The 288358-nt window shown below is 52.9% G+C and overlaps 1 protein-coding gene across 2 annotated transcripts; it reads left to right on the forward strand.

The window, feature by feature from the left end:
• Nucleotides 1–27986: 27986 nt before the first annotated feature.
• Nucleotides 27987–200958, forward strand: septin3 (septin 3). 2 transcript variants are annotated; one of them, XM_072491975.1, is made up of 10 exons: nt 27987–28225; nt 144791–144985; nt 156078–156206; nt 164542–164623; nt 172917–173054; nt 173965–174082; nt 186562–186657; nt 191225–191321; nt 195793–195844; nt 200735–200958. In XM_072491975.1, exons 1-10 carry the CDS (start codon nt 28216–28218, stop codon nt 200859–200861), a joined length of 1044 nt encoding a protein of 347 aa, XP_072348076.1. In that variant the 5' UTR covers nt 27987–28215; the 3' UTR covers nt 200862–200958. The 2 variants fall into 2 exon arrangements, with proteins under 2 accessions (XP_072348076.1, XP_072348078.1); XM_072491977.1 differs by lacking the exons at nt 27987–28225; nt 144791–144985; nt 156078–156206 and adding an exon at nt 164090–164328.
• The last annotated feature ends 87400 nt before the right edge of the window (nt 200959–288358 follow it).

Genomic DNA, 288358 nt, shown 5'->3' on the forward strand with positions numbered 1-288358 from the left:
GGGGCTGGAATGCGACGCCTGGGGAGCGAGTGGGAGCGCGGAATCGGGACGTGGGACTGGCCTAGAGAGGGTGATGGCTAGTCGACACGGGAGGGGGGCAGGCAGCCCCCCAGTGAGACTGATCACGTGGAACGTGAGAGGCCTAAATGGACCAATTAAAAGGGCCCGAGTGTTCGCGCACTTGAAAGGACTAAGGGCAGACGTGGCTATGCTCCAAGAGACGCAGCTGAAGGTGGCGGACCAAGTTAGGTTAAGGAAAGGATGGGTGGGACAGGTGTTCCATTCAGGGCTGGATGCAAAGAATAGAGGGGTGGCCATATTGGTGGGGAAACGGGTGTCGTTCGAAGCTAGGAGCATTGTAGCAGATAGCGGAGGTAGATATGTGATGGTGAGTGGCAGGCTGGAGGGAATGGAGGTCGTGTTGGTTAACGTATATGCCCCGAATTGGGATGACGCGGGATTCATGAAGCGGATGCTGGGACGTATCCCGGACCTGGAGGTAGGAAACTTGATAATGGGGGGAGACTTCAACACCGTGCTGGACCCAGGGTTAGATAGATCCAGATCTAAGACCGGAAGAAGGCCGGCAGCGGCCAAGGTGCTTAAGGGGTTTATGGACCAAATGGGGGTGTGGATCCATGGCGATTTTTTAGACCGAAGGCCAGGGAGTTCTCCTTCTTCTCCCGTGTTCATAAGGTGTACTCCCGGATAGTTTTTTTTTTGTTTTGGGAAGGTCGTTGATCTCGAGGGTGGAAGAAACTGAGTACTCAGCCATAGCTATCTCGGATCATGCCCCACATTGGGTGGACCTGGAACTAGGAGAGGAGAGGGAGCAGCATGCACTCTGGTGATTAGATGTGGGATTGTTGGCGAATGAGGGAGTCTGTGGAAGGGTGCGGGGATGTATCGAGAGATACCTGGAGGCCAATGACGACAGGGAGGTCCGAGTGGGAGTGGTATGGGAAGCACTAAAGGCGGTGGTCAGAGGAGAGCTGATCTCCATTGGGGCCCACAAAGGGAAAACAGAGGCCAAGGAAAGGGAAAGATTACTGGGGGAGATCTTAAGGGTGGACAAAGAATTTGCGGAGACCCCGGAGGAGGGACTGTACAGGGAGAGACGACGACTCCAGACGGAGTTCGACCTTCTTACCACCAGGAGGGCGGAGGTGCTGTGGAGGAAGGTACAGGGGAGGAGGTATGAATATGGGGAAAAGGCTAGTCGCCTGTTGGCCCATCAGCTGCGAACGAGGACAGCGGCGAGGGAGATAGGGGGAATTAGAGACGAAAAGGGAGCTACGGTGCGGAGAGCAGGGAAGATAAATGGGGTGTTTAAGACCTTTTACGAAAGACTTTATAGGTCCCAACCCACGGAGGGAAAAGAGGAGATGTGGCAGTTTCTGGACCAATTAAGGTTCCCGAGGGTGGAGGAGCAGGAGGTGGCAGGCCTGGGGGCACCAATTGGGGTGGACGAGTTTACCAAGGGGCTGGGGAACATGCAGGCAGGGAAGGCCCCGGGACCAGATGGGTTCCCGGTGGAATTTTATAGAAAATATGTGGACCTGCTGGCCCCGCTGTTGGTGAGGACTTTTAACGAGGCCAGAGAAGGGGGGACCCTACCCCCGACAATGTCGGAGGCGACGATATCGCTAATTTTGAAGCGGGATAAAGATCCGCTGCAGTGCGGGTCCTATAGGCCTATTTCACTACTAAGTGTGGACGCCAAATTGCTAGCAAAGATGCTGGCATCGAGGATAGAGGACTGTGTCCCGGGGGTGGTGCACGAAGACCAGACAGGATTCGTAAAGGGGAGACAACTAAATGCCAATGTGCGACGGCTATTAGGGGTGATAATGATGCCCCCAGTGGAGGGGGAGGCAGAGATAGTGGCGGCAATGGATGCAGAGAAGGCATTTGACAGGGTGGAGTGGGAGTACCTATGGGAGATGCTAAGGAGGTTCGGGGACGGGTTTGTCAGCTGGGTCAAACTCCTCTATGGGGCCCCAACGGCAAGTGTGGTCACGGGTCGGCAAAGATCGGAGTATTTCCGACTATATAGGGGAACAAGACAGGGATGCCCGCTATCTCCATTACTGTTTGCGCTGGCAATTGAACCACTGGCCATAGCGCTGAGAGTCTCCAGAAAATGGAGAGGGGTGATTAGAGGGGGAGAGGAACACCGAGTGTCACTATACGCGGATGACCTACTGTTGTATGTGAAGGACCCAGTGGGGGGGATGACAGAGGTCATGCAGATATTGAGGGAGTTCGGAGATTTTTCGGGATATAGGCTTAGCATGGGAAAGAGTGAACTTTTCGTGATACACCCTGGGGACCAGAGTAGAGGGATAGATGCTTTAAGGAAAGTGGAAAGAAACTTTCGATACCTGGGGATTCAGATAGCCAGGAGCTGGGGAACCTTGCACAGACTTTGTGGTGTTGGGTGCTCTGGTGCACAGATGAGCCAACACAGTTGTATGTGGTACAACTCTATTTTATTTTAACTCTTATAATACAGTTCGTTCTGGATACTCTGCACGTGCTGTCTCCCTAAGTGTGTTTGGCAATAGATGTGTCCTGGTTCTCCTCTGCAGCCAATACTGACCACCGGGGGTCGTGTCTGTGCTTTTATATCTTTCTGTCATTGGTTGTGGTGTTGTGTGTTCTGATTTGTCTGTTGGTGTGTCTATCATGATGTGTGTGTTTGAATATCATGACATCCCCCCTTTTTACAAAGATATGTGCCTACGTGGTTATAAATATAATTGTGTCGTGAGTGCATCGAAGAGTGTGTGTGTGTGTTGTGTACAGCGTGTGTATATGACGTAACTATTTACATGGGGCGATGTCGGGTGCGTCACACTAACAAGGTTGTACCATAACAAAACTTGGATGCGAGAGAAAAAAAAAAAAACTTGAACATTGGTCCGGTCAGACGATATCTGGAACAATAAACAACAACAGGTTATAATACAGAAGTGTTTGACTTTTTGAACGTATGAACAGCGTTATAAGTCCAGTCTAATGGGTGACCGCCTCAAGAATGGGCTGGTCCTCAAGCCGGTTCAGCTGTGGAGATTTGGTTCTGGTGGCGATGGAAGGGGCATGATCCGTGGCATCTCCACGAAGTCATCCTTGGGAACCAGTGGAGGATCCGGCGTGTGCGTACGGTTCAGTTGCGAGCGTGGAAGGCGGCGCAAAGCTCGCTGATTGCGCCTACGCACCAATCCATCCGCCCTGCATGCCAGGAACAAGGTGGAGTCTTTTTCTTTTTATGTTTGTGGTGGACGGCATCTTGTAGCCGATGGGTCGTTGCCATCGAAGTAGCACCATCACTAATATCATGCAAGGCGATGACGGTGCCAGATGTGGAAGTTGGCCGAGACCGTGCACGCTGGTTCCGGCCACCTGCTGTGCCAGAAGGGCGACTCCGCAGAGAAACGTCGAAGCATGTCGCCTTGGAGAGAGAATTGTTGCTCGCATCAACGTCTGGCGATGGCGCGAATTGGTGTGTCCATCTTGGACCGCCGGTGCTGGTTGCCACTGCCGACCCAGTGGGACTGCCACGCGATCCATTCCCTGTCGCCGTGGCATCCGCCGTCACCCTGAGCGTGCCATCACCGAGGCCGCGACACCGCCCGTCCGGAGCAAGGTCTGGCGTGCGCGAATCAGAGTCGGCGCTTGGCTGCTCCCCATCTGGAGTCCGGTCTGCCTTCCGTCGATGCCCCCCGTCCGGAGTCCCAACAGGTTCACTGGAGGCAGCCGAGATTCCCTGAAGCTGCACTTCTGGAGTCGGAACATGCAGGAATGCACCAACCAGTGGAGAGGGTCGAGCCATCGAGGGTGGAAGCGGTGCGCCGCCACCGCAGTCGTCAGTGGTCCCACCGTGATCGTCGAGTGCCTCGGTACGCACTAGGCGAGGTCTGTCACCTTGCACCTTTTGCATGGGAAGTGGGATGCTGTCGTCACTCGTCTCACATCCCGTGGATAGATCCTCATTAGCAGCTTGCTGTTCACTAGGGTTGGGTAAATTGTCAGAGTTTTCATCTGGTGGTGCACACCATGTCGGTGGACTGTCATTGTCTTGCCGGTGTCCTTCATTTGGGCTTTTCTTCTTTGGAATTTTAAATCTTCCCCCAGACATTGCAGAACCTTGTTTATTACCCCCAAATTCTCCCATAGGTATGGTCTTGAATATAGGATCCAATGTTTCTATCGACATTGTACTATTTTCCAAAGAACATTCCGTTTCACTTTTCTTCTCAGGTGCCTCATGTGTATCTTTGTCTAATGTACATGCCTTCATGGTCTCTGGGTCTGATTTTGCTGGGACTGGCATGGTCACAGTCTCTCTTTTACTGTTCTCAATTGCCCACCTTATACTCCCCATACATAACTGCTTAATCACTGGGGTTAGTGTGGTACAATGGATAATCGGGTCGACCTTATCTGCATCTTCACCATTAGTGGAAAGCACACTTGGTTCACTTGACACTGCTGTGGGTTTTAAATTCGTTATCTGGCTACTCGATGTCGGTGTCCTCAGGATTCTTGCTCCAATGTTCTGCTCAATAATCAGTGGAGCGTGTATAGGTTCAATGCAATTAATGTTCCCCTCAAGGTTTGAAGAGTCATTACTGACTAACTGCTGGTCTCCGAATTTGGGATTTTGCGGTGTTGTGTTGAAGGGAGACATTTGTCCCTGCTGTAGATATGATTCAGGTTGTGTTATTTCCATTACCTGAGGATCAATGTCTTGTCCATTTTTTCGATCCGTACTAAAACACTGGCAATTCTCAGTCTGCTCCTTGCAAGTTAAACATTCAATTAATTTTGTTAGCAAATCCTCAGCATCCTTCTGTGGCCGTGCAGCATTATTAATCTCTGTTCGGCTATAATGATCCTGAAGGTCAGCGCATAAACCTTTTTTCTTCGGGCTTGGACGAGGCGATTCCTTTGGCTTGTCTTCAGTTGGGCTTGAACAGTCTTCAGCGCTGTGCCCTTCATTGTAGCATGAGAGACCGTCATGTTCATGCTGCTGTGTAGTGGAGCATGGTAGGCTGTTATAGCCTTCTTGCTGTTCACGTGAGCATGGCAGACTTGCATCGTCTGCCGCTGGTTGGTCAGGAGAGGTTGCTAGACCCTCATGGTCTTGTTCCTGCAAGGACTGCGCTCTGGAGTCTTGCGTTCCTTCCATCGTGGAGTCCGTCCACGAGCTCTCTGTGGAGGCTTGTGACACTGGAGTCACTTCTTGTTCGTGCAAGGACTGCGCTCTGGAGTCTTGCGTTGCTTCTATCGTGGAGGCTGTCCACGAGCTCTCTGTGGAGGCTTGTGACACTGGAGTCACTTCTTGTTCGTGCAAGGACTGCGCTCTGGAGTCTTGCATTTCTGCAATTGTGGAGTCTGTCCACGAGCTTGCTGTGGAAGCTTGTGACACTGGAGTCACTTCTGGTTCATGCGAGGACTGCACTCTGGAGTCTTGCATGTCTTCTTTCATAGAGTCGGGAACGTTGAGCGGGACGTGGACCACGCTCTGTGTGGCAGCAGGGCGCTCTCCGTGTGCTTGCACCGCTCCCTGTCTGTTAATGTCAGGCTGCAGCATCATCCGGTACTGATAAGTTGGAACGTCATATCTGCTGGATTGAAGATCCTCAAATCCGAAAAATGAATCCGCATCTGCGTCGGATTCAATGTGGGGGCCGCCAATGTGCAACACGAAAGGTTCGTCCGAGTCATAGTCGTATAGGACCACGGAGCTATCATTGGGCTCGCGAGGTCCGGAAACACTGTAAAGATCGTCATCGAAGTATTCAAGGTCGGAATCATCGGCTTGTGCGTAGGTAACTGCTTGTCGGAGGGTTCTTCGGAGGTCAAATTCATCTCCTGGGTCAATTTGCGGCACTGTGCTGTCATTCCAGGTGAGGGAAGGTTGTTTTACAGCTTTAACAGATTTTTGTTTTTTTGATTTGGGACGTTTCCCTTTTAAATTGGTGCAGTCTGGGGCCTCTGACATCCTGACGCTCGGTATGTAGCACGTAGGAAGCGACTGCGCATGCTCAGATCGCTGTTCCTTTACCGATGGCCGTTTTCTTGACTGCGCATGCGCAGCATCTCGCGCATGCGCAAACGAAACTTCCGGTTCTGCGCACTTCTCGCGCAATTGTGCTAGCGTGATACCTTTAGCAAGATGGCCGCCGACCTCGACCCAGCCTTCTCTCAGGCCCGGGATTTTGGCCTCTGGGAATTCGGGCTCCGGGATCCCAGCCACGAGGTGAGTACTGCAGCTTTTCTTACCTTTATGTGCCGATTGGATTGCGTTTTCTTCACAGTACTTGGAGAATTTGCCCAGGACTGCCTGGTAATCGTACCTTTGCTGCCTCCTGAAGAACCTGAACCTTCTGAATATTTCTCTTGCCCTTGCACCGGCGATGGTGAGGAGAAATTCAATTTTTTCCCTATCATCCAGGTCTTGGAGTTCAGCTGCCGCCAGGAACAATTCGAACATTTGCTGGAATCGCCGCCAGTTTTCGCGGAGGTCGCCGTGGCACTGGAGCGGCTGCGGAACCGGGAGCTCGTACATCATGCCTGGGCACTGCTGGTTGTCTGTGTACACGGAGGTATGCCGGCAGGTATCGATCCACTCCTGTACCATGTGGTGTTGGGTGCTCTGGTGCACAGATGAGCCAACACAGTTGTATGTGGTACAACTCTATTTTATTATAACTCTTATAATACAGTTCGTTCTGGATACTCTGCACGTGCTGTCTCCCTAAGTGTGTTTGGCAATAGATGTGTCCTGGTTCTCCTCTGCAGCTAATACTGACCACCGGGGGTTGTGTCTGTGCTTTTATATCTTTCTGTCATTGGTTGTGGTGTTGTGTGTTCTGATTTGTCTGTTGGTGTGTCTATCATGATGTGTGTGTTTGAATATCATGACAGACTTAATCTGACACGACTGGTGGAACAAATGGAAGAGGATTTCAAGAGGTGGGACATGCAGCCGCTGTCACTGGCGGGCAGAGTGCAGGCAATTAAGATGATGGTCCTCCCGAGGTTCCTATTTGTATTCCAATGTCTCCCTATACTGATCACTAAGGCCTTCTTTAAAAAAATAGACAGGAGCATCACGAGCTTCGTGTGGGCAGGGAAAGTTCCGAGGGTAAGGAGGGGATTCTTACAACGTAGTAGAGACAGAGGGGGACTGGCGCTGCCGAATTTGGGCGACTACTATTGGGCCGCCAATGTGGCGATGATCCGTAAATGGATGATAGAGGGAGAGGGAGCGGCGTGGAAAAGACTAGAGAGAAAGTCCTGTAAAGGGACGAGTCTAGAGGCGCTGGTGACGGCGCCACTACCGTTCTCACCAAAAATATTTACCACAAACCCAGTGGTGGCGGCAACATTAAATATCTGGGGGCAATGGAGGCGACATAGGTGTGCTGGGAGCCCTGGTGGAGTCCCCAATTAGGAACAACCATAGGTTTGCCCCAGGGAGGCTGGATGGAGGATTCCAGAGCTGGCACCAGTTGGGAATTAGGAGGCTGGGAGATTTATTTATAGACGGGACGTTTGCGAGCTTGGGAGCGTTGGAGGAAAAGTATAAGCTGCCCCGGGGAAATTTTTTTAGGTATATGCAGGTGAGGGCGTTCACAAGACAACAGGTGAGGGAATTTCCACTGCTCCCGACACAGGAGATCCAGGATAGAATGCTCTCGGGGGTGTGGGTCTGGGAGGGCAAGGTGTCAGAGATATACCGAGAGATGAGAGAAGAGGGGGAGGAGCTGGTGGGCGAACTGAAAGGAAAGTGGGAAGAAGAACTAGGGGAGGAGATAGAGGAGGGTCTGTGGGCTGATGCCCTAAGCAGGGTAAATTCCTCTTCCTCGTGTGCCAGGCTTAGCCTGATTCAATTTAAGGTGCTACATAGAGCACACATAACGGGAGCAAGGCTGAGCAGGTTCTTTGGAGTGGAGAACAGATGTGGGAGGTGTGGCGGGAGCCCGGCAAACCACGCACATATGTTTTGGTCGTGCCCGGCACTGGAAGGGTATTGGAAGGGAGTGACGGGAGTGATTTCGCGGGTGGTGAAGGCCCGGGTCAAACCAGGCTGGGGGTTAGCTCTATTTGGAGTTGCGGATGAGCCGGGAGTGCAGGAGGCGAAAGAGGCCGATGTTGTGGCCTTTGAGTCCCTAGTAGCCCGGCGCAGGATCCTACTCATGTGGAAGGAGGCGAAACCCCCCGGACTGGAGGCCTGGATAAACGATATGGCGGGGTTCATAAAACTGGAGCAGATTAAGTTTGCACTGAGAGGATCGGCTCAAGGGTCCACCAGAAGGTGGCAACCGTTCCTCGACTACCTAGCGGAACGTTAGAGGGAAGATAGATGACCAGCAGCAGCAACCCAGGGGGGAAGGGGGGGAGGGGGGGGGAGGGGAGGGAGGGGGGAGGGGAAAGTTTCATTTTAGGTTAATTGGTTAGTTTACCATGTTAGTTAGTTACTCTTTATTAGATTGTAGTTATCATGTTACATGTACTGTTAAATTTTCTTTATGTTTGATGTGTAAGGGGATAAAATTGTGAACAAAAAATTTCAATAAAATATATTTCAAAAAAAAAGTTACCTTCCAGAGGTAAAACGAACTGACCTGAAAGAATTATTGATATCACATGGGCAAGTTTGTAGAGATAAATTGGGAAGTACTAAAATGGCTATACATGATGTAGATGTGGGAAATGCTGTTCCTATCAAACAACATCCATATAGACTTAACCCTTTAAAATTGGCACAGGTTAACAAAGAGATTGAGAGTATGCTGAAGAATGGCATAATTGAAGTGGGTTGCAGCTGTCATGTGAGAGTACCTTTAAGACATGATGTTTAAGCAATGTACCTTTAAGAAAACAGTGATGTCAGAGAGTGGGTGGAGCTGAGGTCAGGTCAGCCATTTTGCAGGTTTTTAGTTTCAGTTTAAAAAAGAGCTGGGTGTGTCTCTGTGTTTTGCAGTGAGCTGGATTTGCTGTGATCTCTGGTATAAAAGACCATCTCTGGATCATTTGAGTGATTTAAACTCATAATTGTAAAGCCTTTAACCTGAGGTGATTTTGTTTCAAAGTGTTAAGTCTCTTGGAAGTTTGAAGGAACATTTTGAGGATTGATGCAGGTAGGGCAGTAGATGTTGTCTATATGGACTTCAGTAAGGCCTTTGACAAGGTCCCTCATGGTAGACTAGTACAAAAGGTGAAGTCACACGGGATCAGGGGTGAACTGGCAAGGTGGATACAGAACTGGCTAGGCCATAGAAGGCAGAGGGTAGCAATGGAGGGATGCTTTTCTAATTGGAGGGCTGTGACCAGTGGTGTTCCACAGGGATCAGTGCTGGGACCTTTGCTCTTTGTAGTATATATAAATGATTTGGAGGAAAATGTAACTGGTCTGATTAGTAAGTTTGCAGACGACACAAAGGTTGGTGGAATTGCGGATAGCGATGAGGACTGTCTGAGGATACAGCAGGATTTAGATTGTCTGGAGACTTGGGCGGAGAGATGGCAGATGGAGTTTAACCTGGACAAATGTGAGGTAATGCATTTTGGAAGGGCTAATGCAGGTAGGGAATATACAGTGAATGGTAGAACCCTCAAGAGTATTGAAAGTCAAAAAGATCTAGGAGTACAGGTCCACAGATCACTGAAAGGGGCTACACAGGTGGAGAAGGTAGTCAAGAAGGCATACGGCATGCTTGCCTTCATTGGCCGGGGCATTGAGTATAAGAATTGGCAAGTCATGTTGCAGCTGTATAGAACCTTAGTTAGGCCACACTTGGAGTATAGTGTTCAATTCTGGTCGCCACACTACCAGAAGGATGTGGAGGCTTTAGAGAGGGTGCAGAAGAGATTTACCAGAATGTTGCCTGGTATGGAGGGCATAAGCTATGAGGAGCGATTGAATAAACTCGGTTTGTTCTCACTGGAACGAAGGAGGTTGAGGGGCGACCTGATAGAGGTATACAAAATTATGAGGGGCATAGACAGAGTGGATAGTCAGAGGCTTTTCCCCAGGGTAGAGGGGTCAATTACTAGGGGGCATAGGTTTAAGGTGAGAGGGGCAAAGTTTAGAGTAGATGTACGAGGCAAGTTTTTTACGCAGAGGGTAGTGGGTGCCTGGAACTCACTACCGGAGGAGGTAGTGGAGGCAGGGACGATAGGGACATTTAAGGGGCATCTTGACAAATATATGAATAGGATGGGAATAGAAGGATACGGACCCAGGAAGTGTAGAAGATTGTAGTTTAGTCGGGCAGTATGGTCGGCACGGGCTTGGAGGGCCGAAGGGCCTGTTCCTGTGCTGTACATTTCTTTGTTCTTTGTTCTTTGAATTATTTACTGTTGCAATATTTTCTGAGTTATCTTTGAAGTAAGGGGTGTTAAGAGATCCAATGTTTATTTAAGATGTTAAGTTGAGTTCATGGAATAAACAGTGTTTTGTGTTTAAAAGCCCACGTGTCCATAATTGTAATCCCACACCTAGGGAACAAGCCGTGTGCTCGGAAAAGCAACAAATCCATTAAAGGGAGAGGTACGTCGAACTCCATGATACATTTTGGGGTTCTGAAAATGCCTCACCCATAACAATTGGGGGCTCGAGGGGGATAAAAGTTTATCTATTGGATTGGCTTTTGTGAACTTAAAGACAGTGAAGGATTGTTGCTTTTCCGGTGTGGTATTTTAATTTAAGTGGGGAGAGTGTCAGAGGCTCAGACGTTTTTGGGGGTGGAGAATGTCACACGTAGTACTTTACGGACAGAAACGAAAAGCAGGCTGTTAGATTTGGCAAGAACATTGCAGTTAACATTACCTGACAAAATGCGAAAAGATGAGGTAATTATGGCGATGGCTAAGTATTTAACATTGCCTGAGATAGAGTTTGACTCATTGTAAATGGCAACAATTCAGTTGCATATTAAACAAATGGAACATGAGAAAGAATTAAAGCGGCTTGCATACGAGAGGAGAGAGAGGAAAAAGTAAGAGAAGGAGAGAGAAGAAAAAGAAAAGGAGAGAGAAGAAAGGAGAAAAGAAAGAATAGCCCTAGCAGAACAAAAAGAAAAAGAAAGGGAGATACAGATCAGGGAAAAAGATAAAGAGAGGGAGTTTGAACTTCAGAAAATGGCCATGAAACATGACAGTCAGTTAAAATTGGCAGACGTAAAGGGAAACGTACAGTTGGAGGAGATGGATGAGGATAATGAATGAGACAGAGCGCCATAGTCGAAGGCTTGGTGGGAATCTATTTAAATATGTCCAAGCATTGCCAAGGTTTGACGAGAATGAAGTGGAAGCCTTTTTCATTTCATTTGAGAAGGTAACTAAACAAATGAAATGGCCACAGGACATGTGGGTGTTACTGATTCAAACAAAGCTGGTAGGTAGAGCTAGTGAAGTGTTTGCATCACTACCGGAGGAGGTATCTGGAACGTATGAGGAGGTGAAGAAACCCATCTTAAGTGCATATGAGCTAGTGCCTGAAGCTTACAGACAAAGGTTTAGAAATTTAAGGAAATAATTTGGTCAAACATACATGGAGTTTGAAAGGCTCAAACAGAGTTTTTTTGATCGGTGGATAAGGGCTTTGAAAATAGACCAAACGTATGAAGCTCTCAGAGAAATTGTACTTTTGGAGGAGTTTAAAAATTCAATTCCTGATGTAGTGAGAACTCATGTGGAAGAACAGAGGGTTAAAACTGCGAGATTAGCAGCGGAAATGGCAGTGATTATGAATGAGCTCATAAATCAAAGATTGGTTTCCGACATCAGTTTCAGCCGGTGAGGGATAGAAACTGGGGACATGAGAAATACTCAAGTGGTGAAGGTAAAGGTGATCTGATGGGAGATAATAAAGAGAGTGTACCTCAGATTAAAAAAGAAATCCAGGAGGGTGGAAAAGAAATGAAAAGTTTTAGATGTTTTCACCGTAATAAACTAGGCCATGTAAAGCCACAGTGTTGGTGTTGAAGAAAAGCACTGGGAAGGCTGATGTGGTAAAACAGGATAAGACAGTGGAGTTTGTTAGAGTGGTAAAGGAAAGCCCAAGGGAAGCGAAGGAGGTGCAAACGATTGTACAGCCTGTTCAAGAAGTAATTGTTGAGAAGGTGCCAGATGTCTTTAAAGTATTTACTTGTGTGGGTAAAGTTTACTCATGTGTATCAGGAGGAGCAGGTAAAGAAGTCACAATTTTAAGAGATACAGGGGCTAGTCAATCTTTAATGGTAAGAGATGAGGAATGATGTAGTTTGGGAAGAATGTTGCCAGAAAAGGTGGTCATATGTGGAATTCAGGGTGAGAGTAGTAGCGTTCCATTATATAAGGTAAGGTTGGAAAGTCCAGTGAAGAGTGGTGAAGTGGTAGTAGGAGTAATAGATAAACTATCTTGTCCAGGAACACAGTTTATCTTGGGTAATGATATAGCTGGATCGCAGGTGGGAGTGATGCCTACTGTGGTTGAAAAGCCATTGGAAAATCAGTCAACTGAAGTGTTGAAGGACGAATATCCTGGGATTTTTCCGGATTGTGTAGTGACAAGGTCGCAAAGTCACAGGTTAAGACAGGAAGAGAAATCAAAGAGTGAAGATGAAGTTGAAGTGCAATTATCAGAAACAATTTTTGATCAGATGGTTGAAAAAGAACAAGAATAGGTGGAGGATGAGGCGGATATTTTTAGTTCAGGAAAATTGGCGGAGTTACAACTGAAAGATGTAGAAATAAAATGGATATATCAGAAAGCATATACGGAAGAGGAATCTGAGAATATACCAGAGTGTTATTACCGTAAAAATGATGTCTTAATGAGAAAATGGAGATCTGTACATATGCGGGCGGATGAGTAATGGGCAGAAGTTCATCAAGTAGTATTGCCGGTAGGGTATAGAAAGGAGGTGTTACGTGTTGCACATGAGGTACCAGTGGGAGGTCATTTGGGAATATGGAAAACTCAAGCTAAAATCCAGAAACATTTTTATTGGCCTGGACTACATAAAGATGTAGTTAAATTCTGTTAATCATGTCACACATGTCAAGTGATAGGGAAACCTCAAGCAATGATAAAACCAGCGCCCTTAATACCCATTCCAGCATTTGAGGAACCTTTTACAATGGTCCTAATCGATTGTGTAGGACCGCTTCCTAAAACAAAAAGTGGGAATCAATATCTTTTGACGATAATGGATGTGTCTACTAGGTTTCCAGAGGCCATTACAGTATGTAATATTACAGCTAAAAAGATTGTGGAGGAGCTACATAAATTCTTTACTAGATATGGACTACCCACAGAAATTTAATCGGATCAAGGATCAAATTTTACTTCAAAGTTATTCAAAGAAGTTATGGATAGCTTAGGAATAAAACAATTTAAATCAACTGCGTACCATCCAGAATCGCAGGGAGCGTTAGAAAGATGGCATCAGACATTAAAGACAATGTTGAGGGCGTATTGTCAAGATTATCCAGAGGATTGGGATAAAGGAATTCCATTCGTACTGTTTGCAATTAGGGATGCACCTAATGAGTCTCCCAAATTCAGTCCTTTTGAACTAATGTTTGGTCATGAGGTAGGCGGACCACTTAAATTGATTAAGGGAAAATTGAAGGGTGAGAAATCGGAAATTACATTATTGGATTATGTGTCAAATTTTAGGGAATGATTAAATAGCGCAGGTGAATTGGCTAGACAACATTTGAAATTTGTACAAAATGTGATGAAACGAGTAGCGGACAAGAAATCCAAAGTTCGTAGTTTTGCCAGTGGGGATAAAGTTTTAGTGTTGTTACCAGTGGTAGGGGAACCTTTAAAAGCTAGGTTTTGTGGACCTTATCAGATTGAAAGGAAATTAAGTGAGCTGAATTATGTGGTAAAAACACCTGTTAGAAGGAAGACTCACCGAGTGTGTCATGTGAATATGCTTAAAAGGTACTTTGAAAGGGAAGGAGAGAAAAAGGAGGTTTCAATGATTCTAACTCAAAGTGACGAACCAAATCCAGATGACTGTGAATTTGACATACCTCAAATTAAATTGGAAAATGAGGATGTTCTTAAAAATTGGGATGAATTGTTAAGTTACCTTCCAGAGGAAAAATGAACTGACCTGAAAGAGGGATTGATATCACATGGACAAGTTTGTAGAGATAAATTTGGAAGTACTAAAATGGCTATACATGATGTAGATGTGTGAAATGCTGGTCCTATCAAACAACATCCATACAGACTTAACCCTTTAAAATTGGCACAGGTTAACAGAGAGATTGAGAGTATGCTGAAGAATGGCATAATTGAAGTGGCTTGCAACCAATGGAGCTCACCCACAGTGATGGTACCTAAACCAGAAGGTACCCAACGGTTGTGTGTGGACTATAGAAATGTTAATGCAGTTACAAGAACGGACTCTTATCCTATCCCACATTTGGAGGATTGCATTGAGAAAGTGGGAAAATCCGCTTTTATTTCCAAGTTGGATTTACTAAAAGGTTACTGGCAGGTACCTTTATCTGAAAGGGCGAAGGAGATTTCAGCTTTTGTGACTCCAGATGGTATATACCAATTCAAAGTTATGCCATTTGGCATGAAAAATGCTCCAGAAACATTTCAACGGTTAACTAGCAAAGTCGTTTCAGGATTACCCAATTGTGCGGTATACATCGACGATCTGGTAGTTTTCAGCCAAACGTGGAAGGAACATTTGAAACATCTGAGGGAAACATTCGATCGACTTCAGGAGGCGGGTTTGGGGATAAACCTAGCTGCGCATGGGCGGGGATGATGTCAGCAGCCGCTGACGCTCCCGCGCATGCGCGGAACCGTGCCGGCCGGCGGAGTCCCTTCGGCCCCGGCTGGTGCGTCGCTAAAGGCCTTCCACGCAGTCCGGCGGAGTACCAACCACTCCGGCGCGGGCCGAGCCCCTAAAGGAGGATTCCGCACCTTTGGGGCGGCCCGACACAGGAATGGTTCAAACAAACAAAGAACAAAGAAATGTACAGCACAGGAACAGGCCCTTCGGCCCTCCAAGCCCGTGCCGACCATGCTGCCCGACTAAACTACAATCTTCTACACTTCCTGGGTCCGTATCCCTCTATTCCCATCCTATTCATGTATTTGTCAAGATGCCCCTTAAATGTCCCTATCGTCCCTGCTTCCACTACCTCCTCCGGCAGCGAGTTCCAGGCATCCACTACCCTCTGCGTAAAAAACTTGCCTCATACATCTACTCTAAACCTTGCCCCTCTCACCTTAAACCTATGCCCCCTAGTAATTGACCCCTCTACCCTGGGGAAAAGCCTCTGGCTATCCACTCTGTCTATGCCCCTCAAAGTTTTGTAGACCTCTATCAGGTCTCCCCTCAACCTCCTTCGTTCCAGTGAGAACAAACAGAGTTTATTCAACCGCTCCTCATAGCTAATGCCCTCCATACCAGGCAACATTCTGGTAAATCTCTTCTGCACCCTCTCTAAAGCCTCCACATCCTTCTGGTAGTGTGGCGACCAGAATTGAACACTATACTCCAAGTGTGGCCTAACTAAGGTTCTCTACAGCTGCAACATGACTTGCCAATTCTTATACTCAATGCCCCGGCCAATGAAGGCAAGCATGCCGTATTCCTTCTTGACTACCTTCTCCACCTGTGTTGCCCCTTTCAGTGAGCTGTGGACCTGTACTCCTAGATCTCTTTGACTTTCAATACTCTTGAGGGTTCTACCATTCACTGTATATTCCCTACCTGCATTAGACCTTCCAAAATGCATTACCTCACATTTGTCCGGATTAAACTCCATCTGCCATCTCTCCGCCCAAGTCTCCAAACAATCTAAATCCCGCTGTATCCTCCGACAGTCCTCATCGCTATCCGCAATTCCACCAACCTTTGTGTCGTCTGCAAACTTACTAATCAGACCAGTTACATTTTCCTCCAAATCATTTATATATATACAAAGATCAAAGGTCCCAGGACTGATCCCTGTGGAACACCACTTGTCACAGCCCTCCAATTAGAAAAGCATCCTTCCATTGCTACTCTCTGCCTTCTATGGCCTAGCCAGTTCTGTATCCACCTTGCCAGCTCACCCCTGATCCCGTGTGACTTCACCTTTCGTACTAGTCTACCATGAGGGACCTTGTCAAAGGCCTTACTGAAGTCCATATAGACAACATCCACTGCCCTACCTGCATCAATCATCTTAGTGACCTCCTCGAAAAACTCTATCAAGTTAGTGAGACACGACCTTCCCTTCACAAAACCGTGCTGCCTCTCACTAATACGTCCATTTGCTTCCAAATGGGAGTAGATCCTGTCTCGAAGAATTCTCTCCAGTAATTTCCCTACCACTGAAGTAAGGCTCACCGGCCTGTAGTTCCCGGGATTATCCTTGCTACCCTTCTTAAACAGAGGAACAACATTGGCTATTCTCCAGTCCTCCGGGACATCCCCTGAAGACAGCGAGGATCCAAAGATTTCTGTCAAGGCCTCAGCAATTTCCTCTCCAGCCTCCTTCAGTATTCTGGGGTAGATCCCATCAGGCCCTGGGGTCTTATCTACCTTAATATTTTTTAAGACACCCAAGACCTCGTCTTTTTGGATCTCAATGTGACCCAGGCTATCTACACCCCCTTCTCCAGACTCAACATCTACCAATTCCTTCTCTTTGGCGAATACTGATGCAAAGTATTCATTTAGTACCTCGCCCATTTCCTCTGGCTCCACACATAGATTCCCTTGCCTATCTTTCAGTGGGCCAACCCTTTCCCTGGCTACCCTCTTGCTTTTTATGTACGTGTAAAAAGCCTTGGGATTTTCCTTAACCCTATTTGCCAATGACTTTTCGTGACCCCTTCTAGCCCTCCTGACTCCTTGCTTAAGTTCCTTCCTACTTTCCTTATATTCCACGCAGGCTTCGTCTGTTCCCAGCCTTTTAGCCCTGACAAATGCCTCCTTTTTCTTTTTGACGAGGCCTACAATATCACTCGTCATCCAAGGTTCCCGAAAAAACCTTGCCCCGCCGGGTACGCGCGAATCCCGCTCTATGTGTTTGTGGAACCCACCTGAGGAAGGAGCAGCGCTCCGAAAGCTAGTGATTCAAAACAAACCTGTTGGACTTTAACCTGGTTTGTCAGACTTCTGACTGAATTCCGATAGCCATTGAAAGGTATGTTCGCACGGTGCGCACCCCGGGCACACCCAGGTCCAACAGGCTACACGGTGGCCGTGTGTCTCCCTCTCTCCCCTCCCCAATCCCAGCACCAACCAGCGGCCATTCCCCTGGCACTCTGCCCTCCTCACCATACCCCTGGCCCTGGCGATGCCCGGCACCGCCAGGGTCCTCTGGTTCCGGCGCCCGTCCCTGCTGACAGGGGCACCTGTGGCTGATCCTATCCATGGCAGCGGTACGCTCTGTGGCCCCTGCCCGGTGCCCTCCTCTGGGGACTACTGTGGCCGTTGCCCTTGGGTGGGCTGCGTGATGCCTTGCCGGCGGGAGGTGCTCGGTTGAGGGGGGGGGGAGTGGGTGGAGCGGGGGGTGGGGGGGGGGGCGTTGGAGGGTGAGGGATGTAGGGTGGGAGTGGTGGGGGTGCAGGGTGGCAGGTGGAATGCAGGGATGGTAGTGGGGGCACGCATACGGCTGGTGTCACCCTGCGCATCCACGGGGCATTGTGGGCGGTCAGTGGGGTGCGCAGCGGGCCGTGCTTGGGCACCGCGGTCCCAGGGATCACCCTGCCCCCACGGCCCATCCCCTGGTCACCCCCCGCCCCCCCCCCCCCCTCCGCGGGCCCTGGCAGGCGCCCCCACCCGCTGCCAGCCCTGCCAATGGTGTTTACTGCCCGTAGGGAGTTGAACGCATTGACGCCGCTGTCGGACTTCATTCAGGCGCCGGGAACCGGCCACAAATTGTGCTTCCCGCGCGATTCTCCGCCCAATTGTGTTTCCCGATTCTGGCCTCGCTGGAAGGAGCGTCCCGCCCTTTATTTCCGTGTCCCCTGTTTTAGATTCTCCCGTGAGGGGAATAGCGGATCCTACACAAGAGGGAGAGGGGGAACAGGGGGCTGGGGCGAAGTAAATAGTGGGTGGATGGGGAACGATTGCTGCCCCCGTCATTGTTATATGTTATATTGTTGTCCAGTTATATGGGCGGCACAGTAGCACAGTAGTTAGCACTGTTGCTTCACAGCGCTAGGGTCCCAGGTTCGATTCCCGACTTGGGTCCATGTGGAGTCTGCACGTTCTCCCCGTGTCTGCGTGGGTTTCCTCCGGGTGCTCCGGTTTCCTCCCACAAGTCCCGAAAGGCGTGCTGTTAGATGAATTGGACATTCTGAAACCCCATCCCCCCAAAATCCGGTCAACAGCCTAATGGGGGTCTGCATGCAGCCTGTGCAGTGCCGGGTGAGTCAAACCCGTCCCCTTCCTCCAGCTTCCATGGGATGGAGAGTTTGGGGAAGCTCGCACCCACGAGCAGTAAACACGGCCACAGTGCATCAGGGGTTTGTGGGATGGGCAGCACTGAGAACAGAGCCTGTTGTAGGCCCACACCGGGCTGGCGGCATGCAGGGTGCGGGCCTCCTGCTGCACGGCTGTTAGCAATTCCTTATCAGCCCTCTCCACCCGCCCTGTTTCAGTGAGATAGGGGCCAGGAGCCAATGAGGCAAGCAGACCGACTCGGCACGTGACTGATCTCCGATCAGCGGGTGTTCAAAACAAGGCCCAAATATCCAGGCCGTGAGTATGGAATTCTTTAACTTTTTAAATTGCTCCGTTTTAAAGGTTGTTTCTGTGCGGTTACAGCCTGCACTGTGGGAACTGCAAAGTGTGAATCCTGAGCACACACGGGGGCGGGGGGGAGGGGGGAGAAATGGGGGATGAGTCAGGGGGACAGTCCAATGGCAGGGATTTTAAATAGCTTTGGAAAGAGGGAGAGTGGCAGCAAGGTGGGGGAGGGAGCTGCGGGGGACGGGAGTGACTGAAAGAGGGTCGCAATGAGCGGGGTACAAGGAGTAATGTGGCACCAGGGAAGGGAAGGGCAGGGGAGGGGAGGGGCAGGGGGGAGGAGGGAGGGGAAGGAAGGGATGGGAGTGCAGCATCATGGGGGCTGGTTTAGCACAGTGGGCTAAATAGCTGGCGTGCAATGCAGAACAAGGCCAGCAGCGCGGGTTCAATTCCCGTACCGGCCTCCCCGAACAGGCAACTAGGGGCTTTTCACAGTAACTTCACTGAAGCCTACTCGGGACAATAAGCGATTATTATTATTGTTATTGTGGCTGGTCAGTGAGCTGGGCTGCAGCTGTGTTACGGAGACAGTTAACGGCAGACGAATGGATCGTCGAGTTAACCCAACCGCCCAAGTTGAGCTTGCGCAGGGGGCTCATGGAACAGGAATTGTGTGAGTCAGAGAAAGAGGAATGGAATTCTGGGAATGGGGGGGGGGGGGAATGAGGAGGAAGGGGTGACGGGTTTGCCGACAGGATCAATGTTTATCATCAGAGTCAGACAGAGGGTCCAGTCAGCAAAGTGTCTAAGACACTGGGGATGCACGAAGGAAAGACCGAGATGGGGGATTACCAACCGTGACGAGCGAGCGGGGAATGTTGTGGAATCAGGGACCAAGCAGGTTTGCTGAGGGATCCGCTGGTGGAAACTCTGCCCAGAGTTGAAGCAGCGACTATCATTCTGTGGCTGTGTCACTGATCCAGGCATGGCCACGCTGCCAGCAGGGTTAGACGAAGCATTTTCGAAGCACCTTGACTGAGTGTCAGAGACGAATACGCAGCCTCACAGGGACCGACATTGCAATCGATTAAAGGAAAAGGCCTGTTTCAGGGCTGCTGTATGAATGAGACATTTCATGATGTTCGAGCTGTGCAACCATTGTGAGAGATTCAATCGCAAACTGTGGCTTCCTCTCTCTCTACCTGCCCATTCCTGTCGAGCTGTTCTGCTGTGGGAGTCTCTGATCCTAACCTGCTTCTTACTGTATCCTGGTCCCCTCCTGTCGGAGATCAGCGATACACAGGCTGAGGAACACATTGAGATGCTGACATTCCACCAGTGAGTGTAACCATCTGTATATCAGTCAATTAGGAGGGTGGTCACGTCCACAGGCTCCCACAACCCAAACGGGGAGCAGATACCAGCCCAGGGTCCGTCCCCCATTTACTGGGAGTGATGGGGGCTTCATAAATTAATTTTTTGCGGGATGTGGACGTCGCCGGCTGGACCAGTATTTATTGCCCATCCCTAATTGCCTTCTCCAGAAGGTGGGGGTGAGTTGCTGCAGTCCGTGTGGTGTAGGTACACCCACTGTGCTGTTGGGGATGGAGTTCCAGGATGTTGCCCCAGTGACAGTGAAGGAACGGCCGATATATTTCCCAGTCAGGATGGTGAGTGAGTTGGAGGGGAACCTCCAGGTGGTGGGGTTCCCAGGTATCTGCTGCTCTTGTCCTTCTAGATGGTAGAGGTTGTGGGTTTAGAAGGTGCTGCCTAAGGAACCTTGGTGAGTTACTGCGGTGCATCTTGTAGTGTGGTGAATGTAAATACAGTTAATTCACCAGTTATGTTCTTTGTTATTAACCCTGTGGGTTTTATCTGTGGGCCATTGTATGGTTTCACCCACAGGGGGAGATGTTGGAGGAGGTTGGAGCAGGTACGGGCTCCGCCCATGGCTCCGCCCCTTTGAAGCAGTATAAGAGTAGCGGGCCTGTGGGACTGTCCTCAGTATGTTCCAGTCACAGGCAGGCAAAGCTGATAGTGAATTAAAACCACTGTTTTACTCCGACACGAGTCCTTGAGTGAATTGATGGTCACACCATGTAGATCAGGCATTGTCAAAGTCAGGGGTGCGGCCCGCGGGTGGGTCGCGGGCCGGTGTCAGGAGGGTCGCAGACCCGTCCGTCGCGGCGCTCCCCACTGCGTAAATCTACGTGCAACAGCCCGCTTTGAACAATGCCGGCTGCAAGCGGCCTTCAAAATGGCCACGAACAAAAATGCGGCCGCATTGCGCACGTGCCCGCTCACCAGTGCGCACGCGCAGAGTTTCGCACATGCGCACCGATGAGCGAGTAGGCATGCGCAGTGCGGCCGCATTTTTTAAAATCTGGTCGCAGCCTTTTGGAAGGCCGTTTGCAGCCGGGATTGTTAAAAACCGGCGGCAAAAAGTTCTGGGAGAATGATGTGATTGGTGCTTTCTGAACTTTGATGCTGATGAAGTGGACGTCTCTTACTCCAAGAACGGTGAGTGATCCAACAATGGTTTCACCACAGCTGTAACTTCAACCAAGAAATGTCAACGTTTTTTTTGTGAGGGCCATGAAGAATCCAGCACGAGTTTTAAGGATACAAAGTAATAACATTTATTTACAATAACATATATATATAACAGTAGCAGCAACTTCCCTTGCTGCTCACTCCTTCCTGCTGGTTCCAAACTGGCCAGCTTTATTTATACTTGGAGTTTACTAGTGGTTTCTCCGCCCCCCCCTCATTGGGGAAGCTCATACTCCCACAGGATTGTGGGATTGTCATTAGTCCCCAGCCAATGGTAAGCAGGCAGGTTATAACAGTTTTTAATCTTGATTTTTAAACATTCCAAACAAAATGCCTGCAGGTCGTATTTGGAAGCTTTATCAATTAATTGATTTAAAAACCTTTTTAATTGTAATGTTTAGGTGAAATGTGGTGAACCTCCAATTTAGAACATAGAACATACAGGGCAGAAGGAGGCCATTCGGCCCATCGAGTCTGCACCAACCCACTTAAGCCCTCACTTCTATCCCGTAACCCAATAACCCCTCCGAACCTTTTTAGTCACTAAGGGCAATTTATCACGGCCAGTCCACCTAACCTGCTCGTCTTTGGACTGTGGGAGGAAACCGGAGCACCCGGAGGGAAACCCACGCTGACACGGGGACGACGTGCAGACTCCGCACTGACAGTGACCCAAGCCGGGAATCGAACCTGGGACCCTGGCGCTGTGAAGCCACAGTGCTACCCACTGTGCTACTCTGCTGCCCTCATTTCTAGAGGATGAAAACATTTTCAGTTTCGGCATTTTCTTCCTGTTAAACTTTATCAAATAAACCCCCCCCCCCCCCCCGAAACTTGTAAAAGTGAAGCCGGCTGCTGCGTTGTTGCCGTGAATTTGCGCAATCGGAGACGCAGAAGATTTTTAAAACAAATTCTCTGTGATCTTCCTGCCTGACGGGAGGCAGAGAGCAGGTCACGGCCCCCGAGTGTCGCCATCACGTACTTTGGGCGCGATTGCGATTCCTCCAGTTTGTCAGCAGCAAACAAGGTAAGAGAAAATGGTGTGTCACGAAGGTCGGCCGACGTGGGTCGCGAAGGTCGGCCGACGTGGGTCGCAAAGGTCAGCCGGCGTGGGTCGCAAAGGTCAGCCAGGGTGGGTCGCGAAGGTCGGCCGGCGTGGGTCGCGAAGGTCGGCCAGCGTGGGTCGTGAAGGTCGGCCAGGGTGGGTCGCAAAGGTCGGCCAGCGTGGGTCGCAAAGGTCAGCCAGGGTGGGTTGCAAAGGTCAGCAGGCGTGGGTCGTGGATGTCGGCCAGGGTGGGTCGCAAAGGTCAGCCAGGGTGGGTCGCAAAGGTCAGCCAGGGTGGGTTGCAAAGGTCAGCAGGCGTGGGTCGCAAAGGTCGGCCAGCGTGGGTCGCAAAGGTCAGCCAGGGTGGGTTGCAAAGGTCAGCAGGCGTGGGTCGTGAAGGTCGGCCGACGTGGGTCGCAAAGGTCAGCCAGGGTGGGTCGCGAAGGTTGGCCGGCGTGGGTCGCGAAGGTCGGCCAGCGTGGGTCGCAAAGGTCGGCCAGCGTGGGTCGCAAAGGTCGGCCAGCGTGGGTCGCGAAGGTCGGCCGGCGTGGGTCGCAAAGGTCAGCCGGCGTGGGTCGCAAAGGTCAGCCAGGGTGGGTCGCGAAGGTCGGCCGGCGTGGGTCGCGAAGGTCGGCCGGCGTGGGTACCGAAACGTTGCCCGGTTGGTAAAAATGAGTCCCCGGAAAAAAAGTTTGAAACCACTGTTGTAGACGGTACGCATGGCTGCCCCTGCGTATCGGTGGTGGAGGGAGTGAATATTTGAGGGAGGGGTGTCAGTTTTCTCTCAGTATGAGGACTTGCCTCATACTGTTTCTAAATTTCATTATGCAGCAGAAGGCGAGGCAGTGGTGTTGCCGCTGGGATCGAATCACAGGCACACCGGGGGACGTGTTAGATACTCTGAGACACAGACCAACCAACACGGTTGCGATTGGTACAACGCAGTTTTATTTCTTTTAACTATTTATATGACAAACTTGGTACTCAGCACGTGGTGACTGTGTGAGTGTCTGGCTTGGAGGTCCTGGCCCTGAGCCGTCTCCTGCTGGACTGCCCAGGAAGTGTCGTGTTCCTTGTTTTGTACTGTGTGTGCTCTTGCCTGTGATTGGCTGTCGTGTTGTGTGTGCTAATTGGTCTGTTGATCTGTCCATCACTATGTATGTATGTGCTGTGATGTTCACTTGAATATCATGACACCGGGAGCTGGGTTCGAATCCCAGACACAGTATGGAATTTCAATTCAATAAAAACATTTGGAACGAGAAGTCTAATGATGACCACGTTTTCCTCCATTCAAACAATTGGGGATCTGGGGGGGATTCTCCGACCCGGCGTAAATCCCGCCCCCGCTGGCCGCCGAATTCTCCGGCACCGGAGATTCGGCAGGAGCGCGAATCGCGCCGTGCCAGTCAGCGGGCTCCCCCCGGGGATTCTCCGGCCTGCGATGGGCCGAAGTCCCATTGGTTCAATGCCGGTCCCGCCGGCGTAAATTGGACTAGGTCCCTTACTGGCAGGACCTGGCGGTGCGGGTGCCCCCACGGTGGCCTGGCCCGCGATCGGGGCCTACCGATCCGCGGGCGGGCCTGTGCTGGGGGGGCACTCTTTTCCTACGCGCCGGCCATGTCAGCCTCCACCATGGCCGACGCGTAGGTGAACCCCCCTCTGTGCATGCGCGGGGATGACGTCAGCAGCCGCTGACGCTCCCGCGCATGTGTGGACTCGCGCCGGCGGGCGGAGTCCCTTCGGCTCCGGCTGCCATGGCGACAAAGGTCTTCCAAGCAGGCCGGCGCGGCAACAACCACTCCGGGGCGGGCCTAGCCCCTAAAGGTGTGGAGGATTCCCGCCGGGACCCCCCCGCTGCCGGAGTGGTTCACGCCGCTCCGACCCGCCGGGACCCCCCTGCTGCCGGAGTGGTTCATGCCGCTCCGACCCGCCGGGACCCCCCCCCCCGCTGCCGGAGTGGTTCATGCCGCTCCGACCCGCCGGGACCCCCCCGCTGCCGGAGTGGTTCATGCCGCTCCGACCCGCCGGGACCCCCCCGCTGCCGTAGTGGTTCACGCCGCTCCGACCCGCCGGGACCCCCCCGCTGCCGTAGTGGTTCACGCCGCTCCGACCCGCCGAGTTGGGGAGAATCCGGCCCCTTGTAATTTATTTTATTCAGTTCTGGGTTGCGGCTGCGATTGGCTGGACCAGCATTTACTGCCTTGGTTTACTCGGCCATTGAAGAGTCAACCCCATTGCTGGTGGTCTGGAGTCACGTGTAGGCCAGGCCGGGTAAGGACGGCAGATTTCCTTCCCCGAAAGGACATTCGTGAACCAGACGGGTTTTTACAACAATCCATGATGGTCACTGTTACACAGATTAACTTTTAATTCCACCATCTCCCCCATAATCTGGTGATTATGGGATGTATCTCACAAACTGGGCTAAGCAAAGACAAACACTGCCCACAACAATGAGATTTGTAGGAGGGTTTTTAATGTCAATTGTTTACAGAGGAAGATCTCACAGGACTGAGATTTCTTTCTACAGATTTCATTGAACAACGAAAAACCCTTTCCAGGACATCCCTTTCAAACTGAGGTTTGCTTATTGTAGCGCACAATGACTTACGAGAGACGAGAAGTGATGAAGCTTTATTAAGCGATGCTTGTCCCCAGCAGCTCAGCAACAGAATGAGGCTGCGGGTAGAAGCTCGGGTTCTTATACTCCGCCTTCAGGTTAATAAGGGGATCAGGGGTTATGGGGAGAAGGCAGGAGAATGGGGATGAGATAATATCAGCCATGATTGAATGGTGGAGCAGACTCGATGGGCCGAGTGGCCTAATTCTGCTCCTGTGTCTTATGGTCTTATGGCCTTGTTGATGGATGTAGCAGAAATGGAGACCTGGCTGCTGACTGTATCTTCACTCGTTATCTTCAATTCTTTCCCTCCACTCTTAGGAGTGTTTACAAGGACTAATATCTTCAAGATCCGCACTTCGGGGTTGTTCAAGAACTCCTCCTCGGGAAACATGGACACCGCGGTCAGCATCTTAGTATCTTCCAGGACCAGGCACAAAGGCCATGTTTGTAACTGGATTCTGCTGGTTTCTGTATGAGAGGTTTACGGAGTTATTGCTGTCACGGCCAAATCTCACAGGATAGGGTGTGGCCAAGTGGTGTATTTGACCGACTGGCTAAAATAACCGAGATATGCACAGCTGGCTTGAGCACAAGCGCCGTTATCTGCCAGATTTGGGTTAATGGGCAGCATTTTTGCCTCTTGAACAAAGAAATGTACAGCACAGGAACAGGCCCTTTGTCCCTCCAAGCCCGTGCCGACCATGCTGCCTGACTAAACTACAATCTTCTACACTTCCTGGGTCCGTATCCTTCTATTCCCATCCTATTCATGTATTTGTCAAGATGCCCCTTAAATGTCCCTATCGTCCCTGCTTCCACTACCTCCTCCGGCAGCGGGTTCCAGGCACCCACTACCCTCTGTGTAAAAAACTTGCCTCGTACATCTACTCTAAACCTTGCCCCTCGCAACTTAAACCTATGCCCCCTAGTAATTGACCCCTCTACCCTGGGGAAAAGCCTCTGACTATCCACTCTGTCTATGCCCCTCATAATTTTGTAGACCTCGCTCCTCAACCTCGGTCGTTCCAGTGAGAACAAACCGAGTTTATTCAACCGCTCCTCATAGCTAATGCCGTCCATACCAGGCAACATTCTGGTAAATCTCTTCTGCACCCTCTCTAAAGCCTCCACATCCTTCTGGTAGTGTGGCGACCAGAATTGAACACTATACTCCAAGTGTGGCCTAACTAAGGTTCTCTACAGCTGCAACATGACTTGCCAATTCTTATACTCAATGCCCCGGCCAATGAAGGCAAGCATGCCGTATGCCTTCTTGACTATCTTCTCCACCTGTGTTGCCCCTTTCAGTGACCTGTGGACCTGTACTCCTAGATCTCTCTGACTTTCAATACTCTTGAGGGTTCTACCATTCACTGTATATTCCCTACCTGCATTAGACCTTCCAAAATGCATTACCTCACATTTGTCCGGATTAAACTCCATCTGCCATCTCTGCGCCCAAGTCTCCAAACGATCTAAATCCTGCTGTATCCTCTGACAGTCCTCATCGCTATCCGCAATTCCACCAACCTTTGTGTCGTCTGCAAACTTACTAATCAGAAACTTACTTGGTCGGAAGGTTGTGGGTTCGAATCCCACTCCAGACCATGTAACCCCAGCTGAAGGTTCAATGTGGGTGATGCCATGTTTCAGGCGGGACATCACGGTGAATTCACCGCCTTCCCAGCCGCGTATTCCTCAGCGGCGTGCCGTCGCTGACAGCGGGGGTCTCTGCTCCCGCCGATGTCCAATGGGATTTCTTCATCCCACACCGCCGGGAAACCTGAGGGCGAGGGTGTGCAGCAGTCGCCGAGGGGTTTTATGCTGCGTTTGCGGACGTGAATGACTCTCGGTGCTCTCACTTTGCCAAATCTGTGCTGATCGGCTCTGCTTCGGTGTCCCCCTCACCTGGCCCATGTTCTCCGTCACCGCCAGCTGTAAGGCAGGCGAGTGGCAAGGACGCATTTCAGTCCAGGAAATGGTGTCATCCCATCATCATCACCCCATCATGTGGAGATTGAGTAGGGTCTGTACCGATGGAGCATCGAGTCACAGTCCAACACGGCGCCGGCAAAGAACAGGCTTGGACCTCAGTTCCTGAGGGGAACACATTCAGGCTGGGATTCTCCCTGGCGATTCTGCCTACTACCTCTGCCAGTGAGGACGGAGAATTTGGCCGTGCCGCTGGCTGGCGGTGGGATTGTCAACTCCCGCCTCTTGTCAAGGAGATTTCCCATTGCAACCATCCCACACCAACAGGGAAAGCAGCGGGTGGACCGTACGGCCGGAGGGAACAGAGAATCCGTCCGCCAGCGAACAGCGGGAGGAACCCAGCATAACTGAGGGCTATGGTCCACAGAAAGGTAGGGGCTTTAGTTTAGACGGGCAGCATGGTCAGCGCAGGCTTGGAGGGCCGAAGGGCCTGTTCCTGTGCTGTTATTTTCTTTGTTCCTTGTGAGTATCGGGCATTGGAGCAGCCTTTGCAATGTCTGCACCTACCCCAGGTCAGGTGGAGAGCTCCACTGGCAAACATGTGGATGTAACCCTGGCCTGGGAGCTGTCACAAAAAGAGAAACGCGTAACAGATGTGAAACATCTGGGCAGGAGCAGATCGATTGAGTTCATCTTCGTTAGTCTGTTGCGGAAGTACAAGGCTTATGAGCGTTTCCCCCATTGCCATTATCCAGGGAATCTCCCACCCCATCTCCTATTGGCAAATGTGAGGCCACTACAGTCAAATATCCTGCTGATAATCTTACTGCCTCTGTCCATCCTGTGAGAGAGGCTTCTGCCCAATGCGGGGCAGGGAGCTAGCACCAGTTAAAACACAGATTGGGGCAATTTCTCACCCCGGGGGGGAAATGGGTACGAAACGTGTGAAATTCTGCACAAACGTGGGGGCGTTGGATTTGAAGAGTTAACCCTGGCTGCACTCTGGGCACACACACAATCAGCATCAGTGAAGTGGCTCCGTATCCTCGTCTGTGTCGAGGCTTCTTGGGGCTGGGGTCTCAGCTGTTAATGGGCGGAGACAGAGTCTCCGGGGGGGAGTTAGAGGGAGGTTCGGGAGCTGTGATGGTGGAGCCAGACTCAATTAGTATTCAGCTCAGGTGACGCCAGTGTCAGACTGAGGGCCATCATCGCTGGAAACACAACAAAATAATATCAGGTTATATCGAGACATCATTCGAAAGGTCCTGACGGGCAGAAGCCAAATTGGAGAAATAAACCAGGCTCGGTGTGGGACTGAGCAGCCCTCCCAGATGTGGAAAGGTAACCCGTTTTCCTCCATGTCTTTGTTGTTTTCTGTCTGCCTCTGTGATGATGCTGGGTCCGTACAACCTGCTTCATCCATCTCCCAGTTACTGAATCGCATTTCCCCCCACACAGCCTTCCATTTCTGTGGAATATTCCCATCTCTCCCCCCCCCCCTCCCACCTCTGCTATTTAATTTGCTGGACAAACTGTGAGGGGGGGGGGGGGAAATAAGAATCCTCTTTTTTTTTGCTTTGGAAATTAAAAAAAATTAAAAATCGAATCATTAACTATCTGGGGTCCCCGTCATCTCCAACAAGATTCGCAATTTTCAATTATTTTAAAGATGAGACAGATTTATTGTTGGTGTTTATATATCCGACTGACTCGAATCACTGCTCACAGAGGCTGGCCCGCATTTGAAAGCTTTGTCGATCACGTATGGCTCATTTCTGTGCCCTAATTATGGGTTGTCTCTGTGTCTGCTGCTTCTGTCAAGCGACTGATAATCAGGGGAAATCTCTGCTGTGTGAGCAGAGGGCAGACGGACCTCTGGGCACAAACAGGCAGGTTTGAGTGGGAGAACGGTGCTGTTTAAATGGTGAATCGGGGCCAATGTTACCGAGAGCTCTCTCTCCCTCTCTCTCTGTGTGACAGCCAGCAGCAACCCGGGGCTGTACCTTCGCACTCTCCCGACACAAAGCCAAGCAGCAGGGGAGCTGCACATTTCCACCAGGACGATGCTATTCAGGCTTTGCCCATTGAGGCAGGTATCATTTTAAATTGCTGAGAATGGGTACGGTGCCCGCATTCGCCCCAGAACCTCTGTCTCTTTCGGTGTGCCAGCCTCACATCGAATATTGAAATTGAGGCACGATCAATTTGGCTGGAGCCGAAGTTGAATCCAAACTGAGGCTTTATCAGTATCTGGGGCGAGATTCTCCGACCCCCCGCCGGGTGGGAGAATCGCCGGGGGCTGGCGTGAATCCCGCCCCCGCCGGTTGCCGAAGTCTCTGGCACCGGATACTCAGCGGGGGCAGGAATCGCGCCGCGCCGGTTGGCGGGCCCCCCCGCTGGATTCTCCGGCCCGGATGGGCCGAAGTCCCACCGCTAAAATGCCTGTCCCGCCGGCGTAAATTAAACCACCTACCTTACCGGCGGGACAAGGCGGCGCGGGCGGGCTCCGGGGTCCTGGTGGGGGCGCGGGGCGATCTGGCCCTGGGGGGTGCCCCCATGGTGGCCTGGCCCGCGATCGGGGCCCACCGATTCGCGGGCGGGCCTGTGCCGTGGGGGCACTCTTTCCATTCCGCCTCCGCCACGAGACTCCCTCCACTGCGCATGCGCGGGAATGCCGTCAGCGGCCGCTGACGCTCCCGCGCATGCACCGCCCGGAGATGTCATTTCCGCGCTAGCTGGCGGGGCGAAAATTCGTCCGGCGCCGAGCTAGCCCCTTAAGGTTGGGGCTCGGCCCCCAAAGATGCGGAGCATTCCGCACCTTTGGGGCGACGCGATGCCCGACTGATTTGCGCCGTTTTGGGCGGCAGTCGGCGGACATCGCGCCGTTTCCGGAGAATTTCGCCCCTGAAGTGTGGCCTCCTACAGCAGCTGACGAAATGGCTGCGATCTGGAGGACACGCATATTTATAACCCGGCTCCTGGGCGGAGCTGGCATGCAGGGGCCCAGGTGAACCTGTAGTGCAGGTTCTACCGTACAACCCTTAATATAGGAACACAGTGCTTTACCACAGATATAAAACATCTCAGGAGAGATTCACACTCTTTAATAATGTACCGATTGGTAAATCTCCCTTGTCTCAATGTTGATATTGGAAATGGTTTATAAGGAGGAGGTGTTAGCAATTCTGGAAAGTGTGAAAATAGAGAAGTCCCCTGGGCCGGATGGGATTTATTCTAGGATTCTCTGGGAAGCTAGGGAGGAGATTGCAGAGCCTTTGGCCTTGATCTTTAAGTCATCTTTGTCTACAGGAATAGTGCCAGAAGACTGGAGGATAGCAAATGTTGTCCCCTTGTTCAAGAAGGGGAGTAGAGACAACCCCGGTAACTATAGACCAGTGAGCCTTACTTCTGTTGTGGGCAAAATCTTGGAAAGGTTTATAAGAGATAGAATGTATAATCATCTGGAAAGGAATAATTTGATTAGAGATAGTCAACACGGTTTTGTGAAGGGTAGGTCGTGCCTCACAAACCTTATTGAGTTCTTTGAGAAGGTGACCAAACAGGTGGATGAGGGTAAAGCAGTTGATGTGGTGTATATGGATTTCAGTAAAACATAGAACATAGAACATAGAAAATACAGCACAGAACAGGCCCTTCGGCCCACGATGTTGTGCCGAACCTTTGTCCTAGATTAATCATAGATTATCATTAAATTTACAGTGCAGAAGGAGGCCATTCGGCCCTTTGAGTCTGCACCAGCTCTTGGAAAGAGCACCCTACCCAAACTCAACACCTCCACCCAACACCAAGGGCAATTTGGACATTAAGGGCAATTTATCATTGGCCAATTCACCTAACCCGCACATCTTTGGACTGTGGGAGGAAACCGGAGCACCCGGAGGAAACCCACGCAGACACGGGGAGGACGTGCAGACTCCGCACAAACAATGACCCAAGCCGGAATCGAACCTGGGACCATGGATCTGTGAAGCAATTGTGCTATCCACAACGCTACCGTGCTGCCCTTAAGAACAAATAAATCTACACTATATCATTTTCCCGTAATCCATGTACCTATCCAACAGCTGCTTGAAGGTCCCTAATGTTTCCGACTCAACTACTTCCACAGGCAGTGCATTCCATGCCCCCACTACTCTCTGGGTAAAGAACCTACCTCTGATATCCCTCCTATATCTTCCACCTTTCACCTTAAATTTATGTCCCCTTGTAATGGTGTGTTCCACCTGGGGAAAAAGTCTTTGACTGTCTACTCTATCTATTCCCCTGATCATCTTATAAACCTCTATCAAGTCGCCCCTCATCCTTCTCCGCTCTAATGAGAAAAGGCCTAGCACCCTCAACCTTTCCTCGTAAGACCTACTCTCCATTCCAGGCAACATCCTGGTAAATCTTCTTTGCACCTTTTCCAGAGCTTCCACATCCTTCCTAAAATGAGGCGACCAGAACTGTACACAGTACTCCAAATGTGGCCTTAACAAAGTTTTGTACAGCTGCATCATCACCTCACGGCTCTTAAATTCAATCCCTCTGTTAATGAACGCGAGCACACCATAGGCCTTCTTCACAGCTCTATCCACTTGAGTGGCAACTTTCAAAGATGTATGAACATAGATCCCAAGGTCTCTCTGCTCCTCCACAATGCAAAGAACTCTACCGTTAACCCTGTATTCCGCATTCATATTTGTCCTTCCAAAATGGACAACCTCACACTTTTCAGGGTTAAACTCCATCTGCCACTTCTCAGCCCAGCTCTGCATCCTATCTATGTCTCTTTGCAGCCGACAACAGCCCTCCTTACTATCCACAACTCCACCAATCTTCGTATCGTCTGCAAATTTACTGACCCACCCTTCAACTCCCTCATCCAAGTCATTAATGAAAATCACAAACAGCAGAGGACCCAGAACTGTCTGACAACATCGTATTTACCCTTCCCCCAATTGTAAACCTTGCCCTGTTGCACGTACCTATGTGAGAAATATGAGAATGACTAGAGCGAGGGTAGGTCCGATCAAGGACAGTAGCGGGAGATTGTGTATTGAGTCTGAAGAGATAGGAGAGGTCTTGAACGAGTACTTTTCTTCTGTATTTACAAATGAGAGGGGCGATATTGTTGGAGAGGACAGTGTGAAACAGATTGGTAAGCTCGAGGAAATAATTGTTAGGAAGGAAGATGTGTTGGGCATTTTGAAAAACTTGAGGATAGACAAGTCCCCCGGGCCTGACGGGATATATCCAAGGATTCTATGGGAAGCAAGAGATGAAATTGCAGAGCCGTTGGCAATGATCTTTTCGTCCTCACTGTCAACAGGGGTGGTACCAGGGGATTGGAGAGTGGCGAATGTCGTGCCCCTGTTCAAAAAAGGGACTAGGGATAACCCTGGGAATTACAGGCCAGTTAGTCTTACTTCGGTGGTAGGCAAAGTAATGGAAAGGGTACTGAAGGATAGGATTTCTGAGCATCTGGAAAGACACTGCTTGATTAGGGATAGTCAGCACGGATTTGTGAGGGGTAGGTCTTGCCTTACAAATCTTATTGAATTCTTTGAGGAGGTGACCAAGCATGTGGATGAAGGTAAAGCAGTGGATGTAGTGTACATGGATTTTAGTAAGGCATTTGATAAAGTTCCCCATGGTAGGCTTATGCAGAAAGTAAGGAGGCATGGGATAGTGGGAAATTTGGCCAGTTGGATAACGAACTGGCTAACCGATAGAAGTCAGAGAGTGGTGGTGGATGGCAAATATTCACCCTGGATCCCAGTTACCAGTGGCGTACCGCAGGGATCAGTTCTGGGTCCTCTGCTGTTTGTGATTTTCATTAATGACTTGGATGAGGGAGTTGAAGGGTGGGTCAGTAAATTTGCAGATGATACGAAGATTGGTGGAGTTGTGGATAGTAAGGAGGGCTGTTGTCGGCTGCAAAGAGACATAGATAGGATGCAGAGCTGGGCTGAGAAGTGGCAGATGGAGTTTAACCCTGAAAAGTGTGAGGTTGTCCATTTTGGAAGGACAAATATGAATGCGGAATACAGGGTTAACGGTAGAGTTCTTGGCAATGTGGAGGAGCAGAGAGATCTTGGGGTCTATGTTCATACATCTTTGAAAGTTGCCACTCAAGTGGATAGAGCTGTGAAGAAGGCCTATGGTGTGCTCGCGTTCATTAACAGAGGGATTGAATTTAAGAGCCGTGAGGTGATGATGCAGCTGTACAAAACTTTGGTAAGGCCACATTTGGAGTACTGTGTACAGTTCTGGTCGCCTCATTTTAGGAAGGATGTGGAAGCTTTGGAAAAGGTGCAAAGAAGATTTACCAGGATGTTGCCTGGAATGGAGAGTAGGTCTTACGAGGAAAGGTTGAGGGTGCTAGGCCTTTTCTCATTAGAACGGAGAAGGATGAGGGGCGACTTGATAGAGGTTTATAAGATGATCAGGGGAATAGATAGAGTAGACAGTCAGAGACTTTTTCCCCGGGTGGAACAAACCATTACAAGGGGACATAAATTTAAGGTGAAAGGTGGAAGATATAGGAGGGATATCAGAGGTAGGTTCTTTACCCAGAGAGTAGTGGGGGCATGGAATGCACTGCCTGTGGAAGTAGTTGAGTCGGAAACATTAGGGACCTTCAAGCAGCTATTGGATAGGTACATGGATTACGGTTAAATGATATAGTGTAGATTTATTTGTTCTCAAGGGCAGCACGGTAGCATTGTGGATAGCACAATTGCTTCACAGCTCCAGGGTCCCAGGTTCGATTCCGGCTTGGGTCACTGACTGTGCGGAGTCTGCACGTCCTCCCCGTGTCTGCGTGGGTTTCCTCCGGGTGCTCCGGTTTCCTCCCACAATCCAAAGATGTGCAGGTTAGGTGAATTGGCCAATGATAAATTGCCCTTAATGTCCAAATTGCCCTTGGTGTTGGGTGAAGGTGTTGAGTTTGGGTAGGGTGCTCTTTCCAAGAGCCGGTGCAGACTCAAAGGGCCGAATGGCCTCCTTCTGCACTGTAAATTCAATGATAATCTATGATTAATCTAGGACAAAGGTTCGGCGCAACATCGTGGGCCGAGGGGCCTGTTCTGTGCTGTATTTTCTATGTTCTATGTTCTATGATCCCTGCGGTACACCACTGGTAACGGGGATCCAGGCTGAATATTTGCCATCCACCACCACTCTCTGACTTCTATCGGTTAGCCAGTTCATTATCCAACTGGCCAAATTTCCCACTATCCCATGCCTCCTTACTTTGTGCAGAAGCCTACCATGGGGAACTTTATCAAATGCCTTACTAAAATCCATGTACACTACATCCACTGCTTTACCTTCATCCACATGCTTGGTCACCTCCTCAAAGAATTCAATAAGATTTGTAAGGCAAGACCTACCCCTCACAAATCCGTGCTGACTATCCCTAATCAAGCAGTGTCTTTCCAGATGCTCAGAAATCCTATTCTTCAGTACCCTTTCCATTACTTTGCCTACCACCGAAGTAAGACTAACTGGCCTGTAATTCCCAGGGTTATCCCTAGTCCCTTTTTTGAACAGGGGCACGACATTCGCCACTCTCCAATCCCCTGGTACCACCCCTGTTGACAGTGAGGACGAAAAGATCATTGCCAACGGCTCTGCAATTTCATCTCTTGCTTCCCATAGAATCCTTGGATATATCCCGTCAGGCCCGGGGGACTTGTCTATCCTCAAGTTTTTCAAAATGCCCAACACATCTTCCTTCCTAACAAGTATTTCCTCGAGCTTACCAATCTGTTTCACACTGTCCTCTCCAACAATATCGCCCCTCTCATTTGTAAATACAGAAGAAAAGTACTCATTCAAGACCTCTCCTATCTCTTCAGACTCAATACACAATCTCCCGCTACTATCCTTGATCGGACCTACCCTCGCTCTAGTCATTCTCATATTTCTCACATATGTGTAAAAGGCCTTGGGGTTTTCCTTATCCTACCCGCCAAAGATTGTTCATGCCCTCTCTTAGCTCTCCTAATCCCTTTCTTCAGTTCCCTCCTGGCTATCTTGTATCCCTCCAATGCCCTGTCTGAACCTTGTTTCTTCAGCCTTACATAAGTCACCTTTTTTCTCTTAACAAGACATTCAACCTCTCTTGTCAACCATGGTTCCCTCATCTCTTCCCTGCCTGACAGGGACATACATATCAAGGACACGTAGCACCTGTTCCTTGAACAATTTCCACATTTCACTTGTGTCCTTCCCTGCCAGCCTATGTTCCCAACTTATGCACTTCAATTCTTGTCTGACAACATCGTATTTACCCTTCCCCCAATTGTAAACCTTGCCCTGTTGCACGTACCTATCCCTCTCCATTACTAAAGTGAAAGTCACAGAATTGTGGTCACTATCTCCAAAATGCTCCCCCACTAACAAATCTATCACTTGCCCTGGTTCATTACCCAGTACTAAATCCAATATTGCCCCTCCTCTGGTCGGACAATCTACATACTGTGTTAGAAAAGCTTCCTGGACACACTGCACAAACACCACCCCATCCAAACTATTTGATCTAAAGAGTTTCCACTCAATATTTGGGAAGTTAAAGTCGCCCATGACTACTACCCTATGACTTCTGCACCTTTCCAAAATCTGTTTCCCAATCTGTTCCTCCACATCTCTGCTCCTATTGGGGGGCCTATAGAAAACTCCTAACAAGGTGACTGCTCCTTTCCTATTTCTGACTTCAACCCATACTACCTCAATAGGGTGATACTCCTCGAACTGCCTTTCTGCAGCTGTTATACTATCTCTAATTAATAATGTCACCCCCCCCACCTCTTTTACCACCCTCCCTAATCTTATTGAAACATCTATAACCAGGGACCTCCAACAACCATTTCTGCCCCTCTTCTATCCAAGTTTCCGTGATGGCCACCACATCGTAGTCCCAAGTACCGATCCATGCCTTAAGTTCACCCACCTGTGTAAAGCGTTTGATATGGTTCCCCATGGTAGGCTACTGCAGAAAATACGGAGGCATGGGATTCAGGGTGATTTAGCAGTTTGGATCAGAAATTGGCTAGCTGGAAGAAGACAAAGGGTGGTGGTTGATGGGAAATGTTCAGACTGGAGTCCAGTTACTAGTGGTGTACCACAAGGATCAGTTTTGGGGCCACTGCTGTTTGTCATTTTTATAAATGACCTGGAGGAGGGCGTAGAAGGATGGGTGAGTAAATTTGCAGATGACACTAAAGTCGGTGGAGTTGTGGACAGTGCGGAAGGATGTTACAAGTTACAGAGGGACATAGATAAACTGCAGCGCTGGGCTGAGAGGTGGCAAATGGAGTTTAATGCAGAGAAGTGTGAGGTGATTCATTTTGGAAGGAATAACAGGAAGACAGAATACTGGGCTAATGGTAAGATTCTTGGCAGTGTGGATGAGCAGAGAGATCTCGGTGTCCATGTACATAGATCCCTGAAAGTTGCCACCCAGGTTGAGAGGGTTGTTAAGAAGGCGTATGGTGTGTTAGCTTTTATTGGTAGAGGGATTGAGTTTCGGGGCCATGAGGTCATGTTGCAGCTGTACAACACTCTGGTGCGGCCGCATTTGGAGTATTGCGTGCAATTCTGGTCGCCGCATTATAGGAAGGATGTGGAAGCATTGGAAAGGGTGCAGAGGAGATTTCCCAGAATGTTGCCTGGTATGGAGGGAAGATCTTGTGAGGAAAGGCTGAGGGACTTGAAGCTGTTTTCGTTAGAGAGAAGAAGGTTAAGAGGTGACTTAATTGAGGCATACAAGATGATCAGAGGATTGGATAGGGTGGACAGTGAGAGCCTTTTTCCTCGGATGGTGATGTCTAGCACGAGGGGACATAGCTTTAAATTGAGGGGAGATAGATATAGGACAGATGTCAGAGGTAGGTTCTTTACTCGAGAGTAGTAAGGGCGTGGAATGCCCTGCCTGCAACAGTAGTGGACTCGCCAACACTAAGGGTATTCAAATGGTCATTGGATAGACATATGGACAATAAGGGAACAGTGTAGATGGGCTTTAGAGAGGTTTCACAGGTCGGCGCAACATCGAGGGCCGAAGGGCCTGTACTGCGCTGTAATGTTCTATGTTCAAATGGGGGGGGGGGGGGGGGGGGGGGGGGGATTTTCAGGTCCCCCAGCTGCGTGATTCTCGGCCGCACGCCATTCACTGCTAGCGGGATTCGCTCTTCCCGCGCTTGTCAATGTGATTCCCTGTTATAGCCCCCCGGCATCGCCAGGAATCGGGTGGGTGGGGGTGTACTGCTGTTGATCTCCAAATTTCTTTCCCTGTCAGTCTGGCCTCAATAAAAGTTGAGACGGATTCGCACGTAAACAGAAGTTATTTATTTAGCTTGCAAGCTTGAATCATCTTACAGAAATGTAACAGGACATCCAGCCTCTTACACTCCAGAAAACGACTGAACTAACAGACAAAGGGATCTCTGCAAAAGCTTGAATCATCTTACAGAAATGTAACAGGACATCCAGCCTCTTACACTCCAGAAAACGACTGAACTAACAGACAAAGGGATCTCTGCAAAATCAGTTCAAATGGTATCAAGTTTCACATACTCGACGGACATAGGTCAGCCTATGTCCCTCCTGACCTGTTCGATCTATTCTGATTGGCTCACTTCCAATCCCTTTCTCTGGCCCCTATCAATGCAGCCTCACTCTTATAGACACACCTCTTCCTGCTTTTTCCATGCGGTCTCGAATTCCTTTGTCCCTAACTGCAAGAATCAAAGTGGCTTATTTCTACATTACATTAACTAGTATCTCTAAAGTAACTATTTTATATCACATTCGTCATTCCCTCCTTTTATCATTCCATGATAACCGAACTATCCAATCTATAGCTACGGTTCCTCATCTAAAAAGATTCGTCGCTGCATTTCCAATTCCTGTCTTAGCCCCCCTTCATCTGCTTCACCCTCATGGATTTTAACAGTTAAAATTTTTTTTCTCGGTGATTGGGGCGGTGATCTGATCTAGTGCACCCCGCATTCTACCCATCACACATTTAAGGGTGGCCAGGCCCACAAAGATGCAGCCGATAGCTACCACTAGATACATGGCCATATTTATCAACCAGTCCTTCCATCCTCCAGATCCCCAGTTACCCCAAGAGTCAGGATCCTGCATCCCGTCCAAGTGATCCCGTATGCGATCCATAAATGTAGTAATGTTAGCGGTCAAGTCCTGAACACCCATGATCCACTTGCCCTGCACTATGGCGCATACCCCACCCTCACGGGCCAGAAGATAGTCAAGAGCATACCGGTTCTGCATTGCAAACAACCGTAGCTGAGACAACTCCTTGGTTATTGCCCCGAGGGCTCCCAAGGTTTCATTTCCCAAGATGGTAAGGCCGCAAATAAAATAATTCTGATCACTAACAGCCAAGGAACCCCCCACACCTCCCAGTGTCAATACGCTCAGAATTCCCCACCCGGCTGAGTGGCCCCGGTTGGGTGCGAGAACCTGAGGTTTTTTCCAGTTCTCGCAAAATTCAGCAGAGACTGCCCGGCGTGCTAACTGATTATGCAGGTTCCACGCCGAAGGGCAGGGGACTGTGGTAGGGACTAGAGTCCCTATAGCAATTCGGCGGGGAAATGGGGTGACAAAACGTTGGTCGCCGTACCATTAAATAAAAAGTAGTATCCTTGTTCCGTGTGGAGACTAGCATCACAATCAGCATATCGGTTGCGTAAGGACCTCCCAGTAGCCCAGTTTATCCAATTTTGAAATGCCCATTCGGGCCGCCCAGCAATGCGGAAAGCCCTATTCCCAACAGTGATATGAGAGACATTCGCCCAGCCACAAAGGAGCTGGAGGCCAGCGTTCAATGGAACGCAAGTGGTGTTGTAACAAACGCATTGGCCAGATGCCTGGGTGATATGGCACCTCCTGTCCGTACAGGTGGGAAACAGACATGTTATATTTGTGTCCACCTCTACCAGCAAACAGCCGTACCCTTCACTGCTGAAGCAATTCTCGTACGACCGGGAATCCCTATTGGGAGTGAAGTGGCTAGGTATGTACGCCCTCCACCGTCGCAGCCTATCGTACTGTGAATGGGAATTATCCCGAGGGAGGGGAAGGCAAATAGCCGGTGGTGCTGAACCCGGATCGTAAGGAAGAGTGACGTGCTCGGGCAATGGCTCGGAACGCTGACAATGAACCACCGTTTGGGGAGTGCCCCAAAGCGGTGAAACAGAAAATAACCTAGACACCGCTGCGGGGTTTGGGTAGCAGACAACCCGTCCCTGGCCATACAGACGGTGGTAAATCTGGTAGAAGAGATTCATACTACCAGGGTTTTCCTCAGTTTGGCCTTTAATTAACTTAAGTGCATCTCCCGGTAACCTACGTTCTAGCTGTACTTCCCTTCTCACACGCCCCGTCCTCTCTCTAGTCCCTTTCTCTTTCTCATGGTCTCTTCCTACTCTCTTCTGACAGCCTGATGTTACCTTTATTGTACCACTTTTAACACATCCAAAATCAAATTTACATGTATTCCAAAAACAAGGCAATGTCCATATAATGTTCCCTTCCCATCGCCGGGGCCGGTGCAGCTGCTTCATGACTCCCGCATTCTCCTTAACTTTGATGACCTTCCATGAGTCGATACCATGTCCTCGTATATGGGGGCAGTGAAGAACATCACCTTTGCATAGGTGATGTATCCTTGTAGATTGGTTGGGGCTACACAGATACATAATATTCCCCTTTTCCATGTCCATCGCCAATAACACGCCAAGCGAAGTGAGGCCAAATATCAGACAGACGATGCGTAGCCACTCCATCATGCTCCACACCTGTAAAATAGCACTGGAGAAGGGAGGCAGGTTAGTATCCGACCCTTTACAGTAGTGGAGATGGACTTAATTTACAGTGATGTAGGTGGACCCAAGCACTTCGCCCCTCCACTTTAACTGCTGTGGGGGTGGTAAGGAGAACTTGGAAGGGCCCGTCCCATCGCGGCTCCGACCCCTTCCTAGTCCAATTTTTGACCATTACATAACTACCGGGCTGGACTGAAAGTGAGCTAGGTACTGGGGGCAATGGCTGGTGAGCCACGCGGACTTGGCCATGGAGTTCCTTGAGCACTTGCGTAAGGGCTAGAACATAGGTGGTCATTTCTTCAGTCATCTGATGAAACTGAACCCGTCTGGGAACCTGCAGGCTCCAAGGAGTTCTAAGAGGCCTGCCATAGAGAATCTCGGCGGGAGAGAGCCGGGCCGGTCCCGCAGGTGTAACCCGCAGCTGGAAGAGGGCAACGGGGAGCAACTTAAGCCACGTCAGTCCCGTGTCTGCTCTTAATTTAGCCAATTTAGTTTTGAGGGTCTGATTGTGTCTCTCAACCACCCCGGCTGCCTGCGGTCTATAAGCACAGTGTAACTGCTGGCGTATGCCCAACTGGGAGCAAAACTCCTTGTTAATTTTTCCAATAAAATGAGGCCCATTATCAGAACTTAACTGAGCTGGTATACCGTACCGGGGAATGATTTCCCTCATCAAGACTTTAACCACAGGAGCAGCTTTACTATAGATAGTCGGATACGCCTCGACCCATCTGCTGAACACATCCACAATGACCAAAACATATTTATAACATTGACACCTTTCCAACTCAATGTAATCCATTTGGAGCGTCTCAAAGGGACCACTGGGCAACGGGGTTTGCCCCATCCCACAAGGGATACCTTTTCCGGTGTTATATTGCTGACAAATCAAACACCGATTACTGATACTTTGGGCCAACCCCTGCATTTTAGGGTGCCACCAAGTGTCCAGCAACAAATCACTAGTCCCTCGAGCCCCACAATGAGTTGCAAAGTGTACACATTCGATGACCCATAAAGCCAGTACATCAGACATACAAGTCTGATGTGCTGGCGTGGTCCATAAAGAGGGAACAGAATCATATGTACAACCTAACCGTTTCCACATTTGTTTATCACTCTCAGGAGCGTCCTCCTGTAACCTTATGACGTCTGGCATTGGCTTGTCAGAAGCAGACACATTCATAGTAGATCGTTTAGTCTGACTTAACATTTTAGGCACCATCACTTGCTGAATTTGTGCGGCTGTGCGCGCTGCACAATCTGCTCGTTCATTACCAACGTCAACTGGGGTTGTACCATTCGTGTGGGCAGCGCATTTAATAACGGAAATCTGCGCTGGCAGAAGGAGGGCCTGCAGTAGGTCATTAACTAAACCCCGGTGGGATATTTGACCACACATAATCATGTCAGGTTGTTCTGACGAAATGTCACTCAAATCGCCCCTTATTGTGGTAGTTTCCTGAATCAAGGCTAAACAGTCGTGGCCAGGTGCGTCTTCATGGACAGGGGGACCACTAAGAAAACAGGCTGGATTGATAGTGGTACAGTATTTAAATGTCAGACGTGGATTGTTCAAAAGGTATATCTCATACCTATTCTGACGAGCTGCGGTAAGATGCTGACCATTCGCCCCATATCCCTGGCATGGTACTGGTCATGGACCTGACGTGTAATATGAGGGCTTACCGAAGCTGACTGTGGCCATAAATGTGGTGATATTGTAACAAAATCGGCTGTACCTTCTTTTCCCGTGACTGTGGCTGTAACCTTGACTGGCCATTCGGTCTCAAGTAATGGCCGGTATTTGTCCTCCAACTCCCTGTTTCGTCCAGTTCTGTCATAGGCCAGGGTAACGTGATGCAGTGATAGTGGCTGTTCAATGTCTAACGTCCACCACTGGGGGGTGATAGAAATATAGCACTGTTGTCTCATCCTCCTCTTCGCTGATCCACCCACCCAAAGTCACTATATTGGAGCTCCTGCTGGTAAACTACCATTTCTGCCGCTTGTTGGGATCGCAGATCATCCTTTTTCATTACATACTCAGTCTTAACCTTTGTAACTGAGCCTCCTTCTTGGCCTACACCCTCCTTCCAGTAAAATCTGACTGCCCTTGCCATCTGGGAAGGGTCGTTCTCTGTCCAATTCATGTTATTACATTTCACAGCAGTAACCACAGAAGGTGGTAGGCAATGCATTAACATAGCACAGTATTGAGGGGAATTCTGACCAGTTTGATACAGCAAATCGCCTGACTGCCCCCGGTAGATTTCATTAAAACGCCCCAGACATTCCTATGGCTCGTCAATCTTCCTAGGTTTTAGGTCTAAGATAACAGAAAGATTTATGGGCCTTTGAAATGTGCTATTCAACGCATTCAAGATCTGTGTCCTTCTTTTCTCTATTTGCTCTCTTTTTTTTAAAACTTAAAAATGTTTGAAAATTCAAATTGAATTACTGCAACTTGCAAGCTTAGCTCTGATCTCACCTCAGAACTAAATTTACAATTTGCTTAACACAAACTTGTATAACATTTACAACTTAATTATTTCTTTATCTTAACAATTTTTCTTTTAACAAGTTTTTTTTCTGTTACATACACATAATTATTAGCAAAATCAACTATCATAAGTATTAGCAAAATCAATTATCATCTCCAGATTGACACTTTTTAAAATGGTGTCCATGATCTTCTTTAAGTTTCTATTAATCTCCAGATAAAATGAGATAAACCTTATTTCAAGTAAGTAAAATTTAAGATTCTGGCAATTTCAATCAATTGCTTTCGAAAATAATAACTTTTATCAAAGAGGTGGAGAAACCCACTGGTTTCCTTTAATTAATTCAAAACGTAACTTTGCTGGTGTTCACTGACTCAAAGGAAAGGTATCCGATTACACTGCAGACTGGTGCTGTTATCTCAAGGCCTGAGTGAGAAGCACTGTCTGTTTTCAACTCCGCCTGCTGCTGTTAACCCTTTGAGAGACTTCTGCTTCAACCTCACAATCTCAACTAGACCTCGGAACTTTACAGTCCAAGGAGACAATTTTAGCTTAATCAACTATATATTTAAAACACTCACACATAGAGTTGAACCATCTTCAGATTTAAAAACAGTTATACTGGACTGAACCTTCATTAATTAAGTCACATCAGCCTCTGACCCCTAATAATAGACTGAACCTTTATTATTTAAGTCACATCAGCCTCTGAACCCTAATAATAGACTGAACCTTTATTATTTAAGTCACATCAGCCTCTGAACCCTAATAATAGACTGAACCTTTATTATTTAAAGTCCCATCAGCCTCTGAACCCTGATAATAGACTGAACCTTTATTATTTAAAGTCCCATCAGCCTCTGAACCCTGATAATAGACTGAACCTTTATTATTTAAAGTCCCATCAGCCCAAAACCCTAACCCAAGCCGAAACAACAATATGAAATCCCATCAATTAAAGTGCTAATCCCCAGACTGACCTGTGATTTCGTCGAGGCGGTCTTTCTGTGCCAACCGCGAGTGACCAGACTAATCAGACGATAAGAAGAGGGGAACAATCAATGCTGGTCGTTTTCCATTTCTACATTGAGGGCCCTTTGTTCCCGTCCTCCTGTTCATAATCAGTCTAATTCTGATTTCGCAGTTGGATCAGGATCGCCCAGAGAAATCCCGGATTTCGGCACCAAATGTTGATCTCCAAATTTCTTTCCCTGTCAGTCTGGCCTCAATAAAAGTTGAGACGGATTCGCACGTAAACAGAAGTTATTTATTTAGCTTGCAAGCTTGAATCATCTTACAGAAATGTAACAGGACATCCAGCCTCTTACACTCCAGAAAACGACTGAACTAACAGACAAAGGGATCTCTGCAAAATCAGTTCAAATGGTATCAAGTTTCACATACTCGACGGACATAGGTCAGCCTATGTCCCTCCTGACCTGTTCGATCTATTCTGATTGGCTCACTTCCAATCCCTTTCTCTGGCCCCTATCAATGCAGCCTCACTCTTATAGACACACCTCTTCCTGCTTTTTCCATGCGGTCTCGAATTCCTTTGTCCCTAACTGCAAGAATCAAAGTGGCTTATTTCTACATTACATTAACTAGTATCTCTAAAGTAACTATTTTATATCACATTCGTCACTGCCGGCGCAAGAAGTGAATGTCAACAGCCGGAGGAGTCCTGGGCGGGATTCCCCATCAGCCGATGTCGCAATCGGGAAACGGGATTGGCGGAGAATCTGGGCGGCGCCTGCTGGAAATCGTGGCCGGCTCTGGGTCCTGACGGAATGCCGTGTTCCGGAGCTGGGCTCTGACGGAATGCCCTGCTCGGTAGGCAGGCCCAGGTCGGGGGCCAGGCCACCATGGGGGTCCCCCCAAGGTCAGAACCCCCTGCCTCCCCACCCCCCCCCCCCCTCCTGGGACCGTCCCCGCACACTGACCTGCCAGGTCCTGCCGTGCGTGAGGTCAGACTGGCCAAAACGTTACTGCCACTCGGCCAATCGGTACCCGGAGAATCGCCAGGGGGGCCGCCGTCAACGGCCCCGACCAGCAATTGCGGGAATCCCGCCGGCTCCAGAAATACGCCGCCAGAGTAGCCGGCGTTGGGGCGGGTTTCGTGCCACCCCCCCCCGCCGGGATTCTCCAAACCTGGCTCAGGGTCGGAGAATCCCGGCCCATATTCTTGATGTTTTTTAAATTCATTTACAGGATGTGGGCGTCGCTGGTTCGACCAGCATTTATTGCCCATCCCTAATTGCCCCTGGAGAAGGTGGTGGTGGGCTGCCTTTTCGAACTGCTGCAGTCCCTGAGGTGTAGGTACACCCACTCTGCTGTTAGGGAAGGGGTTCCAGCATTTTGTCCCAGCGACAGTGAAGGAACGGCCGATATATTTCCCAGTCGGGGCGGTGAGTGACTCGGAGGGGAACCTCCAGGTGGTGGGGTTCCCGGGTATCTGCTGCTCTTGTCCTTCCAGATGGTAGCGGTCGTGGGTTTGGAAGGTGCTGCCTAAGGAACCTTGGTGAGTTACTGCAGTGCATCTTGTAGATGGGACACACGGCTGCCACTGTGGGTCGGTGGTGGAGGGAGTGAATGTTTGTGGAAGGGGAGCAATCAAGCGGGGCTGTTTTGTCCTGGATGGTGTCGAGCTTCTCGAGTGTTGTAGGAGCTGTGCTCATCCAGGCAAGTGGAGAGTATTCCATCACACTCCTGACTTGTGCCTTGTAGATGGTGGACAGACTTTGGGGGGTCAGGACGTGAGTCACTCATTACCTGCTCCTGTACCCACAGTATTTATATGGCTCGGCCGGTTCAGTGTCTGGTCGATGGCTAGCCCCAGGATGTTGCTGATCTCACAGATGTCCTGTCCTGCTCAGGAAGAATTGTTCATGGTTAGAGGTTCGACAATAAAGAAGGATCTGAAGCTGTAACTGTCTCTCGCGAAAAGAAGATACTGCCCCGTGTCCCCGATACTGCCCCGTGTCCCCGATACTGTCCCGTGTCCCCGATACTGTCCCGTGTCCCCGATACTGCCCCGTGTCCCCGATACTGCCCCGTCTCCCCGATACTGCCCCGTGTCCCCGATACTGTCCCGTGTCCCCGATACTGCCCCGTGTCCCCGATACTGCCCCGTGTCCCCGATACTGTCCCGTGTCCCCGATACTGTCCCGTGTCCCTGATACTGTCCCGTCTCCCTGATACTGTCCCGTCTCCCTGATACTGCCCCGTGTCCCTGATACTGTCCCGTGTCCCCGATACTGCCCTGTGTCCCTGATACTGTCCCGTCTCCCTGATACTGCCCCGTGTCCCTGATACTGTCCCGTGTCCCCGATACTGTCCCGTGTCCCCGATACTGTCCCGTGTCCCCGATACTGCCCCGTGTCCCTGATACTGTCCCGTCTCCCTGATACTGCCCCGTGTCCCTGATACTGTCCCGTGTCCCCGATACTGCCCCGTGTCCCTGATACTGTCCCGTCTCCCTGATACTGCCCCGTGTCCCTGATACTGTCCCGTGTCCCCGATACTGTCCCGTGTCCCTGATACTGTCCCGTCTCCCTGATACTGCCCCGTGTCCCTGATACTGTCCCGTGTCCCTGATACTGCCCCGTGTCCCCGATACTGCCCCGTCTCCCTGATACTGCCCCGTGTCCCCGATACTGCCCCGTGTCCCCGATACTGTCCTGTGTCCCCGATACTGTCCCGTGTTCCCGATACTGCCCCGTGTCCCTGATACTGCCCCGTGTCCCCGATACTGTCCCGTGTCCCTGATACTGCCCCGTCTCCCTGATACGGTCCCGTGTCCCTGATACTGCCCCGTGTCCCCGATACTGTCCCGTGTCCCTGATACTGCCCCGTGTCCCCGATACTGCCCCGTGTCCCTGATACTGCCCCGTGTCCCCGATACTGTCCCGTGTTCCCGATACTGTCCCGTGTTCCTGATACGGTCCCGTGTCCCTGATACTGCCCCGTGTCCCCGATACTGCCCCGTGTCCCTGATACTGTCCCGTCTCCCTGATACGGTCCCGTGTCCCTGATACTGCCCCGTGTCCCCGATACTGTCCCGTGTCCCTGATACTGCCCCGTGTCCCCGATACTGCCCCGTGTCCCTGATACTGCCCCGTGTCCCCGATACTGTCCCGTGTTCCCGATACTGTCCCGTGTTCCTGATACGGTCCCGTGTCCCTGATACTGCCCCGTGTCCCCGATACTGTCCCGTGTCCCCGATACTGTCCCGTGTCCCTGATACTGTCCCATGTCCCTGATACTGCCCCATGTCCCTGATACTGTCCCGTATCCCTGATACTGTCCCGTGTCCCTGATACTGCCCCGTGTCCCTGATACTGTCCCGTGTCCCTGATACTGTCCCGTGTCCCTGATACTGCCCCGTGTCCCTGATACTGCCCCGTGTCCCTGATACTGCCCCGTGTCCCTGATACTGCCCCGTGTCCCTGATACTGCCCCGTGTCCCTGATACTGCCCCGTGTCCCTGGTACTGTCCCGTGTCCCCGATACTGTCCCGTGTCCCCGATACTGTCCCGTGTCCCCGATACTGTCCCGTGTCCCCGATACTGCCCCGAGTCCCTGATACTGCCCCGTGTCCCTGATACTGCCCCGAGTCCCTGATACTGTCCCGTCTCCCTGATACTGTCCCGTCTCCCTGATACTGTCCCGTCTCCCTGATACTGTCCCGTCTCCCTGATACTGTCCCGTGTCCCTGATACTGCCCCGTGTCCCTGATACTGCCCCGTGTCCCTGATACTGCCCCGTGTCCCCGATACTGTCCCGTGTCCCCGATACTGTCCCGTGTCCCTGATACTGCCCCGTGTCCCTGATACTGCCCCGTGTCCCTGATACTGCCCCGTGTCCCTGATACTGTCCCGTGTCCCTGATACTGCCCCGTGTCCCTGATACTGCCCCGTGTCCCTGATACTGCCCCGTGTCCCTGGTACTGTCCCGTGTCCCTGATACTGCCCCGTGTCCCCGATACTGTCCCGTGTCCCCGATACTGTCCCGTGTCCCCGATACTGCCCCGAGTCCCTGATACTGCCCCGTGTCCCTGATACTGCCCCGTGTCCCTGGTACTGTCCCGTGTCCCTGATACTGCCCCGTGTCCCCGATACTGTCCCGTGTCCCCGATACTGTCCCGTGTCCCCGATACTGCCCCGAGTCCCTGATACTGCCCCGTGTCCCTGATACTGCCCCGTGTCCCTGATACTGCCCCGTGTCCCTGATACCGCCCCGTGTCCCTGATACTGTCCCGTCTCCCTGATACTGTCCCGTGTCCCTGATACTGCCCCGTGTCCCTGATACTGCCCCGTGTCCCTGATACTGCCCCGTGTCCCTGAGACTGCCCCGTCTCCCTGATACTGCCCCGTGTCCCTGATACTGTCCCCGTGTCCCTGAAACTGTCCCGTGTCCCTGATAATGTCCCCGTGTCTCTGATACTGTCCCGTCTCCCTGATACTGCCCCGTCTCCCTGATACTGTCCCGTGTCCCTGATACTGCCCCGTGTCCCCGATACTGTCCCGTGTCCCTGATACTGCCCCGTGTCCCCGATACTGCCCCGTGTCCCTGATACTGCCCCGTGTCCCCGATACTGTCCCGTGTTCCCGATACTGTCCCGTGTTCCTGATACGGTCCCGTGTCCCTGATACTGCCCCGTGTCCCCGATACTGCCCCGTGTCCCTGATACTGCCCCGTGTCCCCGATACTGTCCCGTGTCCCCGATACTGTCCCGTGTCCCTGATACTGTCCCATGTCCCTGATACTGCCCCATGTCCCTGATACTGTCCCGTGTCCCTGATACTGTCCCGTGTCCCTGATACTGTCCCGTATCCCTGATACTGTCCCGTGTCCCTGATACTGCCCCGTGTCCCTGATACTGACCCGTGTCCCTGATACTGTCCCGTGTCCCTGATACTGTCCCGTGTCCCTGATACTGCCCCGTGTCCCTGATACTGCCCCATGTCCCTGATACTGCCCCGTGTCCCTGATACTGTCCCGTGTCCCTGATACTGCCCCGTGTCCCTGATACTGCCCCGTGTCCCTGATACTGCCCCGTGTCCCTGGTACTGTCCCGTGTCCCTGATACTGCCCCGTGTCCCCGATACTGTCCCGTGTCCCCGATACTGTCCCGTGTCCCCGATACTGCCCCGAGTCCCTGATACTGCCCCGTGTCCCTGATACTGCCCCGTGTCCCTGATACTGTCCCGTCTCCCTGATACTGTCCCGTCTCCCTGATACTGTCCCGTCTCCCTGATACTGTCCCGTCTCCCTGATACTGTCCCGTGTCCCTGATACTGCCCCGTGTCCCTGATACTGCCCCGTGTCCCTGAGACTGCCCCGTCTCCCTGATACTGCCCCGTGTCCCTGATACTGTCCCCGTGTCCCTGAAACTGTCCCGTGTCCCTGATAATGTCCCCGTGTCTCTGATACTGTCCCGTCTCCCTGATACTGCCCCGTCTCCCTGATACTGCCCCGTGTCCCTGATACTGCCCGTGTCCCTGATACTGCCCCATGTCCCTGATACTGCCCCGTGTCCCTGATACTGTCCCCGTGTCCCTGATACTGCCCCGTGTCCCTGATACTGTCCCGTCTCCCTGATACTGTTCCGTGTCCCTGATACTGCCCCGTGTCCCTGATACTGTCCCGTCTCCCTGATACTGTCCCGTCTCCCTGATACTGCCCCGTGTCCCTGATACTGTCCCCGTGTCCTTGATACTGTCCCGTGTCCACGATACTGTCCCGTGTCCCCGATACTGTCCCGTGTCCCCGATACTGTTCCGTGTCCCCGATACTGTCCCGTGTCCCCGATACTGTCCCGTGTCCCCGATACTGCCCCGTGTCCCTGATACTGTCCCGTGTCCCTGAGACTGTCCCGTGTCCCTGATACTGTCCCGTGTCCCTGATACTGTCCCGTGTCCCTGATACTGTCCCGTGTCCCTGATAATATCCCGTGTCCCTGATACTGCCCCGTGTCCCTGATACTGCCCCGTGTCCCTGATACTGTCCCGTGTCCCTGATACTGTCCCGTCTCCCTCATACTGTCCCGTCTCCCTGATACTGTCCCGTGTCCCTGATACTGCCCCGTGTCCCTGATGCAGTCCCGTGTCCCTGATACTGCCCCGTGTCACTGATACTGCCCCGTGTCCCTGATACTGTCCCGTGTCCCTGATACTGTCCCGTGTCCCTGATACTGTCCCGTCTCCCTGATACTGTCCCATGTCCCTGATACTGCCCCGTGTCCCTGATACTGTCCCGTGTCCCTGATACTGCCCCGTCTCCCTGATACTGTCCCGTCTCCCTGATACTGCCCCTTGTCCCTGATACTGTCCCGTCTCCCTGAAACTGCCCCGTGTCCCTGATACTGTCACGTGTCCCCGATACTGTCCCGTCTCCCTGATACTGCCCCGTGTCCCTGATACTGTCCCGTCTCCCTGATACTGTCCCGTCTCCCTGAAACTGCCCCGTGTCCCTGATACTGCCCCGTGTCCCTGATACTGTCCCGTGTCCCTGATACTGCCCCGTGTCCCTGATACTGCCCCGTGTCCCTGATACTGCCCCGTGTCCCTGGTACTGTCCCGTGTCCCTGATACTGCCCCGTGTCCCCGATACTGTCCCGTGTCCCCGATACTGTCCCGTGTCCCCGATACTGCCCCGAGTCCCTGATACTGCCCCGTGTCCCTGATACTGCCCCGTGTCCCTGGTACTGTCCCGTGTCCCTGATACTGCCCCGTGTCCCCGATACTGTCCCGTGTCCCCGATACTGTCCCGTGTCCCCGATACTGCCCCGAGTCCCTGATACTGCCCCGTGTCCCTGATACTGCCCCGTGTCCCTGATACCGCCCCGTGTCCCTGATACCGCCCCGTGTCCCTGATACTGTCCCGTCTCCCTGATACTGTCCCGTGTCCCTGATACTGCCCCGTGTCCCTGATACTGCCCCGTGTCCCTGAGACTGCCCCGTCTCCCTGATACTGCCCCGTGTCCCTGATACTGTCCCCGTGTCCCTGAAACTGTCCCGTGTCCCTGATAATGTCCCCGTGTTTCTGATACTGTCCCGTCTCCCTGATACTGCCCCGTCTCCCTGATACTGTCCCGTGTCCCTGATACTGCCCCGTGTCCCCGATACTGTCCCGTGTCCCTGATACTGCCCCGTGTCCCCGATACTGCCCCGTGTCCCTGATACTGCCCCGTGTCCCCGATACTGTCCCGTGTTCCCGATACTGTCCCGTGTTCCTGATACGGTCCCGTGTCCCTGATACTGCCCCGTGTCCCCGATACTGCCCCGTGTCCCTGATACTGCCCCGTGTCCCCGATACTGTCCCGTGTCCCCGATACTGTCCCGTGTCCCTGATACTGTCCCATGTCCCTGATACTGCCCCATGTCCCTGATACTGTCCCGTGTCCCTGATACTGTCCCGTGTCCCTGATACTGTCCCGTATCCCTGATACTGTCCCGTGTCCCTGATACTGCCCCGTGTCCCTGATACTGTCCCGTGTCCCTGATACTGTCCCGTGTCCCTGATACTGTCCCGTGTCCCTGATACTGCCCCGTGTCCCTGATACTGCCCCGTGTCCCTGATACTGCCCCATGTCCCTGATACTGCCCCGTGTCCCTGATACTGTCCCGTGTCCCTGATACTGCCCCGTGTCCCTGATACTGCCCCGTGTCCCTGATACTGCCCCGTGTCCCTGGTACTGTCCCGTGTCCCTGATACTGCCCCGTGTCCCCGATACTGTCCCGTGTCCCCGATACTGTCCCGTGTCCCCGATACTGCCCCGAGTCCCTGATACTGCCCCGTGTCCCTGATACTGCCCCGTGTCCCTGATACTGTCCCGTCTCCCTGATACTGTCCCGTCTCCCTGATACTGTCCCGTCTCCCTGATACTGTCCCGTGTCCCTGATACTGCCCCGTGTCCCTGATACTGCCCCGTGTCCCTGAGACTGCCCCGTCTCCCTGATACTGCCCCGTGTCCCTGATACTGTCCCCGTGTCCCTGAAACTGTCCCGTGTCCCTGATAATGTCCCCGTGTCTCTGATACTGTCCCGTCTCCCTGATACTGCCCCGTCTCCCTGATACTGCCCCGTGTCCCTGATACTGCCCGTGTCCCTGATACTGCCCCATGTCCCTGATACTGCCCCGTGTCCCTGATACTGTCCCCGTGTCCCTGATACTGCCCCGTGTCCCTGATACTGTCCCGTCTCCCTGATACTGCCCCGTGTCCCTGATACTGCCCCGTGTCCCTGATACTGTCCCGTCTCCCTGATACTGTCCCGTCTCCCTGATACTGCCCCGTGTCCCTGATACTGTCCCCGTGTCCTTGATACTGTCCCGTGTCCACGATACTGTCCCGTGTCCCCGATACTGTCCCGTGTCCCCGATACTGTTCCGTGTCCCCGATACTGTCCCGTGTCCCCGATACTGTCCCGTGTCCCCGATACTGCCCCGTGTCCCTGAGACTGTCCCGTGTCCCTGAGACTGTCCCGTGTCCCTGATACTGTCCCGTGTCCCTGATACTGTCCCGTGTCCCTGATACTGTCCCGTGTCCCTGATAATATCCCGTGTCCCTGATACTGCCCCGTGTCCCTGATACTGCCCCGTGTCCCTGATACTGCCCCGTGTCCCTGATACTGTCCCGTCTCCCTCATACTGTCCCGTCTCCCTGATACTGTCCCGTGTCCCTGATACTGCCCCGTGTCCCTGATACTGCCCCGTGTCCCTGATACTGTCCCGTGTCCCTGATACTGTCCCGTGTCCCTGATACTGTCCCGTCTCCCTCATACTGTCCCGTCTCCCTGATACTGTCCCGTGTCCCTGATACTGCCCCGTGTCCCTGATACTGTCCCGTCTCCCTGATACTGTCCCGTGTCCCTGATACTGCCCCGTGTCCCTGATGCAGTCCCGTGTCCCTGATACTGCCCCGTGTCACTGATACTGCCCCGTGTCCCTGATACTGTCCCGTGTCCCTGATACTGTCCCGTGTCCCTGATACTGTCCCGTCTCCCTGATACTGTCCCGTCTCCCTGATACCGCCCCGTGTCCCTGATACTGCCCCGTCTCCCTGATACTGTCCCGTCTCCCTGATACTGCCCCGTGTCCCTGATACTGTCCCGTCTCCCTGAAACTGCCCCGTGTCCCTGATACTGTCACGTGTCCCCGATACTGTCCCGTCTCCCTGATACTGCCCCGTGTCCCTGATACTGTCCCGTCTCCCTGATACTGTCCCGTCTCCCTGAAACTGCCCCGTGTCCCTGATACTGTCACGTGTCCCCGATACTGTCCCGTGTCCCCGATACTGTCCCGTGTTCCCGATACTGTCCCGTGTTCCTGATACGGTCCCGTGTCCCTGATACTGCCCCGTGTCCCCGATACTGCCCCGTGTCCCTGATACTGCCCCGTGTCCCCGATACTGTCCCGTGTCCCCGATACTGTCCCGTGTCCCTGATACTGTCCCATGTCCCTGATACTGCCCCATGTCCCTGATACTGTCCCGTATCCCTGATACTGTCCCGTGTCCCTGATACTGCCCCGTGTCCCTGATACTGTCCCGTGTCCCTGATACTGTCCCGTGTCCCTGATACTGTCCCGTGTCCCTGATACTGTCCCGTGTCCCTGATACTGCCCCGTGTCCCTGATACTGCCCCGTGTCCCTGATACTGCCCCGTGTCCCTGATACTGCCCCGTGTCCCTGATACTGTCCCGTGTCCCTGATACTGCCCCGTGTCCCTGATACTGCCCCGTGTCCCTGATACTGCCCCGTGTCCCTGGTACTGTCCCGTGTCCCTGATACTGCCCCGTGTCCCCGATACTGTCCCGTGTCCCCGATACTGCCCCGAGTCCCTGATACTGCCCCGTGTCCCTGATACTGCCCCGAGTCCCTGATACTGTCCCGTCTCCCTGATACTGTCCCGTCTCCCTGATACTGTCCCGTCTCCCTGATACTGTCCCGTCTCCCTGATACTGTCCCGTGTCCCTGATACTGCCCCGTGTCCCTGATACTGCCCCGTGTCCCTGATACTGCCCCGTGTCCCCGATACTGTCCCGTGTCCCCGATACTGTCCCGTGTCCCTGATACTGCCCCGTGTCCCTGATACTGCCCCGTGTCCCTGATACTGCCCCGTGTCCCTGATACTGTCCCGTGTCCCTGATACTGCCCCGTGTCCCTGATACTGCCCCGTGTCCCTGATACTGCCCCGTGTCCCTGGTACTGTCCCGTGTCCCTGATACTGCCCCGTGTCCCCGATACTGTCCCGTGTCCCCGATACTGTCCCGTGTCCCCGATACTGCCCCGAGTCCCTGATACTGCCCCGTGTCCCTGATACTGCCCCGTGTCCCTGGTACTGTCCCGTGTCCCTGATACTGCCCCGTGTCCCCGATACTGTCCCGTGTCCCCGATACTGTCCCGTGTCCCCGATACTGCCCCGAGTCCCTGATACTGCCCCGTGTCCCTGATACTGCCCCGTGTCCCTGATACTGCCCCGTGTCCCTGATACCGCCCCGTGTCCCTGATACTGTCCCGTCTCCCTGATACTGTCCCGTGTCCCTGATACTGCCCCGTGTCCCTGATACTGCCCCGTGTCCCTGAGACTGCCCCGTCTCCCTGATACTGCCCCGTGTCCCTGATACTGTCCCCGTGTCCCTGAAACTGTCCCGTGTCCCTGATAATGTCCCCGTGTCTCTGATACTGTCCCGTCTCCCTGATACTGCCCCGTCTCCCTGATACTGTCCCGTGTCCCCGATACTGTCCCGTGTCCCTGATACTGCCCCGTGTCCCCGATACTGCCCCGTGTCCCCGATACTGTCCCGTGTTCCCGATACTGTCCCGTGTTCCTGATACGGTCCCGTGTCCCTGATACTGCCCCGTGTCCCCGATACTGCCCCGTGTCCCTGATACTGCCCCGTGTCCCCGATACTGTCCCGTGTCCCCGATACTGTCCCGTGTCCCTGATACTGTCCCATGTCCCTGATACTGCCCCATGTCCCTGATACTGTCCCGTGTCCCTGATACTGTCCCGTGTCCCTGATACTGTCCCGTATCCCTGATACTGTCCCGTGTCCCTGATACTGCCCCGTGTCCCTGATACTGTCCCGTGTCCCTGATACTGTCCCGTGTCCCTGATACTGCCCCGTGTCCCTGATACTGCCCCATGTCCCTGATACTGCCCCGTGTCCCTGATACTGTCCCGTGTCCCTGATACTGCCCCGTGTCCCTGATACTGCCCCGTGTCCCTGATACTGCCCCGTGTCCCTGGTACTGTCCCGTGTCCCTGATACTGCCCCGTGTCCCCGATACTGTCCCGTGTCCCCGATACTGTCCCGTGTCCCCGATACTGCCCCGAGTCCCTGATACTGCCCCGTGTCCCTGATACTGCCCCGTGTCCCTGATACTGTCCCGTCTCCCTGATACTGTCCCGTCTCCCTGATACTGTCCCGTCTCCCTGATACTGTCCCGTCTCCCTGATACTGTCCCGTGTCCCTGATACTGCCCCGTGTCCCTGATACTGCCCCGTGTCCCTGAGACTGCCCCGTCTCCCTGATACTGCCCCGTGTCCCTGATACTGTCCCCGTGTCCCTGAAACTGTCCCGTGTCCCTGATAATGTCCCCGTGTCTCTGATACTGTCCCGTCTCCCTGATACTGCCCCTTCTCCCTGATACTGCCCCGTGTCCCTGATACTGCCCGTGTCCCTGATACTGCCCCATGTCCCTGATACTGCCCCGTGTCCCTGATACTGTCCCCGTGTCCCTGATACTGCCCCGTGTCCCTGATACTGTCCCGTCTCCCTGATACTGTTCCGTGTCCCTGATACTGCCCCGTGTCCCTGATACTGTCCCGTCTCCCTGATACTGTCCCTGCTCCCTGATACTGCCCCGTGTCCCTGATACTGTCCCCGTGTCCTTGATACTGTCCCGTGTCCACGATACTGTCCCGTGTCCCCGATACTGTCCCGTGTCCCCGATACTGTTCCGTGTCCCCGATACTGTCCCGTGTCCCCGATACTGTCCCGTGTCCCCGATACTGCCCCGTGTCCCTGATACTGTCCCGTGTCCCTGAGACTGTCCCGTGTCCCTGATACTGTCCCGTGTCCCTGATACTGTCCCGTGTCCCTGATACTGTCCCGTGTCCCTGATAATATCCCGTGTCCCTGATACTGCCCCGTGTCCCTGATACTGCCCCGTGTCCCTGATACTGTCCCGTGTCCCTGATACTGTCCCGTCTCCCTCATACTGTCCCGTCTCCCTGATACTGTCCCGTGTCCCTGATACTGCCCCGTGTCCCTGATGCAGTCCCGTGTCCCTGATACTGCCCCGTGTCCCTGATACTGTCCCGTGTCCCTGATACTGTCCCGTGTCCCTGATACTGTCCCGTCTCCCTGATACTGTCCCGTCTCCCTGATACTGCCCCGTGTCCCTGATACTGTCCCGTGTCCCTGATACTGCCCCGTCTCCCTGATACTGTCCCGTCTCCCTGATACTGCCCCGTGTCCCTGATACTGTCCCGTCTCCCTGAAACTGCCCCGTGTCCCTGATACTGTCACGTGTCCCCGATACTGTCCCGTCTCCCTGATACTGCCCCGTGTCCCTGATACTGTCCCGTCTCCCTGATACTGTCCCGTCTCCCTGAAACTGCCCCGTGTCCCTGATACTGCCCCGTGTCCCTGATACTGTCCCGTGTCCCTGATACTGCCCCGTGTCCCTGATACTGCCCCGTGTCCCTGATACTGCCCCGTGTCCCTGGTACTGTCCCGTGTCCCTGATACTGCCCCGTGTCCCCGATACTGTCCCGTGTCCCCGATACTGTCCCGTGTCCCCGATACTGCCCCGAGTCCCTGATACTGCCCCGTGTCCCTGATACTGCCCCGTGTCCCTGGTACTGTCCCGTGTCCCTGATACTGCCCCGTGTCCCCGATACTGTCCCGTGTCCCCGATACTGTCCCGTGTCCCCGATACTGCCCCGAGTCCCTGATACTGCCCCGTGTCCCTGATACTGCCCCGTGTCCCTGATACCGCCCCGTGTCCCTGATACCGCCCCGTGTCCCTGATACTGTCCCGTCTCCCTGATACTGTCCCGTGTCCCTGATACTGCCCCGTGTCCCTGATACTGCCCCGTGTCCCTGAGACTGCCCCGTCTCCCTGATACTGCCCCGTGTCCCTGATACTGTCCCCGTGTCCCTGAATCTGTCCCGTGTCCCTGATAATGTCCCCGTGTTTCTGATACTGTCCCGTCTCCCTGATACTGCCCCGTCTCCCTGATACTGTCCCGTGTCCCTGATACTGCCCCGTGTCCCCGATACTGTCCCGTGTCCCTGATACTGCCCCGTGTCCCCGATACTGCCCCGTGTCCCTGATACTGCCCCGTGTCCCCGATACTGTCCCGTGTTCCCGATACTGTCCCGTGTTCCTGATACGGTCCCGTGTCCCTGATACTGCCCCGTGTCCCCGATACTGCCCCGTGTCCCTGATACTGCCCCGTGTCCCCGATACTGTCCCGTGTCCCCGATACTGTCCCGTGTCCCTGATACTGTCCCATGTCCCTGATACTGCCCCATGTCCCTGATACTGTCCCGTGTCCCTGATACTGTCCCGTGTCCCTGATACTGTCCCGTATCCCTGATACTGTCCCGTGTCCCTGATACTGCCCCGTGTCCCTGATACTGTCCCGTGTCCCTGATACTGTCCCGTGTCCCTGATACTGTCCCGTGTCCCTGATACTGCCCCGTGTCCCTGATACTGCCCCGTGTCCCTGATACTGTCCCATGTCCCTGATACTGCCCCGTGTCCCTGATACTGTCCCGTGTCCCTGATACTGCCCCGTGTCCCTGATACTGCCCCGTGTCCCTGGTACTGTCCCGTGTCCCTGATACTGCCCCGTGTCCCCGATACTGTCCCGTGTCCCCGATACTGTCCCGTGTCCCCGATACTGCCCCGAGTCCCTGATACTGCCCCGTGTCCCTGATACTGCCCCGTGTCCCTGATACTGTCCCGTCTCCCTGATACTGTCCCGTCTCCCTGATACTGTCCCGTCTCCCTGATACTGTCCCGTGTCCCTGATACTGCCCCGTGTCCCTGATACTGCCCCGTGTCCCTGAGACTGCCCCGTCTCCCTGATACTGCCCCGTGTCCCTGATACTGTCCCCGTGTCCCTGAAACTGTCCCGTGTCCCTGATAATGTCCCCGTGTCTCTGATACTGTCCCGTCTCCCTGATACTGCCCCGTCTCCCTGATACTGCCCCGTGTCCCTGATACTGCCCGTGTCCCTGATACTGCCCCATGTCCCTGATACTGCCCCGTGTCCCTGATACTGTCCCCGTGTCCCTGATACTGCCCCGTGTCCCTGATACTGTCCCGTCTCCCTGATACTGCCCCGTGTCCCTGATACTGCCCCGTGTCCCTGATACTGTCCCGTCTCCCTGATACTGTCCCGTCTCCCTGATACTGCCCCTTGTCCCTGATACTGTCCCCGTGTCCTTGATACTGTCCCGTGTCCACGATACTGTCCCGTGTCCCCGATACTGTCCCGTGTCCCCGATACTGTTCCGTGTCCCCGATACTGTCCCGTGTCCCCGATACTGTCCCGTGTCCCCGATACTGCCCCGTGTCCCTGATACTGTCCCGTGTCCCTGAGACTGTCCCGTGTCCCTGATACTGTCCCGTGTCCCTGATACTGTCCCGTGTCCCTGATACTGTCCCGTGTCCCTGATAATATCCCGTGTCCCTGATACTGCCCCGTGTCCCTGATACTGCCCCGTGTCCCTGATACTGCCCCGTGTCCCTGATACTGTCCCGTCTCCCTCATACTGTCCCGTCTCCCTGATACTGTCCCGTGTCCCTGATACTGCCCCGTGTCCCTGATACTGCCCCGTGTCCCTGATACTGTCCCGTGTCCCTGATACTGTCCCGTGTCCCTGATACTGTCCCGTCTCCCTCATACTGTCCCGTCTCCCTGATACTGTCCCGTGTCCCTGATACTGCCCCGTGTCCCTGATACTGCCCCGTGTCCCTGATACTGTCCCGTCTCCCTGATACTGCCCCGTGTCCCTGATACTGCCCCGTGTCCCTGATACTGTCCCGTCTCCCTGATACTGTCCCGTGTCCCTGATACTGCCCCGTGTCCCTGATGCAGTCCCGTGTCCCTGATACTGCCCCGTGTCACTGATACTGCCCCGTGTCCCTGATACTGTCCCGTGTCCCTGATACTGTCCCGTCTCCCTGATACTGTCCCGTCTCCCTGATACTGTCCCGTCTCCCTGATACCGCCCCGTGTCCCTGATACTGCCCCGTCTCCCTGATACTGTCCCGTCTCCCTGATACTGCCCCGTGTCCCTGATACTGTCCCGTCTCCCTGAAACTGCCCCGTGTCCCTGATACTGTCACGTGTCCCCGATACTGTCCCGTCTCCCTGATACTGCCCCGTGTCCCTGATACTGTCCCGTCTCCCTGATACTGTCCCGTCTCCCTGAAACTGCCCCGTGTCCCTGATACTGTCACGTGTCCCCGATACTGTCCCGTGTCCCCGATACTGTCCCGTGTCCCCGATACTGTCCCGTGTCCCAGATACTGTCCCGTGTCCCTGATACTGTCCCGTCTCCCCGATACTGTCCCGTGTCCCTGATACTGTCCCGTGTCCCTGATACTGTCCCGTGTCCCTGATAATATCCCGTGTCCCTGATACTGCCCCGTGTCCCTGATACTGCCCCGTGTCCCTGATACTGCCCCGTGTCCCTGATACTGTCCCGTCTCCCTCATACTGTCCCGTCTCCCTGATACTGTCCCGTGTCCCTGATACTGCCCCGTGTCCCTGATACTGCCCCGTGTCCCTGATACTGTCCCGTGTCCCTGATACTGTCCCGTGTCCCTGATACTGTCCCGTCTCCCTCATACTGTCCCGTCTCCCTGATACTGTCCCGTGTCCCTGATACTGCCCCGTGTCCCTGATACTGCCCCGTGTCCCTGATACTGTCCCGTCTCCCTGATACTGTCCCGTGTCCCTGATACTGCCCCGTGTCCCTGATGCAGTCCCGTGTCCCTGATACTGCCCCGTGTCACTGATACTGCCCCGTGTCCCTGATACTGTCCCGTGTCCCTGATACTGTCCCGTGTCCCTGATACTGTCCCGTCTCCCTGATACTGTCCCGTCTCCCTGATACCGCCCCGTGTCCCTGATACTGCCCCGTCTCCCTGATACTGTCCCGTCTCCCTGATACTGCCCCGTGTCCCTGATACTGTCCCGTCTCCCTGAAACTGCCCCGTGTCCCTGATACTGTCACGTGTCCCCGATACTGTCCCGTCTCCCTGATACTGCCCCGTGTCCCTGATACTGTCCCGTCTCCCTGATACTGTCCCGTCTCCCTGAAACTGCCCCGTGTCCCTGATACTGTCACGTGTCCCCGATACTGTCCCGTGTCCCCGATACTGTCCCGTGTCCCCGATACTGTCCCGTGTCCCAGATACTGTCCCGTGTCCCTGATACTGTCCCGTCTGCCCGATACTGTCCCGTGTCCCTGATACTGTCCCGTCTCCCTGATACTGTCCCGTCTCCCTGATACTGCCCCGTGTCCCTGATACTGTCCCGTGTCCCCGATACTGTCCCGTGTCCCTGATACTGCCCCGTCTCCCTGATACTGTCCCGTGTCCCTGATACTGCCCCGTGTCCCTGATACTGTCCCGTCTCCCTGATACTGTCCCGTGTCCCTGATACTGCCCCGTGTCCCTGATACTGTCCCGTGTCCCTGATACTGTCCCCTGTCCCTGATACTGTCCCCTGTCCCCGATACTGTCACGTGTCCCCGATACTGTCCCGTGTCCCCGATACTGACCCGTCTCCATGATACTGTCCCGTGTCCCTGATACTGCCCCGTCTCCCTGATACTGTCCCGTGTACCTGATACAGCCCCGTGTCCCTGATACTGTCCCGTCTCCCTGATACTGTCCCGTGTCCCTGATACTGTCCCGTGTCCCTGATACTGCCCCGTGTCCCCGATACTGCCCGTGTCCCTGATACTGTCCTGTGTCCCTGATACTGTCCCGTGTCCCTGATACTGTCACGTCTCCCTGATACTGCCCCGTGTCCCTGATACTGCCCCGTGTCCCCGATACTGCCCCGTGTCCCCGATACTGCCCCGTGTCCCCGATACTGTCCCATGTCCCCGATACTGCCCCGTCTCCCTGATACTGCCCCATGTCCCCGATACTGTCCCGTGTCCCTGATACTGCCCCGTCTCCCTGATACTGTACCGTGTCCCCGATACTGTCCCGTGTCCCTGATACTGTCCCGTGTCCCCGATACTGTCCCGTGTCCCTGATACTGCCCCGTCTCCCTGATGCTGCCCCGTGTCCCTGATACTGCCCCGTGTCCCCGATACTGTCCTGTCTCCCGGATACTGCCCCGAGTCCCTGATACTGTCCCGTCTCCCTGATACTGTCCCGTCTCCCTGATACCGCCCCGTGTCCCCGATACTGTCCCGTCTCCCGGATACTGCCCCGAGTCCCTGATACTGTCCCGTCTCCCTGATACTGCCCCGTGTCCCTGATACTGCCCCGTGTCCCGGATACTGTCCCGTCTCCCTGATACTGTCCCGTGTCCCTGAGACTGCCCCGTGTCCCTGATACTGTCCCGTCTCCCTGATACTGTCCCGTGTCCCTGATACTGTCCCGTGTCCCTGACACTGTCCCGTGTCCCTGACACTGTCCCGTGTCCCTGATACTGTCCCGTGTCCCTGATACTGCCCCGTCTCCCTGATACTATCCCGTGTCCCCGATACTGCCCCGTGTCCCTGATACTGCCCCGTCTCCCTGATACTATCCCGTGTCCCCGATACTGCCCCGTCTCCCTGATACTGTCCCGTGTCCCTGATACTGTCCCGTCTCCCTGATACTGTCCCGTGTCCCTGAGACTGCCCCGTGTCCCTGATACTGTCCCGTCTCCCTGATACTGTCCCGTGTCCCTGATACTGTCCCGTCTCCCTGAGACTGCCCCGTGTCCCTGATACTGTCCCGTCTCCCTGATACTGTTCCCTGTCCCTGATACTGTCCCCTGTCCCTGATACTGTCCCGTGTCCCTGATACTGTCCCCTGTCCCTGATACTGTCCCGTCTCCCTGATACTGCCCCGTGTCCCCGATACTGCCCCGTGTCCCTGATACTGTCCCGTCTCCCTGATACTGCCCCATGTCCCTGATACTGCCCCGTGTCCCTGTTACTGTCCCGTGTCCCTGATACTGTCCCCTGTCCCTGAGACTGCCCCGTGTCCCTGAGACTGCCCCGTGTCCCTGATACTGTCCTGTCTCCCTGATACTGTTCCGTGTCCCTGATACTGCCCCGTGTCCCTGATACTGTCCCGTGTCCCTGATACTGTCCCGTCTCCCTGATACTGCCCCGTGTCCCTGATACTGCCCCGTGTCCCTGATACTGCCCCGTGTCCCTGATACTGTCCCGTGTCCCTGATACTGCCCCGTGTCCCTGATACTGTCCCGTGTCCCCGATACTGTCCCGTGTCCCTGATACTGCCCCGTGTCCCTGATACTGCCCCGTGTCCCTGATACTGTACCGTCTCCCTGATACTGCCCCGTGTCCCTGATACTGTCCCGTCTCCCTGATACTGTCACGTGTCCCCGATACTGTCCCGTGTCCCCGATACTGCCCCGTGTCCCCGATACTGCCCCGTCTCCCTGATACTGTCCCGTGTCCCTGATACTGCCCCGTCTCCCTGATACTGTCCCGTGTCCCCGATACTGCCCCGTCTCCCTGATACCGCCCCGTGTCCCTGATACTGCCCCGTCTCCCTGATACTGCCCCGTGTCCCCGATACTGCCCCGTCTCCCTGATACTGTCCCGTGTCCCTGATACTGCCCCGTCTCCCTGATACTGTCCCGTGTCCCCGATACTGCCCCGTCTCCCTGATACCGCCCCGTGTCCCTGATACTGCCCCGTCTCCCTGATACTGCCCCGTGTCCCTGATACTGTCCCGTCTCCCTGATACTGTACCGTGTCCCTGATACTGTCCCGTGTCCCTGATACTGTCCCGTGTCCCTGATACTGTCCCGTGTCCCTGATACTGTCCCGTGCCCCTGATACTGTCCCGTGTCCCTGATACTGTCCCGTCTCCCTGATACTGTACCGTGTCCCTGATACTATCCCGTGTCCCCGATACTGCCCCGTGTCCCCGATACTGTCCCGTGTCCCTGATACTGCCCCGTGTCCCTGATACTGTCCCGTGTCCCTGATACTGCCCCGTGTCCCCGATACTGTCCCGTGTCCCTGTTACTGTCCCGTCTCCCTGATACTGTCCCGTGTCCCTGATACTGTCCCGTGTCCCCGATACTGCCCCGTGTCCCTGATACTGTCCCGTGTCCCTGATACTGTCCCGTGTCCCTGATACTGTCCCGTCTCCCTGATACTGTCCCGTGTCCCTGATACTGTCCCGTGTCCCCGATACTGTCCCGTGTCCCTGATACTGTCCCGTGTCCCTGATACTGCCCCGTGCCCCTGATACTGTCCCGTGTCCCTGATACTGCCCCGTGTCCCTGATACTGTCCCGTCTCCCTGATACGGCCCCGTGTCCCCGATACTGTCCCGTCTCCCGGATACTGCCCCGAGTCCCTGATACTGTCCCGTCTCCCTGATACTGTCCCGTCTCCCTGATACTGTCCCGTGTCCCTGAGACTGCCCCGTGTCCCTGAGACTGCCCCGTGTCCCTGATACTGCCCCGTGTCCCGGATACTGTCCCGTCTCCCTGATACTGTCCCGTGTCCCTGAGACTGCCCCGTGTCCCTGATACTGTCCCGTCTCCCTGATACGGCCCCGTGTCCCCGATACTGTCCCGTCTCCCGGAAACTGCCCCGAGTCCCTGATACTGTCCCATCTCCCTGATACTGCCCCGTGTCCCTGATACTGCCCCGTGTCCCTGATACTGTCCCGTGTCCCGGATACTGTCCCGTCTCCCTGATACTGTCCCGTGTCCCTGAGACTGCCCCGTGTCCCTGATACTGTCCCGTCTCCCTGATACTGTCCCGTGTCCCTGATACTGTCCCGTGTCCCTGACACTGTCCCGTGTCCCTGACACTGTCCCGTGTCCCTGATACTGTCCCGTGTCCCTGATATTGCCCCGTCTCCCTGATACTGCCCCGTCTCCCTGATACTGTCCCGTGTCCCTGATACTGCCCCGTCTCCCTGATACTGTCCCGTGTCCCTGATACTGTCCCGTGTCCCTGAGACTGCCCCGTGTCCCTGATACTGTCCCGTCTCCCTGATACTGTCCCGTGTCCCTGAGACTGCCCCGTGTCCCTGATACTGTCCCGTCTCCCTGATACTGTCCCGTCTCCCTGATACTGTCCCCTGTCCCTGATACTGTCCCGTGTCCCTGAGACTGCCCCGTGTCCCTGATACTGTCCCGTCTCCCTGATACTGTCCCGTGTCCCTGATACTGTCCCGTCTCCCTGAGACTGCCCCGTGTCCCTGATACTGTCCCGTCTCCCTGATACTGTTCCCTGTCCCTGATACTGTCCCGTGTCCCTGATACTGTCCCCTGTCCCTGATACTGTCCCGTCTCCCTGATACTGCCCCGTGTCCCCGATACTGCCCCGTGTCCCTGATACTGTCCCGTCTCCCTGATACTGCCCCATGTCCCTGATACTGCCCCGTGTCCCTGTTACTGTCCCGTGTCCCTGATACTGTCCCCTGTCCCTGATACTGCCCCGTCTCCCTGATACTGCCCCGTGTCCCTGATATTGTCCCGTGACCCTGAGACTGCCCCGTGTCCCTGAGACTGCCCCGTGTCCCTGATACTGTCCTGTCTCCCTGATACTGTTCCGTGTCCCTGATACTGCCCCGTGTCCCTGATACTGCCCCGTGTCCCTGATACTGTACCGTCTCCCTGATACTGCCCCGTGTCCCTGATACTGTCCCGTCTCCCTGATACTGTCACGTGTCCCCGATACTGTCCCGTGTCACCGATACTGCCCCGCGTCCCTGATACTGTCACGTGTCCCCGATACTGCCCCGCGTCCCTGATACTGTCACGTGTCCCCGATACAGTCCCGTGTCCCCGATACTGCCCCGTGTCCCTGATACTGCCCCGTCTCCCTGATACTGTCCCGTGTCCCCGATACTGCCCCGTCTCCCTGATACTGTCACGTGTCCCTGATACTGCCCCGTCTCCCTGATACTGTCCCGTGTCCCTGATACTGTCCCGTCTCCCTGATACTGTCACGTGTCCCTGATACTGCCCCGTGTCCCTGATACCGCCCCGTGTCCCTGATACTGCCCCGTCTCCCTGATACTGCCCCGTGTCCCTGATACTGCCCCGTGTCCCTGATACTGTCCCGTGTTCCTGATACTGTCCCGTGTCCCCGATACTGTACCGTGTCCCTGATACTGTCCCGTGTCCCTGATACTGTACCGTGTCCCTGATACTATCCCGTGTCCCCGATACTGCCCCGTGTCCCTGATACTGTCCCGTGTCCCTGATACTGTCCCGTCTCCCTGAAACTGCCCCGTGTCCCTGATACTGTCACGTGTCCCCGATACTGTCCCGTCTCCCTGATACTGCCCCGTGTCCCTGATACTGTCCCGTCTCCCTGATACTGTCCCGTCTCCCTGAAACTGCCCCGTGTCCCTGATACTGTCACGTGTCCCCGATACTGTCCCGTGTCCCCGATACTGTCCCGTGTCCCCGATACTGTCCCGTGTCCCAGATACTGTCCCGTGTCCCTGATACTGTCCCGTCTCCCCGATACTGTCCCGTGTCCCTGATACTGTCCCGTGTCCCTGATACTGTCCCGTGTCCCTGATAATATCCCGTGTCCCTGATACTGCCCCGTGTCCCTGATACTGCCCCGTGTCCCTGATACTGCCCCGTGTCCCTGATACTGTCCCGTCTCCCTCATACTGTCCCGTCTCCCTGATACTGTCCCGTGTCCCTGATACTGCCCCGTGTCCCTGATACTGCCCCGTGTCCCTGATACTGTCCCGTGTCCCTGATACTGTCCCGTGTCCCTGATACTGTCCCGTCTCCCTCATACTGTCCCGTCTCCCTGATACTGTCCCGTGTCCCTGATACTGCCCCGTGTCCCTGATACTGCCCCGTGTCCCTGATACTGTCCCGTCTCCCTGATACTGTCCCGTGTCCCTGATACTGCCCCGTGTCCCTGATGCAGTCCCGTGTCCCTGATACTGCCCCGTGTCACTGATACTGCCCCGTGTCCCTGATACTGTCCCGTGTCCCTGATACTGTCCCGTGTCCCTGATACTGCCCCGTGTCCCTGATACTGCCCCGTCTCCCTGATACTGTCCCGTCTCCCTGATACTGCCCCGTGTCCCTGATACTGTCCCGTCTCCCTGAAACTGCCCCGTGTCCCTGATACTGTCACGTGTCCCCGATACTGTCCCGTCTCCCTGATACTGCCCCGTGTCCCTGATACTGTCCCGTCTCCCTGATACTGTCCCGTCTCCCTGAAACTGCCCCGTGTCCCTGATACTGTCACGTGTCCCCGATACTGTCCCGTGTCCCCGATACTGTCCCGTGTCCCCGATACTGTCCCGTGTCCCAGATACTGTCCCGTGTCCCTGATACTGTCCCGTCTGCCCGATACTGTCCCGTGTCCCTGATACTGTCCCGTCTCCCTGATACTGTCCCGTCTCCCTGATACTGCCCCGTGTCCCTGATACTGTCCCGTGTCCCCGATACTGTCCCGTGTCCCTGATACTGCCCCGTCTCCCTGATACTGTCCCGTGTCCCTGATACTGCCCCGTGTCCCTGATACTGTCCCGTCTCCCTGATACTGTCCCGTGTCCCTGATACTGCCCCGTGTCCCTGATACTGTCCCGTGTCCCTGATACTGTCCCCTGTCCCTGATACTGTCCCCTGTCCCCGATACTGTCACGTGTCCCCGATACTGTCCCGTGTCCCCGATACTGACCCGTCTCCATGATACTGTCCCGTGTCCCTGATACTGCCCCGTCTCCCTGATACTGTCCCGTGTACCTGATACAGCCCCGTGTCCCTGATACTGTCCCGTCTCCCTGATACTGTCCCGTGTCCCTGATACTGTCCCGTGTCCCTGATACTGCCCCGTGTCCCCGATACTGCCCGTGTCCCTGATGCTGTCCTGTGTCCCTGATACTGTCCCGTGTCCCTGATACTGTCACGTCTCCCTGATACTGCCCCGTGTCCCTGATACTGCCCCGTGTCCCCGATACTGCCCCGTGTCCCCGATACTGCCCCGTGTCCCCGATACTGTCCCATGTCCCCGATACTGCCCCGTCTCCCTGATACTGCCCCATGTCCCCGATACTGTCCCGTGTCCCTGATACTGCCCCGTCTCCCTGATACTGTACCGTGTCCCCGATACTGTCCCGTGTCCCTGATACTGTCCCGTGTCCCCGATACTGTCCCGTGTCCCTGATACTGCCCCGTCTCCCTGATGCTGCCCCGTGTCCCTGATACTGCCCCGTGTCCCCGATACTGTCCTGTCTCCCGGATACTGCCCCGAGTCCCTGATACTGTCCCGTCTCCCTGATACTGTCCCGTCTCCCTGATACCGCCCCGTGTCCCCGATACTGTCCCGTCTCCCGGATACTGCCCCGAGTCCCTGATACTGTCCCGTCTCCCTGATACTGCCCCGTGTCCCTGATACTGCCCCGTGTCCCGGATACTGTCCCGTCTCCCTGATACTGTCCCGTGTCCCTGAGACTGCCCCGTGTCCCTGATACTGTCCCGTCTCCCTGATACTGTCCCGTGTCCCTGACACTGTCCCGTGTCCCTGGCACTGTCCCGTGTCCCTGACACTGTCCCGTGTCCCTGATACTGCCCCGTCTCCCTGATACTATCCCGTGTCCCCGATACTGCCCCGTGTCCCTGATACTGCCCCGTCTCCCTGATACTATCCCGTGTCCCCGATACTGCCCCGTCTCCCTGATACTGTCCCGTGTCCCTGATACTGTCCCGTCTTCCTGATACTGTCCCGTGTCCCTGAGACTGCCCCGTGTCCCTGATACTGTCCCGTCTCCCTGATACTGTCCCGTGTCCCTGATACTGTCCCGTCTCCCTGAGACTGCCCCGTGTCCCTGATACTGTCCCGTCTCCCTGATACTGTTCCCTGTCCCTGATACTGTCCCCTGTCCCTGATACTGTCCCGTGTCCCTGATACTGTCCCCTGTCCCTGATACTGTCCCGTCTCCCTGATACTGCCCCGTGTCCCCGATACTGCCCCGTGTCCCTGATACTGTCCCGTCTCCCTGATACTGCCCCATGTCCCTGATACTGCCCCGTGTCCCTGTTACTGTCCCGTGTCCCTGATACTGTCCCCTGTCCCTGAGACTGCCCCGTGTCCCTGAGACTGCCCCGTGTCCCTGATACTGTCCTGTCTCCCTGATACTGTTCCGTGTCCCTGATACTGCCCCGTGTCCCTGATACTGTCCCGTGTCCCTGATACTGTCCCGTCTCCCTGATACTGCCCCGTGTCCCTGATACTGCCCCGTGTCCCTGATACTGCCCCGTGTCCCTGATACTGTCCCGTGTCCCTGATACTGCCCCGTGTCCCTGATACTGTCCCGTGTCCCCGATACTGTCCCGTGTCCCTGATACTGCCCCGTGTCCCTGATACTGCCCCGTGTCCCTGATACTGTACCGTCTCCCTGATACTGCCCCGTGTCCCTGATACTGTCCCGTCTCCCTGATACTGTCACGTGTCCCCGATACTGTCCCGTGTCCCCGATACTGCCCCGTGTCCCCGATACTGCCCCGTCTCCCTGATACTGTCCCGTGTCCCTGATACTGCCCCGTCTCCCTGATACTGTCCCGTGTCCCCGATACTGCCCCGTCTCCCTGATACCGCCCCGTGTCCCTGATACTGCCCCGTCTCCCTGATACTGCCCCGTGTCCCCGATACTGCCCCGTCTCCCTGATACTGTCCCGTGTCCCTGATACTGCCCCGTCTCCCTGATACTGTCCCGTGTCCCCGATACTGCCCCGTCTCCCTGATACCGCCCCGTGTCCCTGATACTGCCCCGTCTCCCTGATACTGCCCCGTGTCCCTGATACTGTCCCGTCTCCCTGATACTGTACCGTGTCCCTGATACTGTCCCGTGTCCCTGATACTGTCCCGTGTCCCTGATACTGTCCCGTGTCCCTGATACTGTCCCGTGCCCCTGATACTGTCCCGTGTCCCTGATACTGTCCCGTCTCCCTGATACTGTACCGTGTCCCTGATACTATCCCGTGTCCCCGATACTGCCCCGTGTCCCCGATACTGTCCCGTGTCCCTGATACTGCCCCGTGTCCCTGATACTGTCCCGTGTCCCTGATACTGCCCCGTGTCCCCGATACTGTCCCGTGTCCCTGTTACTGTCCCGTCTCCCTGATACTGTCCCGTGTCCCTGATACTGTCCCGTGTCCCCGATACTGCCCCGTGTCCCTGATACTGTCCCGTGTCCCTGATACTGTCCCGTGTCCCTGATACTGTCCCGTCTCCCTGATACTGTCCCGTGTCCCTGATACTGTCCCGTGTCCCCGATACTGTCCCGTGTCCCTGATACTGTCCCGTGTCCCTGATACTGCCCCGTGCCCCTGATACTGTCCCGTGTCCCTGATACTGCCCCGTGTCCCTGATACTGTCCCGTCTCCCTGATACGGCCCCGTGTCCCCGATACTGTCCCGTCTCCCGGATACTGCCCCGAGTCCCTGATACTGTCCCGTCTCCCTGATACTGTCCCGTCTCCCTGATACTGTCCCGTGTCCCTGAGACTGCCCCGTGTCCCTGAGACTGCCCCGTGTCCCTGATACTGCCCCGTGTCCCGGATACTGTCCCGTCTCCCTGATACTGTCCCGTGTCCCTGAGACTGCCCCGTGTCCCTGATACTGTCCCGTCTCCCTGATACGGCCCCGTGTCCCCGATACTGTCCCGTCTCCCGGATACTGCCCCGAGTCCCTGATACTGTCCCGTCTCCCTGATACTGCCCCGTGTCCCTGATACTGCCCCGTGTCCCTGATACTGTCCCGTGTCCCGGATACTGTCCCGTCTCCCTGATACTGTCCCGTGTCCCTGAGACTGCCCCGTGTCCCTGATACTGTCCCGTCTCCCTGATACTGTCCCGTGTCCCTGATACTGTCCCGTGTCCCTGACACTGTCCCGTGTCCCTGACACTATCCCGTGTCCCTGATACTGTCCCGTGTCCCTGATATTGCCCCGTCTCCCTGATACTGCCCCGTCTCCCTGATACTGTCCCGTGTCCCTGATACTGCCCCGTCTCCCTGATACTGTCCCGTGTCCCTGATACTGTCCCGTGTCCCTGAGACTGCCCCGTGTCCCTGATACTGTCCCGTCTCCCTGATACTGTCCCGTGTCCCTGAGACTGCCCCGTGTCCCTGATACTGTCCCGTCTCCCTGATACTGTCCCGTCTCCCTGATACTGTCCCCTGTCCCTGATACTGTCCCGTGTCCCTGAGACTGCCCCGTGTCCCTGATACTGTCCCGTCTCCCTGATACTGTCCCGTGTCCCTGATACTGTCCCGTCTCCCTGAGACTGCCCCGTGTCCCTGATACTGTCCCGTCTCCCTGATACTGTTCCCTGTCCCTGATACTGTCCCGTGTCCCTGATACTGTCCCCTGTCCCTGATACTGTCCCGTCTCCCTGATACTGCCCCGTGTCCCCGATACTGCCCCGTGTCCCTGATACTGTCCCGTCTCCCTGATACTGCCCCATGTCCCTGATACTGCCCCGTGTCCCTGTTACTGTCCCGTGTCCCTGATACTGTCCCCTGTCCCTGATACTGCCCCGTCTCCCTGATACTGCCCCGTGTCCCTGATATTGTCCCGTGACCCTGAGACTGCCCCGTGTCCCTGAGACTGCCCCGTGTCCCTGATACTGTCCTGTCTCCCTGATACTGTTCCGTGTCCCTGATACTGCCCCGTGTCCCTGATACTGTCCCGTCTCCCTGATACTGTCACGTGTCCCCGATACTGTCCCGTGTCCCCGATACTGCCCCGCGTCCCTGATACTGTCACGTGTCCCCGATACTGCCCCGCGTCCCTGATACTGTCACGTGTCCCCGATACTGTCCCGTGTCCCCGATACTGCCCCGTGTCCCTGATACTGCCCCGTCTCCCTGATACTGTCCCGTGTCCCCGATACTGCCCCGTCTCCCTGATACTGTCACGTGTCCCTGATACTGCCCCGTCTCCCTGATACTGTCCCGTGTCCCTGATACTGTCCCGTCTCCCTGATACTGTCACGTGTCCCTGATACTGCCCCGTGTCCCTGATACCGCCCCGTGTCCCTGATACTGCCCCGTCTCCCTGATACTGCCCCGTGTCCCTGATACTGCCCCGTGTCCCTGATACTGTCCCGTGTTCCTGATACTGTCCCGTGTCCCTGATACTGTCCCGTCTCCCTGATACTGTCACGTGTCCCCGATACTGTCCCGTGTCCCCGATACTGCCCCGCGTCCCTGATACTGTCACGTGTCCCCGATACTGCCCCGCGTCCCTGATACTGTCACGTGTCCCCGATACTGTCCCGTGTCCCCGATACTGCCCCGTGTCCCTGATACTGCCCCGTCTCCCTGATACTGTCCCGTGTCCCCGATACTGCCCCGTCTCCCTGATACTGTCACGTGTCCCTGATACTGCCCCGTCTCCCTGATACTGTCCCGTGTCCCTGATACTGTCCCGTCTCCCTGATACTGTCACGTGTCCCTGATACTGCCCCGTGTCCCTGATACCGCCCCGTGTCCCTGATACTGCCCCGTCTCCCTGATACTGCCCCGTGTCCCTGATACTGCCCCGTGTCCCTGATACTGTCCCGTGTTCCTGATACTGTCCCGTGTCCCCGATACTGTACCGTGTCCCTGATACTGTCCCGTGTCCCTGATACTGTCCCGTGTCCCTGATACTATCCCGTGTCCCCGATACTGCCCCGTGTCCCTGATACTGTCCCGTGTCCCTGATACTGTCCCGTCTCCCTGAAACTGCCCCGTGTCCCTGATACTGTCACGTGTCCCCGATACTGTCCCGTCTCCCTGATACTGCCCCGTGTCCCTGATACTGTCCCGTCTCCCTGATACTGTCCCGTCTCCCTGAAACTGCCCCGTGTCCCTGATACTGTCACGTGTCCCCGATACTGTCCCGTGTCCCCGATACTGTCCCGTGTCCCCGATACTGTCCCGTGTCCCAGATACTGTCCCGTGTCCCTGATACTGTCCCGTCTCCCCGATACTGTCCCGTGTCCCTGATACTGTACCGTGTCCCTGATACTATCCCGTGTCCCCGATACTGCCCCGTGTCCCTGATACTGTCCCGTGTCCCTGATACTGTCCCGTCTCCCTGAAACTGCCCCGTGTCCCTGATACTGTCACGTGTCCCCGATACTGTCCCGTCTCCCTGATACTGCCCCGTGTCCCTGATACTGTCCCGTCTCCCTGATACTGTCCCGTCTCCCTGAAACTGCCCCGTGTCCCTGATACTGTCACGTGTCCCCGATACTGTCCCGTGTCCCCGATACTGTCCCGTGTCCCCGATACTGTCCCGTGTCCCTGATACTGCCCCGTGTCCCTGATACTGTCCCGTGTCCCTGATACTGCCCCGTGTCCCCGATACTGTCCCGTGTCCCTGTTACTGTCCCGTCTCCCTGATACTGTCCCGTGTCCCTGATACTGTCCCGTGTCCCCGATACTGCCCCGTGTCCCTGATACTGTCCCGTGTCCCTGATACTGTCCCGTGTCCCTGATACTGTCCCGTCTCCCTGATACTGTCCCGTGTCCCTGATACTGTCCCGTGTCCCCGATACTGTCCCGTGTCCCTGATACTGTCCCGTGTCCCTGATACTGCCCCGTGCCCCTGATACTGTCCCGTGTCCCTGATACTGCCCCGTGTCCCTGATACTGTCCCGTCTCCCTGATACGGCCCCGTGTCCCCGATACTGTCCCGTCTCCCGGATACTGCCCCGAGTCCCTGATACTGTCCCGTCTCCCTGATACTGTCCCGTCTCCCTGATACTGTCCCGTGTCCCTGAGACTGCCCCGTGTCCCTGAGACTGCCCCGTGTCCCTGATACTGCCCCGTGTCCCGGATACTGTCCCGTCTCCCTGATACTGTCCCGTGTCCCTGAGACTGCCCCGTGTCCCTGATACTGTCCCGTCTCCCTGATACGGCCCCGTGTCCCCGATACTGTCCCGTCTCCCGGATACTGCCCCGAGTCCCTGATACTGTCCCGTCTCCCTGATACTGCCCCGTGTCCCTGATACTGCCCCGTGTCCCTGATACTGTCCCGTGTCCCGGATACTGTCCCGTCTCCCTGATACTGTCCCGTGTCCCTGAGACTGCCCCGTGTCCCTGATACTGTCCCGTCTCCCTGATACTGTCCCGTGTCCCTGATACTGTCCCGTGTCCCTGACACTGTCCCGTGTCCCTGACACTGTCCCGTGTCCCTGATACTGTCCCGTGTCCCTGATATTGCCCCGTCTCCCTGATACTGCCCCGTCTCCCTGATACTGTCCCGTGTCCCTGATACTGCCCCGTCTCCCTGATACTGTCCCGTGTCCCTGATACTGTCCCGTGTCCCTGAGACTGCCCCGTGTCCCTGATACTGTCCCGTCTCCCTGATACTGTCCCGTGTCCCTGAGACTGCCCCGTGTCCCTGATACTGTCCCGTCTCCCTGATACTGTCCCGTCTCCCTGATACTGTCCCCTGTCCCTGATACTGTCCCGTGTCCCTGAGACTGCCCCGTGTCCCTGATACTGTCCCGTCTCCCTGATACTGTCCCGTGTCCCTGATACTGTCCCGTCTCCCTGAGACTGCCCCGTGTCCCTGATACTGTCCCGTCTCCCTGATACTGTTCCCTGTCCCTGATACTGTCCCGTGTCCCTGATACTGTCCCCTGTCCCTGATACTGTCCCGTCTCCCTGATACTGCCCCGTGTCCCCGATACTGCCCCGTGTCCCTGATACTGTCCCGTCTCCCTGATACTGCCCCATGTCCCTGATACTGCCCCGTGTCCCTGTTACTGTCCCGTGTCCCTGATACTGTCCCCTGTCCCTGATACTGCCCCGTCTCCCTGATACTGCCCCGTGTCCCTGATATTGTCCCGTGACCCTGAGACTGCCCCGTGTCCCTGAGACTGCCCCGTGTCCCTGATACTGTCCTGTCTCCCTGATACTGTTCCGTGTCCCTGATACTGCCCCGTGTCCCTGATACTGTCCCGTCTCCCTGATACTGTCACGTGTCCCCGATACTGTCCCGTGTCCCCGATACTGCCCCGCGTCCCTGATACTGTCACGTGTCCCCGATACTGCCCCGCGTCCCTGATACTGTCACGTGTCCCCGATACTGTCCCGTGTCCCCGATACTGCCCCGTGTCCCTGATACTGCCCCGTCTCCCTGATACTGTCCCGTGTCCCCGATACTGCCCCGTCTCCCTGATACTGTCACGTGTCCCTGATACTGCCCCGTCTCCCTGATACTGTCCCGTGTCCCTGATACTGTCCCGTCTCCCTGATACTGTCACGTGTCCCTGATACTGCCCCGTGTCCCTGATACCGCCCCGTGTCCCTGATACTGCCCCGTCTCCCTGATACTGCCCCGTGTCCCTGATACTGCCCCGTGTCCCTGATACTGTCCCGTGTTCCTGATACTGTCCCGTGTCCCTGATACTGTCCCGTCTCCCTGATACTGTCACGTGTCCCCGATACTGTCCCGTGTCCCCGATACTGCCCCGCGTCCCTGATACTGTCACGTGTCCCCGATACTGCCCCGCGTCCCTGATACTGTCACGTGTCCCCGATACTGTCCCGTGTCCCCGATACTGCCCCGTGTCCCTGATACTGCCCCGTCTCCCTGATACTGTCCCGTGTCCCCGATACTGCCCCGTCTCCCTGATACTGTCACGTGTCCCTGATACTGCCCCGTCTCCCTGATACTGTCCCGTGTCCCTGATACTGTCCCGTCTCCCTGATACTGTCACGTGTCCCTGATACTGCCCCGTGTCCCTGATACCGCCCCGTGTCCCTGATACTGCCCCGTCTCCCTGATACTGCCCCGTGTCCCTGATACTGCCCCGTGTCCCTGATACTGTCCCGTGTTCCTGATACTGTCCCGTGTCCCCGATACTGTACCGTGTCCCTGATACTGTCCCGTGTCCCTGATACTGTCCCGTGTCCCTGATACTATCCCGTGTCCCCGATACTGCCCCGTGTCCCTGATACTGTCCCGTGTCCCTGATACTGTCCCGTCTCCCTGAAACTGCCCCGTGTCCCTGATACTGTCACGTGTCCCCGATACTGTCCCGTCTCCCTGATACTGCCCCGTGTCCCTGATACTGTCCCGTCTCCCTGATACTGTCCCGTCTCCCTGAAACTGCCCCGTGTCCCTGATACTGTCACGTGTCCCCGATACTGTCCCGTGTCCCCGATACTGTCCCGTGTCCCCGATACTGTCCCGTGTCCCAGATACTGTCCCGTGTCCCTGATACTGTCCCGTCTCCCCGATACTGTCCCGTGTCCCTGATACTGTACCGTGTCCCTGATACTATCCCGTGTCCCCGATACTGCCCCGTGTCCCTGATACTGTCCCGTGTCCCTGATACTGTCCCGTCTCCCTGAAACTGCCCCGTGTCCCTGATACTGTCACGTGTCCCCGATACTGTCCCGTCTCCCTGATACTGCCCCGTGTCCCTGATACTGTCCCGTCTCCCTGATACTGTCCCGTCTCCCTGAAACTGCCCCGTGTCCCTGATACTGTCACGTGTCCCCGATACTGTCCCGTGTCCCCGATACTGTCCCGTGTCCCCGATACTGTCCCGTGTCCCAGATACTGTCCCGTGTCCCTGATACTGTCCCGTCTCCCCGATACTGTCCCGTGTCCCTGATACTGTCCCGTGTCCCTGATACTGTCCCGTGTCCCTGATAATATCCCGTGTCCCTGATACTGCCCCGTGTCCCTGATACTGCCCCGTGTCCCTGATACTGCCCCGTGTCCCTGATACTGTCCCGTCTCCCTCATACTGTCCCGTCTCCCTGATACTGTCCCGTGTCCCTGATACTGCCCCGTGTCCCTGATACTGCCCCGTGTCCCTGATACTGTCCCGTGTCCCTGATACTGTCCCGTGTCCCTGATACTGTCCCGTCTCCCTCATACTGTCCCGTCTCCCTGATACTGTCCCGTGTCCCTGATACTGCCCCGTGTCCCTGATACTGCCCCGTGTCCCTGATACTGTCCCGTCTCCCTGAAACTGTCCCGTGTCCCTGATACTGCCCCGTGTCCCTGATGCAGTCCCGTGTCCCTGATACTGCCCCGTGTCACTGATACTGCCCCGTGTCCCTGATACTGTCCCGTGTCCCTGATACTGTCCCGTGTCCCTGATACTGCCCCGTGTCCCTGATACTGCCCCGTCTCCCTGATACTGTCCCGTCTCCCTGATACTGCCCCGTGTCCCTGATACTGTCCCGTCTCCCTGAAACTGCCCCGTGTCCCTGATACTGTCACGTGTCCCCGATACTGTCCCGTCTCCCTGATACTGCCCCGTGTCCCTGATACTGTCCCGTCTCCCTGATACTGTCCCGTCTCCCTGAAACTGCCCCGTGTCCCTGATACTGTCACGTGTCCCCGATACTGTCCCGTGTCCCCGATACTGTCCCGTGTCCCCGATACTGTCCCGTGTCCCAGATACTGTCCCGTGTCCCTGATACTGTCCCGTCTGCCCGATACTGTCCCGTGTCCCTGATACTGTCCCGTCTCCCTGATACTGTCCCGTCTCCCTGATACTGCCCCGTGTCCCTGATACTGTCCCGTGTCCCCGATACTGTCCCGTGTCCCTGATACTGCCCCGTCTCCCTGATACTGTCCCGTGTCCCTGATACTGCCCCGTGTCCCTGATACTGTCCCGTCTCCCTGATACTGTCCCGTGTCCCTGATACTGCCCCGTGTCCCTGATACTGTCCCGTGTCCCTGATACTGTCCCCTGTCCCTGATACTGTCCCCTGTCCCCGATACTGTCACGTGTCCCCGATACTGTCCCGTGTCCCCGATACTGACCCGTCTCCATGATACTGTCCCGTGTCCCTGATACTGCCCCGTCTCCCTGATACTGTCCCGTGTACCTGATACAGCCCCGTGTCCCTGATACTGTCCCGTCTCCCTGATACTGTCCCGTGTCCCTGATACTGTCCCGTGTCCCTGATACTGCCCCGTGTCCCCGATACTGCCCGTGTCCCTGATGCTGTCCTGTGTCCCTGATACTGTCCCGTGTCCCTGATACTGTCACGTCTCCCTGATACTGCCCCGTGTCCCTGATACTGCCCCGTGTCCCCGATACTGCCCCGTGTCCCCGATACTGCCCCGTGTCCCCGATACTGTCCCATGTCCCCGATACTGCCCCGTCTCCCTGATACTGCCCCATGTCCCCGATACTGTCCCGTGTCCCTGATACTGCCCCGTCTCCCTGATACTGTACCGTGTCCCCGATACTGTCCCGTGTCCCTGATACTGTCCCGTGTCCCCGATACTGTCCCGTGTCCCTGATACTGCCCCGTCTCCCTGATGCTGCCCCGTGTCCCTGATACTGCCCCGTGTCCCCGATACTGTCCTGTCTCCCGGATACTGCCCCGAGTCCCTGATACTGTCCCGTCTCCCTGATACTGTCCCGTCTCCCTGATACCGCCCCGTGTCCCCGATACTGTCCCGTCTCCCGGATACTGCCCCGAGTCCCTGATACTGTCCCGTCTCCCTGATACTGCCCCGTGTCCCTGATACTGCCCCGTGTCCCGGATACTGTCCCGTCTCCCTGATACTGTCCCGTGTCCCTGAGACTGCCCCGTGTCCCTGATACTGTCCCGTCTCCCTGATACTGTCCCGTGTCCCTGACACTGTCCCGTGTCCCTGACACTGTCCCGTGTCCCTGACACTGTCCCGTGTCCCTGATACTGCCCCGTCTCCCTGATACTATCCCGTGTCCCCGATACTGCCCCGTGTCCCTGATACTGCCCCGTCTCCCTGATACTATCCCGTGTCCCCGATACTGCCCCGTCTCCCTGATACTGTCCCGTGTCCCTGATACTGTCCCGTCTTCCTGATACTGTCCCGTGTCCCTGAGACTGCCCCGTGTCCCTGATACTGTCCCGTCTCCCTGATACTGTCCCGTGTCCCTGATACTGTCCCGTCTCCCTGAGACTGCCCCGTGTCCCTGATACTGTCCCGTCTCCCTGATACTGTTCCCTGTCCCTGATACTGTCCCCTGTCCCTGATACTGTCCCGTGTCCCTGATACTGTCCCCTGTCCCTGATACTGTCCCGTCTCCCTGATACTGCCCCGTGTCCCCGATACTGCCCCGTGTCCCTGATACTGTCCCGTCTCCCTGATACTGCCCCATGTCCCTGATACTGCCCCGTGTCCCTGTTACTGTCCCGTGTCCCTGATACTGTCCCCTGTCCCTGAGACTGCCCCGTGTCCCTGAGACTGCCCCGTGTCCCTGATACTGTCCTGTCTCCCTGATACTGTTCCGTGTCCCTGATACTGCCCCGTGTCCCTGATACTGTCCCGTGTCCCTGATACTGTCCCGTCTCCCTGATACTGCCCCGTGTCCCTGATACTGCCCCGTGTCCCTGATACTGCCCCGTGTCCCTGATACTGTCCCGTGTCCCTGATACTGCCCCGTGTCCCTGATACTGTCCCGTGTCCCCGATACTGTCCCGTGTCCCTGATACTGCCCCGTGTCCCTGATACTGCCCCGTGTCCCTGATACTGTACCGTCTCCCTGATACTGCCCCGTGTCCCTGATACTGTCCCGTCTCCCTGATACTGTCACGTGTCCCCGATACTGTCCCGTGTCCCCGATACTGCCCCGTGTCCCCGATACTGCCCCGTCTCCCTGATACTGTCCCGTGTCCCTGATACTGCCCCGTCTCCCTGATACTGTCCCGTGTCCCCGATACTGCCCCGTCTCCCTGATACCGCCCCGTGTCCCTGATACTGCCCCGTCTCCCTGATACTGCCCCGTGTCCCCGATACTGCCCCGTCTCCCTGATACTGTCCCGTGTCCCTGATACTGCCCCGTCTCCCTGATACTGTCCCGTGTCCCCGATACTGCCCCGTCTCCCTGATACCGCCCCGTGTCCCTGATACTGCCCCGTCTCCCTGATACTGCCCCGTGTCCCTGATACTGTCCCGTCTCCCTGATACTGTACCGTGTCCCTGATACTGTCCCGTGTCCCTGATACTGTCCCGTGTCCCTGATACTGTCCCGTGTCCCTGATACTGTCCCGTGCCCCTGATACTGTCCCGTGTCCCTGATACTGTCCCGTCTCCCTGATACTGTACCGTGTCCCTGATACTATCCCGTGTCCCCGATACTGCCCCGTGTCCCCGATACTGTCCCGTGTCCCTGATACTGCCCCGTGTCCCTGATACTGTCCCGTGTCCCTGATACTGCCCCGTGTCCCCGATACTGTCCCGTGTCCCTGTTACTGTCCCGTCTCCCTGATACTGTCCCGTGTCCCTGATACTGTCCCGTGTCCCCGATACTGCCCCGTGTCCCTGATACTGTCCCGTGTCCCTGATACTGTCCCGTGTCCCTGATACTGTCCCGTCTCCCTGATACTGTCCCGTGTCCCTGATACTGTCCCGTGTCCCCGATACTGTCCCGTGTCCCTGATACTGTCCCGTGTCCCTGATACTGCCCCGTGCCCCTGATACTGTCCCGTGTCCCTGATACTGCCCCGTGTCCCTGATACTGTCCCGTCTCCCTGATACGGCCCCGTGTCCCCGATACTGTCCCGTCTCCCGGATACTGCCCCGAGTCCCTGATACTGTCCCGTCTCCCTGATACTGTCCCGTCTCCCTGATACTGTCCCGTGTCCCTGAGACTGCCCCGTGTCCCTGAGACTGCCCCGTGTCCCTGATACTGCCCCGTGTCCCGGATACTGTCCCGTCTCCCTGATACTGTCCCGTGTCCCTGAGACTGCCCCGTGTCCCTGATACTGTCCCGTCTCCCTGATACGGCCCCGTGTCCCCGATACTGTCCCGTCTCCCGGATACTGTCCCGTGTCCCTGATACTGTCCCGTGTCCCTGATAATATCCCGTGTCCCTGATACTGCCCCGTGTCCCTGATACTGCCCCGTGTCCCTGATACTGCCCCGTGTCCCTGATACTGTCCCGTCTCCCTCATACTGTCCCGTCTCCCTGATACTGTCCCGTGTCCCTGATACTGCCCCGTGTCCCTGATACTGCCCCGTGTCCCTGATACTGTCCCGTGTCCCTGATACTGTCCCGTGTCCCTGATACTGTCCCGTCTCCCTCATACTGTCCCGTCTCCCTGATACTGTCCCGTGTCCCTGATACTGCCCCGTGTCCCTGATACTGCCCCGTGTCCCTGATACTGTCCCGTCTCCCTGATACTGTCCCGTGTCCCTGATACTGCCCCGTGTCCCTGATGCAGTCCCGTGTCCCTGATACTGCCCCGTGTCACTGATACTGCCCCGTGTCCCTGATACTGTCCCGTGTCCCTGATACTGTCCCGTGTCCCTGATACTGCCCCGTGTCCCTGATACTGCCCCGTCTCCCTGATACTGTCCCGTCTCCCTGATACTGCCCCGTGTCCCTGATACTGTCCCGTCTCCCTGAAACTGCCCCGTGTCCCTGATACTGTCACGTGTCCCCGATACTGTCCCGTCTCCCTGATACTGCCCCGTGTCCCTGATACTGTCCCGTCTCCCTGATACTGTCCCGTCTCCCTGAAACTGCCCCGTGTCCCTGATACTGTCACGTGTCCCCGATACTGTCCCGTGTCCCCGATACTGTCCCGTGTCCCCGATACTGTCCCGTGTCCCAGATACTGTCCCGTGTCCCTGATACTGTCCCGTCTGCCCGATACTGTCCCGTGTCCCTGATACTGTCCCGTCTCCCTGATACTGTCCCGTCTCCCTGATACTGCCCCGTGTCCCTGATACTGTCCCGTGTCCCCGATACTGTCCCGTGTCCCTGATACTGCCCCGTCTCCCTGATACTGTCCCGTGTCCCTGATACTGCCCCGTGTCCCTGATACTGTCCCGTCTCCCTGATACTGTCCCGTGTCCCTGATACTGCCCCGTGTCCCTGATACTGTCCCGTGTCCCTGATACTGTCCCCTGTCCCTGATACTGTCCCCTGTCCCCGATACTGTCACGTGTCCCCGATACTGTCCCGTGTCCCCGATACTGACCCGTCTCCATGATACTGTCCCGTGTCCCTGATACTGCCCCGTCTCCCTGATACTGTCCCGTGTACCTGATACAGCCCCGTGTCCCTGATACTGTCCCGTCTCCCTGATACTGTCCCGTGTCCCTGATACTGTCCCGTGTCCCTGATACTGCCCCGTGTCCCCGATACTGCCCGTGTCCCTGATGCTGTCCTGTGTCCCTGATACTGTCCCGTGTCCCTGATACTGTCACGTCTCCCTGATACTGCCCCGTGTCCCTGATACTGCCCCGTGTCCCCGATACTGCCCCGTGTCCCCGATACTGCCCCGTGTCCCCGATACTGTCCCATGTCCCCGATACTGCCCCGTCTCCCTGATACTGCCCCATGTCCCCGATACTGTCCCGTGTCCCTGATACTGCCCCGTCTCCCTGATACTGTACCGTGTCCCCGATACTGTCCCGTGTCCCTGATACTGTCCCGTGTCCCCGATACTGTCCCGTGTCCCTGATACTGCCCCGTCTCCCTGATGCTGCCCCGTGTCCCTGATACTGCCCCGTGTCCCCGATACTGTCCTGTCTCCCGGATACTGCCCCGAGTCCCTGATACTGTCCCGTCTCCCTGATACTGTCCCGTCTCCCTGATACCGCCCCGTGTCCCCGATACTGTCCCGTCTCCCGGATACTGCCCCGAGTCCCTGATACTGTCCCGTCTCCCTGATACTGCCCCGTGTCCCTGATACTGCCCCGTGTCCCGGATACTGTCCCGTCTCCCTGATACTGTCCCGTGTCCCTGAGACTGCCCCGTGTCCCTGATACTGTCCCGTCTCCCTGATACTGTCCCGTGTCCCTGACACTGTCCCGTGTCCCTGACACTGTCCCGTGTCCCTGACACTGTCCCGTGTCCCTGATACTGCCCCGTCTCCCTGATACTATCCCGTGTCCCCGATACTGCCCCGTGTCCCTGATACTGCCCCGTCTCCCTGATACTATCCCGTGTCCCCGATACTGCCCCGTCTCCCTGATACTGTCCCGTGTCCCTGATACTGTCCCGTCTTCCTGATACTGTCCCGTGTCCCTGAGACTGCCCCGTGTCCCTGATACTGTCCCGTCTCCCTGATACTGTCCCGTGTCCCTGATACTGTCCCGTCTCCCTGAGACTGCCCCGTGTCCCTGATACTGTCCCGTCTCCCTGATACTGTTCCCTGTCCCTGATACTGTCCCCTGTCCCTGATACTGTCCCGTGTCCCTGATACTGTCCCCTGTCCCTGATACTGTCCCGTCTCCCTGATACTGCCCCGTGTCCCCGATACTGCCCCGTGTCCCTGATACTGTCCCGTCTCCCTGATACTGCCCCATGTCCCTGATACTGCCCCGTGTCCCTGTTACTGTCCCGTGTCCCTGATACTGTCCCCTGTCCCTGAGACTGCCCCGTGTCCCTGAGACTGCCCCGTGTCCCTGATACTGTCCTGTCTCCCTGATACTGTTCCGTGTCCCTGATACTGCCCCGTGTCCCTGATACTGTCCCGTGTCCCTGATACTGTCCCGTCTCCCTGATACTGCCCCGTGTCCCTGATACTGCCCCGTGTCCCTGATACTGCCCCGTGTCCCTGATACTGTCCCGTGTCCCTGATACTGCCCCGTGTCCCTGATACTGTCCCGTGTCCCCGATACTGTCCCGTGTCCCTGATACTGCCCCGTGTCCCTGATACTGCCCCGTGTCCCTGATACTGTACCGTCTCCCTGATACTGCCCCGTGTCCCTGATACTGTCCCGTCTCCCTGATACTGTCACGTGTCCCCGATACTGTCCCGTGTCCCCGATACTGCCCCGTGTCCCCGATACTGCCCCGTCTCCCTGATACTGTCCCGTGTCCCTGATACTGCCCCGTCTCCCTGATACTGTCCCGTGTCCCCGATACTGCCCCGTCTCCCTGATACCGCCCCGTGTCCCTGATACTGCCCCGTCTCCCTGATACTGCCCCGTGTCCCCGATACTGCCCCGTCTCCCTGATACTGTCCCGTGTCCCTGATACTGCCCCGTCTCCCTGATACTGTCCCGTGTCCCCGATACTGCCCCGTCTCCCTGATACCGCCCCGTGTCCCTGATACTGCCCCGTCTCCCTGATACTGCCCCGTGTCCCTGATACTGTCCCGTCTCCCTGATACTGTACCGTGTCCCTGATACTGTCCCGTGTCCCTGATACTGTCCCGTGTCCCTGATACTGTCCCGTGTCCCTGATACTGTCCCGTGCCCCTGATACTGTCCCGTGTCCCTGATACTGTCCCGTCTCCCTGATACTGTACCGTGTCCCTGATACTATCCCGTGTCCCCGATACTGCCCCGTGTCCCCGATACTGTCCCGTGTCCCTGATACTGCCCCGTGTCCCTGATACTGTCCCGTGTCCCTGATACTGCCCCGTGTCCCCGATACTGTCCCGTGTCCCTGTTACTGTCCCGTCTCCCTGATACTGTCCCGTGTCCCTGATACTGTCCCGTGTCCCCGATACTGCCCCGTGTCCCTGATACTGTCCCGTGTCCCTGATACTGTCCCGTGTCCCTGATACTGTCCCGTCTCCCTGATACTGTCCCGTGTCCCTGATACTGTCCCGTGTCCCCGATACTGTCCCGTGTCCCTGATACTGTCCCGTGTCCCTGATACTGCCCCGTGCCCCTGATACTGTCCCGTGTCCCTGATACTGCCCCGTGTCCCTGATACTGTCCCGTCTCCCTGATACGGCCCCGTGTCCCCGATACTGTCCCGTCTCCCGGATACTGCCCCGAGTCCCTGATACTGTCCCGTCTCCCTGATACTGTCCCGTCTCCCTGATACTGTCCCGTGTCCCTGAGACTGCCCCGTGTCCCTGAGACTGCCCCGTGTCCCTGATACTGCCCCGTGTCCCGGATACTGTCCCGTCTCCCTGATACTGTCCCGTGTCCCTGAGACTGCCCCGTGTCCCTGATACTGTCCCGTCTCCCTGATACGGCCCCGTGTCCCCGATACTGTCCCGTCTCCCGGATACTGCCCCGAGTCCCTGATACTGTCCCGTCTCCCTGATACTGCCCCGTGTCCCTGATACTGCCCCGTGTCCCTGATACTGTCCCGTGTCCCGGATACTGTCCCGTCTCCCTGATACTGTCCCGTGTCCCTGAGACTGCCCCGTGTCCCTGATACTGTCCCGTCTCCCTGATACTGTCCCGTGTCCCTGATACTGTCCCGTGTCCCTGACACTGTCCCGTGTCCCTGACACTGTCCCGTGTCCCTGATACTGTCCCGTGTCCCTGATATTGCCCCGTCTCCCTGATACTGCCCCGTCTCCCTGATACTGTCCCGTGTCCCTGATACTGCCCCGTCTCCCTGATACTGTCCCGTGTCCCTGATACTGTCCCGTGTCCCTGAGACTGCCCCGTGTCCCTGATACTGTCCCGTCTCCCTGATACTGTCCCGTGTCCCTGAGACTGCCCCGTGTCCCTGATACTGTCCCGTCTCCCTGATACTGTCCCGTCTCCCTGATACTGTCCCCTGTCCCTGATACTGTCCCGTGTCCCTGAGATTGCCCCGTGTCCCTGATACTGTCCCGTCTCCCTGATACTGTCCCGTGTCCCTGATACTGTCCCGTCTCCCTGAGACTGCCCCGTGTCCCTGATACTGTCCCGTCTCCCTGATACTGTTCCCTGTCCCTGATACTGTCCCGTGTCCCTGATACTGTCCCCTGTCCCTGATACTGTCCCGTCTCCCTGATACTGCCCCGTGTCCCCGATACTGCCCCGTGTCCCTGATACTGTCCCGTCTCCCTGATACTGCCCCATGTCCCTGATACTGCCCCGTGTCCCTGTTACTGTCCCGTGTCCCTGATACTGTCCCCTGTCCCTGATACTGCCCCGTCTCCCTGATACTGCCCCGTGTCCCTGATATTGTCCCGTGACCCTGAGACTGCCCCGTGTCCCTGAGACTGCCCCGTGTCCCTGATACTGTCCTGTCTCCCTGATACTGTTCCGTGTCCCTGATACTGCCCCGTGTCCCTGATACTGTCCCGTCTCCCTGATACTGTCACGTGTCCCCGATACTGTCCCGTGTCCCCGATACTGCCCCGCGTCCCTGATACTGTCACGTGTCCCCGATACTGCCCCGCGTCCCTGATACTGTCACGTGTCCCCGATACTGTCCCGTGTCCCCGATACTGCCCCGTGTCCCTGATACTGCCCCGTCTCCCTGATACTGTCCCGTGTCCCCGATACTGCCCCGTCTCCCTGATACTGTCACGTGTCCCTGATACTGCCCCGTCTCCCTGATACTGTCCCGTGTCCCTGATACTGTCCCGTCTCCCTGATACTGTCACGTGTCCCTGATACTGCCCCGTGTCCCTGATACCGCCCCGTGTCCCTGATACTGCCCCGTCTCCCTGATACTGCCCCGTGTCCCTGATACTGCCCCGTGTCCCTGATACTGTCCCGTGTTCCTGATACTGTCCCGTGTCCCTGATACTGTCCCGTCTCCCTGATACTGTCACGTGTCCCCGATACTGTCCCGTGTCCCCGATACTGCCCCGCGTCCCTGATACTGTCACGTGTCCCCGATACTGCCCCGCGTCCCTGATACTGTCACGTGTCCCCGATACTGTCCCGTGTCCCCGATACTGCCCCGTGTCCCTGATACTGCCCCGTCTCCCTGATAATGTCCCGTGTCCCCGATACTGCCCCGTCTCCCTGATACTGTCACGTGTCCCTGATACTGCCCCGTCTCCCTGATACTGTCCCGTGTCCCTGATACTGTCCCGTCTCCCTGATACTGTCACGTGTCCCTGATACTGCCCCGTGTCCCTGATACCGCCCCGTGTCCCTGATACTGCCCCGTCTCCCTGATACTGCCCCGTGTCCCTGATACTGCCCCGTGTCCCTGATACTGTCCCGTGTTCCTGATACTGTCCCGTGTCCCCGATACTGTACCGTGTCCCTGATACTGTCCCGTGTCCCTGATACTGTCCCGTGTCCCTGATACTATCCCGTGTCCCCGATACTGCCCCGTGTCCCTGATACTGTCCCGTGTCCCTGATACTGTCCCGTCTCCCTGAAACTGCCCCGTGTCCCTGATACTGTCACGTGTCCCCGATACTGTCCCGTCTCCCTGATACTGCCCCGTGTCCCTGATACTGTCCCGTCTCCCTGATACTGTCCCGTCTCCCTGAAACTGCCCCGTGTCCCTGATACTGTCACGTGTCCCCGATACTGTCCCGTGTCCCCGATACTGTCCCGTGTCCCCGATACTGTCCCGTGTCCCAGATACTGTCCCGTGTCCCTGATACTGTCCCGTCTCCCCGATACTGTCCCGTGTCCCTGATACTGTCCCGTGTCCCTGATACTGTCCCGTGTCCCTGATAATATCCCGTGTCCCTGATACTGCCCCGTGTCCCTGATACTGCCCCGTGTCCCTGATACTGCCCCGTGTCCCTGATACTGTCCCGTCTCCCTCATACTGTCCCGTCTCCCTGATACTGTCCCGTGTCCCTGATACTGCCCCGTGTCCCTGATACTGCCCCGTGTCCCTGATACTGTCCCGTGTCCCTGATACTGTCCCGTGTCCCTGATACTGTCCCGTCTCCCTGATACTGTCCCGTCTCCCTGATACTGTCCCGTGTCCCTGATACTGCCCCGTGTCCCTGATACTGCCCCGTGTCCCTGATACTGTCCCGTCTCCCTGATACTGTCCCGTGTCCCTGATACTGCCCCGTGTCCCTGATGCAGTCCCGTGTCCCTGATACTGCCCCGTGTCACTGATACTGCCCCGTGTCCCTGATACTGTCCCGTGTCCCTGATACTGTCCCGTGTCCCTGATACTGTCCCGTCTCCCTGATACTGTCCCGTCTCCCTGATACCGCCCCGTGTCCCTGATACTGCCCCGTCTCCCTGATACTGTCCCGTCTCCCTGATACTGCCCCGTGTCCCTGATACTGTCCCGTCTCCCTGAAACTGCCCCGTGTCCCTGATACTGTCACGTGTCCCCGATACTGTCCCGTCTCCCTGATACTGCCCCGTGTCCCTGATACTGTCCCGTCTCCCTGATACTGTCATGTCTCCCTGAAACTGCCCCGTGTCCCTGATACTGTCACGTGTCCCCGATACTGTCCCGTGTCCCCGATACTGTCCCGTGTCCCCGATACTGTCCCGTGTCCCAGATACTGTCCCGTGTCCCTGATACTGTCCCGTCTGCCCGATACTGTCCCGTGTCCCTGATACTGTCCCGTCTCCCTGATACTGTCCCGTCTCCCTGATACTGCCCCGTGTCCCTGATACTGTCCCGTGTCCCCGATACTGTCCCGTGTCCCTGATACTGCCCCGTCTCCCTGATACTGTCCCGTGTCCCTGATACTGCCCCGTGTCCCTGATACTGTCCCGTCTCCCTGATACTGTCCCGTGTCCCTGATACTGCCCCGTGTCCCTGATACTGTCCCGTGTCCCTGATACTGTCCCCTGTCCCTGATACTGTCCCCTGTCCCCGATACTGTCACGTGTCCCCGATACTGTCCCGTGTCCCCGATACTGACCCGTCTCCATGATACTGTCCCGTGTCCCTGATACTGCCCCGTCTCCCTGATACTGTCCCGTGTACCTGATACAGCCCCGTGTCCCTGATACTGTCCCGTCTCCCTGATACTGTCCCGTGTCCCTGATACTGTCCCGTGTCCCTGATACTGCCCCGTGTCCCCGATACTGCCCGTGTCCCTGATACTGTCCTGTGTCCCTGATACTGTCCCGTGTCCCTGATACTGTCACGTCTCCCTGATACTGCCCCATGTCCCTGATACTGCCCCGTGTCCCCGATACTGCCCCGTGTCCCCGATACTGCCCCGTGTCCCCGATACTGTCCCATGTCCCCGATACTGCCCCGTCTCCCTGATACTGCCCCATGTCCCCGATACTGTCCCGTGTCCCTGATACTGCCCCGTCTCCCTGATACTGTACCGTGTCCCCGATACTGTCCCGTGTCCCTGATACTGTCCCGTGTCCCCGATACTGTCCCGTGTCCCTGATACTGCCCCGTCTCCATGATGCTGCCCCGTGTCCCTGATACTGCCCCGTGTCCCCGATACTGTCCTGTCTCCCGGATACTGCCCCGAGTCCCTGATACTGTCCCGTCTCCCTGATACTGTCCCGTCTCCCTGATACCGCCCCGTGTCCCCGATACTGTCCCGTCTCCCGGATACTGCCCCGAGTCCCTGATACTGTCCCGTCTCCCTGATACTGCCCCGTGTCCCTGATACTGCCCCGTGTCCCGGATACTGTCCCGTCTCCCTGATACTGTCCCGTGTCCCTGAGACTGCCCCGTGTCCCTGATACTGTCCCGTCTCCCTGATACTGTCCCGTGTCCCTGATACTGTCCCGTGTCCCTGACACTGTCCCGTGTCCCTGACACTGTCCCGTGTCCCTGATACTGTCCCGTGTCCCTGATACTGCCCCGTCTCCCTGATACTATCCCGTGTCCCCGATACTGCCCCGTGTCCCTGATACTGCCCCGTCTCCCTGATACTATCCCGTGTCCCCGATACTGCCCCGTCTCCCTGATACTGTCCCGTGTCCCTGATACTGTCCCGTCTCCCTGATACTGTCCCGTGTCCCTGAGACTGCCCCGTGTCCCTGATACTGTCCCGTCTCCCTGATACTGTCCCGTGTCCCTGATACTGTCCCGTCTCCCTGAGACTGCCCCGTGTCCCTGATACTGTCCCGTCTCCCTGATACTGTTCCCTGTCCCTGATACTGTCCCCTGTCCCTGATACTGTCCCGTGTCCCTGATACTGTCCCCTGTCCCTGATACTGTCCCGTCTCCCTGATACTGCCCCGTGTCCCCGATACTGCCCCGTATCCCTGATACTGTCCCGTCTCCCTGATACTGCCCCATGTCCCTGATACTGCCCCGTGTCCCTGTTACTGTCCCGTGTCCCTGATACTGTCCCCTGTCCCTGAGACTGCCCCGTGTCCCTGAGACTGCCCCGTGTCCCTGATACTGTCCTGTCTCCCTGATACTGTTCCGTGTCCCTGATACTGCCCCGTGTCCCTGATACTGTCCCGTCTCCCTGATACTGCCCCGTGTCCCTGATACTGCCCCGTGTCCCTGATACTGTCCCGTGTCCCTGATACTGCCCCGTGTCCCTGATACTGTCCCGTGTCCCCGATACTGTCCCGTGTCCCTGATACTGCCCCGTGTCCCTGATACTGCCCCGTGTCCCTGATACTGTACCGTCTCCCTGATACTGCCCCGTGTCCCTGATACTGTCCCGTCTCCCTGATACTGTCACGTGTCCCCGATACTGTCCCGTGTCCCCGATACTGCCCCGTGTCCCCGATACTGCCCCGTCTCCCTGATACTGTCCCGTGTCCCTGATACTGCCCCGTCTCCCTGATACTGTCCCGTGTCCCCGATACTGCCCCGTCTCCCTGATACCGCCCCGTGTCCCTGATACTGCCCCGTCTCCCTGATACTGCCCCGTGTCCCCGATACTGCCCCGTCTCCCTGATACTGTCCCGTGTCCCTGATACTGCCCCGTCTCCCTGATACTGTCCCGTGTCCCCGATACTGCCCCGTCTCCCTGATACCGCCCCGTGTCCCTGATACTGCCCCGTCTCCCTGATACTGCCCCGTGTCCCTGATACTGTCCCGTCTCCCTGATACTGTACCGTGTCCCTGATACTGTCCCGTGTCCCTGATACTGTCCCGTGTCCCTGATACTGTCCCGTGTCCCTGATACTGTCCCGTGCCCCTGATACTGTCCCGTGTCCCTGATACTGTCCCGTCTCCCTGATACTGTACCGTGTCCCTGATACTATCCCGTGTCCCCGATACTGCCCCGTGTCCCCGATACTGTCCCGTGTCCCTGATACTGCCCCGTGTCCCTGATACTGTCCCGTGTCCCTGATACTGCCCCGTGTCCCCGATACTGTCCCGTGTCCCTGTTACTGTCCCGTCTCCCTGATACTGTCCCGTGTCCCTGATACTGTCCCGTGTCCCTGATACTGTCCCGTGTCCCCGATACTGCCCCGTGTCCCTGATACTGTCCCGTGTCCCTGATACTGTCCCGTGTCCCTGATACTGTCCCGTCTCCCTGATACTGTCCCGTGTCCCTGATACTGTCCCGTGTCCCCGATACTGTCCCGTGTCCCTGATACTGTCCCGTGTCCCTGATACTGCCCCGTGCCCCTGATACTGTCCCGTGTCCCTGATACTGCCCCGTGTCCCTGATACTGTCCCGTCTCCCTGATACGGCCCCGTGTCCCCGATACTGTCCCGTCTCCCGGATACTGCCCCGAGTCCCTGATACTGTCCCGTCTCCCTGATACTGTCCCGTCTCCCTGATACTGTCCCGTGTCCCTGAGACTGCCCCGTGTCCCTGAGACTGCCCCGTGTCCCTGATACTGCCCCGTGTCCCGGATACTGTCCCGTCTCCCTGATACTGTCCCGTGTCCCTGAGACTGCCCCGTGTCCCTGATACTGTCCCGTCTCCCTGATACGGCCCCGTGTCCCCGATACTGTCCCGTCTCCCGGATACTGCCCCGAGTCCCTGATACTGTCCCGTCTCCCTGATACTGCCCCGTGTCCCTGATACTGCCCCGTGTCCCTGATACTGTCCCGTGTCCCGGATACTGTCCCGTCTCCCTGATACTGTCCCGTGTCCCTGAGACTGCCCCGTGTCCCTGATACTGTCCCGTCTCCCTGATACTGTCCCGTGTCCCTGATACTGTCCCGTGTCCCTGACACTGTCCCGTGTCCCTGACACTGTCCCGTGTCCCTGATACTGTCCCGTGTCCCTGATATTGCCCCGTCTCCCTGATACTGCCCCGTCTCCCTGATACTGTCCCGTGTCCCTGATACTGCCCCGTCTCCCTGATACTGTCCCGTGTCCCTGATACTGTCCCGTGTCCCTGAGACTGCCCCGTGTCCCTGATACTGTCCCGTCTCCCTGATACTGTCCCGTGTCCCTGAGACTGCCCCGTGTCCCTGATACTGTCCCGTCTCCCTGATACTGTCCCGTCTCCCTGATACTGTCCCCTGTCCCTGATACTGTCCCGTGTCCCTGAGACTGCCCCGTGTCCCTGATACTGTCCCGTCTCCCTGATACTGTCCCGTGTCCCTGATACTGTCCCGTCTCCCTGAGACTGCCCCGTGTCCCTGATACTGTCCCGTCTCCCTGATACTGTTCCCTGTCCCTGATACTGTCCCGTGTCCCTGATACTGTCCCCTGTCCCTGATACTGTCCCGTCTCCCTGATACTGCCCCGTGTCCCCGATACTGCCCCGTGTCCCTGATACTGTCCCGTCTCCCTGATACTGCCCCATGTCCCTGATACTGCCCCGTGTCCCTGTTACTGTCCCGTGTCCCTGATACTGTCCCCTGTCCCTGATACTGCCCCGTCTCCCTGATACTGCCCCGTGTCCCTGATATTGTCCCGTGACCCTGAGACTGCCCCGTGTCCCTGAGACTGCCCCGTGTCCCTGATACTGTCCTGTCTCCCTGATACTGTTCCGTGTCCCTGATACTGCCCCGTGTCCCTGATACTGCCCCGTGTCCCTGATACTGTACCGTCTCCCTGATACTGCCCCGTGTCCCTGATACTGTCCCGTCTCCCTGATACTGTCACGTGTCCCCGATACTGTCCCGTGTCCCCGATACTGCCCCGCGTCCCTGATACTGTCACGTGTCCCCGATACTGCCCCGCGTCCCTGATACTGTCACGTGTCCCCGATACTGTCCCGTGTCCCCGATACTGCCCCGTGTCCCTGATACTGCCCCGTCTCCCTGATACTGTCCCGTGTCCCCGATACTGCCCCGTCTCCCTGATACTGTCACGTGTCCCTGATACTGCCCCGTCTCCCTGATACTGTCCCGTGTCCCTGATACTGTCCCGTCTCCCTGATACTGTCACGTGTCCCTGATACTGCCCCGTGTCCCTGATACCGCCCCGTGTCCCTGATACTGCCCCGTCTCCCTGATACTGCCCCGTGTCCCTGATACTGCCCCGTGTCCCTGATACTGTCCCGTGTTCCTGATACTGTCCCGTGTCCCCGATACTGTACCGTGTCCCTGATACTGTCCCGTGTCCCTGATACTGTCCCGTGTCCCTGATACTATCCCGTGTCCCCGATACTGCCCCGTGTCCCTGATACTGTCCCGTGTCCCTGATACTGTCCCGTCTCCCTGATACTGCCCCGTGTCCCTGATACCGCCCCGTGTCCCTGTTACTGTCCCGTCTCCCTGATACTGTCCCGTGTCCCTGAGACTGCCCCGTGTCCCTGATACTGTCCCGTCTCCCTGATACTGCCCCGTGTCCCTGATACCGCCCCGTGTCCCTGTTACTGTCCCGTCTCCCTGATACTGTCCCGTGTCCCTGATACTGCCCCGTGTCCCTGATACTGTCCCGTCTCCCTGATACTGCCCCGTGTCCCTGATACTGCCCCGTGTCCCTGATACTGTCCCGTCTCCCTGATACTGTTCCCTGTCCCTGATACTGTCCCCTGTCCCTGATACTGTCCCGTGTCCCTGGTACTGTCCCGTGTCCCTGGTACTGTCCCGTGTCCCTGATACTGTCCCGTGTCCCTGAGACTGCCCCGTGTCCCTGATACTGTCCCGTGTCCCTGAGACTGCCCCGTGTCCCTGATACTGTCCCGTCTCCCTGATACTGTTCCCTGTCCCTGATACTGTCCCCGTGTCCCTGATACTGTCCCGTGTCCCTGAGACTGCCCCGTGTCCCTGATACTGTCCCGTGTCCCTGAGACTGCCCCGTGTCCCTGATACTGTCCCGTCTCCCTGATACTGTTCCCTGTCCCTGATACTGTCCCCGTGTCCCTGAGACTGCCCCGTGTCCCTGATACTGTCCCGTGTCCCTGAGACTGCCCCGTGTCCCTGATACTGTCCCGTCTCCCTGATACTGTTCCCTGTCCCTGATACTGTCCCCGTGTCCCTGATACTGTCCCCGTGTCCCTGGTACTGTCCCGTGTCCCTGATACTGTCCCGTGTCCCTGAGACTGCCCCGTGTCCCTGATACTGTCCCGTGTCCCTGAGACTGCCCCGTGTCCCTGATACTGTCCCGTCTCCCTGATACTGTTCCCTGTCCCTGATACTGTCCCCGTGTCCCTGATACTGCCCCGTGTCCCTGATACTGCCCCGTGTCCCTGATACTGTCCCGTCTCCCTGATACTGTCCCGTGTCCCTGATACTGCCCCGTGTCCCTGATACTGTCCCGTCTCCCTGATACTGCCCCGTGTCCCTGATACTGTCCCGTCTCCCTGATACTGTTCCCTGTCCCTGATACTGTCCCCTGTCCCTGATACTGTCCCGTGTCCCTGGTACTGTCCCGTGTCCCTGGTACTGTCCCGTGTCCCTGATACTGTCCCGTGTCCCTGAGACTGCCCCGTGTCCCTGATACTGTCCCGTGTCCCTGAGACTGCCCTGTGTCCCTGATACTGTCCCGTCTCCCTGATACTGTTCCCTGTCCCTGATACTGTCCCCTGTCCCTGATACTGTCCCCTGTCCCTGATACTGTCCCGTCTCCCTGATACTGCCCCGTGTCCCCGATACTGCCCCGTGTCCCTGATACTGTCCCGTCTCCCTGATACTGCCCCATGTCCCTGATACTGCCCCGTGTCCCTGTTACTGTCCCGTGTCCCTGATACTGTCCCCTGTCCCTGATACTGCCCCGTCTCCCTGATACTGCCCCGTGTCCCTGATATTGTCCCGTGTCCCTGAGACTGCCCCGTGTCCCTGAGACTGCCCCGTGTCCCTGATACTGTCCTGTCTCCCTGATACTGTTCCGTGTCCCTGATACTGCCCCGTGTCCCTGATACTGTCCCGTGTCCCTGAGACTGCCCCGTGTCCCTGATACTGTCCCGTGTCCCTGAGACTGCCCCGTGTCCCTGATACTGTCCTGTCTCCCTGATACTGTTCCGTGTCCCTGATACTGCCCCGTGTCCCTGATACTGTCCCGTGTCCCTGAGACTGCCCCGTGTCCCTGATACTGTCCCGTGTCCCTGATACTGCCCCGTGTCCCTGATACTGTCCCGTGTCCCTGATACTGCCCCGTCTCCCTGATACTGCCCCGTGTCCCTGATACTGTCCCGTCTCCCCGATACTGCCCCGTGTCCCTGATACTGCCCCGTGTCCCTGATACTGTCCCGTGTCCCCGATACTGCCCCGTCTCCCTGATACTGTCCCGTCTCCCTGAGACTGTCCCCTGTCCCTGATACTGTCCCGTCTCCCTGATACTGCCCCGTGTCCCCGATACTGCCCCGTGTCCCTGATACTGTCCCGTCTCCCTGATACTGCCCCATGTCCCTGATACTGCCCCGTGTCCCTGTTACTGTCCCGTGTCCCTGATACTGTCCCCTGTCCCTGATACTGCCCCGTCTCCCTGATACTGCCCCGTGTCCCTGATATTGTCCCGTGTCCCTGAGACTGCCCCGTGTCCCTGAGACTGCCCCGTGTCCCTGATACTGTCCTGTCTCCCTGATACTGTCCCGTGTCCCTGATACTGTCCCGTGTCCCTGATACTGTCCCGTGTCCCTGATACTGCCCCGTGTCCCTGATACTGCCCCGTGTCCCTGATACTGCCCCATGTCCCTGATACTGCCCCGTGTCCCTGATACTGTCCCGTGTCCCTGAGACTGCCCCGTGTCCCTGATACTGTCCCGTGTCCCTGATACTGCCCCGTGTCCCTGATACTGTCCCGTGTCCCTGATACTGCCCCGTCTCCCTGATACTGCCCCGTGTCCCTGATACTGTCCCGTCTCCCCGATACTGCCCCGTGTCCCTGATACTGCCCCGTCTCCCTGATACTGCCCCGTGTCCCTGATACTGTCCCGTGTCCCCGATACTGCCCCGTCTCCCTGATACTGTCCCCGTGTCCCTGATACTGTCCCGTGTCCCTGATACTGTCCCGTCTCCCTGATACTGTCCCGTGTCCCTGATACTGTCCCGTGTCCCCGATACTGCCCCGTGTCCCTGATACCGCCCCGTGTCCCTGATACTACCCCGTCTCCCTGATACTGCCCCGTGTCCCCGATACTGCCCCGTGTCCCTGATACTGTCCCCGTGCCCCTGATACTGTCCCGTGTCCCTGATACTGTCCCGTGCCCCTGATACTGCCCCGTGTCCCTGATACTGTCCCGTCTCCCTGATACTGCCCCGTGTCCCCGATACTGCCCCGTCTCCCTGATACTGCCCCGTGTCCCCGATACTGCCCCGTGTCCCTGATACCGCCCCGTGTCCCTGATACTGCCCCGTCTCCCTGATACTGCCCCGTGTCCCCGATACTGTCCCGTGTCCCTGATACTGTCCCGTGTCCCTGATACTGTCCCGTGTCCCTGATACTGTCCCGTCTCCCTGATACTGGCCCGTGTCCCCGATACTGTCCCGTGTCCCTGATACTGTCACGTCTCCCTGATACTGTCCCGTGTCCCCGATACTGCCCCGAGTCCCTGATACTGTCCCGTCTCCCTGATACTGCCCCGTGTCCCTGATACTGTCCCGTCTCCCTGATACTGTCCCGTCTCCCTGATACTGCCCCGTGTCCCCGATACTGCCCCGAGTCCCTGATACTGTCCCGTCTCCCTGATACTGCCCCGTGTCCCTGATACTGTCCCGTGTCCCTGAGACTGCCCCGTGTCCCTGATACTGCCCCGTGTCCCTGATACTGCCCCGTGTCCCTGATACTGTCCCGTCTCCCTGATACTGTCCCGTGTCCCTGATACTGTCCCGTGTCCCTGACACTGTCCCGTGTCCCTGACACTGTCCCGTGTCCCTGACACTGTCCCGTCTCCCTGATACTGTCCCGTGTCCCTGATACTGCCCCGTCTCCCTGATACTGCCCCGTCTCCCTGATACTGTCCCGTGTCCCTGATACTGTCCCGTCTCCCTGATACTGTCCCGTGTCCCTGAGACTGCCCCGTGTCCCTGATACTGTCCCGTCTCCCTGATACTGTCCCGTGTCCCTGATACTGTCCCGTCTCCCTGATACTGTCCCCTGTCCCTGATACTGTCCCGTCTCCCTGATACTGTTCCTGTCCCTGATACTGTCCCGTGTCCCTGATACTGTCCCCTGTCCCTGATACTGTCCCGTCTCCCTGATACTGCCCCGTGTCCCCGATACTGCCCCGTGTCCCTGATACTGTCCCGTCTCCCTGATACTGCCCCATGTCCCTGATACTGCCCCGTGTCCCTGTTACTGTCCCGTGTCCCTGATACTGTCCACTGTCCCTGATACTGCCCCGTCTCCCTGATACTGCCCCGTGTCCCTGATATTGTCCCGTGTCCCTGAGACTGCCCCGTGTCCCTGAGACTGCCCCGTGTCCCTGATACTGTCCTGTCTCCCTGATACTGTTCCGTGTCCCTGATACTGCCCCGTGTCCCTGATACTGTCCCGTGTCCCTGATACTGCCCCGTGTCCCTGATACTGCCCCGTGTCCCTGATACTGTCCCGTCTCCCTGATACTGCCCCGTGTCCCTGATACTGCCCCGTGTCCCTGATACTGTACCGTCTCCCTGATACTGCCCCGTGTCCCTGATACTGTCCCGTCTCCCTGATACTGTCACGTGTCCCCGATACTGTCCCGTGTCCCCGATACTGCCCCGTGTCCCTGATACTGCCCCGTCTCCCTGATACTGTCCCGTGTCCCCGATACTGCCCCGTCTCCCTGATACTGCCCCGTCTCCCTGATACTGCCCCGTCTCCCTGATACTGTCCCGTGTCCCTGATACTGTCCCGTCTCCCTGATACTGTCCCGTCTCCCTGATACTGTACCGTGTCCCTGATACTGTCCCGTGTCCCTGATACTGTCCCGTGTCCCTGATACTGCCCCGTGTCCCTGATACTGTCCCGTGTCCCTGATACTATCCCGTGTCCCCGATACTGCCCCGTGTCCCTGATACTGCCCCGTGTCCCTGATACTGTCCCGTCTCCCTGATACTATCCCGTGTCCCCGATACTGCCCCGTGTCCCTGATACTGCCCCGTGTCCCTGATACCGTCCCGTGTCCCCGATACTGCCCCGTGTCCCTGATACTGCCCCGTCTCCCTGATACTGTCCCGTGTCCCCGATACTGCCCCGTCTCCCTGATACTGCCCCGTGTCCCTGATACTGCCCCGTGTCCCTGATACTGTCCCGTGTCCCTGATACTGTCCCGTGTCCCTGATACTGCCCCGTGTCCCTGATGCTGTCCCGTCTCCCTGATACTGTACCGTGTCCCTGATACTGTCCCGTGTCCCTGATACTGTCCCGTGCCCCTGATACTGTCCCGTGTCCCTGATACTATCCCGTGTCCCCGATATTGCCCCGTGTCCCCGATACTGTCCCGTGTCCCCGATACTGTCCCGTGTCCCTGATACTGTCCCGTGTCCCCGATACTGTCCCGTGTCCCTGTTACTGTCCCGTCTCCCTGATACTGTCCCGTGTCCCTGATACTGTCCCGTGTCCCTGATACTGCCCCGTGTCCCTGATACTGTCCCGTGTCCCTGACACTGTCCCGTGTCCCTGGTACTGTCCCGTGTCCCTGGTACTGTCCCGTGTCCCTGATACTGTCCCGTCTCCCTGATATTGTCCCGTGTCCCTGATACTGTCCCGTCTCCCTGAGACTGCCCCGTGTCCCTGATACTGTCCCGTCTCCCTGATACTGTTCCCTGTCCCTGATACTGTCCCCTGTCCCTGATACTGTCCCGTGTCCCTGATACTGTCCCCTGTCCCTGATATTGTCCCGTCTCCCTGATACTGCCCCGTGTCCCCGATACTGCCCCGTGTCCCTGATACTGTCCCGTCTCCCTGATACTGCCCCATGTCCCTGATACTGCCCCGTGTCCCTGTTACTGTCCCGTGTCCCTGATACTGTCCCCTGTCCCTGATACTGCCCCGTCTCCCTGATACTGCCCCGTGTCCCTGATACTGTCCCGTGTCCCTGAGACTGCCCCGTGTCCCTGATACTGTCCCGTCTCCCTGATACTGTCCCGTGTCCCTGATACTGTCCCGTCTCCCTGAGACTGCCCCGTGTCCCTGATACTGTCCCGTCTCCCTGATACTGTTCCCTGTCCCTGATACTGTCCCGTGTCCCTGATACTGTCCCCTGTCCCTGATACTGTCCCGTCTCCCTGATACTGCCCCGTGTCCCCGATACTGCCCCTGTCCCTGATACTGTCCCGTCTCCCTGATACTGCCCCATGTCCCTGATACTGCCCCGTGTCCCTGTTACTGTCCCGTGTCCCTGATACTGTCCCCTGTCCCTGATACTGCCCCGTCTCCCTGATACTGCCCCGTGTCCCTGATATTGTCCCGTGTCCCTGAGACTGCCCCGTGTCCCTGAGACTGCCCCGTGTCCCTGATACTGTCCTGTCTCCCTGATACTGTTCCGTGTCCCTGATACTGCCCCGTGTCCCTGATACTGTCCCGTGTCCCTGATACTGTACCGTCTCCCTGATACTGCCCCGTGTCCCTGATACTGTCACGTGTCCCCGATACTGTCCCGTGTCCCCGATACTGCCCCGTGTCCCTGATACTGCCCCGTCTCCCTGATACTGTCCCGTGTCCCCGATACTGCCCCGTCTCCCTGATACCGCCCCGTGTCCCTGATACTGCCCCGTGTCCCCGATACTGTCCCGTCTCCCTGATACTGCCCCGTGTCCCTGATACTGCCCCGTGTCCCTGATGCTGTCCCGTCTCCCTGATACTGCCCCGTGTCCCTGATACTGTCCTGTCTCCCTGATACTGTCCCGTGTCCCCGATACTGCCCCGTCTCCCTGATACTGCCCCTTGTCCCTGATACTGCCCCGTGTCCCTGATGCTGTCCCGTCTCCCTGATACTGCCCCGTGTCCCTGATACTGCCCCGTGTCCCTGATGCTGTCCCGTCTCCCTGATACTGTACCGTGTCCCTGATACTGTCCCGTGTCCCTGATACTGTCCCGTGTCCCTGATACTATCCCGTGTCCCCGATACTGCCCCGTGTCCCTGATACTGCCCCGTGTCCCTGATACTGCCCCGTGTCCCTGATACTATCCCGTGTCCCTGATACTGCCCCGTGTCCCTGATTCTATCCCGTGTCCCCGATACTGCCCCGTGTCCCTGATACTGCCCCGTGTCCCCGATACTGCCCCGTCTCCCTGATACTGCCCCGTGTCCCTGATACCGCCCCGTGTCCCTGATACTGCCCCGTCTCCCTGATACTGCCCCGTGTCCCTGATACTGCCCCGTGTCCCTGATGCTGTCCCGTCTCCCTGATATTGTACCGTGTCCCTGATACTGTCCCGTGTCCCTGATACTGTCCCGTGCCCCTGATACTGTCCCGTGTCCCTGATACTATCCCGTGTCCCCGATACTGCCCCGTGTCCCTGATACTGTCCCGTGTCCCTGATACTGTCCCGTCTCCCTGATACTATCCCGTGTCCCCGATACTGTCCCGTGTCCCCGATACTGCCCCGTCTCCCTGATACTGCCCCGTGTCCCTGATACCGCCCCGTGTCCCTGATACTGCCCCGTCTCCCTGATACTGCCCCGTGTCCCTGATACTGCCCCGTGTCCCTGATGCTGTCCCGTCTCCCTGATACTGTACCGTGTCCCTGATACTGTCCCGTGTCCCTGATACTGTCCCGTGTCCCTGATACTATCCCGTGTCCCCGATACTGCCCCGTGTCCCTGATACTGCCCCGTGTCCCTGATACTGCCCCGTGTCCCTGATACTATCCCGTGTCCCTGATACTGCCCCGTGTCCCTGATACTGCCCCGTGTCCCTGATACTGTCCCGTCTCCCTGATTCTATCCCGTGTCCCCGATACTGCCCCGTGTCCCTGATACTGCCCCGTGTCCCCGATACTGCCCCGTCTCCCTGATACTGCCCCGTGTCCCTGATACCGCCCCGTGTCCCTGATACTGCCCCGTCTCCCTGATACTGCCCCGTGTCCCTGATACTGCCCCGTGTCCCTGATGCTGTCCCGTCTCCCTGATACTGTACCGTGTCCCTGATACTGTCCCGTGTCCCTGATACTGTCCCGTGCCCCTGATACTGTCCCGTGTCCCTGATACTATCCCGTGTCCCCGATACTGCCCCGTGTCCCTGATACTGTCCCGTGTCCCTGATACTGTCCCGTCTCCCTGATACTATCCCGTGTCCCCGATACTGCCCCGTGTCCCTGATACTGCCCCGTGTCCCTGATACTGCCCCGTCTCCCTGATACTGCCCCGTGTCCCTGATACCGCCCCGTGTCCCTGATACTGCCCCGTCTCCCTGATACTGCCCCGTCTCCCTGATACTGCCCCGTGTCCCTGATACCGCCCCGTGTCCCTGATACTGCCCCGTGTCCCTGATACTGCCCCGTCTCCCTGATACTGCCCCGTGTCCCTGATACCGCCCCGTGTCCCTGATACTGCCCCGTCTCCCTGATACTGCCCCGTGTCCCTGATACCGCCCCGTGTCCCTGATACTGCCCCGTGTCCCTGATACTGCCCCGTCTCCCTGATACTGCCCCGTGTCCCTGATACCGCCCCGTGTCCCTGATACTGCCCCGTCTCCCTGATACTGCCACGTGTCCCTGATACTGCCCCGTGTCCCTGATGCTGTCCCGTCTCCCTGATACTGTACCGTGTCCCTGATACTGTCCCGTGTCCCTGATACTGTCCCGTGCCCCTGATACTGTCCCGTGTCCCTGATACTATCCCATGTCCCCGATACTGCCCCGTGTCCCCGATACTGTCCCGTGTCCCTGATACTGTCCCGTGTCCCCGATACTGTCCCGTGTCCCTGTTACTGTCCCGTCTCCCTGATACTGTCCCGTGTCCCTGATACTGTCCCGTGTCCCTGATACTGCCCCGTGTCCCTGATACTGTCCCGTGTCCCTGACACTGTCCCGTGTCCCTGGTACTGTCCCGTGTCCCTGGTACTGTCCCGTGTCCCTGATACTGTCCCGTCTCCCTGATACTGTCCCGTGTCCCTGATACTGTCCCGTCTCCCTGAGACTGCCCCGTGTCCCTGATACTGTCCCGTCTCCCTGATACTGTTCCCTGTCCCTGATACTGTCCCCTGTCCCTGATACTGTCCCGTGTCCCTGATACTGTCCCCTGTCCCTGATATTGTCCCGTCTCCCTGATACTGCCCCGTGTCCCCGATACTGCCCCGTGTCCCTGATACTGTCCCGTCTCCCTGATACTGCCCCATGTCCCTGATACTGCCCCGTGTCCCTGTTACTGTCCCGTGTCCCTGATACTGTCCCCTGTCCCTGATACTGCCCCGTCTCCCTGATACTGCCCCGTGTCCCTGATACTGTCCCGTGTCCCTGAGACTGCCCCGTGTCCCTGATACTGTCCCGTCTCCCTGATACTGTCCCGTGTCCCTGATACTGTCCCGTCTCCCTGAGACTGCCCCGTGTCCCTGATACTGTCCCGTCTCCCTGATACTGTTCCCTGTCCCTGATACTGTCCCGTGTCCCTGATACTGTCCCCTGTCCCTGATACTGTCCCGTCTCCCTGATACTGCCCCGTGTCCCCGATACTGCCCCGTGTGCCTGATACTGTCCCGTCTCCCTGATACTGCCCCATGTCCCTGATACTGCCCCGTGTCCCTGTTACTGTCCCGTGTCCCTGATACTGTCCCCTGTCCCTGATACTGCCCGTCTCCCTGATACTGCCCCGTGTCCCTGATATTGTCCCGTGTCCCTGAGACTGCCCCGTGTCCCTGAGACTGCCCCGTGTCCCTGATACTGTCCTGTCTCCCTGATACTGTTCCGTGTCCCTGATACTGCCCCGTGTCCCTGATACTGTCCCGTGTCCCTGATACTGTACCGTCTCCCTGATACTGCCCCGTGTCCCTGATACTGTCACGTGTCCCCGATACTGTCCCGTGTCCCCGATACTGTCCCGTGTCCCTGATACTGCCCCGTGTCCCTGATACTGTCCCGTGTCCCTGATACTGTACCGTCTCCCTGATACTGCCCCGTGTCCCTGATACTGTCACGTGTCCCCGATACTGTCCCGTGTCCCCGATACTGTCCCGTGTCCCCGATACTGTCCCGTCTCCCTGATACTGCCCCGTCTCCCTGATACCGCCCCGTGTCCCTGATACTGCCCCGTCTCCCTGATACCGCCCCGTGTCCCTGATACTGCCCCGTCTCCCTGATACTGCCCCGTGTCCCTGATACTGCCCCGTGTCCCTGATGCTGTCCCGTCTCCCTGATACTGTACCGTGTCCCTGATACTGTCCCGTGTCCCTGATACTGTCCCGTGCCCCTGATACTGTCCCGTGTCCCTGATACTATCCCGTGTCCCCGATACTGCCCCGTGTCCCTGATACTGCCCCGTGTCCCTGATACTGTCCCGTCTCCCTGATACTGTCACGTGTCCCCGATACTGTCCCGTGTCCCCGATACTGCCCCGTGTCCCTGATACTGCCCCGTCTCCCTGATACTGTCCCGTGTCCCCGATACTGCCCCGTGTCCCTGATACTGCCCCGTCTCCCTGATACTGTCCCGTGTCCCCGATACTGCCCCGTGTCCCTGATACTGCCCCGTCTCCCTGATACTGTCCCGTGTCCCCGATACTGCCCCGTGTCCCTGATACCGCCCCGTGTCCCTGATACTGTCCCTTGTCCCTGATACTGTCCCGTGTCCCTGATACTGCCCCGTGTCCCTGATACTGCCCCGTGTCCCTGATGCTGTCCCGTCTCCCTGATACTGTCCCGTGTCCCTGATACTGCCCCGTGTCCCTGTTACTGCCCCGTGTCCCCGATACTGTCCCGTGTCGCAGTTACTGTCCCGTGTCCCCGATACTGTCCCCGTGTCCCTGATACTGCCCCGTGTCCCTGATACTGCCCCGTGTCCCTGATGCTGTCCCGTCTCCCTGATACTGTCCCCTGTCCCTGATACTGCCCCGTGTCCCTGATACTGCCCCGTGTCCCTGATGCTGTCCCGTCTCCCTGATACTGTCCCGTCTCCCTGAGACTGCCCCGTGTCCCTGATACTGTCCCCTGTCCCTGATACTGTCCCCTGTCCCTGATACTGCCCCGAGTCCCTGATACTGCCCCGTGTCCCCGATACTGTCCCGTGTCCCTGATACTGTCCCCTGTCCCTGATACTGCCCCGAGTCCCTGATACTGTCCCGTGTCCCTGATACTGTCCCGTGTCCCTGATACTGTCCCGTGTCCCTGATACTGTCCCGTGTCCCCGATACTGTCCCGTCTCCCTGATACTGCCCCGTGTCCCTGATACCGCCCCGTGTCCCTGTTACTGTCCCGTGTCCCCGATACTGTCCCGTGTCCCCGATACTGCCCCGAGTCCCTGATACTGCCCCGTCTCCCTCATACTGTCCCGTCTCCCTGATACTGTCCCGTGTCCCTGAGACTGCCCCGAGTCCCTCATACTGCCCCGTCTCCCTCATACTGTCCCGTCTCCCTGATACTGTCCCGTGTCCCTGAGACTGCCCCGTGTCCCTGATACCGCCCCGTGTCCCTGATACTGCCCCGTCTCCCTGATACTGTCCCGTGTCCCTGATACTGCCCCGTGTCCCTGATACTGTCCCGTCTCCCTGATACTGCCCCGTGTCCCTGATACTGTCCCGTGTCCCTGACACTGTCCCGTGTCCCTGGTACTGTCCCGTGTCCCTGGTACTGTCCCGTGTCCCTGATACTGTCCCGTCTCCCTGATACTGTCCCGTGTCCCTGATACTGCCCCGTGTCCCGGATACTGTCCCGTGCCCCTGGTACTGTCCCGTGTCCCTGATACTATCCCGTGCCCCTGATACTGTCCCGTGTCCCTGACACTGTCCCGTGTCCCTGACACTGTCCCGTGTCCCTGGTACTGTCCCGTGTCCCTGGTACTGTCCCGTGTCCCTGATACTGTCCCGTGTCCCAGATACTGTCCCGTGTCCCCGATACTGCCCCGTGTCCCTGATACTGCCCCGTGTCCCTGATACTGTCCCGTCTCCCTGATACTGTCCCGTCTCCCTGATACTGCCCCGTGTCCTTGGTACTGTCCCGTCTCCCTGATACTGTCCCGTGTCCCTGATACTGCCCCGTGCCCCTGATACTGCCTCGTGTCCCTGATACTGTCCCGTGTCCCTGATACTGTCCCGTGTCCCTGAGACTGCCCCGTGTCCCTGAGACTGCCCCGTGTCCCTGATACTGTCCTGTCTCCCTGATACTGTTCCGTGTCCCTGATACTGCCCCGTGTCCCTGATACTGCCCCGTGTCCCTGATACTGTACCGTCTCCCTGATACTGCCCCGTGTCCCTGATACTGTCCCGTCTCCCTGATACTGTCACGTGTCCCCGATACTGTCCCGTGTCCCCGATACTGCCCCGCGTCCCTGATACTGTCACGTGTCCCCGATACTGCCCCGCGTCCCTGATACTGTCACGTGTCCCCGATACTGTCCCGTGTCCCCGATACTGCCCCGTGTCCCTGATACTGCCCCGTCTCCCTGATACTGTCCCGTGTCCCCGATACTGCCCCGTCTCCCTGATACTGTCACGTGTCCCTGATACTGCCCCGTCTCCCTGATACTGTCCCGTGTCCCTGATACTGTCCCGTCTCCCTGATACTGTCACGTGTCCCTGATACTGCCCCGTGTCCCTGATACCGCCCCGTGTCCCTGATACTGCCCCGTCTCCCTGATACTGCCCCGTGTCCCTGATACTGCCCCGTGTCCCTGATACTGTCCCGTGTTCCTGATACTGTCCCGTGTCCCCGATACTGTACCGTGTCCCTGATACTGTCCCGTGTCCCTGATACTGTCCCGTGTCCCTGATACTATCCCGTGTCCCCGATACTGCCCCGTGTCCCTGATACTGTCCCGTGTCCCTGATACTGTCCCGTCTCCCTGATACTGCCCCGTGTCCCTGATACCGCCCCGTGTCCCTGTTACTGTCCCGTCTCCCTGATACTGTCCCGTGTCCCTGAGACTGCCCCGTGTCCCTGATACTGTCCCGTCTCCCTGATACTGCCCCGTGTCCCTGATACCGCCCCGTGTCCCTGTTACTGTCCCGTCTCCCTGATACTGTCCCGTGTCCCTGATACTGCCCCGTGTCCCTGATACTGTCCCGTCTCCCTGATACTGCCCCGTGTCCCTGATACTGCCCCGTGTCCCTGATACTGTCCCGTCTCCCTGATACTGTTCCCTGTCCCTGATACTGTCCCCTGTCCCTGATACTGTCCCGTGTCCCTGGTACTGTCCCGTGTCCCTGGTACTGTCCCGTGTCCCTGATACTGTCCCGTGTCCCTGAGACTGCCCCGTGTCCCTGATACTGTCCCGTGTCCCTGAGACTGCCCCGTGTCCCTGATACTGTCCCGTCTCCCTGATACTGTTCCCTGTCCCTGATACTGTCCCCGTGTCCCTGATACTGTCCCGTGTCCCTGAGACTGCCCCGTGTCCCTGATACTGTCCCGTGTCCCTGAGACTGCCCCGTGTCCCTGATACTGTCCCGTCTCCCTGATACTGTTCCCTGTCCCTGATACTGTCCCCGTGTCCCTGAGACTGCCCCGTGTCCCTGATACTGTCCCGTGTCCCTGAGACTGCCCCGTGTCCCTGATACTGTCCCGTCTCCCTGATACTGTTCCCTGTCCCTGATACTGTCCCCGTGTCCCTGATACTGTCCCCGTGTCCCTGGTACTGTCCCGTGTCCCTGATACTGTCCCGTGTCCCTGAGACTGCCCCGTGTCCCTGATACTGTCCCGTGTCCCTGAGACTGCCCCGTGTCCCTGATACTGTCCCGTCTCCCTGATACTGTTCCCTGTCCCTGATACTGTCCCCGTGTCCCTGATACTGCCCCGTGTCCCTGATACTGCCCCGTGTCCCTGATACTGTCCCGTCTCCCTGATACTGTCCCGTGTCCCTGATACTGCCCCGTGTCCCTGATACTGTCCCGTCTCCCTGATACTGCCCCGTGTCCCTGATACTGTCCCGTCTCCCTGATACTGTTCCCTGTCCCTGATACTGTCCCCTGTCCCTGATACTGTCCCGTGTCCCTGGTACTGTCCCGTGTCCCTGGTACTGTCCCGTGTCCCTGATACTGTCCCGTGTCCCTGAGACTGCCCCGTGTCCCTGATACTGTCCCGTGTCCCTGAGACTGCCCTGTGTCCCTGATACTGTCCCGTCTCCCTGATACTGTTCCCTGTCCCTGATACTGTCCCCTGTCCCTGATACTGTCCCCTGTCCCTGATACTGTCCCGTCTCCCTGATACTGCCCCGTGTCCCCGATACTGCCCCGTGTCCCTGATACTGTCCCGTCTCCCTGATACTGCCCCATGTCCCTGATACTGCCCCGTGTCCCTGTTACTGTCCCGTGTCCCTGATACTGTCCCCTGTCCCTGATACTGCCCCGTCTCCCTGATACTGCCCCGTGTCCCTGATATTGTCCCGTGTCCCTGAGACTGCCCCGTGTCCCTGAGACTGCCCCGTGTCCCTGATACTGTCCTGTCTCCCTGATACTGTTCCGTGTCCCTGATACTGCCCCGTGTCCCTGATACTGTCCCGTGTCCCTGAGACTGCCCCGTGTCCCTGATACTGTCCCGTGTCCCTGAGACTGCCCCGTGTCCCTGATACTGTCCTGTCTCCCTGATACTGTTCCGTGTCCCTGATACTGCCCCGTGTCCCTGATACTGTCCCGTGTCCCTGAGACTGCCCCGTGTCCCTGATACTGTCCCGTGTCCCTGATACTGCCCCGTGTCCCTGATACTGTCCCGTGTCCCTGATACTGCCCCGTCTCCCTGATACTGCCCCGTGTCCCTGATACTGTCCCGTCTCCCCGATACTGCCCCGTGTCCCTGATACTGCCCCGTGTCCCTGATACTGTCCCGTGTCCCCGATACTGCCCCGTCTCCCTGATACTGTCCCGTCTCCCTGAGACTGTCCCCTGTCCCTGATACTGTCCCGTCTCCCTGATACTGCCCCGTGTCCCCGATACTGCCCCGTGTCCCTGATACTGTCCCGTCTCCCTGATACTGCCCCATGTCCCTGATACTGCCCCGTGTCCCTGTTACTGTCCCGTGTCCCTGATACTGTCCCCTGTCCCTGATACTGCCCCGTCTCCCTGATACTGCCCCGTGTCCCTGATATTGTCCCGTGTCCCTGAGACTGCCCCGTGTCCCTGAGACTGCCCCGTGTCCCTGATACTGTCCTGTCTCCCTGATACTGTCCCGTGTCCCTGATACTGTCCCGTGTCCCTGATACTGTCCCGTGTCCCTGATACTGCCCCGTGTCCCTGATACTGCCCCGTGTCCCTGATACTGCCCCATGTCCCTGATACTGCCCCGTGTCCCTGATACTGTCCCGTGTCCCTGAGACTGCCCCGTGTCCCTGATACTGTCCCGTGTCCCTGATACTGCCCCGTGTCCCTGATACTGTCCCGTGTCCCTGATACTGCCCCGTCTCCCTGATACTGCCCCGTGTCCCTGATACTGTCCCGTCTCCCCGATACTGCCCCGTGTCCCTGATACTGCCCCGTCTCCCTGATACTGCCCCGTGTCCCTGATACTGTCCCGTGTCCCCGATACTGCCCCGTCTCCCTGATACTGTCCCCGTGTCCCTGATACTGTCCCGTGTCCCTGATACTGTCCCGTCTCCCTGATACTGTCCCGTGTCCCTGATACTGTCCCGTGTCCCCGATACTGCCCCGTGTCCCTGATACCGCCCCGTGTCCCTGATACTACCCCGTCTCCCTGATACTGCCCCGTGTCCCCGATACTGCCCCGTGTCCCTGATACTGTCCCCGTGCCCCTGATACTGTCCCGTGTCCCTGATACTGTCCCGTGCCCCTGATACTGCCCCGTGTCCCTGATACTGTCCCGTCTCCCTGATACTGCCCCGTGTCCCCGATACTGCCCCGTCTCCCTGATACTGCCCCGTGTCCCCGATACTGCCCCGTGTCCCTGATACCGCCCCGTGTCCCTGATACTGCCCCGTCTCCCTGATACTGCCCCGTGTCCCCGATACTGTCCCGTGTCCCTGATACTGTCCCGTGTCCCTGATACTGTCCCGTGTCCCTGATACTGTCCCGTCTCCCTGATACTGGCCCGTGTCCCCGATACTGTCCCGTGTCCCTGATACTGTCACGTCTCCCTGATACTGTCCCGTGTCCCCGATACTGCCCCGAGTCCCTGATACTGTCCCGTCTCCCTGATACTGCCCCGTGTCCCTGATACTGTCCCGTCTCCCTGATACTGTCCCGTCTCCCTGATACTGCCCCGTGTCCCCGATACTGCCCCGAGTCCCTGATACTGTCCCGTCTCCCTGATACTGCCCCGTGTCCCTGATACTGTCCCGTGTCCCTGAGACTGCCCCGTGTCCCTGATACTGCCCCGTGTCCCTGATACTGCCCCGTGTCCCTGATACTGTCCCGTCTCCCTGATACTGTCCCGTGTCCCTGATACTGTCCCGTGTCCCTGACACTGTCCCGTGTCCCTGACACTGTCCCGTGTCCCTGACACTGTCCCGTCTCCCTGATACTGTCCCGTGTCCCTGATACTGCCCCGTCTCCCTGATACTGCCCCGTCTCCCTGATACTGTCCCGTGTCCCTGATACTGTCCCGTCTCCCTGATACTGTCCCGTGTCCCTGAGACTGCCCCGTGTCCCTGATACTGTCCCGTCTCCCTGATACTGTCCCGTGTCCCTGATACTGTCCCGTCTCCCTGATACTGTCCCCTGTCCCTGATACTGTCCCGTCTCCCTGATACTGTTCCTGTCCCTGATACTGTCCCGTGTCCCTGATACTGTCCCCTGTCCCTGATACTGTCCCGTCTCCCTGATACTGCCCCGTGTCCCCGATACTGCCCCGTGTCCCTGATACTGTCCCGTCTCCCTGATACTGCCCCATGTCCCTGATACTGCCCCGTGTCCCTGTTACTGTCCCGTGTCCCTGATACTGTCCACTGTCCCTGATACTGCCCCGTCTCCCTGATACTGCCCCGTGTCCCTGATATTGTCCCGTGTCCCTGAGACTGCCCCGTGTCCCTGAGACTGCCCCGTGTCCCTGATACTGTCCTGTCTCCCTGATACTGTTCCGTGTCCCTGATACTGCCCCGTGTCCCTGATACTGTCCCGTGTCCCTGATACTGCCCCGTGTCCCTGATACTGCCCCGTGTCCCTGATACTGTCCCGTCTCCCTGATACTGCCCCGTGTCCCTGATACTGCCCCGTGTCCCTGATACTGTACCGTCTCCCTGATACTGCCCCGTGTCCCTGATACTGTCCCGTCTCCCTGATACTGTCACGTGTCCCCGATACTGTCCCGTGTCCCCGATACTGCCCCGTGTCCCTGATACTGCCCCGTCTCCCTGATACTGTCCCGTGTCCCCGATACTGCCCCGTCTCCCTGATACTGCCCCGTCTCCCTGATACTGCCCCGTCTCCCTGATACTGTCCCGTGTCCCTGATACTGTCCCGTCTCCCTGATACTGTCCCGTCTCCCTGATACTGTACCGTGTCCCTGATACTGTCCCGTGTCCCTGATACTGTCCCGTGTCCCTGATACTGCCCCGTGTCCCTGATACTGTCCCGTGTCCCTGATACTATCCCGTGTCCCCGATACTGCCCCGTGTCCCTGATACTGCCCCGTGTCCCTGATACTGTCCCGTCTCCCTGATACTATCCCGTGTCCCCGATACTGCCCCGTGTCCCTGATACTGCCCCGTGTCCCTGATACTGTCCCGTGTCCCCGATACTGCCCCGTGTCCCTGATACTGCCCCGTCTCCCTGATACTGTCCCGTGTCCCCGATACTGCCCCGTCTCCCTGATACTGCCCCGTGTCCCTGATACTGCCCCGTGTCCCTGATACTGTCCCGTGTCCCTGATACTGTCCCGTGTCCCTGATACTGCCCCGTGTCCCTGATGCTGTCCCGTCTCCCTGATACTGTACCGTGTCCCTGATACTGTCCCGTGTCCCTGATACTGTCCCGTGCCCCTGATACTGTCCCGTGTCCCTGATACTATCCCGTGTCCCCGATATTGCCCCGTGTCCCCGATACTGTCCCGTGTCCCCGATACTGTCCCGTGTCCCTGATACTGTCCCGTGTCCCCGATACTGTCCCGTGTCCCTGTTACTGTCCCGTCTCCCTGATACTGTCCCGTGTCCCTGATACTGTCCCGTGTCCCTGATACTGCCCCGTGTCCCTGATACTGTCCCGTGTCCCTGACACTGTCCCGTGTCCCTGGTACTGTCCCGTGTCCCTGGTACTGTCCCGTGTCCCTGATACTGTCCCGTCTCCCTGATATTGTCCCGTGTCCCTGATACTGTCCCGTCTCCCTGAGACTGCCCCGTGTCCCTGATACTGTCCCGTCTCCCTGATACTGTTCCCTGTCCCTGATACTGTCCCCTGTCCCTGATACTGTCCCGTGTCCCTGATACTGTCCCCTGTCCCTGATATTGTCCCGTCTCCCTGATACTGCCCCGTGTCCCCGATACTGCCCCGTGTCCCTGATACTGTCCCGTCTCCCTGATACTGCCCCATGTCCCTGATACTGCCCCGTGTCCCTGTTACTGTCCCGTGTCCCTGATACTGTCCCCTGTCCCTGATACTGCCCCGTCTCCCTGATACTGCCCCGTGTCCCTGATACTGTCCCGTGTCCCTGAGACTGCCCCGTGTCCCTGATACTGTCCCGTCTCCCTGATACTGTCCCGTGTCCCTGATACTGTCCCGTCTCCCTGAGACTGCCCCGTGTCCCTGATACTGTCCCGTCTCCCTGATACTGTTCCCTGTCCCTGATACTGTCCCGTGTCCCTGATACTGTCCCCTGTCCCTGATACTGTCCCGTCTCCCTGATACTGCCCCGTGTCCCCGATACTGCCCCTGTCCCTGATACTGTCCCGTCTCCCTGATACTGCCCCATGTCCCTGATACTGCCCCGTGTCCCTGTTACTGTCCCGTGTCCCTGATACTGTCCCCTGTCCCTGATACTGCCCCGTCTCCCTGATACTGCCCCGTGTCCCTGATATTGTCCCGTGTCCCTGAGACTGCCCCGTGTCCCTGAGACTGCCCCGTGTCCCTGATACTGTCCTGTCTCCCTGATACTGTTCCGTGTCCCTGATACTGCCCCGTGTCCCTGATACTGTCCCGTGTCCCTGATACTGTACCGTCTCCCTGATACTGCCCCGTGTCCCTGATACTGTCACGTGTCCCCGATACTGTCCCGTGTCCCCGATACTGCCCCGTGTCCCTGATACTGCCCCGTCTCCCTGATACTGTCCCGTGTCCCCGATACTGCCCCGTCTCCCTGATACCGCCCCGTGTCCCTGATACTGCCCCGTGTCCCCGATACTGTCCCGTCTCCCTGATACTGCCCCGTGTCCCTGATACTGCCCCGTGTCCCTGATGCTGTCCCGTCTCCCTGATACTGCCCCGTGTCCCTGATACTGTCCTGTCTCCCTGATACTGTCCCGTGTCCCCGATACTGCCCCGTCTCCCTGATACTGCCCCTTGTCCCTGATACTGCCCCGTGTCCCTGATGCTGTCCCGTCTCCCTGATACTGCCCCGTGTCCCTGATACTGCCCCGTGTCCCTGATGCTGTCCCGTCTCCCTGATACTGTACCGTGTCCCTGATACTGTCCCGTGTCCCTGATACTGTCCCGTGTCCCTGATACTATCCCGTGTCCCCGATACTGCCCCGTGTCCCTGATACTGCCCCGTGTCCCTGATACTGCCCCGTGTCCCTGATACTATCCCGTGTCCCTGATACTGCCCCGTGTCCCTGATACTGCCCCGTGTCCCTGATACTGTCCCGTCTCCCTGATTCTATCCCGTGTCCCCGATACTGCCCCGTGTCCCTGATACTGCCCCGTGTCCCCGATACTGCCCCGTCTCCCTGATACTGCCCCGTGTCCCTGATACCGCCCCGTGTCCCTGATACTGCCCCGTCTCCCTGATACTGCCCCGTGTCCCTGATACTGCCCCGTGTCCCTGATGCTGTCCCGTCTCCCTGATATTGTACCGTGTCCCTGATACTGTCCCGTGTCCCTGATACTGTCCCGTGCCCCTGATACTGTCCCGTGTCCCTGATACTATCCCGTGTCCCCGATACTGCCCCGTGTCCCTGATACTGTCCCGTGTCCCTGATACTGTCCCGTCTCCCTGATACTATCCCGTGTCCCCGATACTGTCCCGTGTCCCCGATACTGCCCCGTCTCCCTGATACTGCCCCGTGTCCCTGATACCGCCCCGTGTCCCTGATACTGCCCCGTCTCCCTGATACTGCCCCGTGTCCCTGATACTGCCCCGTGTCCCTGATGCTGTCCCGTCTCCCTGATACTGTACCGTGTCCCTGATACTGTCCCGTGTCCCTGATACTGTCCCGTGTCCCTGATACTATCCCGTGTCCCCGATACTGCCCCGTGTCCCTGATACTGCCCCGTGTCCCTGATACTGCCCCGTGTCCCTGATACTATCCCGTGTCCCTGATACTGCCCCGTGTCCCTGATACTGCCCCGTGTCCCTGATACTGTCCCGTCTCCCTGATTCTATCCCGTGTCCCCGATACTGCCCCGTGTCCCTGATACTGCCCCGTGTCCCCGATACTGCCCCGTCTCCCTGATACTGCCCCGTGTCCCTGATACCGCCCCGTGTCCCTGATACTGCCCCGTCTCCCTGATACTGCCCCGTGTCCCTGATACTGCCCCGTGTCCCTGATGCTGTCCCGTCTCCCTGATACTGTACCGTGTCCCTGATACTGTCCCGTGTCCCTGATACTGTCCCGTGCCCCTGATACTGTCCCGTGTCCCTGATACTATCCCGTGTCCCCGATACTGCCCCGTGTCCCTGATACTGTCCCGTGTCCCTGATACTGTCCCGTCTCCCTGATACTATCCCGTGTCCCCGATACTGCCCCGTGTCCCTGATACTGCCCCGTGTCCCTGATACTGCCCCGTCTCCCTGATACTGCCCCGTGTCCCTGATACCGCCCCGTGTCCCTGATACTGCCCCGTCTCCCTGATACTGCCCCGTCTCCCTGATACTGCCCCGTGTCCCTGATACCGCCCCGTGTCCCTGATACTGCCCCGTGTCCCTGATACTGCCCCGTCTCCCTGATACTGCCCCGTGTCCCTGATACCGCCCCGTGTCCCTGATACTGCCCCGTCTCCCTGATACTGCCCCGTGTCCCTGATACCGCCCCGTGTCCCTGATACTGCCCCGTGTCCCTGATACTGCCCCGTCTCCCTGATACTGCCCCGTGTCCCTGATACCGCCCCGTGTCCCTGATACTGCCCCGTCTCCCTGATACTGCCACGTGTCCCTGATACTGCCCCGTGTCCCTGATGCTGTCCCGTCTCCCTGATACTGTACCGTGTCCCTGATACTGTCCCGTGTCCCTGATACTGTCCCGTGCCCCTGATACTGTCCCGTGTCCCTGATACTATCCCATGTCCCCGATACTGCCCCGTGTCCCCGATACTGTCCCGTGTCCCTGATACTGTCCCGTGTCCCCGATACTGTCCCGTGTCCCTGTTACTGTCCCGTCTCCCTGATACTGTCCCGTGTCCCTGATACTGTCCCGTGTCCCTGATACTGCCCCGTGTCCCTGATACTGTCCCGTGTCCCTGACACTGTCCCGTGTCCCTGGTACTGTCCCGTGTCCCTGGTACTGTCCCGTGTCCCTGATACTGTCCCGTCTCCCTGATACTGTCCCGTGTCCCTGATACTGTCCCGTCTCCCTGAGACTGCCCCGTGTCCCTGATACTGTCCCGTCTCCCTGATACTGTTCCCTGTCCCTGATACTGTCCCCTGTCCCTGATACTGTCCCGTGTCCCTGATACTGTCCCCTGTCCCTGATATTGTCCCGTCTCCCTGATACTGCCCCGTGTCCCCGATACTGCCCCGTGTCCCTGATACTGTCCCGTCTCCCTGATACTGCCCCATGTCCCTGATACTGCCCCGTGTCCCTGTTACTGTCCCGTGTCCCTGATACTGTCCCCTGTCCCTGATACTGCCCCGTCTCCCTGATACTGCCCCGTGTCCCTGATACTGTCCCGTGTCCCTGAGACTGCCCCGTGTCCCTGATACTGTCCCGTCTCCCTGATACTGTCCCGTGTCCCTGATACTGTCCCGTCTCCCTGAGACTGCCCCGTGTCCCTGATACTGTCCCGTCTCCCTGATACTGTTCCCTGTCCCTGATACTGTCCCGTGTCCCTGATACTGTCCCCTGTCCCTGATACTGTCCCGTCTCCCTGATACTGCCCCGTGTCCCCGATACTGCCCCGTGTCCCTGATACTGTCCCGTCTCCCTGATACTGCCCCATGTCCCTGATACTGCCCCGTGTCCCTGTTACTGTCCCGTGTCCCTGATACTGTCCCCTGTCCCTGATACTGCCCCGTCTCCCTGATACTGCCCCGTGTCCCTGATATTGTCCCGTGTCCCTGAGACTGCCCCGTGTCCCTGAGACTGCCCCGTGTCCCTGATACTGTCCTGTCTCCCTGATACTGTTCCGTGTCCCTGATACTGCCCCGTGTCCCTGATACTGTCCCGTGTCCCTGATACTGTACCGTCTCCCTGATACTGCCCCGTGTCCCTGATACTGTCACGTGTCCCCGATACTGTCCCGTGTCCCCGATACTGTCCCGTGTCCCTGATACTGCCCCGTGTCCCTGATACTGTCCCGTGTCCCTGATACTGTACCGTCTCCCTGATACTGCCCCGTGTCCCTGATACTGTCACGTGTCCCCGATACTGTCCCGTGTCCCCGATACTGTCCCGTGTCCCCGATACTGTCCCGTCTCCCTGATACTGCCCCGTCTCCCTGATACCGCCCCGTGTCCCTGATACTGCCCCGTCTCCCTGATACCGCCCCGTGTCCCTGATACTGCCCCGTCTCCCTGATACTGCCCCGTGTCCCTGATACTGCCCCGTGTCCCTGATGCTGTCCCGTCTCCCTGATACTGTACCGTGTCCCTGATACTGTCCCGTGTCCCTGATACTGTCCCGTGCCCCTGATACTGTCCCGTGTCCCTGATACTATCCCGTGTCCCCGATACTGCCCCGTGTCCCTGATACTGCCCCGTGTCCCTGATACTGTCCCGTCTCCCTGATACTGTCACGTGTCCCCGATACTGTCCCGTGTCCCCGATACTGCCCCGTGTCCCTGATACTGCCCCGTCTCCCTGATACTGTCCCGTGTCCCCGATACTGCCCCGTGTCCCTGATACTGCCCCGTCTCCCTGATACTGTCCCGTGTCCCCGATACTGCCCCGTGTCCCTGATACTGCCCCGTCTCCCTGATACTGTCCCGTGTCCCCGATACTGCCCCGTGTCCCTGATACCGCCCCGTGTCCCTGATACTGTCCCTTGTCCCTGATACTGTCCCGTGTCCCTGATACTGCCCCGTGTCCCTGATACTGCCCCGTGTCCCTGATGCTGTCCCGTCTCCCTGATACTGTCCCGTGTCCCTGATACTGCCCCGTGTCCCTGTTACTGCCCCGTGTCCCCGATACTGTCCCGTGTCGCAGTTACTGTCCCGTGTCCCCGATACTGTCCCCGTGTCCCTGATACTGCCCCGTGTCCCTGATACTGCCCCGTGTCCCTGATGCTGTCCCGTCTCCCTGATACTGTCCCCTGTCCCTGATACTGCCCCGTGTCCCTGATACTGCCCCGTGTCCCTGATGCTGTCCCGTCTCCCTGATACTGTCCCGTCTCCCTGAGACTGCCCCGTGTCCCTGATACTGTCCCCTGTCCCTGATACTGTCCCCTGTCCCTGATACTGCCCCGAGTCCCTGATACTGCCCCGTGTCCCCGATACTGTCCCGTGTCCCTGATACTGTCCCCTGTCCCTGATACTGCCCCGAGTCCCTGATACTGTCCCGTGTCCCTGATACTGTCCCGTGTCCCTGATACTGTCCCGTGTCCCTGATACTGTCCCGTGTCCCCGATACTGTCCCGTCTCCCTGATACTGCCCCGTGTCCCTGATACCGCCCCGTGTCCCTGTTACTGTCCCGTGTCCCCGATACTGTCCCGTGTCCCCGATACTGCCCCGAGTCCCTGATACTGCCCCGTCTCCCTCATACTGTCCCGTCTCCCTGATACTGTCCCGTGTCCCTGAGACTGCCCCGAGTCCCTCATACTGCCCCGTCTCCCTCATACTGTCCCGTCTCCCTGATACTGTCCCGTGTCCCTGAGACTGCCCCGTGTCCCTGATACCGCCCCGTGTCCCTGATACTGCCCCGTCTCCCTGATACTGTCCCGTGTCCCTGATACTGCCCCGTGTCCCTGATACTGTCCCGTCTCCCTGATACTGCCCCGTGTCCCTGATACTGTCCCGTGTCCCTGACACTGTCCCGTGTCCCTGGTACTGTCCCGTGTCCCTGGTACTGTCCCGTGTCCCTGATACTGTCCCGTCTCCCTGATACTGTCCCGTGTCCCTGATACTGCCCCGTGTCCCGGATACTGTCCCGTGCCCCTGGTACTGTCCCGTGTCCCTGATACTATCCCGTGCCCCTGATACTGTCCCGTGTCCCTGACACTGTCCCGTGTCCCTGACACTGTCCCGTGTCCCTGGTACTGTCCCGTGTCCCTGGTACTGTCCCGTGTCCCTGATACTGTCCCGTGTCCCAGATACTGTCCCGTGTCCCCGATACTGCCCCGTGTCCCTGATACTGCCCCGTGTCCCTGATACTGTCCCGTCTCCCTGATACTGTCCCGTCTCCCTGATACTGCCCCGTGTCCTTGGTACTGTCCCGTCTCCCTGATACTGTCCCGTGTCCCTGATACTGCCCCGTGCCCCTGATACTGCCTCGTGTCCCTGATACTGTCCCGTGTCCCTGATACTGTCCCGTGTCCCTGATACTGCCCCGTGTCCCTGATACTGCCCCGTGTCCCTGATACTGCCCCGTCTCCCTGATACTGTCCCGTCTCCCTGATACTGTCCCGTCTCCCTGATACTGTCCCGTGTCCCTGATACTGTCCCGTGTCCCTGATACTGTCCCGTGTCCCTGATACTGCCCCGTGTCCCTGATACTGCCCCGTGCCCCTGGTACTGTCCCGTGTCCCTGGTACTGTCCCGTGTCCCTGATACTGTCCCCGTGTCACTGATACTGTCCCGTGTCCCTGATACTGCCCCGTGTCCCTGATACTGCCCCGTCTCCCTGATACTGTCCCGTGTCCCTGATACTGCCCCGTGTCCCTGATACTGCCCCGTGCCCCTGGTACTGTCCCGTGTCCCTGGTACTGTCCCGTGTCCCTGATACTGTCCCGTCTCCCTGATACTGTCCCGTCTCCCTGAGACTGCCCCGTCTCCCTGATACTGTCCCGTCTCCCTGATACTGTCCCCTGTCCCTGATACTGCCCCGTGTCCCTGATACTGTCCCCTGTCCCTGATACTGTCCCGTCTCCCTGATACTGCCCCGTGTCCCCGATACTGCCCCGTGTCCCTGATACTGTCCCGTCTCCCTGATACTGCCCCATGTCCCTGATACTGCCCCGTGTCCCTGTTACTGTCCCGTGTCCCCGATACTGTCCCGTGTCCCTGATACTGCCCCGTTTCCCTGATACTGTCCCGTCTCCCTGATATTGTCCCGTCTCCCTGAGACTGCCCCGTGTCCCTGATACTGCCCCGTCTCCCTGATACTGCCCCATGTCCCTGATACTGCCCCGTGTCCCTGTTACTGTCCCGTGTCCCCGATACTGTCCCGTGTCCCTGATACTGCCCCGTTTCCCTGATACTGTCCCGTCTCCCTGATATTGTCCCGTCTCCCTGAGACTGCCCCGTGTCCCTGATACTGCCCCGTGTCCCTGATACTGTCCCGTCTCCCTGATACTGTCCCGTGTCCCTGATATTGTCCCGTCTCCCTGAGACTGCCCCGTGTCCCTGATACTGTCCCGTCTCCCTGATACTGTCCCGTCTCCCTGATACTGTCCCCTGTCCCTGATACTGCCCCGTGTCCCTGATACTGTCCCCTGTCCCTGATACTGTCCCGTCTCCCTGATACTGCCCCGTGTCCCCGATACTGCCCCGTGTCCCTGATACTGTCCCGTCTCCCTGATACTGCCCCATGTCCCTGATACTGCCCCGTGTCCCTGTTACTGTCCCGTGTCCCTGATACTGTCCCCTGTCCCTGATACTGCCCCGTCTCCCTGATACTGCCCCGTGTCCCTGATATTGTCCCGTGTCCCTGAGACTGCCCCGTGTCCCTGAGACTGCCCCGTGTCCCTGATACTGTCCTGTCTCCCTGATACTGTTCCGTGTCCCTGATACTGCCCCGTGTCCCTGATACTGTCCCGTGTCCCTGATACTGCCCCGTGTCCCTGATACTGCCCCGTGTCCCTGATACTGTCCCGTCTCCCCGATACTGCCCCGTGTCCCTGATACTGCCCCGTCTCCCTGATACTGTCCCGTGTCCCCGATACTGCCCCGTCTCCCTGATACTGCCCCGAGTCCCTGATACCGCCCCGTGTCCCTGATACTGTCCCCTGTCCCTGATACTGCCCCGTCTCCCTGATACTGCCCCGTGTCCCTGATACTGCCCCGTGTCCCTGATGCTGTCCCGTCTCCCTGATACTGCACCGTGTCCCTGATACTGTCCCGTGTCCCTGATACTGTCCCCGTGTCCCTGATACTGACCCGTGTCCCTGATACTGTCCCCGTGTCCCTGATACTGCCCCGTGTCCCCGATACTGCCCCGTGTCCCCGATACTGTCCCGTGTCCCTGATACTATCCCGTGTCCCCGATACTGCCCCGTGTCCCCGATACTGTCCCGTGTCCCTGATACTGTCCCGTGTCCCCGATACTGTCCCGTGTCCCTGTTACTGTCCCGTCTCCCTGATACTGTCCCGTGTCCCTGATACTGTCCCGTGTCCCTGATACTGCCCCGTGTCCCTGATACTGTCCCGTCTCCCTGATACGGCCCCGTGTCCCCGATACTGTCCCGTCTCCCGGATACTGCCCCGAGTCCCTGATACTGTCCCGTCTCCCTGATACTGCCCCGTGTCCCTGATACTGCCCCGTGTCCCGGATACTGTCCCGTCTCCCTGATACTGTCCCGTGTCCCTGAGACTGCCCCGTGTCCCTGATACTGTCCCGTCTCCCTGATACTGTCCCGTGTCCCTGATACTGTCCCGTTCCCTGACACTGTCCCGTGTCCCTGACACTGTCCCGTGTCCCTGATACTGTCCCGTGTCCCTGATACTGCCCCGTCTCCCTGATACTGCCCCGTCTCCCTGATACTGTCCCGTGTCCCTGATACTGTCCCGTCTCCCTGATACTGTCCCGTGTCCCTGAGACTGCCCCGTGTCCCTGATACTGTCCCGTCTCCCTGATACTGTCCCGTGTCCCTGATACTGTCCCGTCTCCCTGAGACTGCCCCGTGTCCCTGATACTGTCCCGTCTCCCTGATACTGTCCCGTCTCCCTGAGACTGTCCCGTGTCCCTGATACTGCCCCGTGTCCCCGATACTGCCCCGTGTCCCTGATACTGTCCCGTCTCCCTGATACTGCCCCATGTCCCTGATACTGCCCCGTGTCCCTGTTACTGTCCCGTGTCCCTGATACTGTCCCCTGTCCCTGATACTGCCCCGTCTCCCTGATACTGCCCCGTGTCCCTGATATTGTCCCGTGTCCCTGAGACTGCCCCGTGTCCCTGAGACTGCCCCGTGTCCCTGATACTGTCCTGTCTCCCTGATACTGTTCCGTGTCCCTGATACTGCCCCGTGTCCCTGATACTGTCCCGTGTCCCTGATACTGCCCCGTGTCCCTGATACTGCCCCGTGTCCCTGATACTGTCCCGTCTCCCTGATACTGCCCCGTGTCCCTGATACTGCCCCGTGTCCCTGATACTGTACCGTCTCCCTGATACTGCCCCGTGTCCCTGATACTGTCCCGTCTCCCTGATACTGTCACGTGTCCCCGATACTGTCCCGTGTCCCCGATACTGCCCCGTGTCCCTGATACTGCCCCGTCTCCCTGATACTGTCCCGTGTCCCCGATACTGCCCCGTCTCCCTGATACTGTCCCGTCTCCCTGATACTGCCCCATGTCCCTGATACCGCCCCGTGTCCCTGATACTGCCCCGTCTCCCTGATACTGCCCCGTGTCCCTGATACTGTCCCCGTGTCCCTGATACTGTCCCATGTCCCTGATACTGCCCCGTGTCCCTGATACTGTCCCGTGTCCCCGATACTGCCCCGTGTCCCTGATACTGCCCCGTCTCCCTGATACTGTCCCGTGTCCCTGATACTGCCCCGTCTCCCTGATACTGCCCCGTCTCCCTGATACTGCCCCGTGTCCCTGATACTGTACCGTGTCCCTGATACTGTCCCGTGTCCCTGATACTGTCCCGTGCCCCTGATACTGTCCCGTGTCCCTGATACTATCCCGTGTCCCCGATACTGCCCCGTGTCCCCGATACTGTCCCGTGTCCCTGATACTGTCCCGTGTCCCCGATACTGTCCCGTGTCCCTGTTACTGTCCCGTCTCCCTGATACTGTCCCGTGTCCCTGATACTGTCCCGTGTCCCTGATACTGCCCCGTGTCCCTGATACTGTCCCGTGTCCCTGACACTGTCCCGTGTCCCTGGCACTGTCCCGTGTCCCTGGTACTGTCCCGTGTCCCTGATACTGTCCCGTCTCCCTGATACGGTCCCGTGTCCCTGATACTGTCCCGTCTCCCTGAGACTGCCCCGTGTCCCTGATACTGTCCCGTCTCCCTGATACTGTTCCCTGTCCCTGATACTGTCCCCTGTCCCTGATACTGTCCCGTGTCCCTGATACTGTCCCCTGTCCCTGATATTGTCCCGTCTCCCAGATACTGCCCCGTGTCCCCGATACTGCCCCGTGTCCCTGATACTGTCCCGTCTCCCTGATACTGCCCCATGTCCCTGATACTGCCCCGTGTCCCTGTTACTGTCCCGTGTCCCTGATACTGTCCCCTGTCCCTGATACTGCCCCGTCTCCCTGATACTGCCCCGTGTCCCTGATACTGTCCCGTGTCCCTGAGACTGCCCCGTGTCCCTGATACTGTCCCGTCTCCCTGATACTGTCCCGTGTCCCTGATACTGTCCCGTCTCCCTTAGACTGCCCCGTGTCCCTGATACTGTCCCGTCTCCCTGATACTGTTCCCTGTCCCTGATACTGTCCCGTGTCCCTGATACTGTCCCCTGTCCCTGATACTGTCCCGTCTCCCTGATACTGCCCCGTGTCCCCGATACTGCCCCGTGTCCCTGATACTGTCCCGTCTCCCTGATACTGCCCCATGTCCCTGATACTGCCCCGTGTCCCTGTTACTGTCCCGTGTCCCTGATACTGTCCCCTGTCCCTGATACTGCCCCGTCTCCCTGATACTGCCCCGTGTCCCTGATATTGTCCCGTGTCCCTGAGACTGCCCCGTGTCCCTGAGACTGCCCCGTGTCCCTGATACTGTCCTGTCTCCCTGATACTGTTCCGTGTCCCTGATACTGCCCCGTGTCCCTGATACTGTCCCGTGTCCCTGATACTGTACCGTCTCCCTGATACTGCCCCGTGTCCCTGATACTGTCACGTGTCCCCGATACTGTCCCGTGTCCCCGATACTGCCCCGTGTCCCTGATACTGCCCCGTCTCCCTGATACTGTCCCGTGTCCCCGATACTGCCCCGTCTCCCTGATACCGCCCCGTGTTGAACCTTGGATGACGAGTGATATTGTAGGCCTCGTCAAAAAGAAAAAGGAGGCATTTGTCAGGGCTAAAAGGCTGGGAACAGACGAAGCCTGTGTGGCATATAAGGAAAGTAGGAAGGAACTTAAGCAAGGAGTCAGGAGGGCTAGAAGGGGTCATGAAAAGTCATTGGCAAATAGGGTTAAGGAAAATCCCAAGGCTTTTTACACATACATAAAAAGCAAGAGGGTAGCCAGGGAAAGGGTTGGCCCACTGAAGGATAGGCAAGGGAATCTATGTGTGGAGCCAGAGGAAATGGGCGAGGTACTAAATGAATACTTTGCATCAGTATTCACCAAAGAGAAGGAATTGGTAGATGTTGAGTCTGGAGAAGGGGGTGTAGATAGCCTGGGTCACATTGTGATCCAAAAAGACGAGGTGTTGGGTGTCTTAAAAAATATTAAGGTAGATAAGTCCCCAGGGCCTGATGGGATCTACCCCAGAATACTGAAGGAGGCTGGAGAGGAAATTGCTGAGGCCTTGACAGAAATCTTTGGATCCTCGCTGTCTTCAGGGGATGTCCCGGAGGACTGGAGAATAGCCAATGTTGTTCCTCTGTTTAAGAAGGGTAGCAAGGATAATCCCGGGAACTACAGGCCGGTGAGCCTTACTTCAGTGGTAGGGAAATTACTGGAGAGAATTCTTCGAGACAGGATCTACTCCCATTTGGAAGCAAATGGACGTATTAGTGAGAGGCAGCACGGTTTTGTGAAGGGGAGGTCGTGTCTCACTAACTTGATAGAGTTTTTCGAGGAGGTCACTAAGATGATTGATGCAGGTAGGGCAGTGGATGTTGTCTACATGGACTTCAGTAAGGCCTTTGACAAGGTCCCTCATGGTAGACTAGTACAAAAGGTGAAGTCACACGGGATCAGGGGTGAGCTGGCAAGGTGGATTCAGAACTGGCTAGGCCATAGAAGGCAGAGGGTAGCAATGGAGGGATGCTTTTCTAATTGGAGGGCTGTGACCAGTGGTGTTCCACAGGGATCAGTGCTGGGACCTTTGCTGTTTGTAGTATATATAAATGATTTGGAGGAAAATGTAACTGGTCTGATTAGTAAGTTTGCAGACGACACAAAGGTTGGTGGAATTGCGGATAGCGATGAGGACTGTCTGAGGATACAGCAGGATTTAGATTGTCTGGAGACTTGGGCGGAGAGATGGCAGATGGAGTTTAATCCGGACAAATGTGAGGTAATGCATTTTGGAAGGGCTAATGCAGGTAGGGAATATACAGTAAATGGTAGAACCCTCAAGAGTATTGAAAGTCAAAGAGATCTAGGAGTACAGGTCCACAGGTCATTGAAAGGGGCAACACAGGTGGAGAAGGTAGTCAAGAAGGCATACGGCATGCTTGCCTTCATTGGACGGGGCATTGAGTATAAGAATTGGCAAGTCATGTTGCAGCTGTATAGGACCTTAGTTAGGCCACACTTGGAGTATAGTGTTCAATTCTGGTCGCCACACTACCAGAAGGATGTGGAGGCTTTAGAGAGGGTGCAGAAGAGATTTACCAGAATGTTGCCTGGTATGGAGGGCATAAGCTATGAGGAGCGATTGAATAAACTCGGTTTGTTCTCTCTGGAACGAAGGAGGTTGAGGGGCGACCTGATAGAGGTCTACAAAATTATGAGGGGCATAGACAGAGTGGATAGTCAGAGGCTTTTCCCCAGGGTAGAGGGGTCAATTACTAGGGGGCATAGGTTTAAGGTGAGAGGGGCAAGGTTTAGAGTAGATGTACGAGGCAAGTTTTTTACGCAGAGGGTAGTGGGTGCCTGGAACTCGCTACCGGAGGAGGTAGTGGAAGCAGGGACGATAGGGACATTTAAGGGGCATCTTGACAAATATATGAATAGGATGGGAATAGAAGGATACGGACCCAGGAAGTGTAGAAGATTGTAGTTTAGTCGGGCAGTATGGTCGGCGCGGGCTTGGAGGGCCGAAGGGCCTGTTCCTGTGCTGTACATTTCTTTGTTCTTTGTTTGTTCTTTTGTTTGTGTCCCTGATACTGCCCCGTCTCCCTGATACTGCCCCGTGTCCCTGATACTGCCCCGTGTCCCTGATGCTGTCCCGTCTCCCTGATACTGTACGGTGTCCCTGATACTGTCCCGTGTCCCTGATACTGTCCCGTCTCCCTGATACTATCCCGTGTCCCCGATACTGCCCCGTGTCCCTGATACTGCCCCGTGTCCCTGATACTGTCCCGTCTCCCTGATACTGTCACGTGTCCCCGATACTGTCCCGTGTCCCCGATACTGCCCCGTGTCCCTGATACTGCCCCGTCTCCCTGATACTGTCCCGTGTCCCCGATACTGCCCCGTCTCCCTGATACTGCCCCGTGTCCCTGATACTGTCCCGTGTCCCTGATACTGCCCCGTGTCCCTGATACTGCCCCGTGTCCCTGATACTATCCCGTCTCCCTGATACTGCCCCGTGTCCCTGATACTGTCCCGTGTCCCCGATACTGCCCCGTGTCCCTGATACTGCCCCGTCTCCCTGATACTGTCCCGTGTCCCCGATACTGTCCCCGTGTCCCTGATACTGTCCCGTGTCCCTGATACTGCCCCGTCTCCCTGATACTGTCCCGTGTCCCCGATACTGCCCCGTGTCCCTGATACCGCCCCGTGTCCCGGATACTGTCCCTTGTCCCTGATACTGTCCCGTGTCCCTGATACTGCCCCGTGTCCCTGATGCTGTCCCGTCTCCCTGATACTGTCCCGTGTCCCTGAGACTGCCCCGGGTCCCTGATACTGCCCCGTGTCCCTGATACTGTCCCGTGTCCCTGATACTGTCCCGTGTCCCTGATACTGTCCCGTGTCCCTGGTACTGTCCCGTGTCCCTGGTACTGTCCCGTGTCCCTGATACTGTCCCGTCTCCCTGATACTGTCCCGTGTCCCTGATACTGTCCCGTCTCCCTGAGACTGCCCCGTGTCCCTGATACTGTCCCGTCTCCCTGATACTGTTCCCTGTCCCTGATACTGTCCCCTGTCCCTGATACTGTCCCGTGTCCCTGATACTGTCCCGTGTCCCTGATACTGTCCCCTGTCCCTGAGACTGCCCCGTGTCCCTGATACTGTCCCGTGTCCCTGATACTGCCCCGTGTCCCTGATACTGTCCTGTCTCCCTGATACTGTTCCGTGTCCCTGATACTGCCCCGTGTCCCTGATACTGTCCCGTGTCCCTGATACTGCCCCGTGTCCCTGATACTGTCCCGTCTCCCTGATACTGCCCCGTGTCCCTGATACTGTCCCGTCTCCCTGATACTGTCACGTGTCCCCGATACTGTCCCGTGTCCCCGATACTGCCCCGTCTCCCTGATACTGCCCCGTGTCCCTGATACCGCCCCGTGTCCCTGATACTGCCCCGTGTCCCTGATACTGTCCCGTGTCCCTGATACTGCCCCGTGTCCCTGATACTGCCCCGTGTCCCTGATACTGTCCCGTCTCCCTGATACTGCCCCGTGTCCCTGATACTGTCCCGTCTCCCTGATACTGTCACGTGTCCCCGATACTGTCCCGTGTCCCCGATACTGCCCCGTGTCCCTGATACTGCCCCGTGTCCCTGATACCGCCCCGTGTCCCTGATACTGTCCCGTGTCCCTGATACTGTCCCCGTGTCCCTGTTACTGCCCCGTGTCCCCGATACTGCCCCGTGTCCCTGATACTGTCCCGTGTCCCTGATACTGCCCCGTGTCCCCGATACTGCCCCGTGTCCCTGATATTGTCCCGTGTCCCCGATACTGCCCCGTGTCCCTGAGACTGTCCCGTGTCCCTGATACTGCCCCGTGTCCCTGAGACTGCCCCGTGTCCCCGATACTGCCCCGTGTCCCTGATACTGTCCCGTGTCCCTGACACTGTCCCGTGTCCCTGTTACTGTCCCGTCTCCCTGATACTGTCCCGTCTCCCTGATACTGTCCCGTGTCCCTGATACTGCACCGTCTCCCTGATACTGTCCCGTGTCCCTGATACTGTCCCGTGCCCCTGATACTGCCCCGTGTCCCTGATACTGTCCCGTGTCCCTGATACTGTCCCGTGTCCCTGATACTGTCCCGTGTCCCTGATACTGTCCCGTGTCCCTGATACTGTCCCGTCTCCCTGATACTGTCCCGTGTCCCTGATACTGTCCCGTCTCCCTGATACTGCCCCGTGTCCCTGATACTGTCCCGTGTCCCTGATACTGTCCCGTGTCCCTGACACTGTCCCGTGTCCCTGATATTGTCCCGTCTCCCTGAGACTGCCCCGTGTCCCTGATACTGTCCCGTCTCCCTGATACTGTTCCCTGTCCCTGATACTGTCCCCTGTCCCTGATACTGTCCCGTGTCCCTGATACTGTCCCCTGTCCCTGATACTGTCCCGTCTCCCTGATACTGCCCCGTGTCCCTGATACTGTCCCGTGTCCCCGATACTGTCCCGTGTCCCTGTTACTGTCCCGTCTCCCTGATACTGCCCCGTGTCCCTGATACTGCCCCGTGTCCCCGATACTGCCCCGTGTCCCTGATACTGTCCCGTCTCCCTGATACTGCCCCGTGTCCCTGATACTGCCCCGTGTCCCTGATACTGTCCCGTGTCCCTGATACTGTCCCGTGTCCCTGATACTGCACCGTCTCCCTGATACTGTCCCGTGTCCCTGAGACTGCCCCGTGTCCCTGATACTGTCCCGTGTCCCTGATACTGTCCCGTGTCCCTGATACTGTCCCGTGTCCCTGATACTGTCCCGTGTCCCTGATACTGCACCGTCTCCCTGATACTGCCCCGTGTCCCTGATACTGCCCCGTGCCCCTGATACTGTCCCGTGTCCCTGATACTGTCCCGTCTCCCTGATACTGCCCCGTGTCCCTGACACTGTCCCGTGTCCCTGACACTGTCCCGTGTCCCTGATACTGTCCCGTCTCCCTGATACTGTCCCGTGTCCCTGATATTGTCCCGTCTCCCTGAGACTGCCCCGTCTCCCTGATACTGTTCCCTGTCCCTGATACTGTCCCCTGTCCCTGATACTGTCCCGTGTCCCTGATACTGTCCCCTGTCCCTGATACTGTCCCCTGTCCCTGATACTGTCCCGTCTCCCTGATACTGCCCCGTCTCCCTGATACTGTCCCGTGTCCCTGATACTGTCCCGTCTCCCTGATACTGCCCCGTGTCCCCGATACTGCCCCGTGTCCCCGATACTGTCCCGTCTCCCTGATACTGCCCCATGTCCCTGATACTGCCCCGTGTCCCTGTTACTGTCTCGTGTCCCTGATACTGTCCCCTGTCCCTGATACTGCCCCGTGTCCCTGAGACTGCCCCGTGTCCCTGATACTGTCCCGTCTCCCTGATACTGCCCCGTGTCCCTGATACTGCCCCGTGTCCCTGATACTGTCCCGTCGCCCCGATACTGCCCCGTGTCCCCGATACTGCCCCGTGTCCCTGATACTGCCCCGTCTCCCTGATACTGCCCCGTGTCCCCGATACTGCCCCGTGTCCCTGATACTGCCCCGTCTCCCTGATACTGCCCCGTGTCCCCGATACTGCCTCGTCTCCCTGATACTGCCCTGTGTCCCTGATACTGCCCCGTCTCCCTGATACTGTCCCGTGTCCCCGATACTGCCCCGTCTCCCTGATACTGCCCCGTGTCCCCGATACTGTACCGTGTCCCTGATGCTGTCCCGTCTCCCTGATACTGTCCCGTGTCCCTGATACTGTCCCGTGTCCCTGATACTGTCCCGTGTCCCTGATACTGCCCCGTGTCCCCGATACTGCCCCGTGTCCCTGATACTGTCCCGTGTCCCTGATACTGTCCCGTGTCCCTGATACTGTCCCGTGTCCCTGATACTGTCCCGTGTCCCTGATACTATCCCGTGTCCCCGATACTGCCCCGTGTCCCCGATACTGTCCCGTGTCCCTGTTACTGTCCCGTCTCCCTGATACTGTCCCGTGTCCCTGATACTGTCCCGTGTCCCTGATACTGCCCCGTGTCCCTGATACTGTCCCGTCTCCCTGATACTGCCCCGTGTCCCTGATACTGTCCCGTCTCCCTGATACTGTCACGTCTCCCTGATACTGTCCCGTGTCCCTGATACTGTCCCGGCTCCCTGATACTGCCCCGTCTCCCTGATACTGCCCCGTCTCCCTGATACTGCCCCGTGCCCCTGATACTGTCCCGTCTCCCTGATACGGCCCCGTCTCCCTGATACTGTCCCGTGTCCCTGAGACTGCCCCGTGTCCCTGATACTGTCCCGTCTCCCTGATACTGTCCCGTGTCCCTGATACTGTCCCGTGTCCCTGATACTGCCCCGTCTCCCTGATACTGCCCCGTCTCCCTGATACTGTCCCGTGTCCCTGATACTGTCCCGTCTCCCTGATACTGTCCCGTGTCCCTGAGACTGCCCCGTGTCCCTGATACTGTCCCGTCTCCCTGATACTGTCCCGTGTCCCTGATACTGTCCCGTCTCCCTGAGACTGCCCCGTGTTCCTGATACTGTCCCGTCTCCCTGATACTGTCCCGTCTCCCTGAGACTGTCCCGTGTCCCTGATACTGCCCCGTGTCCCCGATACTGCCCCGTGTCCCTGATACTGTCCCGTCTCCCTGATACTGCCCCATGTCCCTGATACTGTCCCGTGTCCCTGATACTGTCCCGTCTCCCTGATACTGTCCCGTGTCCCTGATACTGTCCCGTCTCCCTGAGACTGCCCCGTGTCCCTGATACTGTCCCGTCTCCCTGATACTGTCCCGTCTCCCTGAGACTGTCCCGTGTCCCTGATACTGCCCCGTGTCCCTGTTACTGTCCCGTGTCCCTGATACTGTCCCCTGTCCCTGATACTGCCCCGTCTCCCTGATACTGCCCCGTGTCCCTGATACTGTCCCGTATCCCTGATACTGTTCCCTGTCCCTGATACTGTCCCCTGTCCCTGATACTGTCCCGTGTCCCTGATACTGTCCCGTGTCCCTGATACTGTCCCCTGTCCCTGAGACTGCCCCGTGTCCCTGATACTGTCCCGTGTCCCTGATACTGCCCCGTGTCCCTGATACTGTCCTGTCTCCCTGATACTGTTCCGTGTCCCTGATACTGCCCCGTGTCCCTGATACTGTCCCGTGTCCCTGATACTGCCCCGTGTCCCTGATACTGTCCCGTCTCCCTGATACTGCCCCGTGTCCCTGATACTGTCCCGTCTCCCTGATACTGTCACGTGTCCCCGATACTGTCCCGTGTCCCCGATACTGCCCCGTCTCCCTGATACTGCCCCGTGTCCCTGATACCGCCCCGTGTCCCTGATACTGCCCCGTGTCCCTGATACTGTCCCGTGTCCCTGATACTGCCCCGTGTCCCTGATACTGCCCCGTGTCCCTGATACTGTCCCGTCTCCCTGATACTGCCCCGTGTCCCTGATACTGTCCCGTCTCCCTGATACTGTCACGTGTCCCCGATACTGTCCCGTGTCCCCGATACTGCCCCGTGTCCCTGATACTGCCCCGTGTCCCTGATACCGCCCCGTGTCCCTGATACTGTCCCGTGTCCCTGATACTGTCCCCGTGTCCCTGTTACTGCCCCGTGTCCCCGATACTGCCCCGTGTCCCTGATACTGTCCCGTGTCCCTGATACTGCCCCGTGTCCCCGATACTGCCCCGTGTCCCTGATATTGTCCCGTGTCCCCGATACTGCCCCGTGTCCCTGAGACTGTCCCGTGTCCCTGATACTGCCCCGTGTCCCTGAGACTGCCCCGTGTCCCCGATACTGCCCCGTGTCCCTGATACTGTCCCGTGTCCCTGACACTGTCCCGTGTCCCTGTTACTGTCCCGTCTCCCTGATACTGTCCCGTCTCCCTGATACTGTCCCGTGTCCCTGATACTGCACCGTCTCCCTGATACTGTCCCGTGTCCCTGATACTGTCCCGTGCCCCTGATACTGCCCCGTGTCCCTGATACTGTCCCGTGTCCCTGATACTGTCCCGTGTCCCTGATACTGTCCCGTGTCCCTGATACTGTCCCGTGTCCCTGATACTGTCCCGTCTCCCTGATACTGTCCCGTGTCCCTGATACTGTCCCGTCTCCCTGATACTGCCCCGTGTCCCTGATACTGTCCCGTGTCCCTGATACTGTCCCGTGTCCCTGACACTGTCCCGTGTCCCTGATATTGTCCCGTCTCCCTGAGACTGCCCCGTGTCCCTGATACTGTCCCGTCTCCCTGATACTGTTCCCTGTCCCTGATACTGTCCCCTGTCCCTGATACTGTCCCGTGTCCCTGATACTGTCCCCTGTCCCTGATACTGTCCCGTCTCCCTGATACTGCCCCGTGTCCCTGATACTGTCCCGTGTCCCCGATACTGTCCCGTGTCCCTGTTACTGTCCCGTCTCCCTGATACTGCCCCGTGTCCCTGATACTGCCCCGTGTCCCCGATACTGCCCCGTGTCCCTGATACTGTCCCGTCTCCCTGATACTGCCCCGTGTCCCTGATACTGCCCCGTGTCCCTGATACTGTCCCGTGTCCCTGATACTGTCCCGTGTCCCTGATACTGCACCGTCTCCCTGATACTGTCCCGTGTCCCTGAGACTGCCCCGTGTCCCTGATACTGTCCCGTGTCCCTGATACTGTCCCGTGTCCCTGATACTGTCCCGTGTCCCTGATACTGTCCCGTGTCCCTGATACTGCACCGTCTCCCTGATACTGTCCCGTCTCCCTGATACTGTCCCGTGTCCCTGATACTGCCCCGTGCCCCTGATACTGTCCCGTGTCCCTGATACTGTCCCGTCTCCCTGATACTGCCCCGTGTCCCTGACACTGTCCCGTGTCCCTGACACTGTCCCGTGTCCCTGATACTGTCCCGTCTCCCTGATACTGTCCCGTGTCCCTGATATTGTCCCGTCTCCCTGAGACTGCCCCGTCTCCCTGATACTGTTCCCTGTCCCTGATACTGTCCCCTGTCCCTGATACTGTCCCGTGTCCCTGATACTGTCCCCTGTCCCTGATACTGTCCCCTGTCCCTGATACTGTCCCGTCTCCCTGATACTGCCCCGTCTCCCTGATACTGTCCCGTGTCCCTGATACTGTCCCGTCTCCCTGATACTGCCCCGTGTCCCCGATACTGCCCCGTGTCCCCGATACTGTCCCGTCTCCCTGATACTGCCCCATGTCCCTGATACTGCCCCGTGTCCCTGTTACTGTCTCGTGTCCCTGATACTGTCCCCTGTCCCTGATACTGCCCCGTGTCCCTGAGACTGCCCCGTGTCCCTGATACTGTCCCGTCTCCCTGATACTGCCCCGTGTCCCTGATACTGCCCCGTGTCCCTGATACTGTCCCGTCGCCCCGATACTGCCCCGTGTCCCCGATACTGCCCCGTGTCCCTGATACTGCCCCGTCTCCCTGATACTGCCCCGTGTCCCCGATACTGCCCCGTGTCCCTGATACTGCCCCGTCTCCCTGATACTGCCCCGTGTCCCCGATACTGCCCCGTCTCCCTGATACTGCCCTGTGTCCCTGATACTGCCCCGTCTCCCTGATACTGTCCCGTGTCCCCGATACTGCCCCGTCTCCCTGATACTGCCCCGTGTCCCCGATACTGTACCGTGTCCCTGATGCTGTCCCGTCTCCCTGATACTGTCCCGTGTCCCTGATACTGTCCCGTGTCCCTGATACTGTCCCGTGTCCCTGATACTGCCCCGTGTCCCCGATACTGCCCCGTGTCCCTGATACTGTCCCGTGTCCCTGATACTGTCCCGTGTCCCTGATACTGTCCCGTGTCCCTGATACTGTCCCGTGCCCCTGATACTGTCCCGTGTCCCTGATACTATCCCGTGTCCCCGATACTGCCCCGTGTCCCCGATACTGTCCCGTGTCCCTGTTACTGTCCCGTCTCCCTGATACTGTCCCGTGTCCCTGATACTGTCCCGTGTCCCTGATACTGCCCCGTGTCCCTGATACTGTCCCGTCTCCCTGATACTGCCCCGTGTCCCTGATACTGTCCCGTCTCCCTGATACTGTCACGTCTCCCTGATACTGTCCCGTGTCCCTGATACTGTCCCGGCTCCCTGATACTGCCCCGTCTCCCTGATACTGCCCCGTCTCCCTGATACTGCCCCGTGCCCCTGATACTGTCCCGTCTCCCTGATACGGCCCCGTCTCCCTGATACTGTCCCGTGTCCCTGAGACTGCCCCGTGTCCCTGATACTGTCCCGTCTCCCTGATACTGTCCCGTGTCCCTGATACTGTCCCGTGTCCCTGATACTGCCCCGTCTCCCTGATACTGCCCCGTCTCCCTGATACTGTCCCGTGTCCCTGATACTGTCCCGTCTCCCTGATACTGTCCCGTGTCCCTGAGACTGCCCCGTGTCCCTGATACTGTCCCGTCTCCCTGATACTGTCCCGTGTCCCTGATACTGTCCCGTCTCCCTGAGACTGCCCCGTGTTCCTGATACTGTCCCGTCTCCCTGATACTGTCCCGTCTCCCTGAGACTGTCCCGTGTCCCTGATACTGCCCCGTGTCCCCGATACTGCCCCGTGTCCCTGATACTGTCCCGTCTCCCTGATACTGCCCCATGTCCCTGATACTGTCCCGTGTCCCTGATACTGTCCCGTCTCCCTGATACTGTCCCGTGTCCCTGATACTGTCCCGTCTCCCTGAGACTGCCCCGTGTCCCTGATACTGTCCCGTCTCCCTGATACTGTCCCGTCTCCCTGAGACTGTCCCGTGTCCCTGATACTGCCCCGTGTCCCTGTTACTGTCCCGTGTCCCTGATACTGTCCCCTGTCCCTGATACTGCCCCGTGTCCCTGATACTGTCCTGTCTCCCTGATACTGCCCCGTGTCCCTGATACCGCCCCGTGTCCCCGATACTGCCCCGTGTCCCCGATACTGCCCCGTGTCGCTGATACTGCCCCGTCTCCCTGATACTGCCCCGTGTCCCTGATACTGTCCCGTCTCCCTGATACTGTCCCGTGTCCCTGATACTGTCCCGTGTCCCTGATACTGTACCGTGTCCCTGATACTGTCCCGTCTCCCTGATACTGTCCCCGTGTCCCTGATACTGTCCCGTCTCCCTGATACTGTCCCCGTGTCGCTGATACTGTCCCGTCTCCCTGATACTGTCCCCGTGTCCCTGATACTGTCCCGTCTCCCTGATACCGCCCCGTGTCCCCGATACTGCCCCGTGTCCCCGATACTGCCCCGTGTCCCTGATGCTGTCCCGTCTCCCTGATACTGTCCCGTCTCCCTGATACTGTCACGTATCCCTGATACTGTCCCGTGCCCCTGATACTGTCCCGTGTCCCTGATACTTTCCCGTGTCCCCGATACTGTCCCGTGTCCCTGATACTGCCCCGTGTCCCCGATACTGTCCCGTGTCCCTGTTACTGTCCCGTCTCCCTGATACTGTCCCGTGTCCCTGATACTGCCCCGTGTCCCTGATACTATCCCGTGTCCCCGATACTGTCCCGTGTCCCTGATACTGTCCCGTGTCCCTGATACTGTCCCGTGTCCCTGATACTATCCCGTGTCCCCGATACTGTCCCGTGTCCCTGATACTGTCCCGTCGCCCTGATACTGTCCCCGTGTCCCTGATACTGCCACGTGTCCCTGATACTGTCCCGTGTCCCTGATACTGTCCCGTGTCCCTGATACTGCCCCGTGTCCCTGATACTGTCCCGTCTCCCTGATACTGTCCTGTGTCCCTGATACTGCCCCGTGTCCCTGATGCTGTCCCGTCTCCCTGATACTGTCCCGTCTCCCTGATACTGTCACGTATCCCTGATACTGTCCCGTGCCCCTGATACTGTCCCGTGTCCCTGATACTTTCCCGTGTCCCCGATACTGTCCCGTGTCCCTGATACTGCCCCGTGTCCCCGATACTGTCCCGTGTCCCTGTTACTGTCCCGTCTCCCTGATACTGTCCCGTGTCCCTGATACTGCCCCGTGTCCCTGATACTATCCCGTGTCCCCGATACTGTCCCGTGTCCCTGATACTGTCCCGTGTCCCTGATACTGTCCCGTGTCCCTGATACTATCCCGTATCCCCGATACTGTCCCGTGTCCCTGATACTGTCCCGTCGCCCTGATACTGTCCCCGTGTCCCTGATACTGCCACGTGTCCCTGATACTGTCCCGTGTCCCTGATACTGTCCCGTGTCCCTGATACTGCCCCGTGTCCCTGATACTGTCCCGTGTCCCTGATACTATCTCGTGTCCCCGATACTGTCCCGTGTCCCTGATACTGTCCCGTCGCCCTGATACTGTCCCCGTGTCCCTGATACTGCCACGTGTCCCTGATACTGTCCCGTGTCCCTGATACTGTCCCGTCTCCCTGATACTGCCCCGTGTCCCTGATACTGTCCCGTGTCCCTGACACTGTCCCGTGTCCCTGGTACTGTCCCGTGTCCCTGGTACTGTCCCGTGTCCCTGATACTGTCCCGTCTCCGTGATACTGTCCCGTGTCCCTGATACTGTCCCGTCTCCCTGAGACTGCCCCGTGTCCCTGATACTGTCCCGTCTCCCTGATACTGTTCCCTGTCCCTGATACTGTCCCGTGTCCCTGATACTGTCCCCTGTCCCTGATACTGTCCCGTCTCCCTGATACTGCCCCGTGTCCCTGATACTGTCCCGTGTCCCTGACACTGTCCCGTGTCCCTGGTACTGTCCCGTGTCCCTGGTACTGTCCCGTGTCCCTGATACTGTCCCGTCTCCCTGATACTGTCCCGTGTCCCTGATACTGTCCCGTCTCCCTGAGACTGCCCCGTGTCCCTGATACTGTCCCGTCTCCCTGATACTGTCCCCTGTCCCTGATACTGTCCCCTGTCCCTGATACTGTCCCGTGTCCCTGATACTGTCCCCTGTCCCTGATACTGTCCCGTCTCCCTGATACTGCCCCGTGTCCCCGATACTGCCCCGTGTCCCTGATACTGTCCCGTCTCCCTGATACTGTCCCGTGTCCCTGTTACTGTCCCGTGTCCCTGATACTGTCCCCTGTCCCTGATACTGCCCCGTCTCCCTGATACTGCCCCGTGTCCCTGATATTGTCCCGTGTCCCTGAGACTGCCCCGTGTCCCTGAGACTGCCCCGTGTCCCTGATACTGTCCCGTGTCCCCGATACTGCCCCGTGTCCCTGATACTGTCCTGTCTCCCTGATACTGTTCCGTGTCCCTGATACTGCCCCGTGTCCCTGATACTGTCCCGTGTCCCTGTTACTGTCCCGTGTCCCCGATACTGCCCCGTCTCCCTGATACTGCCCCGTGTCCCTGATACCGCCCCGTGTCCCTGATACTGTCCCGTGTCCCTGATACTGTCCTGTCTCCCTGATACTGTTCCGTGTCCCTGATACTGCCCCGTGTCCCTGATACTGTCCCGTGTCCCTGATACTGTCCCGTGTCCCTGATACTGTCCCGTGTCCCTGATACTGTCCCGTGTCCCTGATACTGTCCTGTCTCCCTGATACTGTTCCGTGTCCCTGATACTGCCCCGTGTCCCTGATACTGCCCCGTGTCCCCGATACTGTCCCCGTCTCCCTGATACTGTCCCCGTGTCCCTGATACTGCCCCGTGTCCCTGATACTGCTCCGTGTCGCCGATACTGTCCCGTGTCCCTGATACTGTACCGTGTCCCTGATACTGTCCCGTGTCCCTGATACTGCCCCGTGCCCCTGATACTGTCCCGTGTCCCTGATACTATCCCGTGTCCCCGATACTGCCCCGTGTCCCCGATACTGTCCCGTGTCCCTGTTACTGTCCCGTCTCCCTGATACTGTCCCGTGTCCCCGATACTGTCCCGTCTCCCTGATACTGTCCCGTGTCCCTGATACTGCCCCGTGTCCCTGATACTGTCCCGTGTCCCTGATACTGTCCCGTGTCCCTGATACTGCCCCGTGTCCCTGATACTGTCCCGTCTCCCCGATACTGCCCCGTGTCCCTGATACTGTCCTGTCTCCCTGATACTGTTCCGTGTCCCTGATACTGCCCCGTGTCCCTGATACTGTCCCGTGTCCCTGATACTGCCCCGTGTCCCTGATACTGCCCCGTGTCCCTGAGACTGCCCCGTGTCCCTGATACTGTCCCGTGTCCCCGATACTGTCCCGTGTCCCTGTTACTGTCCCGTCTCCCTGATACTGCCCCGTCTCCCCGATACTGCCCCGTGTCCCTGATACTGTCCCGTGTCCCTGATACTGCCCCGTGTCCCTGATACTGCCCCGTGTCCCTGAGACTGCCCCGTGTCCCTGATACTGCCCCGTCTCCCCGATACTGCCCCGTGTCCCTGATACTGTCCCGTGTCCCTGATACTGTCCCGTCTCCCCGATACTGCCCCGTGTCCCTGAGACTGCCCCGTGTCCCTGAGACTGCCCCGTGTCCCTGATACTGCCCCGTCTCCCCGATACTGCCCCGTGTCCCTGATACTGTCCCGTGTCCCTGATACTGTCCCGTGTCCCTGATACTGTCCCGTGTCCCTGATACTGCCCCGTCTCCCCGATACTGCCCCGTGTCCCTGATACTGACCCGTGTCCCTGATACTGTCCCGTGTCCCCGATACTGTCCCGTGTCCCTGATACTGCCCCGTGTCCCTGATACCGCCCCGTGTCCCTGATACTGCCCCGTCTCCCTGATACTGCCCCGTGTCCCTGATACTGCCCCGTGTCCCTGATGCTGTCCCGTCTCCCTGATACTGTACCGTGTCCCTGATACTGTCCCGTGTCCCTGATACTGTCCCGTCTCCCTGAAACTGCCCCGTGTCCCTGATACTGTCCCGTCTCCCTGATACTGCCCCGTCTCCCTGATACCGCCCCGTGTCCCTGATACTGCCCCGTGCCCCTGATACTGTCCCGTGCCCCTGATACTGTCCCGTGTCCCTGATACTATTCCGTGTCCCCGATACTGCCCCGTGTCCCCGATACTGTCCCGTGTCCCTGATACTGCCCCGTGTCCCTGATACTGCCCCGTCTCCCTGATACTGTCCCGTGTCCCCGATACTGTCCCGTGTCCCCGATACTGCCCCGTGTCCCTGATACTGTCCCGTGTCCCTGATACTGCCCCGTGTCCCTGATACTGTCCCGTCTCCCTGATACGGCCCCGTGTCCCCGATACTGTCCCGTCTCCCGGATACTGCCCCGAGTCCCTGATACTGTCCCGTCTCCCTGATACTGTCCCGTGTCCCTGATACTGTCCCGTGTCCCTGACACTGTCCCGTGTCCCTGACACTGTCCCGTGTCCCTGATACTGTCCCGTGTCCCTGATACTGCCCCGTCTCCCTGATACTGCCCCGTGTCCCCGATACTGTCCCGTGTCCCTGATACTGTCCCGTCTCCCTGATACTGTCCCGTGTCCCTGAGACTGCCCCGTGTCCCTGATACTGTCCCGTCTCCCTGATACTGTCCCGTGTCCCTGATACTGTCCCGTCTCCCTGAGACTGCCCCGTGTCCCTGATACTGTCCCGTCTCCCTGATACTGTTCCCTGTCCCTGATACTGTCCCGTGTCCCTGATACTGTCCCGTGTCCCCGATACTGCCCCGTGTCCCTGATACTGTCCCGTCTCCCTGATACTGCCCCATGTCCCTGATACTGTCCCGTCTCCCTGATACTGTTCCCTGTCCCTGATACTGTCCCGTCTCCCTGATACTGCCCCATGTCCCTGATACTGCCCCGTGTCCCTGATACTGCCCCGTGTCCCTGATACTGTCCCGTCTCCCTGATACTGTCCCGTCTCCCTGATACTGCCCCGTGTCCCCGATACTGCCCCGTGTCCCTGATACTGTCCCGTCTCCCTGATACTGCCCCATGTCCCTGATACTGCCCCGTGTCCCTGTTACTGTCCCGTGTCCCTGATACTGTCCCCTGTCCCTGATACTGCCCCGTCTCCCTGATACTGCCCCGTGTCCCTGATATTGTCCCGTGTCCCTGAGACTGCCCCGTGTCCCTGAGACTGCCCCGTGTCCCTGATACTGTCCCGTGTCCCCGATACTGCCCCGTGTCCCTGATACTGTCCCCGTGTCCCTGATACTGTTCCGTGTCCCTGATACTGCCCCGTGTCCCTGATACTGTCCCGTGTCCCTGATACTGCCCCGTGTCCCTGATACTGCCCCGTGTCCCTGATACTGTCCCGTCTCCCTGATACTGCCCCGTGTCCCTGATACTGCCCCGTGTCCCTGATACTGTACCGTCTCCCTGATACTGCCCCGTGTCCCTGATACTGTCCCGTCTCCCTGATACTGTCACGTGTCCCCGATACTGTCCCGTGTCCCCGATACTGCCCCGTGTCCCTGATACTGCCCCGTCTCCCTGATACTGTCCCGTGTCCCCGATACTGCCCCGTCTCCCTGATACTGCCCCGTCTCCCTGATACTGCCCCGTGTCCCCGATACTGCCCCGTCTCCCTGATACTGCCCCGTGTCCCTGATACCGCCCCGTGTCCCTGATACTGCCCCGTCTCCCTGATACTGCCCCGTGTCCCTGATACTGCCCCGTGTCCCTGATACTGTCCCGTCTCCCTGATACTGTCCCGTGTCCCCGATACTGACCCGTGTCCCCGATACTGACCCGTGTCCCTGATACTGTCCCGTGTCCCTGATACTATCCCGTGTCCCTGATACTGCCCCGTGTCCCTGATACTGTCCCGTGTCCCCGATACTGACCCGTGTCCCTGATACTGTCCCGTGTCCCTGATACTGCCCCGTGCCCCTGATACTGTCCCGTGTCCCTGATACTGTCCCGTCTCCCTGATACTGTCCCGTGTCCCCGATACTGACCCGTGTCCCCGATACTGACCCGTGTCCCTGATACTGTCCCGTGTCCCTGAGACTGCCCCGTGTCCCCGATACTGCCCCGTGTCCCTGATACTGTCACGTGTCCCTGATACTGTCCCGTGTCCCCGATACTGCCCCGTGTCCCTGATACTGTCACGTGTCCCTGATACTGTCCCGTGTCCCCGATACTGTCCCATGTCCCTGTTACTGTCCCGTCTCCCTGATACTGTCCCGTGTCCCTGATACTGTCCCGTGTCCCTGATACTATCCCGTGTCCCCGATACTGCCCCGTGTCCCTGATACTGTCCCGTGTCCCTGATACTGTCCCGTGTCCCTGACACTGCCCCGTGTCCCTGATACTGTCCCGTGTCCCTGATACTATCCCGTGTCCCCGATACTGTCCCGTGTCCCCGATACTGTCCCGTCTCCCTGATACTGTCCCGTGTCCCTGACACTGCCCCGTGTCCCTGATACTGTCCCGTGTCCCTGATACTGTCCCGTGTCCCTGATACTGCCCCGTGTCCCTGATACTGTCCCGTCTCCCTGATACTGCCCCGTGTCCCTGATACTGTCCCGTGTCCCTGACACTGTCCCGTGTCCCTGGTACTGTCCCGTGTCCCTGGTACTGTCCCGTCTCCCTGATACTGCCCCGTGTCCCTGATACTGCCCCGTGTCCCTGATACTGCCCCGTCTCTCTGAGACTGTCCCGTGTCCCTGATACTGCCCCGTGTCCCCGATACTGTACCGTGTCCCTGATACTGCCCCGTGTCCCTGATACTGTCCCGTTTCCCTGAGACTGCCCCGTGTCCCTGAGACTGCCCCGTGTCCCTGATACTGCCCCGTCTCTCTGATACTGTCCCGTGTCCCTGAGACTGCCCCGTCTCCCTGATACTGTCCCGTGTCCCTGATACTGTCCCGTCTCCCTGATACTGTCCCGTGTCCCTGATACTGTCCCGTCTCCCTGATACTGTCCCGTGTCCCTGATACTGTCCCGTGTCCCTGATACTGTCCCGTGTCCCTGATACTGTCCCGTGTCCCTGATACTGCCCCGTCTCCCTGATACTGCCCCGTCTCCCTGATACTGTCCCGTGTCCCTGATACTGCCCCGTGTCCCTGATACTGCCCCGTGTCCCTGATACTGTCCCCGTGTCCCTGATACTGTCCCGTGTCCCTGATACTGCCCCATGTCCCCGATACTGTCCCGTGTCCCCGATACTGTCCCGTGTCCCCGATACTGTTCCGTGTCCCCGATACTGTCCCGTGTCCCCGATACTGTCCCGTGTCCCTGATTCTGCCCCGTGTCCCTGATACAGCCCCGTGTCCCTGATACTGTCCCGTGTCCCTGATACTGCCCCGTGTCCCTGATACTGTCCCGTGTCCCTGATACTGCCCCGTGTCCCTGATACTGTCCCGTCTCCCTCATACTGTCCCGTGTCCCTGATACTGCCCCGTGTCCCTGATACTGCCCCGTGTCCCTGATACTGTCCCGTCTCCCTGATACTGTCCCGTCTCCCTGATACTGTCCCGTCTCCCTGATACTGTCCCGTGTCCCTGATACTGTCCCGTGTCCCTGATACTGTCCCGTGTCCCTGATACTGCCCCGTGTCCCTGATACTGTCCCATCTCCCTTATACTGCCCCGTGTCCCTGATACTGCCCCGTGTCCCTGATACTGCCCCGTGTCCCTGATACTGCCCCGTGTCCCTGATACTGTCCCGTGTCCCTGATACTGTCCCGTCTCCCTGGTACGTCTCACTGGCAGCAATGCCAGTGCGCCAGGGTGCCAGGGGTGGGCCAGGGGGCAGTGCCAGGCAGGGGGTACTTCAGTTAGGGACTCGCCTGTGGCGGTCTTCGAATGGGGGGGGGGGGTTAAACAGCCTCCCACCTCCCCGCCAGATAGCCTGGCCATCCCCCCAAGCCCCAACCCCCCACCAACCCATCCCCACCCCCCCACCCCGCCAGCCAGCCCCCCCCCCCCCCCAACAGAGCGAGTTACTGCGCAGCTCTGTTCAGCTGGGAACTAACCAGCGCAGCCAATAGCACACCTCGGTGACTGTTGCAGTCCCGGGGACCGGGCTCTGATTGGTTCGCGGGTTCCCTTTCCCTGTTTATTGATTGAGGAGCCTTTTCCTTCCCGGGAAGGGGAGGCGGCGGGAGAGCCAATTCTCGTGGCGGCAACATGACTTCCTTCCGGTCGGTTCCAACTCTCTTCACCCAGCTGTGCTCCGGGGAACGCTGGGGTGACCTGATTGGTTTAGGCACAGTCCACTGGCCGCGTGCTGGTGATGTATTTTCCTGAGGGGCAGTCTGGGAGCGCAGAGGCCCAGCAATCCTGCGGTACGGCTCCCCCACAGGCTGCCCCGTTTGGTGCAGAGATTTCCAGCACTCGGTCAACACAAAAATATTTTGCACCGTAAATTTGTGGAAGTTGGTGAACACAGGGCGACAAGCCAACCTCCTTCACCAACAAGCTCCAGGAACAGAGGGAGGACAAATAGAAAGAAAATAGGGTGAATTTCATTGATTAGATCGAGAAGATAAATAAAGAGAGGGAGCGAATGGTTAGATTAAATAACAGAGATTGACGGGCCAGAGAAACAACAGCAAATCTGAAACCCTCTCAGAACAATTTACTACCTGCAGGAATGAGACTGCACAGTTTTAATTGTTCCCTTTCTGGGCATAAGAAACGGTGCTGCAGGAACATAAATCCTATCATTGAACGGGTCCAGACATCATCAAGCACCAGCCCTAAATCTCGCCACTCAGCGAAATTACAGCTCAAATGCAGCAGTTTCTCAAAATTCACAGTCCGAGGAGTGACTGTTTCTCTGGCGGATTCAGCAGAAATCGTCAAATAATTCATCACCATCCTTCTAAAAGTTGGAAGCAGTTAAGGCATATCCGGCACGGGCGCACTGGTGCATACAGCCCCGAGGGGGGACTGCTGCCTCCTGGGTGGGGGGGGCAGTGCTGCCTCCTGGGGGTGGCGCAGTGCTGCCTCCTGGGGGGTGGGGGGGAGCTGCCTCCTGGGTGGGGGGGGGGCAGTGCTGCCTCCTGGGGGTGGGGGGAGCTGCCTCCTGGGGGGGGGGCAGTGCTGCCTCCTTGGGGGGGGGTGGGGGAGCTGCCTCCTGGGTGGGGGGGGCAGTGCTGCCTCCTGGGGGGTGGGGGGGAGCTGCCTCCTGGGGGGGGGGGGGTTGCCCCTGCAGTGCCAGGGCGGTACTGCAGGATGGCTCTGCCCCCCCCCCCTCCCCCCCCCGCTGGATGGTACCAGGCACCCAGAAACCTTGGCACTGCCAGGGTGGTACTGCCAGGCTGGCAAGGACCAAGGTACCTGGGTGCCCGGATGCCCATGCCCGGGATCCGGCAGAGAGGTGGGGTGAAGCGGGGGGGGGGGGGAGTGGGGGTGGTGGAGGGGGGGGGCAAGGGATAAGTTAGGACAGTGGGGGTGACAGAGGGGGTGGCCAGAGGCTGCAGTGTGGAGGCCACGGGGGAACGCTCGGGCAGCGTTTATTATGGTCCCACCATCTGGCAGGCTGAGCTGAGGGAGGGGCAGCCTCGGTGGGGCGATCCCCGCACAGGGCAAACAGAAGACAGAGTCCCATTGAATAGCGGGGTCGTTCCTGCCGCTTAAGGTGCCAAAAAACACGCTGCTATACACGGCCAAAACAACACGCTGCTATATGCGGCCAAAACAACACGCAGCTATACGCGGACAAAACAGTACAAAACAACACGCAGCTATACGCGGCCAAAACAACACGCAGCTATACGCGGCCAAAACAACACGCAGCTATACGCGGCCAAAACAGTACAAAACAACACGCAGCTATACGCGGCCAAAACAACACGCAGCTATACGCAGCCAAAACAGTACAAAACAACACGCAGCTATACGCGGCCAAAACAACACGCAGCTATACGCAGCCAAAACAGTACAAAACAACACGCTGCTATACGCGGACAAAACAACACGCAGCTATACGCGGCCAAAACAACACGCTGCTATACGCGGCCAAAACAGTACAAAACAACACGCAGCTATACGCAGCCAAAACAGTACAAAACAACACGCTGCTATACGCGGCCAAAACAGTACAAAACAACACGCTGCTATACGCGGACAAAACAACACGCAGCTATACGCAGCCAAAACAGTACAAAACAACACGCAGCTATACGCGGACAAAACAACACGCAGCTATACGCGGCCAAAACAACACGCAGCTATACGCGGACAAAACAACACGCAGCTATACGCGGACAAAACAACACGCAGCTATACGCGGCCAAAACAACACGCAGCTATACGCGGCCAAAACAGTACAAAACAACACGCTGCTATACGCGGCCAATGCAGTACAAAACAACACGCAGCTATACGCGGCCAAAACAGTACAAAACAACACGCAGCTATACGCGGCCAAAACAGTACAAAACAACACGCAGCTATACGCAGCCAATGCAGTACAAAACAACACACAGCTATACGCAGCCAAAACAGTACAAAACAACACGCTGCTATACGCGGCCAAAACAGTACAAAACAACACGCAGCTATACGCGGCCAAAACAACACGCTGCTATACGCAGCCAAAACAGTACAAAACAACACGCTGCTATACGCGGCCAAAACAGTACAAAACAACACGCAGCTATACGCGGCCAAAACAACACGCTGCTATACGCGGCCAAAACAGTACAAAACAACACGCAGCTATACGCGGCCAAAACAGTACAAAACAACACGCAGCTATACGCGGCCAATGCAGTACAAAACAACACGCAGCTATACGCGGCCAATGCAGTACAAAACAACACGCTGCTATACGCGGCCAAAACAGTACAAAACAACACGCAGCTATACGCGGCCAAAACAACACGCAGCTATACGCAGCCAAAACAGTACAAAACAACACGCAGCTATACGCGGCCAAAACAACACGCTGCTATACGCAGCCAAAACAGTACAAAACAACACGCAGCTATACGCGGCCAAAACAGTACAAAACAACACGCAGCTATACGCGGCCAATGCAGTACAAAACAACACGCTGCTATACGCGGCCAAAACAGTACAAAACAACACGCAGCTATACGCGGCCAAAACAGTACAAAACAACACGCAGCTATACGCGGCCAAAACAGTACAAAACAACACGCTGCTTTACGCGGCCAAAACAGTCCAAAACAACACGCAGCTGTACGCGGCCAAAACAACACGCTGCTATACGCGGCCAAAACAACACGCAGCTATACGCGGACAAAGCAACACACAGCTATACGCGGCCAAAACAACACGCTGCTGTACGCGGCCATAACAGTCCAAAACAACACGCTGCTATACGTGGCCAAAACAACACGCTGCTATACGCGGCCAAAACAGTACAAAACAGGACTTCTCCCCGTTAAATCGCTCTTCATGTCCCTTAGTCCTAGAGGTTGTCGCAATATGAAACATCCTCCACCCCATCAAATCCCTCAGAATCCAGCACCCTCCTCATCAAATCCCTCAGAATCCAGTACCCTCCTCATCAAATCCCTCAGAATCCAGCATCCTCCTCATCGAATCCCTCAGAATCCAGCGTCCTCCTCATCAAATCCCTCAGAATCCAGAACCCTCCTCCTCAAATCCCTCAGAATCCAGCATCCTCCTCCCCAAATCCCTCAGAATCCAGAACCCTCCTCCTCAAATCCCTCAGAATCCAGCACCCTCCCCATCGAATCCCTCAGAATCCAGCATCCTCCTCCTCAAATCCCTCAGAATCCAGACCCCTCCTCCTCAAATCCCTCAGAATCCAGAACCCTCCTCATCAAATCCTTCAGAATCCAGCATCCTCCTCCTCAAATCCCTCAGAATCCAGCACCCTCCTCCGCAGATCCCTCAGAATCCAGCATCCTCCCCATCAAATCCCTCAGAATCCAGCACCCCCCTCATCAAATCCCTCAGAATCCAGCACCCTCCCCATCAAATCCCTCAGAATCCAGCATCCTCCCCATCAAATCCCTCAGAATCCAGCACCCCCCTCATCAAATCCCTCAGAATCCAGCACCCGCCCCATCAAATCCTTCAGAATCCAGCATCCTCCTCCTCAAATCCCTCAGAATCCAGCACCCTCCTCCACAAATCCCTCAGAATCCAGCATCCTCCCCATCAAATCCCTCAGAATCCAGCACCCCCTCATCAAATCCCTCAGAATCCAGAACCCTCCTCATCAAATCCTTCAGAATCCAGCATCCTCCTCCTCAAATCCCTCAGAATCCAGCACCCTCCTCCGCAAATCCCTCAGAATCCAGCACCCTCCTCATTAAATCCCTCAGAATCCAGCACCCTCCTCATCAAATCCCTCAGAATCCAGCATCCTCCCCATCAAATCCCTCAGAATCCAGCACCCCCTCATCAAATCCCTCAGAATCCAGCACCCTCCTCAAATCCCTCAGAATCCAGCACCCTCCTCCTCAAATCCCCCAGAATCCAGCACCCTCCTCATCAAATCCCTCAGAATCCAGCACACTCCTCCTCAAATCCCTCAGAATCCAGCACCCTCCTCATCAATTCCCTCAGAATCCAGCATCCTCCCCATCAAATCCCTCAGAATCCAGCACCCCCTCATCAAATCCCTCAGAATCCAGCACCCTCCTCATCAAATCCCTCAGAATCCAGCACCCTCCTCATCAAATCCCTCAGAATCCAGCACCCTCCTCAAATCCCTCAGAATCCAGCACCCCCCTCATCAAATCCCTCAGAATCCAGCACCCTCCTCAAATCCCTCAGAATCCAGCACCCGCCCCATCAAATCCTTCAGAATCCAGCATCCTCCTCCTCAAATCCCTCAGAATCCAGCACCCTCCTCCTCAAATCCCTCAGAATCCAGCACCCTCCTCCTCAAATCCCTTTTCACAGTAACTTCGTTTGAAGCCTTCTAGTGACAATAAGCGATTTTCATGTCATGAAATTGAGGCCTTGCTGGATTTGGGGCAAATGTGGGCGACCTTTCTCCCATTCCTGGTGTAGGGTTAACACGGGGATCGTCAATGAAACTTTTCCGCAGGGTGGAATTCATGCTGTTGTTCACAATTTTCTCTCAGGTTTGGAAGAGGATAAAAAAGTGGGATCCGGGATGTCGGACGTGGTTCAAGATCCGAAGCCCAAGCCGGCTGTTCCCATGAAGCCGTCAGCTGTGGGCTCCCAGTTATTGGGCTACGTGGGAATCGACACCATCATTGAGCAGATGCGGAGAAAAACAATGAAGACTGGATTTGATTTTAACATCATGGTCGTCGGTGAGAGTTTAAATGTTATATTTAAATCCCGAAATCCCCCCACTATACCGGGTAACCAGAGAACACAGCTGGACGGGATTTCTCTAACTCAGCAGATTAGTGTGATCTAGAAGGTGCTGCCGGAAAGGGCGGTGGAAACAGATTCAATCATAACTTTCAGAACAGAATTGGACAGATGTTTGAAAAAGAAACATTTGCAGAGCTGCAGGGAAAGGGGAGGGGTGCGGACAGAGGGGAGACAAGCCGATAGCTCTTTGAAAGAGTCAGCACGGAACGATAGGTTGAATGGCCTCTTCCTGAGCAGTATCGGGATGGGCCGAATGGCCTCTTCCTGTGCAGTATCGGGATGGGCCGAATGGCCTCTTCCTGTGCAGTATCGGGATGGGCCGAATGGCCTCTTCCTGTGCAGTATCATTCTCTGGTTCCGTCAGCCAACTCTACAAGTGAAACATTGTCGTCTTCCAGTGAGTTTTAGATCGGGGAACTCGATTCCAAAATGTGTTTGTTCACAGAGAGAGTACGGATGTGACAGATCCGTGACACTTCCAGCATTCCGGATGGTTACGTCTGCAGCAAGTGTAACCAACGGCAGCTCCTCACAGACCAAATTAGCAGCAGTTGGATGCACTTAGGAGCACGCAGGTGGCGGAAAGCGTCATAAATAGGAGTTATAGAGACAGGGTGACACCCAAGGTGCAGGCAGAGAAATGGGTGACCACCAGAAAGGGCAGGCAGTCAGTGCAGGAATCCCCTATGGTTGTCCCCCTCTCGAACAGATATACCCCTTTGGATACTGTCGGGGGGGGATAGCCTATCAGGGGAAAACAGCAGCAGCCAGAGCAGTGGCACCACGGCTGGCTCTGATGTTCAGCAGGGGAGGGTCAAAGTGCAGGAGAGCGATAGTTATAGGGGACTCTATAGTCAGGGGCACAGATAGGCGCTTCTGTGGACGTGAAAGGGACTCCAGGATGGTGTGTTGCCTCCCTGGTGCCAGAGTCCAGGATGTCTCTGAACGAACATCCTGAAGTGGGAGGGTGATAGGGTAGAGGTCATGGTGCATGTTGATACCAATGACATAGGTAGAAAGAGGGAGAAGGACTTGCATCAAGAATTCAGGGAGTTAGTCAATAGACTAACGAGCAGGCTGCCTCGGGTTGTAATCTCTGGATTACTCATTGGGCAGCCTGGTCGCACAGTGGTTAGCACTGCTCTCTCACAGCTCCAGGGTCCCAGGTTCGATTCCCGGCTTGGGTCACTGTCCGTGCGGAGTCTGCACGTTCTCCCCGTGTCTGCGTGGGGTTTCCTCCGGATGGGTGGGGTTACTGGGTTATGGGGATAGGGTGGAGGTGTGGGCTTGGGTAGGGTGCTCTTTCCAAGGGCAGGTGCAGACTCGCTGGGCCGAATGGCCTCCTTCTGCACTGTAAATTCTATGGTATTCCCAGTTGCACGTGCTAGCGAGTATAGAAATAGGAGAAGAGCGCAGATGAATGCATGGTTTAAGAGTTGGTGCAGGAGGGAGGGTTTTAGATTCCTGGACCGTTGGCACCGTTTCTGGGGGACCTGTACAAGCGGGACGGTCGACATCTAAACCAGAGCGGGACTAACATCCTTGCCGGCAGGTTTGCTAGTTTAAACTAGTTTGGCAGTGGGAGGAGGGAGACGCAGACAGATAGCAGAGTCAGGGCACAGGATAACATAGAGAAACAATAGGTCAGAGGGAATACAGCGGGAGTAAGTTTCAAGGGAGTAAGACAAGGCTGCATGGCCTCTATTTTAATGCCAGGAGTATTAAAGGTAAAATGGATGAGTTCAGGGCAATGATCGAGGTGGACAAGATTCCGAGGGGCACGGACAGGGTGGAGAGGGAGCAGCTGTTCCTCTTAGCTGAAGGGTCAGTTACGAGGGGGTCACAAGTTTAAGGTGAGGGGCTTAGGGGGTTCAGGGGGGATTTGAGGAAAACCTTTTTCCCCAGAGGGGGGTAGGGGGTCTGGAACGCGCTGCCTGGGAGGGGGGTCGCCTCACATCCTTTAAAAAGTACCCGGATGGGCTCTCGGCCGTCACAACATTCCAGGCTGTGGGCCAAGGGCTGGCCAATGGGATTAGGTCGGCATGTCAGGGGTTTCTCATGCGGCGGTGCAGACTCGATGGGCCGAAGGGCTTCTTCTGCGCTGTGTTATTCTGAGATTGTGTGAATGATAGCCCCTGTAAGAGGTGTCTTCTTGTGAGGTAAGGATTTAAGAATGAGTTTTGTCTCAGCTCCCAAATAAATGCCGCTTCAGTCCAGAAGAATTCGGAAGAGGAGTCGGAGTTTGGCTCATCGAGTCTGCACTGACCCTCTGAAAGAGGACCTTCCTTCGATAATACTTCTGACAATATCCTTCGGTGATCACTCGCCAGCGAGTATGACTGTCGACCGGAGAAACTCCCTGTCGCTGGCCAGGGAGTCTGTGGGTCAGTGTGTGGATTAGCAGCCGGGTGTTTCCCGCAGGTGGGGTGGGCCCTTGGACTCGGGGTGGCCTGTATCCCGACCTCTGGCTCCTTTCCCAGACCTCTTGCCGTCGGGTGTCCTCGAAGAAGTCGCGATTTAATGGCCCCGCCACCCCCAACCTGTTGGCTGGAGGAAGCCGTTGAATCTCGCCAGAGACCTCTGGCGAGATTTGAGAAGCTCGAAATGCCTGGCGAGATATAACAGAGTCTCGGGCGGTGTCGCGGTCAGGATCTCGCCGTCACTGAGCGTGATCAAGATCTGCATATTTAATAAGCTCTAAGGCCTTTTAAATGTATGTTTGCGGGATACTCCTGGCACCCGGGACCTGACGGTCACGCCTGGGGACCTCGCTAGGGCGCCGTTTAGTATCGGTTTCCATAAACATGGAGCAGTCGTAATGGTACCTGGGGGAGGGGGGTACCCAGGCCATTGGAGACCCTGGCTGGCCGGGGACAAGGCAGAGTGCCACCCTGGCACTCCCTCTGGCACCCAGGCACCTTGACACTGCCAGCCTGCCATTGCCAGGTTGCCCAGGTAGCACTGCCAGGCTGGCTGGGGTACTGCTAGATTACCAGAATGGTAGTGCCAGGGTTCCATGTTGGCACTGCCAGGGATCAGGCCTGGGGGGGCCTTACCAGGTGGAGGGGGGTGAGGAGGGGTTCCTGGGCGCCCCCGAGGTTGGGGGAAGGGGGGAGTGGCAGAACGGGGCAGCCCAGATGTGCAGTACAGGTGGATTGACCACGCTCAATCATGTCCATAAGACATGGGAGCAAAATTAGGCCACTCGGCCCATCGAGTCTGCTCCGCCATTCAACCATGGTTGATATTTTTCTCATCCCCCATTCCCCTGCCTTCCCCCTCATAACCCCTGATCCCCTTATTAATCAAGAACCTATCTATCTCTGTCTTAAAGACACTCCGTGATTTGGCCTCCACAGCCTTCTGCGGCAAAGAGTTCCACAGATTCACCACCCTCTGGCTGAAGAAATTCCTCCTCATCTCTGTTTTAAAGGATCGTCCCTTTAGTCTGGGATGGTGTCCTCTGGTTCTAGTTTTTCCTACAAGTGGAAACATCCTCTCCACGTCCTCTCTATCCAGGCCTCACAGTATCCTGTAAGTTTCAATAAGATCCCCCCTCATCCTTCTAAACTCCAACGAGTACAGACCCAGAGTCCTCAACCATTCCTCATACGACAAGCTCTTCATTCCAGGGATCATTCTTGTGAACCTCCTCTGGACCCTTTCCAAGGCCAGCACATCCTTCCTTAGATACAGGGCCCAAAACTGCTCGCAATACTCCAAATGAGGACAGCCTCAGAAGTACATCCCTGGTCTTGTATTCTGGCCCTCTCGCCATGAATGCTAACATTGCATTTGCCTTCCTAACTGCCGACTGAACCTGCACGTTAACCGAGAATCGTGAACAAGGACTCCCAAGTCCCTTTGTGCTTCTGAATTCCCTGCTGTACCTGCATGCTAGTTTTCTGTGATTTATTCACAAGGACACGCAGCTCCCTCTGTACTGAAGCTCTCTGAAGTCTCTCCCCATTGAGATAATAAGTTGCCGCTCCATTTTTCCGACCCAAATGGATAACCTCACACTTAGAATATAGAACATAGAACAGTACAGGCCCTGCGGCCCACACTGTTGTGCCGACCATTTATCCTAATCTAAGATCACCCTAACCTCCACCCCTTCAATTTACTGCTGTCCATGTGCCTGTCTAAGAGTCGCTTAAATGTCCCGAATGACTCTGACTCCACCACCTCTGCTGGCAGTGCATTCCTCGCACCCACCACTCTCTGTGTAAAGAACCTCTGACATCTCCCCTATACCTTCCTCCAATCACCTTAAAATAATGTCCCCTCGTGACAGCCATTTCCACCCTGGGGAAAAGTCTCTGGCTATCCACTCTATCCATGCCTCTCATCACCTTGTACACCTCTATCAAGTCACCTCTCTGCCTTCTTCGCTCCAGCGAGAAAAGCCCCAGCTCCCTCAACCTTGCTTCATAAGACATGCCCTCCAGTCCAGGCAGCATCCTGGTAAATCTCCTCTGTACCCTCTCCAAAGCATCCACCTCCTTCCTATAATGAGGCGACCAGAACTGGACACAATATTCCAAGTGTGGGCTAACTGGAGTTTTATAAAGCTGCAGCAAAACCTCGCGGCTCTTAAACTCAATCCCCCTGTTAATGAAAACCAACACATCATACACCTTCTTAACAACCCTATCAACCTGGGTGGCAGCTTTGAGGGATCTATGTACCTGGACCCCAGGATCCCTCTGTTCCTCCACACTTCCAAGAATCCTGCCTTTAACCCTGTATTCAGCATTCAATTCGACCTTCCAAAATGAACCACTTCCCATTTATCGAGGTTAAACTCCATCTGCCACTTCTCAGCCCAGCTCTGCATCCTGTCAATGTCCTGTTGTGACCTGCAACAACCCTCAACACTATCTACAACTCATCCAACCTTCGTGTCATCGGCAAACTTAGTAACCCACCCTTCCACTTCCTCATCCATAAGATATAGGAGCAGAATTAGGCCACTCGACCCATCGAGTCGGCTCCGCCATTTAATCATGGCTGATATTTTTCTCATCCCTATTCTCCTGCCTTCTCCCCATAACCCATAATAATAATTTGGAGTATTGCGTACAGTTCTGGTCACCGCATTATAGGAAGGACGTGGAGGCTTTGGAGCGGGTGCAGAGGAGATTTACCAGGATGTTGCCTGGTATGGAGGGAAAATCTTATGAGGAAAGGCTGATGGACTTGAGGTTGTTTTCGTTGGAGAGGAGAAGGTTAAGAGGAGACTTAATAGAGGCATACAAAATGATCAGAGGATTGGATAGGGTGGACAGTGAGAGCCTTCTCCCGCGGATGGAAATGGCTGGCACGAGGGGACATAGCCTTAAACTGAGGGGTAATAGATATAGGACAGAGGTCAGAGGTAGGTTCTTTACGCAAAGAGTAGTGAGGCCGTGGAATGCCCTACCTGCTACAGTAGTGAACTCGCCAACATTGAGGGCATTTAAAAGTTTATTGGATAAACATATGGATGATAATGGCATAGTGTAGGTTAGATGGCTTTTGTTTCGGTGCAACATCGTGGGCCGAAGGGCCTGTACTGTGCTGTATCGTTCTATGTTCTATGTTCTAACCCCCGATCCCCTTACTAATCAGGAACCGATCTATCTCTGTTTTAAAGACACTCAGTGATTTGGCCTCCACAGCCTTCTGCGGCAAAGAGTTCCACAGATTCACCGCCCTCTGGCTGAAGAAATTCCTCCTCATGTCTGTTTTAAAGGATCGGCCCTTTAATCTGTGATGGTGTCCTCTGGTTGTCGTTTTTCCTACAAATGGAAACATCCTCTCCACGTCCACTCTATCCAGGCCTCGCAGTATCCAAGTCATTTATAAAAGAGCAGCGGTCCTGCGGGACACCACTGGTCACCGACCTTATTCACGCTAAACTCCATCTGCCAAATTTCGACCCCCTCACCGAACCTATCTCTCCCCATTTGTAAATTTCTTATTTCCTCATTGCACCTTCCTGTCCTGTGTATGCCAGTGTCATCTGCAAATTTGGCTACAATTCCTTCTATTCCTGTATCCAAGTCATTCATATAGATTGTAAATAGTTCGGGTTTGAGGGCTGAACCCTGTGCCAACCAGAAAATCTATCCCGACTCTCTGCCTTCTACCCGTCAGCCAGTCTTCTATCCAAGTTAATAAATTACCCCGAACTCCGTGTGACCTTACCTTCTGTGCAGCACCTTATCAAATGCCTCTGGGAGTCCAGCTATGCTACATCTACAAGATCCCCAGTATCCACCTTGCTTGTCACGTCTTCAAAGAACTGTGAAAGAAATTAATCAAACTTGATTTACCCATCATTAAACCATCTTGATTGGATTGTGTTTGACTTTCCAAATGTCCTAATGTTACTTCCTTAATAATGGATTCTAACAATTTCCCAACAACAGATGTTAAACTAACTGGTGTGTAATTTCCCACATAATAGTGATAACAACAATAATCTTTATTGTCCCAAGTAGGCTTACATTAACACTGCAATGAAGTCACTGTGAAAATCCCCTCGTCGCCACATTCCGGCGCCTGTTCGGGTACACAGAGGGAGAATTCAGAATGTCCAATTCACCCAACAGCACGTATCTCGGGACTTGTGGGAGGAAACCGGAGCACCCGGAGGAAACCCACGCAGACACGGGGAGAACGTGCAGACAGTGACCCAAGCCGGGAATCGAACCTGGAATCCTGGAGCTGTGAAGTAACAATGCTAACCACTGTGCTACCGTGCTGCCCATTATAACCAATGGATCCATAATCTCTGTTGCCATTTCCTTTAAGACCCTAGGATAGGCCATCAGGCCCTGTCTGCCTTCAATCCCAATAGTTTGTTTGGCACGTTTCCCCTATTAATTATGATTGTTCTCATCCCCCCCTTTCTATTACATCTGCATTACCTGTTTCGATTGGGATGGTACTTGTGTCCTCCACCATGAAAACTGAGGCTAAATATTGATTTAGTGTCTCCGCTAATAATGTTCCCTACTATTAACATAGTCCTCCAATGGACCAATACTCACTTGAGCTACTCTCTCCCCTTTCATATACTAATAGAAGCTTTTGCTTTGATATTTTGCGCTAGTCTTCTTTCATAATTTACCGTTGCTCTTTTTCTAAATTGAAAAAAAATCCTTTGTTGATCTTTAAAGGTTTCCTAATCATCCAACTTGCCACGCCTGGAGTATTGTGGGCAGTGTTGGTGTTCTTATCTGAGGAAGGATGTTCTTTCTGTGGGGGTGTTGCTAACTTTTGGTTGGCTCTTAAATGTTGCCCTTTGTGACTTTACTTAATTTGCTCTGTTTTATTACCTTTGCTCTCGAGTCGCCAGGTATCTTTATGATACCGTCACGCGGTTCAAGTTCAAGTAATGATCAATAACTCAATACACCAATTAGTAAGATTCAAATCAAAACACATTTATTATACACAGTAATCGCTACTCATGCATAAAACTCTACTTACTAGACTATCTCTAACGCTAAAAGGCCAATACATAGCTTCGGACTGGCCCACCAGGTCAGGGGAACAAATGGCCTTTCGTTCGATTCTGAGTCTGCAGGATTCAAAGCTGGTACGGACTGGTAGCTCGGAGCGCCTATCTCGTAGCGAGCGTCGACTGGAGACTTACTTGGTTGGTGCAGCAACTTAGGCAGTTCACTCTCAAGGGTTGGTTCGATCTGCTGAGTGACCCTGCCAAGAAGGACGAATTGAACTTGGGGACTCTACTTTATAGTCCCCAGGGGCCGTTCGGGGCGGACCCCGTACCTGGTTCCAAGTGATTGGACTGCGTTCCGATCACTTGGATCGATTTCTCCAATACTGGAGTTGTTCCCTGATCGCTGGGCGGTTCCCGAGTGTCCGTCGGTCTTCCTTTGTCTTGGCTCCTGCTGGTGCCGAGGAGTCTGGCTTGGCCTTATTCACCTTAAATGTTTCAACTGTTCCCGGGGATCGCTCATTAGTATGCAGATGGCTGTTAGTTTCAGTGCTGTCTGGGTTTCTGCAAGTTCTAATACACAGGAAACTTTGCACTTGCTAGTTTTTCCTGGCTTGGCTGAATTTCCCTGCAGTCTTTGCGGATCTCCATTTTAAGTCGGGAAGTGGCCACCCCAGGTGGCTACAGCTGGGAGAGCAGCGAAGGTTTACCAGGCAAACACCTGGGACGGCGGGACTGTCATATGAGGGGGGACTGAGTCGGTTAGGATTATATTCATTGGAGTTTAGGAGCGTGAGAGGGGATCTCTTAGAAACTTGTAAAATTCTAACAGGATTAGACCGGGTAGATTCAGAAAGAATGTTCCCGATGGTGGGGGAGTCCAGAACTAGGGGTCATAGTTTGAGGATAAGGGGTAAACCTTTTAGGACTGAGGTGAGGAGAAATGTCATCATCAGAGTGATTGAAGGAATCAGCAACAGTGCTATCAAGCGGCACTTACTCAGCAATAACCTGTTCATGGACTGTCACTTACACCGTGGCACCCTGGCAGCCTCAATCTGGCACTGAAGATGTTGACAAAGGAGAGTTGGCGCTTGGCTCGTTGGTCTGGGGCTGTGATTCTCGCTTAGTGGCTTCCATTGCGATAGAGGAGAATTGATGGGCACAGTATATTTGGACCTTCTGAACGATTTTGATAAACTCCCCCACGAGGCGGAGGTTTAAGTGACGTTAAACGATAGTGACGTTTAAGGGGCATCTTGAGAAATACATGAATAGGATGGGAATAGAGGGATACGGACCCCGGAAGTGTGGAAGGTTTTAGTTTAGACAGGCAGCATGGTCGCTGCAGACATGGAGGGCCGAAGGGCCTGTTCCTGTGCTGTACTTTTCTTTCGAGGTGTTCTTTGTTCTTTGAGGACCCTGTGGAAACTATCATTGATCTCCTTGTGGGGTCCATGGAACACAGGTTCCCTCGATCGGGGGGGCAGAGGTTAAGCTGGTTAGGGGCATGGTATAAAACCCGGCCTAACTCCAGGGCTGATAGACTAAATCCTCCCGGCTAGGAGTGCTCTGGGAGTGAGAGTCTGCATTAAGCAGACTTGTTAAATCTGCAAATAAATCCGTCTTTCTTAACAACAGCCTCTTAATGAGTTATGATGTACTGATAAAGAAGTTGTTATATTAACTATTAGGAACACTATTGGAATGTTAGTCTTTCCCACAAGAGGAGTTGGTTACAGGAGTGGTGAAAATCTGCCTCAACTCTATAGAAGCTTGATCAGACTGCACCGGGAGCACTGGGAGCAGCTTTGGTTCCTTGACCTTAGGAAGGGTCTAATCGCCATCGAGGGAGTGCGACAAAGGTTCAGCAGTTTGTTCCCAGAATGGTGGGACTGTCTTCTGAAGACAGATTGGAGAAACTGGGCCTGCCGTATCTTGGGTTTCGAAGAAGGATCTCATTGAAAACTACAAAATACTTACAGGAATAGGCAGGGAAGGTTCTAGAAAGATGTTTCCCCTGGTTGGGGAGTCTAGAACCAGGGGGCTCGATTTCAAAATCGACAGAGATGAGGAGACATTTCTTCACCCAGAGAGTGTGAATCTTTGGAATTCTCTATCCCAGAGGGCTGTGGAAGCTCAGTCAGTCGATATGTTTAAAGCAGAGATGGACAGATTTCTGATCAACAATAATGTAAAGTGTTGTGGGGATAGTGTGGGTGTAAAAGTCTTTGAAGTGTCTGACCAGCATGGTGCCTTTCTCCCTTTAGGCTCCGATATAGAAACAGTACGAAGTCTTACAACACCAGGTTAAAGTCCAACAGGTTTGTTTCGATGTCACTAGCTTTCGGAGCGCTGCTCCTTCCTCAGGTGAATGAAGAGGTGGGTTCCAGAAACATATATATAGACAGATTCAAAGATGCCAGACAATGCTTGGAATGCGAGCATTAGCAGGTGATTAAATCTTTACAGATCCAGAGATGGGGTAACCCCAGGTTAAAGAGGTGTGAATTGTCTCAAGCCAGGACAGTTGGTAGGATTTCGCAGGCCAGATGGTGGGGGATGAATGTAATGCGACATGAATCCCAGGTCCCGGTTGAGGCCGCACTCATGTGTGCGGAACTTGGCTATAAGTTTCTGCTCGGCGATTCTGCGTTGTCGCGCGTCCTGAAGGCCGCCTTGGAGAACGCTTACCCGGAGATCAGAGGCTGAATGCCCTTGACTGCTGAAGTGTTCCCCGACTGGAAGGGAACATTCCTGCCTGGTGATTGTCGCGCGATGTCCGTTCATTCGTTGTCGCAGCGTCTGCATGGTCTCGCCAATGTACGACGCTTCGGGACATCCTTTCCTGCAGCGTATGAGGTAGACAACGTTGGCCGAGTCGCACGAGTATGTACCGCGTACCTGGTGGGTGGTGTTCTCACGTGTAATAGTGGTATCCATGTCGATGATCTGGCACGTCTTGCAGAGATTGCCATGACAGGGTTGTGTGGTGTCGTGGTCACTGTTCTGAAGACTGGGTAGTTTGCTGCAAACAATGGTTTGGTTGAGGTTGCACGGTTGTTTGAAGGCAAGTAGTGGGGTTGTGGGGATGACCTTGGCAAGATGTACCGGGACCTTGGATTCATGTCGCATTACATTTACCCCCACCACCTGGCCTGGGCTTGCAAAATCCTACCAACTGTCCTGGTTTGAGGCAATTCACACCTCTTTAACCTGTGATTATCCCTCTCTCCAGTTGCTCCGTCTGGACCTGTAAAGACTTAATTACCTGCAAAGACTCACATTCAAAGTAACTGGCATCATTGACTTTGTCTATAGATATGTTTCTGGAACCCCCTCTCCATTCAACTGAGGAAGGAGCAGCGCTCCGAAAGCTAGTGTTTCAAATCAAACCTGTTGGACTTTAACCTTGTGTTGTAAGACTTCTTACTGTGCTCACCCCAGTCCAACGCCGGCATCTCGGGGCTTTATAGAAAACCAGCGGCTGCTTCCTCAATCCTGAGACAGAAATGTACCAACATCCGCCTCTCGGAATGGAAAATGCTCATCTCCTCGCCTCTGTTTTCCAGGTCAGAGTGGCTTGGGCAAGTCAACACTGGTGAACACCTTGTTCAAATCCCAAGTCAGTCGCAAGTCTTGCGGAAGAAACCGAGGAGAGAAAGTCCCCAAAACTGTGGAGATCCGGACAGTGGGTCACGGTAAGGTCACTTGTATACCGTCCAGTTTACCTCTCTCAATGTGTCAGGCAAAAAAAATCAACTAAAACTGAAATGATCATTAACAAGCGCCCCTTAATGATGCAGCACCTCAGAGGTAAGGCGAGAAATTCCTCTTTCTGGGAGACCAGGGGTAAAACCTTCCATCAAATTATTAAACAGACCTTGTTCTGAAATCACGATAAAATCATAATCTTTAAACCCCACAAAAGAGCGTGTTGGTATTTTAAGCTTGAGAAGACAGCTGGCTTTGTATTGAAAATGCAGCAAACCCTGGTGTCTTCTCCTCAACAACCTGCAACTGTAATAATTAATTTGGTCAGTTTCTGCGGTTATCTGCTACAGGCGCTAGAGGCTTCCACAGGGGTTTATTGAAGAACGGCACAGGCACTGAGATTACAGGCACCAAACACAATATTCAGCTCCAGGGTCCCACTCCCAGGGCACCCCCGCGCACACTCCCCATTGGTCAGGGTTTGTGCGCCACCGTGTGATTGGCCCTGAGCTGGTAACGTGATCTGTAGAGCCCGCCCCCTTAGACGGTCGCACTACCTCATCCCTCCCTCCTTGAGTCCATTATTATAACTACCCCAAAAACTATACACAGAACAAAGAACTAAGAAAATTACAGCACAGATCAGAGCCTTCGGCCCCCCAAGCCTGCGCCAACCATTCTGTCCGTCTGAATTAAAGCCTTCCGGGGTCCGTATCCCTCTATTCCCATCCTATTCATGTATTTGTCAAGATGCCCCTTAAACATCACTATCGTCCCTGCTTCCACTACCTCCTCCGGTAGCGAGTTCCAGGCACCCACTACCCTCTGCGTAAAAAACTTGCCTCGTACATCTACTCTAAACCTTGCCCCTCTCACCTTAAACCTATGCCCCCTAGTAATTGACCCCTCTACCCTGGGGAAAAGCCTCTGACTATCCACTCGGTCTATGCCCCTCATAATTTTGTAGACCTCTATCTACTCAATGCTGGGTCATTGAGTATAAAAATTGGCAAGTCATGTTGCAGCTGTATAGAACCTTAGTTAGGCCACACTTGGAGTATAGTGTTCAATTCTGGTCGCCACACTACCAGAAGGATGTGGAGGCTTTAGAGAGGGTGCAGAAGAGATTTACCAGAATGTTGCCTGGTATGGAGGGCATAAGCTATGAGGAGCGGTTGAATAAACTCGGTTTGTTCTCACTGGAACGAAGGAGGTTGAGGGGCGACCTGATAGAGGTCTACAAAATTATGAGGGGCATAGACAGAGTGGATAGTCAGAGGCTTTTCCCCGGGGTAGAGGAGTCAATTACTAGGGGGCATAGGTTTAAGGTGAGAGGGGCAAGGTTTAGAGTAGATGTACGAGGCAAGTTTTTTACACAGAGGGTAGTGGGTGCCTGGAACTCGCTACCGGAGGAGGTAGTGGAAGCAGGGACGATCGTGACATTTCAGGGGCATCTTGACAAATACATGAATAGGATGGGAATAGAGGGATACGGACCCCGGAAGTGCAGAAGGTTTTAGTTTAGACGGGCAGCATGGTCGGCACGGGCTTGGAGGGCCGAAGGGCCTGTTCCTGTGCTGTACATTTCTTTGTTCTTTGTTTGTTCTTTGTTCCCAAAACTTGCCATATATATCCTTCATCCTTACAGGAACGTGCCGGTCCTGAATTCCTACCAACTTACACTTGAAAGAGGCAGCATGTTGGAGCAATGGTTAGCACTGCTTCGTCATGCCACTGAAGACCTGGGTTCGATCCCGGCCCCGGGTCATTGTCCTTGTGGAGTTTGTACATTCTCCCCGTGCCTGTGTGGGTCTCACCCCCACAATCCAATGATGTGCAGGGAAGGTGAATTGGCCAAACTAAATTTCCCCTTAATTGGGAAAAAATAATTGGGTGCTCTAAATTTATTTTAAATAACTTACACTTGAAAGCCTCCCACATGCCAGATGTTAATTTGCCCTCAAACATCTGCCCCCACTCTAGGTTCTTCAGTTGCTGCCTAATATTGTTGAAATTAGCCTTCCCCAATTTAGCACCTTCACCTGAGGACCATTTGTATCTTTACCCATCTGTACCTTAAAACTTACCGAATTGTGGTCACTGTTCCCGAACTGCTCCCCGACTGAAACGTCGACCACCTGGCCAGGCTCATTCCCCAATACCAGGTCATAGAATCATAGAATTTACAGTTCTGAAGGAGGCCACTTGGCGCATCGGGTCTACACCGGCCCCTGAAAGAGCATCCGACCTAAGCCCACACCTCCACCCTATCCCCGTAACCCAGCAACTCCACCTAACGTTTGGACACTACGGGGCAATTTATCATGGCCAATCCACCTAACCCGCACTTCTTTTGGACTGTGGGAGGAAACCGGAGCACCCAGAGGAAACCCACGCAGACACGGGGAGAACGTGCAGATTCCACACAGACAGTGACCCAAGCCAGGAATCGAACCTGGGACCCTGGCGCTGTGAAGCAACAGTGCTAGCCACTGTGCTACCGTGCCGCCCCAGGTCCAGTACCTAGTTGGACTATCTACATACTATTTCAAGAACTCCTCCTGGATGCTCCTTACAAACTCTGCCCCATCCATGCCCCTGGCACTAAGTGAGTCCCAGTCAATATTGGGGAAGTGAAATGAAAATCGCTTATTGTCACAAGTAGGCTTCAAATGAAGTTACTGTGAAAAGCCCCTAGTCGCCACATTCCGGCGCCTGTTCGGGGAGGCTGTTACGGGAATGGAACCGTGCTGCTGGCCTGCCTTGGTCTGCTTTCAAAGCCAGCGATTTAGCTCTGTGCTAAACAGCCCCTAAACAGTTAAAGTCTCCCATCACAACACCCTGTTGCTTTTACACCTTGCCAAAATCTGCCTCCATATCTGTTCCTCTATCACCCGCTGGCTGTTGGGAGGCCTATAGTAAACCCCCAACATTGTGATTGCATCCTTCCTATTCCTTTTTTAAATAAATTTAGAGTACTCAATTCATTTTTTCCAATTAAAGGGCGATTTACCGTGGCCAATCCACCTACCCTGCACATCTTTGGGTTGTGGGGGTGAGACCCACACAAACACGGGGAGAATGTGCAAACTCCACTAGACAATGACCCGGAATCGAACCTGGGACCTCGGCGCCTTGAGGCAGCAGTGCTAACCATTGTGCCAACGTGCTGCCCTCACCCTTCCTATTCCTGAGCTCTACCCATATTGCCTCGCTCTATGAGCCCTCCAAGGTGTCCTCCCACAGTACAGCTGTGATATTTGTCGTGACCTATGCACAGGCGACATGACAAATGGCTCCCCACAGCTACAAGACTCCTCAACGACTCCCCCTCGGACTGATCTGTTCCCTGTAAGAACACTATTCACGACGCCCTATGCTGCTCTTGCTCATGTATTTGCTTTGTTTGGCCCCTTGTTCCCACACTGTAACCAATCACTGTTTGTCAATGTACCATTTGTCAGTATTCTCTGTTGATTATTCTTGTGCCTACTGTGTACGGACTGTGTACGTTCCCTTGGCCGCAGGAAAATACTTTTCACTGTACTTCGGTGCATGTGACAATAAATCAAATCAAAATCAAATCAAATCAGATCAGTGATGGGCACCTGCTGCCTCACAGCGCCAGGGAGGACACATGTTCAATTCTGATTTGGGTGACTGTCTGCGTGGAGTTTGTACGTTCTCCCTGTGTCTGTGTGGGTTTCCCCCGGGTTCCCACGGTGCAAGGATATGCGGGTTAGGTGGACTGGTCGTGCTAAATTGCCATTAGTGCCCAAAAAAGGTGAGGTTGGGTTACTGATCCAAGTTCTACGTTCATTTGCCTTCCCTGTTTCACTTCTCGCATTGAAACAAATGCACTTCAGTCCGCGAGACGCTCGTTGGCCAGAAACCACACCCTGCCTCCTCTTCCTCTACATCGCCTTCAGTTAGCCCACCTTTGCTATTGTTCCCACACTCCTACCAAACTAGTTTAAATCCACCGTGTGACACTAGCAAACATCCCGGCCAGAATACTCACGTCCCTCCAGTTTAGGTGCAACCCGGGTCTCACCTGCCCAGGAAGAGCTCCCAATGGTCCAGAAATCTGAAATCTTCCCTCCTACACCAGCTGTTTAGCCACGTGTTTAGCTACATTATCCTCCTCCTATTTCTAGCCTTACAGGCACGTGGCACAGGGAGTAATCCTGAGATTACAACCCGAGAGGTCCTGATTTTTAACTTTCTACTTACCTCCCTAAATTGCTACTGCAGGATCTCGTCACTCTTCTTGCCTATGTTGTTTGTACCTATGTGTATAACATCCTCTGGCTGTTCACTCTCTTCCTTCAGAATGCTTTCTGCCCATTCAAAGATATCCTTGACCCTGGCACCAGGGAGGCAACACACCCTCCTGGAGTCTCTTTCACTTCCACAGAAGCGCCTATCTGTGCCCCTTACTATGGAGTTCTCTATAACTATCGCTCTCCTGCACTTTGTCCTGCCTCCTGAGCAACAGAACCAGTTGTGGTGCCACTGTTCTGGCTTCTGTTGTTTTCCCCTGATAGGCTCTCCCCCCCAACAGTATCCAAAACAGTATTCCGCCACATGCATGCTCCTAAGTGCATCCAACTGCTGCTCCAACCAAACCATGCGGTCTGAGAGCAGCTGCCATTGATTACACTTGCTGCAGATGTAGTCGACTGGAACGCAGGAAGCGTCATGGATTTGCCACATCTCACAGGGGCAGCACTTTACCAAACTGACCGGCATTTCTGTCACCAATTAAAATATTGAAGAAAATGTATTAAACTCTTACAAATGTTACCAGAGGCATTGGGAGCAAAGAGATTCCAGCAAAAAGTTCAGGTCCTCCCAGCACTCATTTGGGTGATCGAGTTGTCAGCAGTAAATGCTGCCTCAGCACGCACCTCCCCAATGACAGGCTCTGTGTTCACACTCCAGCCTGTGTTATTGTGTCTGTAACACACTCCAGCCTGTGACATTGTGTGTGTAACACACTCCAGCCTGTGTTATTGTGTGTGTAACACACTCCGGCCTGTGTTATTGTGTGTGTAACACACTCCAGACTGTGTTATTGTGTGTGTAACACACTCCAGCCTGTGACATTGTGTGTGTAACACACTCCAGCCTGTGTTATTGTGTGTGTAACACACTCCAGCCTGTGTTATTGTGTGTGTAACACACTCCGGCCTGTGTTATTGTGTGTGTAACACACTCCAGACTGTGTTATTGTGTGTGTAACACACTCCAGCCTGTGACATTGTGTGTGTAACACACTCCAGCCTGTGTTATTGTGTGTGTAACACACTCCAGACTGTGTTATTGTGTGTGTAACACACTCCGGCCTGTGTTATTGTGTCTGTAACACACTCCAGCCTGTGACATTGTGTGTGTAACACACTCCAGCCTGTGTTGTTGTGTGTGTAACACACTCCAGTCTGTGTTATTGTGTGTGTAACACAGTCCGGCATGTGTTATTGTGTGTGTAACACACTCCAGCCTGTGTTATTGTGTGTGTAACACACTCCAGACTGTGTTATTGTGTGTGTAACACACTCCGGCCTGTGTTATTGTGTGTGTAACACACTCCAGCCTGTGTTATTGTGTGTGTAACGCAGTCCAGTCTGTGTTCTTGTGTCTGTAACACACTCCAGTCTGTGTTATTCACACTCCAGCCTGTGTTCTTGTGTCTGTAACACACTCCAGTCTGTGTTATTGTGTGTGTAACACACTCCAGTCTGTGTTATTGTGTGTGTAACACACTCCAGCCTGTGTTATTGCATCTGTAACACACTCAGTCTGTGTTATTGTGTCTGTAACACACTCCAGTCTGTGTTATTGTGTGTGTAACACACTCCAGTCTGTGTTATTGTGTGTGTAACACACTCAGCCTGTGTTATTGGGTGTGTAACACACACCAGTCTGTGTTATTGCATCTGTAACCCACTCCAGCCTGTGTTATTGTGTGTGTACCACACTCCAGTCTGTGTTCTTATGTATGTAACACACTCCAGCCTGTGTTATTGTGTGTGTAACACACTGCAGCCTGTGTTATTGTGTATGTAACACACTCCAGACTGTGTTATTGTGTGTAACACAGTCAATCTGTGTTATTGTGTGTGTAACACACTCCAGTCTGTGTTATTGTGTGTGTAACACACTCCAGTCTGTGTTATTGTGTGTGTAACACACTCCAGTCTGTGTTATTGTGTCTGTAACACACCCCAGTCTGTGTTATTGTGTGTGTAACACACTCCAGCCTGTGTTATTGTGTGTGTAACACACTCCAGATTGTATTATTGTGTGTGTAACACACTCCAGACTGTATTATTGTGTGTGTCGCACACTCCGGCCTGTGTTATTATGTGTGTAACACACTCCAGCCTGTGTTATTGTGTGTGTCGCACACTCCAGACTGTATTATTGTGTGTGTAACACACTCCAGACTGTATTATTGTGTGTGTCGCACACTCCGGCCTGTGTTATTGTGTGTGTAACACACTCCAGCCTGTGTTATTGTGTGTGTTGCACACTCCAGACTGTATTATTGTGTGTGTAACACACTCCAGACTGTATTATTGTGTGTGTCGCACACTCCGGCCTGTGTTATTGTGTGTGTAACACACTCCAGCCTGTGTTATTGTGTGTGTAACACACTCCAGACTGTATTATTGTGTGTGTAACACACTCCAGACTGTATTATTGTGTGTGTCGCACACTCCGGCCTGTGTTATTGTGTGTGTAACAAACTCCAGCCTGTGTTATTGTGTGTGTAACACACTCCAGACTGTATTATTGTGTGTGTCGCACACTCCGGCCTGTGTTACTCCGGCCAGTGTTATTGTGTGTGTAACACGCTCCAGCCTGTGTTATTGTGTGTGTAACACACTCCAGCCTGTGTTATTGTGTATGTAACACGCTCCAGCCTGTGTTATTGTGTGTGTAACACGCTCCAGCCTGTGTTATTGCGTGTGTAACACACTCCGGCCTGTGTTATTGTGTGTGTAACACACTCCTGCCTGTGTTATTGTGTGTGTAACACGCTCCAGCCTGTGTTATTGTGTGTGTAACACGCTCCAGCCTGTGTTATTGTGTGTGTAACATGCTCCAGCCTGTGTTATTGTGTGTGTAACACACTCCGGCCTGTGTTAACTCCAGCCTGTGTTATTGTGTGTGTTACACACTCCAGCCTGTGTTATTGTGTGTGTAACACACTCCGGCCTGTGTTATTGTGTACACTCCGGCCTGTGTTATTGTGTGTGTAACACGCTCCGGCCTGTGTTATTGTGTGTGTAACACGCTCCAGCCTGTGTTATTGTGTGTGTACAGTCTGGCCTGTGTTATTGTGTGTGTAACACACTCCAGACTGTGTTATTGTGTGTGTAACACGCTCCAGCCTGTGTTATTGTGTGTGTAACATGCTCCAGCCTGTGTTATTGTGTGTGTAACACGCTCCGGCCTGTGTTATTGTGTGTGTAACACACTCCGGCCTGTGTTATTGTGTGTGTTACACACTCCAGCCTGTGTTATTGTGTGTGTAACACACTCCGGCCTGTGTTATTGTGTGTGTAACACACTCCGGCCTGTGTTATTGTGTGTGTAACACGCTCCGGCCTGTGTTATTGTGTGTGTAACACGCTCCGGCCTGTGTTATTGTGTGTGTAACATGCTCCGGCCTGTGTTATTGTGTGTGTAGCACACTCCAGCCTGTGTTATTGTGTGTGTAACATGCTCCAGCCTGTGTTATTGTGTGTGTAACACGCTCCAGCCTGTGTTATGTGTGTGTAAGATGCCGCAGTGTTAACCTGGTTCAGTGGATGCCGAGTCATTGACATTAACCGGCAGATGGAGCAGCAATTACTTTGTTGCCATGGCAGCTGATGTCAAGTAACCTGAAGCTAGATTGTGCTCAATTAGGCGGTCGGATCTGTTCATGTTTAAATAGAAGGAAATCTCAGACCACTGACTACCCAGCCGGGCAAAATTATCTTTCTTCAGTTGAAAACTCTCCACCCAATCTCCGTCTGCCTCAGTGGGAAACATCCGAGTATCGCAATGGTGATACCCACCATATCCTCTCTGGTGTGGGCCCACATCGCCCTCATGGTGAACAAGCTTTATTAGCTCTTTATTCACAAATTCTGTATCTAATTTTTGAAGCGATAGGAGCTTCGACAAAGAGCCAAGCACTGCCTTCTCTCTCCACAGGCGCTGACTGTCCTGCTGAGAGGGTCCAGCATTTTCTGTTGTTGCGTGAGCTGATAGCTGAGCAGTTTTCCGGATTGTGCCCTGATCTTGTTCACTGTTTATTTGTTACAGTTATTGAGGAGAAAGGGGTGAAAATGAAGCTGACAGTTATTGACACTCCAGGATTCGGAGATCAAATCAACAACGATAACTGGTACGTTGCTGGGGCCGCTCCGCTCGAGCGACAAGCGCTCTCTCTGGGCAACTCAGTCAGGGTTTTCTTTAATGTCGCTGATTTGAAGGGCTAAGAAGAGGGGGTTTGAGGTTACGGAGCTGATAATCATGCCTGATAAAAAAAATACAGGAATACAGACTGGAGTATCAGTCTGAGAACCACAGATCACTGCAGGGAAAAGACTGAACTGAGCGCATTCCGAATGAATTCTTACACTCGGAGCAGGATCGGGGTGTGTCCAAATCCTGAGGGTGCTGGACAGAGTAGAGGGGGGAGAAACCGTCCCCCCCCCCCCTCGTTAAAGGATCAAGGACGGGAGGGCACCGGTTTAGAGTAATTCACAAAGGAAGCAAATGCGATGGATGGAAAACGAAGCGAGTGGTCGAGGCCTGGGACGCACGGCTTGTGGGTGTGGTGGAGGCAGGTTCAATCGAGACTTTCCAGAGGGTTTTACATGATTATTTGAACAGAAACAGTGTGCAGGGGTTCGGGGAAAAGGCAGGGTTACGGCACTGAGTCACGGTGCTCCTTTCGTGAGCCGGTGCAGACTCGATGGGCCGAATGGCTTCCTCCTGTGCGGTAACCATTCTGTGATTCTGCGAGGTAGCTGGTGAGAGATCCCTGTTGCCGCCTCTGGGGAAGGACTGCTGAACGATGAGGCAAAGGTTCAGCCCTGTCCCACCCACTGGAGAACACAACTCTCAACATTAATATCAACAAACAGTGAAAGGTGAACAGAGAAAACACAACATTGCTCCTTCCACAGTGGGGACACTGCCCCTAACTCCCCTCTAACCATCAATGCCAGGAGGTGTGCCAGTATACTTCACGTCTGACTCAGCAACTCTCAACAAATAGCGACGATCCATACATGAAGCACGGTAGCATTGTGGATAGCACAGTTGCTTCACAGCTCCAGGGTCCCAGGTTCGATTCCGGCTTGGGTCACTGTCTGTGCGGAGTCTGCACATCCTCCCCGTGTCTGCGTGGGTTTCCTCCGGGTGCTCCGGTTTCCTCCCACAGTCCAAAGTTGTGCAGGTTAGGTGGATTGGCCATGATAAATTGCCCTTAGTGTCCAAAATTGCCCTTAGTGTTGGGTGGGGTTACTGGGTTATGGGGATCGGGTGGAGGTATTGACCTTGGGTAGGGTGCTCTTTCCAAGAGCCGGTGCAGACTCGATGGGCCGAATGGCCTCCTTCTGCACTGTAAATTCTATGATAATCTATGATGAAACCAATGTGAATTATTTACAAGTGAATTTTAAATTTGAGCAAAACCTTTCTGCCCTCAAATCTTCTGTAAATGGAAATGGAGTTGGGTAGGAAAGTTTTGCCCATGATGCATGGAGTTCATAGAATCCTCACAGTGCAGAAGGAGGCCATTTGGCCCAGCTTGTCCATGCCAGCCCAAGGACACCCAGTGTCCTTCCTAATCCCGCCTTCCTGCCCCCGGCCCACAGCCCTGTAGCTGACAGCAATTAAGTTGCAGATCCAGGTACTTTTTAAAAGAGTTTAGGGTCTCTGCCTCCACCACCAACTCGGGCAGCAAATTCCAGCCTCCCACTACCCTCTGCGTAAAAACCTTCTTCCTCCTGTCCCCTCTCCACCTTCTGCCTCTTATGTTGAATCTCTGTCCCCTGGTTCCAGAATTCTCCACCAAGGGAAACAATCCTGGCCACTCGATCTCTTCCCCTCATAATTTTGTTCACCTCAATTAAATCACCCCTCAGCCTCCTTTGTTCCGAGGAAAATAACCCCACTCTGTCCAGTCTCTCCTCCTGGCCACACTTTTCTCACCCTGGCAACATTCCTGTAAACCTCCTCTGCACTCTCTCCAGAGCAATAACGTCCTTCCTGTAATGTGGCGACCAGAACTGCGCACAATACTCCAGTTGTGGCCTCACCAGTGTTTTATACAATTCCAACATTATATCCATACTTTTATATTCTATACATTTGCCAGTAAAGGAGAGCATTCCATATGCTTTCTTTACAACCTTATCTACTTGAACGGCTGCCTTCAGGGACCTGTGTACTTGCACGGCAAGAATTCTCACTTCATCTACCCCTCTTAGTATAGAACATAGAACATAGAAAAATACAGCACAGAACAGGCCCTTCGGCCCACGATGTTGTGCCGAACCTTTGTCCCAGATTAATCATAGATTATCATAGAATTTACAGTTTACATTTATTGTGTACTCCCTATAACTGTTTGACCCCCCGAAATGCTGCCCTCACACTTCTCTGTGTTAAAATCCACCTGCCTCTTTCTCGCCCCCTCTACAACCCTGGATCATTCTGGAGATTGTAGCTTTCCTCGACACTGCCCACCACCCGGCCAATCTTTGTGTCGTCTGCAAATTTCCCAATCGTTACCCCGTGTTCACATCCAAATCGTTAATACATATATTAATCTTTGGTAACGAAGCTGGGCAAGTGGTTGAAGAATCAGAGGGGGAGCATTTTGCAGACTGTGATCATAACTCTGTTAGCTTGAAGATTGTTATGGAAACGGACAAGGATGGGCCTGAGATCAAAGTTCTAAACTGGGGACAGGCGGATGTTAATAAGTACAGATATGATTTGGCCAGAGCTGGGAGCAGACACTTTTAGGTAAATCTGTGACAGACGCAGTCAAGAAGGAAATAGGGAGAGTGCAGGGCCAACATGTTCCAGTTAAGAAAATGGGTGGGACCCACAAATCCAGTGAGCCCTGGATATTGAGGGATGTACAGCACCACTGGATCAGGAGAGAAAGGGAGGCTTATGGCAGACACCGAGGGCTCAAAAAAGTGTTGGGTGGGGTTACTGGGTTATGGGGATAGGGTGGAGGTAGGGTAGGGTGCTCTTTCCAAGAGCCGGTGCAGACTCGATGGGCCGAATGGCCTCCTTCTGCACTGTAAATTCTATGAAAAACAGCAGAAGCCCGAGAGGCAGCAGAATGTGCAAGAGGGAATTAAAAAAGGAAATTAGGGGAGCAAAAAGGGGACATGAAACGATATTGGCCGGTAAAATAAAGGAAAATCCTCAATTGTTTTAGAAGTACATTAAGGGTAAAAGGATAACTAGGGAAAGAGTCGGGCCCACTATGGACCACAGTGTAATTTGTGTGAAGCAGGAGGATGTAGGTACGGTTCTAAATGAATACTTTGAGTCAGTGTTCACCCGTGAGAGGGATGGTGTGGGTGTAGAAATCAGGGAGAAGGATTGTAATAAAATTAAAGAGAATTACACAGACAGAGAGGGAGGTTCTGACGGGTCTGGCAGGTTTAAGAGTAGACAAATCTCCAGGCCCAGATGAAATATATCCCAGGCTGCTGAGTGAGGCAAGGGAGGAAATAGCAGGGGCGCTGGCAATAATTTTCAATTCCTCTCTGTCCATAGGAGCGGTGCCGGGGGACTGGAGGATAGTCAATGTGGTTCCATTATTCAAGAAGGGGGGAAGGGATAAACCAGGAAACGACAGGCCGGTCAGTCTAACCTCAGTGGGGGGGGGGGGGGGGGGGGGGGGTCTATTGGAAGCAATTCTGAGAGACAGAATTAATCTGCATTTGGAGAGTCCGGATTAATCAGGAACAGTCAGCGTGGGTTTGTTAAGGGGACGTCACGTCTGACCAACTTGATTGAATTTTCAGAAGAGGTGACCAGGGGTGTAGATGAGGGAAATGCATTTGACGTGGTCTACTTGGACTTCAGCAAGGCTTTTGATAAGGTTCCACATGAGAGACTGATAGCAAAGCTAAGAGCCAATGGGATCCAAGGGAATTTGGCAAATTGGATCCAGAATTGGCTGAGTGGCGGGAAGCAGAGGGTGATGGTCGAGGGGTGTTTTTCTGACTGGAAGCCTGTGTCCAGTGGGGTCCCACAGAGATCAGTGTTGGGGTCCCGCAGGGATCAGTGTTGGGGCCGCGCAGGGATCAGTGTTGGGGTCCCGCAGGGATCAGTGTTGGGGTCCTGCGGGGATCAGTGTTGGGATCCCGCAGGGATCAGTGTTGGGGTCCCGCGGGGATCAGTGTTGGGGTCTTGCGGGGATCAGTGTTGCGGTCCCGTGGGGATCAGTGTTGGGGACAGGGATCAGTGTTGGGGTCCCACGGGGATCAGTGTTGGGGTACTGCGGGGATCAGTGTTGGGGACAGGGATCAGTGTTGGGGTCCCGCGGGGATCAGTGTTGGGGTACCACGGGGATCAGTGTTGGGGTCCCATGGGGATCAGTATTGGGTCCCGCGAGGATCAGTGTTGGGGTCTTGCGGGGATCAGTGTTGCGGTCCCGCGGGGATCAGTGTTGGGGACAGGGATCAGTGTTGGGGTCCCACAGGGATCAGTGTTGGGGTACTGCGGGGATCAGTGTTGGGGACAGGGATCAGTGTTGGGGTCCCACGGGGATCAGTGTAGGGGACAGGGATCAGTGTTGGGGTCCCGCGGGGATCAGTGTTGGGGACAGGGATCAGTGTTGAGGTCCCGCGGGGATCAGTGTTGGGGTCCCGCGGGGATCAGTGTTGGAGTCCCGCGGGGATCAGTGTTGGGGACAGGGATCAGTGTTGAGGTCCCGCGGGGATCAGTGTTGGGGTACTGCGGGGATCAGTGTTGGGGACAGGGATCAGTGTTGGGGTCCCGCGGAGATCAGTGTTGGGGTCCCGCGGGGATCAGTGTTGGGGTCCCGTGGGGATCAGTATTGGGGTCCCGCGGGGATCAGTGTTGGGGTCCCGCGGGGATCAATGTTGGGGTCCCGCGGGGATCAGTGTTGGGGACAGGGATCAGTGTTGGGGTCCCACGGGGATCAGTGTTGGGGTACTGCGGGGATCAGTGTTGGGGACAGGGATCAGTGTTGGGGTCCCGCGGGGATCAGTGTTGGGGTCCCGTGGGGATCAGTATTGGGGTCCCGCGGGGATCAGTGTTGGGGTCCCGCGGGGATCAATGTTGGGGTCCCGCGGGGATCAGTGTTGGGGACAGGGATCAGTGTTGGGGTCCCACGGGGATCAGTGTTGGGGTACTGCGGGGATCAGTGTTGGGGACAGGGATCAGTGTTGGGGTCCCATGGGGATCTGTTTTGGGGACAGGGATCAGTGTTGGGGTCCCGCGGGGATCATGTTGGGGTCCCGCAGGGATCAGTGTTGGGAACAGGGATCAGTGTTGAGGTCCCGCGGGGATCAGTGTTGGGGTCCCGCGGGGATCAGTGTTGGAGTCCCGCGGGGATCAGTGTTGGGGACAGGGATCAGTGTTGTGGTCCCGCGGGGATCAGTGTTGGGGTCCCGCGGGGATCATGTTGGGGTCCCGCAGGGATCAGTGTTGGGAACAGGGATCAGTGTTGAGGTCCCGCGGGGATCAGTGTTGGGGTCCCGCGGGGATCAGTGTTGGAGTCCCGCGGGGATCAGTGTTGGGGACAGGGATCAGTGTTGTGGTCCCGCGGGGATCAGTGTTGGGGTCCCGCGGGGATCAGTGTTGGGATCCCGCAGTGGATGTGGTGTATTTGGATTTTCAGAAAGCTTTTGACATAAAGTCCCACATAAAAGATTAGTGTGCAAAATGATAGTGCACGGGATTGGAGGTAATGCATTGACATAAGTTTAGAATCGGTTCATGGTGAGGAAACAGAGAGTAAGAATAAATGGGACTTTATTGAAGTGGGGGTGGTGACAGTGGGGTTCTGTAGGGATCAGTGTTTGGACTCCAGCTATTCACAATATACATCAATGATTTAGATGAGGGAACCAGAAATAATATTGCCAAGTTTGCTGGGGACACAAATCTTGGTGGAATATGAGGGGTGAGGAGGAGGTTAAGAGGCTTCAAGGTGATTGAGACAAGTTGAGTGAGTGGGAAAATACATGGCACATACAGTTATCCACTTTGGACAGAGAAACAGAATGGCAGGGTATTATTGGGCAATGTTGACGTGCAAAGGGACGTGGGTGTCCTTGTAGACCAGTCACTGGAAGCGAGCACACAGGTACAGCAAACGGTTACACAGACAAATGGCCTTCACTGCAAGAGGATTTGATAGAGGAGCACGGATGGATTACTGCAGCTGTACAGGACCTTGCTGAGAGCATACTTGGAGTAATATGTGCAGTTTTGATATCCTTCAAGGATATTCTTGTCATAGAGGGAGTGCAGTGAAGATTTAACAGACTGATTGCTGGGATGGCAGGATTTGGAGAGACTGGACCTGTATTCACTAACATTTAGAAAAATGAGAGGGGATCGGATTGAAAGGTATAAAATTCTGTCAGGGCCGGACAGACTGCATGCTGGGATGCTGCTCCCTCTGGCTGGGAGGGGGAGGGGGGGTCGAGAACAAGGGGTCACAGCCTCAGGATACAGGGTCGGCCATTTGGGACTGAGGTGAGGAGAAACCCTGGGGAATTCTCTCCGCAGAGACTGTGGAGGCCGAGTCCCTGAATATATTTAAGAAGGAAATCGATAGATTTCTAGACTTTGAAAGGGTGAATGAGGAGAATGCGGGAATACAGATGTGATTTACTGGAGGGGGTGCAGAGGAGATTCACCAGGATGGTGCCTGGGACGGAACATTTAAGTTATGAAGAGAGGTTGGGGCTTGGGTTGTTTTCGCTGGAGCGGAGAAGACTGAGGGGCGACCTGATCGAGTGGACAAGATTCCGAGGGGCACGGACAGGGTGGATAGGAAGCAGCTGCTCCCCTGAGTTGAAGGGTCAGTTACGAGGGGGTCACAAGTTCAAGGTCAGGGGCAGGAGGGGGAGTTTGAGGAAAAACCTTTTTCCCCAGAGGGTGGTGAGGGTCTGGAACGCGCTGCCTGGGAGGGGGGTAGAGGCGGGTCTGGAACGCGCTGCCTGGGAGGGTAGAGGCGGGTCTGGAACGCACTGCCTGGGAGGGTGGTGAGGGTCTGGAACGCGCTGTCTGGGAGGGGGGTCGGGGGGGGTGGGGGGGGGGGGGGGGGTCGCCTCACATCCTTTAAAAAGTACCCGGATGGGCTCTCGGCCGTCCCAACATTCCAGGCTGTGGGCCAAGGGCTGGCCAATGGGATTAGGTCGGCAGGTCAAGGGTTTCTCACCTGTCGGTGCAGGCTCGATGGGCCGAAGGGCCTCTTCTGTATCATTCTGTGACTCTGATTCTATAATGTTGAGATTGTGGATCAGGCGTGATCATAATGAAGGCCCTCCCATAAGGGCCTCCTCCTGCTCCTGTATTCTATGTTTCGATACACAGTGGGACACCAGGACAAAGCGATCTGATATCCCTCTCTCCACTATTCTCCTGTTGCCCTGGATGAACCCTCCTGTTTAAAGAGTGAACAAAGAACAAAGAAAATGACAGCACAGGAACAGGCCCTTCAGCCCTTCCAGCCTGCGCCGATCCAGATCCTTTATCTAAACCTGTCGCCTATTTTCCAAGGATCTACTTCCCTCTGTTCCCCGCCCGTTCATATATCTGTCTAGATGCATCTTAAATGATGCTATTGTGCCCGCCTCTACCACCTCCGCTGGCAAAGCGTTCCAGGCACCCACCACCCTCTGCGTAAAAAACTTTCCACGCACATCTCCCTTAAACTTTCCCCCTCTCACCTTGAAATTGTGACCCCTTGTAATTAACACCCCCACTCTTGGAAAAAGCTTGTTGCTATCCACCCTGTCCATACCTCTCAATTTTGTAGACCTCAATCAGGTCCTCCCTCAACCTCCGTCTTTCCAATGAAAACAATCCTAAGCTACTCAACCTTTCTTCATAGCTAGCACCCTCCATACCAGGCAACATCCTGGTGAACCTCCTCTGCACCCTCTCTAAAGCATCCACATCCTTCTGGTAATGTGACGACCAGAACTGCACGCAGTATTCCAAATGTGGCCTAACCAAAGTCCTATACAACTGTAACATGACCTGCCGACTCTTGTACTCAATACCCCGTCCGATGAAGGCAAGCATGCTGTATGCCTTCTTGACCACTCTATCGACCTGCGTTGCCACCTTCAGGGTACAATGGACCTGAACTCCCAGATCTCTCTGTACATCAATTTTCCCCAGGACTCTTCCATTGACCGTATAGTCCGTTCTTGAATTGGATCTTCCAAAATGCATCACCTCACATTTGCCTGGATTGAACGCCATCTGCCATTTCTCTGCCCAACTCTCCAATCTATCTATATTCTGCTGTATTCAAAGGAAGGATTTGATGTGAACAAATGTATATCATACCGCACACTGTAAAGTCAGGGTCAGTGTTGCCCCTTCACAGTGGGGGGGCGCTGTTTCTCTGTCTGGCCAATAGAATCTCACGTATCCTTGGTCTGTTGCAGCTGGGAGCCAATCGAGAAGTATATCAGCGAACAGTATGAAAAATTCTTGAAGGAGGAGGCGAATATCTCGAGGAAGAAGCGGATTCCTGACACGCGAGTGCATTGTTGTTTGTATTTCATCTCACCCACTGGTCACTCGTACGTATTAAACACTCTTTGTGCCTAACCTATCAGCACTCTCTCTCTCCTCCTCCCATAAGGGCCTGAACAGAGTTGATGGGCTGCTAGGTTTTATCACTGGATAGGCCGAGAGGTTGTGATAATCCCGTAGAAAGACCCCGGTTAGAATGTTCTGTGTAATATTGGAGTCTGCACTAAAGGCACTGAGACTTTCGACAGGTTGCTGGGCTGATCTACGAGATTCTGCCCTGACAGAATTTGGGGATCAAGGGAGTGAAACATTAGTCCGGGATCAAACCTGGACTGCAAGCCTCTGAGCCGTGACCAGCGGCTTTCCTGGTGGTCAGGGGTCATTCAGAGCAGGATGACATCTCCACCTCTCTTGTGGTTTGGCCAATGTTTTGGTGGGTCTCAGTTTAATGCCCTTCATCCCATTGCACCTCCAGCAGTGTGCAATGGGCGGCACGGCGGCTAGCACTACGGTCTCACAGCGGCAGGGTCCCAGGTCCGACTCCGGCCTCGAGTCACTGTCTGTGCGGAGTCTGCACGTTCTCCCCGTGTCTGCGTGGGTTTCCTCCGGGTGCTCCGGTTTCCTCCCACAGTCCAAAGAAGTGCAGGTTGGGTGGGTTGGCCATGATAAATTGCCCTTAGTGTCCAAACGTTAGGTGCAGTTACTGGGATGGGGCGGAGTGTTGGGCCCAGGTAGGATGCTCTTTCGAAGGGCCGGTGCAGACTCGATGGGCTGAATGGCCTCTTTCAGCACTGTAGGAATTCTATGATTTGATGATTCGCGTTTCCATGGACTGGTGTCTGGGCTCCCAGGCAGAGCCAATCGTCACTCCTCCGGAACGAAGCCAAAACCTCCTCAACAAACTCTTCCTTGTCCTCTAACTCCACGAGTACCTGACTCATGTATCTCTCCTTCCAGGCTGCGGCCCTTGGATGTCGAGTTTATGAAGCGGCTGGGGAAAATAATGAACATTATTCCTGTCATTGCAAAGGCCGACACAATGACACTGGAGGAAAGGCACGAATTTAAATTGAGGGTGAGTCACTCCTCGTCAGTTTATAAACCCAGTGATGATGTAGTATATATAAATGATTTGGAGGAAAATGTAACTGGTCTGATTAGTAAGTTTGCAGACGACACAAAGGTTGGTGGAATTGCGGATAGCGATGAGGACTGTCAGAGGATACAGCAGGATTTAGATTGTTTGGAGACTTGGGCAGAGAGATGGCAGATGGAGTTTAATCCGGACAAATGTGAGGTAATGCATTTTGGAAGGTCTAATGCAGGTAGGGAATATACAGTGAATGGTAGAACCCTCAAGAGTATTGAAAGTCTAAGAGATCTAGGTGTACAGGTCCACAGGTCACTGAAAGGGGCAACACAGGTGGAGAAGGTAGTCAAGAAGGCATACGGCATGCTTGCCTTCATTGGCCGGGGCATTGAGTATAAGAATTGGCAAGTCATGTTGCAGCTGTATAGAACCTTAGTTAGGCCACACTTGGAGTATAGTGTTCAATTCTGGTCGCCACACTACCAGAAGGATGTGGAGGCTTTAGAGAGGGTGCTGAAGAGATTTACCAGAATGTTGCCTGGTATGGAGGGCATTAACTATGAGGAGCGGTTGAATAAACTCTGTTTGTTCTCACTGGAACAAAGGAGGTTGAGGGGCAACCTGATAGAGGTCTACAAAATTATGAGGGGCATAGACAGTGGATAGTCAGAGGCTTTTCCCCAGGGTAGAGGGGTCAATTACTAGGGGGCATAGGTTTAAGGTGAGAGGGGCAAGGTTTAGAGTAGATGTACGAGGCAAGTTTTTTACACAGAGGGTAGTGGGTGCCTGGAACTCGCTACCGGAGGAGGTGGTGGAAGCAGGGACGATAGTGACATTTAAGGGGCATCTTGACAAATACATGAATAGGATGGGAATAGAGGGATACGGACCCAGGAAGTGTAGAAGATTGTAGTTTAGTCGGGCAGCATGGTCGGCGCGGGCTTGGAGGGCCGAAGGGCCTGTTCCTGTGCTGTACATTTCTTTGTTCTTTGTTCTAAACCTTGAGCGTTTTCAAAGTGATTTAGACAACAGGATGTGGGAAAATTCATCAATCACGATGCAATTTCAAGGAAGAGAGTCCTACCTTTCAACCTGATATTTTATAGAAATTCAGAGCCAACGCTGTGTTCAGAACCTTCTGACTCGAGGCTTCGCCCTCACATTATCAAGCAGCAGACATTCGGAATAATTCTGTTGTTGCCATTTACATCTCCCCTCGGACCATCTCCAGTTTCTATACTTGTCCCGTTACCACTCCAACTTTGATCATCGTCCCTTTGTCATTTAATCTCTCCTGCCGCCAGCATATCCCAGACCTTCCCTCTTGTACTGTTGTCCTCTTCTCCACTCCCACCCCCACCCATTCCCCATCACTGTTCGTGCTTAAATCAGTCATATTTCTAACGTTTTTGTCATAATATACACGCAGGTATATGATGGTGCACAGACAGGCAGTGATTGACGCACAGGATGACCAGTGAACACACAGAACACAGCAGCCAATCACCAGACAGGACACGACCACTATAAAACCAGAGGGCACTAGTTTTCCCGCTCTCTCGGGATGCAGCCTCTGAGACAGTCAGAGCCTGTGAGCAGCAACTAGAACATCCACCATGTGGTAGTAAGATAGTCTGGTCAAGTTAGCCTCAGGTCTCCAGTCAACTCAGCATAGTGTCAACCCACAGTTAAAGTATGTATGATAGTTAAGAGTTCAATAAAATCGAGTTGCATTTCTTCAAGTGTTGGAAGCCTGTCTCTCTCACTGCTGCAGTAAACGCAGTCCCCGCAGACCCGGCACACCCAACACATCTAATGAGTAATCGACCTGAAACGCTGGGCGGGATTCTCCTGTTCGCGAGCAGCGTATCGCTCGGCAGCAGGAGGCGGCGCGCTATTAACTGGGATTCTCTGTTCCCAGCGCTATCAATGATGCCACCCCCCCTCCCCTGCTGCTAGCATACCCACGGGCAGGGTGCACAACCAACGGGACCAGAGATTCCCACCACCAGGGAACGGCCAGAGAATTCCTGCTGTTAACTCTGCCCCCCTCAGCACTCCATATCTGCAGAGTCTTTCCTGCATATCCTGTCTTTATATCATGATACACTCCACCAGCATCCCTCCCAGAACCACACGTCTGCCTCTTACGTTTAGCACCATGGTTAACACTTTTGTTAAGTGCCATTTTAATCCAATTTCAAATAAAGCTGCAAAGGGTTGTGTTAAAACATTGCAGACAGGTGGTAAAGTTAACAGCTGGAGAAAAATAAACCCATTTCCAAAATGTGTCAGACGATTGAGCAAATCCGGAGTGGAAACCAGTCCAATAGGAGGAGAAAATGTTAATTAAAGGATCCTGTCCACTCGGGGTGTAGAGGGTATTTTAGAATATTGTGGAGAGTATTGTATTGTATAGTATTGTGGTGAGTATTGTATTGTAGAGTATTGTGCAGAGTATTCTACTGTAGAGTATTGTGCAGAGTATTCTATTGTAGAGTATTATAGAGAGTATTGTATTGTAGAGTATTGTGCAGAGTATTGTGTTGTAGAGTATTGTGGTGAGTATTGTATTGTAGAGTATTGTGCAGAGTATTGTATTGCAGAGTATTGTATTGTAGAGTATTGTGGTGAGTATTGTATTGTAGAGTATTGTGGTGAGTATTGTATTGTAGATATCGTGGAGAGTATTGTATTACAGAATATTGTAGAGATTATTGTGTTGTAGAGTATTGTGGTGAGTATTGTATTGCAGAGTATTGTGGAGAGTATTGTATTGTAGAGTATTGTGGTGAGTATTGTATTGTAGAGTATTGTGGAGAGTATTGTATTGTAGAGTATTGTGGTGAGTATTGTATTGTAGAGTATTGTGGTGAGTATTGTATTGTAGAGTATCGTGGTGAGTATTGTATTGTGGAGTATTGTGGAGAGTATTGTATTGCAGAGTATTGTGGTGAGTATTGTATTGTAGAGTATTGTGGTGAGTATTGTATTGTAGAGTATTGTATTGCAGAGTATCGTGGTGAGTATTGTATTGTAGAGTATTGTGGAGAGTATTGTATTGCAGAGTATTGTGGTGAGTATTGTATTGTAGAGTATTGTGGTGAGTATTGTATTGTAGAGTATTGTGGTGAGTATTGTATTGTAGAGTATTGTGGTGAGTATTGTATTGCAGAGTATTGTGGAGAGTATTGTATTGTAGAGTATTGTGGTGAGTATTGTATTGTAGAGTATTGTGGAGAGTATTGTATTGTAGAGTATTGTGGTGAGTATTGTATTGTAAAGTATTGTGGTGAGTATTGTATTGTAGAGTATCGTGGTGAGTATTGTATTGTGGAGTATTGTGGAGAGTATTGTATTGCAGAGTATTGTGGTGAGTATTGTATTGTAGAGTATTGTGGTGAGTATTGTATTGTAGAGTATTGTATTGCAGAGTATCGTGGTGAGTATTGTATTGTAGAGTATTGTGGAGAGTATTGTATTGCAGAGTATTGTGGTGAGTATTGTATTGTAGAGTATTGTGGTGAGTATTGTATTGTAGAGTATTGTGGTGAGTATTGTATTGTAGAGTATTGTGGTGAGTATTGTATTGCAGAGTATTGTGGTGAGTATTGTATTGTAGAGTATTGTGGAGAGTACTGTATTGTAGAGTATTGTGGAGAGTATTGTATTGTAGAGTATTGTGCAGAGTATTGTATTGTAGAGTATTGTAGTGAGTATTGTATTGTAGAGTATTGTGGTGAGTATTGTATTGTAGAGTATTGTGCAGAGTATTGTATTGCAAAGTATTGTGGAGAGTATTGTATTGTAGAGTATTGTGGTGAGTATTGTGTTGTAGAGTATTGTGGTGAGTATTGTATTGTAGAGTATCGTGGTGAGTATTGTGTTGTAGAGTATCGTGGTGAGTATTGTATTACAGAATATTGTAGAGATTATTGTGTTGTAGAGTATTGTGGAGAGTATTGTATTGTAGAGTATTGTGGTGAGTATTGTATTGTCGAGTATTGTGCAGAGTATTCTATTGTAGAGTATTGTGGAGAGCATTGTATTGCAGAGTATTGTGCAGAGTATTCTACTGTAGAGTATTGTGCAGAGTATTCTATTGTAGAGTATTGTGGAGAGTATTGTATTGCAGAGTATTGTGGAGAGTATTGTATTGCAGAGTATTGTGGTGAGTATTGTATTGTAGAGTATTGTGGAGAGTATTGTATTGTAGAGTATTGTGGTGAGTATTGTATTGTAGAGTATTGTGGTGAGTATTGTATTGTAGAGTATTGTGGAGAGTATTGTATTGCAGAGTATTGTGGTGAGTATTGTATTGTAGAGTATTGTGGTGAGTATTGTATTGCAGAGTATTGTGGTGAGTATTGTATTGTGGTGAGTATTGTGTTGTAGAGTATTGTGGAGAGTATTGTATTGCAGAGTATTGTGATGAGTATTGTATTGTAGAGTATTGTGGTGAGTATTGTATTGTAGAGTATTGTGGAGAGTATTGTATTGCAGAGTATTGTGGAGAGTATTGTATTGTAGAGTATTGTGGAGAGTATTGTATTGCAGAGTATTGTGGAGAGTATTGTATTGCAGAGTATTGTGGAGAGTATTGTATTGTAGAGTATTGTGGAGAGTATTGTATTGCAGAGTATTGTGGAGAGTATTGTATTGCAGAGTATTGTGGTGAGTATTGTATTGTAGAGTATTGTGGTGAGTATTGTATTGTAGAGTATTGTGGTGAGTATTGTATTGTAGAGTATTGTGGAGAGTATTGTATTGCAGAGTATTGTGCAGAGTATTCTACTGTAGAGTATTGTGCAGAGTATTTTATTGTAGAGTATTATAGAGAGTATTGTATTGTAGAGTATTGTGGTGAGTATTGTATTGTAGAGTATTGTGGTGAGTATTGTATTGCAGAGTATTGTGGAGAGTATTGTATTGCAGAGTATTGTGGTGAGTATTGTATTGTAGAGTATTGTGGAGAGTGTTGTATTGCAGAGTATTGTGCAGAGTATTCTACTGTAGAGTATTGTGCAGAGTATTCTATTGTAGAGTATTATAGAGAGTATTGTATTGTAGAGTATTGTGGTGAGTATTGTATTGTAGAGTATTGTGGTGAGTATTGTATTGCAGAGTATTGTGGAGAGTATTGTATTGTAGAGTATTGTGGAGAGTATTGTATTGCAGAGTATTGTGCAGAGTATTCTACTGTAGAGTATTGTGCAGAGTATTCTATTGTAGAGTATTATAGAGAGTATTGTTTTGTAGAGTATTGTGGTGAGTATTGTATTACAGAATATTGTAGAGATTATTGTGTTGTAGAGTATTGTGGTGAGTATTGTATTGCAGAGTATTGTGGAGAGTATTGTATTGTAGAGTATTGTGGTGAGTATTGTATTGCAGAGTATTGCGGAGAGTATTGTATTGTAGAGTATTGTGCAGAGTATTCTATTGTAGAGTATTGTGGTGAGTATTCTCTTGTAGAGTATTGTGGAGAGTATTGTATTGTAGAGTATTGTGGTGAGTATTGTATTGTAGAGTATTGTGGTGAGTATTGTGTTGTAGAGTATTGTAGAAGGTATTATGTTGTAGAGTATTGAAGAGGGTATTGTGTTTTAGAGGATTGGAGAGGGTATTGTGTTGTAGAGTATTGGAGAGGGTATGTTTTGTAGAGTATTGGAGAGGGTATGTTTTGTAGAGTATTGTAGAGGGTATTGTGTTGTGGAGTATTGTAGAGGGTATTGTTTTGCAGACTATTGGAGAGGGTATCGTGTTGTGGAGTATTGGAGAGGGTATTGTGTTGTAGAGTATTGGAGAGGGTATTGTGTTGTAGAGTATTGTAGAGGGTATTGTTTTGTAGAGTATTGGAGAGGGTATTGTGTTGCAGAGTATTGGACAGGGTATTGTTTTATAGAGTATTGGAGATGGTATTGTGTGGTAGAGTATTGTAGAGGGTATTGTTTTGTAGACTATTGGAGAGGGTATTGTGTTGTAGAGGATTGGAGAGGGTAATGTGTTAACATAGAACATAGAAAATACAGCACAGAACAGGCCCTTCGGCCCACGATGTTGTGCCGAACCTTTGTCCTAGATTAATCATAGATTATCATTGAATTTACAGTGCAGAAGGAGGCCATTCGGCCCCCTGTGTCTGCACCGGCTCTTGGAAAGAGCACCCCACCCAAACTCAACACCTCCACCCAACACCAAGGGCAATTTTGGACACGAAGGGCAATTTATCATGGCCAATCCACCTACCATCCACATCTTTGGACTGTGGGAGGAAACCGGAGCACCCGGAAGAAACCCACGCAGACACGGGGGGGACGTGCAGACTCCACACAGACAGTGACCCAAGCCGGAATCGAACCTGGGACCCTGGAGCTGTGAAGCAATTGTGCTATCCACAATGCTACCGTGCTGCCCTTAAAAACAAATAAATCTACACTATATCATTTTACCGTAATCCATGTACCTATCCAATAGCTGTTTGAAGGTCCCTAATGTTTCCGATTCAACTACTTCCACAGGCAGTGCATTCCATGCCCCCACTACTCTCTGGGTAAAGAACCTACCTCTGATATCCCTCCTATATCTTCCACCTTTCACCTTAAATTTATGTCCCCTTGTAATGGTTTGTTCCACCCGGGGAAAAAGTCTCTGACTGTCTACTCTATCTATTCCCCTGATCATCTTATAAACCTCTATCAAGTCGCCCCTCGTCCTTCTCCGTTCTAATAAGAAAAGGCCTAGCACCCTCAACCTTTCCTCGTAAGACCTACTCTCCATTCCAGGTAACATCCTGGTAAATATTCTTTGCACCTTTTCCAAAGCTTCCACATCCTTCCTAAAATGAGATGACCAGAACTGTACACAGTACTCCAAATGTGGCCTTACCAAAGTTTTGTACAGCTGCATCATCACCTCACGGCTCTTAAATTCAATCCCTCTGTTAATGAACGCGAGCACACCATAGGCTTTCTTCACAGCTCTATCCACTTGAGTGGCAACTTTCAAAGATGTATGAACATAGACCCCAAGATCTCTCTGCTCCTCCACATTGCCAAGAACTCTATCGTTAACCCTGTATTCCGCATTCATATTTGTCCTTCCAAAATGGACAACCTCACACTTTTCAGGGTTAAACTCCATCTGCCACTTCTCAGCCCAGCTCTGCATCCTATCTATGTTTCTTTGCAGCCGACAACAGCCCTCCTTACTATCCACAACTCCACCAATCTTCGTATCGTCTGCAAATTTACTGACCCGCCCTTCAACTCCCTCATCCAAGTCATTAATGAAAATCACAAACAACAGAGGACCCAGAACTGATCCCTGCGGTACGCCACTGGTAACTGGCATCCAGGCTGAATATTTGCCATCCACCACCACTCTCTGACTTCTATCGGTTAGCCAGTTCATTATCCAACTGGCCAAATTTCCCACTATCCCATGCCTCCTTACTTTCTGCAGAAGCCTACCATGGGGAACCTTATCGAATGCCTTACTAAAATCCATGTACACTACATCCACATGCTTGGTCACCTCCTCAAAGAATTCAATAAGATTTGTAAGACAAGACCTACCCCTCACAAATCCGTGCTGACTATCCCTAATCAAGCAGTGTCTTTCCAGATGCTCAGAAATCCTATCCTTCAGTACCCTTTCCATTACTTTGCCTACCACCGAAGTAAGACTAACTGGCCTGTAATTCCCAGGGTTATCCCTAGTCCCATTTTTGAACAGGGGCACAACATTCGCCACTCTCCAATCCTCTGGTACCACCCCTGTTGACAGTGAGGATGGAAAGATCATTGCCAACGGCTCTGCAATTTCATCTCTTGCTTCCCATAGAATCCTTGGATATATCCCGTCAGGCCCGGGGGACTTGTCTATCCTCAAGTTTTTCAAAATGCCCAACACATCTTCCTTCCTAACAAGTATTTCCTCGAGCTTACCAGCCTGTTTCACACTGTCCTCTCCAACAATATCGCCCCTCTCATTTGTAAATACAGAAGAAAAGTACTCGTTCAAGACCTTTCCTATCTCTTCAGACTAAATACACAATCTCCCGCTACTGTCCTTGATCGGACCTACCCTCGCTCTAGTCATTCTCATATTTCTCACATATGTGTAAAAGGCCTTGGGGTTTTCCTTGATCCTACCCGCCAAAGATTGTTCATGCCCTCTCTTAGCTCTCCTAATCCCTTTCTTCAGTTCCCTCATGGCTATCTTGTATCCCTCCAATGCCCTGTCTGAACCTTGTTTCCTCAGCCTTACATAAGTCACCTTTTTCCTCTTAACAAGACATTCAACCTCTCTTGTCAACCATGGCTCCCTCACTCGACCATCTCTTCCCTGCCTGACAGGGGCATACATATCAAGGACACGTAGTACCTGTTCCTTGAACAAGTTCCACATTTCACTTGTGTCCTTCCCTGACAGCCTATGTTCCCAACTTATGCACTTCAATTCTTGTCTGACAACATCGTATTTACCCTTCCCCCAATTGTAAACCTTGCCCTGTTGCACGCACCTATCCCTCTCCATTACTAAAGTGAAAGTCACAGAATTATGGTCACTATCTCCAAAATGCTCCCCCACTAACAAATCTATCACTTGCCCTGGTTCATTACCCAGTATTAAATCCAATATTGCCCCTCCTCTGATTGGACAATCTACATACTGCGTTAGAAAAGCTTCCTGGACAAACTGCACAAACACCACCCCATCCAAACTATTTGATCTAAAGAGTTTCCACTCAATATTTGGGAAGTTAAAGTCACCCATGACTACTACCCTGTGACTTCTGCACCTTTCCAAAATCTGTTTCCCAATCTGTTCCTCCACATCTCTGCTACTATTGGGGGGCCTATAGAAAACTCCTAACAAGGTGACTGCTCCTTTCCTATTTCTGACTTCAACCCATACTACCTCATTAGGGTGATACTCCTCGAACTGCCTTTCTGCAGCTGTTATACTATCTCTAATTAACAATGCCACGCCCCCACCACTTTTACCACCCTCCCTAATCTTATTGAAACATCTATAACCAGGGACCTCCAACAACCATTTCTGCCCCTCTTCTATCCAAGTTTCCGTGATGGCCACCACATCGTAGTCCCAAGTACCGATCCATGCCTTAAGTTCACCCACCTTATTCCTGGTGCTTCTTGCGTTGAAGTATACACACTTCAACCCATCTCCGTGCCTGCAAGTCCTCTCCTTTGTCAGTGTTCCCTTCCCCACTGCCTCATTACACGCTTTGGCGTCCTGAATATCGGCTACCTTAGTTGCTGGACTACAAATCCGGTTAACATAGAACATAGAACATAGAAAATACAGCACAGAACAGGCCCTTCGGCCCACGATGTTGTGCCGAACCTTTGTCCTAGATTAATCATAGATTATCATTGAATCTACAGTGCAGAAGGAGGCCATTCGGCCCCCTGAGTCTGCACCAGCTCTTGGAAAGAGCACCCTACCCAAACTCAACACCTCCACCCAACACCAAGGGCAATTTTGGACATTAAGGGCAATTTATCATTGGCCAATTCACCTAACCTGCACATCTTTGGACTGTGGGAGGAAACCGGAGCACCCGGAGGAAACCCACGCAGACACGGGGAGGACGTGCAGACTCCGCACAGACAATGACCCAAGCCGAAATCGAACCTGGGACCATGGATCTGTGAAGCAATTGTGCTATCCACAATGCTACCGTGCTGCCCTTAAGAACAAATAAATCTACACTATATAATTTTCCCGTAATCCATGTACCTATCCAACAGCTGCTTGAAGGTCACTAATGTTTCCGACTCAACTACTTCCACAGGCAGTGCATTCCATGCCCCCACTACTCTCTGGGTAAAGAACCTACCTCTGATATCCCTCCTATATCTTCCACCTTTCACCTTAAATTTATGTCCCCTTGTAATGGTGTGTTCCACCTGGGGAAAAAGTCTCTGACTGTCTACTCTATCTATTCCCCTGATCATCTTATAAACCTCTAAAGGTTTACCTGTAGAGTATAGGAGAGGGTATGTTTTGTAGAGTATTGGAGAGGGCATTGTGTTGTAGAGTATTGTAGAGGGTATTGTATTGTAGAGTATTGGAGAGGGTATGTTTTGTAGAGTATTGGAGAGGGTATTGTGTTGTGGAGTATTGTAGAGGGTATTGTTTTGTAGACTATTGGAGAGGGTATTGTGTTGTAGAGGATTGGAGAGGGTATTGTGTTGTAGAGTATTGGAGAGGGTATTATGTTGCAGAGGATTGGAGAGGGTATTGTGTTGTGGAGTATTGTAGAGGGTATTGTGTTGTAGAGTATTGGCGAGGGTATTGTGTTGTAGAGGATTGGAGATGGTATTGTGTTGTAGAGTATAGGAGAGGGTATGTTTTGTAGAGTATTGGAGAGGGCATTGTGTTGTAGAGTATTGTAGAGGGTATTGTATTGTAGAGTATTAGAGAGGGTATGTTTTGTAGAGTATTGGAGAGGGTATGTTTTGTAGAGTATTGGCGAGGGTATTGTATTGTAGAGTATTAGAGAGGGTATGTTTTGTCGCGTATTGGAAAGGGTATTGTGTTGTAGAGTATTGGTGAGGGTATTGTGTTGTAAAGTATTGTAGAGGGTATTGTGTTGAGGAGTATTGTAGAGGGTATTGTGTTGCAGAGGATTGGAGAGGGTATTGTGTTGTAGAGTATTAGCGAGGGTATGTTTTGTAGAGTATTGGAGAGGGTATGTTTTGTAGAGTATTGTAGAGGGTATTGTGTTGTAGAGTATTGTAGAGGGTATTGTGTTGTAGAGTATTGGAGAGGGTATTGTGCTGCAGAGGATTGGAGAGGGTATTGTGTTGTAGAGTATTAGAGAGGGTATGTTTTGTAGAGTATTGGAGAGGGTATGTTTTGTAGAGTATTGTAGAGGGTATTGTGTTGTAGAGTATTGTAGAGGGTATTGTGTTGTGGAGTATTGTAGAGGGTATTGTGTTGTAGAGTATTGGCGAGGGTATTGTGTTGTAGAGTATTGTAGAGGGTATTGTGTTGTAGAGTATTGGAGAGGGTATTGTGTTGTAGAGGATTGGAGAGGGTATTGTGTTGAAGAGTATTGGAGAGGGCATGTTTTGTAGAGTATTGGAGAGGGTATGTTTTGTAGAGTATTGTAGAGGGTATTGTGTTGTGGAGTATTGTAGAGGGTATTGTGTTGTAGAGGATTGGAGAGGGTATTGTGTTGTAGAGTATTAGAGAGGGTATGTTTTGTAGAGTATTGGAGAGGGTATGTTTTGTAGAGTATTGTAGAGGGTATTGTGTTGTAGAGTATTGTAGAGGGTATTGTGTTGTGGAGTATTGTAGAGGGTATTGTGTTGTAGAGTATTGGCGAGGGTATTGTGTTGTAGAGTATTGTAGAGGGTATTGTGTTGTAGAGTATTGGAGAGGGTATTGTGTTGTAGAGGATTGGGGAGGGTATTGTGTTGAAGAGTATTGGAGAGGGCATGTTTTGTAGAGTATTGGTGAGGATATGTTTTGTAGAGTATTGTAGAGGGTATTGTGTTGTGGAGTATTGTAGAGGGTATTGTGTTGTAGAGTATTGGAGAGGGTATTGTGTTGTAGAGGATTGGAGAGGGTATTGTGTTGAAGAGTATTGGAGAGGGCATGTTATGTAGAGTATTGGAGAGGGTATGTTTTGTAGAGTATTGTAGAGGGTATTGTGTTGTGGAGTATTGTAGAGGGTATTGTGTTGTAGACTATTGGAGAGGGTATTGTGTTGTAGAGTATTGGTGAGGGTATTGTGTTGTGGAGTATTGTAGAGGGCATTGTGTTGTGGAATGTTGGAGAGGGTATTGTGTTGTAGACTATTGTAGAGGGTATTGTTTTGTAGACTATTTGAGAGAGTATTGTGTGGTAGAGTTTTGTAGAAGGTATTGTTTTGTAGAGGGTATTGTGTTGTTGAGTATTGTCGAGAGTACTATGTTGTCAAGCATTGTAGAGGGTATTATTTTGTAGACTATTGTGTGGTAGAAATTTGTAGAGGGTATTGTTTTGTACAAGGTATTATGTTGTAGAGTATTGGAGAGGGTATTGTGTTGTAGAGTATTGTAGAGGGTATTGTGTTGTAGAGTATTGGAGAGGGTATTGTGTTGTAGAGGATTGGAGAGGGTATTGTGTTGAAGAGTATTGTAGAGGGTATGTTTTGTAGAGTATTGGAGAGGATATGTTTTGTAGAGTATTGTCGAGGGTATTGTGTTGTGGAGTATTGTCGAGGGTATTATGTTGTTGAGCATTGTAGAGGGTATTGTTTTGTACAATATTGGAGAGGGTAATGGGTTGTAGAGTTTTGTAGAGGATATTGTTTAACCTGACAAATTGTTTCTTTGGATCTTATGCAAACAGCTTTATTCCTGCTGAGAATCTGTCTCCAATTCAGGGAGAAGTGAGGGGCACTGTCTGTGATTTGATTTTTTGCTCTTGTGATCTGTCAGGTTCGGAAGGAGCTGGAGGCAAATGCTATTGAGTTCTATCCGCAGCGAGAATTTGACGAAGACATGGAAGACAAAATTGAAAATGATAAGATCAGGGTGAGTAGGACCTCGTCTCAAGCTGAAACATAAACAGGTTTGTGTCGAGAGGGAGCTGGTTACAGTACGTCTCCTAAATAATTCTATGGAGTCCTGTGTTTGCTGGCAGAAAGTTTTTATTAACTATTTGTAACAATTTACAGATACACGGTAATTGGTACAGACAAAGTAACGGGCAACATGTCCCTGCTTAATGTTACACTTACCCTTTACCTGGGCTATCTGTATTCTTGTGTGGGTGGATCTGTCAGTCTAACATTAACCCTGTATGTGCCAGACCCTTGCACTATGTTATGTACAGGTGTCTGCAGGTAAGGTATGTACACATTGTATACAGGTGTGAGATTAAAACAGTTGCAGTATTTAAGATCCTGATTCATAGCAAATTCATGACCCCTGGATCTTGTGCACAAGTTACTGGGCCTGTAGCACAACTTGCTAAAACGTATAATTGTACAATTGATGTATTATGATGCAGGGTGGCCTGAGAACCACGCAACTCACCATAGCCTGGTTTACTGAGCGGCACAGTGGCACAGTCATTAACACTGCTGGCTCACAGCGCCAGGGACCTGGGTTCAATTCCGGCCTTGGGTGACTGTCTGTATGGACTTTTCATGTTCTCCCCATCTCTGCATGGATTTCCTCCGGGTGCTCCGGTTTCCTCCCACAAGATGTGCAGGTTAGGTGGATTAACCATGTTAAATTGTCCCTTAGTGTCCAGGAATGTACAGATTAGGTTATGGGGTTACGCAGATAGGGCGAGTTGAATGGGGGAGTGGACATGGGTAGGGTGCTCTTTCGGAGGGTATGTGCAGACTCGATGGGCCGAATGGCCTCATTCTGCACTGTAGGGGTTCTATGATATTGTGATGAATTGGGTGTCAATAAATCAGTCAACACATAGCAGGCTAGGGTGGCAATAACAAAATCCCACAACCCACCATTCAATTGCTCCCACAGGCTCTGCGTTGCAGGAGATATGCGAATGAAATTCCTTGAATAACGCTCAAACCCAGAGTCTACACAGTGGCCCAGACTTAAGGTTCTCTCTGTTTCATGATGGTCAGGATTTGTCTTCACAAATACCGTCTCCTCCTACACAGCAATCATGTTCAGAAACAATAGAACATAGAACATAGAAAATACAGCACAGAACAGGCCCTTCGGCCCACGATGTTGTGCCGAACCTTTGTCCTAGATTAATCATAGATTATCATTGAATTTACAGTGCAGAAGGAGGCCATTCGGCCCTTTGAGTCTGCACCGGCTCTTGGAAAGAGCACCCTACCCAAACTCAACACCTTCACCCAACACCAAGGGCAATTTGGACATTAAGGGCAATTTATCATTGGCCAATTCACCTAACCCGCACATCTTTGGATTGTGGGAGGAAACTGGAGCACCCGGAGGAAACCCACGCAGACACGGGGAGGACGTGCAGACTCCGCACAGACAGCGACCCAAGCCGGAATCGAACCTGGGACCCTGGAGCTGTGAAGCAATTGTGCTATCCACAATGCTACCGTGCTGCCCTTGAGAACAAATAAATCTACACTATATCATTTAACCGTAATCCATGTACCTATCCAATAGCTGCTTGAAGGTCCCTAATGTTTCCGACAAATAGGGCAGAGTTTTACTGCCCCCCTCCCTCCACAGTTTGAAGATGAGGGTGAGGGGGGTCATAAAATGTAGTAGGTGGTGTGATGAATGTGGAAATTGTGATATATTGTGTTTCGTGTTTGTGGCAGTAATGTTATTAAAACCCCTGGTTTAAAATACATACAGAATGTGTCTTCTACAGCTGTAATTGAGGAGTCATAAAAGGTGAAATAATGATCATTTTAACCATTTACTTGTTTACAGAGAGATGGCTAATGGGATATTGTTTTGATTGCTAGAGATTCCCTGGAGTGTAGATAATTTATGAGGGCTTGTATGTAGTCCCAGCTAAGCAGGTACTGGGACATCTTAGTGGGATACAGATGATAAATTTAATGGGAGAAGCCAAGTCTGTCTGTAGTTTTCCATTTTGCCAAATGCTGTTAGGTTAAGCAGAAGGATCTGACAAGCCAGAATGATTTCCAGGTTGTTCCTGAAAAGAGTCTCTCTCTCTCCAAAGATCTGCGTAGATCAGGAAGTCTCCGTGCCCATGTCTTTGAGCAAGAGTCCTCCCCGCATTCCACAGAACCTTTCATGTGCCTCCAACATTCTGCCTCCAATTGGACACCTCCACTGGGACAATTACCTGCCCTGGATCTTTTCATTGAGAACTGTCGACGGTATATTGGCCATCTTAATTTTTGTGCCCCACTCACCCATTCCAACCTCTCTCCTTCCAAACCTTCTGCTCTTCACTCCGTCAGGCTCAACCCCGACTTTGTCATCAAACCTGCCGACAAAGTGGGTGCTGTTGTCGCCTGGCGCACTGACCTCTACCTCGCAGAGGCTGAGCGCCAACTCACAGATACTTCCTCCTACCTCCCACTGGACCATGACCAGACCACTGAACCTCAAACCATTATCTCCAACACCGTTAGCGACCTCATTTCCTCCGGATGCCTTCCCCCTACGGCTTCCAATCTCATAGCCTCCCAACCCCAGACAGCCCACTTTTACCCACTTCAGATTTCAGACAAGCAAGTAACCTGTTTTACTAACTTTACTTATAAGTGGAATTTGAACTGTATTGGGTTGTTTGGTTGGAATATTTACAGTGAAGGTGTAGGGCATAAATTAAAGTTTTTTCAGTGATAATTGTAAAGCTATTTCTATGATAATGTGGTTAGTTCTGTGTATAAATTACAGCTTGTTTTAACATAAAAGATACCTATTGGTCAGAGCCATCGCTCCTGGGGTGAAATATCCTTTCCTCATAGCTTTACAAAGAGAAAAACATTTTTGGGGTTTTAATGTGGTATCCTAACGAAGGTTGGGATCTGGCCTGATATCCTCAAAGTGGCCCAACCCCACCTGTCTCCCATATTACTGCCAGTGTTGCCCCAGGGCCTATTAAGGCCCTTAAATGGTCAATTAATGGCCACTAAAGTGCCTGAGCCTTCCCTCTGCTATTTCCCCGTGACAGAGGGAGGCCGGCAGCGTTAGCTATGTGAGCTGATGTCGGGGAAGGAAGTGGGATAATTCCGTTGGGGGCCACTGTGCCTGTGGAGCACCCCCCCCCCCCCAACCCCAAGGTCAAACCCTCCTCAAACGCAGCTTCATCCTACCTCCCACTGGACCATGACCAGACCACTGAACCTCAAACCATTATCTCCAACACCGTTAGCGACCTCATTTCCTCCGGATGCCTTCCCCCTACGGCTTCCAATCTCATAGCCTCCCAGTCTCCCAAACCCACCCTCACTCCCCTCGTTGGGGCCTGCCAGCCAGACCTTTCCGATCGCCCGGACTTACGTTCAATATGCCTCCCCCCCCCCCCCCATTTGCTCGTCTCCTGCAGTCCCAGCAGTGGCCACCGCGAGAACCTGGCGCTGGTGGGACTACGGAGCTTCCGGCCATCTGATTGGCCAGCAGCTCTTTAAGGTGGGACTTCCTCTCCAGACTAGGGTGGAATTCTCACCCTAAGGCCATTAACGCCCCACCAAACATTAAACAGCTGCTGGACAGCCTGTAAGATGGGTCGGAAACCCCATACATAATATCCTGCCCGTGGAGACATAGAGAGGCCATTTAATCCCTTGAGTCTGTTCCATTGTTAAATAAGACTGACCTGCGATCCAGCTCCACATTTCCTTTTCCCCATATCCCTGAATAGCTGGATAGTAAAAATGCCCTTCAGCCCTCTCTGGTACAACTCAGTTCTAGTGAAGAATCTTTATCCAGAGCTCTTCCTATTACACATTTCTGATGTCCTAGAATACAAAACCAGGGATGTACTCGTGAGGCTGTATAAGGCTCTAGTCAGATCCCATTTGGAGCATTGTGAGCAGTTTTGGGGCCCGTATCTAAGGAAGGATGTGCTGCCCTTGGAAAGGGTCCAGGGGAGGTTCACAAGAATGATCCCTGGAATGAAGAACTTGTCGGATGAGGAACGGTTGAGGACTCTGGGTCTGTACTCGTTGGAGTTTAGAAGGACGAGGGGGAATCTTATTGAAACTTACAGGATACTGCGAGGCCTGGATAGAGTGGACGTGGAGAGGATGTTTCCACTTGTAGGAAAAACTGGAAGCAGAGGACACAATCTCAGACAAAAGGGACGATCCTTTAAAACAGAGATGAGGAGGAATTTCTTCAGCCAGAGGGTGGTGAATCTGTGGAACTCTTTGCCGCAGAAGGCTGTGGAGGCCAAATCACTGAGTGTCTTTAAGACAGAGATAGATAGGTTCTTGATTAATAAGGGGATCAGGGGTTATGGGGAGAAGGCAGGAGAATGGGGATGAGAAAAATATCAACCATGATTCAATGGCGGAGCAGACTCGATGGGCCGAGTGGCCTAATTCTGCTCCTATGTCTAATGGTCTTATGGATTTTGGATATTATTCTGGATTTTGTTGCGTAGTTATTTTTTATTATTTATTTGTGTTGTCTTTTTCTCACCTGACAGGAAACCATGCCACTCGCCATCATTGGCAGTGACACTGAATATCAAATAAATGGAAAAAGAGTATTGGGACGGAAAACCCCCTGGGGAATTATTGAGGGTGAGTCTGTCAATTGTAAAAGTTGTGGTGCAGATACAGCTCCCGGGTCGGATACATTCCCGTGGCCAGTGTCTCCCTCCTCAGCATTATCTGTCAACCTCACTTTCTGTTAACCGTGTCTGTCTCTCAAACTCCAAATCCTCCACATTCTTCCCCTCACTGTGTCGCAAAAGGTTGCTTTACAGCTGCAACAGGTGATTAGGAAGGCAAATGGAATTTTGTCCTTCATTGCTAGAGGAATGGAGTTTAAGACTAGGGAGGTTATGCTGCAATTGTATAAGGTGTTAGTGAGGCCACACCTGGAGTATTGTGTTCAGTTTTGGTCTCCTTACCTGAGAAAGGACGTACTAGCACTGGAGGGTGTGCAGAGGAGATTCACTAGGTTAATCCCAGAGCTGAAGGGGTTGGATTACGAGGAGAGGTTGAGTAGACTGGGACTATACTCGTTGGAATTTAGAAGGATGAGGGGGGGATCTTATAGAAACATATAAGATTATGACGGGAATAGATAGGATAGATGCGGGCAGGTTGTTTCCACTGGCGGGTGAAAGCAGAACTGGGGGGCATAGCCTCAAAATAAGGGGAAGTAGATTTAGGACTGAGTTTAGGAGGAGCTTCTTCACCCAAAGGGTTGAGAATCTATGGAATTCCTTGCCCAGTGAAGCAGTAGAGGCTCATTCATTAAATGTTTTTAAGATAAAGATAGATAGTTTTTTGAAGAATAAAGGGATTAAGGGTTATGGTGTTCGGGCCGGAAAGTGGAGCTGAGTCCACAAAAGATCAGCCATGATCTCATTGAATGGTGGAGCAGGCTCGAGGGGCCAGATGGCCGACTCATGCTCCTAGTTCTTATGTTCTCATGTGTCCTCGGTTTTGAATCACAGGCTCCGACTGTAACGAGTTCCACCTCAGGACCTCCCGACTATGAATCTCCTCAGCTCCCTCAAACCTTCCCTCCTCAGACTGTCTGCCAGGTGCTAAAACCCAAGCTTCGCGCCACCTCCTCCCACTCTTTACAATTCGCTGCACACCTTAGCCCATTATCAGATTACCTAACACACCTGGCTTCGATCACTCGGTGTTGAATGATCGAATATTTAGGAAACAGTTTTATACAGTTTTGTGCAATCCGCCCTTGCCAAGTCTAAACAGCCAGTGCACATCCCTGAACTACCTTCCCTGTCCTTTTCCAATCTCTATCCGCACACATGCACTTCCCAGCAGGAAGCACTTGGTGGCGGTGAGGAGCAGCTGCCATGATTGGTTGCTCTGGTTGAGGTCAGCATTGGTCAGGACGATGCCTGGGTGACACGTTCCTCCAACTGAAAGACTTGCATTTATATAGCACCTTTCCATGCCTCCCCGAACAGCCTCCCCGAACAGGCGCCGGAATGTGGCGACTAGGGGCTTTTCACCGTAACTTCATTTGAAGCCCACTTGTGACAATAAGCGATTTTCATTTTCATTTCATTTTCATCCCTGTTACACTGACGGAAACACAGCAACCAATCAGCCACAGTGTGATCACTTAACCCGTTTAGAATTGGCTCCATTTTGAAAGAAAGGAGTGGAATCTGTTACATCAACAGTCAGGGTCCTGGGATAATACCTCATATTCCTGAAACCTGCTGACAAAGGGTTTGAAACCTGTTTGAGGAGATTCCCCTACAGTGCAGAAGGAGGCCAATCAGCCCATTGGGTCGGCACTGACCCTCTGAAAGAGCACCCTACCCATGGCAACTCTCCCACCCGATCCACGTAACCCAACCTGCACATCCTTGGACACTAAGGGCAATTTATCGCGGCCAATCCAACTAACCTGCACATCTTTGGACTGTGGGAGGAAACCGGAGCAGCCGGAGGAAACCCACGCTGACATACATAACATAGAATTTACAGTGCAGAAGGAGGCCATTCGGCCCATCGAGACTGCACCAGCTCTTGAAAAGAGCACCCTACCCAAGGTCAACACCTCCACCCGATCCCCATAACCCAATAACCCCACCCAACACTAAGGGCAATTTTGGACACTAAAGGCAATTTATCATGGCCAATCCACCTAACCTGCACATCTTTGGACTGTGGGAGGAAACCGGAGCACCCGGAGGAAACCCACGCAGACACGGGGAGAACGTGCAGACTCCGCACAGACAGTGACCCAGCCGGGAATCGAACCTGGGACCCTGGAGCTGTGAGGCAGCAGTGATAACCATTGTGCAATCGTGTCACTCTTCCCATTGGTGCAGGATGATGAGAGACTTTTTAAAAAATAATTTACAGGATGTGGGCGTCGCTGGTTCGGCCCAGCATTTATTGCCCATCCATAATTGCCCCTCGAGAAGGTGGTGGTGAACTGCCTTCTTGAACCGCTGCAGTCCCTGAGGTGTAGGTACACCCACTGTGCTGTTAGGGAAGGTGTTCCAGGATGTTGCCCAGTGACAGTGAAGGAACGGCCGATATATTTCCAAGTCGGGGCGGTGAGTGACTCGGAGGGGAACCTCCAGGTGGTGGGATTCCCAGGTATCTGCTGCTCTTGTCTTTCGAGAAGGTAGCAGTCGTGGGTTTGGAAGGTGCTAAGGAACCTTGGTGAGTTACTGCAGTGCAGCTTGTAGATGGGACACACGGCTGCCACTGGGCGTCGGTGGTGGAGGGAGTGAATGTTTGTGGAAGGGGAGCAATCAAGCGGGGCTGCTTTGTCCTGGATGGTGTCGAGCTTCTTGAGTGCTGTTGGAGCTGCGCTCATCCAGGCAAGTGGAGAGTATTCCATCACACTCCTGACTTGTGCCTTGTAGATAGTGGACAGGCTTTGGGGGGGTCAGGAGGTGAGTTACTCTCTGCCGGATTCCCAGCCTTTGACCTGCTCTGGTAGCCACAGTATTAATGTGGCTGGGCCCAGTTCAGTTTCTGATCAATGGTAATGCCCAGGATGTTGATTGTGGGGATTCAGTGATGGTTTCGAAGCATATCATAGAATTTACAGTGCAGAAGGAGGCCATGGTAATGCCATTGAATGTCAATGGGCAATAGTTAGATCCTCTCTTGTAGGAGATGGACATTGCCTGGCACTTGTGTGGCGCGAATGTAACTTCTCACTTGTCAGCCCCGAGCCTGGATATTGTCCAGGTCTTGCTGCATTTGGACACGGACTGCTTCAGTGTCTGAAGAGCTACAGTGTTCAATTCTGGTTGCCACACTACCAGAAGGATGTGGAGGCTTTAGAGAGGGTGCAGAAGAGATTTACCAGAACGTTGCCTGGTATGGAGGGCATTAGCTATGAGGAGCGGTTGAATAAACTCGGTTTGTTCTCACTGGAACGAAGGAGGTTGAGGGGCGACCTGATAGAGGTCTACAAAATTATGAGGGGCATAGACAGAGTGGATAGTCAGAGGCTTTTCCCCAGGGTAGAGGGGTCAATTACTAGGGGGCATAGGTTTAAGGTGAGAGGGGCAAGGTTTAGAGTAGATGTACGAGGCAAGTTTTTTACGCAGAGGGTAGTGGGTGCCTGGAACTCGCTACCGGAGGAGGTAGTGGAAGCAGGGACGATAGGGACATTTAATGGGCATCTTGACAAATATATGAATAGGATGGGAATAGAGGGATACGGACCCAGGAAGTGTAGAAGATTGTAGTTTAGTCGGGCAGCATGGTCGGCACGGGCTTGGAGGGCCGAAGGGCCTGTTCCTGTGCTGTACATTTCTTTGTTCTTTGTTCTTTGGGTACATCTGATCCCTGAAAGGTGGCGGTTGTCAGGGGACAGGACAGGGGGCAGAGCGTTCAAGCTCTGAGCTTTGACCTCTGACCCATTGTTCGCAACCGGGTGAATTATCGCTTTTTTGTGGTTCTCAATTAGACTTATTCTGACCAACAATGAAAGTGGTGTCGTTTGCCCAACAATGGAAGTTTGCTCAATGGGATTCCTGGAGATTTTTCTGCGGGAATGCTCTCAATATCCTGCCTATTTGAGTGCGGCTCCAGCACACTCGACGCTCAACACCCTTCAGGTCAAAGCACCCGATCCAACACCTTAAACATTCACTCCCTCCCCCACCGAAGCACAGTGGCAGCCGTGTGTACCATCTACAAGATGCACCGCAGTAACTCACCAAGGTTCCTTAGCACCTTCCAAACCCACGACCGCTACCATCTAGAAGGACAAGAGCAGCAGATACCCGGGAACCCCACCCCCTGGAGGCTCCCCTCCGAGTCACTCACCGCCCCGACTTGGAAATATATCGGCCGTTCCTTCACTGTCACTGGGGCAACATCCTGGAACCCCTCCCTAACAGCACTGTGGGTGTACATACACCTCAAGAAGGTTCACCACCACCTTCTGAAGGGCAATTAGGGATGGGCAATGATTGCTGATCCAACCAGCGACGGCCACATCCTGTAAATGGATTCTTTTGAAGGAGTTTTCTTCCCACATGTTGCAGCAATCTCTGACATGATGCTTCTTTCTGTCTCTTTCTAGTTGAGAATGTCACTCACTGTGAGTTTCCACTTCTCCGGGACCTCATCGTTAGGTAACGATAATTCTTATACACGTACGATTTACACGTTGCCTTTCATTATGGTTCATGAATCTCTTTCTTTATCTCCCTCCACATCTTTCTATTTCTGCTCTTCGCCTTTCACCACATGTTCCTTTCTCCATTTCTATATTTCTTTATTCATACCATCCCCCTCTCAATACCTTTTCCTCTTCTACATTTTTCGAATTTGACCTCGTGTCTTCCACAAATTTAAACTTCACTCTTTCCCCTCAACCTGTCCAATTGTGTCGGATCCCCAACCTCACCCCCCACCCAACCCTCACCCCCCACCCCAACCTCACCCCCCACCCCAACCTCACCTCCCACCCCAACCTCACCCCCCACCCCAACCTCACCCCCCACCCCAACCAAACCCCCCACCCCAACCTCACCCCCCACCCCAACCTCACCCCCCACCCCAACCTCACCTCCCACCCCAACCTCACCCCCCACCCCAACCTCACCCCCCACCCCAACCTCACCCCCCACCCCAACCTCACCCCCCCAACCCCAACCTCACCTCCCACCCCAACCTCAACCCCCACCCCAACCTCACCCCCCACCCCAACCTCACCCCCCACCCCAACCTCACCCCCCACCCCAACCTCACCTCCCCCCCAACATCCCACCCCAACCTCACCCCCACCCAAACCTCACCCCCACCCCAAACTCACCCCCACCCCAACCTCACCTCCCCCCCAACATCCCACCCCAACCTCACCCCCACCCCAACCTCACCCCCCACCCCAACCTCACCCCCCACCCCAACCTCACCTCCCCCCCAACATCCCACCCCAACCTCACCCCCACCCAAACCTCACCCCCCACCCCAACCTCACCCCCCACCCCAACCTCACCTCCCCCCCAACATCCCACCCCAACCTCACCCCCACCCAAACCTCACCCCCCACCCCAAACTCACCCCCACCCCAACCTCACCTCCCCCCCAACATCCCACCCCAACCTCACCCCCACCCCAACCTCACCCCCCACCCCAACCTCACCCCCCACCCCAACCTCACCCCCCCACCCCAACCTCACCTCCCACCCCAACCTCAACCCCCACCCCAACCTCACCCCCCACCCCAACCTCACCCCCCACCCAACCTCACCCCCCACCCCAACCTCACCTCCCCCCCAACATCCCACCCCAACCTCACCCCCACCCAAACCTCACCCCCCACCCCAAACTCACCCCCACCCCAACCTCACCTCCCCCCCAACATCCCACCCCAACCTCACCCCCACCCCAACCTCACCCCCCACCCCAACCTCACCCCCCACCCCAACCTCACCTCCCCCCCAACATCCCACCCCAACCTCACCCCCACCCAAACCTCACCCCCACCCCAAACTCACCCCCACCCCAACCTCACCTCCCCCCCAACATCCCACCCCAACCTCACCCCCACCCCAACCTCACCCCCCACCCCAACCTCACCCCCCACCCCAACCTCACCTCCCCCCCAACATCCCACCCCAACCTCACCCCCACCCAACCTCACCCCCCACCCCAAACTCACCCCCACCCCAACCTCACCCCCCACCCCAACCAACCCCCCACCCCAACCTCACCACCCACCCAAACCTCACCCCCCACCCACCTCACCCCACCTCCCACCCCAACCTCACCCCCCCACCCCAACCTCACCCCCCACCCCAACCTCACCTCCCACCCCAACCAAACCCCCCACCCCAACCAAACCCCCCACCCCAACCTCACCCCCCACCCCAACCTCACCCCCCACCCCAACCTCACCCCCCACCCCAACCTCACCCCCCACCCCAACCTCACCCCCCACCCCAACCTCACCCCCCACCCCAACCTCACCTCCCACCCCAACCAAACCCCCCACCCCAACCAAACCCCCCACCCCAACCTCACCCCCCATCCCAACCTCACCCCCCACCCAACCCACCCCCACCCAACCTCACCACCCCCCACCCCAACCTCACCCCCCACCCCAACCTCACCCCCCACCCAACCTCACCTCCCACCCCAACCAAACCCCCCACCCCAACCAAACCCCCCACCCCAACCTCACCCCCACCCCAACCTCACCCCCCACCCCAACCTCACCCCCCACCCAACCTCACCCCCCACCCCAACCCACCTCCCCCACCCACCCCAACCTCACCCCCACCCAAACCTCACCCCCACCCAAACTCACCCCCACCCAACCTCACCCCCCCCAACATCCCACCCCAACCTCACCCCCACCCCAACCTCACCCCCCACCCCAACCTCACCTCCCCCCCAACATCCCACCCCAACCTCACCCCCACCCAAACCTCACCCCCCACCCCAAACTCACCCCCACCCCAACCTCACCTCCCCCCCAACATCCACCCCAACCTCACCCCCACCCCAACCTCACCCCCCACCCCAACCTCACCCCCCACCCCAACCTCACCTCCCCCCCAACATCCCACCCCAACCTCACCCCCACACAAACCTCACCCCCCACCCCAAACTCACCCCCACCCCAACCTCACCTCCCCCCCAACATCCCACCCCAACCTCACCCCCACCCCAACCTCACCCCCCACCCCAACCTCACCCCCACCCCAACCTCACCCCCCCAACATCCCACCCCAACCTCACCCCCACCCAAACCTCACCCCCCACCCCAAACTCACCCCCACCCCAACCTCACCTCCCCCCCAACATCCCACCCCAACCTCACCCCCACCCCAACCTCACCCCCCACCCCAACCTCACCCCCCACCCCAACCTCACCTCCCCCCAACATCCCACCCCAACCTCACCCCCACCCAAACCTCACCCCCCACCCCAAACTCACCCCCACCCCAACCTCACCCCCCACCCCAACCAAACCCCCCACCCCAACCTCACCACCCACCCAAACCTCACCCCCCACCCCAACCTCACCCCCCACCCCAACCTCACCCCCCACCCCAACCTCACCCCCCACCCCAACCTCACCTCCCACCCCAACCAAACCCCCCACCCCAACCAAACCCCCCACCCCAACCTCACCCCCCACCCCAACCTCACCCCCACCCCAACCTCACCCCCCACCCCAACCTCACCCCCCACCCCAACCTCACCCCCCACCCCAACCTCACCCCCCACCCCAACCTCACCTCCCACCCCAACCAAACCCCCCACCCCAACCAAACCCCCCACCCCAACCTCACCCCCCATCCCAACCTCACCCCCCACCCAAACCTCACCCCCCACCCCAACCTCACCCCCCACCCCAACCTCACCCCCCACCCCAACCTCACCTCCCACCCCAACCAAACCCCCCACCCCAACCAAACCCCCCACCCCAACCTCAACCCCCACCCCAACCTCACCCCCCACCCCAACCTCACCCCCCACCCCAACCTCACCTCCCCCCCAACATCCCACCCCAACCTCACCCCCACCCAAACCTCACCCCCCACCCCAAACTCACCCCCACCCCAACCTCACCTCCCCCCCAACATCCCACCCCAACCTCACCCCCACCCCAACCTCACCCCCCACCCCAACCTCACCCCCCACCCCAACCTCACCTCCCCCCCAACATCCCACCCCAACCTCACCCCCACCCAAACCTCACCCCCCACCCCAAACTCACCCCCACCCCAACCTCACCTCCCCCCCAACATCCCACCCCAACCTCACCCCCACCCCAACCTCACCCCCCACCCCAACCTCACCCCCCACCCCAACCTCACCTCCCCCCAACATCCCACCCCAACCTCACCCCCACACAAACCTCACCCCCCACCCCAAACTCACCCCCACCCCAACCTCACCTCCCCCCCAACATCCCACCCCAACCTCACCCCCACCCCAACCTCACCCCCCACCCCAACCTCTCCCCCCACCCCAACCTCACCCCCCACCCCAACCTCACCTCCCCCCCAACATCCCACCCCAACCTCACCCCCACCCAAACCTCACCCCCCACCCCAAACTCACCCCCACCCCAACCTCACCTCCCCCCCAACATCCCACCCCAACCTCACCCCCACCCCAACCTCACCCCCCACCCCAGCCTCACCTCCCCCACAACATCCCACCCCAACCTCACCCCCACCCCAACCTCACCCCCCCACCCCAACCTCACCTCCCCCCCCCCAACATCCCACCCCAACCTCACCCCCACCCCAACCTCACCCCCACCCCAACCTCACTCCCACCCCAACCTCACGTCCCCCCCCAACATCCCACCCCAACCTCACCCCCCACCCCAACCTCACCCCCCACCCCAACCTCACCCCCCACCCCAACCTCACCCCCCCACCCCAACCTCACCTCCCCCCCCAACATCCCACCCCAACCTCACCTCCCACCCCACCCCAACCTCATCTCCCACCCAACCCTCACCTCCCACCTCACCCCAACCTCATCTCCCACCCCAACCTCACCTTCCACCCCAACCTCACCCCCCACCCCAACCTCACCCCCCACCGCAACCTCACCCCCCACCCCAACCTCACCTCCCCCCCCAACATCCCACCCCAACTTCACCCCCCAACCCAACCTCACCTCCCACCCCACCCCAACCTCTCTCCTTCCTCAATTCTCTATTCTCTCGCGGTTCACCATTTCCCTTCCCTTTACCACCTTTACTGTCTCCTTCTCTTCGGTTCGCTCTCTCTGTCACCTCGTTCAATTTATCTTCCCGTTCTGATCCTGTTGCCCTGTTGTTTTATTCTCTGTCTCTCACTTGGCCTCTCTTTCTATCTCTCTTCGGACTGCTTTTCCCCTTTTCCCCTGTTCCCTGCTCCCTCTCACGTTCCTCCTCTCCATGTCCCCCTTGTTCTTTCTAACCTGCTCCATTCCCCCTGTCATTTGTTTTCTCTGCCGTCCCGCATGCCTCCCCTGCCACCTCCGCGTGCTCTGCTCTGTTCTCTCTGCAGGACTCACCTCCAAGACCTGAAGGAGGTGACGCACAACATTTTTTACGAGACATATCGGGCAAAGTGTCTGAATGAAAACGGGAACTTGGCCAACGACGCAGGAGACGTGCACGAGAGTAACCTCTGAACCCACCGAGGGAAGACTAGGTCCCTGGAACCTTGTGTCAAATCTCAATTTTGTAAGAATGAAGCCGAGAAAACATAAATCTATCACTTTAAAAAGAGTGGAGCCTTTTAAAGTTCAATCACCCACTCATGTCAGGACGTATTCCTCTCAGTCGACAGAATAAATGTTGAACAGGTTACTTCACACATCTCTCAACACCTGAACCTCCCAATCCTAATCAATTAGTTGCCCCTTTTCCTACATTTCGGCAGAATGGAATGTGAATTCAGTCAATAAATCTGGAATGTGAAAATAGTCCGAGTAATGGTGACCATGAAGCAAGCTTCGATTGTTGTAAAAACCCATCTGCTCACCAGAGGCCGTCAGGGAAGGAAATCTGCCAACTTTCCCCGGTCTGGCCTACCTGTGACTCCAGGCCCATGGGGTTTATAAGGATGGTTCCAGGGATGAGAAACCTGAGTCACGAGGATAGGTTGGAGAGGTTGGGACAGTTCCCCTGGGAGGGAAGAAGGCTGAGAGAAATTCAAGAAGGGATAATAATAATAATAATCGCTTATTGTCACAAGTAGGCTTCAATGAAGCTACTGTGAAAAGCCCCTAGTCGCCACATTCCGGCGCCTGTTCGGGGAGGCTGGTACGGGAATTGAACCGTGCTGCTGGCCTTGTTCTGCATCACAAGGCAGCTGTTTAGCCCACAATGCTAAACCAGCCTCAATTAGTTATAGCTCTTGGGGCTAAAGGGGTTAAATGGTATGGGGGGGTATTGAGTTGGATGAACAGCCATGATGATAATGAATGGCAGAGCAGGCTCGAAGGGACTCCTCCTGCTCTTATTTTCTATGTTTTTAGGAGATTTGATAGAGATGTTTAAAATAATGGGGGTGGCGGACAGAAACTGTCCACACAAGTGGTTCAGATCTGGAATGCACGGCCTGGAGGTTCAATCGAGAGATTCGAGCGGGCACGAGGTGATTATTTGAATGGAAACAATGTGCAGGGGTTTGGGGAACAGGCAGGGGGCGGCACTGAGTCACGATGCTCATTTGGAGAGACGGTGCAGACACGATGGGCTGAATGGCCGCCTTCTGCACCATAACAACTCTGTGATTCAATGTGGTTGACTCTTAACTGAGCTCTGGACCAGCCGAGCCAGCCACTCAGATCACGGGCAATTAGGAATGGGCAACTCATTCCGGGCCTGCCAGAGACGCTCTCAGAGACGGACAGACGGACATTGGGTTCCTTTTCTTTCCTCGGGTTTCTCCCCCCCTGCTGTTCATTCAAGAGCTTCATCAGAACTCACTTTGCCTGTGAGCAGGCCAGATCGGGTAAGGATGGCAGACTTCCTCCCCTGAAGGGCATTAGTGAATCTTACAACAATCAACAACAATTTCATGGTCATCTTTAGACCTTTAATTCCGGATTTGTATTGAGTTCAAAATTCACCATCTGTCCTGGTGGGATCAAAATCCACATCCCTCAACCTTATATTAGGCTGTGGGTTACTAATCGTCTGACAGTAACATTATTCCACAGTCTCCCCTTACGAGAGGGTGTGTGAGTGTGTGAAAGTGAGTTTGTGTGAGTGTGAGTTTGTGTGTGTGGTGTGAGTGAGTGTGAGAGTGTGAGTGTGTGTATTTGTGAGTTTGTGAGTACGTGTATGAGAATGAATATGCGTGTGTGTATGGGTGTGTGTATATATGTTTATGAGTGTATGTGTGTATATGGGTGTGAATGTGACTGAGTGTATATGGGTGTGTGTGTATGACTGAGTGTATGAGTGTGAGTGTATATGAGTGTGTGTGTGTATGAGTGTGAGTGTATATGAGTGTGAGTGTGTGTATATGTGTGTGTGTATATATGGGTGTGTGTATATGAGTGTGAGTGTGTGCATATGTGTGTCTGTGTATATGAGTGTGTGTATATGAGTGTGAGTGTGTGTATATGAGTGTGTGTATATGGGTGTGTGCATATGAGTGTGAGTGTGTGCATATGTGTGTCTGTGTATATGAGTGTGTGTATATGAGTGTGAGTGTGTGTATATGTGTGTGTGTATATGTGTGTGTGTATATGAGTGTGTGTATATGAGTGTGAGTGTGTGTATATGTGTGTGTATATGAGTGTGTGTATATGAGTGTGAGTGTGTGTATATGTGTGTGTGTATATGTGTGTGTGTATATGAGTGTGAGTGTGTGTATATGTGTGTGTGTATATGTGTATATGAGTGTGTGTATATGAATGTGTGTATATGGGTGTGAGTGTGTGTATATGTGTGTGTGTATGTGTGTGTGTGTATATGAATGTGTGTATATGGGTGTGAGTGTGTGTATATGTGTGTGTGTTTATGAGTATGTGTATATGAGTGTGTGTATATGAGTGTGTGTTTATGAGTGTGTGTATATGAGTGTGAGTGTGTGTATATGAATGTGTGTATATGGGTGTGAGTGTGTGTATATGTGTGTGTGTTTATGTGTGTGTGTTTATGTGTGTGTGTATATGAGTGTGTGTATATGAGTGTGTGTATATGAGTGTGTGTTTATGAGTATGTGTTTATGAGTATGTGTATATAAGTGTGAGTGTGACTCACTCTTCAAACCACAGGGATTGAAAGAAAAGTTAACTGTTCAATATGCAGATCCCGAGTTCCCCCCCCCCCCCTCCCCCTGTCCCCGTCCCCCGTCCCCCCCACTTCCTTATGTTAAGGTCTCACAAATCCGAGCTCCCAATGCCAGGGTACGCAGGGCGGGAACACAAAACAGGAATTCAAATGCTGCATTCCTCCCCATTGGCTGGAGAATAAGGCTGAGCGAGGGCAGAGGCTATTTCCTGATTTGTGTTCCCGCTGAACCCTGTCTGTGAACCTGAGCCTGAAATGTCCGGATTTGCTACTGTTGGTTTCCGGTCTCCTGATGGAGTCTCTGTGACAGTAAATCAAACCCAGAACATTGGGGAAAGGTGCAGCGAGGGTGGTTACACACCCCCCAAGGTGCAGCGAGGGTGGTTACACACCCCCCAAGGTGCAGCGAGGGTGGTTACACTCCCCCCCAAGGTGCAGCGAGGGTGGTTACACCCCCCCCAAGGTGCAGCGAGGGTGGTTGCGAAAACCCAAGTACCCCACCCTAACCGGGGCCCAAATCGGAATGTGGGGCGCAGCCCCTCTATAAATATTTGGATCCATTCCTGATTGGACATTGGCGAGCTGAGGGCAGCCAATCCGAGCTCTGGGGTAAGGCTGGGATCGTTGACTCTGAAAATGGCCCATCAGCAACTCAAAGCAAACACAACACTGCTGCCTGTCTCTGGTGGGACCCTTAACCGATGCACAGTCAGTACCGACCAGTATAACGAAGGCACTGCAGACATGATTGGTCCAAGGAACCAAGTCTCCAGAATCGCCATGGAGACCGGGAACGAGAGACCAATCTCCAGGGCATTGGAGGCCGGACCGGGGAGGGGGGGGGGGGGAGCTAATTGACTGGGAGGGGCAGTTAGAAATTGAGGAACATGTCATGCCAGAGTTGTGTAATGTCCAGTGAAAGGGGAAAGGTCACACCCTGACCCTGCTCCATCGGATGTTGTCTGACCGACCCCCCCACCTGCAGGAGTTTCAGGCACTGATTTGTTGGCTGGGGGTTTCTGCTCTGGGAGGACCTGTCACAGACGGGATATAAAACCCAGCCAACCATCCCAATGACCTTTGGCAGGAATCCGGCAACAGCCCGCCCCCAATTTACTCTCTTCCTCCCCTACCCATCATATCCACCCCCCCATGGTTTATGTTATTGAATGATGAGATTTCGCAAATGGCCACTGTGTGGCATGTTCCAGAATGTTCTTGGCAATGATGGTGGAGTGAATGTAGCCAATCACAGCACCCGTGGGACACTATTGGGTAGCTTGGAAAAGGCCCATCTTTCCTCTGAGTGCAATGGGCCAACAGGAGTCACCCCCGTGAGACTGTGGCTTGTGCAGTTGCCATATAAAGTTCCCGTCTTCCTTTTCCCTGGTTTAGTTCATGTTGCCACAGACCTGATACCCGTGACCACTTTCTCCATCCCTGAGTGAGCGTTGCTGGGCTCTTTGACCCCGAAGGCCTCACAGGACAGGGCCAATAACTCAACAGTACCCATGGCGATAATGCACTTGAGACTCTCCTTTGAGGTTACCAGCTTCGTTGCCACTCGCTCGAGGAGTTTTTTCCAGTTTTGGATTCCTGATTCATGGGCCCACCAGGAGCAAAAGCCTCCATGAGTTTTTGGGAGATGGGCGGGGTGTGGGGAGGATCCGCAGGAGTAACAATGCCTTGGGTATTTTGTCTCATTCTCCAAAGCCCCTCCACATTCTGCGTTTTGCAAATCGGGGCAAGTTTGCCCCCTTCGCCGGGGTGAGAAATCAGGAACCCCACTGCCCGAGAACCTGACGGAAACATTCGGACCAGTCAAAGTTTGATAATGTGTCATAAATATTCCTTCAACAGCCCAGAACTGGAAAAAAACAACGCGGTGCTTGGCTGAAGGTTATGTTTAAGTGAAGGTTTATTACAATATATATTATTGGATGTTTTATTCTTTGTTCTGGAAGAATCCAAATGGATAATCCATGCTTTTCCATGTGTTGTTTGTGAGGTAATACTAGTTTGATTTGTTTAAGATTATACACCGCACTTTATCTGCAGATTATTCAATGAGTAAGAGGAAATAGGTTAAAAACACTTTTGTTTACATGTTGTGACTGTGGATTGTAAATGTTGTGTAATTTAAAACCAAGTAGGACGTTCGTTCAAAACAGGCCATCGGCCCAGCAGGTCCATAAGACCAGAAGGCCTAGGGGCAGATGTAGGTCATTCGGCCCATCCACTCTGTCAGTGTTTATGCTTCACAAGAGCCCCTACACAGCCCTTGTCTATCCCGTTCTCCACCTTCTGTTTATCTAATCTCCTCGAAAATGCTATTTGCCTGAATCACTGCATGTGATAGCGAGTACCACATTCTCACCGCTCACTGATTCCGTGTTTTCCCGAACTCCCCGCTGCATTTAACAGTGACTCTCTAAGGCTCCTCGCTCTGGTCTGTTCCACACCTTTGCGTCGATGTATCAAATGTTTTCATTATCCTCAAGATGTCTATTAGGTCCCCACTTACCTTCTCCCTTCCTGAGGATAGAGTCTCAGCCAGTTTAATCTTTCCTGATAATATCCCAGTTCTGCACCACCCTCGAAAAAGCATTTTGCAGTTTTGCCCCTAGATCCTGGGCGCGATTCTCCAAAATGGAGGCAGAGTGTTCGCGCCGTCGTGATAACCTTGACGGCGCAAAATGGCCCCTATCCCGACCGATTCAGGGCCCGAAAATGGGCCAGGATCGGAGCCGCGTCATTTACACGCGCCAGGCCTTGGCACCGCGTAAAGGCGGCGCCGAATACATGACGCGGCCGGCGCCGCAGAACTGGCGTCACCCGCGCATGCGCGGTTGCCGTCCTCTCCGAGTCCGCCCCGCAAGAAGATGTCCGACGGATCTTGCGGGGCTGCGGAAGAAAGGAGGTCCTCCTTCAGAGAGGACGGCCTGACGATCGGTGGGCACCGATCGCGGGTCAGACCCCATTTGAGGCCCCCCCCCCCCCCGGTGCAGGATCCCCCCCCCCCCCCCCCGCAGGCCGACCCCCCCAGCGTTCCCGCGCTGTTCCCGCCGGCAGCGACCAGGTGTGGACGGCGCCGGGGGGGAACCCGCCGTTTTGGCCAGGCCGCTCGGCCCATCCGGCACTGAGAATCGCGGGGGTACCGGAGAATCGCCACTTTGGCTGTCTCGGGCGGTTCACTGGACCGCGCCGCGCAAAACGCGATTGTGCCGATCTGGCCGCTTCCAAGAATCGCGGGAGGGCGTCGGACCGGCGCGGCGGGAAAATCTGCCGACCCAGGCGATTCTCTGAAACGGCGCGGGAGCAGAGAATCGCGCCCTGTCTCTATTACAAAGACCACCTGTGCATCGTGCGGCAAAGGGGGGGATTATAGGCGGCAGGGGCACTAATGTGCGGGGTTTGAGGGTCAGGCACGCGGCCCATTGGGATGTCTCTTTCTTGGCTCTGGTTCCGCGGTCTGAGTCGGCCATGGAGCATGGCATGGCCGCTGGAGGCCTCAGACACGGACGTGCAAGGGCCCGTATCTGCAGCAAAAGCTGCAAGATTCACTCCCGGTCCCTGCTCGCCCCCTGCAGGGCTGGGAACTCGTGGGACTTTTTTCCAGGATTTTCAGGAGTAAAACTCCACCGTTTTGACTCTGGCGTGGGGACACCGTCTCAATGATGGAAAACCCAGCCCATTATCATCCTGACCAATGACATTAAGCCAATTTGTCCATAGCCCCTAGACTCATTCACCGCTCTTTTTAAATTTCGGAATCAGATCTCGCTAACACTATTCCGCTACCTGACGAGGTAACAGACAGCGGATTGGGTCTCTCCGATCTTTATCCTAACTTCTCTCAACATTAATGTATTCAATTCATTTGGACTCGGGGATTTATCCACTCTGAGCTTGATTAGTTGGACAATTTCTATCTGAAAAGTGAGAACACGCTAGCTGCAGAACATAGAACAGCGAGTAGGGGGTCACGCGTAGACGTAATCAGACTGTCGGAGGTGAAAGCGCTGTTCCGCAAAGGTCAAGGTTCACATCAAAGTCATTCAACGTTTATAGAAATGTTTAGACTCAGTAATCACAAATGTTGACACCAAACTCCACGATTGTCAAGTGCTCCAAGTACTGAGGGTTTTGGCCAAGGGTGGTATCGTGACCGGTACAGGCATTCGGGGCTAAAAGGGGGGAAGGCGGGATCAGGGGATTGAACTTGATGATCAGCCATGATCAGAACGAATGGCGGAGCAGACTCGAAGGGCCGAATGGCCTCCTCCTGCTTCTATTTTCTATGTTTCTATAAATGGGAAGTGTTGTGTGGGGACAAGGCAGAAACAAACACACGGGAACTTAGAGAACCAAAGGCATTTCCTGCCCAATAGATCCCAATCACAGCGTGAGTTATCACTTTCTTTAGAGTGACAATTTTCCTTTGAGGTGATTTTCTCCCTGTCCTTCCTTGTTTCTTGGGTGACTTCACGCCACACGCCTTGAGGTAGGGGAAATAAAGTCTGCCTCGCTTTCTGCAAACACTCTCCATTCCTCAGACCCTGGCTCACAATCCACATGCCCGTCACATTCGGATCAGCTCTTTGAATCCATCTCCTTCTCAAGCTCCCTTTCAAGACCATTCAGATAACCCCACATCTTTGACTGAGTATTAGATTAGCCCTCCCTGTCCCGACATCTTTGCAACACTTTTCTGCATTAAAGCCCCTTTTATAAAAGCAAATTACTGGTGACAAATATATAACTAACTAAGAGGCACAGCCCCAAAATAAAAATATCCAGAATCCGCTGGAGAAAAGAGTGAATAGACTTTCGTACCTCACTTTCTTTAACCTTAATGACATTTTCAATGAAGTTGAATATTTATTTTCCTCTTCATTCAGGGGATTTGGTTGTTGTCATCCATCCCTAATGGCCCCTTGGGAAGGTGGTGGTGAGCTGCCTTCTTGAACCCGTTGCGGTCCCTGGGGTGTAGGTACACCCACTGTGCTGTTAGGGAGGGAGTTCCAGGATTTCGACCCAGCGACAGTGAAGGAACGGCCAAAAGGTTTCCAAGTCAGGGTGGTGAGTGACTTGGAGGGGACCCTCCAGGTGGTGGGGTTCCCGGGTATCTGCTGCTCCTGTCCTTCCAGATGGTAGACATCGTGGGTTTGGAAGGTGCTGTTGAAGGACTCTTAATGAGTTAACATAGAACATAGAACAGTAAGGCACAGAACAGGCCCTTCGGCCCTCGATGTTGTGCCGAGCATTGTCCAAAACCAAGATCAAGCTACCCTGTCATTCTGGTGTGCTCCATGTGCCTATCCAATAACCGCTTGAAAGTTCCTAAAGTGTCCGACTCCACTATCACAGCAGGCAGTCCATTCCACACCCTAACCACTCTCTGAGTAAAGAACCTACCTCGGACATCCCTCCTATATCTCCCACCCTGAACCTTATAGTTATGCCCCCTTGTAACAGCTACATCCACCCGAGGAAATAGTCTATGAACGTCCACTCTATCTATCTCCCTCAATATCTTATAAACCTCTATTAAGTCGCCTCTCATCCTCCTCTGCTCCAAAGAGAAAAGCCCTAGCTCCCTCAACCTTTCCTCATAAGACCTATCCTGCAAACCAGGCAGCATCCTGGTAAATCTCCTTTGCACCCTTTCCAATGCTTCCACATCCTTCCTATGGTGAGGTGACCAGAACTGCACACAATACTCCAAATGTGGTCTCACCAGGGTCATGTATAGTTGCAGCATAACCCCGTGGCTCTTAAACTCAAGCCCCCTGTTAATAAACACTAACACACTATAGGCCTTCTTCACGGCTCTATCCACTTGAGTGGCAACCTTCAGAGATCTGTGGACATGAACCCCAAGATCTCTCTGTTCCTCCACATTCCCGTAACAGCCTCCCCGAACAGGCGCCGGAATGTGGCGACTAGGGGCTTTTCACAGTAACTTCATTTGAAGTCTACTTGTGACAATAAGCGATTTTCATTTCATTTCATTTTCATTTCAGAACCCTGCCGTTGACCCTGTAATCCGCATTCAATTTTTTTCTACCAAAATGAATCACCTCGCACTGATCAGGGTTAAACTCCATCTGCCATTTTTCGGCCCAGCTCTGCATCCTATCAATGTCTCTTTGCAGCCTACAGCAGCCCTCCACCTCATCCACTACTCCACCAATCTTGGTGTCATCAGCAAATTTACTGACCCACCCTTCAGCCCCCTCCTCCAAGTCATTGATAAAAATCACAAATAGCAGAGGTCCCAGCACTGATCCCTGTGGTACACCGCTGGTAACTGGTCTCCAGTCTGAAAATTTTCCATCCACCACCACCCTCTGTCTTCTATGTGATAGCCAGTTACTTATCCAATTGGCCAAATTTCCCTCTATCCCACACCTCCTTACTTTCTTCATGAGCCGACCATGGGGAATCTTATCAAACGCCTTACTAAAATCCATGTATATGACATCAACTGCTCTACCTTCATCTACACACTTAGTTACCTCCTCAAAGAATTCAATCAAATTTGTGAGGCAAGACTTACCCTTCACGGTAAGTTCCTGCAGTGCATCTTGTAGATGGTACACTCGGCTACTGTGGATGGTGAAGGGAGTAAATGTTGAAGGTGGTGGAAGGGGTGCCAATCAAGCGGGGCTGCTTTGTCCTGGATGGTGTTGAGCTTCTTGAGTGTTATTGGAGCTACTCTCATCCAGGCAAGTGGAGAGTATTCCATCACACTCCTGACTTGTAGATGGTGGACAGACTTTGGGGAGCCAGGAAGTGAGATATAATTTTGTTCCTTACAGTAATGACCTTTGAAGTTTTTTTTCAAAGTGGTCTTAAATTTGATTTAGCTTTGAAATATTAACAACCGGTATTTATTAGCACACTTAATGTTCCAAGTCAGGAGTGTTACATTGCAAAACATGACACTGAGCCGCATCAGGAGGTTTTAGAGCAGATAATCTGGTCAAAAATAGGTTTTGAGAAGCCACTTAAAGGGGTAAAGTGGAGCGGCGGAAAGGTACAGACAGTATTCCAGAGCTTAAATCAAAACAATGAAGAAAGTTGTTGTGTTATTTCTCACATTCAGGGTCTTGTAGCAAAGATACACAACAACGATACTGAGCTTCGGAGAAATTATTACCAAATTGTGGAAATGTGACATGGCGATTAAACTAAGTTAATATTGAAGTGGAAAGAAGTAATTTGGAGGTGGAAACAACTATAATGCAGGTGGAATTAGGTGAATTGTGGAGGTAGGGCTAAGTAATTTGGGGGGTTCGAACTGAGCGATAATGGGGCTGGAGTTAGGCTGTATGTTTGTGGTAAGGAGACGGAGCTGGAACGATAAGTTATTGAGGTAGCATCTGTAACTTGGAAAAACGTCACAAGGTGCTTTGGCAAAGGTTTCATTGGGCAAGGTAAGCAACAAACCAAAAATGGGGCTTTCGGCAGGGTGGCTCAAAATTTGACCAACGAGGAAGCTTTTCAGAAAGGTCTGAAAGAATGTGAGGGATGTGGAGAGGGTGAGTGGGATTAGTCCCAGATTCAGCAAAGTGGTCGTGGAGGTGATGTGGAGGCAGTACAAAGTGATTATAGAGAAGGGACCACATCACTGTGGGGCGGGACACGGTGGCACAGTGGTTAGCACTCTGCCCTCACAGCTCCAGGGTCCCAGGTTCGATTCCCCGCTGGGTCACTGTCTGTGCGGAGTCTGCACCTTCTCCCCGTGTCTGCGTGGGTTTCCTCCGGGTTTTCTCCCACAGCTAACCTATTTGGACATTAAGGGCAATCTTACCATGGCCGATCCACCTAACCGGCACATCTTTTGTTTCTCCCCTGAACAGTTTTGATTTGAAGATTAACTTTTATACGGATCCTGTTTTAATCTAGGTTAGAGCAGTCCCTCAGTGCCTCTTCCCAACATTTTCACACTAAAGGCAGGATTCTCCGGTCCCCCAGCCACGTATTTCTTGTCGCCGCGCCATTCGCTGGTAGCGGGATTCCATCTTCCCGTTGCTTGGCAAGGGGATTTCCCATTGAGGACACCGGGAATTCCACAGGCAGGGGTGTGCAGCCAGGCGGCAACAGAGAACCCCAACATCTGGACAATTCAGGCCTTAACCTTGACGCCATGGACTTAGCATTAGACCATAAGACATAGGAGCAGAATTAGGCCACTCGGCCCATCGAGTCTGCTCCGCCATTCAATCATGGCTGATATGTTTCTCATCCGCATTCTCCTGCCTTCTCCCCATAACCCCTGACCCCTTATTAACCAAGAACCTATCTATCTCTGCCTTAAAGACACTCAGTGATTTGGCCTCCACAGCCTTCTGCGGCAAAGAGTTCCACAGATTCACCACCCTCTGGCTGAAGAAATTCCTCCGCCTCTCTGTTTTAAAGGATCGTCCCTTTAGTCTGAGATTGTGTCCTCTGGTTGTAGTTTTTCCTACAAGTGGAAACATCCTCTCCACGTCCACTCTATCCAGGCCTCGCAGTATCCTGTAAGTTTCAATAAGATCCCCTCTCATCCTTCTAAACTCCAACAAGTACAGACCCAGAGTCCTCAACCGTTCCTCACACAACGAGCTCTTCATTCCAGGGATCATTCTTGTCAACCTCCTCTGGACCCTTTCCAAGGCCAGCACATCCTTCCTTAGATACGGGGCCCAAAACAATGCTCCAAATGGGGTCTGACCAGAGCCTTATACAGCCTCAGAAGTACATCCCTGGTCTTGTATTCCAGCCCTCTCGACATGAATGCTAACATTGCATTTGCCTTCCTAACAGCCGACTGAATTTATGAATCTTCCTTTTTGGAAAATTAACTCCCTGGCGTAAACACTCGGGTGTAACCCCTGGGTACTGGTGGCACAGAATCTGAGCTATAAACCAAGTTTAAAAGGCTCGTCAAAAGCTTGAAGGCCCACAAAGACTGTTCCTCCAGGCCCCACGGCTCCATATGTGATCTCTTGCTACCCTCACTCCAGTTGCTACAGCATCCGATCATCTACAATCAATAAACAACAAATTCAGTAAAAGTAGGAGGTCTGAAATTCTGAAACATTTTGGCCTGGATTTTGCTCACTGTCGATGGGTTGAAGCTGTCTTCTCTTTACTGGTTGTACCCAGCAGAGTAAAATATGCCAATCGCCTTCTGCTGTTGGCTGAAGATCTTGACTGCGCGCAGCTCTCGGTCAGTCTGACCGCGCGGCGGCCTCGGGTGAGAGGACATCTTGGCAGCGTGCCCTCTCAGCAACGATTGGGGCTCCACCCGCTGGGAACAGCCATGAAAGGTCCATCTCAAAAGAAAGAACATTGACTGTGAGCTCGGCCTCCCCCTCACTGACAAAGGGGCAATCGCAAGATTCTGCCACCTAGCCTCTGGCTTTGATGCCCTCTTGCCCTTACCACCCCAAAGTGGTGCATCAAGAGAATCTCACAGCACGACTCGGTGATGCTGAGTGACAATCTCTCGTCTATTCACTGCAGGCAACAAAAAACAGCCCATCAGATAGAATTATTTGCCAGTCACTGTCGCTGTACAGATAGCTCAATCACACTGAACCCATAATAATCAGTTCCCCCAGCAACAGAAACATAATTCACTGCAGAATATTCTATCCTTGTTTCAGAGTTTAAGAGCTGTGAAAGAATGAGTGAAATTCTGTAGAATGTGATTGAATGTGGAGCAATTTTCCACACAGAATTGTTCGGAATCAGATCAGACCGTCCTGTACAAGGGTAAGGAAGGGTTGTGTTGGGCTCAGATCAGCCTCAAAGCTCAATAGGCAGTGAGTTTGCATCAGGAGAGGTTTTGTCTGCACTTAACTCAATGGGGCATGTCTTAATATTGCCCACAGCAGAAAACTCACTTTCTTCCACATGATTCACTTAATTTAGCAATGTTAACTATCGTTTGTGTAAACTCGAGGTGACAAATCACAAGACTCGTGTTCTGAAGATTGGGAACGACGAGAAATGTTGTACACTTACTTGTTGTTTGTTCCAGTTTAATCTCATTTGTCAAACAAAATGATTGCATTTCTAATGGATGTCATTTTAATGTGGAGACACAAAACATTTGTGTTGTCAGTGGATTCAGCAGACGTCCAGTGACTTTCTACAATTAAATAACAGAAATAAATGGACACAGAGTCACTGAACATGTCGAATGTGGTTTGTGCAACGGGAGACAATTTAATATTTGTCAATGATCGTAAAGTGGGCAATATCATAGAATTTACAGTGCCATTCAGCCCATCGAGTCTGCACCGGCTCTTGGAACGAGCACCCTACTTATGCCAACGCCTCCACCCTATCCCCATAACCCAATAACCCCACTTAACCTTTTGGACACTAAGGGCAATTTATCATGGCCAATCCACCTAACCTGCACATCTGTGGGCTGTGGGAGGAAACCGGAGCACCCGGAGGAAACCCACGCAGACACGGGGAGAACGTGCAGACTCCACACAGACAGTCACCAGAGGCCGGGATTGAACCCGGGACCCTGGAGCTGTGAGGCAGCAGTGCTAACCACTGGGCCACCGTACCGCCCTCGATATCAGATCATTAACCCCTTACGCATTTTGGTGGTTTGCATTTCCACTCTCTTCACTGAGGAGTCCACGGGGTCGCTGGCGGACATGCGACTGCACAATTCCAATATGGGGAGGTGGTGGCGTAGTGGGATTGCCGCTGGACTGTTAATCCAGGGCCCGGTGTACTGCTCTGAGGACCCGGGTTCGAATCCCACTGCGGCAGACGGTGAAGTTTGAATTCATTAAAAATCTGGAATTAAAAGTCTAATGCTGACCATGAAACCATTGTCGATTGTTGTAAAAACCCATCTGGTTCACTAATGTCCTTCAGGGGAGGAAATCTGCCGTCCTTACCTGGTCTGGCCTACACGTGACTCCAGACCCACAGCAGAGTAGTTGACACTGAAATGTAGTTACGACACGGGCAGCAGAGTTTTGGATGGCCTTACGTTGGCGGAATGTGGTGGACCAGGCGAGGTGCGTTGCAATTGGTGAGTCCCGAGCTATGACGGCAGCAATGAAGGTTCCAGCAATGAAGTTGGGTGAATTATGGAGGGTGGAAACAGTGACGGCACAAATGTGGGATGGAAGCTCATCTCAGGACCAAATGGGACACCAAGGCCACTTGACGGCTTGGGAGCAGGCGCGAGGCAGCGTTCCCAGCCACTGTCGCCTCTGGATCACAATTTCATGCTGACTGTCAAATTAAGGGTGTGAACCAGGCAGGATGGGAGCTGTCGGGGAGGGCAGGACAAGGGCGGGCAACCAGGACAGGGAGGGTCCAGGCTGGGGAGGGCAGGAAGAGGGTGGGCATCCAGGAAAGGGAGGGTCCAGGCTGGGGAGGGCAGGAAGAGGCTGGGCACCCAGGACAGGGAGGGGCCAGGCTGGGGAGGGCAGGACAAGGGCGGACACCCAGGACAGGGAGGGTCCAGGCTGGGGAGGGCAGGAAGAGGGTGGGCACCCAGGACAGGGAGGGTCCAGGCTGGGGAGGGCAGGAAGAGGGCGGGCACCCAGGACAGGGAGGGTCCAGGCTGGGGAGGGCAGGAAGCGGGCAGACTGGATGTCTGGGCAGCAAAATCAAACCCAGAGCTCAGTCCCCACACACATTGGTTCATGTTGTTTCAGCCCTGACGGTTCACTCCGCCCTGGATCCAGGCGGCTGCTGCAGTATGAAGGCCGCTTGCCAATCAGCACAGCCGCCAGAACAGGCCGATGGCCGCACGGAATGCCCGTCAATTGGTGCTAAATGAATCTGAATTGAGTTTTGTTTGTGGGCGGCCGTCCGACTCTCAAGCTGACCAAAATATCACAGGTGGGCACAAAGACGCCTGGAAGTGCGGCCGAACATTATTCGCAAAATTCCAAGTTTGTGAACAGACTGGTTTAATCCCGGCATGTTGCCAGCGAGAGAGATGGGGTCGGTATCTGGGGAACAGACTGTGGAGTGAGGAGTGGAAACAGTGACTTCCACCTTCCCAATATTTAACAGGAGGAAATTATCATCCAGCAGTGACGTCAGGTCAGTGATCTGATAATCCCTCCTTCGCTTCAGCGGAGAAATCTTTGATGTTTTTCTGCATCAACGACGCTATGCGCCCGCGCACATCCCTCTATTCCTGGAGATCCCCGGGTTTGTGCTGGATGCTGAGCCGAGACCGATGCTCCCGGCCCGGGGTGTGGACGCTGAGCGGAGACCAGAGCACATTTCAACAGCAGCATGTTCAACCCGACTCAAGCTGTATCTCCCGGCTCCCAGGATTCGCACCCCCCGCGCCTCCGCCCCCCTCCCCGCACGCCACCCGCCCCCCGCTGGCGCAGCGTGAAGCCGGAGAAAGTCACTATTGTCACCGGCAACGGAGACCAGATGTGATGAGCACACTGCGGGTGCTCGGAGGACCCGTACGCCCCAGGTGGACAGGGACAGGACAGTGTCCTGCCAGTGCCCACGGCACTGCCAGTGTGCCTTGTTAGAACATAGAACATTACAGCGCAGTACAGGCCCTTCGGCCCTCGATGTTGCGCCGACCTGTGAAACCACTCTAAAGCCCATCTACACTATTCCCTTATCGTCCATGTGTCTATCCAATGACCATTTAAATGCCCTTAGTGTTGGCGAGTCCACTACTGTTGCAGGCAGGGCATTCCACGCCCTTACTACTCTCTGAGTAAAGAACCTACCTCTGACATCTGTCCTATATCTATCTCCCCTCAATTTAAAGCTATGTCCCCTCGTGCTGGACATCACCATCCGAGGAAAAAGGCTCTCACTGTCCACCCTATCCAATCCTCTGATCATCTTGTATGCCTCAATTAAGTCACCTCTTAACCTTCTTCTCTCTAACAAAAACAGCCTCCAGTCCCTCAGCCTTTCCTCATAAGATCTTCCCTCCATACCAGGCAACATTCTGGTAAATCTCCTCTGCACCCTTTCCAATGCTTCCACATCCTTCCTATAATACGGCGACCAGAATTGCACGCAATACTCCAAATGCGGCCACACCAGAGTTTTGTACAGCTGCAACATGACCTCATGGCTCCGAAATTCAATCCCTCTACCAATAAAAGCTAACACACAGTACGCCTTCTTAACAACCCTCTCAACCTGGGTGGCAACTTTCAGGGATCTATGTACATGGACACCGAGATCTCTCTGCTCATCCACACTGCCAAGAATCTTACCATTAGCCCAGTATTCTGTCTTCCTGTTATTCCTTCCAAAATGAATCACCTCACACTTCTCTGCATTAAACTCCATTTGCCACCTCTCAGCCCAGCGCTGCAGTTTATCTATGTCCCTCTGTAACTTGTAACATCCTTCCGCACTGTCCACAACTCCACCGACTTTAGTGTCATCTGCAAATTTACTCACCCATCCTTCTACGCCCTCCTCCAGGTCATTTATAAAAATGACAAACAGCAGTAGCCCCAAAACTGATCCTTGTGGTACACCACTAGTAACTGGACTCCAGTCTGAACATTTCCCATTAACCACCACCCTTTGTCTTCTTCCAGCTAGCCAATTTCTGATCCAAACTGCTAAATCATCCTGAATCCCATGCCTCCGTATTTTCTGCAGTAGTCTACTGTGGGGAACTTTATCAAACGCTTTACTGAAATCCATATACACCACATCAACTGCTTTACCCTCATCCACCTGTTTGGTCACCTTCTCAAAGAACTCTATAAGGTTTGTGAGGCACGATCTACCCTTCACAAAACCGTGTTGACTATCTCTAATCAAATTATTCCTTTCCAGATGATTACACATCTTATCTCTTATAAACCTTTCCAAGATTTTGCTCACAACAGAAGTAAGGCTCACTGGTCTATAGTTACCGGGGTTGTCTCTACTCCCCTTCTTGAACAAGGGGACAACATTTGCTATCCTCCAGTCTTCTGGCACTATTCCTGTAGACAAAGATGACTTAAAGATCAAAGCCAAAGGCTCAGCAATCTCCTCCCTAGCTTCCCAGAGAATCCTAGGATAAATCCCATCCGGCCCAGGGGACTTATCTATTTTCACACTTTCCAGAATTGCTAACACCTCCTCCTTATGAACCTCAAGCCCTTCTAGTCTAGTAGCCTGAATCTCGAATCTCAGTATTCTCCGCGACAACATTGTCTTTTTCCTGTGTGAATACTGACGAAAAATATTCATTTAGCATCTCTCCTATCTCCTCGGACTCCAAGCACAACTTCTCACTACTGCCCTTGACTGGCCCTACTCTTACCCTCGTCATTCATTTATTCCTGACATATCTATAGAAAGCTTTAAGGTTATCCTTGATCCTACCTGCCAAAGACTTCTCATGTCCCCTCCTGGCTCTTCTTAGCTCTCTCTTTAGGTCCTTCCTAGCTAACTTGTAACTCTCGAGCGCCCTAACTGAACCTTCATGTCTCATCTTTACATAAGCCTCCTTCTTCCTCTTGACAAGTGTTTCAACTGCTTTAGTAAACCACGGTTCCCTTGCTCGACCACTTCCTCCCTGCCTGACAGGTACATACTTATCAAGGACACGCAGTAGCTGTTCCTTGAACAAGCTCCACATTTCCATTGTGCCCATCCCCTGCAGTTTTCCCCTCCATCCGATGCATCCTAAGTCTTGCCTCATCGCATCATAATTGCCTTTCCCCCAGATATAACTCTTGCCCTGCGGTATATACCTATCCCTTTCCATCACTAAAGTAAATGTAATCGAATTGTGGTCACTATCACCAAAGTGCTCACCTACCTCCAAACCTAACACCTGTCCTGGTTCATTACCCAGTACCAAATCCAATATGGCCTCGCCTCTCGTTGGCCTATCTACATACTGTGTCAGGAAACCCTCCTGCACACATTGGACAAAAACGGACCCATCTAAAGTACTCGAACTATAGCGTTTCCAGTCAATATTTGGAAAGTTAAAGTCCCCCATAACAACTACCCTGTTGCTTTCGCTCCTATCCAGAATCATCTTTGCAATCCTTTCCTCTACATCTCTGGAACTTTTCGGAGGCCGAGAGAAAACCCCTAACAGGGTGACCTCTCCTTTCCTGTTTCTAACCTCAGGCCACACTACCTAGTTGACGCTGTCAGAGTGCCATGGGGCCTGGCAAGGATTGGGGGCAGAAAGGGGTCATGGTGATGAAAGGGGCAGCAGTGGGGGGGGGGGGGGGGGGGGGGGGGGGGGGGGGGGGAGATTGGTGACCCCGTAGCAGGGTCTCTCACACCTCGGGGGCAACGCCGCTGGTGCCAATAATTGTGGGGGGGGGGTGTCTGATGCCACCTATACGGCCTGAAGAGAGACCCTCTGGGAGGGCCCCAATGCCAGCGACCCTAACAAGGGGGGACTATATTCTCACTTAGACATCGGGGTGCCCGGGATTGTCGGAATCTTCGGCTCCCTCAGATCACTTTCTTGCCGCATTTCACCACAGGGTCCAAAATGGCCGCAATTCTCTAACCTTTGTGGCTCACTTTGCCCCCCACCCCCCCCCCCCCCACCCCCCACCCCCCCCCCCCCCCCCCCCGCCCCCCCCCCCCCCCCCCCGGCAGCAATAACCTGCCGGCCGGTTTCCCGGCAATGTGGGGTGATTTCAATGGGAATTCTCATTGACAAGCGGGGCGAGGGGGAGGTGTTAGAATCCCATCACCAGCGAACAGCTTGTGCCACCGAGAAACACGCAGCTGGGAGACCGGACTATCCAGTGTGAGGGAATTGCAATGGGAATTTCGCTGGAACAGTCAGCGGGATTCAGACCGGTTTTCCCGCCCAAAATGCCACCTGGAGATTGTTTGGGAGAATTCCGCCTCACCAGCGCCGTTCCTCGTTGTGATTATCAAACAGGGACAACACTAGCCGGCCACTGAAAATCACATCCTGTGAATGGACAGAGGAGATGGAGATTGGCATGGAGGTGGAGGTGGACATTGGGAATATTAGTTTTATAAAGCTGAAATCTTCCGAATTCCCGGGCAGAACGGATCCCTGACAACATTAAGATCAAGGCCCATTTCAGATGTTACCGCCTCTTTCTCCTTTTCTCCATTGCTCCCAGATCTAAGGTCGAATAATGCACCTTGACTTCCGGCAGCATTTCCTGCGTCCATGGCGACCACTGTTGTTGTGGTGACAACCCAGATCACTTGGTAGCCGTTCCCATGACAACCTCTGCTCCCCTGGCATCCTCTGGTTCTCTGGCATCCTCTGGTCCCCTAGGCATTCTCTGCTCCCCTGGCATCCTCTGGTCCCCTGGCATCCTCTGGTCCCCTGGCATCCTCTGGTCCCCTGGCATTCTCTGCTCCCCTGGCATCCTCTGGTCCCCTGGCATTCTCTGGTCCCCTGGCATTCTCTGGTCCCCTGGCATCCACTCATCCTGGTGAGGAAATGAACAATGTTAAAGGCCAGACTGAGAAAGGTAAACCTCAGAAATCTTCTTTGGCAGATGTTCACGGTGGCACAGTGGTTAGCACTGTTGCTTCACAGTCCAGGGTCCCGGGTTCGATTCCGGCTTGGGTCACTGTCTGTGCGGAGTCTGCACATTCTCCTCGTGTCTGTGTGGGTTTCCTCCGGGTGCTCCGGTTTCCTCCCACAGTCCAATGGTGTGCAGGTTAGGTGGATTGGCCGTGATAAATTGCCAAAAAAGGTTCGGTTTGGGTTACTGGGTTACGGGGATAGGGTGTGTAGCTCTTTCCAAGGGAATAAAGGGAATCTCTAGAGACACGTGGAACATGTTCTTAAATTTTATTCAGGGGATTGGTCCCGAGCGAACAAACTACAAAGAGGATGAGGCTTGGCCAAGCCTGTCTGACAAATTTGTAGAGTCGGAAATGGAAAGAAGACCCAAAGAGGGTCTGGCTGAAGAACCATTACTCGATGGGCCAAATGGCCTCCGTCTGCACTGTTAACTCTATAATAAGAGAGATAGAGGGCGGGATTCTCTGGTCTGCCGGCCTTGCGTTCCTGGGCGGCTCGCAGCCTGTGTGGAATATAAGGAAAGTAGGAAGGAACTTAAGCAAGGAGTCAGGAGGGCTAGAAGGGGGTCACGAAAAGTCATTGGCAAATAGGGTTAAGGAAAATCCCAAGGCTTTTTACACGTACATAAAAAGCAAGCGGGTAGCCAGGGAAAGGGTTGGCCCACTGAAGGATAGGCAAGGGAATCTATGTCTGGAGCCAGGGGAAATGGGCGAGGTACTAAATGAATACTTTGCATCAGTATTCGCCAAAGAGAAGGAATTGGTAGATGTTGAGTCTGGAGAAGGGTGTGTAGATAGCCTGGGTCACATTGAGATCCAAAAAGACGAGGTGTTGGGCGTCTTGAAAAATATTAAGGTAGATAAGTCCTTATGGGACCTACCCCTGAATACTGAAGGAGGTTAGAGAGGAAATTGCTGAGGCCTTGACAGAAATCTTTGGATCCTCACTGTCTTCAGGTGATGTCCCGGAGGACTGGAGAATAGCCAATGTTGTTCTTCTGTTTAAGAAGGGTAGCAAGGATAATCCAGGGAACTACAGGCCGGTGAGCCTTACTTCAGTGGTAGGGAAATTACTGGAGAGAATTCTTCGAGACTGGATCTACTCCCATTTGGAAGCAAATGGACGTATTAGTGAGAGGCAGCATGGTTTTGTGAAGGGGAGGTCGTGTCTCACTAACTTGATAGAGTTTTTCGAGGAGGTCACAAAGATGATTGATGCAGGTAGGGTAGTGGATGTTGTCTATATGGACTTCAGTAAGGCCTTTGACAAGGTCCCTCATGGTAGACTAGTACAAAAGGTGAAGTCACACGGGATCAGGGGTGAGCTGGCAAGGTGGATACAGAACTGGCTAGGTCATAGAAGGCAGAGAGTAGCAATGGAAGGATGCTTTTCTAATTGGAGGGCTGTGACTAGTGGTGTTCCGCAGGGATCAGTGCTGGGACCTTTGCTGTTTGTAGTATATATAAATGATTTGGAGGAAAATGTAACTGGTCTGATTCGTAAGTTTGCAGATGACACAAAGGTTGGTGGAATTGCGGATAGCGATGAGGACTGTCAGAGGATACAGCAGGATTTAGATTGTTTGGAGAGATGGCAGATGGAGTTTAATCCGGACAAATGTGAGGGAATGCATTTTGGAAGGTCTAATGCAGGTAGGGAATATACAGTGAATGGTAGAACCCTCAAGAGTATTGACAGTCAGAGAGATCCAGGTGTCCAGGTCCACAGGTCACTGAAAGAGGCAACACAGGTGGAGAAGGTAGTCAAGAAGGCATACGGCATGCTTGCCTTCATTGGCCGGGGCATTGAATATAAGAATTGGCAAGTCATGTTGCAGCTGTATAGAACCTTAGTTAGGCCACACTTGGAGTATAGTGTTCAATTCTGGTTGCCACACTACCGGAAGGATGTGGGAGCTTTAGAGAGGGTGCAGAAGAGATTTACCAGAATGTTGCCTGGTATGGAGGGCATTAGCTATGAGGAGCGGTTGGATAAACTCGGTTTGTTCTCACTGGAAAGTCGGAGGTTGAGGGTCGACCTGATAGAGGTCTACAAAATTATGAGGGGCATAGACAGAGTGGATAGTCAGAGGCTTTTCCCCAGGGTAGAGGGGTCAATTACTAGGGGGCATAGGTTTAAGGTGAGAGGGGCAAGGTTTAGAGTAGATGTACGAGGCAAGTTTTTTACACAGTGGGTAGTGGGTGCCTGGAACTCGCTACCGGAGGAGATGGTGGAAGCAGGGACGATAGTGACGTTTAAGGGGCACCTTGACAAATACATGAATAGGATGGGAATAGAGGGATACGGACCCAGGAAGTGTAGAAGATTGTAGTTTAGTCGGGGCAGCATGGTCGGCACGGGCTTGGAGGGTCGAAGGGCCTGTTCCTGTGCTGTACTTTTCTTTGTTCTTTGTTCACCAGCAGTGGCATTCTCCGTTTCATACAATTGAAATAAGGGAGCAATGGTCGACTAGTCTACCTATTCCCCAAAACACCATCCCATCCTCCACCCACATGCACATAAGACAGACATACAGGGGAAAAGGGGAAGGATCAAAATAATGGGAATTAAACTGGGTGTGAGATATTTGAGGATCTTCGCTGCTGAGGTTGGGGTCTTTGTCGGGGGTGATCTCTTCGGAATGCGAGGTGTTGAACTGTCGGTTGGCTTGGACCTTCAACCTGGGCCACTCAGGCCGGAGTCTCGGGCTGTGAGATCCCCTGTAGGGATAGACTTCAACTTGTGTTGAGCTGAGCCTTACCCACGGAAGATGCACTTCAGCTCTACTCAGTTTCTGATATGTGGTCAGCTTGAGCAGACTCAGCGACAGCTTGTCTCCGTTACACCGAATATCAGAGCAGCAGTGTTTGCGAGGCCTTCGGGTGGCCTGGTACCTTTAATGGGAGCGGAGTTGGGAAGTTGCCCTTCCCCAGCTCCATCTTCAGGCTTTGAGTTCTCACTCAGTGCTCTGTGTACCTGGGAGTTCCAGCTGGGATTTTTGAAGATGAATTTCACGCCTTCTGGGAGAGAGATTCAAAAGGACCCTGCTCAGCTCTGCAGTTCCAATCAAAACCCTGACTTGGAGAAAAAGAGCCTCCAACTGGGGGTTTCCAGAGAGATCCACCCCTTTCAGGCGGAGAGAACTTAAAGCCTGTCCCCAACCAATGAAACTGAAACCAAACACACAGCGAGTCACCCAGCAGAACATTCCAGAAGAAAAACCACCAATCCGTATTGAGGATCTGCTTAGCCCCGGGACTGCAATGGAGTTGATTGGTTGCTAGCGAAGTCCATCAAAATTACATCACGGTCTATACAACAGAGCATCAAGGGAGAGGCCTGGGCCAGTACATTGGACCAGGGGTGTTTCAGTTTCACCAAAGTCTGCAGTTTAAAGCAAACTCTGCAATTCTGCAGGGACAGGGATTAAATAGAGAAACACAGAACAGATAAGGATTTAGTCAGTTCCTTACAGAGTCTCAAGAATATTGGGAGATGATCACAAATGCACCCTTTATTTCTAGTGCCACTTCTTTCATTACTCTGGGATGTAGCTCCCCTCCAAGTCACTCACCGCCCCGACTTGGAAATATATCGGCCTTTCCTTCACTGTCGCTGGGTCAAAATCCTGGAACTCCCTCCCTAACAGCACTGCGGGTGTACCTACACTGAAGGACTGCAGCGGGTTCAAGAAGGGAAGACTCACCACCACCTTCTCAAGGGCAATTAGGAATGGACAATAAATGCTGGCCAACCAGCCACAATCCAGGAACAAGTAAGACCAGAGTTTACTCAGGCTCCACTTGCAGCTGGAGCTTGTTAATTAGTTAATTGGATTAGGCCAGTTTTCAGAGGCTAGATTCACAGTATAAAAGTGATCCCCTACAGTGCAGACTTTGTTTGCACTGAGTGCTGAATTTGGTGCATTTGAGTGCGATAGTAAGAGTTTGGTGACTGAGGGAGTGCTGAATTTGGTGCATTTGAGTGCTATAGTGAGAGTTTGGTGACTGAGGGAGTGCTGAATTTGGTGCATTTGAGTGCTATAGTGAGAGTTTGGTGACTGAGGGAGTGCTGAATTTGGTGCATTTGAGTGCTATAGTGAGAGTTTGGTGACTGAGGGAGTTAGGTGAGGAGGGAGTAAGGTGCTCCTTTCATTTTGTTTCCGACATTTCCTCAAAGAGTGCAAAGGGAGCCGGGAGTTTACAGAGAGTGCAGCTGACTGGGAGCAGAGTCGGAGGATGGAGGTCCAGCTGGTTCACAGGGCAGCTATATTCTGTCAGGTAATAGTTGTTTGTTTGTTTTGTTTTTGTTTTTGTTTTTTGGGGACATCAAGCTATCTTTGTATCATTTAGCAGAATCACCAATTTTAGAGGGTTCGCTGGAGAGTAGCAGCGTATATATATTTTATTTTTAAGGGCCTAACCGGTGTTTAATCTTTTTTTTTCCTTTTAAATCTCTGGGCATTCAGATCAGAGGGGATGGAGGCCAGGGCAGTTGCATGTTCCTCCTGTAGGATGTGGGTGGTGAGGGATACCACCAGTGTCCCCGTTGACTATACCTGCGGGAAGTGCAGCCAACTTCAGCTCCTCAAAGACCGTGTTAGGGAACTGGAACTGGAGCTGGATGAACTTCGGATCATCCGGGAGGCAGAAGGGGTGATAGAGAGGAGTTACAGGGAGGTAACCACACCCAAGGTACAGGACAAGAGTAGCTGGGTTACAGTCATGGAAAGAAAACAAACAGGCAGACAGTGCAGGGATCCCTCATGGCCGTTCCCCTTCAAAACAAGTATACCGTTTTGGATGCTGTTGGGGGGGATGACCTACCGGGGTAAGGCCCTAGCGGCCAGGTCTCTGGCACTGAGTCTGGCTCTGGGGCTCAGAAGGGAAGGGGGGAGAGTGGGACAGCAATAGTGATAGGAGACTCAATGGTTAGGGGAATGGATAGGAGATTCTGTGGTCGCGAGCGAGACTCCCGGAAGGCATGTTGCCTCCCGGGTGCCAGGGCCAGGGATGTCTCGGATCGAGTCTACAGGATTCTTAAGGGAGAGGGGGGAGCAGCCAGAAGTCGTGGTGCACATTGGTACCAACGACATAAGAAAAGGGATGAGGATCTAAAAAGTGATTTTAGGGAGTTAGGTTGGAAGCTAAAGAGCAGGACAAACAGAGTAGTGATCTCAGGATTACTACGGGTGCCACGTGCAAGTGAGGCAAGGAACAGAGAGCAAGTGCAGCTGGACACGCGGCTACAGGGCTGGTGCAGGAGGGAAGGCTTCAGATATGTGGATCATTGGGATATCTTCTGGGGAAGGTGGGACCTGTACAAAAAGGACGGATTGCACCTAAACTGGAGAGGCACCAATATCCTGGGTGGGAGGTTTGCTGGATCTCTTCGGGAGGGTTTATACTAGTTTGGCAGGGGGATGGGAACCAGAGCTATGGATCAGAGGATAGGGTATCTGTTGAACAGGCAGAAATAGTATGCAGCGAGTTTGTGAGGAAGGATAGACAGTTGATAGGGCAAAGTTGCACTCAGTGGAATGGGTTAAAGTGTGTCTGTTTCAATGCAAGGAGTGTCAGGAATAAGGGACATGAACTTAGAGCATGTATCAGTATTTGGAACTACGATGTTGTGGCCATTACGGATACATGGATTTCACAGGGGCCGGAATGGTTGTGAGATGTTCCGGGCTTTAGATGTTTTCAGAAGAATAGGGAGGGAGGTAAAAGAGGAGGCAGAGCTGCACTGTTAATTAGGGAGTGCACCACAGCTGCAGAAAAGGAGGTAGTTGAGGAAGGTGTGTCTACCGAGTCAGTATGGGTGGAAGTCAGAAACAAGAAAGGAGCAGTCACTTTATTGGGAGTTTTCTATCGACCCCCCAATAGCAGTAGAGAGATAGAGGAACAGGTTGGGCGACAGGTCTTGGAAAGGTGCAGAAGTAACAGAGTTGTTGTCATGGTGACTTCAACTTCCCTAATATTGACTGGAACCTCCTTAGTGCAAATGGTTTGGATGGAGCAGATTTTGTCAGGTGTGTACAGGAAGGATTCCTGACTCAATATGCAGATAGGCTGACTGGGGGGAGCCCATATTGGACTTGGTGCTCGGCAACAAACCAGGCCAGGTGTCAGATGTCTCGGTGGGGGAGCATTTTGGTGACAGTGACCACAACTCCTTGACCTTTACTATAGTCATGGAGAGGGATCGGAACCGACAGTATGGGAAGGTATTTAATTGGGGGAGGGGAAATTATACTGCTGAGGAGCATAAAGTGGGAACAATTGTTCTTGGGGAAATGCACAACAGTAATGTGGGGGTTGTTTAAGGAGCACTTGCTGCGAGTGCTGAATAGTTTTGTCCCACTAAGACGAGGAAGGAATGGGAAGGTGAAGGAGCCTTGGATGACAAGAGAAGTGGAGCTTCTAGTCAAGAGGAAGAAGGAAGCTTCCGTAAGGTTGAGAAAGCGAGGATCTGACTCGGCTCTAGATGGTTACAAGATAGCCAGGAAGAAACTCAAAAATGGACTTAGGAGAGCGAGAAGGGGGCATGGCGGGAAGGATTCGGGAAAACCCCAAGGCGTTCTTATGTGAAAAATAAGAGGATGATCAGAGTGCGAGTAGATCCGATCAGGGATAGTGGAGGGAACTTATGCCGAGAGTCTGAGGCGAGCCCCGTGCCGGGCCGGAGAATCGAAGGAACCGCGCCCCGACGCCGGCGCGCGATTCTCCGAGGTGCGGGGAATCGGCGCCATTTGCGCTGGCCGTGAGCCGCTGGATTCGCCGGGGCCACCGATTCTCCGGCCCGGATGTGCCGAGCGGCCGCTCCGACACGACAGAGTCCCGCCGGCGCCATCCACCCTTGGAGCGGGAACGCTCGGGGGGGCGGCCTTTGGGGGGGGTGGGGGAGGGGGGCCCCTTCACCGGGGGGGGGGGGGGGCCTCCAAACGATCGGCGGGCCGGCATCCCCCCCCCCCCGGGGCCTACATTCTGCCGGCCCCCGAACACCGACTCCATCTTAAGTCGGGGCCGGCGCGAGTAAGAAGTTCCCCGCGCATGCGCAGGGTGGGGCGGCCCAACTGCAAATGCGCGGGGAGGCACGGCACCTATTTGGCGCTGTGTACGGAGGCTGGAGCTGGCCCCCTGGGGGCCCTGTTTGCGCCATCGTGAAACGTGACGGCGTTCACGACGGCGCGAACACTCGGCCGCTATATCGGAGAAACGCCCCCAGGGGAGACCCTAAATGAATACTTTGCTTCAGTATTCACGAGAGAGAGGGACCTTGTTGCCCATGAGAACAGTGTGAACCAGGTTAATAGACTCAAACAGGTTGATATTAAGAAGGAGGATGTGCTGGAAAGTTTGAAAAGCATCAACCTTTTGAAAAGGTTACTACGGGAAGCGAGGGAGGAGATTGCTGCGCCGTTGGCGATGATCTTTGCGTCCTCACTCTCCACTGGAGTAGTACCGGATGATTGGAGAGAGGCGAATGTTGTTCCCCTATTCAAGAAAGGGAATAGGGAAATCCCTGGGAATTACAGACCCATCAGTCTTACGTCTGTGGTGAGCAAAATATTGGAAAGGATTCTGAGAGATAGGATTCATGATTATTTAGAAAAACAGTTTGATTAAAGATAGTCAGCATGGCTTTGTGAGGGGCAGGTCATGCCTCACAAGCCTCATTGAATTCTTTGAGGATGTGACGAGACACATTGATGAAGGTCGGGCAGTGGATGTGGTGTATATGGATTTCAGTAAGACATTTGATAAGGTTCCCCATGATAGGCTCATTCAGAAAGTTAGGGGGCATGGGATATAGGGAAATTTGGCTGTCTGGATACAGAATTGGCGGCTGAAAGAAGACAGCGAGTGGTAGTGGATGGAAAGTATTCCACCTGGAGGTCGGTGACCAGTGGTGTCCCGCAAGGATCTGTTCTGGGACCTCTGCTCCTTGTGGTTTTTATAAATGACTTGGATGAGGAAGTGGAAGGGTGGGTTAGTAAGTTTGCCGATGACACAAAGGTTGAGGGAGTTGTAGATAGTGTTGAGGGATGTTGCAGAATACAACAGGACATTGACAGGATGCAGAGCTGGGCTGAGAAGTGGCAGATGGAGTTCAACCTGGATAAATGTGAAGTGATTCATTTTGGAAGGTCGAATTTGAATGCTGAATACAGGGTTAAAGGCAGGATTCTTGGAAGTGTGGAGGAACAGAGGGATCTTGGGGTCCACGTTCATAGATCCCTCAAAGTTGCCACCCAGGTTGATAGGGTTGTAAAGAAGGTGTATGGTGTGTTGGCTTTCATTAACGGGGGGATTGAGTTTAAGAGCCGTGAGGTTTTGCTGCAGCTTTATAAAACTTTAGTTAGATCACACTTGGAATATTGTGTCCAGTTCTGGTCGCCTCATTATAGGAAGGATGTGGATGCTTTGGAGAGGGTACAGAGGAGATTTACCAGGATGCTGCCTGGACTGGAGGGCATGTCTTATGAAGAAAGGTTGAGGGAGCGAGGGCTTTTCTCACTGGAGCGAAGAAGGCAGAGAGGTGACTTGATAGAGGTGTACAAGGTGATGAGAGGCATGGATAGAGTGGATAGCCAGAGACTTTTCCCCAGGGTGGAAATGCCTGTCACGAGGGGACAGAATTTTAAGGTGATTGGAGAAATGTATAGGGGAGATGTCAGAGGTTCTTTACACAGAGAGTGGTGGGTGTGTGGAATGCACTGCCAGCAGAGGTGGTGGAGTCAGAGTCATTCGGGACATTTAAGCGACTCTTGGACAGGCACATGGACAGCAGTAAATTGAAGGGGATCTTCAATTAGATCTTAGATTAGGATAAATGGGCAGCACAACATTGTGGGCCGAAGGGCCTGTACTGTACTGTTCCATGTTCTATGTAATATTCAGGCTCTTCTCTTCCATATCGTGTACGTTTGTAATGAGCAATCAGGTTGACTTGTAGAAAAAGGTGGATTTAAGGAGCATCCTTCAGGAAGAGAAAGAGGTCGGGAGGGGAGAGGTCTCAGGGCGGAATTCAGGACACACTTACCTTGGGGTTAGCTTCAGTCAATCGTGGGACTGGAGACCAAATACTTGTTTGCGAGGACTTCACCACTGTGAAAGAATAAAAATGCAGCAAGTGAGATTCACAACAGTCACTCGGTGGGCTGCATGGGACATCCCACTTGGGAGATCGCTGTCTTTTCCATTCCCTATTAATGTTACCACTGACTTGTGTCACCAGATTCAAGTTACGGATCAGATCGAAGTTCTGCAGTCCTGCAACATCCAATCGTGAATGGTGACAATATAACATTATTCCCATCCTCAATGACGCGGGAGTCTAGCAGTGGAAAAGAAAAGGGCGAAGCAGCCATCTTCAGATAGGCATTGGAATTGCGATGAGGCTTAAACATTATTACCTCATCAGCCTTCTCTCAATCATCAGTAAAGTGATGGAAGGTGTGATCAACCGTGTTGTCAAGCGGCATTTACTCAGCAGTGATTTGTTTACTGGGGTTCATTCCAAAGATGGAGGTTGAGGTGCGACCTGATAGAGGTCGACAAGATTATGAGGGGCATGGATAGAGTGGATGGGTAGGCACTCTTTCCCAGGGTGGAGGGGGAGTCAAGCACATCAGTGGAAAAGAAAGGTCTGAAGTGTATTTGTTTCAACGCCAGAACAAAGAACAAAGAAATGTACAGCACAGGAACAGGCCCTTCGGCCCTCCAAGCCCGTGCCGACCATGCTGCCCGACTAAACTACAATCTTCTACACTTCCTGGGTCCGTATCCCTCTATTCCCATCCTATTCATGTATTTGTCAAGATGCCCCTTAAATGTCACTATCGTCCCTGCTTCCACCACCTCCTCCGGTAGCGAGTTCCAGGCACCCACTACCCTCTGTGTAAAAAACTTGCCTCGTACATCTACTCTAAACCTTGCCCCTCGCACCTTAAACCTATGCCCCCGAGTAATTGACCCCTCTACCCCGGGGAAAAGCCTCTGACTATCCACTCTGTCTATGCCCCTCATAATTTTGCAGACCTCTATCAGGTCGCCCCTCAACCTCCATCGTTCCAGTGAGAACAAACCGAGTTTATTCAACCGCTCCTCATAGCTAATGCCCTCCATACCAGGCAACATTCTGGTAAATCTCTTCTGCACCCTCTCTAAAGCCTCCACATCCTTCTGGTAGTGTGGCGACCAGAATTGAACACTATACTCCAAGTGTGGCCAAGTAAAGCGGGTAAGGCAGATGAACTTAGAACACTGATTAATACTTGGAATTATGATGTTGTGGCTATCACAGAAACGTGGTTAAAGGAAGGGCAGGATTAGCAGCTGAACGTTGGAGGGTATAGATGCTTCAGGAGAGATAAAGAGGGATATAAAAGGGGTGGGGGAGGAGCATTACTGGTTAAGGAGATTACAGCCGTACTGCGGGAGGACACCTTGGAGGGCTCATACAATGAGCCAATCTGGGTAGAGCTCAGGAACAGGAAGGGGGTGTGGTGATATGCATCACTGTGAAGACACAAGGGGTTAATGTAAATACATGTAGACTAGCTAGACACTAGAGGGAGCACCAGAGACATGACACACAGACACTCAACCAATAGAACAGTTAGATAGGACACGACCAATGGGCATTTACGATACACAAGGAGGTGACACGACACAGGGGGCCATTACACCAACCCATATATAAAGGACACCACACACATGATCTGCCTCTTTCCAGTGGAGACAGTCAGTGAGTACAGACACAGGGTTGATTCAATATCACTCCCACCACGTGGATTGCAGCAACTGGTTAGTCAGTCTGGGTAGCTATAGGAGGATTAGCAGTAGTGTCGAACCCGAGTAATAGAAGCGTAAATAGTTTAATAAACGTGTTGAAGTTATCTCCACGTCTGAACCTTCCTTTGTCAAATGCACCACAAGGAAGCCGCTTGTGCTACGCCGAGAGCATAACAAGACAGGGGGCAATCACAATGTTGGGGGTTTATTACAGGCCCCGCACCTGCCAGTGAGAGATAGGGGGGCAGATAGGTAGGGAGATTTTGGATAAGTGCAAAAGTAACAGGGGATTTGAATTTCCCCTATATTGACTGGGACTCACTTAGTGCTAGGGGCTTGGATGGGACAAAGTTTCTAAGGTGTTTCTAGGAAGCCTTCTTGATGCAATATGTAGATAGTCCAACTAGGGAAGGGGCAGAACTGGATATGGTATTAGAATCATAGAATTTACAGTGCAGAAGGAGGCCATTCAGCCCATCGAGTCTGGACCGGCTCTTGGAAAGAGCACCCTACCCAAGCCCACACCACCCTATCCCCATAACCCAGTAACCCCACTCAACCAACACTAAGGGCAATTTTGGACACTCAGGGCAATTTAGCACGGCCAAGCCACCTAACCTCACATCTTTGGCAGGCTCATTGGGGAATGAGCCTGGACAGGTGGTTGAGGTTTCCGTGGGGGAACATTTTGGGTCGGGTAAGTTTTCGGGTACTTTTGGGTCGGGATGAGGGTAAGGGTTAAGGTGCTAAACTGGGGAAAGGCAAATTACGTTAAAATGAGACAGGAATTGAAGAATTTGGATTGGGTGCGGCTGTTGGAGGGCAAATCAACATCGGACATGTGGGAGTCTTTCAAGCGACTGTTGATTAGAATTCAGGAAACTCACGTTCCTGAGGGAACGAAGGATAAATATGGGAAGTTTAGGGAGCCTTGGATAGCGAGGGATATTGTGAACCTCATCAAAAAGATTAAGAAGTGTAAAATACAATTTGAAAGTAAGCTCGCGGGGAACATTAAAACTGACCGTCAAAGCTTCTATAGATATAAAGAGAAAAAGATTAATAAAGACTAATATAGGCTCCTTACAGTCAGAAACGGGGAAATTCATAATGGGGAACCAGGACGTGGCTGAAGAATTAAATTCCTCAATGGAAGACATGAACAATGTACCAGAAGGTCTGAGCAATTCAAGTTTTAGTGAGCAGCTGAACCTAATCAGTAAAGGGGGGAGGTGGTGTCGTGGTAATGTCACCGGACTAGTAAATCAGAGACCTGGAGTAATGGTCGAGGGGCCCACGCTCAAATCCCGCCTCTGCAGAATTATTTGAATTGAAATGTGAAGATGAGGTGTGAAGTTTCAGTTGGGGCGATGGATAGTTACAAGGTAGCGAGGAAGGATCTAAAGAGAGAGCTAAGACGAGCAAGGAGGGGACATGAGAAGTATTTGGCAGGAAGGATCAAGGAAAACCCCAAAGCTTTCTATAGGTATGTCAGGAATAAGCGAATGACTAGGGTAAGAGTAGGACCAGTCAAGGACAGGGATGGGAAATTGTGTGTAGAGTCTGAAGAGATAGGCGAGATACTAAATGAATATTTTTCGTCAGTATTCACTCAGGAAAAAGATAATGTTGTGGAGGAGAATTCTGAAACCCAGGCTATTAGAATAGATGGCATTGAGGTACGTAGGGAAGAGGTGTTGGCAATTCTGGACAGGCTGAAAATAGATAAGTCCCCGGGGCCTGATGGGATTTATCCTAGGATTCTCTGGGAAGCCAGGGAAGAGATTGCTGGGCCTTTGGCTTTGATTTTTATGTCATCATTGGCTACAGGAATCGTGCCAGAGGACTGGAGGATAGCAAATGTGGTCCCTTTGTTCAAAAAGGGGAGTAGAGACAACCCCGGCAACTATAGACCGGTGAGCCTCACGTCTGTTGCGGGTAAAGTCTTGGAGGGGATTATAAGAGACAAGATTTATAATCATCTAGATAGGAATAATATGATCAGGGATAATCAGCATGGCTTTGTGAAGGGTAGGTCATGCCTCACAAACCTTATCGAGTTCTTTGAGAAGGTGACTGAACAGGTAGACGAGGGTAGAGCAGTTGATGTGGTGTATATGGATTTCAGCAAAGCATTTGATAAGGTTCCCCACGGTAGGCTATTGCAGAAAATAAGGAGGCTGGGGATTGAGGGTGATTTAGAGATGTGGATCAGAAATTGGCTAGCTGAAAGAAGACAGAGGGTGGTGGTTGATGGGAAATGTTCAGAATGGAGTTCAGTTACAAGTGGCGTACCACAAGGATCTGTTCTGGGGCCGTTGCTGTTTGTCATTTTTATCAATGACCTAGAGGAAGGCACAGAAGGGTGGGTGAGTAAATTTGCAGAAGACACGAAAGTCGGTGGTGTTGTCGATAGTGTGGAAGGATGTTGCAGGTTACAGAGGGATATAGATAAGCTGCAGAGCTGGGCTGAGAGGTGGCAAATGGAGTTTAATGTAGAGAAGTGTGAGGTGATTCACTTTGGAAGGAATAACAGGAATGCGGAATATTTGGCTAATGGTAAAGTCCTTGGAAGTGTGGATGAGCAGAGGGATCTAGGTGTCCATGTACATAGATCCCTGAAAGTTGCCACCCAGGTTGATAGGGTTGTGAAGAAGGCCTATGGAGTGTTGGCCTTTATTGGTAGAGGGATTGAGTTCCGGAGTCATGAGGTCATGTTGCAGCTGTACAAAATTCTGGTACGGCCGCATTTGGAGTATTGCGTACAGTTCTGGTCACCGCATTATAGGAAGGACGTGGAAGCTTTGGAGCGGGTGCAGAGGAGAATTACCAGGATGCTGCCTGGTATGGAGGGAAAATCTTATGAGGAAAGGCTGATGGACTTGAGGTTGTTTTCGTTAGAGAGAAGAAGGTTAAGAGGAGACTTAATAGAGGCATACAAAATGATCAGGGGGTTAGATAGGGTGGACAGTGAGAGCCTTCTCCCGCGGATGGAAATGGCTAGCACGAGGGGACATAGCTTTAAAATGAGGGGTAATAGATATAGGACAGAGGTCAGAGGTAGGTTCTTTACGCAAAGAGTGGTGAGGCCGTGGAATGCCCTACCTGCAACAGTAGTGAACTCGCCAACATTGAGGGCATTTAAAAGTTTATTGGATAAGCATATGGATGATAATGGCATAGTGTAGGTTAGATGGCTTTTGTTTCGGTGCAACATCGTGGGCCGAAGGGCCTGTACTGCGCTGTATCGTTCTATGTTCTATAAATCAATAAAACATCTGGAATTAAAAGTCTAATGATGACCATGAAATGATGGTCATGAAAAACATCAGGTTCACTAACGTCTTCTAGGGAAGGAAGTTTGTCATCCTTACCTGGTCAGGCCTATTTGAGACCCCATGTCCTCAGGAACATGGATTACGGGGAGTGCCTTGAGATGGATAAAAAGCTGGTTAGCAGGCAGGAAGCAAAAAGTTGGAATAAACAGGCCTTTTTCCTATTGGCAGGCAGTGACTAGTGGGTACCGCAGGGATCTGTGCGGGGACCCCAACTGTTCACTTTATATATTAATGATTGGGACGAGGGAACTCAATATATGATCTCCAAATTTGCAGATGATACAAAGCTGGGTGGGAGGGTGAACTGTGAGGAGGATGCAGAGATGCTTCAGCGGGATTTGGACAGGCTGAGTGAGTGGGCATGTGCATGGCAGGTGATATAATGTGGATAAATGTGCGGTTATCCACTTCGGTAGCTACAATATGAAGACAGATTATTATTTGAATGGGTGTAAATTGAGAGAGGCGGATACTCAGCGAGATCTTGGTGTCCTCGTGCATCAGTCGCTGAAAGTAAGTGCCCAGGTACAGCAGGCAGTAAAGAAGGCAAATGGTACGTTGGCCTTCATAGCGAGAGGATTTGAGTGTAGGAATAGAGATGTTTCACTGCGATTGTATAGGGTATTGGTGAGGCCACACCTGGAGTAGTGTGGGCAGTTTTGGTCTCCTTCTCTGAGGAAGGATGTTCTTGCTCTCGAGGGAGAGCAGCGAAGGTTTACCAGACTGATTCCTGGGATGGCGGGACTGTCATATGAGGAGAGACTAAGTGGGGTTAGGATTATATTCATTGGAGTTTAGAAGAGTGAGAGGGAATCTCATAGAAACTTACAAAATTCTAACAGGATTGGGCAGGGTAGATTCAGAAAGAATGTTCCCGATGGTGGGGGAGTCCAGAACTAGGGGCCATAGTTTGAGGATAAGGACTGAGGTGAGGAGAAATGTCTTCACCCAGAGAGTGGAGAATCTGTGGAATTCACTACCATGGAAATTAGTTGAGGCCAAAACATTGTGTAATTTCAAAGAAAGATTTTTTTTTTAAAATTAATTCTCGTACCAAATTCATTTTTTTCCAATTAAGGGCCAATTTAGTGTGGTCAATCCACCTACCCTGCACATCTTTGGGTTGTGGGGGTGAAACCCATGCAGACACGGGGAGAATGTGCAAACTCCACACGGACAGTGACTCAAAAAATAATTTGAGGAAAAACGATTTTACCCAGAGGGTGGTGAGGGTCTGGAACGCGCTGCCTGGGAGGGTGGTGAGGGTCTGGAACGCACTGCCTGGGAGGGTGGTGAGGGTCTGGAACGTGCTGCCTGGGAGGGGGGTGAGGGTCTGGAACGCACTGCCTGGGAGGGTGGTGAGGGTCTGGAACGTGCTGCCTGGGAGGGTGGTGAGGGTCTGGAACGTGCTGCCTGGGAGGGCGGTGAGGGTCTGGAACGCGCTGCCTGGGAGGGTGGTGAGGGTCTGGAACGTGCTGCCTGGGAGGGTGGTGAGGGTCTGGAACGCGCTGCCTGGGAGGGGGGTGAGGGTCTGGAACGCGCTGCCTGGGAGGGTGGTGAGGGTCTGGAACGTGCTGCCTGGGAGGGTGGTGAGGGTCTGGAACGCGCTGCCTGGGAGGGGGGTGAGGGTCTGGAACGCGCTGTCTGGGAGGGTGGTGAGGGTCTGGAACGCGCTGCCTGGGAGGGGGGTGAGGGTCTGGAATGCGCTGCCTGGGAGGATGGTGAGGGTCTGGAACGCGCTGCCTGGGAGGGGGGTGAGGGTCTGGAACGCGCTGCCTGGGAGGGGGGTGAGGGTCTGGAACGCGCTGCCCGGGAGGGTGGTGAGGGTCTGGAACGCGCTGCCTGGGAGGGGGGTGAGGGTCTGGAACGCGCTGCCTGGGAGGGGGGGGGGGGGGTCGCCTCACATCCTTTAAAAAGTACCCGGATGGGCTCTCGGCATGTCCCAACATTCCAGGCTGTGGGCCAAGGGCTGGCCAATGGGATTAGGTCGGCAGGTCAGGGGTTATAAAGCTCTTGTGGCTAAAGGGACCAAGGGACATGGCGGGAAGGAGGGATCAGGATATTGAATTTGATGGTCAGCCATCATCATAGAACGATAGAACAATACAGCGCAGTACAGGCCCTTCGGCCCACGATGTTGCACCGAAACAAAAGCCATCTAACCTACACTGTGCCATTATCATCCATATGTTTATCCAATAAACTTTTAAATGCCCTCAATGTTGGCGAGTTCACTACTGTAGCAGGTAGGGCATTCCACGGCCTCACTACTCTTTGCGTAAAGAACCTACCTCTGACCTCTGTCCTATATCTATTACCCCTCAGTTTAAAGTTTGTCCCCTCGTGCCAGCCATATCCATCCGCGGGAGAAGGCTCTCACTGTCCACCCTATCCAACCCCCTGATCATTTTGTATGCCTCTATTAAGTCTCCTCTTAACCTTCTTCTCTCCAACGAAAACAACCTCAAGTCCATCAGCCTTTCCTCATAAGATTTTCTCTCCATACCAGGCAACATCCTGGTAAATCTCCTCTGCACCCGCTCCAAAGCCTCCACGTCCTTCCTATAATGCAGTGACCAGAACTGTACGCAATACTCCAAATGCGGCCGTACCAGAGTTCTGTACAGCTGCAACATGACCTCCCGACTCCGGAACTCAATCCCTCTACCAATAAAGGCCAACACTCCATAGGCCTTCTTCACAACCCTATCAACCTGGGTGGCAACTTTCAGGGATCTATGTACATGGACACCTAGATCCCTCTGCTCATCCACACTTTCAAGAACTTTACCATTAGCCAAATATTCCGCATTCCTGTTATTCCTTCCAAAGTGAATCACCTCACACTTCTCTACATTAAACTCCATTTGCCACCTCTCAGCCCAGCTCTGCAGTTTATCTATATCCCTCTGTAACCTGCTACATCCTTCCACACTATCGACAACACCACCGACTTGAGTATCATCTGCAAATTTACTCACCCACCCTTCTGCGCCTTCCTCTAGGTCATTGATAAAAATGACAAACAGCAACGGCCCCAGAACAGATCCTTGTGGTACTCCACTTGTGACTGGTGAATGGTGGAGCCGGTTCGAAGGGCCGATTGGTCTCCTCCTGCTCCCTTTTCCATGGATGTTTCTGTGTATTTTGGGGACTTATAATTGATTTGGGGAGGTTTACAATTGGTTCCAGGTAAGTTACAAATGACTGTACAGCGAATCACAAATAACCCAGCAAATATTCTCTGAGAATCCACACTAACTCAGCAGCAGACAACTTTACCTCCGTAGCAGCTGAAATAGATGAAAACACAGAGCAAGGCTATTATTAATAAGCCAATAACTGCTCCTAAACTCCAATTCCACAAATCCAGGCCACCAGACCCTGCAACAAAAGAAATAAAGCGATTATTTTACCGAGGTATCGAGCCCTGCACAGGAGAGAGAGATGCAGTTAGCCAGAACACTTTATATACAATTTTGATTCTGTGTTACTTAAATTTAATGTTGTTCAGTTACAATATTTCTGTGTTACTAGGATCAGCATGGAAAGAGTTAAATTAATTTCCTCAAGAATTTTCTGGGGGGGGGGGGGGGGGGGAGGGGGTTGATACATTTGCACATCCGAATTAGCAGCAAGAAAGAGTCAGCCCCTGGGTCTGCTCCGCTATTCAATGAGACCCTGCCTGATTTGCCGCGGCCTCTATCTCCAGCCCCCTGTAGCCTCTGACTCTCTTGTCAACCAGGAACCCGTCTAACTCGGCCTTAAATATATTCAATGAGCCACTGCTCCCTGGGGAAGAAAATTCAAAAAAATAACAACACTCCGAGAGAAAAAGTTGCTCCTCATCGCCTTAAATGGGAGATCCCTTGGCATATTTGAGTCTTCCGCTGCATTGTTACTGACCTATCCCTCCACCCAATTTCTCAGCTCACCAGCCAACTCTTCCCTCCTTCACCCAAAGGGTTGTGAATCTCTGGAATTCCTTGCCCAGTGAAGCAGTAGAGGCTCCTTCATTAAATGTTTTTAAGATAAAGATAGATAGTTTTTTGAAGACTAAAGGGATTAAGGGGTATGGTGTTCGGGCCGGAAAGTGGAGCTGAGTCCACAAAAGATCAGCCATGATCTCATTGAATGGTGGAGCAGGCTCGAGGGGCCAGATGGCCGACTCCTGCTCCTAGTTCTTATGTTCTTATGTAAATACCTTCAGTTAAGTTTAAACCAGTAGTCTCAGATCCACTCCTCTCCCTCAGCTGAATGTGCTGTTCAATAGTGTTCTCACCACTGCTGTCTAGGGGTGCCTTTAGTACAAGGTAATTGGGGTGGCACGATAGCAGAGTGGTTCATCGTTCCACATGCCTTCCCCAGAGGAGGCAACGGTAGCACAGTGGTTAGCACAGCGCCAGGGACCCGGGTTCGATTCCTGGCTTGGGTCGCTGTCTGTGCGGAGTCTGCACGCTCTCCCCGTGTCTGCGTGGGTTTCCTCCGGGTGCTCCGGTTTCCTCCCACAAGTCCCGAAAGACGTGCTTGTTAGGTGAATTGGACATTCTGAATTCTCCCTCAGTGTCCCCGAACAGGCGCCGGAATGTGGCGACGAGGGGATTTTCACAGTAGCTTCATTGCGGTGTTAATGTCAGCCTACTTGTGACACTAATAAAGATGATGATTATTATGAATTAATCTGTCCCATTACACAGTATCAGATCTAGATTAGCCTGTTCTCTGGGGCCAATACTGTACAGCTCAAAAAAACTGTCCCCATGAACACACCTTCCAAAGGTTGCCAATCAAATTGATCGTATAACATGATTTTCGAAAGACCAACCTTTGTGATTGCACATTAAACAGAACTTACGATCTTGTGGTTTTTCCGCTGCTATTGAATCCAAGGTTTTGCACTGACAGACTCCCATCATTCCCAGACCATCCTCAATGGTGATATTGCAACCGATGCTGAAACTCTCATTTCGATCTTTCGGACCCGCGTCAATCACTCTTCTGTTGCTCAACAACGCAACCCAGATAAACTGCGCATCATCTCCCCCAAATTCGCTAACAACACAACTGGACCCACCTTCTCTCTGGCCATCGCGATAGTCAGACGCCCCTGCAAAATGAGTCAAATGATCAGAATAAATACATGTTGGTTTTGAAAGGTATTCTTTCCCAATTAACTGAGTTTTAAAAGGGGGATGTTTAGAATGGTCCTTACACTTCAGGAAAGCCCATGACAGTTTTCTGACATCCTTTTTTTTAGGTGTAAGACTTGAACAATCCACTGAGCTACAACAGATAGAGACAGGGAGGTAGACGTCGATTTAAAAAGAATAAAAGATAAAGATAAATGTTGTGGCCATCTCTCCATCAAAATAGGGCAGCACGGTGGCGCAGTGGTTAGCACTGCTGCCTCACGGCGCCGAGGTCCCGGATTCGATCCCGGCTCTGGGTCACTGTCCGTGTGGAGTTTGCACATTCTCCCCGTGTCTGCGTGGGTCTCACCCCCACAACCCAAAGATGTGCAGGGTAGGTGGATTGGCCACGCTAAATTGCCCCTTAATTGGAAACAATTAATTGCGGTACACTAAATTTATTAAAAAATAGAAAAAAGAATCTCTCCATCAATATCAGGCAAGACGGCCAGATCTCAGCAAGGGGAATGGTGGGGGTTTTCCTCTTGTCCATCATGAACTTTGACTCCTCGTCCATCAGAAATCTGTCGAACTCCACCTTGAATATATTTAATATTTTCTCCACTTTGCTCTGGAGAAGGGGCTAGTTTAGCTCACTGGGCTGAATCGCTGGCTTTGAAAGCAGACCAAGGCAGGCCAGCAGCACGGTTCAATTCCCGTACCAGCCTCCCCGAACAGGTGCCGGAATGTGGCGACTAGGGGCATTTCACAGTAACTTCATTGAAGCCTACTTGTGACAATAAGCGATTTTCATTTTCATTTCATTTCAATTCCACAGACTAATGACCCAGTGAGAGAGAAATGTTCTCTTTATTGAAAAGCGAAACCTCCTGACCTTACTCCGCACCCCCCACTTGGCCGAAGGAATTCCTGGAGGCAGTTCCCACTGTCATGATATTCAAACACACACATCATGATAGACACACCAACAGACAAATCAGAACACACACCACCACAACCAATCACAGAAAGATATAAAAGCACAAACACGACACCTGGTGGTCAGTATTAGCTGGAGAGGAGGACCAGGACAGACCTGCTACACGACACACTCAGGGAGACAGCACGTGCAGAGTAACCAGAACGAACTGTATTATAAGAGTTAAAATAAAATAGAGTTGTACCACATACAACTGTGTTGGCTCATCTGTGCACCAGAGCACCCAACACCACATGGTACAGGAGTGGATCGATACCTGCCGGCATACCTCAGTGTACAGAGACAACCAGCAGTGCCCAGGCAAAATGATAGAGCTCCCGGTTCCGCAGCCGCTCCAGTGCTACGGCGATCTCCACGAAAACTGGCGGCGATTCCGGCAATGGTTCGAATTGTTCCTGGTGGCAGCTGAACTCCAAGACCTGGATGATAGCGAAAAAATTGAATTTCTCCTCACCATCGCCGGTGCAAGGGCAAGAGAAATATTCACAAGGTTCAGGTTCTTCAGGAGGCAGCAAAGGTACGATTACCAGGCAGTCCTGGACAAATTCTCCAAGTACTGTGAAGAAAACGCAATCCAATCGGCAAGTAAAGGTAAGAAAAGCTGCAGTACTCACCTCGTGGCCGGGATCCCGGAGCCCGAATTCCCAGAGGCCGAAATCCCGGGCCTGAGAGAGGGCTGGGTCGAGGTCGGCGGCCATCTTGCTAAAGGTATCACGCTAGCACAGTTGCGCGAGCAGTGCGCAGAACCGGAAGTTTCGTTTGCGCATGCGCGAGATGCTGCGCATGCGCAGTCAAGAAAACGGCCATCGGTAAAGGATCAGCGATCTGAGCATGCGCAATCGCTTCCTACGTGCTACATACCGAGCGTCAGGATGTCAGAGGCCCCAGACCGCACCAATTTAAAGGGGAAACGTCCCAAATCCAATTTAAAAGGGAAACGTCCCAAATCAAAAAAACAAAAATCTGTTAAAGCTGTAAAACAACCTTCCCTCACCTGAAATCACAGCACATTGCCGCAAATTGACCCAGGAGATGAATTTGACCTCCGAAGAACCCTCCGACAAGCAGTTACCTACGCACAAGCCGATGATTCCGACCTCGAATACTTCGATGACGATCTTTACAGTGTTTCCGGACCTCGCGAGCCCAATGATAGCTCCGTGGTCCTATACGACTATGACCCGGACGAACCTTTCGTGTTGCACATTGGCGGCCCCCACATTGAATCCGACGCAGATGCGGATTCATTTTTCGGATTTGAGGATCTTCAATCCAGCAGATATGACGTTCCAACTTATCAGTACCGGATGATGCTGCAGCCTGACATTAACAGACAGGGAGCGCTGCAAGCACACGGAGAGCGCCCTGCTGCCACACAGAGCGTGGTCCACGTCCCGCTCAACGTTCCCGACTCTATGAAAGAAGACATGCAAGACTCCAGAGCGCAGTCCTCGCATGAACCAGAAGTGACTCCAGTGTCACAAGACTCCACAGCAAGCTCGTGGACAGACTCCACAATTGCAGAAACGCAAGACTCCAGAGCACAGTCCTTGCATGAACAAGAAGTGACTCCAGTGTCACAAGCCTCCACAGAGAGCTCGTGGACAGCCTCCACGATAGAAGCAACGCAAGACTCCAATGTGCGGTCCTTGCAGGAACAAGACCATAAGGGTCTAGCAACCTCTCCTGACCAACCAGCGGCAGACGATGCAAGTCTGCCATGCTCACGTGAACAGCAAGAAGGCTATAACAGCCTACCATGCTTCACTACACAGCAGCATGACCATGACGGTCTCTCATGCTACAATGAAGGGCACAGCGCTGAAGACTGTTCAAGCCCAACTGAAGACAAGCCAAAGGAATCGCCTCGTCCAAGCCCGAAGAAAAAAGGTTTATGCGCTGACCTTCAGGATCATTATAGCCGAACAGAGATTAATAATGCTGCACGGTCACAGAAGGATGCTGAGGATTTGCTCAATAAATTAATTGAATGTTTAACTTGCAAGGAGCAGACTGGGAATTGCCAGTGTTTTAGTACGGATCGAAAAAATGGACAAGACATTGATCCTCAGGTAATGGAAATAACACAACCTGAATCATATCTACAGCAGGGACAAATGTCTCCCTTCAACACAACGCCGCAAAGTCCCAACTTCGGAGACCAGCAGTTAGTCAGTAATGACTCTTCAAACCTTGAGGGGAACATTAATTGCATTGAACCTATACACACTCCACTGATAAATGAGCAGAACATTGGAGCAAGAATCCTGAGGACACTGACATCGGGTAGCCAGATAACGAATTTAAAACCCGCAGCAGTTTCAAGTGAACCAAGTGTGCTTTCCACTAATGGTGAAGATGCAGATAAGGTCGACCCGATTATCCATTGTACCACACTAACCCCAGTGATTAAGCAGTTATGTATGGGGAGTATAATGTGGGCAATTGAGAACAGTAAAAGAGAGACTGTGACCATGCCAGTCCCAGCAAAATCAGACCCAGAGACCATGAAGGCATGTACATTAGACAAAGATACATATGAGGTACCTGAGAAGAAAAGTGAAATGGAATGTTCTTTGGAAAATAGTACAATGTCGATAGAAACATTGGATCCTATATTCGAGACCATACATATGGGAGAATTTGGGGGTAATAAACAAGGTTCTGCAATGTCTGGGGGAAGATTTAAAATTCCAAAGAAGAAAAGCCCAAATGAAGGACAACGGCAAGACAATGACAGCCCACCGACATGGTGTGCACCACCAGATGAAAACTCTGACAATTTACCCAACCCTAGTGAACAGCAAGCTGCTGATGAGGATCTATCCACGGGATGTGAGACGAGTGACGACATCATCCCACTTCCCATGCAAAAGGTGCAAGGTGACAGACCTCGCCTAGTGCGTACCGAGGCACTCGACGATCACGGTGGGACCACTGACGACTGCGGTGGCGGCGCACCGCTTCCACCCTCGATGGCTCGAGCCTCTCCGCTGGTCGGTGCATTCCTGCATGTTCCGACTCCAGAAGTGCAGCTTCAGGGAATCTCGGCTGCCTCCAGTGAACCTGTTGGGACTCCGGACGGGGGGCATCGACGGAAGGCAGACCGGACTCCAGATCGGGAGCAGCCAAGCGCCGACTCTGATTCGCGCACGCCAGACCTTGCTCCGGACGGGCGGTGTCGCGGCCTCGGTGATGGCACGCTCAGGGTGATGGCGGATGCCACGGCGACAGGGAATGGATCGCGTGGCAGTCCCACTGGGTCGGCAGTGGCGACCAGCACCGGCGGTCCAAGACGGACACACCAATTCGCGCCATCGCCAGACGTTGATGCGAGCAACAATTCTCTCTCCAAGGCGACATGCTTCGACGTTTCTCTGCGGAGTCGCCCTTCCGGCACAGCAGGTGGCCGGAACCAGCGTGCACGGTCTCGGCCAACTTCCACATCTGGCACAGTCATCGCCTTGCATGATATTCGTAATGGTGCTACTTCGATGGCAACGACCCATCGGCTACAAGATGCCGTCCACCACAAACATAAAAAGAAAAAAGACTCCACCTTGTTCCTGGCATGCAGGGCGGATGGATTGGAGCGTAGGCGCAATCAGCGAGCTTTGCGCCGCCTTCCACGCTCGCAACTGAACCGTACGCACACGCCGGATCCTCCACTGGTTCCCAAGGATGACTTTGTGGAGATGCCACGGATCATGCCCCTTCCATCGCCACCAGAACCAAACCACAGCCAAGGCAACACTAACAAAGATGTTGAATGTTATATTTGCACGAATGAAAAACCAAGCACTGCACGAAGTACAACAAATGGAAAAGTAGAGACTTCGGCAACAGCATCACCTCCAACAGTCCAAGGTGAACCAGTGTGAACCCAAATCTCCACAGCTGAACCGGCTTGAGGACCAGCCTATTCTTGAGGCGGTCACCCATTAGACTGGACTTATAACGCTGTTCATACGTTCAAAAAAGTCAAACACTTCTGTATTATAACCTGTTGTTGTTTATCGTTCCAGATATCGTCTGACCGGACCACTGTTCAAGTTGTTTTTTTTCTCGCATTCATGTTTTGTTATGGTACAACCTTGTTAGTGTGACGCACCCGACATCGCCCCATGTAAATAGTTACGTCATATACACACGCTGTACACAACACACACACACTCTTAGATGCACTCACGACACGATTATATTTATAACCACGTAGGCACATATCTTTGTAAAAAGGGGGGATGTCATGATATTCAAACACACACATCATGATAGACACACCAACAGACAAATCAGAACACACAACACCACAACCAATGACAGAAAGATATAAAAGCACAAACACGACACCTGGTGGTCAGTATTAGCTGGAGAGGAGGACCAGGACAGACCTGCTACACGACACACTCAGGGAGACAGCACGTGCAGAGTATCCAGAACGAACTGTATTATAAGAGTTAAAATAAAATAGAGTTGTACCACATACAACTGTGTTGGCTCATCTGTGCACCAGAGCACCCAACACCACACCCACAATGCCATGCTGGCAGGGTGGGCTCCGAACGAACACCCCCCCCCACACACCCACACCCCCCCCCCCCACACCCACCCTCACCCCCAGCGACGTCAAGAGATCGCACACTAATCTAAAAAAATAAAAAGAAGACAAAGGTATTCTTTCAATGTAATTCTATCCTTTTAGCGAATACGGAGACCAAAACTGTAAACACGATTCCCGATGTCGGCTCGGCAACACCATGTACAACGGCAGCAAAGCAGCCTCACTTTTTATTGTCCCATTTTCCTTGCTGCAAACATTAACATTCTATCCGCCTTCCGAATCACCTTCTGCACCTCAATGCCAACATTTTGAGATTCATGAACCATTATACCTGGGCCTGAGCCTCGTGGCTTCATTTGGATGGCCAGGGTGCCCTTTAGAAGGGGAAGGAACCTATTTGGGTCCTTTGGTCCCAGGGTGTCCCTGGGAGGGGTAAAACACTTCCTGGAAGAGGTCAGGCACCTGTAGGGGTCGGCAAGGTGCCTTTTGGAAGTGTTACATGCTGTATGTAGAGTGTGCATAAACTAATTGGAACTGTCAAAACTCAAAAGAACTGTCAAAGTTCATTGAAGCATCGGGTGGGGGGGGAGCCTCGGGTGATGTTTTTGAGGGGGCGGAGCATTGGAAAAACGGCACCGGTTCCGGCGTAAAAATGGATTCTCCGGCCGGTCGCCGAACGCGGTTTCGGCGCCGCTGATCGGAGAATCGAACCATTGCTTTCAAGAGCAGACATTCAGGTCAGCATATTAGGTTTCGTTAACAACTTCAAATGAAATGAAACGAAAATCACTTATTGTCACAAGTAGGCTTCAACTGAAGTTACTGTGAAAAGCCCCTAGTCGCCACATTCCGGCGCCTGTTCGGGGAGGCTGGTAGGGGAATTGAACCGTGCTGCTGGCCTGCCTTGGTCTGCTTTAAAAGCCAGCGATTTAGCCCAGTGTGCTAAACCAGCCCAGTGTCTTATCTTAACCGTCTGGTCTTTCATTAGTCATCTCGGATAACCTAATTTTTCTTTTGATAAGATGTGACTGTGTTATCCTCATTTCAGGTATTACCAGAACCAGATACTTTGAGCTTGGGTCAGAGTTCTCTGAAGAGCTGATCTGTACAGATATTGGATACTTGAACATTCAAACAGATCTCTTGGCAGAGATCTCGGGCAGTACCGTGCACCTCTCCCCAGTCCCGAAGCATCTGATCAATAAATAATAAACAGATCGCTGATAGATAAGATTACTAAAATGCATTGTTTTCTTGGCTGGAAAAGCTGTACTGACCCTGTAACAAATTAACCCCTTGCAACTTGTGAACATTCTCGCACAGGAACTGGCCCTTCGGCCCTCCAAGCCTGCGCCGAAACACATTCCTTACCTAGGCCTACTACTTATTGCCCAAACAATCTGCATCCCTCTATTCCCCACCCGCTCATGTGTCTATGAAGATACAGCTTAAACATGAATAGGATGGGGATGGAGGGATATGGACCCCGGAAGTGTAGAAGATTTTAGTTTAGATGGGCAGCATGGGCCCTCCAAGCGCAGGCTTGGAGGGCCGAAGGGCCTGTTCCTGTGCTGTAGTTTTCTTTGTTCTCTGTTCTTTGAGCCTGCCTCCACCACCTCCACTGGCAACGCGTTCCATCACCCTGTGTGTGAAAAACGTACCCCGCACATCTCCTCTAAACGTTCCCCTTCTCACCTTGAACCTGGGCCCCCCTTGTCATTGAGTCTTTCACTCTGGGAAACGCTTCTGATTATCCACCCTCGTCTGGACCTCTCGGAATTTTCCAGACCTCAATCAGGTCTCCCCTCAGCCTCCGTCTCCCCAACGAGAACAATCCCCAGATTATTCAACTATGTCGATAGTTATGTCTGTTACGCTGTGAGAATGGACACACAGCACTATGGGATTAAGTCAAATTGGCCACTATAGAATTTACTGTTTTCCTCTTTGTGGAAATATGGGGTCAAGTGGGTAGAAAATTAGAAAGGTCAGTTCACCTGTGCAGCACACACTGCAACAGAAATGTATTCTTATAGTAGCACACAGGCAATGAAATGAACAAGATCGTGTTCTTATAAAGGTCAGGGATAAGTGGGTTTTCTTGCAAACATTTCCACATCTATCATTATCAACACAGCCCAATGTAGGACACCATTAAGGAAATCATAGAGTCAGAGAGGTCTAGCACAGAAAAGGCCCTTCCGCCCATCGCGAATGCCTCGGACAAAAACAAACAGCCAATTATTCCAATCCCATTTCCCAGCACTCGGCCCATCGCCGTGTCTGCCCTGGCATCACGAGCACATCTAAATGCTTCTTAAACATTATGAGGGCTCCCACCTCCACCGCCCTGCCAGGCAGCAAGTTCCAGACTCCCACCACCCCCTGGGTGAAAAGGTTTTTCCTCACATCCCCTCTAAACCTCCCGCCCCTCACCTTAAATCAATACCCCCTGGTCTTGAAACATTTTCTGATTTCATGGGGTCATCATTGTGGTCAGGGAGTTTTCAACAAGGTCTCACTGAGCAGATTAATATGTAATGATAAGGCGTATGGGATTGTGGGTAGTGTCGTGAGATGGAGGGAAAGCTGGTTAGCAGACAGGAAGCAAAAAGTTGGAATAAATGGGTCTTTTTCAGATTGGCAGGCAGTGACCAGTGGGGTACCGCAGGGACCTGTGCTCGGACCCCAACTGTTCACATTACATATTAATGATTTGGACGAGGAAATTAAATGTATGATCTCCAAATTTGCAGATGATACAAAGTTGGGTGGGAGGGTGAGCTGTGAGGAGGATGCAGAGATGCTTCAGCGGGATTTGGACAGGCTCAGTGAGTGGGCACGTGCACGGCAGAGGCAGTATAATGTGGATAAATGTGCGCGGGTACAGCAGGCAGTAAAGAAGGCAAATGTTCTGTTGACCTTCATAGTGAGAGGATTTGAGTATAGGAATAGAGATTTTTTACTGCAACTGCTGTAAAAGTAAAAATGGGAAAATATGTCATTTGAAACATGGAAGTCTGGCAATACCTGACCTAAGGTACATGAGAGAATGTAGGGAAAAATCCCACGGAGGGTTAACAGCAGCCGCAAAAGAAGGTTTTGAAATGCAGATAGCCTTTATCAAACAGGCGTTAAGAGAACAGCCTGTGACTATTCCAGCTCTAAAACGGACGCACGTCTTTTAAGTTACAGCAGATTGAACTTTTAGTTATATGGAAAAAAGCAATATTTCGCACCTTCTTTGAAGTTAATTATTTTAGTAAGCAACTAAAACAGAATTGCTAGGGTCTTCAGTTGAATTGGGTGACAAATGTTCAGGTGTGAAATTCTGCTGACACCAGGTGAATATGGGAAGCTGGAGACAACGTGTCCACGCAAACACACGTGAACCCCAAATCGGAGTCAGAGTTCTGAGCTGGGGGCACTATTTGGTAATAAAACAACTTTAGAAATGACAGGAACCAGATGTAACACCCCTCTCGGATCAAAGCACTTTTGAACATCACAAGGGAAACAATAAATCAGAGTTTGTTGAGCTGAAGTCATGCTCAATATGAATACATAGTCGTGTTAGAAATAATTCAGAATAAAGGTACCTTGTACAATAAAGTTACTTTACGATAATGTCATATAAACTTAATAACTGCTAGTAGGAGAATATAAACCCTTAAAACGGGGGCAGTCAGCTCTCATGCCCCGGTCATGGGAAGGATCGAGCACAGAAACTGAGCGGAACTGCGAATCCATCTGTGGAAGACCAAAAGCTAAAGAAGAGAGATTGTCAAGGTAGACCTGAACGTCTTTTCAACCAACCAGGAGAATCCAGAAGCAAGATCTTTTTACTTTTCTGTAAAGACAGTGATTGGGGCAGCACGGGGGCGCAGTGGGTTAGCTCTGCTGCCTCACGGCGCCGAGGTCCCTGGTTCGATCCCGGCTCTGGGTCACTGTCCGTGTGGAGTTTGCGCATTCTCCCCGTGTCTGCGTGGGTTTCGCCCCCACAACCCAAAGATGTGCAGGGTAGGTGGATTGGCCATGCTAAACTGCCCCTTAATTGGAAAATATAATTGGGTACTGTAAATTTATTTTTAAAAAGACAGTGATTGCATCTTTTAAAAGAATAAAAGTGGTTATCTCAAAGTCTACTTTACTCACTTAGTAACACCATGATCGATGTTACTAAGTGGTAAGTAGATAAAATCTTCTATGAAGGTATGGGTTAAACCGGGGGATAACTTGGAAATATAGTTTGACCTGAATAGCCCCCACCTAAGCCTGCATGAGAGTCAGGGAGTGAGAATCCCTGTTCACCATTTAGACTGTCTTATTGACCCTTTTTGGTACAGCGGGAATTCTAAGAATAGTGATGGGTTTTTTACTTCACTGCACAGGGCATTGGTGAGGCCACACCTGGAGTATTGTGTGCAGTTGTGGTGCCCTTGGGCGGGATTCTCCCCTACCCGGTGGGGCGGGGGGTCCCGGTGCCGAGGAGCGGCATGAACCACTCCGGTGTCAGGCCGCCCCAAAGGTGCGGAATCCTCCGCACCTTGAGGGGCTTGGCCGGTGCCAGAGTGGTTTGCGCCGTGCCAGCCAGCGGGAAAGGGGCTTGGCGCCACGCCAACCGGTGCCGAAGGGCCTCCGACGGCCGGCACGAGTTGGCGCATGCGTGGGAGCGCCAGCGTGATCCCAGCGCATGCGCAGGGAGGATCATCTCCGTGTCGGCCATGGCGGAGGACCACACCAGCCGACGTGGAGGAATAGAGTGCCCCCACGGCACAGGCCCGCCCGCGGGTCGGGGGGCCCCGATCGCGGGCCAGGCCACTGTGGGGGCAACTCCTGGGGCCAGATCCCCCCCGCACCCCCTCCCGAGGACCCCAGAAGCCCCCCGTGCTGCCAGGTATTGCCAGTAAGGACCTACTCCAATTTACGCCGGTGGGACCGGCAAATAATGGGCGTCAACTCGGCTCATCGCGGGTCAGAGAATCGCCGGGGGGCGGAGCCGCCGCCAGCGCAGCGCGATTCCCGCCCCCGCCAAATCTTCGGCTCCGGAGAATTCGGCAGCCGGCCGGGGCGGGATTCACGCCACCCCCGGCGATTCTCCGACTCAGCGGACAGTCGGAGAATCCCGCTTCTTATCTGAAGAAGGATGTTCTTGCTCTCGAGGGAGTACAGCGAAGGTTTACCCGGCTGATTCCTGGGATGGTGGGACTGTCACATGAGGAGAGACTAAGTGGGGTTAGGATTATATTCACTGGAGTTTAGAAGAGTGAGAGGGTATCTCAGAGAAACTTACAAAATGATGTTTTAATAAATTTAGAGTACCCCATTCTTTTTTTTCCAATTAAGGGGCAGTCTTATGTGGCCCATTCATCTCCCCAGCACATCTTTGGGTTGTGGGCGTGTGACCCACGCAGACACGGGGAGAATGTGCAAACTCCACACCCCTGGTGGGATTGGACCTCAGCATCGTGAGGCAGCAGTGCTAACCACTGCACCACCATACTACCCAGAAAATTACAAAATTCTAACAGGATCAGACCGGGTAGATTCAGAAAGAATGTTCCCGATGGTGGGGGAGTCCAGAACTAGGGGTCAAAGTTTAAGGATAAGGGATAAACCTTTTAGGACTGAGGTGAGGGAAAATTTCTTCACCCAGAGAGTGGAGAATCTGTGGAGTTCACTACCACAGAAAGTTGTTGAGGCCAAAACATTGTGTAATTTTAAGAAGGAATTAGATATAGCTCTCGGGGCTAAAGGGATCGAGGGATATGGGGGGGAGGCGGGATCAGGGTATTGAACTTGATGATCAGCCATAATCATAATCAATGGCGGAGCAGGCTCGATGGGCCGAATGGCCTCCTCCTGATTCTATTTTCTATGTTTCTATGAGAAGTATTGAAACACTATGAAGATGCACCTGTGTGATATGGGGGAGGCGTGGGGGGGGGGTCAAACGGGGCATTTTATACCACCTGTCCAAGAGGGGTGGGTTTCCTCCGGGTGCTCCGGTTTTCTCCCACAGTCCAAAGACGCGTAGGTTAGGTGGATTGGCCATGGTAAATTGCCCTTAGTGTCCAAAGATGTGCAAGTTAGGTGGGGTTATGGGGATAGTGTGGGGGGATGGGCCTGGGAGGAACCTCTTTAAGAGGGTTGGTCAAATTTGATGGGCCATATGCCCTCCTTCTGCACTGCAGGGATTCCATGTCCTATGAAATATAGTTCAATGTGTGGATATCAGCCTGACAGCCAGATGTGTAGACCTTTGACCTCACAGTGACAGGAAGCAAGAAGACAGATGAAATAGGTCAGTTGTTCGATAGTTTAAAAGATAAACCTCAAATGTCAATGGGGAGATTCAGTTTTTCTGGGGCATTTTAAAAATGAGATCACAACTAAATTGAAAGAGGTCCATTTATGAGTTTTGTTTTTCATTGAAATGCCCTGCATGGTGGTGTTCACGTGTTCTCCAGCTATTGGTGAGAGATTCATATCCTTGTGGCTTTTTCCATGTCTTGGCCAATCAGAGTTCTTCCCGTGACTGCGTGGGTTTCCTCCGGGTGCTCCGGTTTCCTCCCACAGTCCAAAGATGTGCCGGTTAGGTGGATTGGCCATGATAAATTGCCTCTTTGTGTCCAAATATGTGCAACCTACTCCCAGTCATTCGAGTGCACTCCATGTGCCTATCCAATAACCACTTGAAAGTTCCCCAAGTGTCCGACTCCACCACCATAGCTGGGAGTGAGTTCCACGCCCCACCCACTCTCTGAGTAAAGAACCTACCTCGGACATCCCTCCTATATCTTCCACCCTGAACCTTATAGTTATGCCCCCTTGTAACAGCTACATCCACCCTAGGAAAAAGTCACTGACGTCCACTCTATCTATCCCTCTCATCATCTTATACACCTCAATTAAGTCACCTCTCAACCTCCTCCGCTCCAATGAGAAAATCATTATTTATTAATAATAATAATCGCTTATTGTCAAAAGTAGGCTTCAATGAAGTTCATGTGAAAAGCCCCTAGTTGCCACATTCCGGTGCCTGTTCGGGGAGGCCGGTACGGGAATTGAACCCGCGCTGCTGGCCTTGCTCTGCATTACAAGGCAGCTGTTTAGCCCACTGTGCTAAACCAGCCCCTTATTGTATTTAGTCTAAACACTCAGAAGAATGCAAATGTTACAACATGAAGATGGACAAATTGAGATAAATTAGAATAATTAAGTTGATGGATTAGCTAATAAATAGGGATAGAATAGATATATAGACAAACAGATATAATACAATTGCTGAAAGAGAGACATGTTGCTGACCTTTTACATCATGCTCTGATCAGGACAAACGCAAGAATTACAAATTTCAAAAGTCCACGTCAATTTACTCTACAGGAGAAAAGGGTGTTAATTGGTTGGCAAGTCAGCTCTGATTGGCTAAGGTGTTGCCATGGAGGGATCATCCGGGAACTGCAGTGGTCAAGCTCCCAGGAAATTCATAGACGGCGCAGGGATCGCGCATATTCCTTGTGTTTGTTTTCTCGGTGGCAGCATCTTGGCCAATCAGAGTCGAAGTGTCAACCAATCAGCATCCTTTCCTTTTGCAGTATAAATTGTTGTCACCATTTGAAATTTGGTATTCCTGCATTTGTCCTGATAAGTGTGAGATGAAAAAATTCGACAACGCGTCTCCCCCTTCAGCAATATTCACATTCTGTTCAACCGCAAAAACAATAAATGGTAAACACCAGTTGAACAAAGGCAGAAAAATACATCAAGATTGACTGATAAAGAGAGATTGCTGCTTGAAAAAGATCTCGGAGCTGGGCAGACAGACCCAGGTAGATGAAGGTGGATAAATAGATCGGGGCAGAGGAAAGCCTGTTTGGAAGTGAAAATGGAAGGAGGAGAAAAGGATGTAATAAACGTACAGAGGGCAGGATCAAAATACTTGGGAAGGTTCTGGAAGCAACAGAATGCAAGTTCAGTTTCAATCTCCGAAGACAAATTGTGGTGATGCGAGGAGGCTGAATTTGATAACAGATTTAACTGTGACAGGGAGGTGTGCTTTTTCGATTGTTATCTTGATTATTCAAACTAACCACCAGAGCTCTTAATATCGAGACATGTGAGCTCAGAGCTGGGTGAAGGCCGGCTTGTCTGTACAGAATGTGAGGGTAATGTGGTGAGAGTGAGAGATCATCGCCAAGGAGGGAGGAGGTTAAACTGAGAGACACAGTAAATAAATAACTAATCAGATCTGAGGTGATAAAATTAAATTGCACTGTTAGTAAGAAATTAAATCGATAGTGTTATGGGCGAGGCGATTCCAGAACCCCAAAATGTATCATGGAGTTCAACCAACCTCTCCCTTTAATGGATTTGTTGCTTTTCCGAGCACACGGCTTGTTCCCTAGGTGTGGGATTACAATTATGGACACGTGGGTTTTTAAACACAAAACACTGTTTATTCCATGAACTCAACTTGACATCTTAAATAAACATTGGATCTCTTAACACCCCTTACTTCAAAGATAACTCAGAAAATATCGCAACAGTAAATCAGTCAAAGATCAAAGAACAAAGAAATGTACAGCACAGGAACAGGCCCTTCGGCCCTCCAAGCCCGTGCCGACCATGCTGCCCGACTAAACTACAATCTTCTACACTTCCTGGGTCCGTATCCCTCTATTCCCATCCTATTCATGTATTTGCCAAGGTGCCCCTTAAATGTCAGTCTCAGACACCCACTACCCTCTGCGTAAAAAACTTGCCTCGTACATCTACTCTAAACCTTGCCCCTCTCACCTTAAACCTATGCCCCCTAGTAATTGACCCCTCTACCCCAGAGAAAAGCCTCTGACTATCCACTCTGTCTATGCCCCTCATAATTTTGTAGACCTCTATCAAGTCTCCCCTCAACCTCCTTCGTTCCAGTGAGAACAAACCGAGTTTATTCAACCGCTCCTCATAGCTAATGCCCTCCATACCAGGCAACATTCTGGTAAATCTCTTCTGCACCCTCTCTAAAGCCTCCACATCCTTCTGGTAGTGTGGTGACCAGAATTGAACACTATACTTCAAGTGTGGCCTAACTAAGGTTCTATACAGCTGCAACATGACTTGCCAATTCTTATACTCAATGCCCCGGCCAATGAAGGCAAGCATGCCGTATGCCTTCTTGACTACCTTCTCCACCTGTGTTGCCCCTTTCAATGACCTGTGGACCTGTACTCCTAGATCTCTTTGACTTTTGCGGGTTCTACCATTCACTGTATATTCCCTACCTGCATTAGACCTTCCAAAATGCATTACCTCACATTTGTCCGGATTAAACTCCATCTGCCATCTCTCCGCCCAAGTCTCCAAACAATCTAAATCCTGCTGTATCCTCTGACAGTCCTTCAACTTTTCCTTCAAACTTCCAAGAGACTTAACACCTTTAAACAAAATCACATCAGGTTAAAGGATATATATTTTTTCTGTAGAATGGCAGAGATATATTAAGCTTGGTTGATTTCAGCTCCAGCACCTTGTTTTTTTCCTGCAAACTCTCTGGACACACACAGGCACACGCAACCTGCTTTCTCCAACTGCAAAACTAAACTTCAAAATGGCTGACCTGACCTCAGCCCCACCCACTCTCTGACATCACTGTTTTCTTAAAGGTACTTTGCTTAAACATCCAGTTCCGAAAGGCACTCTCGCATGACACCTCCCCCCAAGAAAAAAAATAAACCATCAACTTCAAGATGGTTTCATTTTTCACTTTTGCACCATCCACTAAGAAATGTACACAGTAAATATACATTTTCATTTAAAGAAAACAACACACTCAAACAGATGTAATAATATAGTCCATTTTTCTTTGTTCTTCTTCCTTCTTGATTGACAGTCTCTTTGAACAAAGTCTCTGCACGATCCATCCATTCCTCTACTTCTCAGCAATTCTCTTTAGAATCAGATACTTTAGTTCAATCTGACCACAGAGTCCCTTGCAATTCTCCAATACAGGAGCATTGGTGATCACAGCTTTCAGGCAGTCAAATGCCTGTTGAAAGTCCGCTGTCCATTGAAATTTTTAACGTTTCTTCAGCAAGTCCATCAGTGGAATAACCACGCCACAAAACCTTTGCACAACTATTTGATCAAAGCCATTCATGCTAAGAAATCGCATTATTTCCCTTTGTCTTGAGGATAACAGAAACTCCGCAAGGAAAGTGATTTGGGCTTCTCCAAATTCACTTTCGGCTAGGTTCAGCACCAAACCCGCCTCCTGAAGTCGATCGAAGAACTCCATACGATGTTTTAAATGTTCTTTCCATGTCTGGAAGTTGGAAATAAAAGCAGATTGTCCCACTTTCTCAATGCAATCCTCCAAACGTGGGATAGGATAAGAGTCCGTTCTTGTAACTGCATTCACCTTTCTATAGTCCACACACAACCGTTGGGTACCGTCTGGTTTAGGTACCATCACTATGGGTGAGCTCCATTGGCTGCAACCCACTTCAATTATGTCATTCTTCAGCATATTCTCAGTCTCTCTGTTAACCTGTGCCAATTTTAAAGGGTTAAGTCTATATGGATGTTGTTTGATTGGGACAGCATTTCCCACATCTACATCACGTATAGCCAATTTAGTACTTCCCAATTTATCTCTACAAACTTGCCCATGTGATATCAATAACTCGTTTGTTTTTCCTCTGGAAGGTAACTTAACAATTCATCCCAATTTTTAAGAACATTCTCATTTTCCAATTTAATTTGAGGTATGTCAAATTCACAGTCATCTGGATTTGGTTCGTCACTTTGAGTTAGAATCATTAAAACCTTTTTCTCTCCTTCCCTTTCAAAGTACCTTTTAAGCATATTCACATGACACACTCGGTGAGACTTCCTTCTATCTGGTGTTTTTAACCGCATAATTCACCTCACTTAATTTCCTTTCAATCTGATACGGTCCACAAAACCTAGCTTTTAAAGGCTCACCTACCACTGGTAACAACACTAAAACTTTATCCCCACTGGCAAAACTACGAACTTTGGATTTCTTGTCTGCTACCCGTTTCATTACATTTTGTGCAACTTTCAAATGTTGTCTAGCCAATTGACCTGCTCTATTTAATCGTTCCCTAAAATTTGACACGTAATCCAACAGTGTAATTTCCGATTTCTCACCCACCAATTTTTCCTTAATCAATTTAAGAGGTCCTCTTCCCTCATGACCAAAAATTAGTTCAAAAGGACTGAATTTGGGAGACTCATTAGGTGCATCCCTAATTGCAAACAGTACGAATGGAATTCCTTTATCCCAATCCTCTGGATAATCTTGACAATAAGCCCTCAACATTGTCTTTAATGTCTGATGCCACCTTTCTAATGCTCCCTGTGATTCTGGATGGTACGCAGTTGATTTAAATTGTTTTATTCCAAAGCTAGCCATAACTTCTTTGAATAACTTTGAAGTAAAATTCGTTCCTTGATCTGATTGAATTTCTGTGGGTAGTCCATATCTAGTAAAGACTTTAAGTAACTCCTCCACAATCCTTTTAGCTGTAATATTACGTACTGGAATGGCCTCTGGAAACCTAGTAGACACATCCATTATAGTCAAAAGATATTGATTCCCACTTTTTGTTTTTGGAAGTGGTCCTACACAATCGATTAGGACCCTTGTAAAAGGTTCCTCAAATGCTAGAATGGGTATTAAGGGCGCTGGTTTTATCACTGCTTGAGGTTTCCCTATCGCTTGACATGTGTGACATGATTGACAAAATTTAACTACATCTTTATGTAGTCCAGGCCAATAAAAATGTTTCTGGATTTTAGCTTGCGTTTTCCTTATTCCCAAATGATCTCCCACTGGTACCTCATGTGCAACTCGCAACACATCCTTTCTATACCCTACCGGCAATACTACTTGATGAACCTCTGCCCACTTTTCATCTGCCTGCATATGTACAGGTCTCCGGAAATTACGTGTCAAATTTTAGGGAACGATTAAATAGAGCAGGTGAATTGGCTAGACAACATTTGAGTTGGCCAAGTCCCGATTTAAAATGGAGAACAGCAAAGGCTGAAGGGAAATTCAGCCAACACAGGCAGAAACCAGCAGGTGCAAGTTACTGTGTATTAAACTCTGCAAAAGCCCAGACAGCATCGGTACAAGCGGCCATCAGCATAATAATGTAGCAGCCATCTACATACTAATGAGCGATCCCCGGGAACAATCGCAACATTTGGGATAAACAAAGCAAAGCCAGACTCCCCGGTGCCAGCAGGAGCCAACACAAAAGAGGTTAACGGACACCTCAAGACCGCCCATCGATCAGGGAACCGCTCCAGTATTGGAGAAATCGAACCAAGCGATTGGGACAAAGTCCAATCACTTGGAACCAGGTACAGGGTCCGCCCCGAAAGGCGGGAAGCCCCTGGGGACTATAAAGTTAAGCCCCCAAGTTCAAATCTTGCTTCTTGACCGGGTCACTCAGCAACGCGAACCAACCTTGACCGTGACTGGTTCAATTGCCGCCGAGATCCAGTAAGTCTTAAGTCAACGCTCGCTACGAGATAGGCGCTCCTAGCTACCAATCCGTACCAACTTCGAATCCCACAGACTCAGATCCCGAACAAAAGGCCATTTGTTTTCCTGGCCTGGTGGGCCAGTCCGAAGCTAAGTATAGGCCTGTTAGTTGTAGAAGTAGCTTAGACGTAGAATTTGTGCATGAGTAGCGATTACTGTGTATAATAAATGTGCTTTGATTTGAATCTTACTAATCGGTGTATTGAGTTTCATACATTATCATAGAATTTACAGTGCAGAAGGAGGCCATTCGGCCCATCGAGTCTGCACCGACTCTTGGAAAGAGCACCCTACCCAAGGTCAACACCTCCACCCTATCCCCATAACCCAACCCAACACTAAGGGCAATTTTGGACACCAAGGGCAATTTATCATGGCCAATCCACCTAACCTGCACACCTTTGGACTGTGGGAGGAAACCGGAGCACCCGGAGGAAACCCATGCAGACACGGGGAGGATGTGCAGACTCCGCACAGACAGTGACCCAAGCCGGAATCGAACCTGGGACCCTGGAGCTGTGAAGCAATTGTGCTAACCACTATGCTACCGTGCTGAGTTATTGATCATTACTTGGACTTGAACCTCGTGGCGGTATCATAAAGATACCTGGCGACTCGAGAGCAAAGGTTATAAAACACAGCCAATTGAACCAACCAAAAGTTAGCAACATATTACTGGCGACATTCTGACGGGACCCAAACTAAAAGTGGCTTAACCACTCCGGGAGAACCCAAAATTTGAATTAGAGATCCAATTGGGAACAGAAAACCACAAGTGTTCAAGCAGTTCTGATCAACCTCATAATTCGGAAGTGTGTGTATGCATGCGTAACTAACAGGGCTATAAGGTAAACTGATAGATTTTTTGTTGCAACAAAACTGTTGGGAGTTAGTATTTCGGAAATTAGCGAAAGCCGTACCCGTATTTACAGCACCGCCTTAGTCCCCCTGTTCCAAATTTAGAAGAAGCATTCGGATAAGAAAGATGGCAATGCAGGCAATGCAACGCCTCATGAACCCAGAAGAATTTGCGGTCGCAGCGACCAGCAGCAGTAGAGTACGACAGTGTCCCGTATGGGAGGAAGAAATCAGGAAGTACCTCAAAGGGAAAGGATGGCCCTTTTGGAGCGAATTCTGTAGCAATGAGGAAACAGGTCCCGGGAGTATAGGACATACTTGGTGGGAGAACCTGAGCGAGATTCACAAGAAGAGCTTAGGGAAAGCTCGCAAGCCGATGGCAATCGTGTCCTGCTTGGCACAATTGCGAGGCACACAGGAGGTCGTTAGGACGCTCCGGAAAGAGATAGAAGGCATACATCGAATGAGCAAGGTCGATGTCAGTGAGGTAGAAAGAGAGAACTTAGAGTTGAGGAGGAAGTTGGCAGCAAAAGACAGAGAGGTGGATGATGCCAAGTGGGCACACCAGTCTTGTCTGGCGCACTTAAGCAGCTTCCAGTCCCAGTACGAAAAGAACAAAGAACAAAGAAATGTACAGCACAGGAACAGGCCGTTCGGCCCTCCAAGCCCGTGCCGACCATGCTGCCCGACTAAACTACAATCTTCTACACTTCCTGGGTCCGTATCCTTCTATTCCCATCCTATTCATATATTTGTCAAGATGCCCCTTAAATGTCCCTATCGTCCCTGCTTCCACTACCTCCTCCGGTAGCGAGTTCCAGGCACCCACTACCCTCTGCGTAAAAAACTTGCCTCGTACATCTACTCTAAACCTTGCCCCTCTCACCTTAAACCTATGCCCCCTAGTAATTGACCCCTCTACCCTGGGGAAAAGGCCTATCAGGACACGCAACGTGCAGTCCTGGTACGAGAAGAAACCGAGAAGCAGGTAGAAACATTGCAGAGGCAGTGTAGTGACCTGAAGGCAGCGTTAAGAGCACTCCATGCTGCCACCACGGACCAAAGACAAAGCTCACTAGACCACGCAAATTGCTAGAAGCAGATTGCAGAGCTGCAATCTCTGCTTTCAGTCCAAAAAGGATTCCAGGAAACCTTTGGAGCAAAGTTAGATGAGGAAGACGTCCCTGATTGGGAAGAGTTAAATGAGACAGCACAGAGATATGTTCAGGGAACATGTGCGCAGGGAAAGCCCCAGAAGAGGAAAGCGCCCCAACCCCCCACAGAGCAGATAGTTCAGGCTCCAATGAACCCAGTCACCACCCACCGCACAGCCACATCGGACGATACAGAATTTCTGTACACCACCCCCTTAACAGTGACCCAATTACGGGACACGTGCGATAAAATCAAACTGTTCCTCCCCACCTCAGACCCCCACCATTTCTTTGCCAGAGTAAAGCAGCAGGCGACCATGTACGGCCTGGATGAGCGAGAACATGTAAAGCTCACGGTTTTGAGTTTAGACCCTTCGGTCGTAGCAGCCCTTCCCGACCCACAGAATGTAGGAGGAGGCACCCTTGCAGAAATGCATACGCGATCCTGGATGCGATCGGGTATAACCGGGGTGACCCCGTAGATGGCCTCAATAAATGCAGGCAAAAGAAAACCGAGCACCCCACAGCGTTTGCTGGACGCCTGTGGATCCATTTTGCGGCAGTTTTCGGAGACTTAGACCGCGCCCATTTGTCCCCAGATAACCAGGCCAAATGGACCCGCACCCTTATCTCCCATGCCACAGAAACAGGACAAAAAGCTTGCGCGAATTATGATCCCTCAGAGGAGGCTCATAACGAGAAATGGGTCGTAAAAAGATTGTCCCGCGCCTGGGAGCAGTCTGTACAAAACAAACTCGCAGTTAAAAATCCCGAAGAAAAGCAGGCACAAGCAGACATACAAGCAGTAAAATCACACCAGAACCCCACATGGGTAAATGAAGGCAAGAACAGCCCCCCACCAAAGTCACAGGAGTGTTACAACTGTGGACAGTTGGGACACTTTGCAAGGGAATGCAATGCCCCACGAAAGCCACAGAGAGCCCAGCAGACGGGCACTCTGAATAAGAATAAGACAGAGCCCATACATAGTGTGAGCCCCCGTTCAGATCAGACATACCTGAACGGAACGGACTGACGGTGTTCGGGCTCCCCCAGTTGGGTCTGCGACACCCTTTGGGACAGGTCCGGACGACCGGTAGTTGCAGCGAAAATACGGGGACAGCCCACCGAGTTTCTCTGGGACACAGGAGGGTCCCGCAGCACAATAAATTCCTCCACCATGTTCCAAAAGGACACGTGACCCACTATCACCCTCAGCGGCTTTACAGGCCACTCACAGCAGGGACACATCACAGCCCCTGTACCCATTCAAATCGGCAACATCACCACCAAGCACCCCGTAGTTTTAGTTGACCTGCCCCACACAGCAGAACACATTCTGGGAATCGATTTTATGAATTCCCACAACTTATCATTTGATCCAGTCAACCAGTGTGCCTGGAAAATGGCGAAGTCCGCAAGACCCCCCACAACGCTCACAATAGGAGAATACGCAAACAAAATTAGCGCAGTAGGCAAATTTTGGTTTAACCCGACCATGCTTAGCACGGACAAGCAGGTTAGGGCAGTTCTCCAAAAGAACAGGGCAGCATTCGCGACCCACAAACACGACTGTGGCCGGATGACTGGCTCCGTACAAATAACAGGACCTGACCCTAGACCCTCAAAACAGTACGGATTTCCCCGAGAGGCAGAGGGAGAAATCGCAAAAGTAATAGACAGCTTATTAGAGCAGGGCGTAACTGAGATCAGTAGCCTCCACTAATAATGCCCCGATTTGGCCAGTGAGAAAGCCCGATGGATCATGGCGGCTGACCATAGATTACCGGGAACTCAACAAAATCACCCCCGCAGCAGCCCCCACGGTAGCCACAAGTCCCGAGGCCATGCTCAAGCAGGGACTCAATTCCCGATTCTTTACGGTTTTGGATATCAGGAATGGATTCTGGTCCATTCCATTGGCAAAGGCGTGCCAGTACAAATTTGCCTTCACCTTTAAAGCGCAGCAGTACATGTGGAGATGCCTGCCACAAGGATTCCACAACACCCCCTCCATTTTCCACCGACAGCTGGCAAATGGTTTAGCCAAATTCTCTCGCCCCGAATGTCTGGTCCAGTATGTAGACGACCTACTACTGCAGACAGACACCAAGGAAGAGCACATTGAGCTTCTGTCCGAACTCCTAGAACTCCTACAAGCAATTGGATGTAAAGTAAACCCCAAAAAGGCCCAGATTTTGGAAGACAAAGTGATATATTTGGGTACAATTATCACACATGGTAAACGCGAGATCGAGCATAAAAGGATTGACTCGATTGCTAAATTGCCCCTTCCCCAGAACATTTCAGCCCTCCGGTCGTTTTTAGGACTGGTTGGTTACTGCCAAAACCACATTGACGGTTTCGCCAGCAAGGCAGCGCCCCTCTCTGACCTCCTAAAGGAAGGAGCCCCCTGGGAATGGCTTCCGCAGCATACGGATGCTGTGGACTCTTTGAAACAAGCACTCATAGCAGCCCCCGCACTACAAGTTCCAGACCCACTTTCCCCCTATGCGATAGAGATAGCGACCACAGACCGCACCCTTTCGGCCGTGCTCCTCCAGGAACGGCACGAACACTTAAGGCCCGTGGCTTACGTCTCCAGAGTTTTAGATGCTGTGGAGCAGGGATTTTCAGCCTGTGAGAGGCACCTGCTCGCAGTTTTTTGGACAGTACAGTATTTTTCTTACATTACCGGACTGAACCCCATCACAATCCTCACAGAACACACCCCCACCCAACTTTTACTGAACGGACGACTCAAGGACGGTACAGTTAGTCAGATAAGAGCAGCGAGATGGACCCTTCTCTTGCAGGGACGGGACATCACTGTTAAAAGGACAAAGACCCACACTTTTTTAGCCGACAACTTACAGTACCCCGGAACCCCCCATGAATGTGAAATTATATCTCCACACCACAACACAGGCCCCTTTATTGCTAAAACACCCCCCAGAAAGATAGGTAGTTCACCCCAGAGCCCCAAGCACACAGACATGTGCAAACCCATAAAGATATATGTGGATGGATCTTACACAATATTAGGAGGGAAGCGTATAACAGGATGCGGCATTTACGTCGAGGACGCTCAGGGACGCGCCCTAGAAGAAATAGCAATAAAACTTCCAGGACACTTAGGCGCGCAGGCGGCAGAACTTGCGGCCATCGCATACATAGTGGAACACCCAGATTCCTTCCCCAGCCCAGCAGACATATACTCGGACAGCCTCTATGTCTGCAACAGCCTTACGGAATTCCTACCCCTGTGGAAAGCAAGAGGATTTGTTTCCGCAGACGGAAAACCCCTCCCCTCAGCCCCATTGCTCCGTCACATTTTAGAGCGAACACAGAACAGGACTTTTGGGATAGTCAAAGTTCGAAGTCACCATCGTTCCTCCCCCCCGGAAATGTAAAAGCCGACGCACTGGCTAAAGCAGGTTCCAGGCACGGATATTTTTGGACACCCCCCCGAAAGCGCACCAGTGAATGCAGTTCAGGTCTCGCAGACTAATATCGAGGATTTAGTGCAGGCCCAGAAGCAGGACAGCAATCTCAGGGAGATTTTAAAAGGAAACTATTGTCATGATATTCAAACACACACATCATGATGGACACACTAACAGGCAAATCAGAGTACACAACACCACAACCAATCACAGACAAGAACACCAACCACATAAAAAGCACGAGCACGACACCTGGAGGTCAGGAGGTCTGGGGAGAAGGGAACAGAAAGAGCTGATGAAACACCACAAGCAGGGAGCCCCCCACGTGCAGAGTGCAAAGACCAAGTTGTAAATAGTGAGTTTAAATAAAGAAGTGTTGTACCATATGCAACTGTGTTGGCTCATCTGTGTGTCAGAACACCCAACACCACATGGTACAGGAGTGGATCGATACCTGCCTACTAACCTGCCATTCTGGACATGGACCACACCGGCAAACCCCAGCCGATGCAAGTCACGGGGAACCTAGGCACCAACTGGAAGCTCTACAGGCAGCGATTTGACCTGTACATCCGTGCCACCGAAAAACAGAATGCCTCGGATGATTCGAAGATTGCAATGCTCCTCTTCTACGCAGGCCCCCACCCGAACGATGTCTTTAATTCACTGGTGTTCGAAGAAGGCGAAAACCAGGCCAAATATGACACGGTCATCCTCAAACTGGACCAGCACTTTCAAACTGAAGTAAACGAAACTTTTGAAAGATACATCTTTCAGCAACGCCTGCAAGGTAAGGAGGAGCTTTTTCAACCCTTTTTGACGCACCTCCGGATTAGAACATAGAACATAGAACAATACAGCGCAGTACAGGCCCTTCGGCCCACGATGTTGCACCGAAACAAAAGCCATCTAACCTACACTATACCATTATCATCCATATGTTTATCCAATAAACTTTTAAATGCCCTTAATGTTGGCGAGTTCACTACTGTAGCAGGTAGGGCATTCCACGGCCTCACTACTCTTTGCGTAAAGAACCTACCCCTGACCTCTGTCCTATATCTATTACCCCTCAGTTTAAGGCTATGTCCCCTCGTGCTAGCCATTTCCATCCGCGGGAGAAGGCTCTCACTGTCCACCCTATCTAACCCTCTGATCATTTTGTATGCCTCTATTAAGTCTCCTCTTAACCTTCTTCTCTCTAACGAAAACAACCTCAAGTCCATCAGCCTTTCCTCATAAGATTTTCCCTCCATACCAGGCAACATCCTGGTAAATCTCCTCTGCACCCGTTCCAAAGCCTCCACGTCCTTCCTATAATGCGGTGACCAGAACTGTACGCAATACTCCAAATGCGGCCGTACCAGAGTTCTGTACAGCTGCAACATGACCTCCTGACTCCGGAACTCAATCCCTCTACCAATAAAGGCCAACACTCCATAGGCCTTCTTCACCACCCTATCAACCTGGGTGGCAACTTTCAGGGATCTATGTACATGGACACCTAGATCCCTCTGCTCATCCACACTTTCAAGAACTTTTCCATTAGCCACATATTCCACATTCCTGTTTTTCCTTCCAAAGTGAATCACCTCACACTTCTCTACATTAAACTCCATTTGCCACCTCTCAGCCCAGCACTGCAGCTTATCTATATCCCTCTGTAACCTGCTACTTCCTTCCTCACTATCGACAACACCACCGACTTTAGTATCGTCTGCAAATTTACTCACCCACCCTTCTGCGCCTTCCTCTAGGTCATTGATAAAAATGACAAACAGCAACGGCCCCAGAACAGATCCTTGTGGTACTCCACTTGTGACAGAACTCCATTCTGAACATTTCCCATCAACCACCACCCTCTGTCTTCTTTCAGCTAGCCAATTTCTGATCCACATCTCTAAATCACCCTCAATCCCCAGCCTCCGTATTTTCTGCAATAGCCTACCGTGGGGAACCTTATCAAACGCTTTGCTGAAATCCATATACACCACATCAACTGCTCTACCCTCGTCTACCTGTTCAGTCACCTTCTCAAAGAACTCGATAAGGTTTGTGAGGCATGACCTACCCTTCACAAAGCCATGCTGACTATCCCTGATCATATTATTCCTATCTAGATGATTATAAATCTTGTCTCTTATAATGCCCTCCAAGACTTTACCCACTACAGACGTGAGGCTCACCGGTCTATAGTTGCCGGGGTTGTCTCTGCTCCCCTTTTTGAACAAAGGGACCACATTTGCTATCCTCCAGTCCTCTGGCACTATTCCTGTATCCAATGATGACATAAAAATCAAAGCCAATGGTCCAGCAATCTCTTCCCTGGCCTCCCAGAGAATCCTAGGATAAATCCCATCAGGCCCCGGGGACTTATCTATTTTCAGCCTGTCCAGAATTGCCAACACCTCTTCCCTACTTACCTCAATGCCATCTAATCTATTTACCTGGAGCTCAGCATTCTCCTCCACAACATTATCTTTTTCCTGAGTGAATACTGACGAAAAATATTCATTTAGTATCTCGCCTATCTCTTCAGACTCTACACACAACTTCCCATCCCTGTCCTTGACTGGTCCTACTCTGTCCCTAGTCATTCGCTTATTCCTGACATACCTATAGAAAGCTTTTGGGTTTTCCTTGATCCTTCCTGCCAAATACTTCTCATGGATTCTAGCGCAGTCCTGCGGTTACGGCACCACCACAGAGTCCATGATCAGGGACCAGATTGTTTTTGGCGTTGCCTCTAGTGGCCTACGCCAGCAGCTTCTTAAAATAAAGAGCCTCACCTTAGCGTCTGCTGTGGAAGCCTGTGTCCTCCATGAAAATGCTACCTGCCGTTTTGCCCGATTTCAGGCGTCCGAGTTGGCACGGAGGGGGTCCCCAGCCGTCGAATCGGCAAGCCAGGCCGCCCACGACGTTGAACGCATCCAGGCCGTCGATTTCTTCCCGCCCCACGGCCCGGACGACAGCGGCCGCTTCCCGCGCTTTTCGCGGTCTCCCGCGCAGGTGCGCGCCAAAAATAACGGCCACAACGAGGGACGCACTGCGCAGGCGCGCCCACCGCAAGATCGCACTGCGCATGCGCAGTGGCGCAACGAACGCCGTGACGTCATGACGTGCAGAAATTGTGGAGGTCTACACTTAAAAGGGCAATGTCCTGCAAAATACCGACAGTGCAACAGATGTGCCATGATAGGCCACTACGCAGCCCGCTGTCGTGCGGCTCAACCCATGGATCCGGCGCATCCTCGACAACCTCGCACACGAGTCAGGACCGTCCAGCCCACGCATCAAGACTTCCAATTAAGTGATGCAGATGACCAGGATGACTTCCGAGTTGCCGTCATTGATGTCAACAAGGTCAATGCCATCAATCCAGACGATGAGTGGTGTGCCACCCTGACGGTCAACCGATCGCGCGTCGCCTTCCGTCTGGACACCGGCGCATCCGCCAACCTGATTGCTTACTCTGCAGTCCAGGCCATGAAGGTCAAACCGCCCATCACACCATCCCGGCTTAAGATGGTTGACTATAACGGGAACGTTATCCCGTCCATAGGATCTTGCCAGCTACAGGTGACTCACAAGAGGTACACGGCCACACTCCCCTTCGAAGTTGTGGGCTCATCAAAGGACTCGTTACTGGGCGCACAAGCGTGTAAGGTCCTTCACCTGGTACAGCGCATCATGTCTCTCTCTCCAGATGAGATATCCGACTTCCCGGATGCTGAGTTCCACGCGAATCTCCATTCCCTCCTCGCTCACAACCAGGAGGTTTTTGAAGGCATGGGGACATTGCCACACACGTACAAGATTCGACTCAGACCGGACGCCATCCCTGTCGTTCACGCACCTCGCAGGGTTCCTGCGCCTCTCAAAGACCGCCTCAAGGCACAACTGCAGATTCTTCAGGACCAAGGGGTCCTATCCAAGGTCACGGAGCCCACGCCATGGGTCAGCTCCATGGTCTGTGTAAAGAAGCCCTCTGGCGAGCTCCGTATATGTATAGATCCAAAAGATCTGAACAACAACATCATGCGGGAACACTATCCCATCCCGAAACGAGAAGACCTCACCAGCGAGATGGCGCGAGCCAACATATTCACTAAATTGGATGCGTCCAAAGGATTCTGGCAGATCAAACTGGACCCGGCCAGCCGAAGACTATGCACATTCAACACCCCTTTTGGCAGATTCTGCTACAACCGGATGCCATTCGGCATCATTTCGGCATCTGAAGTATTCCACCGCATTATGGAACAGATGATGGAAGGCATCGAAGGGGTACGTGTATATGTGGACGATATCATCATTTGGTCCACCACTCCGCAGGAACACATGCATCGTCTTCGACGTGTCTTCACCCGCATACGGCAAAATGGCCTGCGTCTCAACCGTGCGAAGTGTGCTTTCGGCCAGACGGAGCTGAAATTCCTCGGGGACCACATCTCAAGGTCCGGGGTCCGTCCCGATGCAGACAAGGTTAGCGCCATCACAGCCATGCCACGACCGGCTGACAAGAAGGCTGTCTTAAGATTCCTCGGCATGGTCAACTTCCTTGGGAAGTTCATTCCCAACCTGGCTTCTCATACAACAAACATGCGCCATCTCGTAAAAAAATCGACGGAATTCAACTGGCACCAGTCGCATCAGCGGGAATGGGAGGAGCTCAAGCACAAACTGGTCACGGCACCAGTGCTGGCCTTCTTTGACACGACTCGCCCTACAAAGATCTCAACAGACGCCAGCCAATCTGGTATTGGAGCGGTACTCCTCCAAAAAGACAGCACGTCATCATGGGCCCCGGTTGCGTATGCCTCACGAGCCATGACCCCTACCGAACAGCGCTACGCGCAAATCGAAAAAGAATGCCTGGGCTTGTTAACTGGACTGGACAAGTTCCACGACTATGTGTATGGCCTGCCACGATTCACGGTCGAAACTGACCACCGCCCCCTGGTCAACATCATTAACAAAGACCTGAACGACATGACTCCTCGCCTCCAGCGCATCTTACTCAAACTCAGGAGGTACGATTTTGAACTGATCTACACTCCGGGGAAGGAACTCATCGTGGCGGACACTCTTTCCCGAGCAGTGAGCACACCACCAGATGCAGAGGGGTTCGTGCGTCAAATTGAGGCACACGTGACTCTGACAGCAGCAAATATGCCAGCTGATGATCCTAGTCTGGCCCACATACGCGCAGAGACGGCGACTGACCCTCTGCTGCAGCGAGTGATGCGCCACATGACGGAAGGGTGGCTAAAAGGGCAGTGCCCCCAGTTTTATAATGTGCGAGATGATCTCACCAATATAGACGGGGTCCTTATGAAATCGCATAGGATCGTCATTCCACACAGTGTGCGCCAGATGATTCTTCGTCAACTACACGAAGGCCACTTGGGCGTCGAAAAATGCAGACGAAGGGCCCAGGAGGCGGTATATTGGCCGGGTATTAATGAAGACATAGCCAACATGGTGCTCAACTGCACAACCTGTCAGAGGTTTCAGCCAGCGCAACCTCCGGAAACACTTCTACCACACGAGATGGTGACGTCCCCCTGGGCGAAGGTGGGTGTTGACCTATTTCACGCGCTCGGCAGAGATTACATTGTTATTATAGACTACTTCTCAAACTACCCGGAAGTCATGCCTCTCCATGATCTGACGTCGTCCGCAGTCATTGGGGCCTGCAAGGAAACGTTTGCTCGCCATGGCATTCCAAGGACTGTCATGTCAGACAATGGACCTTGTTTTGCCAGCCGTGAATGGTCGTCCTTTGCCGCAGCATATGGTTTCACTCATGTGACATCCAGCCCTCTGCATCCACAATCGAACGGGAAGGCTGAAAAGGGTGTCCACATCGCAAAGCGGCTCCTGTGCAAGGCGGCTGATGCCGGATCGGACTTTAACCTTGCCTTGCTGGCCTATCGATCGGCCCCGTTATCCACGGGCCTCTCGCCAGCGCAGCTACTAATGGGTCGCTCCCTCAGGACGACGGTACCTTCCGTCCTGGCACCGACAACAGACCATGAGGCGGTTCTTCGGAACATGCAACTGCAGCGTGATCGCCAGAAAGGTCGGTACGACACACGAGCGACGGACCTGCCCCCCCTGTCCTCCGGAGACAAAGTACGCGTCCATCAACCGTATGGTGGCTGGTCAGCACCGGCCGAAGTCCTCCGACAAGTGGCTCCCCGCTCGTTCCTGGTTCGCATGCCGGATGGTTCCGTGCGTCGCCGCAATCGGCGCGCCCTTCGCCGACTTCCACGCTCACAGCCACACAACACGCCAGATCCTCAACAGGCGTCCGAGGATGACTTTGTGGAGCTGCCGCACATCACGCCCTTTCCATCGCCACCCATGGCCATGCCTGCACAGCAGCCGGTGGTTCTTGATCCACCCTTAAGGCGGTCAACCCGAATTCGTCGCAAACCCATTAGAATGGACTTATAATACAGTTCATATGTTTAATAAGTTGGACAATTTTACATGATAACCTGTTGTTGTTTATCGTTCCAGATGTCGTCTGACTGGACAACTGATCAAATTTTTTTTTCTTCTTCTCTCGTTCGCATTTCTGTTATGTTATGGTACAACTGGATTCATGTGACGCACTCGACATCGCCCCATGTACATAGTTCCGTCATAGACACATGCTGCACACGACACACACACACTCTTAGATGCACTCACGTCACGATCATATTTATTACCACGTAGGCACATATCTTTGTAAAAAGGGGGGATGTCATGATATTCAAACACACACATCATGATGGACACACTAACAGGCAAATCAGAGTACACAACACCACAACCAATCACAGACAAGAACACCAACCACATAAAAAGCACGAGCACGACACCTGGAGGTCAGGAGGTCTGGGGAGAAGGGAACAGAAAGAGCTGATGAAACACCACAAGCAGGGAGCCCCCCACGTGCAGAGTGCAAAGACCAAGTTGTAAATAGTGAGTTTAAATAAAGAAGTGTTGTACCATATGCAACTGTGTTGGCTCATCTGTGTGTCAGAACACCCAACACCACAACTATCCAGCACCCTATGATAGATTTAAGAATACACTGACCACACATGACGGTGTGGTGTTAAAAGACACCCTTTATGTGGTTCCTGAACAGGACAGGAATCAACTGATTTGTTTGTTCCATGACGGTCATGGACATCAGGGAATCGATCCCACTACAGCCCACCTCAGGCAGCTCTGTTGGTGGCCGAGTTTAAAGGACGATGTAAATCACTACATTGAGAATTGTCTTAACTGTGCCCAGAACAACCTGGACAGGTAGGCAAAAAAGGCTCAGCTCAGCCACACCCGCCCCGTTAACGGCCCCTGGACTAACTTCCAGATTGATTATATAGGACCATTGCCCCCTTGCAGGAATGGTTATAAATATGTACTTGTGGTGATAGACACGTTTACAAAATGGGTGGAAGCATTCCCATCCAGAACGAACACGGCAAAGACCACAGCCAAGATTTTAACCCACCACATCTTTACGAGATGGGGACTCCCCCGCAGCATTGAATCCGACCAAGGTTCCCATTTTACAGGACGTGTCATGAAGAACGTCCTCACGATATTTGGCATTACCCAAAGATTCCACATCGCATACCACCCACGGTCGAGTGGTATCGTGGAGCGCATGAATCGGACCCTAAAATCCACCCTCAGAAAAATGGTCCAGCAAAACAGCCCCACCTGGGACTCAGTCCTCCCCTTTTGCGCTGATGTTTCTGCGAAATACGGTTTCCACATCCACAGGTTACACCCCACACACCCTCATGACCGGACGCCCCATGAAAGGCACAGAATTTTTACTAGGCTTAGACTTGACCAGCCCCGAAGTGACGGCCCTCACACACGAGAACGCAGTCAAACAATTAGTGGCAAATGTTAAAACGGCTCAGCTAGCAGCCGCAGTGAAATTGGGCACAAGAAAGAAACAGAGCAAGGCCTGTTTCGATAAGACAGTGCATGCGACTGAGTTCAGTGTAGGACAACAAGTCATGCTCTCCGTATACAACCCCAGCACATTCCTGTCACCTAAATATTCGGGTCCGTACTCCATTGCGGACAAAGTAAGCCCTTCCGTCTACAAAATAAAGTACCCCAATGGTAAGACTGCGTGGTTCCATATAAACCAGCTGAAGGCACATGGAACACAGTCTAACCACGCACATCACGTCATGCTTGACGCAGTAGACCATGCCCCGCCCACCGCCAACATAACCCTACCCTCCCCCAACACGTCCAGCCCAGCCACGGACTCAACCCCGACTCCACCCCCGAAATATAGACTCCGCCCCGGAACGCCCACAGACTGCAGCAACAGCGACAGTGACTGTGACTCGGACAATAGCCACAATAACCCCTACTATCCCCATGCAACAGGACCCACACCCAGCGAATCTGACCACGATTCGAGTGATCCCTTCAGGGTCACTTTCCTAAACAAACCCCACCACCGACCACCGACCTACAATGGCGACCCCGATTCCGTCCCCACAGAACTAGACAGAACCTTTTGGCACCGAGATAATTCGTACACACTCGTCAGGAACGACGAGAGCAATCCAAAATCACACCAAGCAGCCCTATCAGCCCTGATACACTCGAGAGTTTGGCATCCGGGAGAAGATGACGACTTTGAGTCTGACTCCCAAAACGAGAACCCCTTTGCGACCCTGTTCGCAACCGATAACTGAGGTGTCCAGATGATGTTTTAAAAGGAACCGCTTGGGAGAAACGGTGTCCTTTCTGATGGAACCTGCAGAATGTTTTATGTTGTTTGTAGTGTTTTGTTAAATGTTGTATGTCAGACCGGGAAAAAAAAATGTCCACGGCCCCACGCCACCACCCTTCTGACGCCCACTGGCAGTCAGAGAAACTAGTTTGGCCAGACGCTAGTTCAGCAGAACTAGTTTGTCCGCAGAGACTTGTTAACGTCCCAGATGCCAGTTCAGAGGAACTCGTCTGTCGACTGAAACACAGAGAAACACAGACCCCCGTTCATAACTGCCCCTCTAGTTCGAAGGAAGAACCAATACGGCAGCCCCCCACGATGACTACATTTCTTGCCCGTTCTTGTCGGTTGCTCAGGCAGTGGAGAAACGGCATTGGGACCCGCCCTGCCTGGGAACCCCCCTCTGGTCAGCTACGCTCGGGTAGGGCACACACGGCATTGGTCGCCGTCCTACCCGGGGACTCCATCCAAATCTTACCCGTCGCGGCCCAAACGCACCTCACTTCGGCAATTTTTGTTCAAAAAGTTTTGTTTTGTTTCAGGTAACCCTTAGGTTGCCGACCCTCTGCTATTTACATCCTCAAACATTTGGATGGTAAACCACACAGTCTGCGAGACGGCTCGCATTGGTTCAGTATTTGTAAGTGTGTCTTGTCCTGAAATTCGGATTTTGGAAAAAATGAGGGAGTCACACACAGTGACCAATTATAAAGGGAGTAATTGGCACTAAAGGACAGACAGGCTATCATACGAGATATTAAACCAAGATAGTAACAGACACTATGCTTGATCCCACAGAACTCCAGAAGCTCCAGGACCGGAGAAGAGAAGAGAAAGAAGAAGAACCATGAGGACATCCTCCGCGTCGCTCATCGCCCTAATGGACATTTGGTTGCGCGCGAACGCGAACCCCCTAACCTCAACTCCCCCAGCCGTTAATGATTCACGTCCCCACAGTACCCAGAGCGCAGTCACAAGCGACACCACAACGTCTTGGTGTGACAGGTTTATAACCTGGTATTCCCTGTCCTACTTGATCGAATCCCTATTGGTATTGGCGATACTCTGCTGCATCGTGCAGACTATTCATGGGAGAAAATGGAGAAGGAGAGCCTACCGCGCTCGCACCCCGGTATCTAGGATCAGATCCCCTATTTTCGGATATGACTAGACCCCCGACACCCACGATCTATAACAAAGAACAGTCGTTTGTGTTTTTGTTGTGAATAAAGAAATGTTCATGAGCAATTGTACAATCCTGAACTTGACTGCCAAGCCAGGAAAATGTGAATAATACAGTTATGATTTTGTTTGTGTGGTTTAGGATGAAATGTTTGAGTGAGTGTAGTTTATTAAGGGTAGTTGGAGCTCCCGATTTTCTTATTTTGTAATGCATGTCCCTGCTTGACAAAGCGCCCCTCAGAATTGCCTTTAAAAAAATTTTTTGCATAGTTATGGTCAGTGTAGAGGCCATAGAAGAGTGCTCGCCGTGTCAGGGAATGAAAACAACGCAGTTATCTGATCCTTCACGCTTCGCGTTAGGACCACAAGGAGGGTTTGTAGCCACCTGAGTTGGCCAAGTCCCGATTTAAAATGGAGAACAGCAAAGGCTGAAGGGAAATTCAGCCAACACAGGCAGAAACCAGCAGGTGCAAGTTACTGTGTATTAAACTCTGCAAAAGCCCAGACAGCATCGGTACAAGCAGCAATCTTCATAATAATGTAGCAGCCATCTACATACTAATGCGCGATCCCCGAGAACAATCGCAACATTTGGGACAAACAAAGCTAAGCCAGACTCCCCGGCGCCAGCAGGAGCCAACACAAAAGAGGTTAACGGACACCTCAAGACCGCCCATCGATCAGGGAACCGCTCCAGTATAGGAGAAATCGATCCAAGCGATTGGAACGAAGTCCAATCACTTGGAACCAGGTACGGGGTCCGTCCCGAAAGGCGGGAAGCCCCTGGGGACTATAAAGTTAAGCCCCCAAGTTCAAATCTTGCTTCTTGACTGGGTCACTCAGCAACGCGAACAAACCTTGACCGTGACCGGTTCAACTGCCGCCGAGATCCAGCAAGTCTTAAGTCAACGCTCGCTACGAGATAGGCGCTCCTAGCTACCAATCCGTACCAACTTCGAATCCCGCAGACTCACAAACCGAACGAAAGGCCATTTGTTCCCCTGACCTGGTGGGCCAGTCCGAAGCTAAGTATAGGCCTGTTAGTTGTAGAAGTAGCTTAGACGTAGAATTTATGCATGCGTAGCGATTACTGCGTATAATAAATGTGCTTTGATTTGAATCTTACTAATTGGTGTATTGAGTTATTGATCATTACTTGAACTTGAACCTCGTGGCGGTATCATAAAGATACCTGGCGACTCGAGAGCAAAGGTTATAGAAACAGAGCCAATTGAACCAACCAAAAGTTAGCAACAAAGGTGAGAAAAGTGAGGTTTTCGTGATTCGAACTTAAAGTGATGAACCAAATCCAGATGACTGTGAATTTAACATACCTCAAATTAAATTGGAAAATGAGGATGTTCTTAAAAATTGGGATTAATTGTTAAGTTACCTTCCAGAGGAAAAACAAACTGACCTGAAAGAGTTATTGATATCACATGGGAAAGTTTGTAGAGATAAATTGGGAAGTACTAAAATGGCTATACATGATGTAGATGTGGGAATTGCTGTTCCTATCAAACAATATCCATACAGACCTAACCCTTTAAAATTGGCACAGGTTAACAGAGAGAGTGAGAGTATGCTGAAGAATGGCATAATTGAAGTGGGTTGCAGCCAATGGAGCTCACCCATAGTGATGGTACCTAAACCAGACTGTACCCAATGGTTGTGTGTGGACTATAGAAAGATGAATGCAGTTGCAAGAATGGACTCTTATCCTGTCCCACCATTGAAGGATTGCATGGAGAAAGTGGGACAATCTGCTTTTATTTCCAACTTCCAGACATGGAAAGAACATTTAAACCATCGTATGGAGTTCTTCGATCGACTTAAGGTGGTGGGTTTGGTGATGAATCTAGCCGAAAGTGAATTTGGAGAAGCCCGAATCACTTTCCTTGCGGAGTTTCCGATACCCTCAAGGCGAAGGGAAATAATGCAATCTCTTAGCATGAATGAATTTGATCGAACAGTTGTGCAAAGGTTTTGCGGCATGATTACTCCACTGATGGACTTGCTGAAGAAACGTAAAAAAGTTCAATGGACAGCGGACTTTCAACAGGCATTTGACTGCCTGAAAGCTGTGATCACCAATGTACCTGTATTGGAGAATTACAAGGGACTCTGTGGTCAGATTGAACTAAAGTATCTGATTCTAAAGAGAAATGCCGAGGAGTAGAGGAATGGATGGATCGTGCAGAGACTTTGTTCAAAGAGACTGTCAATCGAGAAGGTTTTCGGTTGGAGGAAGAAGAACAGAGAAAAATGGACTATATTATTATACCTGTTTGCGTGTGTTGTTTTTTTTAAACCGTAAAGGTATATTTACTGTTTACATTTCTTAGTGGATGGTGCAAAAGTGAAAAATGAAACCATCTTGAAGTTGATGGTTTATTTTTTTTTCTTGGGGGGAGTTGTCATGTGAGATTACCTTCAAGACATGGATGTTTAAGCAATGTACCTTTAAGATAACAGTGATGTCAGAGAGTGGGTGGGGTGAGGTCAGATCAGCCATTTTGCAGTTTAGTTTTGCAGGTTTTTAGTTTCAGTTTTGAAAAGAGCTGGTGTGTGCCTGTGTTTTGTCTGCCATAAAAGACCATCTCTGGATCATTGGGTGATTTAACGTAAAGCCTTTAACCTGATGTGATTTTGTTTAAAGGTGTTTCGTCTCTTGGAAGTTTGAAGGAACATTTTAAGGAATTATTTGCAGTTGCAATATTTTCCGAGTTATCTTTGAAGTAAGGGGTGTTAAGAGATCCAATGTTTATTTAAGATGTTAAGTTGAGTTCATGGAATAAACAGTGTTTTGTGCTTAAAAACCCACGTGTCCATAATTGTAATCCCACACCTAGGGAACAAGCCGTGTGCTCGGAAAAGCAACAAATCCATTAAAGGGAGAGGTTGGTTGAACTCCATGATACATTTTGGGGTTCTGGAAACGCCTCGCCCATAACAGGAGGCACAACAGAAATTCATCCCAAGGAGGAGGAAACATGCTAAGGGGAGGACAAGGCATCCATGGCTGACGAGTGAAGGATGACCATGGCTAAAGGGGCAGCACGGTAGCATTGTGGATAGCACAATTGCTTCACAGCTCCAGGGTCCCAGGTTCGATTCCGGCTTGGGTCACTGTCTGTGCGGAGTCTGCACATCCTCCCCGTGTGTGCGTGGGTTTCCTCCGGGTGCTCCGGTTTCCTCCCACAGTCCAAAGATGTGCAGGTTAGGTGGATTGGCCATGATAAATTGCCCTTAGTGTCCAAAATTGCCCTTCGTGTTGGGTGGGGTTACTGGGTTATGGGGATAGGGTGGAGGTGTTGACTTTAGGTAGGGTGCTCTTTCCAAGAGCCGGTGCAGACTCGATGGGCTGAATGGCCTCCTTCTGCACTGTAAATTCTATGATAATCTATGATAAACTGGAAAGAGTGCAGAAAAGATTTACTAGGATGTTGCCGGGACTTGATGGTTTGAGTTATAAGGAGAGGCTGGATAGACTGGGACTTTTTTCCCTGGAGCGTAGGAGGCTTAGGGGTGATCTTATAGAGGTCTATAAAATAATGAGGGGCATAGATAAGGTAGATAGTCAACATCTTTTCCCAAAGGTACGGGTGTCTAAAACTAGAGGGCATAGGTTTAAGGTGAGAGGGGAGAGATTCAGAAGGGCCCAGAAGGGCAATTTCTTCACTCAGAGGGTAGTGAGTGTCTGGAATGGGCTGCCAGAGGTAGTAGTAGAGGCGGGTACAACTGTGTCTTTTAAAAAACATTTAGATAGTTACATGGGTAAGATGGGTATAGAGGGTTATGGGCCAAGTGCGGGCAACTGGGACTAGCTTAATGGTAAAAACTGGGCGGCATGGACTGGTTGGGCCGAAGGGCCTGTTTCCATGCTGTAAACTTCTATGATTCTAAGTCAAGGACAGCACAAAGGCTAAAGAATAGACATACAAAGTGGTGAGGCAAAGATGGGAAATTATAGGCCGGTTAGCCAGACTTCTGTTGTTGGTAAGGTTTTAGAGTCTATTATTAAGGATGAGATTGCAGAGCACCGAGAAGTGCATGGTAAAATAGGACTGAGTCAGCACGGATTTGTCAAGGGTTATGCCTGACAAATCTGTCGGAGTTCTTAGGGAGGTAACAAGGAAGTTAGCTAAAGTAGAACCAGTGGACGTGATCTCTTTGGATTTCCCGAAGGCCTTTGACAAGGTCAAATCCATATGATGCCCCCCCCATCCACCTAGAGGCATGACACAACCAAGTCATGATGTAGAGGAAAGGATTGCAAAGATGATCCTGGATAGGAACGAAAGCAACAGGGTAGTTGTTATGGGGGACTTTAACTTCCCAAATATTGACTGGAAACGCTATAGTTTGAGTACATTAGATGGGTCCATTTTTGTCCAAAGTGGGAAGTTGTGCGTGGAGTCCGAGGAGACTAACTTGATAGAGTTTTTACTAACTTGATAGAGTTTTTACTAACTTGATAGAGTTTTTCGAGGAGGTCACTAAGATGATTGATGCAGGTAGGGCAGTAGATGTTGTCTATATGGACTTCAGTAAGGCCTTTGACAAGGTCCCTCATGGTAGACTGGTACAAAAGGTGAAGTCACACGGGATCAGGGGTGAACTGGCAAGGTGGATACAGAACTGGCTAGGCCATAGAAGGCAGAGGGTAGCAATGGAGGGATGCTTTTCTAATTGGAGGGCTGTGACCAGTGGTGTTCCACAGGGATCAGTGCTGGGACCTTTGCTCTTTGTAGTATATATAAATGATTTGGAGGAAAATGTAACTGGTCTGATTAGTAAGTTTGCAGACGACACAAAGGTTGGTGGAATTGCGGATAGCGATGAGGACTGTCTGAGGATACAGCAGGATTTAGATTGTCTGGAGACTTGGGCGGAGAGATGGCAGATGGAGTTTAACCTGGACAAATGTGAGGTAATGCATTTTGGAAGGGCTAATGCAGGTAGGGAATATACAGTGAATGGTAGAACCCTCAAGAGTATTGAAAGTCAAAGAGATCTAGGAGTACAGGTCCACAGATCACTGAAAGGGGCTACACAGGTGGAGAAGGTAGTCAAGAAGGCATACGGCATGCTTGCCTTCATTGGCCGGGGCATTGAGTATAAGAATTGGCAAGTCATGTTGCAGCTGTATAGAACCTTAGTTAGGCCACACTTGGAGTATAGTGTTCAATTCTGGTCGCCACACTACCAGAAGGATGTGGAGGCTTTAGAGAGGGTGCAGAAGAGATTTACCAGAATGTTGCCTGGTATGGAGGGCATAAGCTATGAGGAGCGATTGAATAAACTCGGTTTGTTCTCACTGGAACGAAGGAGGTTGAGGGGCGACCTGATAGAGGTATACAAAATTATGAGGGGCATAGACAGAGTGGATAGTCAGAGGCTTTTCCCCAGGGTAGAGGGGTCAATTACTAGGGGGCATAGGTTTAAGGTGAGAGGGGCAAAGTTTAGAGTAGATGTACGAGGCAAGTTTTTTACGCAGAGGGTAGTGGGTGCCTGGAACTCACTACCGGAGGAGGTAGTGGAGGCAGGGACGATAGGGACATTTAAGGGGCATCTTGACAAATATATGAATAGGATGGGAATAGAAGGATACGGACCCAGGAAGTGTAGAAGATTGTAGTTTAGTCGGGCAGTATGGTCGGCACGGGCTTGGAGGGCCGAAGGGCCTGTTCCTGTGCTGTACATTTCTTTGTTCTTTGTTCTTTGAGATAGGAGAGGTGCTAAATGAATATTTTTCGTCAGTATTCACACAGGAAAAAGACAATGTTGTCAAGGAGAATACTGAGATTCAGGCTACTAGACTAGAAGGGCTTGAGGTTCATAAGGAGGAGGTGTTAGCAATTCTGGAAAGTGTGAAAATAGATCAGTCCCCTGGGCCGGATGGGATTTATCCTAGGATTCTCTGGGAAGCTAGGGAGGAGATTGCTGAGCCTTTGGCTTTGATCTTTAAGTCATCTTTGTCTGCAGGAATAGTGCCAGAAGACTGGAGGATAGCAAATGTTGTCCCCTTGTTCAAGAAGGGGAGTAGAGACAACCCAGGTAACTATAGACCAGTGAACCTTACTTCTGTTGTGGGCAAAATCTTGGAAAGGTTTATAAGAGATAGGATGTATAATCATCTGGAAAGGAATAATTCGATTAGAGATAGTCAACACGGTTTTGTGAAGGGTAGGTCGTGCCTCACAAACCTTATTGAGTTCTTTGAGAAGGTGACAAAACAGGTGGATGAGGGTAAAGCAGTTGATGTGGTATATATGGATTTCAGTAAAGCATTTGATAAAGTTCCCCACGGTAGGGTACTGTAGAAAATACGGAGGCATGGGATTCAGGGTGATTTAGCAGTTTGGATCAGAAATTGGCTAGCTGGAAGAAGACAAAGGGTGGTGGTTGATGGGAAATGTTCAGACTGGAGTCTAGTTACTAGTGGTGTACCACAAGGATCTGTTTTGGGGCCACTGCTGTTTGTCATTTTTATAAATGACCTGGAGGAGGGCGTAGAAGGATGGGTGAGTAAATTTGCAGATGACACTAAAGTCGGTGGAGTTGTGGACAGTGCGGAAGGATGTTACAAGTTACAGAGGGACATAGATAAGCTGCAGCGCTGGGCTGAGAGGTGGCAAATGGAGTTTAATGCAGAAAAGTGTGAGGTGATTCATTTTGGAAGGAATAACAGGAAGACAGAGTACTGGGCTAATGGTAAGATTCTTGGTAGTGTGGATGAGCAGAGAGATCTCGGTGTCCATGTGCATAGATCCCTGAAAGTTGCCACCCAGGTTGAGAGGGTTGTTAAGAAGGCGTACGGTGTGTTAGCTTTTATTGGTAGAGGGATTGAGTTTCGGAGCCATGAGGTCATGTTGCAGCTGTACAAAACTCTGGTGCGGCCGCATTTGGAGTATTGCGTGCAATTCTGGTCGCCGCATTATAGGAAGGATGTGGAAGCATTGGAAAGGGTGCAGAGGAGATTTCCCAGAATGTTGCCTGGTATGGAGGGAAGATCTTATGAGGGAAGGCTGAGGGACTTGAGGCTGTTTTCGTTAGAGAGAAGAAGGTTAAGAGGTGACTTAATTGAGGCATACAAGATGATCAGAGGATTGGATAGGGTGGACAGTGAGAGCCTTTTTCCTCGGATGGTGATGTCTAGCACGAGGGGACATAGCTTTAAATTGAGGGGAGATAGATATAAGACAGATGTCAGAGGTAGGTTCTTTACTCAGAGAGTAGTAAGGGCGTGGAATGCCCTGCCTGCAACAGTAGTGGACTCGCCAACACTAAGGGCATTCAAATGGTCATTGGATAGACATATGGACGATAAGGGAATAGTGTAGATGGGCTTTAGAGTGGTTTCACAGGTCGGCGCAACATCGAGGGCCGAAGGGCCTGTACTGCGCTGTAATCTTCTATGTTTATGTTCTATGTTCTATGATGACCACGCCGGGGTGGACAATGGAAACTCTACAGTGCAGAAGGAGGCCATTCGGCCCATCACGCCTGCACTGACCCTCCAAAAGGGCACCCTACCTAGACCCACTCCCCCTCCCTCTCCCTGTAACCCTACCGAACCTTTGGACACTAAGGGACAATTTAGCATGGCCAATCCCCCTAACCTGCACATCTTTGGACTGTGAGAGGAAACCGGAGCACCCGGAGGAAACCCACACACACACGGGGAGAACGTGCAGACTCCGCACAGACAGCCACCCGAGGCCCGAATTGAACCCGGGTCCCCGGCGCTGGGAGGCAGCAGTGCTAACCACTGTGCCGTCGCGTTGCTCAGTTCCAGGACAGCAGAGCCCAGGTTGCACCTCAACAGGGCAGGACCAATGTGCTCACTGGGATGTGTGGGGAGGGCTCAAATGAATTTGGTTAAGGAAGAGGCACTAGGATGAAGGACACAACGTGCAGAAGCACAAGGTGCAGTTTCGAAACAGTGGGGATCAGACAAAGACTGACTCAGATGGAATGCCTGTTTGGACTGACCAAAGTGTGGTTGACAAACTTAGTGAACTATTGCAAACAGCCACATGGGACGATGACATCGAGTCAGTGAGAGAGATCTGCCCAAACAAGAGGAATGGGCGGTTAATATGTTCAGGAAATATACAGGGAAGGAAGGCTGAAACTTTCAATCCTTTTTAGGAATGGGCGAGGTGCCAAATTAAAGATTGGAGGATTGAAAATGTTACTCCCTGACCACAATGATGGATAATCTCAGTGTCCTCCTCCTCAGACCTGTCTGAAGAAGGTATGACCTGTTTCTCCAGCTGATGCAATCTCATGTCTGGGAAAGGTTGAGCCGAGCATGAGGAATTCTCTGGAGCCCTGGGCTCTGTTTTGATTGAAGGTCTCCTCCAGATGGGATCAGGCAGTTTTCAGGATGCCTATGACACGTTTGATGTTACAACTGGTGGTCACGTGGCCGTCATGGAAACCAGAGGCCCAAGAGTGGTACCAAGAGATGTCATTGGCCACATTTTAAGGGGGTGCTTCTTGTCTCCCATCAACTAGACTGATTCCAGGTGGAAGGAGGTCAGAGAGATGGAAGTGCTGGAGGACGAGATTTTGGCTGCTTCCCGGGAATCTTGTGGAGAGATTTTCTTGTGGTTTCACCCCAGATGCTCAATGTGGTTGATGATCGGTGCGAGGTGATTCACGTGGAGTCTGTGTGTGGAGTTATTGACATCACCAACCTGTGAGAAGCAGTGACAAAACTGGGAGCTGGTTGATTCTGATTGGCGGAGAGTTTGCTGACACTCATTACCGTGTGAATATTGTCTATTTGGGTGAACGGCAGGATGTTGGTTTCCACGTTACCGCACTGAGAGAAGGCAAAGAATATAGAAAAACGGAAGAAATAAACTCTCCATCGTCAGAGGGACTGTTTTGCACATTCAGCTGAACCTTCAACAGAATGAGTTTCCCGCTCGATCGACATCCTGTCCACTACCATCAGCATTCACTCCCTTCACCACCGACGCACAGTGGCAGCCGTGTGTACCATCTACAAGATGCACTGCAGGAACTCACCAAGGCTCCTTCGACAGTGCTTCTCAAACCACGTCACGACCATCGAGAAGGACAAGAGCGACTTCCGGGTGCGGCGATGACCAGCTGAGTCGCACGTTTCGGCAGCTCCCGGTGAAACGGACTTTTGGGCAATTTTGACGGCTAAAAACACTGTGCGGTAAACCAGAAGGGAATCCCCCCTGGATACGGATGGAAAAAGGAGGAGAGAGTGGCCAGATTGCAGTGGATCCTTTAGAACAGCGGCAAGGAAGGCAAGCAAAAACCAAGATGGCGTCGGAAGGTGGCAGTTTAACATGGGGCCCTGAACAACAAGAGTTCTTGAAATGCTGTGTGGAAGAGATCAAAAAGGAAATGAAGAAAGAGCTGTTGGCCCCGATACTACAGGCGATCGAAGGGCTAAAGGAGGAACAAAAGACCCAGGAGCGGGAGCTTCGGGTCGTGAAGGCAAAGGCAGCTGAGAATGAGGACGATATACAGGGCCTGGTGGTGAAGACGGAGACGCAGGAGGCACATCAGAAACGATGTGTGGAAAGGTTGGAGGCACTGGAAAACAACGCAAGGAGAAACAACCTGAGGATTCTTGGTCTTCCTGAAGGTGTGGAGGGAGCGGACGTCGGGGCATATGTGAGCACGATGCTGCACTCGTTAATGGGAGCGGAGGCCCCGGCGGGTCCGTTGGAGGTGGAGGGAGCATACCGAGTGATGGCGCGAGGACCGAGAGCAGGAGAAATTCCCAGAGCCATAGTGGTGAGATTCCTCCGTTTTAAGGATAGAGAAATGGTCCTTAGATGGGTGAAGAAAACTCGGAGCAGTAAATGGGAGAACGCGGTGATCCGCGTTTATCAAGACTGGAGTGCGGAGGTGGCGAGAAGGAGGGCGAGCTTTAATCGGGCCAAGGCGGTGCTTCATAAAAAGAAGATAAAATTTTGAATGCTGCAACCGGCAAGACTGTGGGTCACATATCGAGGGAGGCACCACTACTTTGAGACGGCGGATGAAGCGTGGACTTTTATTGTGGAAGAAAAACTGGAATGAGCGGGTTATTAAAAAGAACGTTCGAACAAAGTGGTGGGGCGAATGTGGGGGGCAAAGAGGGGTTTTATGTACTAATTCTGCGATGTGGTAACTTTTCTCTCTCCCACAGGTGGTGATGGGGGGAGGAGGGGAGGTGGAGGAGATGGGGCGTTGGCCATTGGGGGCGGGGCCAAGGGAGAAGCGCGGGCTTGGTTCCCGCGCTATGATAATCATGGCGGGAATAGAGAAGCAGGAAGGAGGGGGCGTCGCACGGTGCGAGCCGAGGTCACGGGGGGAAGCCGAGGTCAGCCAGAGTTTGCTGACTTCTGGGAGCAACATGGGGGGAGTAATTACGCTAGCGGGGGGGGTGGGAGGGGGGAATTACTGGGTTGCTGCTGCTGGGGAGAGGGGGGAGCTGGTATGGGAGAGGATGGGTGGGGGGGCACCGCCTGGGGGAGATACAGCTGCGTGGGAACCGGGTGAGGAGCTGGAAAAAGGTGATGGCTAATCGACAAGGGGGGGGGTGGGGTAGGAAGCCCCCCAACTCGGCTGATCACGTGGAACGTGAGAGGGCTGAACGGGCCGATAAAGAGGGCACGGGTACTCGCACACCTTAAGAAACTTAAGGCAGATGTGGTTATGTTACAGGAAACGCACCTGAAACTGATAGACCAGGTTAGGCTACGCAAAGGATGGGTGGGGCAGGTGTTCCATTCGGGGCTAGATGCGAAAAACAGGGGGGTGGCTATATTAGTGGGGAAGCGGGTAATGTTCGAGGCAAAGACTATAGTGGCGGATAACGGGGGCAGATACGTGATGGTGAGTGGCAAACTACAGGGGGAGACGGTGGTTTTGGTAAACCTATATGCCCCGAACTGGGATGATGCCAATTTTATGAGGCGGATGCTAGGACGCATTCCGGACCTAGAGATGGGAAAGCTGATAATGGGGGGAGATTTTAATACGGTGTTGGAACCAGGGCTGGATAGGTCGAAGTCCAGGACTGGAAGGAGGCCGGCAGCAGCCAAGGTACTTAAAGATTTTATGGAGCAGATGGGAGGTGTAGACCCGTGGAGATTTAGCAGACCTAGGAGTAAGGAGTTCTCGTTTTTCTCCTATGTCCATAAAGTCTACTCGCGAATAGACTTTTTTGTGCTGGGTAGGGCATTGATCCCGAAGGTGAGGGGAACGGAGTATACGGCTATAGCCATTTCGGATCACGCTCCACACTGGGTGGACTTGGAGATAGGGGAGGAAACAGGAGGGCGCCCACCCTGGAGAATGGACATGGGACTAATGGCAGATGAGGGGGTGTGTCTAAGGGTGAGGGGGTGCATTGAAAAGTACTTGGAACTCAATGATAATGGGGAGGTCCAGGTGGGAGTGGTCTGGGAGGCGTTGAAGGCGGTGGTTAGAGGGGAGCTGATATCAATAAGGGCACATAAAGGGAAGCAGGAGAGTAAGGAACGGGAGCGGTTGCTGCAAGAACTTTTGAGGGTGGACAGACAATATGCGGAAGCACCGGAGGAGGGACTGTACAGGGAAAGGCAAAGGCTACATGTAGAATTTGACTTGCTGACTACAGGCACTGCAGAGGCACAATGGAGGAAGGCACAGGGTGTACAGTACGAATATGGGGAGAAGGCGAGCAGGTTGCTGGCACACCAATTGAGGAAAAGGGGAGCAGCGAGGGAAATAGGGGGAGTGAGGGATGAGGAAGGAGAGATGGAGCGGGGAGCGGAGAGAGTGAATGGAGTGTTCAAGACATTTTATAAAAAATTATATGAAGCTCAACCCCCGGATGGGAGGGAGAGAATGATGGGCTTCTTGGATCGGCTGGAATTTCCCAAGGTGGAAGAGCAGGAAAGGGTGGGACTGGGAGCACAGATCGAGGTAGAAGAAGTGGTGAAAGGAATTAGGAGCATGCAGGCGGGAAAGGCCCCTGGACCAGATGGATTCCCAGTCGAATTCTATAGAAAATATGTGGACTTGCTCGCCCCGGTACTGACGAGGACCTTTAATGAGGCAAAGGAAAGGGGACAACTGCCCCCGACTATGTCTGAAGCAACGATATTGCTTCTCTTAAAGAAGGAAAAGGACCCGCTACAATGCGGGTCCTATAGACCTATTTCCCTCCTAAATGTAGATGCCAAGGTCCTGGCCAAGGTAATGGCAATGAGAATAGAGGAATGTGTCCCGGGGGTGGTCCACGAGGACCAAACTGGGTTTGTGAAGGGGAGACAGCTGAACACGAATATACGGAGGTTGTTAGGGGTAATGATGATGGCCCCACCAGAGGGAGAAACGGAGATAGTAGTGGCGATGGATGCCGAGAAAGCATTTGATAGAGTGGAGTGGGATTATTTGTGGGAGGTGTTGAGGAGATTTGGTTTTGGAGAGGGGTATGTTAGATGGGTGCAGCTGTTGTATAGGGCCCCAGTGGCGAGCGTGGTCACGAATGGACGGGGATCTGCATATTTTCGGCTCCATAGAGGGACAAGGCAGGGATGCCCTCTGTCCCCATTATTGTTTGCACTGGCGATTGAGCCCCTGTCGATAGCGTTGAGGGGTTCCAAGAAGTGGAGGGGAGTACTTAGGGGAGGAGAAGAGCACCGGGTATCTTTGTATGCGGACGATTTGCTACTATACGTGGCGGACCCGGCGGAGGGGATGCCAGAAATAATGCGGATACTTGGGGAGTTTGGGGATTTTTCAGGGTATAAATTGAACATGGGGAAAAGTGAGTTGTTTGTGGTGCATCCAGGGGAGCAGAGTAGAGAAATAGAGGACCTACCGTTGAGGAAGGTAACAAGGGACTTTCGTTACCTGGGGATCCAGATAGCTAAGAATTGGGGCACATTGCATAGGTTAAATTTAACGCGGTTGGTGGAACAGATGGAGGAGGATTTCAAGAGCTGGGATATGGTATCCCTGTCAATGGCAGGGAGGGTGCAGGCGGTTAAGATGGTGGTCCTCCCGAGATTCCTCTTTGTGTTTCAGTGCCTCCCGGTGGTGATCACGAAGGCTTTTTTTAAAAGGATTGAAAAGAGCATCATGGGTTTTGTGTGGGCCGGGAAGACCCCAAGAGTGAGGAAGGGATTCTTACAGCGTAGCAGGGATAGGGGGGGGCTGGCACTACCGAGCCTAAGTGAGTATTATTGGGCCGCTAATATTTCAATGGTGAGTAAGTGGATGGGAGAGGAGGAGGGAGCGGCGTGGAAGAGATTAGAGAGGGCGTCCTGTAGGGGGACTAGCCTACAGGCTGTGGTGACAGTCCCATTGCCGTTCTCACCGAGGAACTACACCACAACCCTGGTGGTGGTGGCTACACTGAAGATTTGGGGACAGTGGAGACGGCATAGGGGAAAGACTGGAGCCTTGGGGGGGTCCCCGATAAGAAACAACCATAGGTTTGCCCCGGGGGGAATGGATGGGGGATATGGAATGTGGCAAAGAGCAGGAATAACGCAACTGAAAGATCTGTTTGTGGATGGGAAGTTCGCGAGTCTGGGAGCGCTGACCGAGAAATATGGGTTGCCCCAAGGGAATGCATTCAGGTATATGCAACTGAGGGCTTTTGCGAGGCAACAGGTGAGGGAATTCCCGCAGCTCCCGACACAAGAGGTGCAGGACAGAGTGATCTCAAAGACATGGGTGGGGGATGGTAAGGTGTCAGATATATATAGGGAAATGAGGGACGAAGGGGAGACTATGGTAGATGAACTAAAAGGGAAATGGGAAGAAGAGCTGGGGGAGGAGATCGAGGAGGGGCTGTGGGCAGATGCCCTAAGCAGGGTAAACTCGTCGTCCTCGTGTGCCAGGCTAAGCCTGATTCAGTTTAAGGTGTTACACAGGGCACATATGACTGGAGCACGGCTCAGTAAATTTTTTGGGGTGGAGGATAGGTGTGCGAGGTGCTCGAGAAGCCCAGCGAATCATACCCATATGTTTTGGTCATGCCCGGCACTACAGGGGTTTTGGATGGGGGTGACAAAGGTGCTTTCAAAAGTAGTAGGAGTCCGGGTCGAACCAAGCTGGGGGTTGGCTATATTTGGGGTTGCACAAGAGCCGGGAGTGCAGGAGGCGAGAGAGGCCGATGTTTTGGCCTTTGCGTCCCTAGTAGCCCGGCGCAGGATATTGCTAATGTGGAAAGAAGCCAAGCCCCCGGGGGTGGAGACCTGGATAAATGACATGGCAGGGTTTATAAAGCTAGAGCGGATTAAGTTCGTCCTAAGGGGGTCGGCTCAAGGGTTCACCAGGCGGTGGCAACCGTTCGTCGAATACCTCGCAGAAAGATAGACGGAATGGGAAAAAGAAGGCAGCAGCAGCCCAGGATCGGGGGGGGGGGGGGGGGGGGGGGGGGGGGGGAGGAACCAGAAGGACTCTCAGGGTTGTTAATATATACTGTATAATATGTATAGGTCGTTGCTACAGATAATTATATATTGGACTGTTAAATTATATTTTTGGAGAGTGTTACTTGTGACAAGGCAGTTGCCAATTAGGGCTAGGTTTCATTTTTGTTATTTATTATTTATTCATTTTTTGTTTATAAAATAGGTCATTGTTATTTGTGTTGTTATAATATTGTGTAAAGGATGCACAATGTACTGTGTTGGTTGACCAAAAATTTTCAATAAAATATTTAATTTAAAAAAAAGAGAAGGACAAGAGCAGCAGATACCCGGGAACCCCACCACCTGGAGGTTCCCCTCCGAGTCACTCACCACCCCGACTGGGAAGTATATCGTTCGTTCCTTCGCTGTCGCTGGGTCAAATACCGGAAACTCCCTCCCTAACAGCACTGTGGGTGTACCTACACCACAGGGACTGCAGCGGTTCAAGAAGGCAGCTCACCCCCACCTTCTCAAGGGCAATTAGGAATGGGCAATAAATGTTGGCCGAGTTAGCGAAGCCCACATCCCGTAAACGAATACATTTTTTTAAGTTTCCAGCGAGTTGACCTAGATTCATGTACAACTGATTCCTGTGGTTTCCTGTAACTGCCGCCTTGGTCAGACTGTGTTCACTCTTTTCATAACGACAGACGCTGAATCAGTGAATCATTCAGCCCATCATGTTTGCACCGACCCTCCGAAAGAGGACCCTACGGAGGCCCAGTCCCCCGCTCTAATCCCGTAACACCAACCAATCTGCACACCCCTGGACACTAAGGCCAATCCACCCTAACCCGCACATCTTTGGACTGTGGGAGGAAACCGGAGCACCCGGAGGAAACCCACGCACACACGGGGAGAACGTGCGGACTCCGCACAGACAGTGCCCCAAGCCGGAATTGAACCTGGGACCCTGGCGCTGTGAAGCAACAGTGCTAGCCACTGTGCCACCGTGCCGTCCTTATACAGCACTGAGGATGTACGTTCGCTAATTGTACCTGTGCCAACTATTTGAAAGAATTAGTCAATCAGTCCAACATTTTTTTAGTGTATTTTTTGACGGGATGTGGGTGTCGCTGGCT

The sequence above is a fragment of the Scyliorhinus torazame genome, chromosome 29 (genome assembly GCF_047496885.1).
Source record: "Scyliorhinus torazame isolate Kashiwa2021f chromosome 29, sScyTor2.1, whole genome shotgun sequence".
Classification (NCBI taxonomy): Eukaryota; Metazoa; Chordata; class Chondrichthyes; order Carcharhiniformes; family Scyliorhinidae; genus Scyliorhinus; species Scyliorhinus torazame.

Coding starts and splice junctions, on each gene's coding strand:
- septin3 (XM_072491975.1), top strand. Junction 144,986..156,077: donor TTTTAACATCATGGTCGTCG/GTGAGAGTTTAA, acceptor TCTGTTTTCCAG/GTCAGAGTGGCTTGGGCAAG. Junction 164,624..172,916: donor CAAATCAACAACGATAACTG/GTACGTTGCTGG, acceptor GGTCTGTTGCAG/CTGGGAGCCAATCGAGAAGT.